This window comes from Eulemur rufifrons, chromosome 14 (genome assembly GCF_041146395.1).
Source record: "Eulemur rufifrons isolate Redbay chromosome 14, OSU_ERuf_1, whole genome shotgun sequence".
NCBI lineage: Eukaryota > Metazoa > Chordata > Mammalia > Primates > Lemuridae > Eulemur > Eulemur rufifrons.
In genome coordinates, this window is record NC_090996.1 from 2,253,875 (window position 1) to 2,519,445 (window position 265,571).

General features: G+C 42.2%; 4 protein-coding genes and 3 pseudogenes across 7 annotated transcripts; 5 read left to right on the forward strand and 2 right to left on the reverse strand.

Moving 5' to 3' along the window:
- Nucleotides 1-214: 214 nt before the first annotated feature.
- Nucleotides 215-9,347, reverse strand: ASL (argininosuccinate lyase). The gene is made up of 17 exons (XM_069486133.1): nt 9,274-9,347; nt 9,010-9,064; nt 6,481-6,675; nt 5,740-5,823; nt 5,406-5,462; nt 5,228-5,325; nt 3,944-4,021; nt 3,773-3,850; nt 3,260-3,312; nt 2,871-2,933; nt 2,610-2,724; nt 2,353-2,437; nt 2,185-2,244; nt 1,844-1,927; nt 749-829; nt 504-610; nt 215-406 (listed from the first exon to the last, which is right to left on the reverse strand). Exons 2-17 carry the CDS (start codon nt 9,019-9,021, stop codon nt 262-264), a joined length of 1,395 nt encoding a protein of 464 aa, XP_069342234.1. The 5' UTR covers nt 9,022-9,064; nt 9,274-9,347; the 3' UTR covers nt 215-261.
- Nucleotides 9,348-21,780: 12,433 nt separating this feature from the next.
- On the forward strand, nt 21,781-59,566 carry CRCP (CGRP receptor component). 2 transcript variants are annotated; one of them, XM_069485747.1, is made up of 6 exons: nt 21,781-21,878; nt 37,150-37,186; nt 39,474-39,572; nt 43,166-43,260; nt 54,376-54,433; nt 58,787-59,566. In XM_069485747.1, the coding sequence occupies exons 1-6, from the start codon at nt 21,871-21,873 to the stop codon at nt 58,934-58,936; spliced, it is 447 nt and encodes a 148-aa protein (XP_069341848.1). In that variant the 5' UTR covers nt 21,781-21,870; the 3' UTR covers nt 58,937-59,566. The 2 variants fall into 2 exon arrangements, with proteins under 2 accessions (XP_069341848.1, XP_069341849.1); XM_069485748.1 differs by lacking the exons at nt 21,781-21,878; nt 37,150-37,186; nt 43,166-43,260 and having other exon boundaries at nt 39,508-39,572.
- A 13,981-nt stretch (nt 59,567-73,547) lies between these two features.
- Nucleotides 73,548-75,761, forward strand: LOC138394784 (zinc finger protein 639-like; annotated as a pseudogene).
- Nucleotides 75,762-76,291: 530 nt separating this feature from the next.
- LOC138394952 (small nucleolar RNA SNORA40) lies at nt 76,292-76,411 on the reverse strand (annotated as a pseudogene).
- Nucleotides 76,412-106,998: 30,587 nt separating this feature from the next.
- Nucleotides 106,999-210,967, forward strand: TPST1 (tyrosylprotein sulfotransferase 1). Of its 3 annotated transcripts, none has more exons than XM_069485631.1 (6): nt 106,999-107,213; nt 144,270-145,215; nt 176,427-176,625; nt 205,835-205,885; nt 208,028-208,074; nt 210,426-210,967. In XM_069485631.1, the coding sequence occupies exons 2-5, from the start codon at nt 144,371-144,373 to the stop codon at nt 208,043-208,045; spliced, it is 1,113 nt and encodes a 370-aa protein (XP_069341732.1). In that variant the 5' UTR covers nt 106,999-107,213; nt 144,270-144,370; the 3' UTR covers nt 208,046-208,074; nt 210,426-210,967. The 3 variants fall into 3 exon arrangements, with proteins under 3 accessions (XP_069341732.1, XP_069341731.1, XP_069341730.1); XM_069485630.1 differs by lacking the exon at nt 106,999-107,213 and adding an exon at nt 109,258-109,368; XM_069485629.1 differs by lacking the exon at nt 106,999-107,213 and adding an exon at nt 111,604-111,795.
- Nucleotides 210,968-224,583: 13,616 nt separating this feature from the next.
- On the forward strand, nt 224,584-232,476 carry KCTD7 (potassium channel tetramerization domain containing 7). The gene is made up of 4 exons (XM_069485728.1): nt 224,584-224,776; nt 227,240-227,409; nt 231,494-231,672; nt 232,100-232,476. Exons 1-4 carry the CDS (start codon nt 224,633-224,635, stop codon nt 232,474-232,476), a joined length of 870 nt encoding a protein of 289 aa, XP_069341829.1. The 5' UTR covers nt 224,584-224,632.
- Nucleotides 232,477-249,804: 17,328 nt separating this feature from the next.
- LOC138394474 (AP-3 complex subunit sigma-2-like) lies at nt 249,805-250,487 on the forward strand (annotated as a pseudogene).
- The last annotated feature ends 15,084 nt before the right edge of the window (nt 250,488-265,571 follow it).

A 265,571-nucleotide genomic window follows, 5' to 3' on the forward strand; every position in this document is an offset into this window, starting at 1 on the left:
GGCAGGAGGTCCCTGCGACACTGACACCGTCTCAAGGGGGTGGGGCCTGGACAGGGCAGAGGCTCTGATGGGAGGCCCCTCCTCCCTTCCCGGTCTGTGACTGTCACCATCCTTGTCCAGTTTCTCCACTTCCCTCCCTGACGGCCCCCACTGGCCAGCTCAACACCCCCGAAGCCCACCAGCGAGGCAGACAGGCTGGGGAGGAAACGTGACGCAGCCTCCTCTTAGGTCCGCTTTATTTGAGAGCAGGCGGGGAGGAGTCTAGGCCTGCTGTGCCCGCAGCAGCGCCCGCACCTGGCCGATCTGCCAGTCGACGCTGGAGCGCGCCGTGCCCCCCAGGGCGCCGTACTGCTCCACGCTGTGCCCGTAGTCCCACACGCGGCTCACGTCGCCCGAGAACAGGGGGCTGGAGGAAAAGGAGGTGATGGGCCAGGGCGGCGGCCACCCAGCCTCCAGGTACTCAGGCCCCCCCTCCCGGGAGGGGGGGGAGGGAGGGGCCGCACCTGATGGTCTGCAGCTCCTGCAGTGACAACTGGTTGAGGGCGACCCCCTTGGTCTCGGCCATGAACACGGCTTTCCCGGAGGCCTCGTGGGCCTGGCGGAACGGCATCTGGGGCGCAGCGCAGGGCTGATGCAGGCTTCTTCTGCTCTCTGGTCTGCCCCAGGTACCCTCGCCCCTTCCTGACCTCCCCCAGCCCCTGGGGGACATCCCGTCTCCTCGTCCCCCTCCTGACTGCCTCACACTTACCCCTTTGCGGACCAAGTAGTAGGCAAGGTCAGTGGCCAGCATGTCAGGGCTGAGAGCCTGTGCCATGTTCTCACGGTGGATCTGGGGGCACCGGCCAGGGGAGTGATGAGTCTTGGGGACGCTGGGGCCTGAAGCTGCCAGCCTGAGGCCCAGGGCCTCTCCCCTCTGCCAGGAGGTCCCTGCCTTGGGCAGACCCTCTCTTACCTACCTGGCTTTGCCCTGCTCTCTGCTTAAACCATCCCATAATTTTCTTTTTTAGGAGACAGGGTCTCAGTCACCTGGGCTGGAGTGCAGTGGTGTCATCATAGCTCACTGCAGCCTCAAACTTCTGGGCTTAAGCGATCCTCCTGCCTCAGTCTCCCAAGTAGCTGAGACTGCAGGCGCACACCACACCTGGCTAATCATAATTATTGATAATTTTTAGGTGTGCTAATAGAGCTGCGTTCATGTTTTCCAAGAGTCCCTATCTTTAGCATGTGTCAGAATTTCCTGAGGATTTATTAAAATACAAATTGCTGGGCCCCACCACCAGAGCCTCTGACTCAGTAGTCTGGAGTGGGGGGTCTAGGATTGCATTTCTCCAAAGTTCTCAGTGGATGCAGATGCCGCTAGGCTGGGGACCACACTTTGAGAGTCAGTGCTTTAGAGACACATCCTGAGCTATTTAGGAATGAAACAATGTGATGATGGGAATTTGCTTCCAAATGGGGAGGGGAGGGAGGGGAGGGGGTGGGTAAAGACAGCCGCGGCAAGAACGGCCACGAGGGGTTACTATTGAAGCTGGGGGTCGGTGCAGAGGCTTCATTGTGTATTCTCTGTTGTATATGGAAACTTCCCATAATAAATGAGTAAAAACGAAATCTGGCCTGGCCAGTTGACGGGACCTGGGCCCCGGGAGCCTAATGCACTGCCTTTCGACTGCAGCAGCTTTTGTCCCTTCGCAGTTCCCCAGGAGCAGGAACAAGCACATACCCTGTCCTGCCCCGGGCCTTCCAGCCCCACCCTGCCTCGCCCCAAGATCACCCCCCTGGCAGGCCCATCCCTGGTTCTAGGGCCTAGGCGGGAAGAGGCAGGTGGTTGGGGGCGGTGTCTTGCCTGCAGTGTAGAGATGACGCCAGTGGCCACCTGGAGGACAGCACTCATGGTGTCTGACACTTCAAACACAGCTTCCTTGTCCTCCTGGGGACGTGTGGCAGGAGGTGAGGACCCAGCAGACCCCTGGCACCTGTCGCCAGAGCCCTATCCCCTCTGAGGCATCCCCACTGCCTTCTACTGGAACACTCAGCACCCCAACTAAGCAAGGGCAGAAGGCTCCGAGGCCATGGAGCTGTGTGCACAGGATGGCAGGTGGCAATTCTGGGGGGCCCCTGCCTGGGCTAAGAACTGGCATGTGGCTGCAGGCAGGGGGGCCCTCACCCACTGCCCCAGCCTCGCACCTGCAGGTCCTTGTTGTAGGTGCTTGGGAGTCCCTTCAGGGTCATCAGGAGCCCGGCGCACTGCAGGAGAGGGACGCTCAGGAGCTGGGACCCTGGAGCCTGTCCTGGGAGTCCCCTCAGGACCCGCCGGGTCAGCCCAGAGGCCTAGCCCCTCTCTGCCCTGCTCACCCGCCCGAACACACGCCCCGCCTTGCTCCGGATCAGCTCCAGGCTGTCTGGGTTTTTCTTCTGGGGCATCAGGCTGCTTCCGGTGCTGGGGACAGAGATGCTGGGACTGAAGGGGCTCGCCTGCCCCTCGGCCGGTCAGCTGGTGGGGGCAGGGCAGGCCCAGCAGCACAGTGTCCAGGTCTGAGAAAGGGGCGAGCTGGGCAGAGGGGAGGCTGTGCCGGGGGGTGGGGCAGGGCGGGTGGCAGCTCGGGCCTTACCTGTAGGCATCTGAGAGCTGCACAAAGCTGAACTCCTTGGTGCCATAGAGGATGAGGTCCTCAGCCATCCTGCTGAGGTGGGTCATGCACAGCGAAGCCCAGAACAGGAACTCGGCTTGGGAGGGAGGGCAGGCTCTCGGGCACCAGGCCTTGCTTGCCCCCCTACCCAGCCTGACCAGACGGGGTGGGAGGAGCCTGGAGAGAAGCCGGGCTGGGGGACAAAGGTGGGGCACCATGCGGGGACTGGGCCCCAGGACTCACCCACAAAGTCTCGCTCACTGGTGGCATCCATGCTGTTAAGCGTGATGGCCCCAAAGTTCAGTTCTGGGGGTGGTGGAGGAAGCGGGGCTGGGCTGGGGGGCAAGGAGCGGCCTCCCCTACCCCACACAGGCTGCCCAGCCACCTCCCCCGTGAGCCCCTCTCAGGGAAGAGGATCAGGGAGGGCGGGAGGTAGGGGATCTCTTGCACAGGTCCCAGGAGGGAGGAAGGAGCCCCTGCCACAGGCAAGCCCTTGCCTCGATAACCTCAGTGCCCAGAGGCAACAAACGAAGGTTCCACCCAGGAGCCCCTGCCCTCTGTCTCCTGTGTCTGCCAGGCCTGGCGGCTGCTGAGGGTGACTCTCCCCAGGGAGGAGGGGCAGGGCGCCTCACCTGCTCGGAGCAGCTCCCGGTCCACACCCAGAGGATTGCCCGCGATGGCCCCGCTGCAAGGACAGGGGGTTTGTAGTGACAGGGCTCCCGGCAGGCAGGCGCGCACACACACACACACACACACACACACGCACACACACACACACACACACACACTGAACCAAGCCCTGGTTACCAGGGCTACGGCCTGGAGCTCAGCCATTCCCCGGCCCAGTCACCTCTGGTGCCAGAACACTTGTCCCCACACATGGGAAATGGCAGGCTGTGGGCCGGGTGCTGGGCTCTCCGGAGCCTCTCTGGAGAGCTCAGGCCCTGCTCACACACATCTGTGAGCTTGGCTGTCCCCATCTTAGAGCTGGGGGTCCCTGCAGAGTCCTCCTCCTGGCTGACTACCAGCTTTCTGTCATGCTGTCCTTCCCGGCTTCTCTTCTGTCAGTCCCCAGGGGGCCATGCTGACTAGGTAGCAGCGACCCCCATCCCCACCAGGCCCTCGGGCACTGGGGTCTCACTCACCTCCCCAGGGGCAGGACGTTGATCCGCTTCTGCACCTCCAGGAGCCTCTCAGAGTCGCGGGTCAGCGCTACGGCATGGCTGTGGGACACCAGGGGCGGGAGGGTCAGGGTAGCCTGCGGGGTCCCCCCATCACAGACCCATCACGGGGCCCTGGCACCGCACCCTGCTCACCTCAGGAGCCAGTGGCTCCAGCGGATGGGCTGTGCCCTCTGCAGATGTGTGTACCCCGGGAAGAGGACGTCACGTTCCCTGTGGGGGCAGAGAAGTGGCGGGAGGCCCAAGGGGCTAGGGTCAGGCAGAGGCTGAGCTGGAGGCTCGGGCAAGGCCTGCCTGGGACACCTGGGACCCTGCACGCCTGGGCCGCTCCAGGGGAGAGCAGGGCAGGCCCACAAGGCTCTTGCCCGCACGAGGGAGCCATCTCGTGGTGGCAAACAGGCCTAAAGAGAAAAGAGGCCAGCAGTGGGGGGTGTGATCCAAGGACTGGGCCAGCGCTGTGGGGCCTCCCAGGGGAGGCTTTGCCAGGACCAAGTGAGGGTTCCATCCTGAGCCTGGGCCTCTGTCACTAGGCAGCTCTGAGCAGGGACCAGAACGGGGGAGGAGGCCCACGGCAGGCACTGCCCGGGTTAGGGGGGGAGGCTGTGTGCGTGAACACACGAGGAGCACCTGAGGACCCCGGAACAGGCTGGGGCACGCTAAAGTAGGCAGCGCAGAGGCAGGGGTGCTGTGAGTGATGGTAGTTTTGTTGTTTATTTTAAAATAAACAGCTTTACTGAGATATAATTCACAATGCAATTTACCCAAAGTGTACACTTTAGTGTACAACCATCACCACAGTTAATTTTAGGACATTTTCATCACCCCATACAGACACCCCAAACTCTAGCAGCCGCTCCCTATTCCTCCCAGCAGCCCCCACCCCGCCTCCCAGGGTGATGATTCTTATGCCCTTGTTCCCCCAGGTGGCTGAGGTCTGTGAAATGGGGGGTCACAGGGATCTGGCAGCGAGGAGGGGTCAGCCTGTCTCTGACGCCGCCTAGGGGCTTCTCAGCAGCGCCTAGGGCCGGGTCTGCAAGGAGCAGAGCCAGCCCCAAAGACAGCAGGTCACGGAGGCCAAGCGTGAACGAGGCTGGGGGGGATGGCAAGTGCAGGCCGAGGGGTGGCCCTGGCTGCTGCAGGCACAGCCAGTCCATTTCCTCTGGCCTCCAGGCACTGCTTGGTGCCTCGGCCTCCTGCCCTAGAATCTTCAAAGGCCGCGGTTTCCCCGCCTGCTGAGCTAGGAAATGCCCACTCCTGGCTGTCTGCCTGGAGCCACCGCCTGTCACCCGGGGCCTGGCTCCCTGACCCTGTTCACCCCTGCCACCTTGGCCTGGGGTTCAGGCCACCTGCCTCGGTGGACAGGACACTCTGGCTGCCCTTAGGCCCCTCTCTGCCCCTGGGTGTCCACAGAGGACTCACGCCTCTGCCCGATCCACCATGGTTCTGATGAGCTCCCACAGGAGGGCCGAGAGAGTGGAGCAGGTCTGCCGCATCCACAGCCTGAGGTCTGTGACCACCTGTGGTGGGGCGGAGGTGGCAGTCAGGGGGGTGCCAGGCTGGGAAGGTGCGGGGCAGGGAGCAGGGGCGCTGGCAGCACCTGGTCATTCCGACTGCGTCCTGTGTGCAGCTTCCCTGCAGTGTCACCGATGAGCTCCTGGGGGTGCGGGGAGGACGGGTCAGGGACTGCACACCCACGGCCCGAGGGGCCAACAGAGGCAGGGCAGGTCCTCACCAGCCCTGTCGCCCACCGTCCCCACCCCAGGCCCTGCCCAAGCTCTTGCCATCTCTGTGGAGGCCTCCTATTCTGAGGTCTTGCCTGCTCTCTGCCAGTGACGAAGGGGACAGAATGATGGCACTTATGCTAGAAGTACCCAGGGCAAGGTGGAGAGGGAAGGCCAGGAAGGCAGACGGCAGTTGGGGGGGCCGCATACCTTCAGGCGTCTCTCATTGGCTGTGTGGATGTCCTCATCACTGGGGTTTAGCTTGAAGGTGCCCTGGGCCCACTCTTCGGCCACCTAGAGCAGATGGCAGCAACCCTGAGGTCAGGTGGGCAGGCATTGGCAGCCGCGAGGGCCCTTGCCTTGGTCCTACGCTCTCCCTGACAACTGACTGTCCCCACGCAGGAGCTGAGTCCTGGGAGTGCACCTGGGGAAAGGGCTGGCACAGCCCCCGCCACCGATGAGCATCTCAGGCCCAGCACACCTTTGCCCATGCGCCATGGGGACTGCAGGGGTCACTAAAGGATGAAGGGCAAGGCTGAGGCAGGAGGATTGCTTAAGGCCAGGAGTTCGAGACCAGCCTGACCAACATAGTGAGATCCTGTCTCTACAAAAAAATTAAAAAATTAGCCAGACATCGTGATGCACGCCTATAGTCCCAGCTTCTTGGGGCTGAGGCAGGAGGATAGCTTGAGTCTGGGAGTTTGAGGTTGCAGAGAGCTATGATTTCACCACTGCATTCCAGCCTGGGCAACAGAGCTGATCTTGTCTCAAAAAAAGAAAAAAAAGATGAAGAGATAGCATAGCCATCACAGCACGTGGTTAAACAGCAAGTCTGCAACGACTACCATGTGAAACCACAGGCCCAGGACACTGCAACCTGTGCTCCGGGCTTTGGCGGGAGCCTGGGGCACAGAGAGAGGGCCTCGGTGGGGCCTGGGACGTGGCAAGTACCTTGTCCAGGCCTTGGAGTATCTGGTCCATCTCGGCCTTGGTGAGGAGCCCCGCCTTCTCCAGGCCCCTGCTGTAGGCCTTGCTGCCCTGCACGTCCGCCTCCCACAGGTGCCGGTCGTAGGCGATAGACGCGTTGAACTTCTCCATGATGGGGTCCACTGCGCCCACAAACCGGCCACCCCACAGCTTCCCACTCTGCCGGGAGAGCAGCAGCAGTTAGTGTCCTCCCCACACCCCAGAACAGTGCCTCTCGCAAAGGGCCCTCAGGAAGGTGGACGGCGGTGGAGACCACTGAGCAGGATGATTCTAACTGGACAGACAAGGAAACTGAGGCTCAGAGGGTCAGGAACCTGCTCAGAGCCACCCCAGGAGTGAGTATGGGAATGTGGCTGGACACCGAAGTTAGGGTCCTTTCCCACCATGTGGCATGACTCCAGGGAGATGGTGGCAGGGTACAAGGCACCCCTGGGACCTTTCCTGCCACTGACCAAACTGAGAAGCCGCCCCAGAATGCAGAGTTTGAATCCAGCTCTGATGTGCCAGTGATAATGGTAATGACACTGGCTAACATACGCCGCATTCTTGCTGAGTGCCAGGTGCTGCTCTAACTGCTTAGCATGTGCCTGTCATGAGCGTTCAGTTAGAAACATTTGTAAAGTGCACACATAGCACAGTGCCCGGAGCTCAGGAAGGATTCAGGAAACGCCAGTTGTTACTAAGGGAAGGGCTGAGGGCTGTCGGCCCAGAGTGTGTTTCAGCTCTGCTCCTGGTTCCCGTGTGCATCACAGGGACCTCCACGGTGCTCTGGCCCCGGACTGTGAGCTGACCCCTCAGAGCCCAACAGCCCCGGCTGCCAAAGGACTCTGCCCTGCAGAGGCAGCCTCCACCCGCCTCAGCCTTTTGAGCTGGGCCTGCCCCTTACCCCTCAGCTGCCCCGCCAAGCCTAGATCTCCAGCGAAGCACCACGTGGGGCCCTGGTCCTGACCACTGGGGCCAGAGGGCCAATGCCAGCCAGTCAGAATCCAGAGCCAACCTGCCCCCAAGCCCCAGCAGGCACTGGGGCTCCCTGCCTGGGTTGTTAGTAACAACAACAACTACTTAACAAGTGGGGCTGCAGCCAAACCAATTAGTACCAACCTACAGGATGGCCAGGGGCAAGCTGAGGTCACCTGCAGCACTGGTCCACCTGAAGGCAGACCACTCTGCCCTGGGACCAAGCTCCTACCCTACTGGCAGGCATAAAAGGACCCCAGGAGGAGGTCACAGTGAGGTGGAGGCTGAATGTGGAAGGAGAAGCCACCGCTCCCAGCCAGGCACATCTGGGCCAGAATGATCCCCTCAGGCAAGGGGGCAGAGGCACTGAGTTGGGCTGGGTTGAATGAGCAACAGCCAAGCTAGAATGTGCGAGGGAAATAATACAGTATTGTTACATTAGCCACCATTTACTGAGTAACTACTGCTGCTTGGCCCTGTGCTAGGGATTCTACACGTGCTTTCACACCCTCCTGTGGGGGTGTGATAGGGGCACTGTTACCCTTATTTCACAAGTGAGGAGAGAGATTCAGAGAGTTCAAGTGACTTTGGTACTGAAACCAAGTCTGTTTGGCTCCAAAGTCCAGCTCTGCCCGCAGCCCTCCACCACGACCCAGAAGCTAGCAGGGAGGCATTCTCATCCCATTCATTCGCAGGAACCGAGGGAGAGGAAGTGACTTGCCAGCTTCTGAAGGCCAGAAGGGACTGGAACCCAGATCGCCTGCTCCCCAGGCCCAGGGTCCCCTTCATCAGCATGAAGCAAACAGCCCCTTTTACCTGAAGGGTTCAAAGCAGTGACCTCATGGTCCAGTGCCTTACAGAGGGAGGCAGACAGCTATTACACCCCCATCTGCTAGATACATCAACTGAAGCCCAAGGAAGGGAACCTCTGTCTTGGACTCCCGCCACTCAGTGGTCAGGAAGAGAAGCCAGGAGTCCCTGGCCCTAAGGAGCAGAGGCCAGTGAGACCGGAAGGGGCCAGGTACTGGGGCCACTGGATCACAGGGAGATGTCCCCACCTCCTGACTCCACATGCCAGCGTGGAGGACAAGGATACTTTGGGGGCTGAGCCTTTTTCTATACACAGGGACAACTGCTGCGGCGGGAGAAGGGATGTGGTTCAGGGTGGGGACTGACAGGAGGACACGTGCGAGAAGGAACGAAGAGGTGAGGGCCTGAAGGAGCAGGCAGCACCCGTCCCGGCCAGGCAGGCGGCACTGTCAGGTCAGGTCAGGGCCACCCTTCCCCAGTGGTGGGGGCTGGTGGGTTTGCCACACGGGCCGTCTGGGGACACCTGTGAATCCGGGTAAAGATCTCTGCCGGCTCTAGCAGGTGCGCCTGGGGGTGCCGGCCTCCCGGAGCCACCCAGGACAATTAGCAAGAGGGAGACTCCACCGGGAGATCGGTGCGCAGGTCACGGCCTCGGCTGGCGCCCAGGGCGCCCCTCCCCCCTTGCTCGGAGCCTCGGAGGACCGGCGTCCCCGAGGTCCCACTCACCTCCGATGCCATGTTGGGCGGTTCCTCGTCGTCCCGGAGCCTCAGTCCTCCCAGTCTGGAAAACAAGACAGGACTGACACCTCCTTGACCCGCGGGGTCCGCTGGGGCGGGCTGTCTCCGAGCTCGGGCCCCTGCGCCCCGCCGCGCTCAGCCCTCGGAGAGGCGGACGTGGGCAGCGCCCAGCGCGCACCCCGGTCCTCGGCGTCCCCGCCTGTCCCCGCCCGTCCCCGCCCGTCCCCGCCCGTCCGGCCGCCGCGCACTCACCACCGCCCGGCCGCGCCGTCCGTCTTCACCGGCCACCTGGAGGGGCCTTTCTGGCCCGGATGGCGACATCGGCAGCCCGGCCCCGGCCCCGCCTCCCGCGGCGGCCGCACCAATCCACGGCGGCCCTTGCAGGTGGGCGTCGCCTGCGCCCTCCAACCGCGGCTGCGGGCGGGGCCACCCTGGCGCAGCCTCCAGCCGAGCGGCCAGAACCGGGACGCGGCTGAGGGTGGCGCCCGCGTCGGCACTCGGTCGGGTCCGCAGACGCTGTCGCTCGGGTCAGCAGACGCGCCGGCCGCCGGAGACGCGGGCCGAGGTAGAACCAGTGCCATCAGGCCCAAGCCTGGCGAGTCCACAGGATACGTAAAGGGAAATGGCATGTGCACTCATTCATTCATTCAGCAAACACGTGCAGAGCACCTCTGACTTGCCAGGTGCAGCGTTAGACACTGAGCAAAAAGCAATGCGCATGGGAAAGGACGACTGCCTTCAAAGTCCCAACAGAGTGTGGACGAACCGTGCCGGAAGCACAGAAGCAGGCTGGGTCCTGGGTGCTCAGGGAAGATGTCCTTGATAAGATGAGTTAACTGATTACTCAACAAAAATGATGGGCTGGACTCTGGGCGCTGGAGTACAGCCGCGAACTTTGCCCTGAAGGGGCTTCTAGTGAAGATGTCTCCTGAGTTGAATCTTAGAAGACGGGGAGAGTTTGCCCAGCCAAGAAGGGGAGAAGAACACTGAGGGCAGAGGGAGCAGCCGGGGTGAGAGGCTGTGAATGGCCTGCTGGGAGAACAGGAAATCATCAAAGTGGCTATAATGAAGGGTCAGGGGCCAGGCAGGAGAGGTGGGCATAGGCTGGGGCAAGACTGTGAAGGGCTTTGAACGTCCAGAGAGGCAGTTTGTTCTTGGTTCAATCGGTCATAGGGAGCCAATTGATTTTAAAATCAGGGGAGCCAAATTTATTTTTTAGAAAGAGAAATCTGGCAATATTACTGAGGATGGAATGGAGGGGAGAAGAAGAGACCAGGGGCTGGGATGCCCTGAGAGTTGAAGATTTTTAGCCCTTGCTCAACTCAAGAGTGGAATTTATTGGAGTTTCCAGGATGTATCAGGCTGTTTCAAGCCTTCTTAAATGCTCTTCCCTGTGCCTGAGATGCCTTTCTCTCCGTCCTGCCACCTCCCATTAGCCAAGCATCATCAATGTCAGGTTGACTCCCAGCTGATCCCAGTGTCCAACTCTGGGCTCTCGTGTGGCCCTGGAGCATAGCAGCATCCAGCAATCTTTCCTTAAATTGAGAGCACCATCGTAGTTGCTCCTAGGTCTTCCCCCAACCCGAGTGCATATGCTTCTTGGGAGCCAACTTTTATCCACTACATCTCTGTCACCTGACCCCAGCCTTCTCCTATCTTCTGCCACAGAAGCCCCAGAACTGGGCTGCAGCAGGCCACAGTGAGGACAAGAAAGACTATGAGACCAGTCATAAGCCATTGTTCCTGAAAAATGACAGAGTGTAATGGCAAGTCCCTGGGATCTATGAGCTAATGTCTGAGGCTTGGCATCCCTTCCTGGGAGACCAAGTGTGAAAACCACTGGCATTCTGCAAACATGAGGTCACATTCCTGACTACCCAGCAACATACAGGGGCCAAATGCTTTGACAAATACATTGAGGCTAGGATGGGAGCTGGGGAAGGTGTTTGAGAGCAGGGCTGTGACCACAATACCTAACATGGGTGACTCACCAGGTGCCAGACTCTGTGCTAAAGGCTTCACAAAATTAATCTCATTTCATCCTCACAACAGGCTTGTTTACAGATGAAGAAACAGAAGCTTCAAGGGATTAGGGGTTAGAGGACATGCCCATGGGCTCCCAGGTACAAGGGGACAGTCAGTCTGGCTTCCCACCTGACAGAAGAGAGACCGTCCAGTCCAGGTTTGTTTGCAGCAAATAGCAAGCTTGGCCTGTGCGGAGGCCACTCCGTAGCTATAGGGAATGGAACTCAGGAAGAGGAGGAAGATGGGGAGGCAGCGTAAAGGCATGTGAAGGAAAACAAAACAAAACAAGTCAAAGAAGTCTGCAGCTGAGTCCCGGACAGCAGACACTAAAGTGGACATGACCCATGATCTTGAGGAAGCATCCTTGGCATTACAGAGTCATGGGAGTAAAGAGCCAGGTTCTCTCTAAAAAAGCTGAGATAAAATCCCATGGAGGTTTCCCTGCCTCCCTGGGGAGGCAGCAGTGTGCCTGCCATTGGTTAGTCTGTTACTAGTGCAGGGAAGATGGGTAAGAAGAACAGGTCATCTCTAACCACCAGGAAACCACCCTCTGCTACCTGTAGTCCATAAATAGGTTGGAAAAAGGCTCTGAAGAGTGACTACCCCAGACCTTTGAGAGGCAACACTCAGCCCATACTACCATCTAGCAGCTCCTTCCCCAAGTGGGAGGTCTGGGTGGACTATTCCTCCCAGTGGGAGCACCACTGGAAGGAAGACTGGGCTTTGGGTCACTGTGGAGAACAGCTGCATATTCCTCATTCTCAGGGGCCTCTTTTGTCACCGTCAGACTCAAATCTCCTGCAGCCTTCCAGGATAGGACTGTAGGGACTTGGGGATGGAGTGAGCCAATTCCCAGGAAATTGCTAGGATTGTTTCGATCCTGTAATGCATTGGAAATGGTGGGTGGGATTGGATCAAATTCTCAAGCCTTGTTAAATGAAAGGTGCTCAAATTCATTGCCAGCAGACCCAGAATACAAAAAATGCTAAAGATGTTCTTTAATATGAAAGGAAATGACATCAGATGGAAGTTTGGGTCTACAAAAAGGAACAAAGAGCACCAGAAATGGTAACTATGTATAGAAGACATTTTTCTCTCTTCTTAATTTCTTTTTTAAAAGACAGGTGTCTATACAAAGTAAAAATAATAACAATGTACTGTTAGTTTTATAACAAAGTGAAGGAGAGGCTAATGAAATTATACTATTGCAAGTTTTTTACATTAGACATGGAGAGGTATAATATTAATTCAGGTTAAACTGGGATAAGTTAAGAATTCATATTGTAACTCTGAGAGCAACCAACTTTAAAAAAAGAGGTACATCTAAAATACTAATAGAGAAGAAAAAATGGAATGCTAAAATATACTCAATCCAAAAGATGTCAGGAACAAAGGACAGACAGAAAAAATAGCAAGATGATAGATGTTAACAACTATATCAAGAATTACATTAAGTGTAAATGGGTTAAATACTCCAATTAAAGGCAGATATTGTCAGAATATATTTTTAAAAAACCAAGATCCAACTATATGCTGTCTACAAAAAAAAATCCATTTAAAATGTAAAGACACAGACAAGTTAAAACTAAAGAGATAGAGGAAGATGGTGGAGTGGGTGTCACCAGAAATCTGTCTGTCTCTCCACCTAGACGACAATTATACTAGCAGAATGCAACTTTTGTCTGATGTAACTATTTTGGTACTCTACAGTCTGTTGAAGGATTGCAACGTCTAGGGGAAGGCTTGGACGATAAGTCCAATTAATTTCCATCCACTTTAGCTCTCAGCACCGGAGCAGCTACCCATGCCCAATCTTCATCCCCATGGCAAGTAACCATGTGAGGGTTCCTGCAAAACCTTGCAGGCACCAGGGTGGGCTAAAAGAACCTTGTCCTCCAAACATGGGGAAATGTGCTCTGATTACTGATTGCTGCTTCTGATCAAAAAGGTGCAAAGAGGCAGGCCATTGTTGTACCCTTCTTCCCATCCTTGCAACTCCTCCCCATCTGGCTTAAAGAAATTCCAGGGGATTTAAAGGGCCAGTGTCCTTTTTTATCCCCTTTTGAGAGCTAGACATTAAAGACGGAGACATCCAGAAGCAACTACGTATTGGAAAAATTAGAACGTGACCACACAGGCTCAGGTGAAAGCTCAGGCTCAGAAAATACCTGAGAAGACCTTAAGTTTACACCTCAGGCTGATCCTTGTCACAGAGATAGCCTACACCAATTTTAAAAAAATAAAATCAATCTTTAAAAACAATGTCAAGATATAAGCTTGTGCTAAAAAAAGAAAAGTTAAAAACCAGCAAACTCTGGACAAGGGGAAAATTTTCTTTCTAGAAGTACTATGTTATTAAATTCAAATGTCCAGTTTTTATTAATAACAACAACAAAAATCACAAGGTATACAAAGAAACAGAAAAGTTGGCTCATTTAAAAGGAAAAAATAAATCAATAGAAACTGTCCATGAAAAAAGAACTGATGACAGATCTACTAGACAAGGACTTTAAAACAACTATCTTAAAGATGCTCAAAAGACTAAAGGAAGACATGGAGAAAGTTAACAGAATTATGTATGAACAAAGTGGAAATATCAATAAAGAGATAGAAAACCTAAAAAGAAATCAAGAAGAAATTCCGCAGCTGAAAAATACAATAACTAAAATGAAAAATTCACTAGCAGAGTTCAAAGGCAGATTTGAGCAGGCAGAAGAAAGAATCAGCAAGCTTGAAAAGAGGATAATGGAAGTTAATGAGTCTGAGGAACAGAAAGAAAAAAGATTGAAGAAAAGTGAATAGAGCCTAAGAGACCTCTGGGAAGCCATCATGCAGACTAATATACACACTGTGGGAGTTCCAAAGGAGAAGAGAAAGAGAAAGGGGCTTGGAGAATATCTGAAGAAATAATAGCTGAAAACTTCCCAAATTTTATGAAAGACATGAATATAAAAATCCAAAAGCTCAACAAACTCCTAGTAACATGAACTCAGAAACCCATACCAACACTCATTATGATTAAACTTTTGAAAGCCAAATATGTTCTGGGTAACAGTTAAAATATTATAGAAAATAAAAAAAGAGATAAACTTTTGAAAGCCAAAGAGACAATCTTGAAAGCAGCAAGAAAAACACAACTCATCACATACAAGGGATCTTCAATAAGATGAAAATCAGCAAGTTTCTCATTATAAACAATGGAGACCAGAAGGCTGATGTACTCAAAGCACTAAAAGGAAAAAAAAAAAAACAAAACTGTCAACCAAGTATCCTATATCCAGCAAAACTGTCCTTAAAAAGTGAGGGGGAAATTAAGATATTCCAGATAAACAAAATCTGAGGGACTTTGTTACCACTAGACCTGCCCTGCAAGAAATGCTCAAAGGAGTTCTGCAGGGTGAAACGAAAGGACACTGGACAGTAACTCTAAGCCATATGAAAAAACGAAGATCTCAATAAAGATAAATACATGGGCAATTACAAAAGCTAGTAGTATTTTAACATTTGTAACTTCACTTTTTGTTTTCTACATGATTTAAGAGACCAATACATTTTTTAAAAAACAATTATTAGTCTAAAAGCTAGTACTATTGTAACTTTGGTTTGTAATTCCACATAATTTAAGAAACTAATGCATTTAAAATAATTATTGGTTCATATTTTGGGGCACACAATATATAAAGATATAATTTTGTGACATCAACAACTAAGGAGTTGGGGAAAGAGCTGTAAATAAACAGTTTTTGTGTTATTGAAGTGAAACTGCCACAAATTCAAATTAGAGTGTTATTACTTTTGGGTGTTAAATGTAATTTGTATGATAACCACAAAGAAAATAGCTATAGACTATACACAAAATAAAATGGGAAAGGAATTTAAACATTTCACTACAAAAAAAATCAACGAAACACAGAAGACAGTAATACAGGGAATGAGGAGGGAAAACTATAAGGCATGTAGAAAACAAATAGCAAAATGACAGGAGTAAATCCCTCCTTATCAGTAATTACTTTAAATGTAAATAGATTAAACTTTCCAATCAGAAAACAGGCATTGGCTGAATGGATAAATACACGGATCCAAACATATGCTGTCTGTAGCTCCAAAGACACAAATAGATTGAAAGTGAAATGAAGGAAATTCTGACATATGCTACAACAGGAATGAACCTTGAGAATGTTAGGTTAAGTGAAATAAGCCAGACACAAAAAGACAACTACTGTATGACCCCATTTATATTAGATACTTAGAGTAGTCAAATTCATAGAGACAGAAAGTAGAATGGTGGTTGCCAGGGGCTGGGGATAGAGAGAAATGGAGAGTTATTATTTAATGAGTATTGAGTTTCAGTTTTACAAGATGGAAAGAATTATAGAGATGGATGGTGATGATGGTTGCACATTATGAATGTATTTAATACCACTGAACTATACATTTTGAAACGTTTCAGATGGTGAGTTTTATGTTATGTGCATGTTATCACAATAAAAAATGGAAAAGAAGTAAACAATGAAAATATATATACCATATAAACACTAATCATAAGATCTGGAGTGGCTATATTCATATCGGACAAAGTAAACTTTAAGGCAAGAAATATTACCAGAGATAAAGAGGATCATTATATAATAAAGGGTCAATTTACCACCAAGAGTTAACAATTCTAAGTGTATATGCTCCTAATAACACAGCTTAGCAGCAGTCCCCAAACTTTTTGGCACCAGGGACTGGTTTCATGGAAAATAATTTTTCCATGACTGGAGGTGAGGGGTTGAGGTGTCGTGGGTGGGGCGGAGGCGGTGGTGCAGAGCTCCGGCAGTGATTTGCAGCCCATTTACTAACAGGCCACCAACCTGTACCAGGTTACAGTTCTGGGGGTTGGGGACCACAGAAAAGTATATGGGAGAATGTGCATAGGTTATATGCAAACACTATGCCATTTTATATCAGGGACTGATATAAAACATCTGCAGATTTTGGTATTCACAAGAGGACCTGGAACCAACCCTCATGGATACCAACAGATGACCATAAATTACTGATGCCTTGCAAGCAGCAGAATGATGATGAAATTTTTTTACACTTAAAAAAGACCCTTAAAAGATATTACAATATATGCATACCATGGAACATAACTCAGCCATAAAAAGAAATGAACCATTGATATATGCAATAACTTGGATGAACATCCACCAAATTATGCTGAATGAAAAGCTAATCCCCAAAAGTTACATATTAAATAATTCCACTCATACATTTTTGAAATAACAAAATTTTATAAATGGAGGACAGAATAACAGTTGTCAGTAATTAGGGATGGGAGAGATTTTTATGAAAAGAAAACATGAGGGATCCTGTGGCACTGGAGCTACTCAGTATCTTGACTGTGGTGGTGAATACATGAACCTACACAGATGATTAAATTATTGAGCTTCATGCGCACACATACACACACAAATGAGCATAAGTAAAATGGGGAAATCTGAATAAGATAGGTAGATTGTATCAATGTCAATATACTGGTTGTTATATTATACTATATTTTTGCAAAATGTTACCATTGGGGAAACTGAATAAAGTATAAAGGGATGTCTCTATATTATTTCCTACAATTGCATGTGACTCTAAAATTATTTCAAGAAAAATTCAATAAAAAATATATTATGACCAGGGGCAGTGTCTCAGGCCAGTAATCCTAGCAACTCAGGAGGCTGAGGTGGGAGGATCACTTGAGGCCAGGAGTTCAAGGACAGCCTAGGTAACATAGCAAGACTCCATCTCTTAAAAAAATTAGCCAGGCATGATGGCCTGTGCCTGCGGTCCCAACTACTTGGGAGGCTGAGCTGGGAGGATCGCTTGAGACCAGGAGTTGGAGGCTGGAGTGAGCTACGAGCACACCACTGCACTCCAGCCTGGGTGACAGAGTGAGACCTTGTCTCAAAAGAAATTAAAAAACACTGACAATCCCATTGCTAAAACCCCAATGAACCTAGATATACGTGTGTATCAGTTTTACTGAAATATAATTGATGTACAATACAAAATTCAAAGTGTATAATGATAAACTTTGACATATACATGCATGCATGTAACCACATCATAATCAAAATAGTGAGTTTATCCATCATACCCAAACTATCTTTGTGTCTCTTTATAATCCCTTCCTCCTGCCTCTCCCCATCCATTGCCAAGAAAACATCAATCTATTTTTTATAACCCGAGTAGTTTGTATATTTTCTATCCATCATTTGTGGAAAATGCCATCCTTTCTTCAACTTATTACCTTTGCAAGTTTATCAAAAACATCTGAGAATAAATAGAGTTTTCTTCTTCTTTTCCAAATTAAATGTCTTATTTTTTTTAACCTCATTGCACTAGCTAAATATCTTTTTTGTTTTTGTTTTTGTTTTTTTTTGTGACAGAGTCTCACTCTGTTGCCCGGGCTAGAGTGCCGTGGCATCAGCCTAGCCCACAGCAACCTCAAACTCCTGGGCTCAAGCGATCCTACTGCCTCAGCCTCCCGAGTAGCTGGGACTATAGGCACACGCCACCATGCCTGGATAATTTTTTCTATATATATTTTTACTTTTCCAGCTAATTTCTTTCTATTTTTAGTAGAGATGGGGTCTCACTCTTGCTCAGGCTGGTCTCAGGATTGTTTGAACTCCTGAGCTCAAACAATCCACCCACCTTGGTCTCCCAGAGTGCTAGGGTTACAGGCGTGAGCCACCGCACCCGGCCAAGCTAAATAAATATCTTGTACAATGTTGAACAGAAGGGATGAGAGCAGTCTTTAATTCACCAGTGTTTTCTTCCACAATGTTTAATCTGTTATCAATCTAATTTACTATATCAGAACTTGTAGTGTTCAACTCTACAGGCTCAATTTGGCTCATTTTTAAATCTTCAATGTCTCTAACTTTTTTTAATTGCACAAGGTGATAATTTTATTTTCATTTTCATAATATTTTAACTAATTATTGTTATTGTGTAGAAATGCTATTGTATACAGGCATACCTCAAAGATATTGTGGGTTCAGTTCCAGACCACCACAATAAAGTGAATATCTCAATAAAGTGAGTCACACAAATTTCTTGGTTTCCCAGTATACATGAAAGTTGTTTACACTACACTGTAGTCCATTAGGTGTGGCAATTGCATTATGTCTAAAAAAAAGTACATACTTTAAAAATAATTTATTGTTTAAAAATGCTAACAATCATCTGAGCATTCAGCAAGTTATAATCTTTTTGCTGGTGGGGGTTGATAGCTGGGGATTGATCAAGGTGGTGGCTGCTAAAGCTTGGGGCGGCTGTAGAAATTTCTTAAAATAAGACAACAATGAACATTGCCACATTGATTGACTCTTCCTTTTATGAAAGATTTCTCTGGAATATGTGATGCTGTTTGATAGCATTTTACCCATCGTAGAACTTCTTTCAAAATTGGCGTCAGTCCTCTCAAACACTGCCACTGCTTCATCAACTAAATTTATGCGATATTCCAAATTCTTTGTTGTCATTTAAACAATATTCACAGCATCTTCAGGAGTAGATTCCATCTCAAGAAACCACTTTCTTTGTCCATCCATAAAAAGCAATTTCTTATCTGTTAAAGTTTTATCATGAGATTGCAGTAATGTAGTCCCATCAGCCAGCTCCTCTTCTAAGTTTCTTGCTATTTCCATCACATCTGCAATTCTTTCCTTTAGTGAAGTCTTGAACCCCTCAGTGTCATCCATAAGAGTTGGAATCAACTTCTTCCAAACTCCTGCTAATGTCGATATTTTGATCTCCTCCCATAAATCGCGAATATCCTTAACGGCATGTAGAATGGTGAATCCTTCCTGGAAGGTTTTCAATTTACTTTGCCCAGATCCATCAGTGGAATCACTATCTGTGGCAGCTATAGCCTTATGAAATGTATATTTTTTCAGAGACAGGGTCTTGCTCTGTCACCCAGGCTGGAGTGCAGTGGCACAATCATAGCTCACTGCAGCCTCAAACTCCTGGACTCAAGCAGTCCTCCCGCCTCAGCCTCACGAAGTGCTGGGGTTACAGGCATGAGCCACGGTGCCTGACCAACACCCCTGGCTTTGAGACGCCTCTCCACCTCATTAGTCATTCCCTTCTCTGCCCCATCGCGTCTAAACACAGTGCATTGTAGTTATTGATGTCCAGAGCTGGTTCCCCAACTAGGACGTCAGCTAGCCAGGGCAGAGGGTGTGTATTACTCAGCACCCAGTGGGCCATCACTACATGTTTGTTGAGTGAATAACACAATGAACATCTTTAAGGGCTTCTTTGTGGGGCCTGCTCTCCTCAAGGGAAGAACAGGAAACTCTCCAACTTTTTGGCTTTTTGATTTCTTGTTGCTTTTTAAAATAAATTAGTTTCTTTAAAAAATTTTTTTGTAACTTAAAAATAATATCTCCATTGGAAAACATTTTAAATACATAATGTATAAAGTTGAATGTCAAAAATCCCCCTACTTCTCTTCCAATCCATTTCTCAGAGGCAACCACCAGTAAACAATGTTTAACAGCTTTATTAACATGTAATTCATATACCACACAATCCACCATTTAAAGTGTACAATTCGATATGTTTTAGTATACTTATAGGGTTGCAATCACCACCATCTAATTTTAGGACATTTTCATTTCTCCAAAAAGAAACTCAGTACCTATTAGCAGTCACTCTCCACCTTTCCCCCAGCACCCCCGTTCCTCTCCTGACCCTAAGCAACCACTAATCTATTTTCTATACCCACTGATTTGCCTCTTCTTGGACATTTCATATAAAATGAATCATATAATATATGTTTTTTTTTTTATGTCTGGCTTCTTTCACTTACCATAATGTTTTAAGGGTCACCCATGTTGTAGCATACATCAGTACTTCATTCCTTTTATTGCTAAATATTCCATTGTATGAATAAAGCACATTTTATTTATCCAATCATCAGTCACTATTTAATATGCCTCTTGTATTTGTACAGGTTGCTTGGGGTTCAATCCCCACTCAACAAGTTCTTAGATGAGTGACTTCTAGTAAATCATAATCTCCCCAAGCCTACCTCAGTTCCCTCAAATGTACAATGTGAATAACAATGGAATCTACCACATAGAGTGTCATGGTTGTACTGCCATAGCAATTAAAATTTGTTGAGCAACTTACCATGTGCCAGGTACTTTATGAGGATTACTTTAACACATTTAAGATTTACACATTAGGGAACTGAGGATAGGAGAAGTAATCTCCCCAAGGTCAAACAGCACCTAAGAAAGTGATGGAGGTAAATGGATCACAGGCTGTCTGACTGCAACGCCTGCACCATTAACTGCTAATATCACAGAATAACAAAGTGTTTAGCAAGGGCCTTGCGAAAAGAATGGGCTTAGTAAATAACCGATAGAACATGGAGTACAAAAAGCAAAAAAATTAGCAAATGACTCATCATACAAAGACAACTGCCACAGATAATATTTTGGCACATTTCCTTCCAGTCTTTAACAAATACTTCAAAATACCAAAAAGTGTAGAAGATAATAGACATCAATCCCACCTGCCTCCCAGGCCTGTTTTTTAAAAGACATAAAATGTAGTAAATCAGGTGGTTCAACCTCCTATACCCTTAGGTATATTTTCCTATGCATTAATTTTCTCTAGGTCACACCACATCATTTTGTGTCTTTTAAAAATCCTATCTTGAGGCTGGGTGTGGCAGCTCATGCTTGTAATCCAAGCACTTTGGGAGGCTGAGGTGGGAGGATCACTTGAGGCCAGGAGTTCAAGGACAGCCTAGGTAACATAGGGAGACCCCATCTCTACACAAAATTTAAACATTAGTTGGGCATGGTGGTGGCAGTGTGCCCCTGTAGTCCTTGCTGCTAGGGAGGCTGAGCCAGAAGGATCCCTTGAGCACAGGAGTTTGAGGTTGCAGTGAGCTATGATGACGCCACTGCACTCTTGCCTGGGTGACACAGTGAGCCCTGTCTGAAAAAACAAAACAACCCTATATTGAGTACTTCCCCAGCATAGCATATACGCTGGATTTCTCATGGTTGCATACATTACACTGTACGGTTGGAATCTATCAATTCCCCATTGTTGGGCACTTGGGCTATTTCCCAGCAAAAAGATGACTATACGAGCATCTTTCTTCAGGCATTTGATAATTCCCTTTGGTCAAATTCCCAGAAAGGCCCCAAGGTCAGACAATGAGCCTGTGTTTAAAGCTCTTTATACTTTTTTTGTTTGTTTGTTTTTGCCAAACAGCTCTCAAGGAAGAGTGGGAACATGGAAAAAGGGGCTGAGATTTTTTTTTTTAACCTTTTACCGACGACTTATTCAATTATAACACACGTACAGAAGAGTGTACATAAGTGTACAGCTCACTGGCTTTTATGAAACTTGGAAATAGCTGCATATCACCGAGATCACGAACTGGAACATTTCCAGCGGTCCAGACGCCGCTTCACCCTCCCTACTCTTCAAGAGTGGGATTTTAACGCCGCGAAGGCCTAGTAAAATCACGTCTTCGGAATCGAAGCTTATCGATACTTTGATAAAACCGGGACCGCGAAATCAGGAGGTAAGTTCTGTCTGCAAACGCTCAACAGTCTGAAGTCCGGCTGGGCGAAGCACACGGGGACCTTCAGCGAAAGGGACCCGCCCGCGCGGAGACCCCGGGCCGCCGAACTCCCGGCGTGCAGCGCGGCGATCCCGGCGTGCACCGCGGGGCGCGGAGCGGGCGACCCGGCGGCGGGAGCTGACGGCTGGGGCTTCGCTGGCGGCTGGGGTCGTCAAGGCGGGGACGACATGGAAGTGTAAGCGACCCGGGCGCGTTCCCGGCTTTGGGCCGAGAGGCGTGGAGACCGGGCGACCCCGTAGCTCCCTGGTAGCGGTGTGTGGTCAAGGCGACGGCCCAATCTGAGAGGGTCTGGAGGGCCGCGGAAGAAAGGGACTCTAGCTCTGCCCTTCCGAACCTTAGCTCCCCACCACTACCCCGTGCCTGGGACGCGGGGCTGCCTTTAAGCATCCGGCTGCCTTTAAATGTGCCTCTCCTTCCCTCCCTCGTTCATGTCGTAGCGTTCCTGGGTCACAGTGGGGAGGGGAGCCTGGCCTGGTATCCGACCAGGACTTAGAAGGCTGTAAAGCCCAACCTGAAGGTAGCTGGAGAAGGGACGGATGAGGGCTGGGATAGAACTGTACTTGCAGGAGCCCTAACTTCGAGGTGCTATCCGAGCTTGATTGGGAGCAGTTGGCCCTGTGAGGGAAGGGGCGGGTTTTCTGGGATGAAGTAAATGTATGAACCAGGACTGCGAAAGGAGAAACATCATTGGGCTCCTGGATGTAGTGTGTGTGTGTGTGTGTGTGTGTGTGTGCGCGCGCGCGCGTGTTTGTGTAGAAGGGGGTAAAAGCTGTTCTATTGGGAGGCTGAGGCAGGAGCATCGCTTGAGCCCAGGAGAGTTCGAGGTTGCAGTCAGTTATGATCAGGCCACTGCACTCTAGCCTGGGTGACAGAGAAAGACTCTGTTTCCAAAAAAAAAAAAAAAACCACCATTCTGTTTAACTCCATATGGTCTTTTCGATGTTTGCTCATTGTGCCGCGTGCAGATGGTAGTTTTTGCATCTGCTTTGCATGCTTTTTTTGTTTTTGAGACAGGGTTTTCCTGTTTTCTGAGCAAGAGTGCAGTGGCCTTATCATAGCTCACTGCAACCTCAAACTTCTGGGCTTAAGCAGTCCTCTTTCCTTAGCCTCCCGAGTAGTTGGGACTACAGGCACCACCACACCTGGCTAATTTTTTTATTTTTAGAAATCGGGTCTTGCTGTATTGCTCACGCTGGTCTCCAAACTCCTGGCCTCAAGCAATCTTTCTGTCTTGGCCCCCAAAGTGCTAGGATTACAGGTGTGAGCCACCGCACCTGGCAGGCATGTGGGTTTTTACATGATTGACACTAACTTGAAGGCATGACCTATCTTGTGTTTTCTGGGGCACTGATTATTTAATACATTCTTGTTTATGCTCTTTTGCCTAATGTTTAATGGTTGTATGTACTACTATTTTGCAGATTTTTTTTGACTTAACAAAGTATATGTAACTGAAATGAAAAGTTCATGAAGTAATATACCTTTATGCAGTACACTCTGATATTGTCTATTCTGTTTTACTAAAAAGAATATTGACACACTAAATTAGTTTTGTAATCCACTGATGGGGTTTAATCTGCAAATCAAAAAATACTTGTATTAATATATGTATTACTCTAGCCCAAGCCATCATCATCAATTTTTCTCCCTCTACTAGAGCATTTCCTGTTGGCACACAAACCTGCTTTAATTTAATCCATCTTAAAAAAAGATGAAGAAGAATCTGTACAAACTGGCCTTGCTGGGTTTCTGCACTCAGTCTGTTAGTATTAGATCACACCCTTTTTGTCCAGTCATATTTCTAAATGGTTGTCCATGCTTCAGTCATGCCTATCCAATGAAGTCGCCATAAAAGGCCCAAGAGAACTGAGTCCAGAGAGCTTCTGGGTAGCTGAACACCTGGAAGGTGCTGTGCCAGGGAGGGCATGGAAGCTCTGTGTCCCTTCCCCCATACCTTGCCCTATGCATCTCTTCATTTGTATCCTTTGTAATATCCTTTATAATAAACCAGTGAGTGTGTTTCCCTGAGTATTGTGAGCCACTCTAGCAAATTAATCAAGCCTAAAGAGGGGGTCTTGGGAACCCCAACTTGAAGCCAGTCAGTGTGAAGTTCTGGAGGCCTGGCCTTAACTAATGGTATCTGAAGTGGGGGCTGTCTTGTGTGACTCAGCCCTCAACCTGTGGTATCTGACACTCTCTCAAGGTAGATAGTGTCAGAATGAATGGGATTAGAAGATGCCCAGCGGGTATCAGCTACAGAATTGATTACTTGCTTGTTGGTGGGGGGAAAATCCCTATACATTTGGTCATAGAAGTCTTCTGTGTTGATTGTTGTAGGGGCGAGCAGAGGAAAAACAGTTTGTTTTTCAACCAACTTATAATATCTAATACAATGTAAATACTATGTAAATAGTTGTTATACTGTGTTATTTAGGGAATATTGACAAAAAAAGAAAACAGTCCGTGCATGTTCAGTACAGAGGCAACCATCAATAGGTATTGTACACATCAACAACAATGTAACATTTTCTTGGATTTTTTTCTTTATATTTTCTTTCGGAAGTTGGTTGAACCCAAGGACGTGGAACCTGAGGATACAGAAGGCTGATTGTATAAATTAATCAGCTATCATCCTAATTGCTGGGCATATAGATTTTCTGATTTTCCTAAGTGAAATGGTTTGCGTCAAGGGTTTTTACTCCTCTAACAACCCATCCACTTCTCCCAAGGAGTTAGTTACGTATTGAAACCAATCAAGAATTTTGCAGCTAGCAATTTATGGGAAAATGAGGATTTCCGAGGTAGACATGTGATTTGAGAGTGGATGGACCCCTGGAGCGGAAGGTCTAGAGGCCTAACTTCTAGTTCCTGCCTGGTCTCCAGCATGAGGTCTGACCTCTGGCAATCTGGTCCTTAGGATGTTTAGCAGAACCCCGAGTCTCTGAAAGGGCAAACACAGTTGATCCTTCAACAACATGGGTTTAAACTTCAAGAGTCCACTTATACGTGGATATTTTTCAGTAAATACAGTCGGCCTTCCTTATCTGTGGGTTTCACATCCACAATCAAACACGCAGATTGAAAATACAGTACTCGAGGGATGTGAAACCTGCATATATGAAGGGCCACTTTTCATAGTTGCAGGCTCCACACAGCTGACGGGGAGACTCGAGCATATAGGGATTTTGGTATATTGGGTGGGGGCAGTGCTGGAACCAATCCCGCTCAAATACAGAGGGACGACTGTATACTGTACCTCGATCAGCTACTCCTAGAACCTGAAGTGAGGAGGCATGGATAAAAAACTCCTCTAAGTTTTTACTACCTTTTTTCTTCAGTTATCAAGCAAATACTTGCTAAGTGAATAATACATATGAACATACACCAGAAATTTCTTCAAGGGGAGGAATATTTATACTTTATTTGATTGACTTACAGAACTTAAAAACTTCTTGACCATCATTTGGGAATTTATTTTCTTCAAGTAAAAGGACATAAAATATTCATAGCAAAATTAAGTGTTTCTATATATAAGGAAAAGGAACACTATTGTCTGTACCATCTTTTTGAGGCAGTGTCGGGGGATTACTTTCATTTTACAGCTGGAAATAAATACTGAGATTTAGAAAATTAGGTACTAGGTACTATAAAATCCAGTAACAAGACTGGGAAGAGGATATTTGTTTCCTAGCTCCCAAGAGAATGGTACAGGTTATATTGTTCATCGACTTCAAAGGCTGCCCAGTTTTCTTGTACCAGAGTTTAGTTTTTCAGAACATTATTTGAATTGATAGCATAGGTTGAACATAGGAGAATTTGAGCAATTCCATTTGTTATTGCCTTCCTAAGAGTTAACTGTGTGGCAATTAATAGATGGTGTTTGTGTGGGCTTTTTTGTGTATGCATGTGCTTCTGAGGTAAGTCAGTCAATAGATCATTTTGTTCTGTTTATTCAGAATTTGGGTTTCCACAGCAGTTGTTTGTGTCCATTAAATTGACTCAGCAAGTTGAGCAAATTTTACAGGTTAAATTTCAAATAGTCAACGTCAGTCAGCTAATTCATTACTTAAGGAAATTAAGTAATTGCCTACCTGTAGTATGGATTCAGTCTATAAAATTCACTTGGACTATTTACTTTAAACACCTGTAAGTAAAATCATTACTGCACTATTCTAACTCCTACAGAAGAATATGAAGTTTTGTGTAGGTGGGCAATTTCTTAAAAGTCTGATTGCATATGAATGTATTATATTAAAGTGTTAGGTATAGAGCAGGCAGTTTCTGCTCTCTAGAGAGAAACAGCTTTTAAATGTACAATTGACAGATGTGTCAACTGACAGATTGTAGTAGCTCTAAAAACACTGAAGGAAAATGTATTTTATGTCCTCAATTATATCTTATAGTAATATCTTCTTTTTTTAACCTCATGGAATTGTTTATTTTAGTTTCACATTTCCATTTTCCTTCACTTTTTAGCTTGAGAAATTTCAAACCTTTGGAACAGTTGCAAAAAGAGCACCACGAATACCTGTATACCCTTTACCTAGCGTCACCATTTGTTAACATTTTGATTTAGATATTTGCCTTATTTATTTTGTACATGCATGAGCTTTCTCTCCACACACGCACACACACACACACATTTTACTGAACCATTAGAGAGTTGTAGTCATCATGTCATTTCATGCCTTCTTGAAAAAGGAATATTCTCTTATATATCTACAATACCACTATCACACCTAGGAAACTTAACACCGATATAACCGTTATTAAAATACAGTCTATATTCAAACTTCTTCAGTTGTCCCAATATTCTTTTAGTTGGGTTTTTCCCCACAGTTTTGGATCCAGTGAAGAATTGCACAGTGCATTTAGTTGCCAAGTTTCTTTAATCTCCTTTACTCTGGAACAGTTTCTTAGTCTCCTTTTGTGACATTGGCATTGTGACAGATGACATTGATATTTGAAGAATCTAGGCCAGTTGTTTTGAAGAATGTTCCTCAATTTGGAATTGTCTGTTTCCGCATGACTGGATTCAAATTAAACATTTTTTAGCAGGGTTGCTGGGAGGGATGTGCCTTTCTCAGTGCATCACATCATCATTATTGGTGCTGTTAAATTGGATAACTTGATTAAGTTGATATCTGTCTGATCTCACCATATCCTGTTCCCAACAACCTGTCATTAGTGGTGATTACAGTAACTTCTTGAGGATAAAAACTGCCTTTTAAAAAATTTCCCAGTACATACAGCTCATTTAGGACTTCATAAAAGGTAGATACTGGCTGGTCTGAGTGCAGTGGTGTTTACAACTAATTGATCACAACCAGTTACAGATTCCTTTGTTCCTTCTCCACTCCCACTGCTTCACTTGACTAGCCTTTAAAAAAAAAAAGGTAGATACTGTATTTATTGAAATTATCGAATAAAGAAAGGCCCTAGAATATATTAATGTTAGTATTTGTAAGTGTTTAGATGAGTAAAAAAAAAATTTGTCTTTCTAATAAAAGAAAACCAGTGAATAAATCAGCTTCTGCCAGCCAAAGCCCTCAAGATACAGCACCTGTTTAAACATCCGTTGTTCTTCTGATCCCCAAACACAGATTCCTTATAATATACATGAAAGAGAGTTTTCTTCTTTTGTATACTGGTTCTAGAAAAGGCAGGTGATCTTTGGATTCTTGCATTAACAGTATCAACTTGAGTGGTGGGCTAACAACTTGGAAGGGCCAAGGACAAGGACAGATTTCCCTGGGTGTGGAATATTCTGAATGACAGAGAAGGTGCCATGATTTGGAGATGAAGTTGTAACATTGGCGCCTGGGATGGATCCTTTGGCTCTGAAGAAAAATAACATTTGTATTTTTTCCCTAGTCAACCGTTCCTGGAAGGGATGTCTTAGTGCCTCATATTTTAAAGAGCACAGGGAGTTGTAAACTCAATTTCAAGCAAAGATAGGAGGAAGCCTTGTGGGCTGACTTCCTAATTAAGTAGACAAAGATGATGTGTGGTTTGATTTGTCATTTTCCATTTTAATTTATTTTATTTTTTTGAGACAGAGTCTTGCTCTGTCGCCTGGACTAGAGTGCTGTGGCATCAGCCTGGCTCACAGTAACCTCAAACTCCTGGGCCCAAGCAATCCTCCTGCCTCAGCCTCCCAAGTAGCTGGGACTACAGGTGCATGCCACCATGCCTGGCTGATTTTTTCTATTTTTAGTAGAGACGGGGTCTTGCTCTTGCTCAGGCTGGTCTCGAACTCCTGATCTCAAGCCATCCTCCCACCTTGGCCTCCCACAGTGCTAGAATTACAAGCGTGAGCCATGTCGCCCTTTTCAATTTTAAATGAACTGTATCAGATACGCTAATTCTGCATTGTCCTTCCTATGTTAGGTTCTGTTAAAATCTATTCTTTGTGACCTGAGTACACTCGTGATCATTCGGGCAAAGCAGCATTTTTGTGAAATCGTCCTATTTGTTGAATCACTAGTAGCATTTGGTAAGCTTCAGAAGCTTATTTGATTATAGTGCTGACATCACTGTGCTGATGTGCTGAAGACCTATGACCTAGGTCCATCTCTGGGTTAACCACCTGCTGGTTTTGCTTTGTTTATTGACTGGAGAAATCACCCATTTCTTTGGCCTATTTTTTCAAATTTGGCATCATCAAGCCCCACTCCTGCTTTAAGAACATACAGTAGTCTTCGTTCCTCATTATGTCAAGATCAAACTCCTCACCTGAATTTTTAGGATTGTGCATTATTGGTTTCCATTCATCCAATCCAGTCTCATTTTTCAGAATTCCACCTCAGGCTTTTTACTGTGTGATGTGGGGCAAGCTATTTGATCTCTCAGCCTTAGTTTTATCATTTATAAAGTAGCAATCCTACTAACAGCTCCTACATCATACGGTTTTTAAAGAGGAATGAAATTAATATATTTTAAAAATAGTAAACTTCGTTTATGGAGATCTTAAGTACCAAGAACTATGCTAAACTTTTAAAATTTGTTGTCTTAGTTCATTATAACAGTTATATGAGCTGTGGAGAGGCTGTGGTAGGAATAGTAGTAGCACAGGTGTTAGTAATGATAATGGCATTTATTGAGCACTTACAGTGCTACAGGTACTGTACATGTTTCAATTTAATCCTGTAAATGATCTTACAAGGTTGATACTATAAATTGCCATTTTATTATAGATAAGGAAATTTAAGCATGGGGAAGTTAAATAACTTGCCCAAATTCACACAGCTAACGTATGGTGGAGCTGGGTTTAGAATCCAGGCTACACTTGTAGATTCTAGTTTATCACCATTTTTTGTTTTAGAGGAGTAAGCTGAGGGAGTAATTGACTCACACACTTTGGGCTGGGCACGGTAGCTCATGCCTGTAATCCCAGCATTTAGGGCGGCGGAGCCTGGAGGATCTGGAGGATCCCTTGAGCCCAGGAGTTCGAGACCAACCTAGGCAACATGGCGAGACTTCGTCTCTACAAAAAAAAAAATTAGCTTGAGCATGGTGGTGCAAATGTAGTCCCATAGTCCCAGCTACTCAGGAGGTTGAGGTGGGAGGATCGAATGAGCCCAGGAGTTTGAGGTTAACAGTAAACTATGATTGTGCCACTGCACTCTAGGCTGGGCGACAGAGTAAGAACCTGTCTCTAACAAAAAACCCTCACATACCTTATAAGTGGCAGAATATGAACCCAAATCTGTCTGATTTCAAAACTGTGTTCTTAATTGTCATACTGCCTCCCCATTGCTAAAAGCAATAAATACTTTCTGATGTAATACTGTAGAATTGATCAATTATGATTTAATATAAATCACATTGCTGTGTCCTTTCACACATGATATACGAGGGCTGTCCAGACAATATCCAGCCATTGTTAGTATAACATTATGCTGATAATATATATTATATTGTAATTTATTGTCTTGATTGTTACACCAAGCTTTTGACCACTGCTTAACACATGAACTCTACCTGTTGAGTTGATATGGAAGATGAACACCTTTGGAGTTTTGTGGATATTGGGCAGGATTCTTGGCCATTGTTGCAATTCCCAGTAGTGATGTTAGTGTTAAGTAAACCATATTTGTTGATTCAGTAGGAGGACTTAGCTGCCCAAGATGTCAGTAGCCGGCAGATGGTAATGGGGAGAGGACGTGGATATAAGAGGGGACAGCACTTTGTTTCTCCAATTATTTCTACAACCTCATTCTGTTTATTGGCTCTTCCCCTTTGTGGTTTTGTCCCCATGTTCTCCCTGTAACTAACTTCTTCCAGATGTCTGACTTCTCTTAACTTCTACCTATGTAGGCTTGGGATAACTATACTATTTTAATCACCTACCTGGTAATGGGTGTGTGGTATGCTATAGCTGTAAAAAACAAAGTCTGCTCTCAGATTGCCCACAGCTAGCTGAACCATGTAAGACTTAGGACATTTCTCGGTGTTTTTTTTTTTTTTTTTTTTTTTATTTCAGCTTATCATCATGGGGGCACAAAAGTTCAGGCCACATACACTGCCCATGTCCCTCCCATCCCCCTGAGTCAGAACTTCAAGCGTGTCCATTCCCCAGACAGTGCGCATTGCACTCATCATGTAGTTATACCCCCATCCCCTCCCCCCACCCCCATCCCCCCAAGTCAGAACATTCAAGCGTGACCATTCCCCAGACGGTGCGCAACTGCACTCATCATGTAGGTATACACCCATCCCCTCTCCCCACCCCCCACCTCAGTCCGACACCCAATTGGTGTTATTCACAAATGTGTACTTAGGTGATGATTAGGGAAACCAATTTGCTGGTGAGTATATGTGGTGCTTGTTTTTCCATTCTTGGGATACTTCACTTAATAGAATGGGTTCCAGCTCTATCCAGGAGAACAAAAGGGACTCCATATCACCGTTATTTCTTATAGCTGAGTAGTACTCCATGGTATACATATACCACAATTTACTAATCCACTCATGAATTGATGATCATTTGGGTTGTTTCCACATCTTTGCAATTGTGAATTGTGCTGCTATAAACATTCGGGTACAGGTGTCTTTGTCATAGAATGACTTTTGTTCCTCTGGATAAATGCCCAATAATGGGATTGCTAGATTGAATGGTAGGTCTACTTGAACCTGTTTAAGGTATCTCCATAATGCTTTCCCCAGGGGTTGCACTAGTTTGCAGTCCCACAGCGGTGTATGAGTGTTCTTGTCTCTCCGCATCCACGCCAACATGTACCGTTTGGGGACTTTTTGATAAAGGCCATTCTCACTGGAGTTAAGTGATATCTCATTGTGGTTTTGATTTGCATATACTGATGATTAGGGATGTTAAGCATTTTTTCATATGTTTGTTAGCCATTCTTCTATCTTCTTTTGAAAAATTTCTATTCATGTCATTTGCCCACTTTTTGATAGGGTTGTTTGATTTTTTCTTGCTGATTTTCCTGAGTTCTAAATAGATTCTTGTTATCAGTCCTTTATCTAATGTGTAGTATGCGAAAATTTTTTCCCATTCTGTAGGTTGTCTGTTTATTCTCATGACTGTTTCTTTGGCTATGCAGAAGCTTTTTAATTTAAGCAGATCCCATTCATTTATTTTTGTTGTTGCTGTGATTGCCTTAGGGGTCTTCTTCATAAATTCTTTGCCCAGGCCAATGTCTGTAAGAGTCTTTCCTACATTCTCTTCTAGAATTCTAATCGTTTCACACCTAAGGTTTAAGTCTGTTATCCACCGTGATTTGATTTTTGTGAGAGGTGAAAGCTGTGGGTCCTGTTTCAGTCTTCTACATGTGGCTATCCAATTTTCCCAGCACCATTTATTGAATAAGGATTCTTGTCCCCAGAGTATATTTTTGTCTGCTTTGTCAAAGATTAGATGGCTATATGAGGATGGTTTTATATTTGGATTTTCTGTTCTGTTCCACTGATCTGTGTCCCTGCACTTGTGCCAGTACCAGGCTGTTTTAAGAACCACAGCCTTGTAGTATAGTTTGAAGTCTGGCAAATTAATGCCTCCCATTTTGTTTTTATTGCTTAAAATTGCTTTTGCTATACGGGGTCTTCTCTGGTTCCATACAAAGTGTATAATTATTTTTTCTATATCTGTGAAAAATGATGTTGGTAATTTAATAGGGATTGCATTGAATCTGTAGATCACTTTGGATAGTATAGACATTTTAACAATGTTGATTCTTCCAATCCACGAGCATGGTATGGTTTTCCACCTATTTACATGCTCTGCAATTTCCTTCCTCAGTGTTTTGTAGTTCTCCCTATAGAAGTCCTTTACTTCTTGAGTTAAATATAGTCCTTGGTATCGTATTTTCTTTGTTGCTATTTTGAAGGGTATTGAGTCCTTAATTTGGTTCTCCGTTTGACTGTTATTGGCATATATGAATGCCTCTGATTTGTGTGTATTGATTTTGTAACCTGAGACTTTACTGAATTCATTGATCAATTCCAGGAGTCTCTTGGTTGAATCCTTGGGGTTTTCCAGATATAACATCATATCATTAGCAAAGGTGAGAGTTTGATCTGTTCTTTCCCTATTTGTACTCCCTTGATTCTGCTCTCTTGCCTGATAGCTCTCGCAAAGACTTTCAATACTATGTTGAAAAGTAACAGGGACAGTGGACAGCCTTGTCTGGTTCCAGTTCTAAGTGGGAATGCTTTCAATTTTTTCCCATTCAGTATGATGTTGGCTGTGGGTTTGTCATATATGGCTTGTATCATTTTTAGGTAGGTCCCATCTATGCCTATTTTGTTAAGTGTTCTTATCATAAAAGGGTGTTGAATTTTGTCAAATGCTTTTTCTGCATCTATTGAGAGGATCATATGGTCTTTATTTTTGCTTCTATTTATGTGGTGAATTACATTTGTAGATTTGCGTATGTTAAACCATCCCTGCATCTCTGGAATGAAGCCCACTTGGTCGTGATGGATTATTTTTTTGATAAGCACTTGGATTCTATTTGCTAGGATTTTATTGAGAATTTTTGCATCTATATTCATAAGAGACATTGGTCTGTAGTTTTCTTTTTTTGTTGCATCCTTTCCTGGTTTTGGTATCAATGTTATGTTGGCTTGGTAAAACGTGTTGGGGAGAATTCCATCCTTCTCAATATTGGAGAATAGTTTATGTAGGATGGGCACCTATTCTTCTTTGTAGGTGTGGTAAAATTCAGGTGTGAACCCATCTAGACCAGGGCTTTTCTTTTTGGGAAGGTTTTTTATTGCTGTTTTGATTTCAGTTCTTGATATTGGTCTATTCAGGAATTCTGTTTCTTCCTGGTTGAGCATGGGAAGGCTCTGTGTTTCTAAAAATTTGTCCATTTCCTCCACATTTTCCAGTTTGTGTGCGTACAAGTTTTTGTAGAAGTCATAGATGATATCATGTATCTCTGTGGCATCAGTTGTGATTTCTCCTTTTGTGTTCCTGATGGAGGTTATTAGAGATTTTTCTTTTCTGCTCTTGGTTAGTCTAGCCAGAGGTATGTCTATTTTGTTTATCTTTTCAAAGAGCCAACTTTTTGTTTTATTAATTTCCCTTATGGCTTTTTTGTTGTCCTTTTCATTTAGTTCTGATTTGATCTTAATAATTTCTCGCCTTCTGCTGGGTTTGAGGTTGGTCTGTTCTTCTGTCTCCAGCTCTTTGAGTCTATTCATTAGGTTGTCTGTTTGTAAGTTTTCTGTCTTTTTGATATAGGCATTTATAGAAATGAATTTTCCTCTTAGGACTGCTTTAGCTGTGTCCCACAGATTTTGATAAGTTGTGTCTCCTTTGTCATTTAATTCAAAGAATCTTTTGATTTCTGTCTTGATTTCTTCATTTATAAAATAATTGTTCAGGAGAAGGTTGTTTAACTTCCATGACTTTGAGTAGGAATGAGAATTTCTGTTAGGGTTAATTTCTACCTTTATTCCGCTGTGATCTGAGAAGATGCATGGTATAATTTCTATTTTTTTAAATTTTTTAAGACATGCTTTATGTCCTAGGATATGGTCAGTCTTAGAGAATGTCCCATGAGCTGATGAGAAGAATGTATATTCAGTGGATTTTGGGTAGAATGTCCTGTAGATGTCAGTCAGGCCCATTTGTTCTAGCTTTCTATTTAAGTCCATTATTTCTTTGTTTATTTTCTGCTTGGAGGATCTGTCCTGTACTGTCAGTGGGGTGTAAAAGTCTCCAGCTATTACAGTATTATTATCTATCATTTTATTCAGATCAAGTAGGGTTTGCTTTATGAATCTGGGTGCACCTAAGTTGGGTGCATATATATTAAGTATAGTTATGTCTTCTTGTTGAATTGTGCTATAGTAACCATCTTTGTCTTTTATTGCTTTTGTTGGTTTAAAAACTAAGTTATTGGAAATTAAGACTGCCACGCCAGCTTTCTTTTGGCTACCGTTTGCTTGAAATATCGATTTCTACCCTTTTATTTTCAGTCTAAATGCATCTTTGCAGGTTTGGTGAGTTTCCTGAAGACAGCAGATACTTGGTTTTTGTTTTTTTATCCATTGGGCCAGTCTATGTCTCTTGAGTGAGGAATTCAAGCCATTCACATTTATTGAGAGAACTGATGAGTGGGACAGAATTCTGTTCATCTTGTTGGGTAGAACTTCATTGCTATGTTTTCTCTCTTGAGCCATTGTGGTAGCTGGGATTTGATCTTTAGCTCTTCAGTAGTTTTATATTCGTGAGTCTATCTTGTGCTGGTCCGTGTGTAACTCTCTTTTGAGTACTTCTTGGAGGGCTGGTCTTATCTTGGTGAATTCTCTCAGTCCTTGTTTATCTGAGAATGTCTTAATTTCTCCTTCATATAAAAAACTTAGCTTAGCTGGGTACAAGATTCTAGGCTGGGCATTATTCTGTTTCAGAAGAGTGAGAATGGGGCCCCAACCTCTTCTTGCTTGTAAGGTTTCAGTTGAGAAATCTGGCTTAATTCTAATGGGTTTTCCTTTGTATGTTACTTGTTTCTTTCTCCTTACAGCTCGAAGAAGGGTCTCTTTAGTGGATATTTTGGTCAGTCTGATGACTACGTGGCGTGGTGTTTTCCTATTTGCTATGAATCTCCCAGGGGTTCTTTGAGCTTCTTGAACTTGTATATCTAGAGTTTTAGCAAGGCCTGGGAAATTTTTCTCAATTATGTCTTCAAATAGCTTATCCAACCCTTGCTTATTATCTTCTTCACCCTCAGGAATGCCGGTAAGTCTCACGTTAGGCTTCTTCACATAATCCCACATTTCCTGTAGACTCTGATCTTTTCTCTTATTTCTTTGCTCTATCTCTGTGACTGACTTATTTAATTGGAAAGTGTTATCTTCGATCTCTGAGATTCTTTCTTCTGTTTGATCTACCCTGCTCTTGAGAATTTCCACTGTGTTTTGTAGCTCCCTGAATAAATTCTTCATTTCCAGGAGTTCAATTTGATTTTTCTTCAATATTTCGATTTCTTTAGTGAATTTTTCTTCCAAATCCTGGATTTTTTTTGTGGTTTCTTTGTGTTGATTATCCATTTTTTCTTGTGTATTATTCAGCTTGTTTATAATCCATAATTGAAATTCTTCCTGTGACATGTTGGTATTTTGAATCTGGTTTGTGTCAATTGGTAGAGAGCTGGTATTCCTCTTGGGGGGTGAGATTTCCGTTTGATTCTTTATACTCCCCGTGTTCTTTCGCTGAGCCCTTCCCATCCCGATCAATCGTTAGATCTCGTCTTACAGCTTTAGTCTGGATAGCAGCACTCCTTGTACTCTGTTCTTAGGCTGTGACGCAATCTAGGTGTGTTGCTTCCTTTGTCACTAGGGGGAGCCTGTTGTGTATTGTTTAGAGTTTTTTCTACTTCAGTTGGGGGGCTGCTCCTGATGAGTCCAGCCCCAGAGGCTTGGTTTGACCCAAGATCGGTTTGACGAGTTAAGTCACTGTGCTGTGGACTCTCAGTTAGCAGCCAGGATTCACACTAGTTGCAGGCAAAAAGTCTCTCTCTCTTTTTTTTTTTTTTTTTTTTTTGGCTCTTCCTCTCGAGGGGTGGTTTCTGCCTCTTTCCACAGGAAAGACACTGGCTAGGGGGAAGGGGCGGTGCCCTCGCTCGCCCAGCGCCCCAGCTGCTGCAGCTGCCGCATGCAAAGGTCTGCCCCGCCCCAATGTCCCTAAGGTCCAGGCTCCACACTCTTGTGACTGGGGAAGCACTCAGTGTTCACACAAGGGCAGGGCTCCTAGAGAGGGTCCGCGCACTAGGGGAGGGAGCTGCCCAGCACCCTATGGCTCCGCAGTGGCTAGGCTGCGGACCTCAAGATGGCGACTGCCCGCCCGCAGATCACCGGAGCTGGGGGTGAATGTTCAGGGTCCGGGAGACACCAGAGCTGGGGGCCTGGCGAGCTCAGGAGCCCACAGTAGCTCCCCGGCTAGAGGGCCACGGAATAAAAGCTGTAATTCAGCCGGGCGTGGTGGCTCACGCCTGTGATCCTAGCACTCTGGGAGGCCGAGGTGGGCGGATCGTTTGAGCTCAGGAGTTCGAGACCAGCCTGAGCAAGAGCAAGACCCCATCTCTACAAAAAATAGAAAGAAATGATCTGGACAGCTAAAATTATATATATAGAAAAAAATTAGCCGGGCATGGTGGCGCATGCCTGTAGTCCCAGCTACTCGGGAGGCTGAGGCAGAAGGATCGCTTGAGCCCAGGAGTTTGAGGTTGCTGTGAGCTAGGCTGACGCCACGGCACTCACTCTAGCCAGGGCAACAGAGTGAGACTCTGTCTCAAAAAAAAAAAAAAAAAAGAAAGAAAAAAAAAAAGAAAAAGCTGTCATTCTGCGTCTCCTTGCTGCCTTTTGCCTTAGTGCAGATACGTCCCTCCCCCGCCAAGCGCCATCCCCACGCGGAACCCCTAGAGTCCAGGCTGTTTCCTGTTAATGTCTCCTCTCCACAGAGCCCCACGTCTCCCGCAGTGATTCTGCACCGACTTCAGGCAGATCCCTAATTGAGTGGGTGTGGAGGTCAGTGGGGAAAACAAGCCACTTTCCTGTGGGGCTGAACCCACCTCACTCACTGGTGAGGTGGATACAGCCGTCCCGCACTCCACTCTCTATTGTCCGCCCCGCACTCGCCAGATTTTCGCAATCTTATTTCCTGTTCACCTCAGTCTTTTCTTGCTCTGTGTGTCCCACGCTGATTCTCCGTGGATTCACACCACTGTTCTTGCGGGGGAGCGATCCTCTAGAGTTGTGGCAGGCTGAGATCCATGCCTTCCTCTCCGGGCGCATGAATCCAGGAGGTCACCTCTACCCTGCCATCACAGGATCGACCCATTTCTCGGTTTTAATATACAGTCCCCAAATTCCTGACCTGGACTACTAGATCTTGACAGGAATTATTTTACAGATATTTAATACCTAGAAAGAGATGTGAGAGTCTGGACTGATGATAGCTTACTCTTCTTTTGCAGGAAGGATGCTAATTCTGCGCTGCTCAGTAACTACGAGGTAAGTAGCTTTGAAGTGAGCTGTTGTATTTTCCTCTCTGATAGTTTGCCCTTTGCTTCTGAGGAGTGTTGAATTAATTTTGGTTAGAAATGACTGAACTCATGTGGATTTCCACTTTAAAATAGGACAGATGGCACCATCTGGTGGACCTTGGAATAGTCTAAGCTTGGTAAATTATTCAGAGTACTTCAGGGAAGCAGGGAAGACTTTAGTTTATAGTAGGCAATCTTCCCTAAATCCTAAAGATTCTAGATCATCATTTGGGATGCCTTCATGGGATGGAAGCATCTGTTTTAGAGCCACTTCTGTCTGTAAAAGTTTCCTATTAAAATACTTGTATCTTTTCCTAATTACCACTGTTTACCTATAAAATGCTTTTATACTTTATTATTTTGATCCTCAAATAGTCTTGTGGGTATTAACATCCTCATTTTGAAAGTGAGAGTTTAGTTGACTTGCCATTATGAATAATTTAATAGGAATTAACAGATTGATACTTTTGAGGGTTTGGGGGTGGGGTTGCTGAGAAAATGGAAAGAAGGAAGGAGGTTGGTGGGAGAGGAGATATATCAGTATATTTGTCTGTCTGTTATTTTGCCTGGGTCCTGTTAGGTACCAGCAAAGCCATCTGATAGGTTAACTCCAGATGTAGAAAGAACAATTTGTACATTGACTATCAGTTTTCCGTATGCCAGAATCTAAATTCACCTCCTAAATTAGAGGAGGTCTGGGTCTCCATTGTGTGTTATATAGAAGGTAGTAGAATAAACACAGTTGGTCATGTTCCTTCCTTCCTAAAGTTTCATTATAAGTGGTTGCTGCTCATAACAGGAAAGAAATGGTTTTGGGGCAAACCTTTGGCTTTTAGAAACCTCTTTGTCCAGTTTGGACTTTGCTAGGTGTTTGGGTATTTTATCCATTGGGGAATCATTGCATTCATTGGGTCTCATGCCACTGCTTCTAAAAGGAACAGCAAACGGGTTTTGCATTATATCTAGTAGCAGTATGTGAGCCTATATTTTCTTCAATTCTCTGGTAGATTCTCTAAAACAAGAACAAGATTCCTCCTTCTGTACCCCCAGCACTAATGCACATATGACTTTTGCTTTCAGGGAAAAGTTTGCTTGCTTTCTTTTTTCTTTAATATATTTTTTGTTTGGTGGTTTTTGTTATTTTGTTTGTTTTGAGACAGTCTCATTCTGTTGCCCAGGCTAGAGTGCAGTGGCATGATCATAGCTCACTGCAACCTCAAACACCTGAGCTCAAGCAATCCTCCTGCCTCAGCCTCCTGAGTAGCTGGGACTATAGGCACCACTACGCCCAGCTAATTTTTTAATTTTTTTGAAGAGATAGCGTCTCGATATGTTTGTTACTCAGGCTAGTCTCAAACTCCTGACCTCAAGCCATTCAGCCGCTTTGACATCCCAAAGTGCTAGGATTACAGACGTGAGCCCACACCTGAGCCAACACTCCTGGCCAGGAAAGTTTGCTTCTAAAGATCTATCATACCCACCCACCCTTCCTTCCTTCCTTCCTTCCTTCCTTCCTTCCTTTTTTTTCTGATGAGACAGAGTCTCACTATGTCACCCAGGCTGGAGTGCAATGACATGATTATAGCTCACTGTAACCTCGAACTCCTGGGTTCCAGTGATCTTCCTGGCGCAGCCTCCCAAATAGCTGGGACCACAGGTATACACCACCACACCCGGCTAGTTTTTTTTATTTTTTGTAGAGACAAGGGTTTCCGCTGTGTAACCCAGGTTGATCTTAAACTCCTGGCCCCAAGTGATCCCCTGCCTCAGTCTCCCAAAGTGCTAGGATTACATACGTGAGCCACCGTGCCCAGTCTCCTTTCTTTTTTTTGTGAACTGTATTTTATCACTTGCTTTATAGTATGTCTTTTCCAGAAAGAAATTATACTAGATTTTCATATTAGAGAAGCAGAATCGTCTTTAAAAAATATTTATTTTAGGAAAATTTACTTTCAAATACTCAGTATATTTTTCATACCAGAGGAGATTAGTGGTAATGGTATGTATTGGTAGGAAACATTTGAAATATTTTAAGTAAATTAATAAATTGGATTATTTGATTTAAATAAAAGAACATTTTTTAAATGTCACATGCTTTGGGGGCTCATATTTGCCCAAATCCAAGAGTTAGAAGGTGAATTTGTGGGAAGAAAGTAGGTACTATACTTTCCTATTTATCCTTCAAAACCATTGATCTTGGAATAGGTACATTTCTCAAACTTACTCATAAAAATTTTTTCTGTATTTCTTCCTAGGTGTTCCAGTTACTAACTGACCTGAAAGAGCAGCGTAAAGAAAGTGGAAAGAATAAACACAGTTCTGGGCAACAGAACTTGAATACTATCACCTATGAAGTAAGCCTGGGCTTCTGGCGAGCCTACCTAAACTATCAGGGAGAAATGTTGGTTTATTTTGCCGATGACTGGCCACGAAAATCAAGATTGCCTCTTACCTAATTTGAATAGTTTTATTATAACCCAGTTTTTATTCTGTTTAGAAAAGCGGGAGGAGCTTAGCCAACTGAAAGGGTTAGCCAGCTATAAAGTTAGAAGGAATACTGCCCTCACTTCTAAAAGCCAGTTGCAAGTTTGGGAATCCCCACCCCAAACCACCCTCAGGTTTGGTAATTCACTAGAAAGATTCACAGAATTCAATGAAAGCTGTTACATTCATGGTTATAGTTTATTACAGGGAAGGGATACAGATTAAGATTAGCCAAGGGGGCAGGGTGTGGTGGCTCACGCCTGTAATCCTAGCACTTTGGGAAGCCGAGGCAGGAGGATTGCTTAAGGTCAGGAGTTCAAAACCAGCTCTGAGTAAAAGCGAGACACTGTCTTTACAAAAATTAGAAAAATTAGCCAGCGTTGGTGCACACCTGTAGTCCCAGCTACTAGGGAGGTTGAGGCAGGAGGATTGCTTGAGCCCAGGAGTATGATGTTGTAGTGAGCTATGATGACACCACTGCACTCTAGCTCAGGCAACAGAGCAAGATTCTGTCTGGAAAAAAAAAAATAGTCAAAGGGAGAAGTAAATAGGGCAGAGTCCAGGAGAAATACCAGATGCAGAACTTCCATTGTTCTCTCCCATGGAGTCAGTACACGTTACTCTCTGAAATCGATGTGTGACAGTACGTGTGGAATATTGCCGACCAGGGAAGTTCAGCTGAGCCTCAGTATCCAGAGTTCTTGCATGCGACCAGCTCCTAACCTGAAACTGGGTGGGGCCAGCTCTACCTTAACTTACATTGTTAAGATTATCCAGTGTGACCGAAGGCCCCAGCCAAAGATTTTCCTATTCAGCATAGCGTTCCACGTACCTGGAGATTATCTCCCAGAAGCCTAGGGCAAAGGCCAAATTCTTTATTACAAAAAAAGTAATACCTTTTATTGTAGAAAACATAGAAGTACCAAAAGCATAAAGAAGAAAGCAAAACTAATTCATAATCTTAATATCTAGTTGACATTTTGCTGTGTTCTCTCCTAACCTTATGCTTTGTCCTTAAACAAGAAAGTTTAAGTTTGTTATATGTGATGTTTGATTTTCATGTCATTTAATTTAATGCTTTCTTGCTGTTTCCTTTCAATTCTGATTTTTGCCTCTATAGAGGATTTGGTTTTAATTGTCTTTATCTTTTTAAAGACATTATTAAACTTAAGTTATAATCCCTTTTACGGAAAATAAGGGATTTAGCATTTTTGTCACCATTCTTCCCCATCCAATTTTGTTCATTTAATCATGTGTTTAAAACCCGATTATTTCTTTATTCATTCATGTTCTTTTATATTATTTAGTTCATCTCTTTCAAAGAAGAAAATATTTGTTGGTAATTAGTTTTGTAACCAAATTTCAAACTATCAAGTACTCTTAACTCTATACACTTAATTAGTTTAAGCTCACTGCCACCCTATTCTTTCTTAAATTCATAGTACCTAAGCAAAGTTATTGTGGTTTTAAATATTTTGAGATATTTTATACCTGAAGATATATATTTCTAGTGTTCTATTTATTTTTTAATTTTTTAGAGACAGGTTCTTGCTCCGTCCCCCAGGCTGGTGGAGAGCAGTGGTACGATCATAGTTCACTGCAACTTCGAACTCCTGGGCTCACGCAATTCTCCCACCTCAGCCTCCCAAGTAACTAGGACTGCAGGCACACTCCACCATGCCCAGCTAATTTTAAATTTTTTATAGAGATGGGGTCTTACCATGTTGCCCAGGCTGGTCTCAAACTCCAGACTTCAAGCATCCTCCCGCCTCAGCCTCCCAAAATTCTGGGATTAGAGGCGTGAACCACTGCACCTGGCCTTTAGTGTTCTTAATGTGAATGACAATTTGTCTGAAATGGAGTTACAGAGTTTTATTCTGTAGGGCTCTATAGATTTTCATTGTCTATTAGTATTTGTTATTATGGATGAGTCTGAGACCAACCTGATTTTTGCACTTTTGAGAGACTCTTAATTTAGATGCTGAAGGTACTGTTTATTTTTCAGGTTTGAAATTCCTCCTAAATTATATCTAAGTGAGGTTCCCTCTTAAAAAGAAATAAAAACATTTTATTTTGAAATAATTGTCCTCTTACAGATTGTAAAGACAGTGCTGGGATTTCCCATGTTCCGTTCCCATAGTTTTCTTTAATGTTAACATCTTATATAACCTTTGTATAATTATCAAAACTAAGAAATTAACATTGGTACATACTGTACTAAAGATTTTATTTGAACATCCCATTACTGTCCTGTTTCTGTTCCAAGATCCAATCTAGGATATCATTTTGTATTTAGTTAACGTCTCCTTAATATCCCTCAATGTGTGACATTTCTTTATGCTTTCCTTGTCTTCCATGACCTTGAGACTTGTGAAGAGTACTGGTCAGGTAGTTTATAGAATGTCCCTTGATTTGCATTTGTCTGATGTCTTCTTGTGATTAGACAGGATTGATGGCTTTTAGGGAAGAATACCACAGAGGTGATCTGCCCTTCTCATTGCGTGGTATCAGAGGGTACATGATATCAACATGTCATATCACTGATGATGTTAACTTTGATCATTTGGTTAAGATAGTATTTGCTTGGTTTCTCCACTGTAAAGTTACTGTTTTTTCCATTTTAATGTCCTATTATTTAATAATTAGAAAGGATTCACCAAGTCCAACCCACATTAAAGGGGAACGGGAGCCCACCTCTTGAAGGAAGGGATACAAAGAATGTGTTGACATATGTTTAATTCACATAATAATTAAAAAATATTTTGGAGGCCAGGCACAGTGGCTCATGCCTATAATCCCAGCTCTTTGGGAGGCCAAGGCAGAAGGATTGCCTGAGGCCAGGAGTTTGAGACCATCCTGGGCTACATAACAAGATCCCGTCTCTGCAAAAAATAAAAAAATTAGCTGTGTGTGGTGGCTCGTGCCTGTAGTCCCAGCTGGACAGGAGGCTGAGCCAGGAGGATCATCTGAGCCCAGAAGTTGGTGGTTGTGGTGAGCTGTGGTTGTACCACTGCACTCCAGCCCGGGCAACAAAGTGAGACCCTGTCTAAAAAAAAAAAATTGAGGGGGGAGATGCTTTGAGGCTATGCAAATCTCCTACTTCTCCTTAAGCTATTTATATAGCCAGTTGTATATATCTATTATAGATTCATGGGTATTTTATTCTTTGAGTTTCCTCTCTTTAAAATAATTGTTTGAAATTTAATAACAAAAGTGTCAGACTTAAGAGTTTTTTTAAGATGAAAAATTTTCTTCTAAAATTTCATTATTCTTCCTGTTGTAGCTACTGATTTTCTCATTCAGAAATTCCTATTAGATGAAGATTGATTCTGAAGGCATTTGTTTTATAGAGTGTTTTTAAAAACAAAATTTTAGAATACAAAATTAAAGCCATTGTCATTCCTTTTTCTCATTCAGGGTTCTTAGTCTTATGCTTGCTTTTTCCTTTATTTTTTTGTTTTAGACATTAAAATACATATCAAAAACACCATGCAGGCACCAGAGTCCTGAGATTGTCAGAGAATTTCTCACAGCAATCAAAAGCCACAAGTTGACCAAGTAAGTAAAGATTATCTTAAGTAGGAAGACAGTGACACGTGAAAATGATAGCTTAGAAAAGCCATCCTCAGCAACCGTGTATTTATATTTAGTTGGATTTTAGATTTCTAATTAATACACAGTGCTCTTTTAAAGAAAGATTATGGTATTGTAGATGAGACAACTGAGAGTTAGACATAGAGACCCTTCTAGAGTGAGGAACAGAACTTAGTGAGTTTTTCCTTTATCTCAAAGACTTTCTTGGAGTTCCAGTTCATATGACCTATCCCATCACCCCTTCTCAGCATCCAGACCAAACTGGATGAAAAGTAGGGTTCATAGATTACGGTACTTTTTATAAAATTGATCATTGATGTCATTTGACATTTGTGTTTGCCTGAGGCAAAATTGGCTTGATAATATTCTGTGTTTTCTTTTAGTGCCCAATTACATTTCCTGGTAACTTTCTAGAATGAATTCAACTTGTAAAAAGTAAAAACATCATAGATCAAGAGTTTACATGAGAACCTAGCCCAAGTCTTTTAGAATCAATACCAGAGCTGATAACTTCCAAAAGCTATTGTCATTTCGTTCAGGATAATCAAAATTTTCTTTTGGGGGAACCATTTGGTTTTATTTCAGGTACACAGTTGCTACACAGTCAATAAACTTAATGCACTTCTCCCCTGGCCCCTTTCCTCCAAATGAACTCTGAAAATAAACATCTTCTGCTTGCGCGCACGTGTGTGTGTGTGTGTGTGTGTGTGTGTATGACATTTTGTTTTTAATTGTGGTAAAATACACATAACATAAAATTTGCCATCTTATCTTTTTTTTTTTTTTTTTTTTTTTTGAGACAGAGTCTCACTCTGTTGCCCTGGCTAGAGTGAGTGCCGTGGCATCAGCCTAGCTCACAAGCAACCTCCAACTCCTGGGCTCAAGCGATCCTTCTGCCTCATGCCCAGGTGTGCGCCACCATGCCCAGCCAATTTTTTCTATATATATTTTTAGCTGTCTATATAATTTCTTTCTATTTTTAGTAGAGACGGGATCTCACTCTTGCTCAGGCTGGTGTCAAACTCCTGACCTTGAGCGATCCTCCTGCCTCGGCCTTCCAGAGTGCTAGGATTACAGGCGTGAGCCCCCGCACCCAACCCTTATCCATTTTTAATTATACTTTTTTCAACATCATTCTGGCTTTTATAGTTCCCTTGCCTTTTTATATAAATATTTGAATTAGCTACTTGATATCTGGAACAAATCCTATTGGGATTATGATTGGGATTGCATTACATCTATAGGTCAGTTTGGGGGGAGAATTGACATTTTAAGAATATTGAGCCTTCCAATCCTTGAAAACTGTAGCATACGGGTCCTACACGATTTATTTTATTTTATTTATTTTTTATTCTTTTTTTTGTCTGCATGATTTTTTTTTTGATTTATACCTAAGTATTTCATCATTTTTGGTACTGTTGTAAATGGTACTAATTTCCAGTTGTTCATTGCTAATATGGAGAAATACAACTGACTTGTTTATATGGATCTTATGCCCTCCAACCTTGCTAAATTGACTTGTCAGTTGTAGGAGCTTTTTTAGTATATTCCTTGGGGTTTTCTGTGTAGACAGTCTTTAGTGTTTGCATACACAGAGTTTTATTTCTTTCTAATCTGGATGCCTTTTTTTCTTTTTCTTATCTTACCACACTGGTTAGGGCCCTCCAGGATGATGTTGAATAGGAGTAGTGAGAGCAGGCATCCTTGCCTTATTCCTGATCTTAGAGGAAAACATTCAGTTTTCACCATTAAATATGATGCTAGTTTAGGTTTGTCATGGATGACCTTTACCAGGCTTAGGAATTTCAAATTGCTAAGATTGGATGTTGAATTTTGTCAGTTGCTTTTTCTGTGTACGTTGAGATGTTTATACGGTTCTTGTTCGTTTGGTTTGGTTTGGTTTGGTTTGTTTTGAGACAGAGTCTGGCTCTATCGCCCCAGCTAGAGTACAGTGGCATCATTGTAGTTCACTGCAACCTCAAACTTCTGGGCTCCTCCTGGGCGATCCTCCTGCCTCAGCCTCCAGAGTAGCTGAGACTACAGGTGCACAGCATCATATCTGACTAACTTTTCTGTTTTTTGTAGAGCTGGAGTCTTGCTCTTGCTCAGGCTGATCTCAAACTACTGGCTTCAAGCAATCCTCCTGCCTTGGCCCCTCAAAGTGCTGGGATTATAGGTGTGAGCCGCTGCTCCCAGCTTGGTTCTTGTTCTTTAGTCTACAGAGTTGTGTAGCTTTTTGGCTATATCTTTTTGTATATTTTTCCTTTTAGTGGTTGCCATAGGGATAACAATATACATAATTAACCATTTATAGTCCAGAGTTACTATTTTACCACATAAGTAAAATATACATGGGTTCCTTTACTTTCTTTTATGTTATAGTTGTCATATTTATGACATGTAATCTACATACATTGAAAATACAATTTGTTTCTAACGTTTACTTTCTATACTTTCTATATTTTCAAGAACTTAGGAGAACAAAAATATATTTCATGTTTACGCAAGATGTTACCATTTCTTTTGCTCTTTATTCCTGAAGTTCCCTGTTTCCCTCTTATCATTTACTTCACCCGAGGAACTTCCTTTAGCACCTCTCTTAGAACAGGTCCACTGGCTACAGATTCTCCTGTTTTCATTTAACTGATAATGCCATTATTATCTTTCATTCCTGAAGGATAATTTCACTAGGTTGAGTGGTCTTTTCTTTCAGCACTTTCAGCACTTTCAAAATGTCAGGGGGTGTCTTTCTGGCTAATCATGGTTTCTGATCACTCAAATACATAATGTGTAATTTTCCTCTGGCTGCTTTCAAGATTTTTCTTCTCTTTGGTCTTCAAAATTTGGTTAGGATATGTTTAGGTTGTTTGTTTTTTAATTTATCTTTGATGAGCTGCTTAATTATATAAATTTAGTTTCTTACTAAATTTGTGAAGTGTTCAACTATTCATTCTTGAAATATTTTTTTCTGTCCCAATCTCTTTCTCTTCTCTTTCGTAAACTCTAAAGCCACAACTATGAGACCTTTGATGCTGTCGTACAGGTCTCCAAGGCTCTGTGCCTTTTTTCCCCTTGTTGTTCAAATGGGATAATTTCTGTTGATCTGTCTGTAAGTTCACAGATCCTTCTGTCATCTCCATTCTGTTATTGAGCCTACCAGTTGAACTTTTCATGGCAGATATTTTTCAGTTCTAAAATTTCCATTTGTTTTTTGTAACTTCTGTTTCTTTCCTGAGAACTTCTATTATTCCATTCATTTCAGGAATGTTTACTTTTACTCCATGTTGTTATAATAACTAAAGTCTTTGATAATTCCAACATCTGGGTCATCACAGGCTTGGCATCTGTTGATTATCTTTTCCCTTGAGAATGAGTCATATTTTCCTGGTTGAAATAATTTTAGATTGTATCCTGTGCATTTTGAATATTATGTTGTTTAGACTCTGGTTCCTGTTTAAAGTCTCTGGTTAATGTTGCTTTTTTTGTTTTACCAGGCAATCAACCCAGTTAGGTTCAGACCTCAAGTCAGTCTTACCTTCCAGGGATAAGGATTTCAGTGTCAGTTTAGTTTTTAAAACCTTGCCTTACGGCTTTGGGTCTTTTCTGCATATGATACTTGAGTGGTGGTTTAACTTCTCACTCTCTTTACTGTCCTGGGTCTGTTTGATGTTTACTGTTTTGGAGCCGTTTTGCACATAGATACCTCAGGGTGAGCCTAGGATTTGCATTGACTGGTACTCAAATTTCTTTTTTCTTTTTTTTATATTTTTCATTTATCCATTAAGTCACTCTGTATGAGCTGGCACTCAAATTTAGAGGAGTCCCCTTTTCTAGCTCTGCTCTCTGGGATTACCCCACACTCTCTGGCCCACATGGGACCCATTTTTGGCCCTCTAGCTACAAGTACTGGGTTTTTCTCAAAAGTTTCAACTGCCCGTGTGTGTGGTGGTTACTGGAGCTGCCCTTGGGGCAAAGCAGGGAAAGAAAAAAAGGGATATTTTGGTACTCTTTGGACCAAAAAGTCTCTCTTCCTGGCTACACCTGCTGCTAGTCTCCACTGGGAGCGGCACTTGAGCTGTGAGCTTCACCTGGTTCTCCAGGTTTCAGGGGCCTCCTTTCTCAATCATCTGGCCAGAAAGATGGGATTTCTGTTGGGCTTTAGTTGCGGGGAGCCACCGCCACAACTCTGTAGAGAGCTCGACCCGGGCTCAAGGCCCTGAGAGAAAAGAGGGGAAAAAAATCCCAAGAAACTCACAACCATCCTTCCTCCCAGCTGGCTCTTCAAGTTTTGTTTCCTCTCCTCAGTCCACCTACTTTTTTTCACTTTTCAGAGGCCTCAGTTATTGCTTCTGTATTTTGTCCAGAGATTTTTCATTGTAATTAGTGGAGAGATAGGCTTTAGTGGATTTACTCCCAACTTGGCTACAACAGAAGTCGTAATGGTTGATTCTTTTCTTTAAGACAGGATCTTGCTGTGTTGTCTGCAACAGGGCTAGAGAGCAGTGGTGTCGTCACAGCTCATTGCAGCCTCAGCCTCCTGCCTCAGCCTCCTGTCAAGCTGGGTCTACAGGCTCGCAGCCCGACGCCTAGTTAATTTTTCTGTAAGACAGGGGTCTCTATGTTGCCCAGTCTGGTCTTGAACCCCTGGCCCCAGGCAATCCTCCTTCCTCTCCTCGGTCTCCCAAAGTGCTAGGATTACAGGCGTGAGCCACCGTGCCCAGCCCTTAATGGTTGATTCTTAAGGCCTCTTTTCAGCTATTTGTCTGGGCTGGTGTATTGCTTCCTAATCCCTTTATCTTTTTCACTACAAATATGGACCTAGCTATTACTGTTCAAGAAAGCTATTATACAAATAGGAATTATCTTGCAAGCTGATTCATAATGGCCATAATCTATATAATTTTAAAGCAGACTATAATGTTCAGAGAAGTATGAATTTCAGCCCCCTTTTTCCATTTGTGATCCTCAGATTGAGGATTCATAAAGTCCTCTGTGATCTTTTAATCTCTCTACTTTTCATTTTTTTACTTCTAAAATCATTTATTTTGCAACTTTTTTTTTTTTTTTTGAGACAGAGTCTCACTCTGTTGCCCAGGCTAGAGTGAGTGCTGTGGCGTCAGCCTAGCTCACAGCAACCTCAAACTCCTGAGCTCAAGCGATCCTCCTGTCTCAGCCTCCCGAGTAGCTGGGACTACAGGCATGCGCCACCATGCCCGGCTAATTTTTTCTATATATATTTTTAGCTGTCCATATAATTTCTTTCTATTTTTAGTAGAGGTGGGGTCTCGCTCTTGCTCAGGCTGGTCTCGAACTCCTGAGCTCAAACGATCCGCCCACCTTGGCCTCCCAGAGTGCTAGGATTACAGGCGTGAGCCACCGCGCCCGACCTGCAACTTTATTGAGGTATAATTTATATACCATAAAATTGAATTATTTATTTATTTATTAAATTCCAGAATATTATGGGAGTGTGCCCCCATTTTGATTACATATATTGCCTTTGCACCACCCAAGCCAGAGCTACAAGCCTGTTCATCCCCTAGACAGTGAGCTCTGCACCCGTTAGTTGTGAATTTACTCATCCCCTCTGGCCCCCTCCCACCTACCCGGCACCCAGTGAATATTACTTCCATGTGTGCACCTAAGTGTTGATCAGTTAGTACCAATTTGATGGTGAGTACATGTGGTGCTTGTTTTTCCATTCTTGTGATACTTCAAAGAATCTAGCTTCATCCAGGATAATACAAGAGGTGTTAATTCACCATTGTTTTTTATGATTGTGTAGTACTCCATGGTATACATATACCACATTTTATTAATCCACTCATGTATTGATGGGCACTTGGGATGTTTCCACATCTTTGCAATTGTGAATTGTGCTGCTATAAACATTCGAGTGCAGATGTCTTTATTATAAAATGACTTTTTTTCCTTTGGGTAGGTGCCTAGTAGTGGGATTGCTGGATCAAATGCTAGTTCTATTTTTAGTTCTTTGAGATATCTCCATATTACTTTCCATAGGTTGCACTAATTTGCATTAAATGGTTGGTTTCATGACTCTGCCAGGAGCAAAAACTGCAGGCAATGTTGTTCTACAACAGCCAGTAGAGGGAGCCAGCAGGCTTCTTTCACTGTGGCTGAGGTCTGGCGCTCTGGGCGTTAGCGGCCCATGTCCTCAGTGCCTGGTGACTCAGGGTGCTGCTTGCCAAATACCATCAAGACCTGGACCATTTTGTGCTAACCAGTGCAGTTTAAGACAGGAATCACATTTATAAAAGGAACTACTGGAGTGCTCTTTAATCCTTGTGTTTGAATATCCCCAATAGAATTTTTCTCTACCATTCTCCCAGGCAGAGGAGATTCAAGAGAATAGCCCTTAACTGGTCCAGTTCTATTAGTGCAAATTGGGCCTCCATTCATTTGCTTAACTACCTCCACTACTAGAATCTTCGAGGGTAGGGGAAGAATCATGTCTTGTTTGACTTCATAGCCTTATTCAGCAGAATGGTAGTGTTGGGACTCAACGCTAAGTCACTTTGACACTGTGTCCCATGTCATTTTTACTATAGCATGTTACTTCCCCCAAAGCATTTGGTTCTTTAATCATTCTGATTTTTGCTTGAAGCACTTAGTTCTCAAGGAACTACAGCCTGACTGGTAGCCCCAGCTCTCATCCTGAGATATCCTCCCTAAGATATACAGTGGTGCCTTTTAAGGTTTGTAAATAACTTGAAGTCCCTGATGGAATTTTTCTGTGTACAGACTACTCTTGGCGTTTGATGCCATATTTAGGACATGTGCCCTGGGGCCAGCAAAGCTCAGTAGATGGATGGGTTGTCGGGGTTCTCTAGTATCTGGAGTCTGGTTACCGTGTCTCCCCAGAGTTCTCCACTTGTTTGTCCCATGAACTTCTGGATGACAGTGCTAGGTCCCTAGCTCTTTCTTTAGTGTATCCTTCGTTACATTTATGTCATGCCAGCTTTGCCTCAGTTGTTGGGGTGCAAAGATGAACACAGGGTAAGTGCTGTGGTAGCAGGGACATGGTGGAGAGACACCGAAGCATCAGAAAACACTGTGTGCTAAGGCAGGCCCAGAATCAGGAAGCAGCTTGATGCTTTTCTGTATAGCGTTGGCAGTCGGTTTGAGATATGGGTGCTTAGGGAAAGTAGAGTCACACGAAGCTAGAGAGACTGACAAAAACCAGCTTTCAAAGGGTTCTGGGGGCTGAACTAAAGAAATTCAAGTTCAGACCAAAATCTATGAGGACAGTGGGAGGATTACAAGCAGGATAATGAGATGGACTACTTTATTTGTAAGAGTGAAGGTAGACTGAAAAAGTGGCAGGCCTCCATGGGGTGGGGGGAAATTATCTTCTAACCAAGAGGTTGAAATGGCCCCTAGAAATGGTGAGAAAGGGACAGAGATCTTGGAAGGAATATAACAAGTGATACCTGGTGACCGACTATGGGCAGTGGGTGAGAGGGAGGAGTCAAGGGGACCCTCAGGTTTCTGGCCTGGGTGTCTGGCTCTTCACCAAGGTGAGAAGTACAGAGAAAAGTGCTGGTTTCTTGGGAAGGACAGTCACATCACTCTGGGTGTGTTGAGTTTGAAATGTATCTGAGATGTCGAGGTGGAGATACCTAGTAGGCATTTGGCCACAAAGGTCTGGGGTGCAGCTCACATAGCACAAAAACATGGATTTCTTGGTTAAAGCCTGTAGTAGCAATTGAGATTGTGAGGTTTGGATGAGGAACTCAGTCAAAGGGTCAGAGGATGAAAGATGGCACCATGGGAATGCCAGAGGCAAGCAGAAGGAAAAAAACAGAGATGGAAAAGGAATAAGCAGAGAGATAAGAGAACTGAGAAGAATGGAGTGTGGAAGCCGTGAGGGCAGACAGTGTCAAGGAGGGCGTGATCAGCAGTGTCAGATGCCACAGAGACGGCAGAATCGGACAGAGGAGCATCCACTAGTGTCCGTGTGGAGGGTGCTAGCCCTTTAGCAAGAACAGTTTTGTTGGTCACTTGGGGCGGGAGTTGAGAAGCCGGGGGAAAAGGCAGAGATAGTGAGACAGGCTTGGTCGTGACGCCAGCAGGGAGTGTTTGTGTCCCCACCACACCCCCGGACTGGAGCACGCAGTGTGGGAGCGTCTGTGTTTTACTTAGTCCCCTCCTCACCAGATAGCCCTCTTCACATGGAGACCCCTTCAGTGCTAACTTCACTTCTGCTTCACCGAGAAAACTCGTCTCCCTTCAAATCCTCTCAAATTTGCTTTTTCTGCCCTCATGGCTGTGGTCTCAGTGGAACATGAGCTCCTTCACTGGCACTTTGGACCACGATTCCTGAGAGTCTTTCCTTTTCCTTCTGTAGTTTCAGCCTGTCCATGTGCTTGTCTCCCCAGCCGGCAGACGGTCTTCTCTCTCCCCCCGGAGCCTGTTTCCTCCGCAGTCACCCGCAGTCCAGCTGTCAGCACCACTGTCGTCCCACTGAACTGCCTGCACAGGCCACCGGTGAACTCTTCTGTGGCAAATCCAGTGACTTCTACACTATCAGCCTACTTTTCTTCCCTTCCCTCCCCCTGAATCTTTTATGCGTTTTATGTCATAGCCAGTGCAATAAGACAAGACCTCTGTCCTGGAATTTCTCCTCTCTTAGTTTCCCTAACACTGTTCTCCCAGGTTTTCTTCTTCTCTCTTTGTTCCTTCTCCTTCTCCGCCTGTTCTCCTGGCCCCTTACGTGGAGGTGCCGTGTGGTGCTCTGTCCTGGGTCTTCGCGTACTCTGCAGTGGGTCTCTGGGTTGCAAGATCCCCTCCATAGTTTCCCACGAGTCCTTGCAAGTAAATCTAGCTCTGTTTTCTTCTGTAGTTCTAGACCAAATTAGAACTCAGACTTTTTAACAGAAACTTCTTCATAGTTACAAAAGTACTGCAAACTGAGATTTGATTTTGAACAATGTATTTTTTCTAAACGCTCAGGCTAATGTCGACGCTATCTGTTCCTGCACTCCACCTCACCCCCACCCAAATTAGGCAGCTGTCAGGTCCCGTCGACTTTATCTGAGGGTGGCCGGGAGCATTTCACATGTCCAGGCTCTTATCGCCATCCCTGCCACCGCTGCCCAAGTTCACAACCTCTTTTTCTCTTGCCCGGGAGGAACACAGCGCTTTCCTCACTTGTTGCTGCCTGCATTTTCTCAGATCTTCCAGAATTGCTAGCAGTACCAGCCAGAGCTTCTACTCTTTTCCTTGGTTGCTCTCCGGTATCTACAGAGTAACATCCAGCCTCTTCCTGGGGCCCTTTACTCTTGTCCCAGATGGCTCTTCCACCTCTCATCCCACACCTCTCTATTTCCTGAAACTCCACGAACTTCTGTTCCTCCATGTGTTTACTTGTGTTGTGCATGCCCTGACATTCCTCCCATTCCTTTTCCCTAGAAAATCCTCCGTGGCCCAGAACAAGGGTCATCTCAATGAAGTCTCCCTTTTTAAGTCTAGAGTAAACGTTTGGGGGATTATGAGACGTAGAATTTGACTGCAACTGCCTTAGCAATGACTACTGTTTACGAAGAAACTGCTGTGGGCCAGACATCATGATGAACATTTCCTCTCCCTTACCACGTGTATGCCAGAAGCAGATGGCCAAGAACACGAGCTGTCACGCGCAGCTCCAGCTCGGCCATTTCTAGCTTTGTTAGCTTGGACAAGTTATTTACTATCCCAGCATCAGCTACGTCTGGGGGTTAAATATGCTTTCCACGTGGAAGGCATGTAATATTGAATAAATGGTAGCTTCTGCCACTATAAATGGTAGATTTTCATCCCTCGTAATCCCCTCACGAGATAGTAAGTAGTATTATTATTCCTGTTTTGCAGGTGATGAAACTGAGGCTTAGGGAGACTGGGTACTGCTTCCCCAAACACAAGGCTGTGGGAATGGTGGCTTATTTATCTTTTTATTCCAGAACGTCTTTGAATTTACTGAACTAAATTGAAAGATGGATCCGGAGCTCCAGAGTAAGACTGAGAGAGAAATTTAGAATTTGTCACCTGCACAGGGGTAATGATTGGAGTCATTCTCTTACTGTCATCTTTTAGGGTCCACACGTTTCAACCACCCTCTCAGCAATGAGCTATATGTTTCTTTGTGGCAGATAATTATTATGTTTAACTGTTACTTAAATCTTTTGTTGTGAAAATCTGTGTGTATTTGTCTTCTTTCCCCAGCTAATCGAAAGCTTCTTGAGGCTGGGGACTGGACCTTGTGCTTCCGTGTATTAACCTCTGCCCCTTTAGTCCGTTTCGTTTACTGAGATAACAAGTCAAACCTGGGTAACATTTAATCTTAATCTCAAAGAGGAATTCACCCATTTCTAAGCAATGACCAACCAACCAAGGTGATTTTGTTAATCTTTACTTTCTGTAAGTTAGATTGAGAAAACATTATTTTCTTCATATTTCCCAAATAAAAAGTACTGTGTCAGTGTCAAATAAGTTGTTTGAAACTGCACCTCTGCTGCTGCTCCATTTCTTACAATCATGCCTCTGTACCCTTTAGGGTTCTGGCACACATCTGTACCCTTGGGTAAGAGTCACTGACATACATTCTCCTGTTTCCATTCTCCCATTTTACAGTTGAAGAAACTGAGGACTGTGTTCCAGTGTTTCTCCATTTTTGTTTTTGTTTTTGTTTTTGTTTTTGAGACAGGGTCTCACTCTGTCACCCCGGCTAGAGCGCAGTGGCATCATCACAGCTCATAGCAACCTCAAACTCTTGGGCTCAAGCAGTCCTCCTGCCTCAGCCTCCCAAGTAGCTGGGACTACAGGCGCTCCCACCATGCCTGGCTAATTTCTGTATTTTTTGTACAGATGGGGTCTCACTTTTGCCCAGGCTGGGCTTGAACTCCTGACCTCACGTGATCCTCTTGCCTCAGCCTCCCAAAGTGCTAGCATGACAGGCGTAAGCCACTGCACCCAGCCTTCCATTTTTCTTACTTGACAAAATATTCTCTAAACAGCTTGGTCAAGACTCGAGATCCTTAGGGGTGTGAGAGTTTTAAATGCTTTATGCTTTTCTTTTGACAGAGCTGAAAAGCTCCAGCTGCTGAATCACAGGCCTGTGACTGCTGTTGAGATCCAGCTGGTGAGTAAAGGCTGCCTGAGCTTGAGGAGCTGTTTTCTGGGGCTGGGATGGAGAAAGGCTGTGGATGGTCAAGGCAGGAGCTGCCCTTGTCTGAGGAGCCTGCTCAACCACCCCACTGTTTAAGAGAAAGGAGACTCCACTGATCTGATCCTAGCTAGCACGGACTTAGGGGAAGTAAAAGACTGGAGGAAATTTAATTCCTCCCACAGGTTTGGGCCTGTGACTTGGCAGCTCTTGTCTCCCCTGACGTCCTGGGCCATTCTGGCCATTGCTTCCCAGTAGGTGTCGTTGCCAGCCAGATGTTACATAAAAACATCAAACTAACGTGTCTCTGGTGCAGCTTATCTCCCACACTCCTGCCCTTCGCCCCGCTCTTCCCTGTCCCCCTTCCTCCGTGAAGGGGGCACGTGTGCACTTGCCCACACGTTCTTCCTCTCACACCCTCCTGCCTGGTCTCCCACGCCAGAAACCTGGAAGTCATTCTCTTCTTTTATCTCCTATTCAGTCAGTCTCCAAATTCTGTTCTGTCTTGTTTTCTTTCTTCTCTCTTTACTGCACTGCTTTGATTTCTGTCGTCACTTCTCCACACGGCTCTCACTTCTCCACACCGCTCTTACAGTTGTCCTCTGACCCTTCTTTCTGCCTCCAGTCTGGCCGCTCCAGTCCACTGTCCACCCGCTATTCATAGTCACCTCCAGAACCACAGATGTGGTCATCTCGGTTCCCTGCATAAAACCATCCCGTGGAGGCCCATCATTTGTAAAATCCACGTTGCAATCCCAGCATACTGCTTTAGAATTGGGGAGGGCAGCCAGAGTAGAAGGCCTAAGATGGTGCAAGGGGAATGTAAAAATGAGGTCCAGGAACACAAATTTGCCACCTATTGGCAGGCACACCGTGGCAGTTTCCTTCTTTTTACAGGGCAGAGAACATCAGTAAGCTACAAATATTAAGCAGGCCATCTAACAGGCAGTTAAAAAAATTTTTGTCTGGAGAATTAATAAAATGAAAATAAAGTTCTTTCCAAAGTCCATTTTAGAAATATTTTGCTCTTTGTCAAACTTCCTTTAGAAAAATATGGAAGAAGTTGGTCAAAAATACCTATGATCTTTAGAGTTGGCTTATAAAAAAACTTTTTAAAGGCTCATGGGATATTTAATTTTTGACTAAAACTGTCATTGTCTTCCTAGAGTTGTTTCTGCCCGTCAAAATGCACCCAAAATTAAATTAGAAAAATTTCTTCCTTAAAGGGTGCTTTTCTTGGGGAACTGACTGGCCTTTAGGCTAAATAGAAATCCTTTTTTTTTTTTTTTTTTTCGTATCGTCATCATTCTGATGCTTTACACTGTGCTGGAGATTCAGCTTAGAGGAGAGAAAAAAAACAAACAAAATGGCAAGAAACTAATGCCTCTCCCTCTGGGTTAGAAATCACATGTCATGTCTCCTCCAACTTTAATCAGCAGCATATGTTATCTGTGGCTTAATGACAGATGGAGAGAAGAGATGAGGAGGATTAGTGTGACCTCATCCCAGAGCCTGTAGAAAGCGCTATCATTACTTGGGAAGACGAGCTGCTCTTAAGAGTGCCTGCTTGTGCCAGGCGTGGTCTCGGGCGTCTGTCATGGTGCCAGTCATTGCCTGTGTAAACTCTTAATGCCCTCACCCTGGTCTCGGAAGGGGGCGCGTGTTCTCTCCATGTTAGCCCAAAGGGCTAGTGAGTGGCTGATTTGGGTGTATCTGATTCAGACGCTTGACTTTCTTCCTCTAAGCCATGTACTTTTCCTTGGTAAGAAGAAAGGTGTGGTATCCCCTTAGATTGTTCTCTTATCCTTTCTACAAATTAGGTAGGCTTTGATTAAAAAAAAAAAATTATATTTGTTTCCCAGCAGTTGGACCATTTTATTGCAGATTTTCCCACCCTGGGATTTGGCTACAAAGTTATTTACCGAGGTTTATAACAGCATCCCCGCTCACCAGAGAGGGATAAAAAAATGAGGGTTTCGCATAAAGTGGCACTTGCAAAGCGCTTGAAAAGTTCCCTGTGTTAACCTCACAGCCATCTATTCTCCCTGAGTCCAGAAAGCAGTCCCAGCATCCAGCATTTGTTGGTATGTGGTTGGGAGCCAGGTATCTTTTGGAGGCCGAAGCTTTACCTCTTTGGTTGTGCCTCAGCTGTGATTTGTTGTGATCCTCTGGTGACTGCCTGCTGACTCAGGGGGTCTGTGTGGAAAGGAGGCTGGCTACCTGGATTGTGACTTCTGGCATGCCTGGTTGGCTGTCCCTTTAGAACTATTTGGGAGCCCCCTGGCCTCAAGACAGGTCAGTGAACCCTGTGACCTCGTCAGCCACTGTCCTGAACGATACTAACATCTATGCCTGTTAGTAATTTAGTGATTATAAAAAGTCTTGAATTATAGAACCTAATACACCTAGCTGACACTTGATCAGTGCTGCAACTGCCAGACCCAGAGATTGGGGTGCAAGGGGTCCTCTCTGGTTTTCTAAGAAGACTCCTCAGAGGTCACACAACCAAACTCTCAAACCAGTGGGCTCTAGCTGCCGACCGCATCTTTGGGAGAGGAAATGATGGGAGCCTCCTGCTGGAAGGCATGGTGTTCTGGGGGCTGGGATTCCAAGTCAGAAGGCCTTGTCCCCGCTTCCTGTGAGACTGTGTTCTCCTTAGAACGCCGAACCTCCGCTGACTCATCTGTAAATTGTTCTGGCTTTATGTACTGGGCTCTTAGAAGCCCTGGTTGCAGTGATTCCAGAAATCCCCTCACAGACTGTGGAGCACTGCACAAGGACTGCTGGGAGGTTGTCTGTCAGCTGCGGATGCTGATTATTCATGAACTTGTAGACATTCTTAAGTGGAGATCATCTTTTCTCTGTATTAAATAATAAAATTTCAGATATGTCCCTTCTTCCTCCTGTGTTCTTTGGGGGGAAGTCTGTTAGATTATTGCTTTTTACAGACCCTAACTTTGCATGTCTGATTTTGAAACTGGGTTTTTGAGGATGGTTTCTTGTTCAGTAGAGAATTTACATTTTACAGAGCCATTGAATCTTTAGAAAATGGTCACTTTATTTCACAGCATAATGGAAAGTAACCCCCATTGGCTCACTCGGGATCTTCCCTATCCTGGAACGCCCAGGATCGTTATCTAGTTGTGGAAACATTCTTGGGCTGAAGCGAATGAGGAGACCAGTGTTTTGTCAGGAGTCTGTGGTATGATCTTGGACTTTCCACTTGACTTCTTAAACTTCTGTACTATCATCTGTAAAGCGAGGCGGTTGGACTGAGGTCCTTTTCAGGATTGCAAACCTAGCCTGTCATCTTGTTTTACTTAAATCTTCAGGGGTTTCTTTGAGAACTTCTTTTGATTCCATTTGCCGGATTTCAGAGATTGCCATGGGAAATGCCATAGACTAGGGCCCCACACACCTTTAGCTGAGAAAGGTATTTGCGATAGATGTTAATGCCACCAAGTGAACACAGGTAACCTGACAGCCTGCATACTGCTCTTGAAAAGGTGGTTGACTACATGATCTAGAATTAGAGGTGAGACCCGTGACTGTGGTGTCATCTCTGCATTCAGATTTCTGGGACCACGCCAGAAACCAGGCTTTATGTGGGCTGTTGAGGGGGCAGTGTGGGATTGTTTCCCAGCCGGTATTCGTCACCCCTGTTCCGCCCTCCCAGGAGATGACCACGGCCACACGGAGCGTGTTCCCTTGTGGGCTTTAGACCTAGGCAGGCCTGGCTTGGATTCCAGTTCTGCTCCTTGCCAGGATTGTCGCGAGGGTTAAAAGAAGTAATGGACAGACCGCAGGGTGCAGCTCCAGGCACGTGGGGGGCCCTCTCTGTAGGGCTGTTACCAGCGGTAGTGAGGATTACAAGGGTATAAACCATTTGGCACATACTGGGAAGTCACCAAATGAGTTGTTGAGACAGTTCATTAACTTACAGATGTGCTTATTGTGAAATACAAAAGTTCGTAAAGTGCCATTTCACTTCCCAGAGGTGAGTTTTCTTTGCCTATACAACATAGTCACATCTGCATATGGATGTGGGTGGGTATAGAGCTGTTCGGGCTTTTTTTAAAGAAAAATGCTGTCCTGGAAGTCAGTTTTTTCACTGACCTACTTTGAGCAGGCGCGCTGGCTCAGCAGGATTTGAGTTGGCTTTTCACGCTTCCATCTGGAAGATGGGGAGGACCTGGGGCGGCTCGGGACCCAGGTCTGTGTGTCCGGAGGCTGGGCGGGACCGGGAACAACACGGGGCAGGAAGGGCCGGGGTGGACCAGGGCTGTGACGCTGATTTGTGACCCCTGGGAGGGTTTCTTTCTTCTGCAGATGGTAGAAGAGAGTGAGGAACGGCTCACAGAGGAGCAGATCGAAGCTCTTCTCCACACAGTCACAAGCATTCTGCCCGCGGGGCCGGAGGCTGAGCCAAAGAAAAACATCAGCAGTGACGTGGCAATGGATGAAGAGGACCCGGCGTAGAGGAGTGCAGCTGGCCCGGCATTCGCGAAGACTGAAGGCCCAGCAGCCATTTCCTGGACTGGGAGAGGATTGTTTATTTGATTTTAGCCTCTATACCAACAGTCCCGATTTCATGGTCAGTTGGGTAAATCACAAAAATAAGCCTTTCTCAAAAACAAGCTGAAAAGAAATATTTGTGCCTCTGGGAAGAGAAACATGGTGAAGACAGGCTAAGGTTGTCAGGGCAGAGAGCTAAAGAGCAGAAGGCGATGACTGTGGACCCCTCTGTGGTAGAAATGTTTCCTCTACGGCCTTTGCCCCAGTTGCCGCGAGGTCTCTGTACACAGCGGGTGAAACGCTGTGTTTTCTTTGATAGGCTGTGTCCTAATTAGTTTCATCTGCTTCCCTAGGAACTTCCCAAGCAGAGGCTCAGAGCTGCTGGGATGAGAGCTGGATTAGGAGAATCTGCTTAGATGACTGCAAACTCCCAGAGCAGCAGATAGTTGCTCCAGGTTACAGTGAGCCGCTTACCTTGGAGGAATTTCCTCGAGAACAGCAGAGATAAGAAAAGGCAGGCCCGGCCAGTTCTTCATCAGCTCTGAAGGCCCCTTTCCTCTGCTGGCATAGGCTTTGTTTAGTCTTTTAAGACTAAGCTGTTAGAGACCAGCTCATTCCAGTTGAAAAATTGGAAAGAGGCACTCCAGGCTGAATGACAGTGGCAATAGAAATGCAGTATTGTCTGTCTTCCTGACCACCCTCAGTTTCCTTCCCTGAGACAGCAGCCCAGGGCTGGTGCTGGCCGTGGAGACTGGGTGAGCCTCATTTGCACAATGGGCAAATCATTTGCATCTCTAAAGAGGGCACAGTTATGTCGCTCTTTCCATGGACAGAATGTGTAAGAACCAGAGGTTATTAATAAGAATTTGAATTTGCTGGCTGTTGCATTAGTTTTTGAATTTAAAATATTAAGATGATTAGCATGTGAGGACCTTTTTAACATTCAGGCTTTGGAAAGTTTAGTTGCTCCAGGCATGTGGTTGCTTTAGGTCCTAGGAATATTGTTAAAAATCAGATTTACCGTATTCACTCTGTTCTCTGTTTGGCGGAAGAAAATGCCCATAGACATTAGTTTTTTCAAATTGGTACTCATTTTGTAAGACGACATATCTTCAGTACTACTGTTAATTGGATAACTTTTCCCACCCTTGCAACTCCTAAGCCCCAGCTCCCAGCTGATTGCAGTTATATTCATCTGAACTTTATCATCCAAGATCAGCCGAAATCTGTTCACAGGCAACATGGAAAGTAACAGATTGTCTTTTTAACTCTCCAGTTTCGGGAATTTGACCAGGAGCTGTTGATTTATTTGTCAGGGCACACAAGTGCCTATCTCATTTGTATGCCATTTCTTTTTAAGTGCGTTTGGTGGTTTTTCTTGATGGATTTAGGGCTTCGTCTGGTTAATGATAAAGTTGTTTCCAGGTGATTTTCAACTTGTGACACCTTACAAATCTTTGAAGAATTTGTATTGTCATGGGTAGAAATAAAGTCAAATCTGACTTAGGCTAAATTATGTGATTTTTTTTTTTTTAAGGTTGACTGACTATTTAGGTCTAAAATTTTTATTGGATTTCAAGAAAATTTTCCGTTTCTATATTTGGGACCTGAATTTAGCCTCAGTTTTTTATTAAACCAGGCTTTGGAAGACATAACCTTTATAAGAAGTGTATGTTCTGTGTAATATTCCTATAACATTAATAGCAAAACATTTCAGGAAAAAAAGTCATAATTTATACAAAAAACTTAACCACGATCACGTCTGGGGGTGAGAACTGGGAGTCTGGGAGCTTTGCTTTTCATTTCATATCCTTCTATATGGTTTTAATTTTTGACCATGTGTCTGTTTTATTCCCTAAAAAGAAAACAAGTGCATTTGTTTGCATGTTGTCCTTGTAGTCGACAGTTTAATTATGTCCCACACATGGGCAGGGCCCGGTCCTGTCACTCTTACCTTCCAGGAGAGGCAGCCCTGAGAGGGGCTGGCGCAGGCTCTGGAGCAGGTGAAGAAGGCAGTTTTTAGACCCTGCGCCAGCATCTGGCCCATTGATTACAGCTGGGTGTCGTATCTTTACGTCTACCAGCTGTGGACTAAAATAAAATCCTAAGCCCCTGCTGACTGAATGGATCCCCTCTTAGCCAAGAGGACCCCAGGAAAAAAATTGAGTTCCTGGCCACGAAGGGAAGGGAGGTCAGACACACCTTGTTACACCTCCTCCTCTTTGAAGTTTAAGGTACAGTTGACCAGCATTAATGTTAAAACAGAGATCATACGACTGACAAAACAGACTCTTTGTGACAATAAGATACTAAATTATTAACAGGACTTCAGGCCATGCAGGGCACAGGCTAAATCGCACCTGCAGGCTGAGTCAGTGTACTGTGACTTTCTGACTAGCAGACTTCCTTACCTTAAAATATCCCAAGCTTTTAGACGAAGTTTTATTTCTTTAACCAATTTCAAAGCAAAGGATCTTTGAACCCACCTATAACCTGTAAGGCCCCACTTCTAGATGTCCCACATTTTCAGGCCAAACCAGTGTATTTACCTGCAATTCCTGTCTCCCTAAAATGTATAAAACCAAACCGTAGCCCTGTTGCCTTGGGACCAGTCGCTCAATACTTGGGCTTGGCTCCCCAGGGTGCAGTCACACGTACTTGGCTCACAATAAGCCTCTTTAAATAATTTTACAGAGTTTGGGGTTTTTTTTCCGTTAACATAGCCTTCCTTTATTATTCCTGACTTTTGTGGTCTTCTTAGTTCACTAGCAGCTAGGGTAAAGAGTAGACGTGTGTTTGGGGACTTTTTGGTGGGGAAACCTCTGGTTTTTAACATGGAGAAATTTTTTAGGAAGGTACTACTAAATTCTTGAAAACTTAAATAGACACCCAGTTGGAGGTTTACTGAAAATTTTTCCTTGCCTCTTTTGCTTAAAAGTTACGTTATGACCCACTGCCACCTTAGAGGGCTTCCCGTTTATTCAGGGCTCATTCATGAAGTAATAGGTGTCATTTCCCTAATCTACTGTGTAGCCATACTAGCTCTCAAGAATTTATAGCGTAGTGAAAGGTGAATATTAGGGTTTCCATATACCTCTAGGAAGAGATTTATTATAGGTTATGGCTCACATGATTGTAGAAGCTGGGAAGTCTGCAAGCTGGAGACCCAGGAAAGCCCGTGGTATAATTTGAAGGCCTGAGAGTTGGAGAGGCAGTGGTGTGGACTCCAGTCTGGGTCTGAAGGCCTGAGAACTAGAAGCACCATGAGCAGAAGATTGATGTCCCTGGGCTCCAGTGACCCTCCTGCCTCAGCCTCCTGAGTAGCTGAGACTACAGGTGTACACCACCATGCCCAGTTAATTTTTAAAAATTATTTATAGAGACAGGGTCTCACTGTATTGTCCAGGTTGGTCTTGAACTCCTGGCCTCAAGCAAACCTCCTGCTTCAGCCTCCCAAGTTGCTGGGATTACAGGTGTGAGCCACCATGCCCAGCTCCTCACAGTTTGTTTAGATCAGGAATCAGCAAATTTTCTGTAAAGGACCAGATAGCAAATGTTTTAGGTTTTCCACATCATATGATTGCTGGTATAGCACAAAAGCAACCATAAACAGACGAGTTTGTGTTCCAGTAAAACTTTATTCCCCAAAATTAGGCAGCAAACTATAATTTGCTGACTGCTCATTTAGAAGGTTCTAGAGTCAGGAAGAGTCCTCCACAAGGTCCTCAGTGTGGCCTACTTTTCTGCAGATCATTTGGGCTCTTTCCATGGGTGCTTTAAGAGCTGGGTTACCAAATCCCGGTGGGGATGCAGCCCTCCAGCATGACGCAGAAGTCTCATGGGGGGAACTTAGTCCTGGCCGCCTCACCTGCCATGCAGTGTGGGTGACCTTGAGGGTTCTCTGTTCAGTCACCACTACTACAGTTTTGGGTGTCCTCATCAACAAGGGTTTGTTGAGCACACGGTATGTGCCAGGCTCAGGGCGGTATACTTGGACCACAAAGTCCAACTTCAAATTGCATATGGCCTGTGGGACGAGACAGGTTAATTGATGCCACCACTGTTTCTTCTCTGCTCCATTATGCACCCTGCCCATTCTTAATACCCCGGAAATACCATCTATCCTCAACTCAAAAAAGGCTTCCTATGGCATTAAGAAAAAATCTGGATGCAGTGACATCAGCAAAATGGCAGCCTAGGAGACTCAAAGCTCTTTTCCCCCCACGGAGAGACCAAAAACAACCACACACTGGCTAAAGTGTTGTGGAGCTCAGGAAAACAGTCAAATGTCGACAGTATCCAGATGAACGGCCAATCAAGAAAAAGCCATATGCAAAGCAGTCGGAAAGGTCGTGGCATTTTTGCTTACCTTGTTCTGCCACCTCCCCAGCATGGCACATTCTTAGTCCGGGGGAGGCAACAGTGCAGTCCCCAAATCCTCCCTCAGACTGGAGGGAGCAAAGCAAACCTTATCTGCAGGTTCTAACTTGTCGGGGGGCTGTCTGAAGGGCTAGATTCTACTCCCCAGCTGGAGCTCTGAAGGGTGCAGGGGTGGGGGCACAGTGCTAGGCACTGCTTACCAGAGCTACAGGAAGACGAGACCTGCAGACACCTGAGCAAGACAGTGCAGGTGGAGACACCACAGACCATCTAAGGTCTCAAGGAGACGCTGGGCTGAGACTTTGAGAAATTAAGACATGAAAGCCGCTGTGTGTAAAGGGGACTCAAAAAGGCCACATAGGCCCAAGTGAGATGCATGCTCAGAAAATACACGAGAAGATTTAGTGCTATGGTTGAATGTTTTTGTCCCCACCAAAATTCGCATATTGGAAACTTAATCCCCAGCGCAACAGTGTTGGGAGGTGGGGCCTCATAGGTGCTTAGGTCGTGAGGGCTCCGTCCTCATGAGGGGATTAATGCTGCTGTAAAAAGGGCCTGGGGAGTGGGTTGCTGGGGCCAAGGAAAAACTTCCCCTTTGCCCTCTGAAGATTGGTTGAGAAATAAACTCACAAAAGGTAGATTAATAGGAAAAATGGCATACAAATTTATTACCACACTCATGGAGAAAATCACAGTGGTTACCCCACTGTGCAAATGCTGATGGTTATACACCCTTCTTAGGGGAAAGGGAGATGGGCAGTCAGTGTTGATGATTTTAGGGAGGTAGTGAATGATTTTTAGGGGAATTCAGTGGGCTTGAAGAACAGTACAATGGCCTAGGACAAAGTCTGTTGGGCCCACAGGGCAGACAATGGTTTGTGACAAAAGTCTGTCTAGGTGCATTGATAGACTTCAATCTTTCTTCCCATGACATGAGTTCAGTTAATGAAAACTCAAGGAAGGGACTAGTAATTGTTTTCTTGTTTGGCAGGTGCAGACTTTAGGCAGATAAGGGAACTTCAGAGGGTAACTTCATCCTGTGCTTTGGGAGAAAGGATTGGGAGACGGGGGATGGGGGTGAAGGTCAGAGAGACCTTGAGAGGCCTGTTCTTCAATTCAGTGTGTCAGAGTGCCATATTTTGGGGTATTGGTTTCTGAGCCCCAAAAGTGTTCTCTGCTCTTCTGCCATGTGAGGACACTATTCGTCTCTCTCTTGCCCCTTCTGCCTTCCACCATGTGAGGACACAGCCAGAAGGCCCACACCACATGCCGGCACCTTGATCTTGGACTTCCCAGCCTCCAGAACTGTGAGAAGTAAATTTCTGTTCCTTATGAATGACCCAGTCTGTTTCCTTGTTACAGCAGCACAAAGTGGACGATGACAGAAACTGGTACCCGAGAAGTAGAGTGTTGCTGCAAGAAATACCTAAAAATGCAGAAGTGGCTTTGGAACTGGGTAGCGGGTAGAGGCTGGAACAGTTTTCAAGTGAAGGCTGGAAAAAACCTAGATTGTCCTGAATGCAGCACTAAGGGCAATTCTGGTGATGAAAAGAGCTACAGGGAAAGTCTTGTTTTTTTTTTAGAGATTACTTAAGTGGTCCTGATGGTGGAGATTATTCTGAAGAAGTCTCAGATAGAAACAAGGAACAAGGTATTGGAAACTAGAGGAAGGAACATCCTTGCTATAAAGTAGCAAAGAACTTGGCTGAATTCTGTTCGTGTCCTGGGACTTTACAGAAGGCATAATTTAGGAGCGGTAACAAGGGTATTTGGTGGAAAGGAACCTCTAAGCAGCAAAGTGTTCAGGGTGCTGTGTGGCTTTTCTTAACCACCTACAGGAAAATGTGAGGAGAGAGAAACAATTTAAAGACAGAATTTAATTTATAACTAAAAGGGAAGTATACCAAAAAGATTTGGTAAATTCTTGGCCCAGCCACGTAAAGAATAAAAAGCATGGTTTTCTCTCAAGGGAAAGCCAAGGGAGGGTGTGGCCAAGTGACCATTTGATGAGGAAATGAATATGGATAGAAGGTAGCCAGGTGTTATCCATCAGGACAACGGAGGATGGGGCAAAGCCTGGTGGCTCATGTCTGTAACCCCAGCACTTTGGGAGGCCAGGAGTTTGGGATCAGCCTGAGCAACATGGTGAGACCCTATCTCTACAAAACAATTCTTTTCAGTTAGCTGGGTGTGGTGACACATGTCTGTAGTCTCAGCTACTCAGGAGGCTGAGGCAGGAGGACTGCTTGAGCCCTGGAACTTGAGGTTACAGTGAGCTATAATTGCACCACTGCTCTCCAGCCTGTGCAACAGTGCAAGACCCTGTCTCTAAAAAAAAGAAGAAGAGAGAAAAATATATACAATGGGAGAACGACCTCAAAGGCATTTCAGAGATCTTCGGGGCTGCCCAGGGCCACCCCGGTCTCTGCTCTGGCACCCAGTGCAGTGCTCCTCAGCCACCCCCGCAGTGTGTTGAGGGTGCAGGCCATGAGCTTTGGTGGCACTCGTGTGGCGCTGACTCTAGGTGCACACAGCGCAAGAGCTATGGAGACACTGCCCTCACCTAGATTTCCAAGGGTGCTGTAGAGCACCCAGCAAAGCCATGGAAGCAGGACTGCTCAAGGTCTTGGGGCCCAACCTTGGCCCCAGTGTGTCTGGAAGGAGGGACGTGGAATCAAAGATTATTCTCAAATCTTAATATTTAATGTTGTTTGCCTTGTTGGGGTTTTTTGTTTGTTTTTGAGACAGAGTCTCACTCTGTCACCCTGGGTAGAGTGCAGTGACATCATCATAGCTCACAGCAACCTCAAACTCCTGGGCTCAAGCGATCCTCTTGCCTCAGCCTCCCGAGTATCTGGGACTATAGGCACATGCCACCACACCTGGTTAATTTTTCTATTCTTAGTAGAGACAGTGTCTTGCTTTTCCTCAGGCTGGTCTTCAACTCCTGAGCTCAAGCAATCGTCCCACCCCAGCTTCCCAGAGTGCTAGGATTACAGATGTGATCCACCATGCCCAGCCCCTTGTTGGGTTTTGGAAACTGTTACCCCTTTCTTTTTCTCTCCCCCATCTCTCCATTTTGGAATGGGAATGTCTGTCCTATCCCTGTCCCACCATTGTACTTTGGAAGTACATAACTTGTTTGATTTCACAGACTCAAAACTGGAAGGAAATTTGCCTCGGGATGAATTGTGCCTTGGGTCTCACCCATATGTGATTTAGATAAGACTTTGGAGCTTAGACTTTAAAGCTGAAGCTGGGGCCAGGCACGGTGGCTCACGCCTGTAATCCTAACACTCTGGGAGGCCAAGGCGGGAGGATTGCTCGAGGTCAGGAGTTCGAAACCAGTCTGAGCAAGAGTGAGACCCCGTCTCTACTAAAAATAGAAAGAAATGATCTAGTCAGCTAAAAATATATGTAGAAAAAAAAATTAGCCGGGCATGGTGGCACATGCCTGTAGTCCCAGCTACTTGGGAGGCTGAGGCAGAAGGATCGCTTAAGCCCAGGAGTTTGAGGTTGCTATGAGCTAGGCTGATGCCATGGCACTCTAGCCAGGGCAAAAGAGCAAGATTCTGTGTAAAAAAAAAAAAAAAAGTTGATGCTGGAACCAATCCTCCATGGATGCGGAAGGATGACTGTATACACAAAATAATTGACAGCAGGTTCTTGAAGATATATTTGTATACCCACGTTCACAGCAGCATCATTCACAGTAGCTAAAACATGGAAACAACCCAAGTGTCCATCAGTGGATAAATGGATAAACCAAATGTGACATATAATACAATGGAATATTATTCAGCCATAAAAAGGAAGGAAATTCTGACACATGCTACAATATGGATGCTCCCTGGGAATATTATGCTAGGTGAAATAAACTAGTCACGGCAAGAAAAATACTGTATGATTCCACTTATACAAAATACTTAGCATAGTCAAAATCATAGAGACAGAAAATAAAATGGTGGTTGCCAGGGGCTGGGCGTATAGGGAGGCTTGGGGAGTTATTATTTAATAGTTGTAGAGTTTCAGTTTTCCAAAATGGAAAGGTATAGATAGTAGTGATGGTTCACAACATTTTGACTATATTCACTACCACTGGACTGCACACTTAAAAAATAGTTAAGATGGTAAATTTTATGTGTGTTTTACCACAATAAAAAAGGGAAAAAATAGATTGTTATAACCTTAGGATGTTATATTTAATATAATATATAATCCCTATGGTAACCACAAAGAAAACATCTAGATTATACACAAAAGGAAATGAGAAGGGAATTACAACATGTCACAACAAAAAATCAACTAAAGAAAAAGGACATCAGTAATGGAAGAAACGGGGACAAAAAAACCTAAGACATACAGAAAACAAATAACAAAATGGCAAAAATAAGTCCTTTCCTACCGGTAACTACTTCAAATGTAAATGGTTTAAACTCCCCAATCAAAGGGCATAGATTGACAGAATGGATTTTAAAAACATCATCCAATCATACACTATCTAGAAGAGATTCAGTTTAGATCCAAGGCACGAATGGATTGAAAGTGAAAGGATGGAAAATATATATAGTTAAATTCGTAAAGACAGAAAGTAGAATGGCAGGTGCCCACGGCTGGGGAGAGGGAGAAATGGGGACTAATAGTTTAACCAATACAGAATTTGTGTTTGGGAAGATGAAAAAGCTCTGGAGATGATGGTGGTGATGGTTGCACAATGATGTGAATGTACTTAATGGTTAAAATGGCAAATTTTATGTATGTTTTACCACAATAAAAAGCTTTAGAAAACCAGGGTATGGAAAGGTAGGAGCAGATATGTTAACCAGGAATATTGGTCTAGTTGTTAAAATTGAGCTCCACTTTTTCTCTGGGATTCCTGGAATCCAGAGGAAACACTTATTCTTCTCACAATGCCAAGAACAGGTTGATTGGTTCCATTAATTTAATGAAAACTATTGTAGTGGTTTAAATTGTGACAGCTGAAATTCTGAACTGTATGTATACATAATTAGATCATAACAGTAGAAAGTTAAATATTGAATACAAAAATATATATATGGACTAAAATTCACAGATTATAATTTTTGATTAATAGAGGAAACAGGTGTTTTAAGAAAGCAGTATGTGTCAAACTTCTTTGGGATAAAAAAAAGAAAGCAATATGTGTTTATAGTCTGCACTTTCTATGGTACAGATCAGTGATTTTTGCACTGTCTTCCATTCAACCCTTGGATTAGGGAGAGAACCTTGGGGGCCCACTCACGCATCTCAAGGGTAGGCGAAAGGACAGCACTGTAGCCACCCACCCCAACACAATCAGATCAACCATGTTTCAAAATTTTCTGCAGAATAGGGTGATGTTGCTGTGGATGTTCTTTGAAACCTACTTACAGAGACTATGTCGTTGAATTAAGATTCAAATATTATTATCTTTTTTTTTTTTTGAGTCAGAGTCTCGCTCTGTTGCCCAAGCTAGAGTGCCGTGGCATCAGCCTAGCTCACAGCAACCTCAAACTCCTGGGCTCAAGCGATCCTCCTGCCTTAGCCTCCCAAGTAGCTGGGACTACAGGCATGCGCCACCATGCCTGGCTAATTTTTCTGTATATATTTTTAGCTGTCCGTATAATTTCTTTCTGTTTTTAGTAGAGGTGGGGTCTCACTCTTGCTCAGGCTGGTCTCGAACTCCTGAGCTCAAACAATCCGCCCCCCTCAGCCTTCCAGAGTGCTAGGATTACAGGCGTGAGCCACTACACCCAGCCAAATGTTATTACTTAAGAAAATAAACTTTTATATTCTGATGAATTTATTGTTAGATGATAATCTATTGATACACTGTTTGCCTACATAATACCAAAAATTTCAAATTTATGTATTTATTGGTATGTAATATACATTTCTTTGAAAAATATTAAAGGTATTTTATTTTGATATTGTGACCAAGGTAAATTAAGATTTAGAAAATTATAGATTATTGTATCACTAATTCTAAAAATAGTTCAAGGCATATGAAATACAAAGATAATTTAGAGCGTCTCTGCTTTTAAAGGCATTCATAGTCCACTGGGAGAAAAACAATATGCAAGCTCTTATAATATCGCTTAATAAATACCAGGAGAGAGGAAAGCAAACTTACTGTGGAAACACACAGCAATCTCTCAGGACGGAAAGGGGAGGTCTCACAGAAACCTATGTCGAATAAATAAAACCTCTGAACTGAATCTTGAGTGGTAAGTGGGAGTTAGCCAGGCTTTACGGGTTGAATTGTGTCCTCCACAGAGAAGTTATGTTGGAGTCCTAACCCCCAGTACCTCAGAATGTGACCTTATTTGGAGACAGGGGTTTTTGCAGTGGTAAACAACTTAAAATGAAGTCATTTGGGTGGGCCCTAATCCATTATGACTGATATCCTTATAAAAAGGGGAAAGTTGGACACAGAGACATAGAAAGAAGACAATGTGAAAAGACATGTATACAAGACAGCCAGGTACAAGCCAAAGAGAGAAGCCTGGAACAGAGCTCTCAGAAGGAACCAGCCCTGTTGGCACCTGTAAATTGGTGAATGTAACTGATTTGGGGATTGTAGAATCCAGACTAGAGACAATACATTTCTCTTGTTTAAAAAAAGAAAAAAAAAAAAGACTAAGCATTTAACCCTAGCATTTTATGTCATCACCATCTGGCTTCCAATAAAATTTCCAACTTTAAGTCTCTTGCAGAACTCTCCATTTGAGCCCAATGAGTTCACTCATTCAGTTTCTCAAATTTTTATTGGGTGTCTACCATGCAAGGCTTAGGGGTGGGCAGTGACATGTGATATGACTCAGACAACCAGGGTCCCTGCCTTCAGGAAGCTTTACGTTCTAGGGGAGGAGACGCTAAATGACCAACTTCGCCATTCACTATTGAATTACCGCTACGGGTAGAGTTGCAAATGAGAATGAGCTAAGAGCACGTAACAGAGAACCTGACCTAGTCTGGGAGAAACAGGAAAGGTTTTCTGAGAAAGTAATATTTGGACTTGAAGGATGACAAGAAGTCAGTCAGTAGAGGAAAGAACATTCCCTGAAGGTATTTTTGTGTTTTCCCATCTCTGTGCTTTTATGTGTACTGTGCCATCTGCTTATACTACATCCCTTCTTCCAGTATCCAAATCCTAACTTGAGATGTGGCTCAGATCCTCTCTTCTCTGCAAAGCACTTCCTGATTGTCCAGGTTGAAGTATTCCCTCCTTGTAATATACTGGACAAGCTTGTTGGTTATTAGCTATAAGCCATGCATGGCCTTAATGATGTTTTTGCAATTCTCACCTTGCCCTCTTATATAAATCCAGAAGTCACCTCGATTCCAGTTCCATCCAAAACATTAGGAAGTCACTTCAGTTTTATGTCCATGCAGAATTTTCTGGGAAAGCAACGATTAGAGGAATTGATTTGAAATATATATTTTTTGAGACAGACTCTTGCACTGGGTAGAGTACAGTGACGTCATCATAGCTCACAGCAACCTCAAACTCCTGGGCTCAAGCGATCCTCCTGCCTCAGCCTCTCGAGTAGCTGGCACTACAGCTGCACACCACCAGCCTGGGTAATTTTTTTACATTTTGTAGAGACAGGGTCTTGCTATGTTGCCTAGGCTGGTCTTGAATTCCTAACCTCAAGCGATCTTCCTTCCTTAGCCTCCAAAAATGCTGGGATTAGGGTCCAGCCTTTTTTGTTTAAATATCATTATTAACTCACAGACTTAAATATTACTGATGGATTTCAATCCATGCAAGTATCGTTCTTAGCACAGCTCAAATTGTCCTCTGGCCAGTAGGAGCCTCTTCGAAGTTAGCTTGTGAGTCCTTTTGACCTAACTGTAGAAGTCTTTGAGAGCCTCCTGTGATCTGGTCTGACAAAAGTTCCATTCCAGTTTCATCTTTTACTTCACGGGTGGGGACGCTTTCATGTTCGAAGGCTGCATTAATTTAGCTGCAATCAAATAACGCCGTATTTAAGAAACTTCCATTAGACATGCTTTAAAATGTACATTATTTTGTAAAACAAAACTACCATGTACTTAATAATTTAAAAAAATGAAAACTGCTAATTTTAAAGTTAACTAACCTTTTGATTACTTTGCTGTGTCTGCTTTTTGTTGGAAAGCATTTGAATATTTGGTTGCAGCATGGAGGTCTGCAGTTTCAGTTGATCCTCTAGATGGTGTCGGTCATTTGTGACCTTAAGGGTATCTTGATTTGGGTTAGGTAGGAGAAGGTAGATTGGCAGCAATAAGTGGTTGAAAAGAAGTAAGCATTTTTAGGGTACGTTGCTGAACATGTGGGTATTGTACTGCATTTTTCCATATTTCAGTTGGAACTTTCTTAGCATCAAACAATGACTTTAAAATGTCATCTGCCGGGTGCGGTGGCTCACGCCTGTAATCCTAGCACTCTGGGAGGCCGAGGTGGGCGGATCGTTTGAGCTCAGGAGTTCGAGACCAGCCTGAGCAAGAGCGAGACCCCATCTCTACTAAAAATAGAAAGAAATTATATGGACAGCTAAAAATATATATAGAAAAAATTAGCCGGGCATGGTGGTGCATGCCTGTAGTCCCAGCTACTCGGGAGGCTGAGACAGGAGGATCCCTTGAGCTCAGGAGTTTGAGGTTGCTGTGAGCTAGGCTGACGCCACGGCACTCACTCTAGCCTGGGCAACAAAGTGAGACTCTGTCTCAAAAAAAATAAAATAAATAAAAAAAATAAATAAATAAAATGTCATCTACTGAGAGCTCAATCAAGTCCATCTGCAGTTCTTTAGGTGCCTTGGTGATATCAACTAGGTGAGGCTGAAATGCTGATTTGTGTGATATCATGATTCTCAAAGTCAGTGAACCTTTCATTGTGTTCTCCAATTAATAGGTCTATAACAGCTGCGTATTCTTCAAATAATTCACATATATCATCCTGCTCATCAATGACCTTTGCTAACTGAAGAAAATGTTCATTGAAATTTCCTTTTGAAGAATAAGTACATTGAAAAAAAATAGCTTTTTTTGAAATGCTTGAATTTTTTGGCCACATATCATATATAGACTTAGTTTTACCTTGCAAAGAAATATTCAGACATGATATCATACAGAAATGCTGCATGGAAATCTTCTTTTAAGAAGTTCACATTGGGCCGGGCGCGGTGGCTCACGCCTGTAATCCTAACACTGTGGGAGGCCGAGGCGGGTGGATCGCTCAAGGTCAGGAGTTCGAGACCAGCCTGAGCAAGAGCGAGACCCCGTCTCTACTAAAAAAATAGAAAGAAATCATCTGGCCAACTAAAAATATATATAGAAAAAATTAGCTGGGCATGGTGGCGCATGCCCGTAGTCCCAGCTACTTGGGAGGCTGAGGCAGGAGGATCCCTTGAGCCCAGGAGTTTGAAGCTGCTGTGAGCTATGATCCTGCCACTGCACTTCAGCCTGGGAGAGACCCTGTCTCTAAAAAAAGATAAAATACAAATTAAAAAAAAAAAAAGACCACGTCTGCATTGTTACTGGGTCATTGTTTTTAGGTCTTTTCAGTCAACAGCACTAGGGACATACATAAGCATACATACACATATAAATACATATGTCTTTCTAGGATTATATACAATGTATGTATGTAATATATATGTATACGTACATTTTTAAAGATAAAAGTACCTCTTGAGTTCATGCTAATACTACTTCCACTTCAAATTCAATGTTTTCACTCAAACCCTTCTGTCTGATAGAATCAGAATATCCCATAATTGCTTATGTGCTTTATCCTGCATTACATGTATAGCAGTCTCAGAATAGCGACACTAATACTGTCACTGCCAATATAATTCCCGAAAATAGTTTTTAAAAGTTTTTTGTATATGTTCTCCCTTTTCCCTGCTTTTTATAATAATCATTTTACATATGCACGGTCAGAACATACGACCATTATACTTCCCTTTTAATTCCTATTGAGGCTTAGTGCTGTACCCAGCTGTGGGGGTCTACGATGCTCGTCACCGTGCCCGGCGCTCACACGTGCATCGCCAGTCACTCTGACTCTCCAGGGCTTGCCCTTCAGCGAGAGCTCGCGAGAACAGCGCCCCCCCGAGCTCCTGCGTGTGGACAATGGTCTGTGCTTGTGCGGGCAGGGCCCGTGGCCCCTCCACTGGTGGCAGCCCCGGGGGCTGATAGAAAAGATATGGATGAGTATCCTCAAAAAAGAAAAAGGAAGACTTTACACCCTTCTCGTTGTTCAGATTCCTCTAGAATAAGCAGAATTGCAGATGGATTCAATGGAATTTTTTTCTGATCATTGTTACAGTGTCTGTTCTATGAGACAGCCAGACTTAAAATATTTTTACAACAAAGACGATGAGTCTGATACCAAGACGTCAAATGACTTGCCAAAACTTACAGATGGAAGCAAGGCCAGAAACAGAAATTGGAACTACCTGGTTCCCAGTGCTGTACTTAGCGTTCTAGACCACACTGCCTTTCCTACAGAAAAATCCGCTGATGTTGACGTCTGTGATGAAGAACATGACTCCTGAATCACTCAACCGACAAACTCAAGCAGAGAGTCCTACGGAGAAGCTCACACGGCTGAAGATGCTCCAGTTGCCGTGGATGCGCATGCAGTTTCCAAGGATCATGATATAGAGACAGAAAACAATTCCTCTGAGAGTCTCCAAGACCACACTGATGAAGAGCCACAAGCTAAACTTCATAAAATTCTTTTTTTTTAATTTCAAAATATCAAGGGGGTACAAATATTTTAGGTTACATGGATCATTTTTGTAATGCTTGAGGCCCCCGCTAAAGGTGTGCCCATCACCCAAATGGTGTGCACAGCACCCATCAGGTAGGTTTTGCCTCTCGGCTCCTCCCCACTCCCCACCGGTTGACTTCCACTGAGTTTCACTTCCCTCTGTGTGCACGTGCTCGTCCGTTAGCTCCAATTTAATAGGGAGTACATGTGGTGTTTGTTTTTCCATTCTTGAGACACTTCACTTAGGAGAATCGCTTCCAGTTCCATCCAGATGGTTGCAAATTCACCGTTTTATGGCTGAGTAGTATTCCGTGGTATACATGTACCACGTTTTATTAATCCGCTCATGAATTGATGGGCACTTGGTAAAATTCTTGACAACAGCCAAGGTTTGAATGGTCTTTACTGACGGCTAGCAGCAGTGGCTTCCAAAAAATGTGAAGTTTTACAGCAGATATTTTTCTGATTTAAAGCAACATATGGGCCGGGCGCGGTGGTTCACGCCTATAATCCTAGCACTCTGGGAGGCCGAGGCGGGTGGATCGCTTGAGCTCAGGAGTTCAAGACCAGGCTGAGCAAGAGCGAGACCCCGTCTCTACTAAAAATAGAAAGAAATTATATGGACAACTAAAAATATATACAGAAAAAATTAGCCGGGCATGGTGGCACATGCCTGTAGTCCCAGCTACTCGGGAGGCTGAGGCAGGAGGATCGCTTGAGCCCAGGAGTTTGAGGTTGCTGTGAGCAAGGCTGATGCCACGGCACTCTAGCCTGGGCAACAGAGTGAGACGCTGTCTCAAAAAAAAAAATAAATAAATAAAAAAATAAAATAAAGCAACATATGATCCCGAAGCATTAACGTACCGATTCAAATGTGTGTCGAGTATGCAAGGAAATTTTTTCTACCAACATGCTTCTGATGGAACGTGCCAAACTACACTACATGAAAAGGATCCCTACAGTTGCAGTGATTTACTGTCTTAGGACAGTAATTTTTGAGAACCTCAGCCTGCATACTGCAGTCACCATTTTCGTGATCACATCTACTGGTGTGAGCGGTGTGAGGTACAGTCCTTGTCAAGCAGTGAACACTACCTGCATTGCCCGGAGCACAGCTGTGATGAGCAGAACTCGTGTCAGTTCTGTGAACAAGAAACGAATGATCCAGAAGACTTGCATAGCCACGTGGAAAGTGAGCATGTGTGTAAATTAAGGGAGTTAACTGATAAGTATAACAATAGAGGGCAGGGACAGAACAGCCTCTCAAGCAAAATTACCTTTGACAAATGTGAAAACGTCCTTGCATGTCAAGTATGTGGTTTTCAGAGTAGAATTCATACAAATGTTGACAGGCATGGAGCTACTGAATGTACTAAAATTTTTCCTCATGTTTATGATGACAGTGAGATAAGTTTTTCAAGTGTGTTAGAATATTGTAAGAATTTAAATTCACATTCATCTGAAGGGATTCATTTGTGTCAATATTGCAAATATTCAACAAGACAAATTGAAGATCTTAAAAGTCGTCTAAATTTCAAGCATTTGACTGACTTACCTCATAAATGTAGTGACTGCTTGATGAAGTTTAGAAATGAAAGGGAATTAATAATAATAAGTCACCTTCTAGTCTATGAGACAACTTGATTATTCTCTTTATTTTAACCTACAGAATATTAATGTAAAATAATTAATTCAACTTTTTGAAGATGTTAAAATAGATGATTTTAATACAACTCATGAAATTTGCTTTTCACAAGTTTTTTTAGTTGTCCAATTTTCTTGCCATTGCTCTATTTTTAAGTATATACTTGTAACGTAAATGTGGTATTTTCAATTGCATGATAGTTCATAGTTTTAACCACTCTTGGTGACCATCATCCTGTTCCTTGTATGTGCTCCAATTTCATGAATTGAAAAATAAATGTACTAAAGAAAGGAACTACAGTTTTCCTTCCTTAACTATAGGTCCTATTAACTTTTTCTTTTTTAAACTCAAGACAAGCTTAGTTTTCCATGCATAAAGTCATTAAATTATTGCACTGCCCAAACTAAAATGCAACGAAATATACAATAAAGTCCACTGGATACTCCCATTAATAAGAAACCAGACACTACTTTTCATTCCCCTAGGTAATCAGTGGACTTTGTGTGATTTTTTTTTTAGGGGGGGGCATAATGCTCCTTCTTATTTGTATCAAAACTCATACCAAACAATGAGTTCTGCATTGCAAAAGAGGATTTATTTTTTACACCTGTCTTTGTCCACAAGTTAAGCAAAAGCAAACACAGGTGCTGTGTGTGATTCTTTTAATAACACTAGGATGCCAGTATTATCATGGAAAGAAAAGATTTGGTTTTCTTATTTATTTATTTTTTTTTGAGACAGAGTCTTGCTCTGTCACCTGGGCTAGAGTGCCATGGTGTCAGCCTAGTTCACAGCAACCTCAAACTCCTGGGCTCAAGCGATTGATTCACCTGCCTTAGCCTCCCAAGTAACTGGAACTACAGGTGTGAGCCACCACGCCTGGCCAAGATTTGGTTTTCTTGACAGTCTGTTTTAAAATTTTTTTTTCCTAAGCCTCTATCTATGTGTTGAATAATTTAAGATGGGGTTGGGAATGAACTAGTAAAGGGTTACAATAAAAAAGGTAACTATTTCATTTAAAAAAAGATAATAGTCTGTGCTTTTTATGTTTGAAAGTCAGTTTTGCTGGATATAAAATCCTTGGGTCACATTTTTTTTCTTGAATATCTTAAATATATTACTCAATTTTCTTCTAGCGCAAGGCATGGTTGTTAAAATCTGGCAATGACCTCATTTTATTCCTCTCATAAGCCACTTGATAATTTTTTTGAGACAGGATCTTGCTGTCACCTAGGCTAGAGTGCAGTGACATCATCATAGCTCACTGCAACCTCAAACTCCTGGCCTCAGGTGACACTCCTGCCTCAGCCCCCTAAGTGGCTGGGACTACAGGCTTGCACCAACCACACCCGGCTAATTTTTTTTTTTGGTAGAGACAGGGGTCTCGCTCTTACTCAGTCTGGTCTCTAACTCCTGGCCTCAAGCGATCTTCCTGCCTCATCCTCCCAAAGTGCTAGGATTACAGGAGTGAGCCACCGCGCCCGGCCGCCACTAGCTATTTCCAATAGATGCTCAAAGTATGTTTTTTTCTCCTGAAAGTCTAGTTAATTTACTAGAATATTTCTTTGTATTGGTTGTTTGGGCCAAATGTTCTTAGGTACATGGTGTGTGTGTAGTTTCAAAGATTTTTTTCCTTAAATTTAGAAACTTTTTCATTTTTTGTTATACATTTCTTGATTTTATCTTAAGATATATGTCTATACCTTGATTTTTAATATGTCTTCTTGATTGTTATATTTATTCTGTTCACTTGCTTTAGTTCTTTACTTCAGAAACTTCTATATTCTGTTTTGCCTCTTCTTTACTTGTCTTCTGTATTTGTTATTTTCATTCAAGTCATTTTGCTCTCTTCTGTGATTTCTTCACAATGTAAAAATTTGTCCTCCCTTATTTCCCTTAAGACATTATTTATTGGGCCAAGCGAGTTGGCTCACGCCTATAATCCTAGCACTCTGGGAGACTGAGGTGGGAGGATCACCTGAGCTCGGGAGTTTGAGACCAGCCTGAGCCAGAGCAAGACCCCTTTTCTAACAAAAATAGAAAAAATTAGCTGGGTGTGGTGGCCTGTAATTTTAACTATTTTTAGGTTTACAATTCAGTGGTATGAAGTACATTCACAACGTTGTGCCATCATCCCCACTGTATAGTTCCAGAACTTTTTCATCATCTCAAACTGAAACTCCATACACAGTAAAGCAGTAACTCGCCACCCTCCCTCACCCCAGCCCTGGTAATCTCCATTCTACTTTCTGTCTTCAGGAATGTACTTATTTTAGGTACCTTATATACCTGTAAGTGGAATCATAAATATTCGTCCTTCTGTGTCTAGCTTATTTTACTAAGCATGTTTTCAATGTTCATCCATGTTGTAGCATTAGCAGAACTTCATGCCTTTTTAAAGGCTGAATAATATTCCATTGTATGTATATACATTGTATGTATATATTGAATTTTGTTTATCCATTCATCTGTTGATGGACACTTGGCCTGTGTCCACCTTTTGGCTATTGTAAATAATGCTGCTGAACACTGGCATACAAGTTTCTGAGTCTTGGCTTTCAATTCTTTTGAAATTGGCTCTTGGCTCTAATCCTGTCTTTGATTAGGAACGGAATTACTGGATCCTCTGGTAAGTCCGTATTTAACTTTTTGAAGAACTGCCAAACTGCTTTCCATAGCGGCCACACCATTTTTTATTGCTACCAGCAATGCACAATGTGGTTTCAATTTCACCACATCCTTGCTGACACTTGTTATTTTTCAGTTCTTGGTTTTTTGTTGGTTGGCTGATTTTTAATAGTAGCCCTGTTCATGCGTGTGAGGTGTTATCGCGTTGTGATTTTCATTTCCATGTCCCTTTTGATTAATGATGTTGAGCATCTTTTCATGTGCGTATTGGCCATATGGATATCTTTTTTGAAGAAATGTCTATTCAAGTTTCTTGCCCATTTTTGAATCAGTGTTTTGTTTTGTTTTTTTATTAGTAAGAGTTCTTTATATATTCCAGATATTAATCCCTTATCATATATATGAATTGCAAACACTTCCATCCTGTGGGTTCGTTTTTCTTTTTCTTTTTGCTCTCTTGATAGTGTCCTTTGATCATTTCCCCCCTTTTAATTAACAAGTAATTTATGGGGAGATACTTAAGATTATGTATATATTCTCTTCCTCATCAAATTTTCACTCAAGAGTTTTAGCATTTAGCGATGGTTCTTGATTTTTGAGCACCAACCACATTCCAGGGGCTGCTCTAGGCGCTCCCGGTGCGTTGTCCCTGTGTCACCGGTGAGGAACTGGAGCTGAAGAGTGAAACAACAACGACCGGCACTGTCGCCAGCAGGCGGCAGAAATGGGGCAGCCCAGACTGCTGCAGAGCTGGGGATCGTGGCCGGAGCTCGGGAAGTGAATGTTAGCTGGAAACTTGCGACTTCCGTGTGTACTATCCGATCTACTGGGCAAGCCTGTTTCTGATGCTCCCTCCTGTGGTTCCCAAACACCCCCTGATCAAGGGACGGGGTGGGGCGAGCAGACTTTGGGGCTGTGGGCTGGCACATGCTGGGTACGGTCCCCAGTCGGGGGCAGTTCCCTGAAAGAGTGCCGGCTTCTCAGGCTGATCCCCTGTTTGAAGCTTCATGGTTACTGCATGTCTACAGCTTCCCACAGGCACAGCGGGGCCAGGAGCTGGGTTCACAGAACCAGAAGCCCCAAGTTGTGCTTTCACAGGACGGGGGTGGAGGACCCTGGGAACCTGGCAGGTGCTGGGTTAAACACTCCTGTTCTTCGCCCTTTGTGGGGCCTTAGCTGGGAGGACCAGAACAGGAGGGTGGGGTCCTGGGGCTGGGAGCCAGAGCCATGAGTCATAAGGAGACCAAGAAGTCAGGGCCAGGGCAGGGCATGCTCAGCCAAGAAAACTGGAGGAAAGCCCTGGTCCGGATGCTGGGAGGCGGGGAAGTCACCACATGCAGGCGAGGTCACAGGCAGGGATGGCAGTCGGGATTGGAGCCAAGAGCAAGTCCCAGTGAGCCAGGATCACATGGCACTGGGATAGCAGAGCCTGAACATGTGTTTGGAGAACAAGTGCTGGAGGCTTGTTCTCCAGGGCTGACAGTGGCCCAAGCCTTCTACACTGGCCCAGGGCTGGGAATGCACAAGGCCAGGAGGTGCATTAGTTGCAGGTGCCCTCCAGGACCGGGTTTCCTGGTAGATACTCACCTCTCCAGCTGTGAGCAGGCATTTCCAACAGGCCCTGCAGGCCCAGGCGCTCCTCGACTACCTGGGAGGTGCATCTGGCTAGCCGGGGTCACCTGGCCCACCTTCTCCTCCTCTGTGATTACTTGGTCAGGCCCAACCCTCTCTTTGGAGGAAAACTGCTTTCTTCAAGAGCTTTACTCTCAAGACTTTCCATGTCGTGGCTTTTTTCCCCCCCTTCTAACGGTCTTAGGACAGTTAAACTTATGATTTTTTGAGTTTACAATGGTGCTAAAGGGAGATGCATTCAGTAGAAACCATACTTCAAATTTTGAATCTTGTTATTTTCCTGGGCTGACGATTAATCTCTCATGATGCTGGGCAGCTCAGGGAGCTGAAGCTCCGATCAGACATGTAAGCACAGGGGTAAACCCTGCACTCCGCAGCGCTCTGTGTTGCCGGCTGATTTTGTCCATCTACGGGCTACTGTAAGTGTTCTGAGCACATGTAAGGCAGGCTAGGCTAAGCTGTGATGCTCAGTGGGTTAGGTGTGTCGGATGCATTTTTGACTTGTGATATTTTCAATTTACAGTGGGATTATCCGGATGTAACCCCATTATAAATTGAGAAGCATCTGTATAGTTAAATACCATATTAAGTTACTTGAATGTGTTCTTTTTTTTTTCCCTCTTTCAGCATGGTTATGGTACTCGTTTGACATACAATTAGTTTCATTATTTCAGTTTTCTTTCTTTTTTTTTTTGTTGCAATTATAACCTATATTCTGTTAAGTATAAGATAAAATAAACATTTTTTATGACTTTTTGAGTTTGCTTTTTTAAAGATTAAATCCAGTTCAAAACGTTTTTTTTTTTTCAAAAAACTGTATTAATTCTTATGAACTTTTTTCCCCTCCATTAACAGGCTTCTTTCCAAGCAACAGTCGTCCTGGAAAAATGGGCTCTTCCTATATTCAGTTACTTGTAGACCGTTGGAAGCCATTAGAATGTCAGCTCATGAATGCGTTCAGTTTTCATTTCCCTTCTTTCCATTCTTTTTTTTTTTTTTTTTTTTTTTTTTTTTTTTTGAGACAGAGTCTCACTCTGTTGCCCAGGCTAGAGTGAGTGCCGTGGCGTCAGCCTAGCTCACAGCAACCTCAAACTCCTGGGCTCAAGCGATCCTCCTGTCTCAGCCTCCCGAGTAGCTGGGACTACAGGCATGCACCACCATGCCCGGCTAATTTTTTCTATATATATATTTTTAGCTGTCCATATAATTTCTTTCTATTTTTAGTAGAGATGGGGTCTCACTCTTGCTCAGGCTGGTCTCGAACTCCTGAGCTCAAACGATCCGCCCACCTCGGCCTCCCAGAGTGCTAGGATTACAGGCGTGAGCCACCGCGCCCGGCCCTTCTTTCCATTCTTATTGATTTAGTTTTGTATTTTTGGCTATGCAGGACATTGCCGTGCTTTCAAAGGTCAAAATTGCACCAAAAGGGGTGTGCGCAGAGAAATGCCGCTCCCACCTGCTCCCTTCCAGCCCTTGTAGGTAACCAACCGCATTGTTTTCTGACCTATTCTTGTGATTTATTTTGTAATGATAAGCAGATATATGTGTATTTTATTTTCCCTTCTTTTTCATACAAAAGATAACATACTATATATGCTTTTTTGCAATTTAATTTCTTCACTTTATATCTTCCGGAAATCATTCCATATCAGTTCATAGAAATAGTCCTCATTCTTTCTGCAGCCCCATTGTATATGCCACAGTTCAGTCAACCAGTCTCCTCTGCTGGACGTTTAGGCAGTTCCTAGTATTTTGCAGTTAAAAATAATATTGCAATGAACAAACTGTGCATATGTATTTTTGCATTTTTGATGGTGTATTCTTCAGGACAAATTCTCATAAGTGGGATTTCTGGGTCAAAAACGAAGGGGGTGTTACTTTTTGATGGCTGCATAACAAATTAGCACAAACTTGGCTTTAAACAACACCCCCTATTTCTGTAGGTCAGAAATCTGGACAGGCCTGGCTGGGTTTCTCTGCTCAAAATAGCACAAAGCATAAATCAAGCTGGGCTCTTATCTGGAGGCTCTAGAAAGAATCCACTTCCAAGAAAAATCAGTGGCAGAATTCAATTCCTGGGACTGGGCCCCACTTCACTGGGGGCTGTCAGGTGGAGGCTGCTCCCCGAGCGGCCCTGCACCCCTTGCCAAGTGGCCTCTGTGCCCTCAAGCTGGCAACAGTGTGTGGAATCATTCTCCAGCTTGGAACCTCTTACTTCTGTCAAAGGTAAGCAAAGCCAGACACTGGTTTAAGTGGTAAGGACAGATTTTAATCAGCAATAACTATCGCAATAGGGAAAGGAGTCCAGCGTGAACAGCACCCAGCTGTGTTATGCAGAGGTGACTGGGGCGTTTTAGAGGAAAGATGAGTGAGTAGCCAGCGGGGTGAGACGGCCTCGCAGAGTCAGGGAAGTGACACGTCACAAAGGGCTAGTCACTGCGATGCGACTGGGCCAGCTGCCTCTGCTAGCTGGCAATTAATGAAGCAGGCGTCTATCCTCCCCCGGACTGGGAGACAGAGACTCTATATCTTCAGTTGTTGGCAGGAAAAAATAGTAAAATTTTTTTGGCAGCCTTGAGTTTTCTCAGGCAGGCATTTTAAGGGGGTTTAGGGTCATCTTAGGCCTTGAGCCGTTAGAAATTATGTCAGTGTTTGTTGAAATGTTTATTGGCCTAGATTGAGGTGTACTTGAGAAGAGAGTTCAGAGAGACTGGCTAGAGTTTGGTCAAGGAGAAAATCTTTGTCACTTCCTCTTCTGCCACCAGCCAAAGAAACTCTGCTTTTCAAGGGCTCGTGTGATTAGATTAGCCTCATGGTATAATCTCTCTTTTGCCATATAATACAACATAATCAAGGGAGTAACACCAGGGGATAGAGGTTATAGGGGCCGTCTTAAAATTCCCAGCCCTCCTTGCAACAAGTGCCCTGGCCAACACCCACGGGGATCACACCTGAACCAGGACAAGAGGCCTGAACTGTTTGGGGCCCTGAGCATCGCCAAGGCTAACCCAGCTCTGGTTACCTGCAATGAGGAAGAGCCAATAGGAACTTCCATGGCACTCACAGTGTGGGAACAGCCCTAGAGGCCACAAACAATGTCTTCAAGAACAAGGGGTAGTTGCACCCCTGTGAGTTTTCTTGAGTAGAGGACGATCGTAGTAGGACTGTTCTGTGTGGCGGAGTCCTGTCTGGACATTTGTACGAGGACATGTGCCTACCTCACATGCTCTCCAACGCACTGTCTGGTTTCCACTTCCCTTCAGGGCCTTGGCCCTTGCTCTTAGAAGCCATGGCAGTGTGAGCCATCGGTAGGAGCTCAAGTTCTAAGTCAGATGAATCCTGTTTGAATCCAGACACTGCCATTTGCTAGTTGTGTGAACTTGAACTTGTTTAACTTCTTTGCGCCTTGATTTCTTCATCTGTGAAATGTGAATAATACTGTAATATAATAGTAGCTTCCTCCTAGGATAGTTGGGGGATCAAATAAAATCATGTTAGTAGAGTGCTATCTATGCTTAGCACTCTGTTTTTCTCTGTTTCTGGTTCTGCACCCCAAGTTCTTCTTGGCTTTCTTGGGGTCCTTAAGTGTTAGCCTCTGATTCTCTCAGTATGATGGCTCCTCATTCCCACGTGTCCTGCAGTTTGCCCTACTCTCACACCTGCTAAGAGGAGAGGCCTAAAAAGAAAGTACCCCCATATCAAACATCTACTTCCAGGAACCCAAATAAGAAGCAGCCTTCTATCCCATGAGAGCCTTGCATGCCTCTGTCTCTCTGCTTAACTCATAAATAAATGCAAATCTTAAGAAAAGGCATTCTTCTGTTTATCTATTGTTATGTAACAAAATACCCCAAAACATGGTCACTTAAAATATTAATAGCCATTTTGCAAGGGAAATTAGTCAAGAGAAAGAAACAAAGGGCATCCAAATTAAAAGAAGTCAAATTAGCCTTGTTTGCAGATGATACGATCTTATGCTCAGAAGAACCCAGACCCCACCAAAAAAAACTCTTAGAACTGATAAATGAATTCAGTTAAGTTGCAGGATACAAAATCAACATACAAAATGGGTAGCACTTATGTATACAAAATAGCAAACAATCTCAAAAAGAAATCAAGAAAGTAATCCCACATTTACAATAACCACAAAGAATATAAAATACCTAGGAATCAATTTACTCAAAGAAGTAAAGGATCTATATAAGGAAAACTGTAAAACACTGATGAAAGAAATTGAAGAGGACAAACCAAGAAATGAAAAGTTATTCCATGCTCATGGATTGGAAGAATTAATATTGATAAAATGACAATATACCCAAAGCAATTTATAGATCCAGTGCAATCCCTATGAAAATACCAAGAGCACTCTTAACATAAATAGAAAAAAAATCCTAAAATTTTTATGGAACCACAAAAGACCCTGGATAGCCAAAGCAATCCTGAGCAAAAAGAACAAAGCTAGAGGCATCACACCATGACTTTAAAATATACTACAAAGCTATAATAACCAAATCAGCATGATGCCAGACACATAGATCAATGGAACAGAATAGAGAACCCAGATATGAGTCCATGCATTTATAACCAATTCATTTTCAACAAAGGTGTCAAGAACATACAATGGGGAAAGGATGGTCTCTTTAATATATGGTGCTGGGAAAACTGGATGTCCACATGCAGAAGAATGAAATTAGACCCCTGTCTGTCACTATAAACAAAAAATCAAATAAAAATGAACTAAAAACTTAAATGTAAGACCTGAAACTATGACACTAGTACTAGAAGAAAACATGGGGGAAATGCTCCAGGACATTGGCCTGGGCAAAGACTTTTTGTATAGGCAAAACACAAAAGCACAGGCAACCAAAGCAAAAATAGACAGATGGGATCACATCAAGCTAAAAAGCTTCTGTACAACAAAGGAAACAATCAACAAAGTAAAGAGACAATTTACAGAACGGGAGAAAAATATTTGCAAACTATCCATCTGACAAGGGATTAATAACCAGAATATATAAGGAACTCCAACAACTCAATAACAAAAACCCAACAAATCCAATTAAAAAATGGGCAAAATATTTGAATAGACATTTTGAAAAGAAGATGTAAAAATGGCCAACAGGTATGTGAAAAAATGCTCAACATCACTAATTGATATAGTTTGGATATTTGTCCCCTCCAAATCTCATTTTGAAATTTGATCCCTAATCTTGGAGATGGAGCCTGGGGGGAGGTGTCTGGGTCTTGGGGGCAGATCCCTCATGAATGGCTTGGTGCACTCCCTGTGATAGTGAGTTCTCACTTTATTAGTTCACGTGAGCGCTGGTTTAAAAGTAGCCTGGCACCACTTCCTCCGTCTCTTGCTCCCTCTCTTGCCATGTGACACACCTGCTCCCCCTTTGCCTTCTGCCTTGATTGGAAGTTTCCTGAAACCCTCACCAGAAGCAGATGCTGGTGTCACGTTTCTTGTACATTTTGCAGAGCCATGAGTCAACTAAACCTCTTTTCTTTCCAAATTACCCAGCCTCAGATATTCTTTTACAGTAATGCAAAACAAGCTAATACAGAATAGACATTTTTAAAAGAAGATATAAAAATAGCCAACAGGTATATAAAAAATATTCAACACTAATCATCAGAAAAATGAAAATCAAAACCACAATGAGATATCATCTCACCCCAATTAAAATAGCTTTTATCAAAAAGACAGGGAAGGCTGTTGCAGTGGCTCATGCCTGTAATCCCAGCACTTTGAGAGGCTGAGGTGGGAGGATTGCTTGAGGCCAGGAGTTCAAGACCAGCCTAGGCAATAAAGTGAGACTCCGTCTCTATAATAAAATTAGAAAGTAAATATATAATAAAAGTGAAACTTAAAAAAGAGGGAATAACAGATGCTGACGAGGGTATGGAGAAAGGAGAACCCTCGTAAAATGTTAGTGGGAATGTAAATTAGTTCAGCTCTGCCACTATGGACAACGGTGTGGAGGTTCCTCAAAAAACTAAAAATAGAACTACTGTATGATCCAGCAATACCACTACTCAGTATATATCCAAAAAAAGGAAATAAATACATCAAAAAGATATCTGAACTCCCATGTTTATTGCAGCACTATTCACAATAGCCAAAATACGGAATCAACCTAAGTGCCCATCAATGGATGAATGAATAAAGAAAATGTGGTATATACACACGACGGAATATTATTAATATTCAGCCATAAAAAGGATGAAATCCTGCCATTGTGGCAACGTGGATAGAATTGCAGCTCATTATATTAAGCGAAATAAGCTAACCACAGAAAGACAAATATCTCATATTCTCACTCATATGTGGCAGCTAAAAAAGTGGATCTCATGAAGACAGAGAGTAGATCTGTGGTTACCTGAGGCCAGGAGGGGTAAGGGGAGGAGGGACGAAGAGAGGCTGGTTAGTGGGTACATATATACAGTTTGATAGAAGACATAAGGCCTAGTGTTTGATAGACCAGTAAGGTGACTATAGTTTATAATCGTCTATTGTATATTTCAAAATAACTAGATAAGAATAATTTGAGTGTTTCTAGCATAAAGAAGAGACAAATGTTTAAGGTGATGGATATCCCAAATACACTCATGTGATCTTTACAAATTATATGAATGTGTTAAATTATCATACATGCTCCAAACATATATATTTAGTGTCCATAAAAAATAAAAATTTAAAATCAGCCATTTTATTTTGATCCTGATTTTGTGAGTCAGGGGAAGGCTTGGTTGCATGGTCCATTTCCGATCCGTCCATGCTGGGGCAGCAGGGGCTGGAGGATCCACTGCCAAGACAGCTTCTCCACTCCCCTGTGGAGCTCCTTCGGGTGCTTGGGCTTCTGGCCGCAGGGCTGTCTGAGGGCAGTGACCCCTCACACGGCGACTGCCTTGCCCCGGAGTGAGCACTGCGAGAGGCTCAGGTGGAAGCTGCAGGTCTTACGAACTACAGTCAAAATTCGAGAGCATCATTTCGGTTGCATTCTATTGGCCGAACAGATCTTCAAGGCCAGAACAGATTGCAGGGGAGGAGAATCAGATTCCGCCTCTCAGTGGAAGGAGTGGCAAAGGATGTGTGCAGTCTACCCTCGTGTCTGCTGAATGGGAGCTAAATCCCACTTGGAAGGCCGGCTGCAGTGGGGTCTGGGAAATGTGGTTTTGGGATTTCTATTACTAATCTTTGCAGTGTAGGAAGTCACACTGGAATGTGGAGGAGGGAACGGATGCTGTGTCAGCCAATCTGCCGTACCCACCACGGGCTCTCAGCACTGGGTCGCGTCTTAATGACCAGATTCCGTAACCAGCTTCCCTTCATCCTTGGCCCCCCACCCCCATCGAGTCCAAATGGGAACTGGGAGCAACTGGACCTTCAGTCTAGCCAAAGGTCAAAGCTTTAAGGAATTTTGACTGAAACTCAAAGTAAAAACTACAGCTTATATTAGTATATAGACATATACCGGAATATAGACATCAGTATGTAGGCTGAATATAGGATATAATATAGAATATAGAATATCAGTATATGTAACTGAAACAAAAATCTCATGAAGCAATCCTTATCTTTACTATGTGCAATATTCTCTTAAAATGTTCTCTTCTATTGTATCCTATTGTATTATATTCTATTTCTTTTAAACAGAAATGCTAGTTGTGTCCTCAGTAAATTAATTTCGTGGCCCACTAATGGGTTACTACCCACAGTTGCAAGACACTGCTAAAGACTCTTATGTCTCTACATTTAAGTAGGGAATCGAAAACTGAAAAGAAAAACAAATGAGTCAGTAGGAAAAAAATTATATAAAAACAACAACAAAAAATCTTCCAAGTAGATTACTTAATTCAGTTAGTTCAATAGAAGTGTAGTAAAATATATCATTGTTTCACAATTACTCATTCCCTCCCCTCTGCGATGATTATGCATGCCACCCTAACTGGTGCCTTCTGTCGTGAAGCTCAGCCGTGTGACTTATTTTGGCCTGTGGAATGCACGGCTTATGCTAGGCCTGAGCGGAAGCTGTAACTGCAATTGCATGGTTGAGCTTGGTCTTAGTGATTCTGCCCTCTCCTAGGAGAATAGTATGCCATAGATAGGTTTGTTCCCTCTGCGTGGGTCCCAGAGTGAGAAAATCTGTAGAGCCAATGTGCAGCCTACTGAGAAACAAATGTCTGTGTTGTAAGCCACTGACATGCTGTGTTTGTCTGCTACTGAAGCAAAAGCTGACCAAGAAGCAGCTTAATGAAAACAAAACCAAAAACAACCCCCCCACCCAAACCAAAGCATTGTTTTCAACAGTTAAACAATACTGAAGTATATAAAGTAAAACATAAAACATAAAGTTCCCCTTTGCTTCCTCCTTCCTGTTCCTGAAGGAGTCATTATTGATAACATTTTGGTGTGTATCCTTTCAGAGAAATAAATTTTTTTTTCTTTCTTTCTCTTTTTTTTCTTTGAGACAGAGTCTCTGTCGCCCACCAAAATTTTTTTTTCTTTCTTTCTCTTTTTTTTCTTTGAGACAGAGTCTCTGTCACCCAGGCTGGAGTGCAGATCACAGCTCACTGCAGCCTCGAACTCCTGGCCTCAAGCGATCCTCCCACCTCCACCTCTCAAAGTGCTGGGATTATAGGCATGAGCTACCATGCCTGGCTAGAGAAAGAAATTTTTGAAATGGCTGTTTCCTTATTTTAATGGATAAAATTAGTCCTTTCAGAAGCACTAATTAATGGAAGAAATATTTCATGACACATGAAAATGATAAGAAATTCAAATTTCATTTTCCACAAATAAAGTTGTATTGAAATACAGCCATGCATATTCATTTACATATTATTTGTGGGTGCTTTCATGCTAAACAGCAGAGTTGAATATTGTGACACAGAGTGTAAGGGCTGCAAGCTTAAACAATTTACTATATGGCTCTTTACAGAAAAAGTTTGCCGATCCCTGATCTAGAGTCACCAAATTAACATTTGGCAAATTGCCACCTTTGTTTTATCTCTTTTATATGTGGATCTTTTTTCCAAACCATTTAAAATAAACTATAGTTATGTGACACTTTGTCCCTATATGTTAATACTTCAGCATGTAACTGCCAAGAGTCCATGTACTCTCCTACATAGACCGCATTACAGCTGCCGTGCCCGGGGCATTTAACATTAGTATAACTCTATTATAAACTAATATTCAAATGTCCCCAAAATTGTCCTGAAAGTGTCCTTCATAGCCTTTCCCCCTCAATTCAGTGTGTAATTAAAGATCACATAATGCATGTAGTTGTCGTGTCTCATCTGTTACCTTTAGGACAGTTGCTGGTCTTTTTTTAAACTTATTTGTATTTATTTATCACTTATTTTTTTAAATCTTTATTTATCTTAAACAAACAGATAATTTTAAGTATTTGTTTTAAATAAATAGAAACGAGGTTTCTCTGTGTTGCCCAGACTGGACTTGAACTCGGGCTCAAACGATCCTCCCGCTTCTGCCTCCCGCGTAGCTGGGACTCCACTGCCCGCGCGCCCGGTCTTTTTTGACTCTCAGGAAACCCACATTTTTGAAGAGTCCAGGGCATCTGTTTTACACATTGTCTCTCAGTTTGGATCTGTCTGTTTTTTCCTGCCATTATTAAATTCAAATTCATCATTTCGGGCAGAAATTCTACATGGATGATGCTGTGTCCTTCTCGTGGCTTCACATCGGGAGGCTCATGATGTCACTTTGTCCCATTATTTGTGATGTTAAGTTTGCCACTTATTTATGCCGTGTCTGCCAGATTTCTCTGCTGTGAAGGTAATTCTCCCCCCTTTGTAATTAATAATCGTCTGTGGGGAAATCGTTTGAGCTGTATGAGTAACCTGTCCTACAACAGCTTTTTGCCTGTGGTTTTAGCCTTCATTGATGACTCTCGCCTGAATCAATTGATGTCATGGAGGATGTAAATGGGCATCAATATTTTTTTAAATGGTCCCCATGTGGTTTTAAAGTGCAGCCAGGGCTAGGAATCATTGCTCTCTAGGCCATTGCTTCTCAATCTGTGCTTGCAAACTCCCTGGAGACCCAGTTGAAATGCAAAATTGGATTCTGCAGGACTGGAGTGGGGCTGAAATTATGGATTTCTGACAAACTCCCAAGTGCTGCTGGTGTTGTCGACTCACCTGGACGCACTCCGAATGTCAAGGGTCAGTCTAGACTCCAGATACTATCTACGGTTCTTTCTGGGTACAAGATCTTTCTTCTCCGATTTGGTTTTGCCTAGTGTGTCGTCAAGATTCTTAGTTACAAACATCAGGACACACTAGCTCGTTTGCACAGAAAGGCGTGTATTAATGGGCATTGGGAAACACTCAGGACCGCTTGGAAGCTGAGCTCCCAGGAACAGTGCCCAGACCACGTTGCAGAACTGACCTAATGAGGGAAACAGTCTTCACATGCTGGACACTGAGCCCATGTGCACCAACACCAGGGACACAGACCAACTGCATCCATTACTGTCACCAGCACCAAGGCCACATAGGTGTCTGGAACTCAACCTCACAGCTATCGCCAGCCCCCAAAGCTGGATGTCTCTATTGTCACCCTCAACAGCAAACTGATTCCATAAAGGCCTTCTTTCTCATGTTGTTTATTTCTAAACTAAAGTTTCACATAGGTATGTTGGATTGGTGGAGCTGCAAGGGAGGCTGGGAAATCATGTTTTCTGGATTCTATCTTAGGGGATGGGATAGTGGCAGAATTCATAAGGCAGAAAATTCTCCAAAATAGGCAACTCTCAAACATGACAAATGTCCATAACACATTTATTTAAAAAAAAATAAACATGATAACCACCAAGAAATCTGTGTAGAATAAGAGTAATAATAGAGATTCTTCCTCTTATATGGAAAAATGCATTGTGAAACTGTAATGTGTGTTACCAGAATAAGAACAGATTGGGGTATATTTATATATACACATATATATGCATATATAAATTTTGGAAAAAAAGTAGACAAGTGAGGGCTCACACTTTACACCAAAATTAATAACAGATGCATTAAAGAGTTAAACTGATTTTTTAAATTATCAAAATACTAGAGGAAAATATTTTATCAATTCTCATGATAGAAAAGAACTTTCTAAGTTTAATGACATTGGAACAACTCACAAATAAAAAGATAAATAACTTTGCCTTTATAAAACAGAAACCTTATGTACTTAACAAATAAAATCAAAGGCAAACACTCATCTTAGCCATTGCACTGGGATGGTAAAGTTTGTCACCTGCTTACCTGTTAAGGAAAGGAAATGAACTGGCGGGAGCTATCAGTCTTGCCTAAGTATGCTTTCCCTCCCAGTCTGGGTTAACACTCCAGGAATATAACCTACCTTTGACAGAGCAAAACTATTCAGGCTAAACTCACCAGTGGCTAGAGCTGGTTACCATCACACGATGGGACAACCAGACGTTCTCAGTCCTTTGATGTCATGTAGTAGGAAGCATACTAAACCCAATGGTGTATTCTTGCCAAAAAATTAAACATGAATTTAATTGAATCCCTATCTAGAACAATAGGAAATAGGGAATCTAAAGAAACACATTAAATGACATCATAAGGATGCAATCAACCCAATTCAGTTTGTGGGAAAAATGTACAGGCAGGACCAATAAGCGAAGAGCTACATCAGCTAAGACTTTCTTTGGCTCCTGATTTGAACAAGTCAATATAATTTCAGAGAATCAGGGAAAATTAACATGGACTGAGTGTTAGAAGATATTAAATAGCATTGCTAATGCTGTTAGGTGTGATAATGAAATTGTTCTACGGTTTTGTTTTGTTTTAAATTATTATCAATTAGAAATGCATACTAAAAATTTCTAGGTTAAACTATAGATTAAAATACTTCAGGGAGGAAAGTGAAGGTGGGGAATAGATACATCAAACAAGAATAGAAAAATATTGATGATTGTTGAAGCTGGGTGATGAAACATAGGATACATTATACTCTTCTCTTTGATTTTTGTTTGTTTGCTTAAATTTCCACAGGAGGAGGCTAAATAAAATAAAACACCTCTTACTTTGACTCCATAGGATTTAGCATCAGAAAAATAATCTAAAATATAGGAAAAACCTTTACACATAATGATATCAATCCCACCAATATTATGAGTGCCCAAATGAAAAACAGCCTAAATGTCAAACAACTGGACAACAATTTTGTAAACCAGTGGTCCCCAACCTTTTTAGCACCAGGGACCAGTTTCATGGAAGAATTTTTCCATGGACCAGGGCTGGGTAGGGGAGGAACGGTTTGGGGATGATTCAAGCACATTACATTTATTGTGCAGTCAAATCTCTCTGCTAATGAGAATCTGTATTTGCAGCCGCTCCCCAGCGCTAGCATCACCGCCTCAGCTCCACACAGATCGTCAGGCATTAGAGTCTCATACGGAGCGCGCAGCCTGGATCCCTCCATGTGCGGTTTGCAGTAGGGTTGGTGCTCCTATGGGAATCGAATGCTGCCTGATCTGAGAGGAGGCGGAGCTCAGGCCATGATGCAAGCGATGGGGAGCGGCGGTAGATACAGATGACACTTCACTTGCTCAGCCACCACTCACCTCCTGCTGTGCGGCCTGTTCCTAACAGGCCACAGACCAGTACCAGTCTGCAGCCTGAGGGCTGGGGACCACCGTGGTAAAGTATATACGTCCTTCAAGGAACTATAATGTGGCCATTAAAAAACAGATGTTCATAAGGAGTTATAATCATATGACAAAGTGCTTATGTTAAAATATCAAGTGCAAAAAATAGGTCACGGGGTTTTATATAAAACAATGTAACAGTCAGCTTTTGCTGTATAACAAACCTCTCCAAATTTCGTGGCTTAAGATGATAAACATTTGTTATTTTCCTTGCTTTGTGGGATTGGGTGGTTTGTAGCTGGGTCTGGACAGTCAGGGATGGCCTCACCCACACATTTGGTGGTTGGTAGCTAATTAGTGTAAGGGTGAGATAGGGGACCGGCAGACCCCGCTCGATAAGGAGTCCTAAGAGCCAAATCAAAGTCTCTGATAAAACGGGAGGTGGTAGAGAAACCAGCCAAAGCAGCTAGAACCAAGATGGCCATGAAAACCAACCTCAGGTTACCCTCGCTGCTTATAATTTATACGCATACTAAAAGAAACTCCCACCAGTGCCATGACAGTTTACAAATGCCATGGCAACTCCCAGAAGTTACCCTACAGGGTTTAAAATGGGGAGGGAAGTTGGTTCTGGGAATTCCCTACCCCTGTGCTAGAAATCTTATGAATAATCCTCCTTCTGCTTAAGCTAAAATGAAATAGAAGGTATAAAATAAGACCTGGGAAAGTCACAAGTTGCCACTCTCTGTTGCTCTGAGATAGATGCTGCCTTGCCTATGGAGCAAGCCTTCCTTCTGTTTCTTTGTTGCTTCAATAAAGTTGTTTCTGTCTTCCCCTGTCAGAGGGCTCTTGAATTCTTTCCTGCATGAAGCCAAGAACCCACTTGGCTTTCAGGCCAGGCCTCAGTTGTGGGGTCCACTTCCCTGTATCAAGGGGACCCCATCTGGGACAGTTCAGTTCTGTTCCACGTGGTCTCTCATCCTCCAAAAGGCCAGCCCGGCTTCTTCTCATAGCAGTTTGGCAGTTCCAAAGAGCAGCAAGAGAGCAAGCCCCACGGGAGAAGTACTTTCAAGCCTCTCTTGCCTCACATTTGCTAGTGAGTGTCCCATCAGCCAAAGCAAGGCAGGTGAGCAAGCCTGAGCCAGGGTGGGAAGTCACTACACAGCGGCTGGTGTATAGGGAGGCCTTCACTGTAATACAAGAATCTGCCTCAAGTATGTTTATGGATCTTAAATCAACTTAGCTTAGATTCTGAGCACCCAAACTATGTGCTTGTGGGAAACTCAATCCCAATAATTTTTGGAACATTTTCACCAAACCGGCCCTGACCATGGCCTTGCCATGGAGCTTGCAGCTGTCAGTTGTTTGTCCGTGCTGGTCAGAAGCATAGCTTAGGCAGCGGGGCACAAAAGGGTGAGTCATTGCTCCCCCTGAGAACATTCTCCAAAAGTAGCACCAAGAATTACTTTGCCCCAGGCTGGGTTTCCTGGGAAGCCGATCTTGAGTTAGAGATGAGTGAGCACGAGGTTTATGAGGGAGAGCTTGTGAGATCACCTGTCAAGGGGGGAGATTTCAACAAGGATTGAAAATCTGGCAGGAGGGAAGAGGAGAGGAGCGAGTCTAAGGCTGATCTGGGACGCAGGGGTGAAGCCTGCCGTTGGGGAAGGGAGCTGTGGGTAGCTCAGTCCTTGGGGTGGGAGTAGGGAGGGGAAGAGAGGGAGGTGGGGCAGGAACGTTCTTGTGAAGTGCTCCTGCTGGGAGCGGGCGTCAGACCTGTTGGCTGTTGAAAGCCAGCTCTTTGACGCTTGGGCACTTGGGTGAGTTCTTGGGGGAACTCCTCTCCCCAGACACTGGCGATCTGTCACCTTCAGTTTCTCGGATGGAGGCAAATACCTTTCCATCCTCTCGCTCCTTACTCCCTCTGCAGGAAGCCTGTGGTAACCTCCAGCTTCTCTCTGTTGAGGTCCACGTGCCCCTCTGGAAAGTCCTTCTGGATGGGATTTAAAATGCCCCCACCTGGACTCCCTCTCATCTGGCCCAGGGGAATCCCTCACCCATTCTGTCCCCTCACAGACACCTGCAGTGCAGGCCCCGCCCCCACGGCCGTGGCCTGTACCTCTTGGAGGTAAAAGTGCTTCTCCTTGGAGAGGGGCAAATGCACATCTCCTATTAAATTCTTCCCCCAAATTCTCTCCTTAAATCCCACTGCCAAATCTGTTATACCCCTGATGGGGGTAAAGAATTAAGACTAAAGTAACTACTTTGCAGAAATCTTATAAATTCTGCATTCGGTCTAGTCTAGGGTTTCCCAACCTCAGGACCACAGGTATTTGGGGCTGGGTGAATCTTTTTTTGTTTGTTTTTAAAAGACAAGCTCTGGCTGTGTGGCCCGGGCTGGAGCGCAGCGGCTCATCACGGGTGCAGTGCCCTGCTGATGAGCACGGGCCTTTTGACCTGCTCCATTTCTGACCCCCACTTGGGCAACCTGGTGGTCACCTGCTCCCATACTGACGCCAGACTTAGTGTGGACACCCAGTAGGCACAGTGCACTACAACCCAGAACTCCGGGGCTCAGGCGATCCTCCTGCCTCAGCCTCCCGAGTAGCTGGGACTACAGGCGCTGCCACCACGCCAGACTGAATACTTCTTTGTTGTGGGGGGCTCTCCTGTGCATTGAGGGATGTTTAGCAGCACCTCTGACCTTTACCTGCTAGATGGTCAGCACCCTCCCCCTCCATAACCTTCCCCAGCTGACAACAAGGCAATTCCTCCCTCCTAGGGGCAGGGAGGAGGGTGGCAAAATCACCCCTGGTTGAGAACCACTGACCTCGCCCTCTTGCTACTCAAAGTATGGACCATGGTCCAAAGCATCAATGTCATCTGGGAACTCGTTAGAAATGTAAATTATCAGGCCCCACCCCAGACCTGTGAGTCAGAATCTGCATTTTAACAAGACGTGATGTGTCTGCTCACTAAGGTGAGAAGTCCTGGTCTAGCACACTCTTGAGTATGTAGCTCCTAAGGCACTTTGGTGATTCAGGTGAAACTGAAATTTTTTAACATAAAAACAAAAAAGATCAAGGCCGTGGCCTAATTGTCACCATGTCCTTTTTGCACCAGCCCATAATTTGGGGTTTGCATTAGAACCTCTGTGGGCCTTTCTCAAACAACATGGGTCCAGGCCCCAGACCTTCTGATTCAATGGGTTCAGAACGGGAGTTCAGGATTTGTGAATTTTGAAATACCCCTCTAGGTGATGTGCTCTCAGTTAAGATCCCCTCATCAAACAGTACTGGGTACTTAGCTGCCTCGTACCAAGACAATTTTTTAAATTTCAAAATCTCTTAAGATGTAATATTGGATAAGAAGGAGCTTGGAGAAGCACAGGGGAAATGGGTCATCTTTGGCCTCTGGAGCAGCGTGGTCTCTCTGGAAGAGGCCAGTTGTCCTCTCTTGCTTTGAGGACCCAGGGAGCTGCTCTTTCTGTCATCACAGCCTGGAGTGCGCACACTCCTGCTGAAACCGTGGCCACCAAACTCAGGCCCAGCTCTTCTTCCAGGCTCGCTTAATTCCTCTGCGTCCTCACACAAGAATGGCTGGAAAAAGTAACAGGGCAGGGTTTCTTGGAAAGCAATCTGGCCTGAATCAGTATTAATGATTAAAAGCTGTCCTTATGTGGCTATTTCCCAACAGACAGCACATTCCTAAGCTATTTTAACTCATCAGTTCAGCAATTCTAGAGTCCGTATCCTCAGTTCTTCAGGTGTGGATCCTTTTTCTCCCAGAGGACCTGATCCAGACACCGTTTACTGGAGGACTCTATGCGCCACATAAAATGTCTATCTACCACATGTCTATCTGTCTGTCCACCTACCATTATCATTTATATAGAGACATTGGTAGAGATATTTATATTACAAAGTAATATAACCTTGATTTACAAAGTTTGGAACATATTAAAACTTTTGCAATCCTGTGAAAGGTTAGTGGCCAGGACCTTCTCGGAGTCGGCAGGGTAACACAGACAAGGCCAAGAACAGCTGCCTTGTAAAATCTCGGGAAATTTGACTGGCTTCACTTTGCTTCTCAGGGCCACAGGAGCAGGCCATATGACATTTCAGGCCCTGCCAAAGGAACACACTTTCCCAGAGTCTACCGAGTCTTCTATTGCCCTATATAAGTTGATTTTTTTCCTTCACAGGTAAGCACACAATTGGCTATTTTCACTGGGATGAACATCTCACCAAAGTGAAAGATTCACCAATTTTAGCCCAGCTAATCACTCCCATTTTGATCTTAACTATGTTAACTTTATGAGAACTTTTTTTTTTGTCACCGATCAGCACTTTTATTTAAATTTCTAAATAATGACATCAATGGCTATACTGACAATGATGACAACTGATGATGCTGACGTTAGTCTGAAACCATCCTGCATCAGCTGAGAGATGAAAGTTCAAATGTGGTCTTTGAAAAGTGTACTGGGCCTGTTAGTGTACACTGTATGAAATGCAGGCAAGCGTAGCCGTTCAAGACTGGAGTTTAGCAAAGTCGAGGGCTGTCCATATATATACATAGGACATGCCCTGCCTGTCTCTGCAGCTCAGAATCTTCAAAATTCTTCCCTCCAATCTTTTCAAAATTCAGAACCTTACCCTCCTCTCACTGTAACACTTCCTGCCTCATAATATGTGGGGTCATTATCAAGAGAGGCAGTAATGGCAAAGATTTTTAGCTTTTCTCTTGAAATCCCATTTGATGCTTGCATCCTCTCTGGGGCGTGCGTGTCTTGATATCTTGACATAGGCAGCACTTGCCAATCAAACCTATACCGGCCCTAGAATGATCATGTGGGTAATCTTGGTGACAAGTATGATCATTAAATTCTAACCAAAGTGTGGTTTCAAACATGAAAATAAGACAAATGCTTACATTTGATAAATCCTGCATGAAAAAGAGGATAAGGGAGACCACCTCTGATTATCTGTCCCATATTGAGGCAGTAAAATTCTTGCAGAGAAAAGGAAAAAAGAGTGTCTGCCAGCCTCTGGCCTGGGTTAGAGGAGGCTCTGTGTAGGTGCACCGGAGGGAGTGGAGTGCGATCCAACTGTGAGCCTGGGAAAGCCAGATGCCAGGCTACTCTTCAGTTAGGACTCTTGTGGCCAGTGACAAGCCTGACTCAAACTAGCTTAGGCCTAAAGATGGATTTATTACAAGGAACAATGTACTGACTCTAGGAACTCAGGAGCAAGAATGTAGTTGGGCCTTAGGAACTACAGGGGAGTCAGAGACGCAAACACCACCAGCCTCTCGGTGTTGTCTTTGCGTTTCTTTGCGCTTTATCCTTTTTTTCTCAGCAATGCCTCCAATCCTCTATACCACATAATCCGAAACACGGTTATAGGGAGCTCTTAAATTTTATATTTTACAACTTCAGACACCAGAGAGAGCCTGGTTTGACTCTCTGTTAGCCTCTGATCTAAAAATCTGAAGGGACACTCATTACATCAGCTTGGGGCAGGTGCATTCCCATGAATCAATCAGCTGTGGGCAGGAGGCAAGGTCACATGGCGACTTGGCAGTCTGGAAGGAGAAAGCAAGGAGCAGGAGCAGCTCCTAGGTGAATGGTGCCAGCCAGACATTCCCCGGGGTGTCCACTGAACCAACAATGCCACCATTTTGATGTCTTCTTTGTACTCTTCAATATATGTATGAGTCTGGAGAAATATACCATGTTTATGGATTGGAACACTCAATATTGTAAAGATCAATTCTCCCCAAATTAATTTGTAGGTAGTATGTAATCTTTATCAAAATCTCAACATGTTTCTTAATAGATCTTGAAAAGTTGATTCTAAATTTATATGAAAATGTAAAGGACCAAGAATAGCCAAGATATCGGCCTGTTCTGGAAGCTCTGGTGTATGAGGTGATCTACTTCTTACTCATTTCAATATGTTATTCTAAAAAATGAGCCAGGTGTAGTGTCATGCACCTGTAGTCCCTGCTACTTGACAGGCTGGGGCAGGAGGATCGCTTGAGCCCAGGAGATCAAGGCTGTAGTGTGCTATGATTATGTCTGTTCATAGCCACTACACTCCAGCCTGGGCAACAGAGAAAGATCCCATCTCTTTAAAAAACAAAAAAAGTAAGAGAGAAAAAAATCTTAGCAGAATGCTACACATAGTCAGTCTTCACTCAATAATGCCTGTTTGCACATACACCAGCTCTCAGAAAAAGCAAAAAACATTATTTAATTCACTGACAGCAAGGAAACTCACTCATTAGCTTTATAGGTCTGTTTTAGGGTAGATGGTAATTGCCTAAAATATCATGGGGTCATTTAAGAAACATTTTTTGAAAATCTATTATGTTCACCTTGCCTTTCTCCATTAGTTTTCAGCATCCTGATGTTTCAGCGTCCTGTATACTCTGCTATTTTTTTTTTTTTTTTTGAGACAGAGTGTCGCTTTGTTGCCCAGGCTAGAGTGAGTGCCGTGGCGTCAGCCTAGCTCACAGCAACCTCAAACGCCTGGGCTTAAGCAATCCTACTGCCTCAGCCTCCCGAGTAGCTGGGACTACAGGCATGCGCCACCATGCCCGGCTAATTTTTTTTTTCTATATATATTTTAGTTGACCAGATAATTTCTTTCTATTTTTAGTAGAGACGAGGTCTCGCTCATTGCTCAGGCTGGTCTCGAACTCCTGACCTTGAGCGATCCACCCGCCTCGGCCTCCCAGAGTGCTAGGATTACAGGCGTGAGCCACCGCGCCCGGCCGACTCTGCTATTTTTAAATATGGAAATACTGGTATTTTTTTTGGTGCAATATTCTTGTTTTGGCCTGAAAGAATCTGAAATCTGAATTATTTTGTATTGAAACTACTCATGGAGTTTTATGATGCACTAAAATTTTACATTGAACAAAGATACTTAATTAAAAAATAATTTTCCCATACTTCCACAGGTCTTTCCTTTTCTGTGACTTTTTTCAAGGGCCAGAAGAAGATAACAGGCAACAAAGCAAAGCTTCTGGTGCAATAATAATTCTCACTCTGGTTCAAAGATTTTCTTGTTTAAGGCTAGTCAGTCAAAGACTTTTTGAAGAAGCAGATAATGAGCATGACAGAATTGAAACTGACACAGGGAACTGATTAGAGTTCCCTTCTAAACATAATGAAACTGAACAAGGCCAAAAGAAAGCAGAATGGGTTTTTTTGGAGCAAAACACACTGCTTGCCATCAGTAAAAAGATTGCATGCCTACCCTTTTTTTTCCCCCCAGAATTGTGTAAGAAAATCTTAACATTATCAAAAAGGAATGTGATTATTTAAAGATGAAAGACTTAAAAAAATATATGGTGTTATTTTCTCACCTTCTCCCAATTAGTGAAATATCAGAAAAAATTTCTTTCAGCAGCTGGAAATATTTACATAAAAATTAACTCTCAACTCCAGACATGTTTACTATTTTAAGATTGTTTTAAAAACAAACACACAAAAATCAAATAGTGTCATTTCATGTTCAATGTTTCGTTATTAAACTTCTGTATTTGTCTATTGTACCAAGCTGATTATTTTATATAATAATTTTATTCATTTTATTTGCTAATAACTTAGAGTAAAATTATACCATATAACTAATGTTGATATTTTACTTGATGGTTTCTAATATGATTTTAAAATTTTGTATTTGGAGTGTATTTAAAAATGCAATTTGATTTTTTTTTTAATATTTGATTCTTTAGCTTATAAAATACTAGTTGTGTTAGGGTTCAACCAGAAAAGCAAAACCAGTAGGAGATATATATACACACACCCATATATGGATAAACATATGGAGATACTTCTCTCTATATAAGTATTACATATAGATTTATTTACAAGAGACAGGCTTCTGCATTTGTGGGGGCTGGCTAAGCAACCCCTGAGTCCACAGGGCTGGCTGTCAGAAAGGGACGATGACAGGTAGGCTGGGGCCACATGGGCACAGGCTGAAGCCTGGTTTTCACAAGCACTCAGGAAGGAAGATCCAGACGGAAGGGAAAATAACTGTGGACTCAGCTGTTATCTGGAGTCTGTGCTCAGGGCGGTCCTAAGCCTTCTCTTTTTTAAAAAAATAAACTTCTAATTTTAGATCAGATTTAGATGTACAGAAAAATTGCCAAGACAATACAAAGTTTCCATTTACCCTTGTACCTGGTTTCCCCTATCATTAACGTCTTACATCAGTATGGTAAATGCGTTACAATTCATAAACCAATATTGATACCCTATTATTAACTAAGGTCCATCCTGATTCTTATTTCTCAGTTTTTACCTAATGTCCTTTTTCTGTCCCTGGATCTCATCCAGGATAGCTTTGGCTACTGGGAACTCTTTCACTTGACTCTTGTGTCCTTGTGGCATAACCTCATCATTTTGTGTGTGTGCACGTGCATGGCAACACGTGTGTGTGTGTGTGTGTGTGTGTGTGTGTGTGTTTGAGCACTTCCCTTCTTTCTGGTACTGTAAGATGCTCCAGGCTCATCTTGTGTATTTCCTGCCCTGGTCCTAAAATCAGCAATTTCTCCAAGGATCCCCGGTCCTTTCACTGGAGAATGGTATTGGAAACAAAAATCTGGAAGCTAGATGTGCTTGCTGCTACTGGGCTATCACGGCTTCTAGGAGCCCCCACTGGCAGAGGGAGGACATATGTGTGTATACTAACCTGTATATGTTCACATATCTGTAAACATTTCTATATGTAACCATCTGTACCTATATTAAGCTAAATATGCCTTCATACTGATGTCTCCACCCTAATCCATCACCACATGAATCTTTGTAGCCTCCTCCTCTTCCCTAATAATCTCCCATTTAACTAATAAAGGCAACTGATTAGAGATTTTACTTTCCTGTGCAAAATCCCTTCAGTGTTTGATTGAATGGGAGAGGGTGTGTCTGTCCTATGAATCGCCTGCGGCCTTCCTTCCATTCTCTGACTCTCCTGCGAGGACATCACTTGTAGCCCAATCTAACTGGGACTGTATTAGAAAGGGAATTCTACGTCTGTAATTCAGCCGAGCAGAGTTGGCACATCATACCAACGTGAGTGACAGTCTGGGGTGATAATGCCCTGATACTATATTATGTTATTAGTCTCACCTTATCCTGCATGTTATTGCCAACTTCTGACCCCCAGCTTTCGGCATGTTCCCTGTGGTCAACCTTCCTCCCCTCCATCTGGTCCAGCACTTCTTGTTCTTGGGGCCTAACTCATTCAGCATGTGTGTGCAGCTGTGGCCTCTCTGGCTTTTAAAGGCCCAGCAGACCTCCACTTGGTTCAGACTCCTCTATGTCATACCCTAGAACTCCAAGCCCTTCCACAAAGAGAGATTTGCTCTTTCAAAAATGAGATTCACTCTTGCTCGCAAATGTTTCACTTAATGATTTGTTGTTTTTAGAACCACTTTGGTGGTGACTTTGTTTATTTGCACGAAAGGTCTTAATGTTCCCTTGCTGCCTATGGCCTAAAATTGCTAAATTCAGCCCTTCTGGGAGCACCGGGAATGTAAAAGCCTCGCGCGATTCTGCATTTGTATTATGCTTATTGTCTGCATGTAAATATTCTAGCAGAGTAAGAACCAGGCATGGAGCTTGCTGCCTTGTTCACTTCTGTGTTTCCAGTGCCTCCAACAGGGCCTGGCACACAGGGGGCTCTCAAGAAGTATGTATTGATTGGATGAATGAATGAATACAACCTAAGTGCACATTCCTGTACAAGTGCTTGTGGACAATGTGTAAATCTCCATGAGTGTGTTATTTTGTGTTTGTGCATGTTGGGGGGGAAGGGGGGACAAAAATATCTGGGTAGACCCAAAACAGCCATCAGGGACTGCTTTAATAACTTCTAACCATCAATATAACATATGCTCAGAAAAATGGGAAAAATTAACATTTATACAGAATGGAAGCCCCCCCTCCAAAGATATGTCCTAACCCCCAGAACCTATGAATGTGACCTTATTTGGGAAAAGGGTCTGTGCAGATGCAATTAAGTTCAGGGGTATCCCCAGGATCCTGCCCCAAATCCAATGGCAGTTTTCCTTGTAAGAAAGAGGAGGATGAGGCAATGTGACCACGGGTGGCGGAAATTGGAGGATGCAGCCAAGGGAGCCAATGAGCGCCCACAGCCACCAGAAGCTGGCCCTGTCAACACCTTGATTTCAGACTGTGACCTCCAGAACTGTGAGAGAATAAATTCCTGTTGTGTTAAGTCATCCAGTTTGTGGTAATTTGTTATGGCAGCCCAGGAAGCTAACACACCTTCTGCCAAGCAGACAGCAACTTGCAGCCAATTTGTCCAGGGCTGTGGGCCTTGTGTACCCCCACATTCCACCTTGACTGCCAGCCCAGGGCACAGCAAATATTTGCATGGAGCAGAGCAAACAGGCAGGGGGCTGGTGCAAGAGCTAGTAGGGCCAGGCTAAGCCCAGAGGTCTGGAATCCTGCAGTTGCTGGGCCCTGGGAAATACCCTGGAAATAATGCTATACCTCTCCCTCCGGGGCATTTCCCCCAGGAATCACCAGGGGCCACCAGGGAGTGAGGAGGGAAAGGGCTGTCGTCCTGCCTCCTGCAAACTGGCCTCTCTCCAGGTCATGATCCTGGCAAAGGGGTCAGCCCCACTGGGGAAGCCTCGAGGTGCCTGGTGGGCACTGAAGGGGATTGGGGTGCCGGCCGCCCACCCCGCAGTGAGCTGCTGCAAGGCTCCCTGCGTGGCATTCCAACCACCTTCCCTGCTCTCTGCACAGATTCCTGCCCCGGTTGCTTTTCCTTCCCAGCCCAGCCTGGCTCTGCCACCCCCAGCACCTCCCAGCCTGAGCGCCGGCCAGCCCCACTTTCCTTGAATGCCTGGCAAGCGTAACAGGGCCAGGCAGGAATCATCATCAGGCAGGGAACAGGATATTTCCACTGTCTTGAAGTATCGCCCAACAGATTAGTTATTAGCTGCCAAGGAAAAATTGGTAACTTGACAGTGGAGAAATCTGGTGGATTTCACCTTAACCAAATGATCATTATGTCCCAGTAATGGGACTGACCCTGTACGCCTCCTGACACGATCAATGCACTGATCAAGGCACGACAGCACCGCTGGGACAAACACGGATGACTAGCGTGCCTCTCAAATGGAAGAGACAGCGAGAGGAAACACGCCGGGTTGAAAGACACTAAAGCAACATGACAACTAGGTGCAAAACACAGACTGGGAGAGAAAAATCGCTATGAAGGACATAACTGGGGCAATCAGGGAAATTTGAGCATGGACTGTGTATTAGATCATATCGATGTTAAGTTTCCTTCATTTGATCATGGAATAGAGAATGTCTTTATTTTTAAGAGATGCCAATGAAGTATTTAGAGCTAAAGGGACACAAGACACAGTGTCTGTAATTTATTCACAAATGGTTCACTAACAAGAATGATAATGATACATCTATATACAGAAAGAGAGTTTAAGCAAATGCTAATTGGTGAATTGACAGTTGGACACTTGGTGAAGGGTATGTGTGTTGGAGTTAATTATATTCTCACCAACTTCTTCTATGTTTAAATTTTTTCAAAATTTTTCAAAGTGTTTTTTTTGTTTTGTTTTAAGACAGGGTCTCGCTATATTGCCCAGGCTGGTCTTGAACTCCTGGGCTCAAGCGATCCTCCTACCTCAGCCTCAGAGTAGCTAGGATTTCAGGCACATGCCACTATGCCCAGCTCAAAATAAAGTTTCTAAAAAAACAATAGGCCTTTTTGTCTGTAGATCACTGAGATGTAGAACAAAGTGAACTGATGATCCTTGAGGGAAATGCTGTCCCATTATTCGATTTATTCACCTCCACAAACATTCCCAGGCCTACTATGGGCCCAGAATAGCAGCCGGGGAAGGTGGAAAACCAGACAGGTACACAAGGAATGAGAACACAATGGAGAATGGGAGACGTGCATTGAGAAAGGTACAAACCAGAACACAGGTCACAAGAGACCCTCCCCAGAGGGTTTGACATTTGTGGCATAATATGAAGACTGGCTGAATTTTTACTGGCAGAGCTGGGTAGAGGAGGGCAATGCAGGAGGAAGGAGGTGCAGGAGAAAAGGAACAGAAACAGAGACCTGGGTACACTGAGTGATGAGCAAGTCATTGCCTTGAGCACTTTTGTTAAGCATGCTTTTCTTTCTTTTTTTTTTTTTGAGACAGAGTCTCCCTCTGTTGCCCAGGCTAGAGTGCCTGGCTTCAACCTCACAGCAACCTCAAACTCCCGGGCTCAAGCAATCCTCCTGCCTCAGCCTCCCGTGTAGCTGGGACTACAGGCATGCGCCACCATGCCCGGCTAATTTTTTTCTATATATATAATTTTAGCTGTCCAGATCATTTCTTTCTATTTTTTTTAGTAGAGACGGGGTCTCGCTCTTGCTCAGGCTGGTCTCAAACTCCTGACCTTGAGCGATCCTCCCACCTCGGCCTCGTGGAGTTTTAGGATTACAGGCGTGAGCCACCTGCCCGGCCAAGTATGCTTTTCTTTTACCCTTCTTAGGTTCAGTGGCTGAGGCTTGCAAATTAAACAGACAAAAGACAGATTAAGAGGAGAAAAGGTTTATTTCGCATGCACACGGGAGCCAACAAAGGAAGTAGCTGGCCCTTTAAGTAGTTAGAGTTAAAGGTTTATATATCCAACTTAGTAAGGGAGAAGAAGGAGGGAGGTTATGGGCATCTAGGTATGCTAAATTGTGTGAAGATAAATATGGGGGAAACTAATGGAACATAAGGGTTATCTAGTAAGGTTTGTTAATCTCATGATAAGAGTTATCTCTGAATTGTTCTCTTCCTGGTACAGGAGAGGTGAACACCTTCACAAATGTAAATTTCCTTTACAAAAGGGAAATTAATGCCCTGATTTGAGGGAGAAGGGGTGAACAGAGAGCTCCTGTGTTTGCTATTTCTTAATTGCCTTCAGCTCAAAATAATACTTATGTCAAAGTGGCATGTTTTGGGGTGGCGTTTCTGATGCCCTTCATATGTCACTGATGCCAGGCTCCCCATTAAAATGTAAACTCAATAATGGCAGCAGGGTCTGTCTTGTTCATTGCTGTGTCCTCAGCACCCAGAACAGTGCCCAGTGCAGGACTTTGGTAGATCTCATGTGCTGGGGTGCCCTGGATCCTACGAGAGTAGCCTGGCCTTTGAAGAAGCTGCTTGCCCTGGGAAAGAGACTTGGCCGAGTGGCAAGGGACTCGTAGCCTCTCCAGCCTCATTAGCCAGGGAGGGAAACCTCTTTAACCAGAAGGGAAAAGCCACAGGAGAAAATGGCACTTTTGAACCAGGTCACCGGGAGCCTGAGCAAGCCCTGTCCAAGGGTTAGTGTGCAGGACAAGCCACGAGGGTTGGCAGCTATTCCTAGTCTGCATTGATGTCACTGGTCAGCATCTGTGGGCAGAGAAGGGCTGGCTGCTCCCTGGAGCACCCCCCACTCAACTGCTCTCCCCCCACCCCACCCCTGGCCCGCTGCCAGAGCTTTTGCCCACTGAGGGTCAGAGACTTGCCCAAGAAGGAAGGGCAGACCCCTGGGAGCTATTCCAGCCTATACTCAGAAGCACCCAGCATCTCTTTAGTGTAATCTAAGTCCCTCATCCTATATATCACTAGCTCAGTGGTTCTCACACCTGGTAGGGGAGCAGAATTTATCAGGGAGTTTTTTTTGTTGTTGTTGTTTTGTTTTTGATGAACTATAACAAAGATATAGAAAAAGTACACATGTATGTAAAGCATGATAAATTTTCAGAGTGAACAAAGTGGTTAACTGCACCCAGGTAAAGTCATGGCATATCACCAATCAGCCAGCCTTTCTGAAACCGCCTCGTGCTGCCTCCCAGTCACTATCCCCATCCCTGTCCCGTCGCTGGGGCCGGGGACTCACCCCAGAGCTTCTGCTCCATAAAACTGACAAGAGGCTTGTGACTACTTTACAAAGCTGCCCAGGTAGTTTATACACATAGCTGGGTTTGGAAACCATTCCTGGAAGTCTTAGAAACTCCTGGGTCGTAAGCAGAATTAGAGATTGCTTTGCTCCCAGGCTGGGGCTCAGCTCCAGCAGCTGTCTGGCTGGGTTACTCACAGAGCAGTGGGCATTTCCTGCATCTGGGGTCTGCAGAGCACACTGGGGCAGCTCTTGGGCTCAGAAAGCCCCATTGGTCAGTTTCAGCCTGGGCACGTGGCCCTCCCTCCCTGGCAGGAGTTGCATGAAGAGGTATTTTTGGAAGGTGCAGGAATTCTGTAGCCATTTGGAAAATGCCTGCTCATAGGCTGGGCTGAATTTTCATTTTAAAATGATGATGTGGCTGAGGGACCTGACCTGCCCAGTTTTCCAGGACCTAGCGGTGGGGAAAGTGAGGAGCCCTGCTCATTTTTTTCTTTTTCTGTAAATCGTATCACCATTTTCTTTTTGTCTCAAATCCCTCTATCCCACAAGCTTCAAGAGAACTGTGAGGTGTCTCCTGCAGCTCACTGGCTCTTTGATGCTATTTGCAGGTAAGTGTTTCATCTTGTCCCAAATTAGCCAGGGCTTTTAGGTCACTTCAAGTCTAGCAAAAGCTTAACCCTCCAACTCTGCACCGAGGATCTTTGGCTCTGGGTCCCTCACCTGGCGTGTCCCTGACCTTCCTGGCAGGACCCTGTCCCCCTCTGCTTTGCCCTGGTGGCCTTCATCAACAGCTGCAGCTTTTGCTATCCATCCATACATTCACCCAGGCCCTGTGCCGGTGTGACAGACACAGCCACCTTCTGTCATCACCATTTCTGCCCTTACCCTTGAGAACTCCCTCTATCCCATTTCTCCAGCTGTGTCTGCTCCCTCTGAACCATCTCTGCTCCTTGCATTGCAAAGGCAGCCTGTCCTCTCCGTTTTCTGTTTCCAAACCCCTTGCTTCCAGCTCTCTTGAGCTGGGACAAGGAATTAAAAAGTAGGACCTGACGTGACTGTCTTCCCCAGTCTTCCTCCGGCTCTCTGCCATCTCCCACCACTGCCACCATCCTCTCTCCATGCCCGATCCTGGAATCCAGGAGGGGAGGTCTGCTGCATTTGTGTCTGTATCAAACGCGAAGCAATGCCAACAACCTCCCAAAGCTGGAGGGCTCTGTTGCCTTTTCAGTTCTCCTCCAACCCTGCTCATTCCTAGGTGTGCTGCACAGACTTTCCTTCCAGGAGGCGAGATAACTGTAGTAAGGAGTCCTCACTTCCCTTGGCTAAGCCTTCTTTCCTGGAGGTGAATTCCCGAGGCAGAAGTTGTGCAAAGGCTGCCCCAGAGGGGAGAGACTTCCCCAGCAAGCACTTGTCCATTTCCTCTTTTTCTTGGGCCTGCAGGGGCCGCCCAGGCTGTTTGGAAGAAATAGGCTCTAAGCCCTTTGAATTACCTGTAACAGGGTTCAAAGTCATCTGGGCCCTCAGGTGAGGTTATCTGATTCTGGGCTGATCATCTGGACAGGTAAGGCTGGGAAGGGAAGACAGATACACAGAGTGTTGAGAATATGTACACTCAATATGAGGCTCGCTAAATTACACAGAGAAATATGAATGTCATGTGAACCAGATATTCATATAGGCTTGGACAGTGAGTTTTTTAGGAAAGAACTCTTTTCTTAAAAAATGTTATGTATTTATTCATTTTAAATGGGTAACTCAAGCATATAGCACAAAATTTCAAAAGGTGCCAGAACGTATATAGTAAAGAATAAATCTCTTTTCCATTCCTGTGCCCAAGTCCTTCAGTTTCCCTCCCAGAGACAACCACTGTTACCAGTTTACTGTGCATCCTTCTAGAGATTGTCTTTGAAGACGTGTATGTATACTTTAAAAAAAATACAAATGAGTATATTACATACACTGTTTTGGAATTTGTTCTTTTCACTTAAAAGCATATTTCGGGCTGGGTGCAGTGGCTCACGCCTTGTAACCCCAGCACTTTGTGAGGTTGAGGTGGGAGGATCACTTGAGGCCAGGAGGTTGAGACCAGCCTGGGCAACATAGTGAGACCCCATCTCTACAAAAAAAGTTTTGTTAAAAAATTAGCTGGACATGATGGTGTGCATCTGTAGTCCTAGCTACAGGAGGCTGAGGCAGGAGGACTGCTTGAGCCCAGTAGCTACGATCATGCCACTGCATTCCAGCCTGGGCAACAAAGTGAGATCCTGTCTCAAAAAAAAAAAAAAAAAAAGTATATTTTGGAGTCTTTTTTCTTATTAGCATATACACTATATGCATTGGGGGCAGATTTAGAAAGCAGAAAAAGTTCAGCTTGTCCCAGATGACACTGAGCTTTGCTTCAGATCAAGCTGTTCTTTGCTCTGGCTCAAAGGCTGTGTAGACTTTGCAGCCCCTGGGCCACCTGAAGCCGTCTTATTCAGTGAGACATCCTGCCACGTGACAGATTTCACTGAAGGGATTCATGTCCTTTGTTCTTACTGAATTCTCACAGCTGGAATTTGTCCTCACAGTTTAATAAGTGCCAGAAGGATAAGCGCCAGCTCTCCACCTGGTTACTTAATTCTTTTTCCAGGTCTTATAGGTAGATGAGGGATTTTTCTGGGCAGTGTGGAAGGTCATGTCAGAGATCTGCGTCTCTGCCTTGTGGAGAGAGGCTGGTGGAGCCTGTGTACCTGCGGTGGCTTCAGCATGATCCAAGTCATGGTGAGTTCTTTTCCTGAAGGGGTCTGAAATGTAGGAAAGGGAATGTGACTTACCTCTCACTTAATGTCAAATGATTTAGGGGGCTGCCCTCAGGGGCATAGTCACTCATGTTCTTGCCTTCTTTCCCTTTCCCCTCGCTCTCTGCCTACTGACCTTGCTTATTTTCTTTTGACTAATTAAATTAAATTAATTTATTTATTTGAGACAGAGTCTCACTCTGTCACTCTGGCTAGAGTGCAGTGGCATCAGCCTAGCTCATTGTAACCTCAAACTCCTGGGCTCAATTGATCCTCCTGCCTCAGCCTCCCAGCTATAGGTGCACACCACCATGCCCAGCTAAGTCTCTACTTTTTCTTTTTTTTTTAGAGATGGGGTCTCTGTTGCTCAGGCGGGTCTGAAACTCCTGACCTCAAGCGACCCTTCTGCTTCAGCCTCCCAGAGTGCTAGGATTACAGGTGTGAGCCACTGTACCCAGCCTTTTTGATGAATTTTATAATCCCAGTGTCCACTTCCGCTGCCATAAGGAGCTTGGGTGAAATCAAATCATCTTCTTCATTGGATTTAAATTTTCCAAAGAAAAATATGGTGGCTCACTCTTTATATTTCCTCAGATCAAATTTGTTACAAGATTTTGCCAATGAAATAAAGAAAAAACAAAGTTAGATATACCAAGTCCTTTCCCTTATGGAGGCACTATAGCCAGGGGCTTTCTGAGGTTTGTTATCTCATTTGATCTCTTTAAAAAAAACAGCTTTACTGAGATATAATTCATATACCATACAATTCATCTATTTAAAGTGTACAATTCTCCAGGCATGGTGGCACGTGCCTATAGTTCCAGCTACTCAGGAGGCTGAGGCAAAAAAGATAAAGTGTACAATTCAATGACTTTTGTATATTCACAGAACTGTAAAACCATCATCATAATCAATTTTAGAACATTTTCATCACCCCCAAAAGAAACCCCATACTCATTAGCAATCACTTCCCTTTTCTCTGTCATCCCTCCAGCCCAAGGCATCTACCAATCTACTTTCTGTCTCTAGGGATTTGCCTATTCTGGACATTCATATAAATGGAATCATATAATTTGTGGTCTCTGTGACTAGCTTCTTTCCCATAACAGAATGTTTTCAAGGTTCATCCACATCATAGCATGTGTCCGTATTTCATTCCTTTTTATGGTCAAATAATATTCCATTATATGGGTATCAACTTCTGTTTAGCCAATAGTTGATGGCTATTGTCCAATCAGTTGATGGACATCTAGTTTTTTTCTACTTTTTTTTTTTTGGCTATTATGAATAATGGTGCTATGAACATTGGTGCAGAAGTTTTTTGTGGCTCTCATTTGATCTTTACAGCAATTCTCTAAGGTACACATTAGATTCAGATTCTATAGATAACAAAACTGGTTCCAAGATGGTAGACAGCAATTTTGAATACAGCTGTTAGATTCCTGAGCCCATGCTTTCTCCAATCCACGTTGAATTAATCACTTTGACAGAACCTGGTGTAGATGTGCCTGTAGGAAGGAATTGTAAAAGTGAATGGTTAATGTTGTGAAATTTCAGCCCCTCCCCACCTCTCCCTTCCTGCTTTGTGTTTTTCTCCTTTCCGAGTGAGTCTTCGAGTCCTTCTTTTAGGTAGTCAGTTTCCCACCCCTGAGGTCGGGCGAGAATCTATCACTCATTTACGCTTCAGTGTGGAATAAGATATTGTGCAAATTTGATATTTGCCTTTGCGACTTATCTCCCACGAGATGCAGGTGCCGCTGAGGCAGTGGACAGGCAGAGGAGGGGATTTCCTGGAAAAGCTCATTTTCTTGTCCTGTCCCAGGGCACGGATGAAGGCCTTGTGGGCCACCCACGTGGGGGACTGGGGCGGGGAGGACTGCCACCTGCTAGCTCCTCGGCTCCAGCCGGGCCGCGCGCACCGCTGCTCTGGCAACAACCCGGCCCGGGAGGTGGCGGCCGGGAAGCCCCCTCCGGGAGCGCGCACGAGCAGGGTGGCGGGGGCGCCGGCCCGGTCGAGACGTCAGACCTCCGCCCCTCGGCGCTGGCCGGATCGAGCGCAGCCCTAAGCTCCGCCTCCCTCGGTGGGCAGCCGGCCGGAACCCGCGAATCAGAGCGGCCGACACATCGCCCCGCCGAGCTCCTGGCAGCCAATTACAGCACGCGTGTGATCCAGAGACCGCTCCGGAGGCTGGCAGCCGGCGCAGAGGCGGCGACGGCGGGAGTCGCTGCTGAGGCGGCTGGGGGCTCGGGTCGCGGCGGCTCTGCTCCGCGGGGCCGGGCCGGGCCGGCAGCTACTGGCGCCTGGCAGTGAGAGCTGGCTCGCGGGGCGGGGGAAATGGCCCCCACCTAGGTCGGCAGGAGAAGCGGCTGAGCCCAGGATGCCGGCTCGGCGGCTCCTCACACATCCCAGGTAAGGGGACGCCGCGCTCACTGCGGCTCCGCTTGGAGCGCCGCCCCAGTTCCCCTGCGTTCTGCCGTCTCCACCCGGCTCCGGTCCCGGCGGGCTCCGTCTTGGCGTTCCTCGGCCCCACGTCGCCTCCTGCCCGCGGGTCTCCGCGTCTGCCCCCAGCGGCTGTCCAACCCCACCCCCAAGCGCGGCGCCCCGGGTTCTGGCCCGCCCGGCCCCTGCTCCCACGCCCCTTCCCCCATCGCAGCTTCTCGCTGTCGCCCGCTCCCCCGCGTGCGGTCGACCTCCCTGCCCCCTCACCTCTGCCCCTTCCCCTCCCTCTTCGCGGCGCTGGTACCACGTCCCAGCCCCGCAGTCCTTAGGGGCTTCTTCGCGAGATGAGACTCCCGTCCAGCCGGGATCGTCTTTTGCGATCACCTGTACGCGGGGTGCGCTTCGGCAAACGCACCCCCATCCCTGCTCTTTGTACCGCGTTCTCCCTACGTGTCCGTCGCCCGCCCCGCTCCAGGTGTCCCTGGATCTTACTCTTTTGCTCCCAGACGCCTTCTTTTCCCAACTCGCCTTTTCTCTTCTCATTTTGATCAACCACCGTCGCTAACTCTTCTTTTCCTTTGCACTAAACCTTAATACGTAAACCTTCAGACACGTCGCCACCGTCCTGAATGCCACATCCATAACATCTTAATTCGTCTTTAAGTGACTTGCACCCATAACATGGAAAGTGCCTTCCCCAGAGCCTGGCACACAGTAGGCCCGGCACATGGTGGGTGCTCGCACATGTTAGCCTCTTCCACCTTTTGTGCTCTCCAGATGGTAGTAGCCAGAAGTTTAGTATCCACAGGGATTTGACCCGCTATCTGAAGAGTGGTATGGGAGATGGCAGGATGAATTGGTGAACGCCAAGTATAATAAAGTGATTAAGTGGTCAATTACTTGCTGCCATTATTTATTAAGAAGAAACAAAGCCGGGCGCAGTGGCTCATGTCTGTAATCCTAGCCCTCTGGGAGGCCGAGGCGGGTGGATCGTTGGAGCTCAGGTGTTCGAGATCAGCCTGAGCAAGAGTGAGAGCCCCGTCTCTACTAAAAATGGAAAGAAATTATTTGGACAACTAAAAATACATGCAGAAAAAATTAGCCAGGCATGGTGATATGTGCCTGTAGTCCCAGCTACTCGGGAGGCTGAGGCAGAAGGATCGCTTGAACCCACGAGTTTGAGGTTGCTGTGAGCTAGGCTGAAGCCAGGGCACTCTGGCCTGGGCAACAGTGAGACTCTGTCTCAAAAAAAAAAAAAAAAAAAAAAAAGAAGAAATAATTATGCTATCTTTGTGTCATGTATCGTTAGTTGCCTCTGTAGAGGATTCTTAGTCTGTGATTCAGCAATCTTTGCGATGTAATTACCTCCATCCCCCTCCATTTACAGTGTTTAGGAAAGAAAGAGCCCCTACCTCTTAGCTGAAATAGCATTGTATTAATATATAAGCAGTGTTGCATGTGCTTGTCTATTAGCTGGATCATCCAGGGAGCTGCAGTGAATTTTCATCCTTTAAGAGGCGGGAGGAATCAGGTTTGGATTTCTTGGAATCAGCTGCTGCAGGGATCAAATATATGCTTAGGAGTGAAAGTTCTGACAAGTTCTCTGGGAGTGAAAGAGGAATTATCTACCCTTCCCCAGCCTCCCCCAGCACTCTTTCTGGCTCTCAGAGGAAATAGCTAGTCATTTTTTTTTTTTTTTGAAAGAGTAAAATAAATTTGACTTTTTTAAATTATAAAAGCATTGTTATGGGCCTTATACTATTCTTGCCACATTTGCTCTGCTGATCTCAAGCCTGGATGAATCAGTCAGCTTTTTCTGCTCCTGGGCTTCCTAGGACAGGCTGGAGAAAATCATGAATTGTGTTGTTCTAAGCTTCTGGATTCCAACTTCACTTGCTCTGCCTGGAGATCCTTTGATTTACCCCCCAGTTTCCTCTTATGTACTAAAATCTAAATGGCAGTTTATATATCTTTGCTATTCTTCTCTCTTTGTCCTACTCTTGCCTTCTCTTCCTTGCTTATTTTGCCTCATACTTCACAGAAGAATTGGTGGGCATCAACCCTGAACGCTTAAGGTTCTGTCATTTTTATCTGTGCCTGTATGTAACTGATTTCTGATCTCCTTCCTTTTATCTTAGAGGAAGAGGGATCCTCCTTTCTAAGGCTCACATCTTTGATCTCTCCCCATATTATCATTTGTTTTCTCTCAGCCTGCATATATGCTCAGGTTTCTACTATCCAAAGCAAACAAAAAAAACCTTCTCTTGATATTTTGCTTCCTTTTTTTAATTCTCAGATTAACATGGCATTCCTTAGGGTTTCATTTTTTGTTCCTTTCTCTATTCTCTCTCTAATTTCCTTGTGTGACTATACTTCCTTTTGTGGCTTCAAATAGTACCTGTATGTTTATGGTTTTTGAAGATGTATATGTTGTCCCTACTTCTCTTGAACTTCAGGTACCAATTTTCATCTGTCTACTGCATAACTATACATGAATACTTGGTACTTCAAACCTGGTGTTTATCTTTTCCTTCCCTTCCTCTCTATCCATAGCCCCCACAATACACCTACAAACATTCCTTCTATTTTAAGTTCCTTACCCTAGAAACCTTAGAATTGTATTCTTTCTCCTCACATCATCTGTCTTAAATCCTGTTGTTGCTGACTCAACTCTTTTTCTTTCTCTCCTCATTGCTAGAAGATTGGTTCAGGCCTTGGTTATATTTTTCCTGAACAGTCAGCAGCAGCCTCATCATGGGCCTCATTGTCTCTGGGTCCTGTACTCTAGTTCATCCTCCACACTGCTGCTGGAATTATTTTCATTTCTGAAATATCTATCTGATCATGCCACTGTTTTCTTTAAAAATTCTCATCAGCTCCCTAGCACTTACCATTATGAACCATTCCTTCCAGGCCTTCTGCACCATGGGCTCATCCTTATCTTGGTTCCTTCAGGATCCAGAGCAGAAAGCAGTTAAGAAAACAGACCATTCGCTACAGTGTGAGCGAGACTGTGACAAAGATGACTACAGAGTGCTCTGAGAGCACCACCCTGGAGAGAATTTGGCAAGGTTTCTGTCCACAGGCACCTAGTACTTTTTCTGACTACCTCTTCTCCTCACCGTGGGTTAGGTGATTTTCTTTGTGTTTGCACATACTGCCATATCCATTTTTACACTATTAAAATGGTCAGTTTTCTTATTTTTCTCCCTGACTAGTTAGCGAACTCTTTAAGGAAAGGAGTTCAATCATATCTCATTGTGTCTTTAGTTTATAGCAAAGTGCTGGGCACATAATAGGTGCTCAGTAAACTAATAAAGTTTTCAAAAAAGCTGAATCTAGACAACGAAAGGTAAGAGGAAATGGGCATTTTGGAAGAGAGAGTAACACGTACAAAGGTGTGTGATAACCTGGTGCTTTTGGGAAAGAACTGGTAGTTTGAAAAGGCAGGAGAAAGGTCATGATGAAAGATGAGGCTGGAAAGGTATATAGGAGCAGCTCATGAATGACCTTGTGTGTCTTACTATATAGTTGTATCCTGATGGTAGTGAGGAACCTTTGAAGAATTTCATCCTGGGAAGATCTTGCACAGTCTGGCTTGTTCCCATCTCAGCCTCCGTGTCTTGCTGCATGCCGTGCCTTTTGCCCTAGCCATATAAAATCGCCTGCATTACCTGAACATGCCTAGATGGCTTTGTGTATCTTTCTCCATGGAATGCCCTTTCCCACCTTAGCCACCTGTAGATTATACATGTTCGTGGTTACCTCTGCAGTAAAGCCTTCCCACATCTCCCCCCAGTTCATCTTCCTCTTGATTTCTACTGTCAAAATACATGTGGTCATTGCATTTACTTGTTTACATGTTTTTCTCCTCTTTCTCAGCTCTAAGGGTAGGGCTTTGAAATCAGGCTGGATTTTGAGTCATGTCTGCATCCCCTACTCTGGCAGGTAACATGAATGAGTGTTGTGATCGGATGTATTTTGAGAAAAATCACTCTGATCTCTGGTAGCATTGTGAAGAATGAGTTATAAAGGGGCAAGACTGGACACACGAAGACGAGTTAAGGGGGTTGTTACAGGAGTCTAGGTGAAAATTGATGAGGCCAGTGAGGGTGAGGGGATGAAGATGAGGGTATAGATGTGAGAGTGAATCAGCTGAATGAGGGGAACTGGTTAGGTGTGGAGGTGAGGGCAAGAAGAAGAAGGAAGAGTAAAAAATGACTTCTTGATTTCTGGCTTGGGTGACTGAGCAGTGGTGGTTCTGTCTATTCAGGTAGGAAATACAGGAAAAGAAACAGGTTTTAGAGGGGTAAGGAGAAATCCAGTGCTACCATCTTTTTTTTTTTTTCCCCTCCTCAATATTAACCTTGGCATCCAATGGTACCATCTTGATGTCTGGGAAATAGCTCAAGAGAGCAGTTAGGCCTAAAGATGGAGATGTATGTAGAGGTTCTGCACCAGGATTAAAACTAAAGTCATCAGAAGTAGGTGAGATTGCCTGGTCCAGTGACTTTCAACATAGGATACTTTTCTTTTTCTTTTTCTTTTTCTTTTTCTTTTTCTTTTTCTTTTAAGAGACAGATTCTTGCTCTGCTGCTCAGGCTGGAGTACAGTGGCACAATCATGACTAACTGCAACCTCGAACTCCTGAGCTCAAGCAATCCTCCTGCCTTAGCCTCCCGAGTAGCTAGGACTACAGGAATGCACCACGACACCTGGCTAAATTTTAAAAAACTTTTTATAAAGACAGGTTCTTGCTATGTTGCTCAGGTTGGTTTCAAACTCCTGACCTCAAGTGATCCTTGCACCTTGGCCTCCCAAAGTGCTGGGATTACACATGTGAGCCACCAGGCCAACATAGGCTACCTTAAAAACACCTCAGAGCTTTTTAAAGGGTTAAGATGGGGGATGGAGGCATCCAAAGAGATTCTCATTCATTTGGTCTGGTGCAGGGCCAGACCTTGTTATTTAAAAATGCTTCCCATGTGACAGTGATTTGCACCTAGGGCTGAGAACTGGGCTGAGAGCAAAGAGGGAGTGATAGAACCCTAAGGAAAGTAGTATTTAATTCATTCTTTAAAAATCAGGATAAATATCATCTTTGCTAACACGGTTAATTTCTTACTTTCCTGGTATTTTGTACATGGACCTATTAAAGTACTTACCACATTTTATCTAAATTATATCTTGTGAGTCCATTTTTCTCATAACCAAGAGTTCCTTGAGGCCTGGGACCATGCCTTTAGTTGATCTTTTCATCACTATCTTGCACAGTACTTGATAGATTTTAGAAACTTGATCAAAGTTGGTTGAATGAATCAGTTGATAGTAATGTAAAACATATCTTGAATTCATATTTTTGCAAGCTGAGCATCTGTTTCTTTCTTGACTGCTTAACAGGTCATTTGTCAAACTTGCATAGTCACTCTTGTTTTACAAACACACACAATCTTTATAAATTAGAATGGATTAAGATGAATATTATTTGCCCTATAATGACTTGGCTTTTAAGGTGGTTAAGCTATGACAGTCATTACAGAAACATTCCGCCTTCGACTTTAGCAAGTACTATTTAAAATAGACTGTACTTCAGGCCAGGCGTGGTGGCTCGTGCCTGTAATCCGAGCATTCTGGGAGGCTGAGGCGGGTGGATCGTTTGAGCTCAGGAGTTTGAGACCAGCCTAAGCAAGAGTGAGACCCTGTCTCTACTAAAAATAGAAAGAAATTAGCTGGACAACTAAAAATATATATATAGAAAAAATTAGCCGGGCATGGTGGCGCATGCCTGTAGTCCCAGCTACTCGGGAGGCTGAGGCAGGAGAATCGCTTGAGCCCAGGAGTTTGAGGTTGCTGTGAGCTAGGCTGACGCCACGGCACTCTAGCTCAGGCAACAGAGTGAGACTCTGTCTCAAAAAAAAAAAAACAAAAAACAAATGGCTCTGATTTTAGGCTTATAAGCTTTGGAATTTTTAACTAGAACAAAAACTATCAAATTGATAAAAGATCTTGAACAGTGGCGTAACAATTTCTTTTTAACTAAGAAAATTAAGGAATAGGGAAATATGCATTAAGCCCTATACCTATACGAATCTCACTGGTATTGGCGATGGGGAGGGGAAAATCTGTAATTCCTAAATATTTAATCTCTATTATAGGAAAACCTATAAAGATGTTTGCTATTGATATCAACATATTTTGTAATTTCTCAGGTATAGATACAAACCATGGCATTCTTTGTCTTCTTTTGTTCTTTGTTTCCTTAAGATTTTGTCAGCTCTTGCTCTTTATAACTTTTATTGTTGACGGTTCTATACTGTCAACATTTGAAAAACGTTGTGCTACTTTCTTCAGACCTCCATGATTTCAGATGTGAAGTCCTCTGTCATTGAAATTCATGTTTCCTTGTAGATAATGTGTTCTTTCTCCCCAGCTGCTTTAAAGGTTTTTTTCTTTGTCTTTAGTTTTCAGAAGTTTAATTATGATATGTCTGATTATATGAATTTCTTTGGGTTTATCCTATTTGGATTCTATCACCTTCTTGAACTATAGCTTTGTCTTTTCCCAAATTTGGGAAGTTTTTCAGCCATGTCTTAGAATAATTTTTCAGTGACTATAATTTTCTGTGACTATGATGATACAAATGTTAGATCTTTTTGTTATCGTTTCACAGGTCATGAGGCATCATTTTTTCATTTTTTTTCCCCAGCCTAATTTTTTCTTGCCTGTTGTTTAGATTGGGTGATTCCTATTATTCTACTTCCAGTTTCAGGTTGCCTGGTTCTTTACCCTATTATTTATATTCATTCTGCTATTGAGACCAATGGTGAGTTTTTATTTTGGTTATTATATTTTTCAGTTCTGTAATTTCCATTTGGTTCTTTTGTATATCTTCTATTTCTTTGGTGAGATTTTCTGTTTTGTCATTTGTTTCAAGAGTACATCTAATTGCTTGTTAAAACTTAATGGCTACTTTTGGCCAGGTGCGGTGACTCACGCCTGTAATCCTAGCACTCTGGGAGGCCGAGGCGGGTGGATCGCTCGAGGTCAGGAGTTCGAGACCAGCCTGAGCAAGAGCAAGACCCCCGTCTCTACTAAAAAAAATAGAAAGAAATTATATGGACAACTAAAAATATATATAGAAAAAAATTAGCCGGGCATGGTGGCACATGCCTGTAGTCCCAGCTACTCGGGAGGCTGAGGCAGGAGGATTGCTTAAGCCCAGGAGTTTGAGGTTGCTGTGAGCTAGGCTGACGCCTCGGCACTCTAGCCCAGGCAACAGAGAGAGACTCTGTCTCAAAAAAAAAAAAAACAAACAAAACTTAATGGCTACTTTAAAATCCTTGTCAGATCATTCCAACATCTGATTCATCTTGGTGTTGGTACGTGTTGTCCTTTTTCATTCAAATTGTGATTTTCCTGGTTCTTAGCATGAGTGACTTTTGATTATATCTTGGACATTTTAAATATTGTGTTAGGAGCCATAGATCTAAATTAAATCTTCTGTTTTAGTAGGCAGATCCCCCTAAAAGGTTTAGTATATAGCTCCCAGCCTACTTTTTTGGGGGGAGGAAACAGCTTTATTGAGATATAGTTCGTATACCACACAGTCACCCATTTAAAGTATAAATTCATTTGCTTTTAGTATATTCACAGAGCTGTGTATCCATTACCATGTTTGGATTTAGAACATTTTCACTACCCCACAAAGAAATCGTACCACATACTCCTTAGCCATCATCTTCAACTCTCCCATTCCTAATCCCAAGGCAACCACTAATATATTTTCTGTCTCTATAGATTTATATTATAGAATAGTATTATCCATTCTGGTCCCATCATATAAATGAAGTCATTCAAAATGTTGCCCCTTGTTACTGGCTTCTTTCACTTAGCATAATGGTTTCAGGATTCTTCCATGTTGTATTATATATCAGTTTGTATTCTTCCATGGTTTCAGGAGTCTTCCATGTATGTATTATATATCATTTCATTTCTTTTTATCACTGAATAATATTCCACTGTGTGGATATGTCACATATTATTTATCCATTAATTAATTGATAGGTATTTGGATTATTTCCACATTATTATGAATAATGCTGCCATGAATATTCATGTACAAGTTTTTCTGTGGACATGTTATCCTTTCTCTTGGGTGTATACTAATACCTAGTAGTGGAATTGCTGAGTCATATTTTAACTCTAGAATTATAGATTTTACATTTTGAGGAACTACCAGACTGTAAATGGCTGCACCATTTTACATTTCCACCAGCAATGTATGAGGGTTCTGATTTCTCCACATCCTTGTCAGCACTTCTTGTTTTCTGACTTTTTGATTCTAGACATCCTACTGGGTATAAAATGGCATATCATTGTGGTTTTGATTTGCATTTCCCAGCTGGCAAATAATGTTGAGCATCTTTTCATGTGTTTTTTTTTGTCCATTTGTATATGTTTAGAGAAATATCTATTCCTTTGCCCATTTTTTAATTGAGTTGGCTTTTTATTGTTCAGTTGCAATATTTCTTTATGTATTCTGGATACTAGACCCTGAGCAGATGTAGGATTTGCAAATATGAATATCCCATTATATGGGTTGTCCTTTTACTTTCTTGATGGTATCCTTTGAAGCATAAAAGTTTTTAATTTTGATAAAATCCAATTTATCTATTTTTTCCATTTGCTTATACTTTAGGTTTCATAAGAAACCATTGCGTGGTCCAGGGTCACAAAGATTTACTCTTGTGTTTTCTTCCAAGATTTTTATGGGTTTAGCTCTGACATTTAGGTCTTTGATCCATTTTTATGAATTGTTATATATGGTATGAGGTACAGGTTCAATTTCATTCTTTTGCTTGTAGATATTCATTTGTTTCAGCAACTTGTTAAAAAGGCTATTTTTCTCTCTTTGACTTGTCTTGGCACCCTTGTGGAGTTTGAAAGTTGATAGGGATTGCATTGAACCTTTAAATCACATTGGAGAATAATGCCATCTGAACAGTATTTAGTCTTCCAACCCATGTACATGGGATATCTTTTTATTTATTTAGATCTTCTCTAATTTCTTTAAATAATGTTTTCTGGCTTTCAATGTACAACTCTGGCACTTTTTTGTTAATTTTTTTCTTAGTATTTTATTCTTTTGATGCTATTGTTACTGAAATTGTTTTCTTAATTTTATTTTTGGATTATTATTGCTAATATATAGAAATATAATTGAATTTCTTATATTTTATAATCATACTGAACTCACTTAATAGTTCTGATGATTTTTTAGTGATTTATTAGGATTTTATAAATACTAAATCATGTAGTCTCTGATGATGCCTTCTTCCTTCCAGTCTGAATGCCTTTTAACTTATTTTTCTTGCCTCCTTACTCTGGCTAGAACCTCCTGTAATCATGTTGAGTAGAAGTGGTGAGTGGATATTCTGTCTTGTTCCTGATTATTAAGTGATCAAGTGTGAAATTAGCTGCACATTTCCTTAGATGTCCTTTATCAGGTTGATGATGTCCTCTTCTATTTCTATTTTATTCAGTGTGTTTATAATAAAGCAATGTTGGATTTTGTCAAATGCTTTTTCTTTGCCTACTTATATGATCCTTTTTTTTTTTTTAAGACAGAGTCTCATTGTGTTGCCCTGGCTAGAGTGCAGTGGTGTCATCATAGCTCATTGCAACCTCAAACTCCTGGGCTCAAGTGATCCTCCTGCCTCAGCCTCCCAAGTAGCTGGAAGTACAGGCGCATACCACCGGTCCTGGCTAATTTTTCTATTTTTGTAGAGATGGGTTCTTACTCTTGCTCAGGCTGGTCTTGAACTCCTGACCTCAAGCAATCTTTCTCAGCCTCACAAAGTGCTGGATTATAGGTGTAAGCCACTGCGCCCGGCTTGTGTCATCCTTTTTCATGGTTTTTTTTTTTTTTTTTTGGTCATTTATTCTATTAATATGGTGTATGTCACTGATTTTCATATGTTGAACCAACCTTTCATTTCTGGAATAGGTCACACTTGCTTATGGTGTTATTGTCTCTCGTGACATGAGGCACTGTTCTTTTCAATTTTTTCCAGCCTATTTTTTTCCTCTGTTGTTTAGATTGGATAATACCTATTGTTCTAGTTTCAAATTCACTGGTTCTTCTTAGTTATATATGTATATGTTACTGGATTTTGTTTGCTGGTATTTTCTTGAGGATTTTAGCATTTATATTTATAAATATTTATAATATTTATGTTATAAATATATATAAATTATAATTTATAAATATGTTTAAACAATTAGAAATTTAATTTATAAATTATGTTAAATATATCTGAATTTTATAAATATATTTATAAATTTGTAATTTAGAAATATTTCTAAATATAAATGTGATTTATAACTTACAAATTTTTATAAATTTATAGACATTTATTTATGAGTATTGGTATGTTTATTTTTGTAGTGTCTTTGGTTTTGGAATCAGAGTAAAAGTGGCCTGTAAAATGAGTTCAGAAGTGTTTCCTCCTCTTCTATATTTTGGAAGAATTTGTTAAGGATTGGTGTTAACTCTTTTTTAATGTTTTGATAGAATTCAGCAGTGAAGCCATCTTGTCCTGCGTTTTTCTTTCTGGGAAGTGTTTGATAACTAATTCAATCTCTTCATCTGTTACAGGTTTACGGAGATTTTTTATTTCTTCTTGAATCAATTTTGGTAGTATGTGTCTTTTAGGAATTTGTCCATTTCTTCTAGGTTATGTAATTTGTAGGGTATCAGTTGTTTATGCTCATTTTTATTTCTGTAAGATTGGCAGTTATGTCTTCTCTTTCATTATTGATTTTAGTAATTTCAGTCTTTTTTGTTTTTGCTCAATCTAGCTAAAGGATTGTCAATATTGCCAGTCTTTTCAAGGAACCAACTTTTGGGTTTTTTTCTGTTTTCTTTATTGTTCTTCTATGTTCTGTTTTATTTATTTCACCGTAATCTTGATTATTTGCTTCCTTCTGATGGTTTTGGTTTAGTTTGCTCTTTCTAGTTTCTTAAGGGAGAAAGTTAAGTTTTTAATTTTCAGTTTTCTTTTTTTAATATAGCTGTTTACAGGTATAAATTTCCCTGATAGCACTGCTTTTCTGCTTCCCATAAGTTTTGTGTTTTCATCTCAAAGTATTTTGTAACTTTCCTTACAATTTATTCTTTAGTTTGTTGATTATTTGGGAGGGTTGCGTTTAATTTGCACATATTTGTGAATTTCCCAAACTTTTTTTCTGTTATTATTAGGTCATTAAATATGAAACATCCAATTTTGGATCAGAAATTTACTTTATTATATCTCAAACAAGAAGCAGTACAATTAATCAAAGTATGCACCTAAACTGTTTTGCCATGTTAATGGTAGCTTGCTTATGCCACCAGCGAAGAAGACTAGAGAGTGAGCAGCAATGAAATCGCAAAAGGCATTTTCCACATGTTGAGAAAAGGCCTGTTGAGAATTGAATATTTTTCCTTCCAAGAAGTGGTCCAAAGTCTGGAAGAAGTGGTAGTCAGTTGGTGCAAGGTCTGGTGACTATAGTGGATGACAGAGAGTTTCCAAGTCTGGCTTCTGTGGTTTGAGCAGTGTTGTTTGTGCAACATGTGGTTGAGCATTGTCTTGCAAGAGGACTGGCCTGTCTCTATTGACCAATCTTGGTTACTTAATCGCAAGCATCCTCATCATTTCATCCAACTGGTTGCAGTAGACATCCACTGGAATCGATTGACCAGGTTTCATGAAGCTGTAGTGGATAATACCAGCACTGGACTACCAAACAGACACCATTAGCTTTTTGTGATGAATATTCAGTTTTGGACTGTGTTTTGGCACTTAATCCTTATCCAACCATTGTGCCAAACACTTGTGATTGTCAAAAAGAATCCATTTTTCATCACACGTAACAATACGATACAGAAATGGTTTGCCTTAGTGTCGTGACAGCAAAGAAAGGCAAGCTTTGAGACAATTTCTCTTCTGGTGCTTGTTTAATTCATGCAGTATCCATCTATCCAGCTTCTTTACCTTGCCCATTTGTTTCAAATGGTCCAATATTGCTGGTATAGTAACATCAAACCTTGCTGCTAATTCACGCGTAGGTTGAGATGGTTTTGCTTCCTCTACAGCTTTCAGCTTATCATTATCCACCTTGGTCTCAGGTCACCTACGTGGCTGATTTTCAAGATTAAAATCACTAGAATGGAACTTCTGGAACCATCCACGCACTATGCATTCATCCTTCCCAAACACTTTGCTGATATTTTGATTTGTCTGTGCAGCATTGGTTCCATGACAGAACTCATATTTAAAAATGAGTTAAAAAGCATGAATTTTTTACTTATCCATGGTTTCACAAAAATTGCTCTAAAAAAATTTGAAAGATAATCACAAGTCAAAAACCATGAGTTTGAAAGAATGGGGATGTACCCTCACAATAAAAATAAAACAAGATGTGTCTAATTAATTATAATGCTGTAGCTCAACTAATTAATAATGGAGGTAATGCAAATTAAAGCCACAGTGATTTTATACTCACAGATGGCAAAAAATAAAAAGATTATATTATTAATACTAAATGATGATGAGAAAGTAGAGCAATTGGAACTCTTATACATTGCTGGTAAATGGGGTGGCAATATAGTACAATCCTGTTGGAAAATAATTTGGCAATATCTACTAAAGTTGAAGATACCGTATCTTTGACCCAGCATTTTTGCTCTCCTACACCTATCCACTAAGTAACATAGAAAATGATGTCAATAGAAGTATTTTTGTAACAGCGCACAATTAGAAATAACACAAATGTCTGTCTATTAACAGAATAATGTACAAAAAATCATGGTGTGTTAATTCAGTGGTGTTGTGATATAGCAGTGAAAATAAATGGATTCCAGTATGTGTTAAGTTCACAAATATATTTTTGAGTAAAAAAGGCAATCTGTCAAAGTGAAAATGTCAGGGATAATTGTTAAACTTAGTACTTAAGGAAATCAGACGTTTCATACTTAATGACCTAATATTTCCTAATTTCATTGCACTGTGGTCAGAGAATATACTTTGTGCGATTTCAGTTCTTTGAATATATTGAGACTTGTTCTAAGGCCTAGCACATGGTGTATCCTAGAGAATATTCCGTGTGTACTTGAGAACTATATACATTCTGCTGTTGTTGCCTGGAGGGTTTTATAGATGTTTGTTAGATCTAGTTGGTTTGTAGTACTGTTCAAGTCTTCTACTTCTCTGCTGATCTTCTGTCTGTTGTTTTATCCATTATTGAAGGTGGAGTATTGAAGTCTCTATTATTGTTGAATTGTCTATTTCTCACTTCAGTTCTGTCAGTTTTTGCTTCATGTATTCTGAGGCTCTGTTGTTACTTGCATGTATGTTTATAATTGTAATGTCTTTTTTATGAATTTATGGATTGGCCAAAAAGTATACTTTTTTGTCTCTAGTAACAGTTTTTATCTAAAGTACATTGTATCTGATATTATATAGCCACTCCAGAGTCTTTTATTGTTTGCTGTTTGCATGGTGTATCTTTCCCCTTTCTCTTACTTTCAGACTGTTTAGTCTTTGAATCTAAAGTGTGTAGTGTAGAAAGCATATATGTGGATCATGTTTTTCATTTTTTGTTTTGTTTTGCTTTTGCTCTGTTCTCAATCCCTGCCTGTTGAGAGGGTTTGATCCATTTACATTTAATGTATTACTAGTACATTAGGATTTACATTTACAATTTTGCTATTTTTTGTATGTCTTATATCTTTTTTTGTTTCTCTCTTCCTCCATTACTGCCTTTTTTGTGTTAAGTACTTTCTGGTATATACTTTAATTATTTTATTTCTTTTAGTATATTTTTTATTTTCTGGGCATTATCATTAATAACTTAAAACAATCTAGTTTGGAGTAATACCAGCTTAATTTCAATGATATAAAAAACCTTTGCTTTAATAGAACTTTGTTTATTTCCACTTTCTTTGTGTAGTTATTGTCATTCAAATTATATCTTTTACATTATAAGGCCATCAGCAGTTTTTTTGGGTTTTTGTTTTGTTTTAAGACAGGGTCTTGTTCTATTGTCCGGGCTGGAGTGCAGTGGCATGATCATAGCTCACTGCAACCTCACACTCCTGGGCTCAAGCGATCCTCTTGCCTCGGCTTGCCAAGTAGCCTGGACTACAGGCCCATGCCACTATGCCTGGCTAATTTTTCTCTTTTTTTGTAGACACAGGATCTCACTAGGTTGTCCAGGCTGGACTTAAACTCCTGGCCTCAAGCAATCCTCCTACCTTGACCTCCCAAAGTCTTGGGATATTATAGGTGTGAGCCAACACACCTGGCCTAGCAGTTTTCTGATTATTGCTTTATATTGTTTTTCTTTTAATTCAGATAGGAAAAGAGGAGTTACAAACAAAAATTTGTTTGTTGTCTTTTGGGTTTACCTATGTAGTTAATTACATTTATTGTTTCTATTTATTTCTTAATATGGATTTGAATTACGGTCTAGTGTTCTTTCATTTTTAGCTCTAAGTATTCCCTTTATTCTATGGCAGCTCTTGTAGTGACAAATTCCCAGTTTTTGTTTACTGAGAATCTCTCCATTTCTTTTTCATTTTTGAAGGATAATTTTGTTGGATATAGGGTTCTTGATTGACAATATTTTTCTTTTAGCACTGGGAGTATGTCATCCTATGGCCTCTGGTCTCTGTGGTTTTTGATGAGCAGTCAGCTGTTTATCTTACTGAGGATTTTCTCTTTTTACTTTCAAGATCCTCTGCCTTTGGCTTTTGACAGTGTGACAATGTGTCTAGGTGCAGTTCTTTTTGAGTTTTTCCTACTTGGTGTTTATTTAGTTTCTTAGATGTGTAGATTAGTGTTTTTCATTGAATTTAGAAAGTTTTCAGCCATTATTTCTCTCCTTTCCCTTTTAGGACCTCTGTTATGCACATGTTTGTTGATAATGCCCCACAGGTCTGAGGGTATGTTCATTTTTCTTCATTGTTTTTTCTTTCTGTTCTTCATACTGGATAATTGACCTGTCTTTAGTTCGCTGATTCTTTCTTCTGCCAGCTTAAGTCAGCCGTTGAGCCCCTGTAGTGAATGTTTTGTTTCAGTTACTGTACTTTTCAACTCCAGAATTTCTATTTAAAAAAAAAAATCTCTTGATTAATAGGGATTTAGTCCCTATTTGGTGAGAAATCATCTTCATAATTTCCTTTAATTCTTTACGTACAGTCTTGTTTAGTTTTCTGAACATGTTTAAAATAGCTGATTTAAAGGCTTTGTCTAGTAATCCAACATCTGGGCTTCCGCAGAGATTCTATTGATTGTCTTTTCCCCATTTATGAGCTATACTTTCCTGTATCTTTGTGTGTCTTATAATTTTTTGTTGAAAAGTGGATATTTTAAATAACATAATGTAGCTACTCTGGAAATCTGATCTCCCTCCCTCCCAATATTTATTTTTGCTGTTTATTTTGTGACTTTCTGGGATTAATTCTATGAAGTCTGCATTCTTTGTTCTGTGTAACCACCGATGTGTCTGCTTTGTTAGCTTAGTGGTCCACTAATAATTGGACAGATTTCCTTAAATTTCTTGAACAAATAAATCTCCCAGCTTTTATTGAGGGACTTTGTGTATGTGTTTTGTAGCACCCCTTCAGTGCACTAGAGTTTACACATGTGCTTTAGCCTTCATTTCCTGCTTATAAAGAACATCAAGGTCAGCCAGCAGTAACAGTTAGGACCTTCCCGGGTTTTTCCTGGACATGTGCATGCTTTCTAGATTCTCAGGGATATGTTGGAACTTTTCTAAGCCTTCTATGGACATCTCATTCACCAGTTTTTCCTTTTAAGTTTTTTGATCAATGTCTTGTTTGCCCTAATTGGTATTGCCACTGCAGACAACTTTGACATTAAGCATTTGTCTCTGATTAGTTTTAACAAACTCCCTGGGGATTGGACCATTCACATTGAGAGAGCTCTACTTCAGGTCAGATAAAGATAAGCCCTGAGAATGGAGATTTTCTGGTGAGCTGTTAAGTTAAATAGGTTTAATAGTGACACTTTTTGAGGAGGCTCCTAATGTATTCTGTCCCCTAAGTGGGAGCTGATATTCACAGGTACCATGTTTTTGAGGCTGTTGAGTTTCAAGCCTTCCTCAGAGCTGGAGAGAGGAGAATGGGGCAAATTAAAATGCCACAAAGCTTACTCTGCTTACTGAGAGTCAGCCATTTTTCTTGTGTAAATGTTCGTTGGATTCTTGTAAGCCTTTGCTTAAATTTCAGAGTTGTGAAAAGGTTGATTTTGACCATTTTGCCAATATTCTTGTTGCTTTTGTGGAGGAGCAAACTTTTGGAGGTTCTTGCCCTGCCATTCTGGAAGTACTTCCTCCTACCTTTTCTTACATATTTATGTAGTACATGGGGTTCATGCATTACATTTTAGCAAATTTGTTTAGGCCACTGCCAACTATGAGATTCTGTAATTCTGCTTTTTCTATTTTTTGTTATTATTTCCCTACACTGGCTACGATTATTATTTAATATTTTCTGAATTTGTGCTGCCCTCTTCAACTTTGGGGCTTTTTGTTCTGTTGTTTTCTCTGCTCAGAACACTCTTTTTTCCCTTACCCAAGATTCATTCTGATGTCATTTTCTTCATAAAACGTTTTTTTATCCTGTGGTTGTGATCCTTCCTTGAAATTCTCATGTCTTTGTTCATATCTTTTGTATGACATTTTTATTGTTTTATCTTGGCGTGAATGGATGGTGTCTTGTCTTCTCCTCTGTTAAACTGGTAATTTTTTGAAGGCAGATGATGAATCATTCTCATTTGTATGCTCAATAAATGTTTAATTGAAGTGTATGAGTAAGATTTCATGCCAAAAACATTTCATATTTTAGGTATTCTTACTGGGGATTGCATTTTATTTATTCTGAACTGAAGGAAATTATCTGCCCTGAAAAAATTAAGTAATGACATACGGTTGCATATATGCTATATATATAATCCTTGGAAAGGTGCAGGAAGATAAAATCATAAAGGCTAAATTCAATTTTGCCCATAGAAATTGTTATAATAGTGGTTTCTGATCAAAGATTTGATACCTAGCTTTTTGTAGAAAAGATTGCAGGATTCCAGCTAGGAGTAACTTTGGATCAGCGGCGTAATTTTCCACAGCATGTGTGGGGAACCTGCTTTCGTGTGACAGTGCCTAGACTAAAGCAAAACCAAACTGATAAAGTACATAGGAAAGGTAGAGCTACTTTCAAGCTAATTTCTAGCCTCCGTATATATCTGTAATCTCTTAAAACCAATTCTGGCTCTTCATTCTTAATCTCATCCTGATGAGATCTTCAGGGAATTGAAGAAAGTGTGCAGATAGGCATGCTCGTTTATGCAAATAAAGCATGATCCATGCGTGGATTTAGAGTTTTCTGCTATTGCTTTGATTAGATCTGAGGTGCTCATAATAGGATAATTACAGAGAAAATACAATTCAAAGCCTAGGTATATTTTTTAAACTATATGTGAATCAAAGTCTTTTTTTTTTTTTTTTTTTTTTTTTTTTTTGAGACAGAGTCTCACTTTGTTGCCCAGGCTAGAGTGAGTGCCGTGGCGTAGCCTAGCTCACAGCAACCTCAAACTCCTGAGCTCAAGGGATCCTCCTGTCTCAGCCTCCCGAGTAGCTGGGATTACAGGCATGTGCCACCATGCCCGGCTAATTTTTTCTATATATATTTTTAGCTGTCCATATCATTTCTTTCTATTTTTAGTAGAGATGGGGTCTCGCTCTTGCTCAGGCTGGTCGAACTCCTGAGCTCAAACGATCCGCCCACCTCGGCCTCCCAGAGTGCTAGGATTACAGGCGTGAGCCACCACGCCCGGCCTCAAAGTCTTATAAATAATAACAGATGGTCTTAAATCTACTTTATTAGCATAATTGTTGCATACATGGCTTTTTGTTCATGTCAGGTTGAATGTCTGGAAAACTCCATGGTATAGAGTCAGACCTGGGTTGTAGCTTGGCCAACAATTTGCCTCAAGTATCAATACATTAAACAAGTTGTTTATCTTTTCTGAGCCTCAGTTTCCTTAATGTAAAATTATTCTGGGACAAAAGTGTTTCTTTACCTTATGATTTGTTGCTGCAAGTATAACAGATTGCAAAACAGTAAGATTTTGATTCATTTATCAATGAGAGTAAGAATTGATAGAGGCAGATGAAATAAACTGATAGAGTGGATTAGAAGAGCAAGGGTCAAAAGGGAAAAAACAGAGGTGAATTCTGTATTTCTAGTCTTTCCAAATGTAGTCAAACCATATTATAACACTGAAATCAGAAGAAAAGAGCAGTATTCTAATCCTAAGAAGGTGTTAACTCTTTGGGTTTTTATGAGAAAGTTTTAGTAGGGTCACTCACTGCATATTTATTGAGTGCTCAATATGCATGTAATATATTGTGGGGAAAACTGAAAAGGATAAGATATAGTCAATACCTTCTAAGAATTCACGACTAGTTATACTCATAGAATCTAGTTACAGCCAAAATTAACTTAATGGCATAGAGAATCCATTAATTCATTCCAAAGTCTCCACTTTCAAAGATCTCACAGTCTATTGGAAAAACAAATGAACTATATAATGTAAGAATTGGTATGATAGAGCCCGGTGTGGTAGCTCACACCTGTGATCCCAGCACTTTGGGAGACTGAGGGGGAAGAATCGCTTGAGCCCAGGAGTTTGAGACAAGCCTGGCAATAGTGAGACCCCCAGCTCTATAAAAAATTTTAAAAAATTAACCAGGCATGGTGATGTGCACTTGTAGTCCCAGCTACTTGGGAGGCTGAGGCTGGCAGATCGCTTGAACCTAGTAGCTGGAGGTGCCACTGCACTCTACTCCAGGCAACAGAGCAAGACCCTGCCTCAAAAAAAAAAAAAAAAAAGTGAAATAATAGGGGTAAGTACATGGGTACACTAGGAAAGATACCTATGTGATATGTGGCAAACAGCTGTCAGAAAAGTTTCCTGGGAGAGATGGCATTGAAGCTGATTGTTGATAGATGAGTGGGAATCATCGGGCAGAGAGGCATGTAAAAGGTGCAGTGCGTGTGGAGGCTGAGGGAAGGGGTGCTTAGGTTAGTGAAGGCAGCATTGGTGAGAGTGTGTGTTGGGGGGAGCTGGTTGTGGGGAGTGGTGAAAGAAGAGGCGGGGCAGACAAGGGCTGGATCAGGAAGGGCCTTCCTTGTATGTTACAGTGAGGATTTTTTTTTTTTTTTTTTAATAGACCATCACTGAAGAGTTTTAAGCAAGGAAGTGTTATAAGTATATTTGCATTTTAGAAACATTGCTCCTGGAATAAGATGGTGAAAGAATTGATTGAAGGAAATCAGAACTCAAGAGAGACCAGTTAGGAGGCTGTGGAGTTGTTTTTGTGAGAAAGAATGGAAGTGAGGATTAAAGCCATGCTAGCAGTGAAAGAAAAAGAAGGGGAATCAATTAAAGGGAGATGAAGGGGGAAGAATTGGCAGGACTTTACCAGTTATCTGTGGAGAGGTTATGGGAGAAAATGCCAAAAGTTCCCAGGTTTTTGGCTTGGGAGTCCTAAAGTGGTTCATTGACCAGCAGAGGAAATAGAAGAGTAGGAGAAATTTACTAGGGAAGATACGTTCCATTTGGTGTTTGTTGAATTCGACATGCCAATGAACATCCAGATAGAGTTGTGCCTTGACCTTTGAATGGTCAGGTTTGAGATTCGGGATAGAAGTCTCAGTTGCAAATAGATTTGAGAGTCAATCAGAGTGTAAGTAGGGGGTGGCTGTAGATGAAGCAGGGTGAGTGTAGGAAGGTGCATGAGGGAACTCAATCCCATAAATTAATCTTCTGTCACTGTTTTGTGATGTTTGCTTTTGAAGCATATTAAATTCGTATACATTGGCTTTCTATTTTGTTTCATCAATTACTGTTAGTATCCTAACAGTCAATACCTTAATATTTTAATACTTTAATATCTGTAGGACTCTTTTTCCAAAGTCTTGGAAAAACTATTTCTCCCCCTTGCTATGAATTTTGTAAGCATTTTGTTCATTCAAAAAAATATCCTGTTGGCATAATGATTGAAATTGAAAAATTTTTCATTGCTTCTAGATTACTTGATTTCTGTTTATTTGTAGTTCCTTGTTTCATTTTTGATGTTTATTTCTTGAATATTTGCTTTGTTTCAGATGACTTTATAGATATTTTAAGGAGATTTAAAATAGGAAGTTTCACTAGTTGCTTATTCATCCTTAAATTCCCTGCTTTATATTTTACCTGGTATTCATGTATCCACTGCATACTAGATGATGAATGGGTTTTAAATCTGTGCTTTAAAGGAATTTATAGTCTAGTGGGGTAAACTAACCATAATACAGTGTATTTACCAAGTGCTTTGAGGTTATAGAAGAGGGAACAATTGATTTTTGTGGGGGAAGGATGGGAGGAGAGCTGTGAGATGGGTTTACTGAGGAGATGTGTATGAAAGGGAGGAAGGGACATGGCACTGGAGGCAGCAGCACAAGAAGCGGCCAGGTGTGGGTGGGGATGGTCCTGAGGGGCGGGCTGCGTAGGAGGAGCGCCTGCAGGGGGAGGTGGAGGATGACAGGAGCCAGTGCAGCAAGGGTGCCACAGCCCCTGTTCTCGGAAAGTCCTTTCACGTGGTATTCTGATTGCCACAGCCGCATGTGGAAGAGAACTGGCAGGTGTTCCTTTTTCTTTTGCATTTTCTCCCCTGTCTTTCTTCTTCGTTTCATAATTTCTACTCTAATTACTTGAGAGGAAGAGTTTGATTATCATTATCCCTATTTTATGGATGAGAGAACCGATGCTCAGTGACTTATCTAGTGCCATATGACTAAGAAAAAACTGATTCTAATATGCTAGGCTTCTTTTACATTAATTCAATGCCATCTTCTCTTTTCCTTTTCCTATTCCAGTTCTTTTAATTCTAAAAGTTACAAGGTTAGTGGAACCACCATCTTCCAGTAATTTGCCACAATGACGAACACAAAGGGAAAGATGAGGGCCCCTGATGTATGTTCTCTAGGTCTTTTAGAAAACATGGAGTTGTTCCTTTGGCCACATACTTGTGAATCTACGAGAAGGTGATCTGTGGACATCAAGGGAATGGGTATTGTTCAAAAAGGAATGCCCCACAAATGCTACCATGGCAAAACTGGAAGAGTCTACAACATTACCCATTATGCTGTTGGCATTGTTGTAAACAAACAAGGGCAAGATTCTTGCTAAGAGAATTAATGTGCGTATTGAGCATATTAAGCAGTCTAAGAGCTGAGATAGCTTCCTGAAACACGTGAAGGAAAATGATCAGAAAAAGAAGGAAGCCAAGGAGAAAGGTACCTGCTCCACTCAGAGAAGCACACTTTGTGAGAACCAATAGAAAGGAGCTGGGCTGCTGGAAACTATTCCCTGTGAATTCATGGCATAATAGACATATTAAAAAAAAAAAAGACCCAGACTGTAAAAAAAAAAACTTGTGAAGATGATAGAAAAATGGCATAAACTTGAATTACTGAATAAGAGTGTATAATTTGAGTAAATTTACTTTCTTTGTGTTTCTTGTCATGGGTAGTTTAAACAGATTATAAACGTGAACTTAAAGAATCTAAAAGAGGAATAGATTAGTCAACAATGACCTTCTGATTTATAGGTCTGACAATATTGGAACTTGGTAACTTAAGCTTTTCATTTTGTTTTATTTCATTTTAACTCTTTATTATGAAAAATTTCAAACAAATCCAAAAATAGAGATGATTATATTGAGCTTCAACAGTTAACTCATAGCAGTCTCATTTCATGTATAATCCCCCTTCCACCTATCTATCCTCAGATATTTTTGAAGCACATCCCAGACATCATTACATTTAACTTGAACTTTTAAAAACGTTATATTTGAATTTAACTTGTGCTCTTGTCTTCATTTGTGTTCTAGGCATTAGGTCCATTTCTTAGTATTTGACCACCTCTTTTCCTTCCTGACCATAGGGGTTCTCTAAAGTATACTGCTTTTAAGAAGTGAGTCCCAGCTGACTTTCAAAGATTTCCAGCTGTGTAGACCATATTCTTCTTGCCATTTGCTACTTGTCAGTGGGTCTAGTGCCAGCCCCTAATGTGCAGCTAGGAAAAGGTGTCCCCATGTTTGTGCTCTCGTCATGAGCTGACATAGGATGGGTCTTGCAACAATGGTTTCATTTGGGTTAGATTTGAAATTTCTGCTACATGACAAAGGTGTCATTCAAAATTAATCTCTGGATACTTATTTATTAACAAGTTCAAGCATCTGATAGAATTATTTTTCCTTTTGCTAACAAGCTAGAAGTAAATGGAGAAACCAGATGTAGACTGGACTTTAGACAGCAGGCAAAGTGGCATTGGCTGTTGGTATTTGCCACATTAGTTGGCATCATGAATGGGCTTGGGAAGCAAGGAGCTAATGATTAACAAAGGGAAGAAAGTTTTTAGGGGGATTGTTATGTTCCTGTAATTTATCTTTTGCCGGGACACTTCCCCAGCATCTCTTTGGACCTAGAATTGTAAGGTCTAGACTTTCCTGACAGAAACAGCAAGGTGTGGTGAATGTGCTCGAGTGCATGTGCCTGGGCCTGTGTGTGTGCACCAAGTGTTGGGCGTGGCCTTGCTGACTGCTGACCTCCACACCCCTACTTTTGTTGACTCATGCTGTTTTTGATTAGCAATCTTTATAAAATTTGCAAAGATCTAAGTATAGAAATATAATGTCAGCACTCTCTTCTCTAAAGCATTATTTCTGGGAGTCTGCTTCATTTGGCCTGCTGGGAAAGAGCAGTCCTATTAATAGTGATTCCTCAGATATGTTTATTGCGTGTTTCAATGCCTTTTCTTTCCTGTGGAGATAAAAATGAAACTGAACATTCTAGTGCTCTTTCTAGATCAGCCATAGCTCTGTAAATATCCTAGTTGAGAAAATATTGATACTGCTTGTCTGAAAATACAGTGAAGTGGAGTTTAAAGGTAATGGAGAGAGGTGTGTGTGTGTGTGTGTGTGTGTACACACTTGCATGCCCACAGTGGTTGAATATATAAGGGTAATGGTCAGATCAGCTTTTACTGTACTTCTTAAATCAAAAGGCCATTTTTTCAAGAATTTGAAAAGTATCAGTATCAAGGCTTGAGTAGAGACCTCAAACTCTATAGCACCTTTCATCTAGAGAAAGGTACTTTCCAGTTTGGGTAGTTAACTGATGCTTTTTGGAGGCTCAGTATACACTGTGAGCTGGTGCTCTGTCTGCTGAGCATGGTGCCGTAGACGATGGAACATAGACAAAATATCTGGGCTTCAGGCACTTAACATTTTTTGGAGTAAGTAAAATATATAGGCTAAAATGAAGAGTAACCTTTGAAGAATAGGTACAAGTTAGAGAAGTGGTGAGGAGAATGTGCTACTTGGGCCCCAGTTTGTACATCTGTAAAATGAGAGCATTGGACCTAGATGATCTAAAGACCCCATTTAGATCATCTGACCCTGACCCTGTGTGGTTCTGTGATTCTCCAAGTTAAGAAACCTCCAAAGAGAAAAAATTAAGGCTTTACAAGGTTAGTGAAAAATAATGAGAATGATTTTGGAGAAGCCAAAATCCCCTTCCTTTCCTTTTTAGTAGCCCTTACAAGGCCTCTTATCACCATCTTACTTATTTGCTTTCAGACATCTTGATGGGGATATGGAATATACTCTCTCCCACCACCAAGTATTGTAAAGGAGACAGTCTTTAATTTAAAATACAACAGAAGTGAAAACTTGAAAAAAAATGACCCCAAATTGTGTCAGTTTACAACTATCAAGATGCTTGAATATATGCAAGGTTTTCTTCCCCCTCAATTATCTTTTAGTGAAAAGGGAGTTGCCTTCATTTGAGTCCTTATGAAAACTCTACGGTTAAGAGGTGCCTTCTCAGTTGCTCTACTGTGAACAACAAACTACTGTTTGCGGTGCTGATCTCTTAGCTTGGCCTCAGCCAGTGCTACTTTTAGGGATGCCTGTAGGGATTCCCTGACAGAAGCAGCAGAAAAAGAGGCAGAGAAATTGAACACAGAGTTGGTATTAGATGTCTTAAAATAAGCCTTTTAAAGATCGTTTTGAGCAGAGGAATGGCATGATACTTGTTTTAAAAGGATGTCTCTGGCTGCTGAGTCGAGAATAGATTCCAGGGGACAGAAGAAGTAAGGATACCTGTCAGTAATCCTGGTGGTGGTAGTGGATGTGTTGAAAAGTGGTCAGATTCTGGCTATATTTTGGAGGTAGAGCCAATAGAATTTTTTGTCACATTTGAATTAGAGTATGAAAAAGATGAATCAACAAATATGTTTTAAATACTTTAAAATAAAGCACACCCCACCCTCCTTGACCTAGCAGTTCCTCTTCTAAAATTTAGTTTAAGAAAATAATCTTATGTGCAAAGATGTTTGTACATACAAGAATATTTATCATAGTAATATATCACAGTGATGAAAATTCAAAAATAAATAAATAATAATATAGAATTAGCCAAATAAATGCCGGTAAATTCTCTCAGTAAAGTATTATGGAGTCATTAAAATGATTTACAACTGTGTTTTGGGATAAGGAAATGCATTAAAAATATATTTCCAGTTTTGGTCTTTTTAATGGGAATTAAAAAGGGAATTAAAATGGGAATTGTATTTTAATGGGAATTTGGGGTATTTCATAGTAAGTTATTAGAAGGTATCAGATACTGTTGGTTGCTGCTTCAGGAAGTTTGAGATCTGTCATTGTTAACTTTTGATTGGTGAATATTTTGTAGCCCTGATTTCAGAGAGATAGTTATCTTGGTTTCGTACAATTGAATTTTAAATTGTTGCTAAGGTAATTTTCTAAAGAAGTTGAGTCATTTGTCACTTATTGGATTCTGACATGTATCAGAAGTTGGCAAGTTAAATGTAATTTAAAATATGGATAGTACAAAATTTTATCAAAAAGCTTTGCCATGTCAGGGTGATTTCTTAGTGATTACTTTTCTCAGGTAATGTGCATTATGCAACCCCCCTAAAAAATGGAATGTACTAGAGGAATCATTCCTATATAACTATCTAAAATGAAATCAACCATTATTAGAGTATTGCAACCCCAAGAACACTTCTTTGGTCCCCTAAGTGAGTTTACTTTGCTTTGTTCACATTTAAATGGTGTTCATAAAATGGAAACTATGATACCATTTTTCTAGGGCCATTTCTCTGCCGTTCTCAGTAAAACCCATTATTTACTTGATGTATTCCTATCACCACTGAATCTATCACCACTAAATAATGTTTGATCAGAAGCATTAATTGGAAGATATAGGATCACATACTCTCCTATTCTTGGTGCTTTCCTGTCATCTATTTTCCTCCTCCCCCCATGTTTTCCCTCAAATTTCTCTTGATTTAAAAATTTTAAAAAATTACTATGTAATAAAATTATCTTTTTTGGTACGCAGTTCTGTGACTTTTAGTACATATCACAATACAGAGCACTTCCATCATCCCAGAAAACTCCCTTGTATTATATCCCTATGTAGTCACACAGCCCCCGGCATCCACTGAGCTGTAGTTTTGTCTTTCTGAGAATATTTTATGAATGGAATAATCTCGAGACTGGCTTCTTTCACTCAGCATAATGCCTTTGAGATTCATCCAAGTTGTATGAATTGAGAGATGGTTCCTCTTTATTGCTGAGTAGTTCAGCAATGGATGTACCACAGTTTGTCCAAATTAACCTAGGGACATTTGGTTTGTTTCCAGGTTTTGGTGATTATGACTAGAGCTGCTATAGACATTTATGTGTGGGTTTTGTGAACATAGGTTTCATTTCACTAGGATAAATGCTCAGGAATGCCATTATTGGGTTGTGTGGTAAGTGTGTGTTTCCATTATTAGAATCTACCAAACTTGTTTTCACAGTGGATGTGTCTATCATTGTGCATTCCCAGTAGCAACCTGTGAGAGTTCTAGTTGCTCTTTATCCTCATCTGCACTTGCTATTGTCAGTGCTTTATATATTAATTAATTAATTTAATGTTAATCATTTAAACATTTAATTTTTCTTTAGTTAGAATGACATTAAGTAGCAAATTAAAAACACCAAGACAGTTGAGAGACACCAGAAGAAAGGAAAAAGCTTTATATTTTAGTTAACAGTATTTTTTTCTTGCTTTTTAAAAGTTTTTTATTTTTAATTATTATGGGTACATAGTGGTTGTCTATATTTATAGAGTACATGTTTTATATATTTATACAACTCCATTTGATACAGGTATACAATGAGAATTAATCAAATCAAGATAATTGTGGTATCCATCATCACAGGCCTTTATCATTTCTTTGTGTTAGCAACGTTATATTTTTTATTATAGCCATTCTAATAAATGTTTGTTTTTTTTTTTAAAGTATCTTTGAAATGTAGTCCACATACCATAAAATTCCCCACAATCTAGGTTTAAAACATTTCATCACCCTAAAAAGAAACCACATACTTACTAGTAGTTACTGCTCATCTTCCTCCTCCCCGCAAGCCCCAGACAACTACTAATTTTTCTGTCTACAGGTTCACCTATTCTGGACATTTAATATAAATGGAATCATATAATATATGGTCTTTTGTGAATGGCTTCTATCACTTAACATATTTTGAAGGTTCATCCATGTTGTATTATAGCATGTATTTATTCTTTCTTATGGCTGAATAATATTGCATTGTATGGATATACCACATATTGTTTATCCATTTATCAGTTGATGGACTTTTTGGCTATAAATAACAATGGTATGAGCATATATGCGTAAGTTTTTGTGTGGACACATGTTTCAGTTCTCTTGGGTAGAACTGCTTGATCACTGTATGTTGTAACTCTATGTTTAACCTTTGGAGGAACTGCCAAAGTGTTTTCTAAAGTGGCTGCACCATTTTACAATCCCACCAGCAGTGTATGAGGGTTCTAATTTCTCCACATCTTTACTAACACTTGTTATTGTCTGTGTTCTTGATTGTAGTCAGCTAATGGGTATCAAGAGGTATCTCATTGTGGTTTTGATTTGCATTTTCCTAAAGTCTAATTATGTTGAGGATCTTTTCTTGTGCTTATTGACCATTTTTTATATCTTTTTTTGGGAAATATATATTCTCATCCTTTGCCCAATTTTCAGTTGTGTTATCTGTCTTTTTAGTGTTGAATTGTAACAGTTCTTTATATATTCTGGATACAAATTCCTCATCAGATATATAATTTGCAAATATTTTTTCCAGTTTTTGGTTTGTCTTTCACTTTCTTGGTGGTGTCCTTTGAAGCACAAAAGTTTTTAATTTTGATGAAATCCAGTTGGTACATTTTTTATTTGTTGCTTGTACTTGCAGTGTTGTGTCTAAGAAATTATTATCTAACTCAAGGCCACAAAGATTTTACACATCTGTTTTGTTCTAAGAGTTTTATAGTTTTAGCTCTTACAGTTAGGACTGTGATTCATATTGAATTGATTTTTAAGAATGGTGTAAGGGCCGGGCGCGGTGGCTCATGCCTGTAATCCTAGCACTCTGGGAGGCCGAGGTGGGCGGATCGTTTGAGCTCAGGAGTTCGAGACCAGCCTGAGCAAGAGCGAGACCCCATCTCTACTAAAAATAGAAAGACATTATATGGACAGCTAAAAAATATATATAGAAAAAATTAGCCGGGCATGGTGGTGCATGCCTGTAGTCCCAGCTACTCGGGAGGCTGAGACAGGAGGATCGCCTGAGCTCAGGAGTTTGAGGTTGCTGTGAGCTAGGCTGACGCCACGGCACTCACTCTAGCCTGGGCAACAGAGTGAGACTCTGTCTCAAAAAAAAAAAAAAAAAAAAAAAAGAATGGTGTAAGGTAGGTATCCAGCTTCATTCTTTTGCATGTGGATACCCAGTCGTCCAGCAACATTTGTTAAAAAGATTATTCCTTCCTCATTGAATTGTCTTGGTATCTTGTCAAAATGAATTTACCATAAATGTATAATGTATAAATAAGTCCACTTGGTTTTGGACTCAAAATTCTATTCCATTCATCTGTTGTCCGTTTTGATGTCAGTACTACATTGTCTTATGACAGTAGTTTTGAAATTGGGAAGTGTGAGTCCTTCAACTTTATTCTTTCTTAAAATTGTTTTTGGCTAGTGTGAGATTTTTATAAACTTAAATTGGATCAAGTAACTCCCTGCCTGAAATCTTCTAATTGGTGACATCTAATTACATCTATCATCAAATTTCATCTCTAACTTGATCCACAACATTTATGATCTGACCCCTGCCTATTTTTTCACCTCTCACTCATTTTCCCTCTTACCACCTTGTATAGCTACATTGACCTATTTTCTGCTTATTGAAAGCTTTAAAAAGCCATTAAAGGGCTTTTGCATATCCACATACTTTTTCTTGGAGTGCTGCTCTTCCCTTCACTCTACCTGACTCCTACTCATTCTTCAGATCTTAGCCTAAATGCAATTTTAAAAGAAAGACTGTTCCTATTATGTTTTAAATATTGATTTATCTTTTCCCAGTTAGAGAAGTAATACATACATGTTCATTATAGCAAATTTGAAAAATAAAGTGTGTACACACACACACAAATACGAGGAAATCAGAGGACAAGTATTTAATGTTGTAGAGACATCTAATGCCCAGCTTGTTTTCCTTTAGCCTGCAGAATTATTTCCTTTGTACTTGAAATTGCCAGGATGTGTTCAGATTGGGTCTATTGTCATTTGTTTTGCTTGAAATATAGATCCTCTCATCTATAGGCTAGTGTCTGTTTACAGTTTAGGAAAATTTTCTTATTTGGTACTTGTAATATAGTTTTAGTTTCTTCAGTGTTGTGATTCTAGGATTGACTCTTCTCTGTTTTCTGTGTTACTCTCTTTTCTTGCTATTGTGTCCTTTTCTTTTCACCCATCCCCTTTTAAGCTGAATAATGGGATGACATCTTAAGTGTATCTTCTTTATAATGGATACAGTTTTCTACATAGACATTTCAATGCTATGTTGCTACCAATTGTCTTAATGCTTTTTTCTTTGCTGGTTTTCTTATTAAGCCTATCTTTTAACCTCAACGTAGTCTCACTTTGTGATTCTTTATTGAAGCTAATTTATAGAGTGCATAAAGCAATATTATATGCTCAAACATATATCAAATGAGTGACGGAAGAATTGAATACATGAGTTAACAACTAGATCTTGGTTGGTGTTAGCTACTGAGACTATCAAAATATTTTTCTAGTAATATAGTCCTTTTTAAAAAGCAGCTGTACTGAGGTATAATTTATATACCATAAAATTCACCTATAGTAAGGGTACAAATTCAGTGATTTTTAGTAAAGTTTAGAGTTGTACAACTATGACAACAGTCCAGTTTTAGAACATTTCAGTCACTGAAAAAAGTTCCTTTATGGCCGGGCGTGGTGGCTCACGCCTGTAATCCTAGCACTCTGGGAGGCCGAGGTGGGCGGATCGTTTGAGCTCAGGAGTTCGAGACCAGCCTGAGCAAGAGCGAGACCCCATCTCTACTAAAAATAGAAAGAAATTATATGGACAGCTAAAAATATATATATAGAAAAAAAAAATTAGCCGGGCATGGTGGCGCATGCCTGTAGTCCCAGCTACTCGGGAGGCTGAGACAGGAGGATCGCTTGAGCTCAGGAGTTTGAGGTTGCTGTGAGCTAGGCTGACGCCACGGCACTCACTCTATCCTGGGCAACAGAGAGAGACTCTGCCTCAAAAAAAAAAAAAAAAAAAAGTTCCTTTATGCCTCTCTGCAGTTAAATCCCTGCTTCTATGCTCTGCTTTCTGTTTCTGTAACTTTGGCCTTGTGTAGACATTTTATACAAATGTATGCTGATGTCGTTGCTCATACACACACACACACACACACACACACACTTTTAGAATTGTTTATATATAAACAATTTTTTAATAAAGTATATATATTTTAAAGTATATAAACACACACAGTAACATACTTTGTAATTGTCATTTTTAAGCATTGCTTTCTAGAGGTTACCTCCCTGTCTGCATAGTTTAGCAATCAGTGGTCAGCCAGTGCTTGGACAGTGGTTGCACTCAAACATCTTGAGCCAGTCAGGCTTTTGTCCTCTGCCGGTAGATCTGTGTGTGGGTAGGGGAGCACATTCAAAGTTCAGGCTGTTTTCAGATCTGCCATTGCTTTTACTTTCACTCAGTCCTTTCATGTCTCCTCTGTGCCTGTGTGTCGCTTCAGGGTTGGCCACAAACTTCCCCCAACCATGACTGCAACCTCAGCCTACTAGAGCTGTTCAGTGTATTGCTCAACTTCCACCTGGTACATCACTTACACTGACAGTACAGCTGGGCATGTGTGTTATTCACCACTCCAAATTCAGCAAACTCCCTTCCACCCCAGCAGGAAAGCTATCAGTCCTAAGGCCTTGCCCTGCCCTGTCCTGCAGAACTCTGTATCTACTGAGTGGGTAGATGGTGAGGTGGGAGTAGCCTTACACAGACTCACATTGTTCGTACCCAACTTTTAGCAGTTTTTGAAGCATAAATGCTTCTCAGGTTGTTGTATTCCTTTGGTAGATTTCCAGAGCACTGAAAAGGTGGTTTTGTCAGTTTCATCTAGCTTTGTAATTGGTTTTTGGGGTAAGGAATTGCCTGCCTTTTTACTAGGCTATAGTCAGAAATCCTGCCTCTCAGAATGTGTTCTTTTTCTAGTGTAGTTAGTCATTTCCCCGGGTATACATGCTGAATTAGTCAGAGTTCTCCAGAAAAACAGAACCAAACCCCTGTATTAGTTAGGGTTCTCCAGAAAAACAGAACCAATAGGCAGGGCAAGGCAAACCATCAAGACTGGCAGATTAGCTGCTGGGGTGAAAGGGAGTTTGCTGAGTCAGAGTGGTGAATAATACACATGCCCACTGCGTGTGTGTGAGAGAAGGGGTGGGGGGAGAAAAGAGATTGATTTTAAGGAATTGGCTCATGAGATTGTGGGGCTGGCAAGTCTGAAATCAATAGGGCAGTTGGGCAGATATAAGTTGATGTTGCAGTCTGGACTCCAAATTCTGCAGGGTAGCATGCTGGAGACGCAGGCAGGGTTTCTATGTTGCAGTCTTGAGGAGAATTCCTCCTTTCTCAGGAAACCTTAGTCTTTGCTCTTAAGGCCTTTAGCTGTTGGATGAGGCCCTCCTGCCTTCCTGAATTATCAAGAGTAATCTGTTGTATTTGAAATCTGTTGATTTAAATGTTTATCACATCTAAAAAATATCTTCACTGCGATATCTAAACTGGTGTTTGATCAAACAACTGGAGACCATAGCCAAGTTGACACATAAAATTGAGAATCTTACTTGCCTTCTGAGGATTCAGGTACATTTTCTTGGTCTGGGTATATTCTGATTGCTGTCTGCTTCGCAGTGTATACCTTTACTCTAGCTAAACTAGCAGTTCCTGCTGTTTCACAGAAGTGCCCCTACTTTTGCACACCCTTGTCTTTGGTCATAGTGTTCCTGCAGCTTAGACTCCTCCATGTGTACAAATCTTATCTGGCCTTCTGAGGTCTGGATCACAGACGTGTATACACACAATTTTCTTTGCACCCTATACACCAGCTCTCCTGAACTACTTCCTGTCACCTAATTATACTGTGTCTTGCCTTTGTGCTTTTGCACACAAGTTCCCATGGCTTAGAATATCTCTCCCTCCCATTTTCCAGAAAGTTTTTTACGGCTTTCTCAGGTAGCCTGTGTGCTCCTTTTCATTATGTTCCCATTGTCCCTTTGCATGTTTCTACTCATGCAGTATCTGTCTGTCCAAAAGACTGTTTTCCAAGAGCAGAGGTCACTGCACTGCTGTCCTTTTCAAAGTTTATACTCAGTCACGCCTAAGTGTCTGGTCTGCAGCACCTAGATAAATTGTGGGATAAATTAACTGAATCTCTGTTAAAGATTTGGAGTTGTATTTTATATTTCTTCTGTAATTTCTCTTTATATTAGGATGTGGAGATAGTTACTGCTTGTAGATGAAGCAAATCTGAATACCACAGATCAGCCTTGAGTTGTACTCCAAACATGCTTGGACATATTGAATATTTGCTTAACTCACTGATAGATGTACTTTTATTTATTTTTCCATTCTGTGCCAGGTACATAGCTTCAGAATTGTTGCATTAAGGAAAGCTGTTTCTGTTTATAAACGTTGATTTATTTTTGCTCAAATTTGTGTATACTGTGTTTCAAGAATATCAAAGCATCCAAGAAAAAAACTTCAACTTCTTTCTAGCTAAAATGCATAGTGATAATTGGCGATAATTTGTAAACAATCTTAATGTGATGATAAAATAACTTTCCTTTTCCTACTAGATGTTGATCATCTTTCTGAAGTAGAATCTCCGTGGCCTGAACGTTTTCCGAAAATCATTTTGAGCAGAATATCTGTTTAATAACAAGATAACCACATCAAGATGGTTGGAAAACTGAAGCAGAATTTACTATTGGCATGTCTGGTGATTAGTTCTGTGACGGTGTTTTACTTGGGCCACCATGCCATGGAATGCCATCACCGGATGGAGGAACGTAGCCAGCCAGTCAAATTGGAGAGCGCAAAGACCACTGTGAAAACTGGCCTGGACATCAAAGCCAACAAAACCTTTGCCTATCACAAAGGTATGCCTTTAATATTTATTGGAGGTGTACCTCGGAGTGGAACCACACTCATGAGGGCCATGTTAGATGCACATCCTGATATCCGCTGTGGAGAGGAAACCAGGGTCATTCCCCGAATCCTGGCCCTGAAGCAGATGTGGTCACGGTCAAGTAAAGAGAAGATCCGCTTGGATGAGGCTGGTGTCACTGATGAAGTGCTGGATTCTGCCATGCAAGCCTTCTTATTAGAAATCATTGTTAAACATGGGGAGCCAGCCCCTTATTTATGTAATAAAGATCCTTTTGCCCTGAAATCCTTAACTTACCTTGCTGGGTTATTCCCCAATGCCAAATTTCTCCTGATGGTCCGAGATGGCCGGGCATCAGTACATTCAATGATTTCTCGAAAAGTTACTATCGCTGGATTTGATCTGAACAGCTATAGGGACTGTTTGATCAAGTGGAATCGTGCCATAGAGACCATGTATAACCAATGTATGGAGGTTGGTTATAAAAAATGCATGTTGGTTCACTATGAACAACTTGTTTTACATCCTGAGCGGTGGATGAGAACACTCTTAAAGTTCCTCCATATTCCATGGAACCACTCGGTATTGCACCATGAAGAGATGATTGGGAAAGCTGGGGGAGTGTCTCTGTCAAAGTGAGTAGAAGTTATGTTTTTTATTTTGACCCTGTGTTCAGCTAATAATGATATATATGTATGTGTTTTATGTATATATGTATGGGTATATGTGTGTGTGTGTGTGTGTGTGTGTGTATGTGTGTATTTTAACAGATACTTTCTACAGTTTTCTAAAGTTTCTATATCATTCATGTATGGCTATACTATAAATGAATTTGTTCTAGTTGCCTCACATCTTTGCCAACACTTGGTATTGTATTTTAATCTATCTGGTATGGTACAATTGTTTTTTTTAAAACTTAAAAACAACTTAAAAACAAAATAACATTTGAATGCCCTACTGAAAGAAAGTCTTACCCAGAATTCTAGTATAAAACATAGGAACAGAGAGCCACTTTAGTTGAGGTGGGTCTAAACTAGGCTATATTTCCTCTTTTTAAGACTAAATCCCTACTTTCAAAAACTGCCAATTGGGGGATAAGGCAGGAACATATACAAAGTTATTCCATTAATATGAAGTTATAAAATATTCCATATTCATTACAATAAGGAATTTATAGCCCAAAGTCAATCATCCTCTGTGCTTTTCCCTTTAAACGTTTTATTCTGGGAAAATGGTTTGATGTTGTCACCAGATGGCCTAGGAACATATGTAGAAGTTGTTGAAGGTCGCAATATCAGGAAGGCCTTCACAGTTTTGCCTGCCTTATTTTGTTAACTATGAAAGTTAACCTTTCCTTTGCTTAGAAATTTCCAGTTATTCTCAGGGTGGTACTTCTTGCTTCCCTGGTCAGTTCCAGTTGCAGAAAAGTAGGAGGCTCCTGCTCCTCAAATATTTTGAACAGGATATAGAAGTGAAGTTTGAGGCTATTTACATTGTCCTCTTACAGACTGTGGAATTTTAGTCATCTCCATCAGAAAACTTGTGGGAAGTTACTAGAGTATACAGAGTTGTTTCTAACTATTAAACTCATTACAGTACTATAAAATTACCTGGAAGAAATAGAAATCAAGTTAGCTAGATCAAAAGAGCAAAGCCAGAAAAGCAGAATAATGTGAATAACGCTTAAACAGAAGAAGGTCAGGAATCACAAATACAATTCAGCGAAGAGTTGTTATCTATACTTAGAGCAACAAAAGGACATAGCAACTATTAATACTAAGCACAAATAAGTTAGATTGAAAAATATAATAGCAGTGGTAAATACAAGAGAACAAATAAGAACGTGAAAACTGACACCCTACAGCTTCTAATAATAAGTAAAGCAAAGAAAAAACTAGACATTAAATCTAGAGCAAAGAAAGATTAAATAGCAAAGATATTGCAAAGAGGTTTTTTAACTAGAGATAGTTTTAAGGAAGTAGAAAAAATATTTGGCAATTTATTAAATTTCCAAAATGGAATTTAGTTTTGTTAAAGAAAAAATTATTCAATGATACTTGGTAAGGCAGTCTTTATTCAGGACCACCGTGCTAGATATGGTGCTATTGCAATGGGGTTTTGCAGTGGTGGGGAGAGATTGGGCTTAAGTCTGAACATAGCATGGGCAAGTGGGGTTTATCGCCAAGGAGCAGTGTGGGGGTGAGTGGATGGAAAATTACTAAGGAGAAACATCAGGGGGAAGGAGGATTCTGGCTAAACTGACCAAATAGGATTCTTGCTGCAGACAGGCCAGGGTGATCAGACATCACCTGGGGGATGGTGGAGGATGAGGAATCTTACCAGATATTGAAGGTGATCCTTATCAAATATTAAAGGTGGTAAGATACTGAGGATAGGGGTTCTTGCTGAACTGACTTGGCAGGCTTCTTTGCTAAAATGGGATTTTATAAAGAAGTACACTGATGGGCCTGGAGGAAGGTTCAGGAGCCTGACTGAAGTTTGGCCATGCAAAGAATCTTTCTCAGTTTGGAAATTAAAATCCTTATAATATCTTACAAGATTAACAGAAAAACAATTAAATAGCCACTTGAAAATTTTCTGAAATTTAAGGATAACAAGAATATTATGAGCAAGTTAAGAGAATGATAGACTATTCACAAAAATTATAAGCACTTTAATAGCATGCAAATTAGGATTACCTGAGCTCTACTAGCTCACACCAAAATATTCTAGAAGAATTTTATATATATTACATATATATTTTTTTCCATGAAGTTATCAGTGAACATGTCTGGGAACTTGTGATTACTTCTCCTTTATGAAGGCCTAAAACCAATCTTTATAAATCTAGTTGTTAAATACTGCCCAAGAAGAATGCTTTTGGTGTTGTGGCTTCTTTTATAAGCCAAATTGAAGAGAGAAGTGGCTGAGACCCCTGAGTAGGAGAAGAGGAATTGAATAAACAAAGGATACCATTGACAGAACAAAATAGGCTGTGAAAGGAAAATGGCGAGCAAGGAAACATTGCATTCCAAAGCATGCCAGTGAAGACTGAGAAGCAGCAGAAGAAGACGAATTAATAAAGCAACGTTTTTACTTTTCTTGGAGAATATGGCAATTAGTTAGCAAAAAGTAGAAGTTGGATATTAGATCATTTATTGTAAGTTTGGATTAGGTTTCTCTACAAATAATAGACATCCAAAATAACAAAGATTTCAAAATAATGGCTGTTAAGTAAAAGAAGGCAAACCAGGGCTGATTCATCAGTTTGTGGTCATCCAGCATCTAGGCTAATCCAGCTTTTGGCTCCATCGTCCCCGTGGTCCAAATTGGAGCTCTAGTCATTTCATCCACGTTCTAAGCAGCAAGGTGGGGGTAGGGTGTTTGTAAAAGAAGGGACATTTCGTATTTTTTAAGAATTTTTCCTAGAATTTTCCAGGTAACTCATCTTGCTTTCCCTTGGCCATAACTTCATCTTATGGCCATATATATATAACTGCAAGAAAGGCTTTTAGTCTTTTATTTTTTTTATTTTTTTTTATTTTTAGAAATGTGGTGTTGCTGTGTTGCCCAAGCTAGAGTGCAGTGGCTATTCACAGGTGCAATTATAGCATGCTGCAGCCTCAAACTCTTGGGCTCTAGTGATCCTCCCGCCTCAGCCTCCTGAGTAGCTGGGGCTCTATACATGCACCACCGTGCCCAGCTAGGGAAATGCATTCCTTATTCCAGGTGACCATGTGCCCAGCTGAGAGCAGGGATTTCTTCTACTAAGAGAAATAGATTAGATATTGGGATAGGCAGATAGCAGTCTCTGTTACATTATTAAGCACTTGCTATGTGCCAGGCACTGTGTTAGCCCCTGGAGATAAAAGGTCTTTGCCCTAAAGGAACATACAGTCTACTATGAGACATAGATTTATATACAGTACAATGTTAAGAACTATGGAAAACCAAGGAGAGGTACCTAATCCAGTTTGGGGTGTTGAGGAAGGCCTTCTTGGGCAATGTCATGTACCAAGTTGAGAACTAAGGGAGGGTTCCTTCAACCTTGGTATGACATTTTTGGTGAGATAATTCTTTGTTGTGGAGGCCATCCTATACATTGTGGGTTGCTTAGTAGCATCCCTGGCTTCTGCCCACTAGATGCCAGTAGCAACCCCCACCCCAACCTGAATTGTGACAGCCAAAAATGTTTTCATCTTACAGCATAATGTTTAGAGGTCAAAAAAAGTAAATAAATTTTTAAAAATTTAAGATATTTTCAGATATTTCCCAGTGTCCCCTGGGGAACAAAATAATCCCCCCCACCCCACCCATTTGAGAGCCATTGACCTAAAAGATAATAGTTCAACAGATAAAGGGAAGAACATTTGGTTTTGACTTGGAATATTGTGCCCGTTGGGTGTCCCATGGTCAATGTGCTATAGTTCTTCCTTGACTGTCCAGAATGTCTTTCCTTTTCCTTAGCCAAAGGAGCCATCCAAGAGATATTACTCCTGGTAACAGCCAGTCCCTAACTCTCGTCTACAGTGTCCAAAGGGAAGAGGTAAGATAGAGAACTTCTGTGGCCTGACTCCTAGCCCAACCTAGGGGCTCAAAAGGACTTAAGGAACAATTACACCCTGTTATGCCTGACTTACGGACCCTGCCCTCCTGACTGTGTAGTGGAAGTCACCTTAACAGTCTCACCTGGCCCTAGAGCATGGTATTTTTTTCTCACAAGCTAATGTAATTTTTTAAAAATAAGTAAAACCAAACCAAACCAGGAAATAATGATTGGGAAGTCACAATATGAACAAAATAACAAAGATGAGACACAGTATGGTATTTATGGTATTTATGAGGTATTTATACAGGCAGTTTGGTATTGCTAGAGAGTTCATTTCCAGAGAGGAAGTAGTGGGAAATAAGGCTTGAGAGAGTTGGTGGGTGCCAGGCTTTGGAGGGCCTTATATTTTATGCTAAACATCTTAAATTTTATCTTACAGACCAATTGCTTTCAAACTTCTCTTATTGGTGAGGCACTCCTTTTTCAAATGAAACCTCATGAGGAAGCTTGATATGTAAAGTACTTGGAAGTGGAGTGGCTCTGGTTGAGGGAACATTTAATTTTGGTTGAATTTAACAAAGAAAACAGAAGTGAAACTCACAGAATTATAAAACATCAAATTTGTTTTTAAGTAATTGATTATAATGTCTTGTTAAATTAATAAAAATGATAAAAATTTTTAAGAGACTGAAATCATAATGGTTTCTAAAAACACTTAGTTTTAATAGGCGTAAGTTTGACCTTTTAGGGTATGTCTCAGTCTGTTTGGGCTGCTATAACACAATACTACAAACTAGGTGGCTTATAAACACAAAAATTAATTTCTCACAGTTCTGGAAGCCGAAAAGTCCAAGATCAGGCACTGGCCGATTCAGTGTCTGGTGGGGGCTGCTGTCTGGTTCATAGATGGTGACTTCTTGTGTCCTCACATGGTGATAGGGGCAAGGGATCTCTCTCAGGCCTCTTTTATAAAGGTACCTCCCAAAGGTCCCCCTTTTAATACCATCACATTGGTGGTTAGGTTTTAACATAATAAATTGGGGGCAGGGGGACACATTCAGTCCATAGCAAGGTTTAAAACTTATAAGATCCCTCTGTTGTTTTTTCCTATACATACATACCTATGATAAAGTGTAATTTATAAATTAGGCCCAGTAAGAGATTAACAGCAGTAACTAACAGTAAACAGAATATGCCAGCATCACTACTCTTGAGCTTTAGACCCGTTATTAAGTCAAATAAGGGTTACTTGAACAGAAGCACTCTGATACCGCAGCAGACGATCTGATAACCGAGGCAGCTACTAAGTGACTAATGGGCAGGTAGCGTATATAGAGTGGATAGGCTGGACAAAGGGATGATTCATGCCCCAGGCTGGACAGAATGAGACTGCAGAGATTTCATCACACTACTCAGAATGACATGTATTTTAAAACTCATAAATTGTTTATTTCTGGAATTTTCCGTTTAATATTTTCAGACCACGGTTGACTGCAGGGAACTGAAACCACAGAAAGCAAAATGGCAGATAAGGGGCTACTGTAATAGTATCCATTAGGGATGATAACAGTACCTACTCCATAGGGTTTTTTTTTTTTTTTTTTTCCCTAAGACAGAGTCTCGCTCTGTTGCCTGGGCTAGAGTGCCGTGGTGTCAGCCTAGTTTACAGCAACCTCAAACTCCTGGGGTCAAGCAATCCTCCTGCCTCAGCCTCCTGAGTAGCCGGCACTATAGGCATGTGCCACCATGCCCAGCTACTTTTTTCTATATATATTTTTAGTTGTCCAGATAATTTCTTTCTATTTTTTGTAGAGACGGGATCTCACTCTTGCTCAGACTGGTCTTAAACTCCTGACCTCGAGTGATCCTCCCACCTCAGCCTCCCAGAGTGCTAGGATTACAGGCGTGAGCCACCGCGCCCAGCTGATAGGGTTGTTGTGAGGACTAAGTTAGAATGACTGTAAAGCCGCTAGTCTCATGCCTGGTAAGTAGTAAATATTGGAAATTTTTACCTATTATCTTTATTTACTATTAGGATGATAATAGTACCCATTGGAGATGGTGGTGGTAGTATCTACTTATTAGCATTGTTGTGAGGATTAAATTTAAATTATTATAAAGCCTTTAGAATAGTACTTGGCATATAGTAAGTGTTCAAAGCTGGTATTATTAGTAGTATATTATTATTTTTATTATTAAATGCTTATGCCCTGTCCTCCTAGTGTTAAACACCATACCAGGTGCATCATAGGTTTTTGTTAATGTTATCACACATTCTCCTGTAAGCTTGTTTAGGGCAGAGATAATCTTTTCTTATTTTTTATAAAGATGGGGTCTCACTCTGTTGCCTAGGCTGGAGTGCATTGGTATAATCCTAGCTCACTGCAGCCTTGAACTCCTTCCTGGGCTCAAGCTACCCTCCTGTGCCATCCTCCCAAGTAGCTGGAACTACAGGCACACATTACCACACCCAGCTCAGAGATATTCTTAAACTCATGAAATGTTTGTCTCATTAATGAAACAAAGTGAGCACCTGATTTGAACAGCTCTACTAGGGAAATTGAAATGGCAGGTTGTGAATTTTAGCATTATGGCAGCAATATTTGAAACTACTTAGTGGTGATCTGTGATCTTTCCTTGTCATGTTTTTCCTTTCTCTTTTTTTTTTGTTGTTGAGTTTGCCTGTTAGTGAACTTTATATAAATGGGATCATAGTCTATGTTCTCTTTTGTCAGTTTTTCTTCCTTAACATTATCTTTTAAGATTTATCTGTGGTTTTTTTTATTTTTTTTATTATTATTTTTTTTTATTTCAGCTCATTATGGGGGTACCAAAGTTCAGGTTATATATATTGCCCATGCCCCCCCCATCCCCCCGAGTCTGAGCTTCAAGTGTGTCCATTCCCTAGATAGTGCACATCGCACTCATCATGTAGGTATGCACCTATCCCCTCCCCCCAAGATTTATCTGTGTTGAGGTACATAAGCTATCATCAATTTTTTTTTTTTTTTTAAGAGATGAGATCTTGCTCTGTCGCCTAGAGTGCTGTGGCACGATCATAGCTCATTGTAGTCTTGAACTCCTGGGCTCAAGCAGTCCTCCTGCCTCAGCCTCCCAAAGTGCTGGGATTACAGGTGTGAGCCACTGCACTGAGCCTCTGAAGGCTTTGGTCTTGCCTGAAGTCATCACCTGTGGGCACCACAGTGTTGCTGTCTTCATGAAGCATTTGTAAATTCACGTGCTAGCTTGCTTTGTTTTCTAGTATATCAGTTTTGTTCAGTAACAGTCATTTAATAGATTAGTGCCTACCTAAGTGCACAGCTGATAGATATATGTTATCTCCTATTTCTTTATCTTATTCTGGATTCAAAGGCATAGAATACCAAGATTCTTTAGCTAGAAAAATCTTTGTGTGGCTGACATTTTGTTTTATCATTTTCATATATTTTTAAAAAGACAGTTAATGCATATATTTTTCCCTGAAATATGAGTTGTCAGATTGGGTTAAAATCTTGGCTTTACCACTTATTGTGGGACCTTGAATCAGATATTTGACCTCTTATGCCTAATTTTTTTTTTTTTTTTACCTCTAAAGTGTCAATAATAATGGTACTTGGCTCATAGGCTTGTTATGAGGTTTAAATGAATTAATAATATATAAAAAGTTTAGGATTGTGTGTGGCACATAAATGCTATAGAAGTGTGTTATTTCTACTACTACTACTGGCACTCCCTATACATGCAAGGAGGAAGACCACATTTCTTCCCTATATACCATGTGGTTATATGTGGACAAAGATTAGGTGAGAGTTTGTGGTTTTGTGCTGCTCTCTGAGTCCTCTTTGGCCTCTGCAATGACAGTGGCCAAAGAGGTCACTGGTCACTGTTTGTCTTGCTAAGTGATGCTGTATTCTGTGGTCAGTGAGTCTCTTCTCTCTAGCTCAGCCATGGCCTACTGGTTCCCCTGCTCCACTGGCCCCACCTTGGCTCATGTTGACCCTGTGGGGTTTGGCTGTCACAATCTTTCAGCCCTGGACCTGGGTAGTAAGACTTACTACATAGCCCTAAGCTACCATATCTCTTTGCCTCCCCTGGGGCAAACCCCTGTCCCTCAGTAATTTTGCTAGCAGAACCCTCAGCTCTCTTTCTCATCTTCCATTGTACATATAGAAAATTCTGCAGGCTTTTTATGCCATGTGGGAGCCAGAGGACTCTGGATAACTAAATTCATAACCTTGCTATGCTGATGATGCAGCCTCTACCTTCTCATCAAGAGGCACCCTGTATAGCAGTCTCCCTCCCAGAACCCTAACTGGGAAATGGATCAACCTGTCTAACATGTCTTTTTCCCCTCTGGGAACTTTATCCTGGAGAGAGGGCAACAGGACAGACATGTGTCACTGCTATTCTTTTCTCCTCCCAACATTGCACCAGAAGCCTATCCAGCGCAGGCTTTCCATTTCCTCTGCCGCTTGCCTTAGGGCATAATGGCAGGTGTGATATTGGGAAAGAGCAACCCACTTGCTTTGATAAGAAAACACAAGTTGGAGGAAAAAAATAAAGAAAAGAAAAAACACAAGTTCAGAGATATTTTTAAAATTTTATCTTGGTTAAATAGGTTAAGGGGAAAAAGAATATTTTGGGAGTTGCCAATTTAGGTAGGAATCAGGGAAGGTTTCTCTGAGGAGATAACATCTGAACAGTTGCAAGGCTTTTTTCTAGTATTGACAAAATTCATTACTAGGATCGAGATTGCTTGTGCACAGAGGCATAAGCAGGCTCCCTTATGCCCTCTTCTTCCTATACTGCAATTAGTAATTCTGTTTTTCTGCAATGGTAATTCTTTGTTGTTCTGATTGCCCAGTTTTCTGCACCAGTCTGTAACACGTTTATGCTGCGAATCAGTATACAGTCATGGTATGTAGAGGCTGATGGCAACTGAAGGCAGTTTTTCTCCAAGCAGGCTACCAGTATCAGAACCATCTGGGACACTAATTATTAAAACTGCAGCTTCTGGACCCTACTCCAGTTTCATTATTATTGACAATTTCATTTGGAATCTGACTCTGTTGAATTTATAACATTATTTGCAAGCAAACACTTTGTCATAGTGATCTCTTTTGCCACACAGCATTATAAATCCTAAGTAAATGTTTGACAAATTGATTTACTATAGAGATTGGAGAGAGGCGTTTTCAAGTGGTTTAAAAAGTTTTGCTGTTTTGGGGTGACATCAGTGAAAATAGCACAGTAAAGAAGTGTGAAATTTTGCCCTTCCAGGAGAGCAACAGAGGAACTGGCAAAGACTGTCAGAATCAACTTTTTCAGACTAACCAAAGGCTTGAAACAACTTGGGGAGTGCTTATTCACATAAAAAAAAAAAGGCAGAATCAATAAGAACAATGAGCTTTGTGGCATTTTGACTTACTCTAGCCCCATTCCACAGATAAGCTGGGGCCAAAATATAACAGCCTACATTCCCGGTGCCAGGGAGAGCAGAACAAACCTCATTTTTAAAGAATTGAAATTATTTGTTTTGCCTTATTTGGTGGCTCCCTGGGAGACTTGTTCAAAAGTCTTGTCTTGGCTGTGCATGGTGGCTCACGCCTGTAATCCTAGCCTGGGGGGTGGGGGGTGGGCTGAGGCAGGAGGATTGCTGGAGGCCAGGAGTTCAAGACCAGCATGGGCAACACAGCAAGACCCTGGATCTATAAAAAATAGAAAACATTTATAGACAAATTATTTAGTCATTGCTTCCTGAGTCAATAGATAACAATTGGCACAAGCAATAGAATAACTAAAAAGCCTGGGAGCAAAGATTGGGAATGAGATGTCCAGCAACTTTGAAAATCTTTGAATATTTCTGGGAATGTAAAAGGCCATGTGCTTGGGCAGGACTCCATGTATGCCAAAGAAGACCTCTGGCTGATCTTGAGGCTCTGTGGAAGCAGGAAGTGAACACTAAGGCAGAGTTATAAACTAACTGGCTGAGTATTGACGGTATATTCCAAACCCACACAGAGTCCTTCTGCAGATATTGGGAGATTGTTTGGTTCCAGGCATCTAAGGTAATCTAATTATTAGCTGACCACTAAGCTAACAGAAGTTCAGTGGCTGCACACAACAAATAATACAGACTTTATAGAATTAGTTTTGAAGAGACTCTAAACAAATAACTACTACAATAGGTAGCAACAACAAACTCTGGGGAGGAGAGAGAATCTGATTCCCAGAGTTACCACATTATATAATCATATTTAAAATGTCCAGTTTTCATCAAAAAATTATGAGACATGAAACAAAACAAGAAAAAAAAATCATCAATAGAAATTTTCCCTGAGGAAGCCCAGACATCGGACTTTCTAGGTAAATAAATCAGCTATTTAAAATGGTTCTTCAAAGGGCTAAAGGCAACCATATCTAAAGAAGTAATAGGAAGTATGAGAACAATGTCTCACCAAATAGAGGATATAAGTAAAGAGATAGAAATTATAAACTGAACCAGATAGAAATTCTGGAGTTAAAAAGTACAGTAACAAAAACGAAAAATTTACTGAATGAGGCCCAACAGGAGATTTGAGCAAGAAGAAGAAAGAAATTAGCAAATTTGAAATAGGTCACGACTTTACTCAATCTGAGAAACGGGAAAAAAAATAATTAAGAAAAATGAACAGAGCCAAAAAGACCGACAGGATACCATCAGATGTACCAACACATACATGATGGAAATCTCAGAGAGGAGAGATAGAAATGGGCAGAAGAATATTTGAAGAACTAGTGGCTAAAACCTCAATTTGATGAAAAACCTGTATCTGCACATCCAGGAAGTTCATTAAACTCCAAGTAGGATAAAACCAAAGGAATCCACACCTAGACACTTCATAATCGAACTATTGAAAGACAAAGACAAAGAGAGAATCTTTAAAGAAGCAAGAGAAAAGCACCTCATCACATACTAGGATCCTCAGTAAGATTAACAGCTGACTTCTCATCAGAAACCATGGAGTCCAGAAGGCAGTGGGATGATGATTCACATTGCTGAAAGGAAAAATTCAACCGAAACTTCCATATCAGGCAAAACTCTTCTTCAAAAATGAAGGAGAGGCCCTCTTGTTACAATGGTGGGGGGTGGGTGTCCATTCGTCATTCTGAGGCAAACGTATCTTGCTCTTACTCTATAAATCTGTATCTTGCTCTTGCTCTATAAACCTATCTTGTCCTTCTTCGATAACCTTTATTTCATGCTTTTAAAAAAATGAAGGAGAAATAAAGACATTCCCCATAAACCAAAAGTGAGAATTTGTTGCTAGGAGACCTATCTATAACAAATGCTAAAGGAGAGTCCTTCTGAAATGAAGATGCACTAGATGGTAACTCAAATCCATATGAAAAAAATAACATGTGTAAAGTTAACTACATAGGTTAACTTAGCACTGGCCCAGGCTGCCATAAAAAGGAAGCCGTCCAGTAATCTGCATGAGTACAGGAAGGATGAAGCCATACTTCTGTCTTCTCTCCACTTTCCACAAGCCCTTACTTTTCCCTCATTCATTATATTGTTTTGTAGTAAATTGGTGAGGTGAGATCTTTTCAGCATTTTAATTCTACTATAAAAATAGGCCTCATACTATTAATCAGCAGGGAATGCAAATTAAAACCACAAAAAGATACCCCTACATATTCACCAGAGTGGTTAATATTAAATGAATGGACTCTGTAGAAGTGTTGGCAAGGATATTAGGCAACTGGAACTCTTAATGTTGAGAGTATAAACTAGTATAATCGTTTGTGGAAACTATATGTTATAGCCACTTAGCAAAACCTTGCCTACCTTATGACCCAGCAAATCCACTTCTACATATTTTCCCAGCGTTAAGAAGTTATATACTTAAAAAATCACACCGAAAGACTCATACAAGAATTTTATAGTGACACTGTCATAGTAATAGCTGAAAGCTGGAAATGGATCCAAGTGCCTATCAGTGGAAATGTATAAAATAGAATATGGTATATTCATGCAATGAGATATTACTCAGCAATAGAAAGAAACAAACCACTGATAATGTGGAACATGGTTGAATTTCAGAAATATACTGAGTGTAAAAAGCCAGATGCAAACAAGGATGTACTGTAGGTTTCTATTTATTTGAAGTTCAAAAGTAGATAAAAACCAATCTTATATGGACAGTAGTTGGAATAGTGGTTATCTTAGGAGTACTGACTGGGAGGTGACACAAAGGAGACTGTTGGGGTGCTGGAAATGTTCTGTCTTCATCCGGGTGGTGATTACATGGGTATATACATAAAATTTTGAGTTAATACACTTTAGAAAATGTTGCTGTTCTTTAAGTTCAGTGTGTACTCCATATTATGAAAGATAATTTTTAAGATATTTTTTATTGTTCAAATAAAGAATATATAGTACTATAAAATTCAATCATCGTGGAAGGAAATTCAACTACAGTTTCATTATTTGTAACTGCTAAAAGCCATAATTAAGGTACAAGCATGTTAAACAATTCTGCTTTGAGATGAAAACATAAAACTAAGATCTAAAGATGAGTCTGTTGATTACCCTATTGCATTTTAGCCAGTATTTAGATATTTGGTATATTACTCTTGAAGTCCAGAAGGGGCTTAGGGTAATTATTAGCAACATTTAACCAAATTGTTTCTGTCATTTCATGCTGGAGGACCAAAAGCAGGATGAGTTAGTAAGGGAACTTCTGAGAAATGAAATGCCAATGTTTTTGCAACCACTTGTAGGCCATAAAAAAGAAATCAGATTTGTTCTTGCAAAGAATGCAGGGCTGGCCAAACACCAAGATGTTGCTGCACAGAGAAAATAAAACAACCAGAGACCAAACCACAGCAGAGCTGCTTTCATTACAAAAGTGAAGAATAAGGACTAAGACACCTCCAGGACATAGGGGAGGCAAAGGGTAAACAAGGGAAGTTTTATTTTTTTCTTGACCTTGTGCGCACTATTAATCTAAACCTAAAAATGCTGGTTTAGTCTGAAGAATTAGAAACAGACTTCTCCAGTTTATTCATTTACTCAATAAATATTTGTTGAGCTCCTATTATGTGCCTAGCACCATTCTAGGCACTTGAGATACAGCAGCAAACAAAACAAAAATTCCTGCCCCATGAAAGATTTATTGGGGGGGGGTGGCAGATATACATGTACATATTATACATGTGGCAGTGAGCTTAGATTAGATGGCTACTTTTTAGACTATGTGATAGTTTAGCCTTCAACTATACATGCTTCTGGAACCTCCAGTTTAATGCTGCTATTGATGCCCTTATTACATTTTTCAGTGAGCCCTCCTCAGTACATTAATAATAAAATCTCCTTACCTATGAATCAAGGTTGATTTGCCTTGATCAGTGGCAAAAAATAAAATAAGAAATAGATCTAAATTTTAAGGGCTTTTAGGACAGTGGAATGATATCTTAGACAAAGGAGTCAAGGTATTGGGTCCTAAAGTCAATGCAGATAAAAGCTGAAATTAATAAAATAGAAAAAGATAGAAAGGATAAATAAAAACCAAAATTGGTTCTTTGAAATGATTAGTAAAAAGATAAACTTTTTGCAATATTGATGAAGGTAAAAGAGAGCAAATATACATCATAAAGGATGAGAAAGGAGATAGAAATTTAAAGGAATTATGAGGATATTACATGAAAGTACATTTGCAATAAATTTGAAAGTCTAGGGACAATAGCTGATTTTTCAAGATAGATGGAGAACTTAAGTAGATTGATTAGCATCAAAGAGATTAAAAGGTGAGTAAGAAATACCATTTAAGGCCAGGCACGGTGGCTCATGCCTGTAGTCCTAGCACTCTGGGAGGCTGAGGCTGGAGGATCGCTTAAGCTTAGAAGTCTGAGACCAGCCTGAGCAAGAGTGAGACCCTGTCTCTACTAAAAATAGAAAAAAAATTAGCTGAGCAACTAAAAATAGAAAAAATTAGGTGGGCATGGCGGTGCGTGCCTGTAGTCCCAGCTACTCGGGAGGCTGAGAAAGGAGGATCGCTTGAGCCCAGGAGTTTGAGGTTGCAGTGAGCTAGACTGACGCCACGGCACTCTACCCGGGCAACAGAGGGAGACTCTGTCTCAAAAATAAAAAAGAAATACCATTTAAAAAGGAATACATGATTCACAACTGAATTATTTCCAACCATTAGAGGACAGATGAATCCAGTGCTACTTAAACTATTTTAGGTCATAGTGAAAGATAGAAAATTCCCCACTCATTTCATGAAACCATGCTTTAATGACAGAACCCAATAGAAATTACATCAAAGAAAACTTCCATTATGTGTGGCTGTCATTCTTTTGGTGATTTTAGCAGCCATTGATCCTCAGTGTCTGGATTCATCAATTTGTTGGATCTTATGAAATTTTGATATTGTTATTCTGATTTCTTTTCCATATCTTAATTGGAAAAATTTTATAAAGAGACACATACCTGCGTAGAAATTTTCTTATGCATATGGATGCTAAAACCATAAAATACTAGTATTTTACTAGAATTCAGCAGTGTACCAAAGATTGATAAGCTATTCAGACCAAATAGTTTATGTTTCAACAGTGAAAGAGCTGTTCACTGGTAGAAAATCCTGTCAATCAACATAATTTTCTACATCAATAAATTGGAGAAATCCTTACAATAGTGCTGAAAAGTCTCTTGGTAAAATTCATTTGTTATTCATAAGAAAAACCCTTAAGAAGGAAAACCTACTTAAATATGATAAATACTATTTATGTATTCACTCATCGTGTGAGCACCTGTTGTGTCAGGTAATGTTCTAGGTGCTGGATTATAATAGTTAAGAAAACAGACAAAACATTGGGAGCCATCCCATAGGAAAAAAAAAAAAGACAAGTTAGATGTCTAGTTTGTTAGATGGCAGTAAGTGCTTTGAAATAAGAAATAAAGCAGGGAATAGGGAGAGGGAGTTGCCAAGAGCTGGGGTGTGGAATGGTTGGGGAAGAACTCGTTGGTAAGGTGATATTTGAGGAGAGAACTGTAGGAGGGCAAGTGAACAAAAATTCCTTCCCTCATGGATCCTACAATCTTGTGGGGGGGGGAGATAAAAAACATACTAAAAAAGAAAAATATATAGTATTTTAGAAAGTTATAATGGAAAAAACAAAAAGCAGAAGAAAATAAAGGGGAGCAGGCCCCAGAGGATTTTCAAGGTTGTAATATTAAATAGAGTAATCAGTAGTCTCATTGAGAAGGGGATATCTGAGCACAGTCTCGAAGGAGGTGAGGGAGTTGGCCATACAGATATCTGGGAAAGAGAGTTCCAGGCAGAGAAAATGGTCTGTGAAGATGCTAACAAGGTACCATGCCTGTCCCTGCTCAAGGAACAGCAGAGACATTAGTGGGACTGGAACTCAGTGAATGAGGGAGTGTGTGGAGGTCAGATTATGTTAGGTAGGGCCTTGTAGACCATTGTAAGGTCTATATAAAAATTAGCTTAATAAATTCTAATAAGGTAAACACTCTTGAAACTATCACTCATGTCAAGAAATGGAACTATATCAGTCCAGAAGCTTTTTCATATACCCTATCCCAAACTAAATCCCCTCCCTTCCTCTCAAACTATTCACTATGTTGGCACCTTTAGAAATCACTTCTTCCATTTCATTATAGTTTTATTACCCAAATGTGCAACCCTAAACACTGTAGCTTACAGTACTTGTTGCTTTAACAAGCAACAAGTTTTGCTTGTTAAAATAATTTGACATGTCTTTTAAGTTTCTTTTAATCTACAGTTTTCCAAATGCTCCATTCCTTTCTTTATGATACACTTAATTTTTTGAAGTACCCAGGCCACTTAGCCTTTGAAGTTACTCAAAATCTGAATTTTGTTGATTGCAAAATTTTGCATTGGAACTGCTGATTGTCCAACACGTTCTCCTGAATTCTGTACTTCATAAAAATTGGCAGCTAGGCCGGGCACGGTGGCTCACGCCTGTAATCCTAGCACTCTGGGAGGCCGAGGCGGGTGGATCGCTCAAGGTCAGGAGTTCGAGACCAGCCTGAGCAAGAGCGAGACCCCATCTCTACTAAAAATAGAAAAAAATTATATGGACAACTAAAAAAATATATATAAAAAAATTAGCCGGGCATAGTGGCGCATGCCTGTAGTCCCAGCTACTCGGGAGGCTGAGGCAGGAGGATCGCTTGAGCCCAGGAGTTTGAGGTTGCTGTGAGCTAGGCTGACGCCACGGCACTCACTCTAGCCTGGGCAACAAAGTGAGACTCTGTCTCAAAAAAAATAAATAAATAAAAATAAAAATTGGCAGCTAAATCCAGAGGCTTAATCACACTCAAGGTCTGATTTGGCAAGGCTATCCATTGTGTGGTTGTCATTCTTTTGATGATTTTAGCATCCATTGATCCTCAGTGCCTAGATTCATCAATTTGTTGGATCTTACAAAATTTTGATATTGTTATTCTGATTTCTTTTCCATATGTTAGTTAGAAAAATTTTACAAAGAGACACATCCCTACATCTATTAATATTTTTGGTTGCCCAGAGTTATAATTTTTCATATACGACAAGCATGATAAATACCTGATTTTTTTTTCGTTTTTTTCTTTTTCTTTTTTCTTTTTTGTCAAGGTAATGGTTTGGTTCCTTATTATCTTTCTGAGAGGCAAACTTTATAGGTTTCTATCTGTTGCAATTAATATTTTTATTGAGTTCAAATTTTCCCTTCTCTGGTCACTAGATGTTTCTTCAGATTGGCTCCTGAGTACTTTTTCCACGACCCCAGTTGTGTCTGATAGCTTTCTTGCTATCTGGTGTGACAAGATATTACAGGCTCAGTTCATATCAGGAGTCAGTCATTTCTTCAAGATGTTCTAGTTTCTTTTAGTGGGAATGGTTTTTGAAGACCATTATATGACCAGAAGGATGCTTATTGCTGCTGGGGTACTATGAGCCTTCTTCAGTGGACATAGCTGGGAGCAGGGGGAGAGAATGAATATAATAAAGTATTTCATGAGTTCATACTGATGCTTTCAGTTCAAAAGCAGGACTAGCTAGGCGCAGCGGCATACGTCTATACTCCCTGCTACTTCGGAGACTGAGGCAGGAGGATCCCTTGAGCCCAGGAGTTTGAGGCCAGCCCGGGCAACATAGAAAGACCTCATCTCAAAAAACAGAAACAAACGACAACAAAAAGCAGGACTGTAGAGTTCTATATTTACTCTGACATCAGTTTTCTTCCCACTGAGAATCATTGTTCTGAAGGACACAGGGGATGATAGGATTAGCCTGTCATATAATTATTCATCTGCTTTATCCCACATTATACTGTCACTACTGTTGATATGAATGAGAACAGTTTTAAAAAGGTATCACATTGTCAGAATATACTTAAATACTATGTTACTTTTAACTCATTTAATTTTATTTCTATGGATAACTGTTTACATAATATCATCCCAGTTTTTTGCTTGTCTGAAGCTCATTTTCTAGTACAGGGGTTGGCAAACTATGGTCTGTCACCTATTTTTGTATGACCTGTGAGCTAAGAGTGGTTTTTACAAATTTTTATATTTTTAAAATGTTTTATTGTACACATTTAAAGTGTACAACATGATGTCTTGCTATATATATAGTGAAATGACTACTGGTCAAGAAAATTAACATATCTATCATTTCACAGTTACCTCTTTTTTTTTTTGTGGTAAGAGCACTTAAAATCTACTCTAGCAAATTTTCAGTATACAATATAATATTATTAACTGTAGTCTTCACTGTACATTATATTTCTAGACTTGTTTATTCTATGTAAGTACAAGTTTGTACCCTTTGACCTACATCTCCCCAGTTCCTTCCCATTCCTATCCATATAAGCACTGTTCTACTCTCTGCTTCAATGAGTTTGACTTTTTCTTTTTTTCTTTATTTTTGAGACAGGGTCTCAGTTTGTCTCCCAGGCTAGAGTGCAGTGGTGTCATCATAGCTCACTGCAACCTCAAACTCCTGAGCTGAAGCAATCCTCCTGCCTCAGCCTCCTGAGTAGCTGGGAGTAGCTGAGACTACAGGCATGTGCCACCACACCCAGCTAAATTTTCTATTTTTTTTGTAGAGATGGGGTCTTGCTGTTGCTCAGGCTGGTCTCAAACTCCTGAGCTCAAGTGATCCTCCTCCTGCCTCAGCCTCCCAGAGTGCCAGGATTACAGGCATGAGCCACTGAACCCAACTGAGTTTGACTTTTTTAGATTCCACATATTAATGAGATCATGAAGTATTTTTCTTTCTGTATCTAGCTTATTTCACTTAGCATAATGGCCTCCAGATTCATTCATATTGTTGCAAATGGCAGTGTCTCCTTTTTTAAGGCTGAATGATATTCCATTGTATTTATATGCCGCTGTTTATCCATTCATCTCTACATTTTTCGAAACTTTTTAAGGTTTATAAAAATTTTAAAAAGAATATGCAACAGATTCTGTAAATTACAGAGCCTAAACTATTTGCTATCTAGTTTTTTACAGAAAACGTTTGCTGATATATACTTTAGTAGATTCTTCAGAATCCAGTATCCATGGGAACAGTATTCCCTGAGTTTGTAATTTTGATAACAGCTGCTCTGTGCCCTTTATACTTAAGTCATTTTTGCTGGATATAAAATTCTTGGCCCATTTCTCTTCCATATTTTTGTTAAATTGATTGCTCTGTGTTTTCTGGGGAAAAAGCATTGATCTACAAGAAAAATTATAGGCCAGTATTTCTGGTGAACATACATGCAAAAATCCTTAACAAAATATTAGTAAACATATAGTTCAATAGCACTTTAAACAGGTCATTCAGTATAATCAAATAGGATTTATCTCTAGGATATAAGGATGGTTCAGAATATGCAAATCAATAAATATGAACCACCACATTAACTTAATGAAAGGCAAAAAGCATATGATCATTTTACTAGATGCAGAAAAAACATCTGACAAAATTCAACGTCCTTTCATGATAAAAACTCTCAACAAATTTAGGTACCTCAACACAATAAAGGCTACATATCACAAGCCCATATCTAACATCATACTCAATGGTGAAAAAATTGAAAGCTTTTCCTCTAAGATCAGGAGGAACAAGACAGGATGTCCATTCTCACCACTCCTAGTCAACATAGTACTGGGCATCGTAGACTGAGCAGTTAGGCAAGAGAAAGAAATAAAAGGCATCCAAGTCAGAAAGGAAGAAGTTAAATTGACTCTGTTTGCTGATGACATGATCTTATATATAGAAAACCTTAAAGACTCCACCAAAAATTGTTAAAACTACTAAATGAATTTAGTAAAATTTCAGGATATTAAATCATCATACAAAAATCAGTAGCATTTCTATACCGTAACAATGAACTACCCAAAAAAGAAATCAAGGAAACAATCCCATTCGTGATAGCTATAAGAAAAAAAAGGAATAAATTTAACCAGGATGGTGAAAGATCTGGAAAGACCTGTATACTAAAAACTATAAAACACTGATGAAAAAAATTGAAGATGACACAAAATAAATGGGAAGCTATTCCATATTCATAGATTGGAAGAAACAGTATTGTTGAAATGTCCATACTACCCAAAGAGATCTGCTAATGTAATCCCTATAAAAATTTGAATGACATTGTCACAGAAATATAAAAAACAATCTTAAAATTTGTATGGAACCATTCTGAATAGCAATCTTGAAAAAGAACAAAGCTGGAGGCATCATACTACTTGACTTCAAAATGTACTGCAAAGCTATAGTAATCAAACAGCATGGTACTGGCATAAAAACAGACACACAGATCACTGAACAGAATAGAGAGCCCAGAAATAAACCCACACATTTATGGTCAATTGGTCTTCAACAAGGGTGCCAGAAAATACAATGGGGAAATGACAGTTTCCTAAATACATAGTGTTGGGAAAACTGGATATCCACGTGCAGAAGAATGATATTAGACTCATCTTACACCATGTATAAATATCAACTCGAAATGGATTAAAAGCTTAAACATAGAACGTGAAACTATAAAACTACTAGAAGAAAACATAGGGGGAAATCTCTATGACATTGGTCTGCGCAATGATTTTTTTGGATATGAGCTCAAAAGCACAGGCAACAAAAGCAAAAATAGTCAAATGGGATTATATCAAACCAAATAACTTTTGCACAGCAAAGAAAACAATCAACAGAGTGAAGAGACAACTTGTGGAATGGGAGAATATATTTGGAAATCATATATCTGCTACGGATTAATATCCAAAATATGTAAGGAACTCAAATAGTAGCAATAAAACAAATAACCCAATTTAAAAGTGGGCAAAGAACCTGAATAGGCATTTCTTAAAAGAAGGCATACAAATGGCCAATAGATATATGAACAAATGCCCAACATCACTAATTATCAGGGAAATGCAAATTAAAACCACAATGTCATACCTGTCAGAATGGCTATTATCAAAAAGATAAATGTTGGTGAGGATGTGGAGAAAAGGGAACTCTGTACATTGTTGGTGGGAATATATTAAATATTGTATGCTGTGGTGACTATAGTTAATAACAATGTATTGTATACTTGAAAATTGTTCGGAGAGTAGATTTTAAGTGTTTTCAAAACAAAAAAGTGGTAAGTATATGAGGTAATGCATATGTTAATTAGCTTGATTGAGTATATACATATTTCAAAACATTGTACACTATAAATATATTCAGTTTTTATTTGTCAATTTAAAAAATTAATTTTTTTAAAAGTATTGATGTTCAGGCTGGGCACAGTGGCTCACACCTGTAATCCTAGCACTCTGGGAGGCCAAGGCAGGAGGATCGCTTGAGGTCAGGCATTCGAGACTAGCCTGAGCAAGAGTCAGACCCCATCTGTACAACAAATAGAAAGAATTAGTTGGGTATGCTGGTGCGACTCTGTAGTCCCAGCTACTTGGGAGGCTGAGGCAGGAGGATCACTTGAGCCCAGGAGTTCAAGGTTGCAATGAGCTATGATGACGCCACTGCACTCCAGCCAGGGGCAACAGAGCAGGACTCTGTCTTGGAAAAAAAAAATAGTGATTGATGTTTAAAAGTCTGATGATTGATTTTCTTTCTCCTATAAGTCACTTGCACATTTTGCCTCAAACTCAAAAAACTCAAAGGTTTTTTTTTCTTTAAAGTACAATAATTTTACTAGAGTATGTCTTGATGTTGGTCATTATAAAGCAGATATTCTCAGGTACACCATGTGCTTTGTTAATAATCAGGTGAAAAAATTTTTTAAAGAACATTTTGTAGAATTTTGGTTTTTAGTATTTGCTGTGTTTCATTTTCTTCAAAGACTCCTATTTTTCATATGTTAGATTTTTTTTTGGCCTATTACCAACATTTGTGACTTTGTCTTGAATTGTTTTATCTTTTTTAAAAAATTTGTAAGACATTTCTTCTATTCTCAGTTATTTTAAATTGGGAAGCATTTACATCTTTGAAGGCATTATTCTATTTCACTTTTAATTTCTCTTAAGGTTCTCTCTTATATTTATTAACTCTTGTCTTCCTTCTAGTTTAGTTCATTTCTGAAATGATTTTTTTCCTTTTGTTTCTAATTTTTTCCTGAGTTCTAAATTCTTTAAATTATGATTTATGTTCTTTCAGGTTTTATATCATTTTCTTAATGTCTTTTAGCTTGTTTTAAAATAGTCATGGTTTGGTATGGTGGCACAAGCCTATAGTTCCAGCTACTTGGGAGGATTGCTTAAGCCCAGGAATTTGAGACCAGCCTGGGTGTTATAAGGAAACCCCATCTCAAAATAAAATAATAAGTTATAATTTTAATATGTTTGATAGGCATATCCCTAGGGATGATATTGTCTGTCTTTTTTTTTCCCCTCGCTTCTTTTCTTTTCTTTCTTTCTTGTCTCACCGTGTTGCCCAGACTGGATTTGAACATGCCACCATGCCTGGCTTTCTTTTTTCTTATAACAACTCTGTGTGGCATTTGGCTTGATACATTTTTTTCCACTCATTTTTTCATAGTTTCCTTGAACCTTTAGAAGGAGGAATGGTTCAGCCTATCTTTATTAATTCACAGATCTTCCTCTTATGTTTTTATTTGTAAAGTGTTAAATAATATGTTGGCTTGCTTTCTGAGATTTCCTGACCCTCCACCAGTTGTATGTGGACCTTCTCTTTCCTTTGTCTCTGTCACTATTGTAACAGACCAATTCTGATTCTACTTCCAGAACTTTCTCCTCAGTGTGATGTCCTGTCCTGGAAAGCAGCTTTGCTGGTTGGTTCTAAGAGTTCAAGTTCGTGTTTCCCAGCTTTCATTGGCCCCTTTCAGAACTTACCAACGGCCCATTATAGTCATTTTTTGGTTTGGGTGACACCCTTCTAAGTTTCAACTGGCATTCTGATGTGATTGTTCAGAGTGTAGCTTTTGGCTGCTTTGGTGTTTTCCTGTTCTCAGTTCTCAGATGCCTTGTTGCCTCTTTCTGCTTCCTCCACATTAACATTCATTCCATGCAGGTACCGTGGTTATTGTTGGGTGTCTCCACAAACTTGTATTTTGGGGTTAGTGGGCTACTTTGTCATCTAGTTTTGTTGCAGATCTTGTCCATGGTTTTTGGGGTTTGTTGTCTGATTGCTTTGTCTGTTTTTAGGTGAGAATTGGCAAAATAAAAAATTGTTTTGTGGTTGGTTACTCAGATTCCCTCTCATTTTCAGTACTCGGACTTTGAATGACTGGGGAGTCATTGCAGGATGTGACGTAGAGAAGTGACGTGATCTGACTTGCGTTTTTAAAGGCCCTGTCTGACTGGTATACTTACTAAGAATGTAAGGAAGAAGCAGGAGGACCTATTAGAAGAATATCAGAAATCCAGGTGATAGATGATATTGGTTTGGACTGGGGAGGAGCAGTGAAATTAATGAGAAATGGTCAGATCTGCGTATATATATATATATATATATATCTGAGGTATAGTTAATTAGATTTCCTGATGGATTTGATGTGGAGTATCAGAGAAGGTAGTTGAAATAATTCCAGTTTTCTTCTGAGCAACCAGAAGAATGGAGTTGCTTTCAAGTGAGCTTAAGAGGGCTGCAGGTAAGGTAGATTTTGGAGATAAGATCAGGGTTCAGTTTGGACTATGTAGAGTTTGAGATAGTTATTAGACTTCTGAGTGAAGATTTTCTTTGTGATATTATGAGTCCCACTATAGCATGTGCTAAAAAAGAAAGACTTTGTTTATCATAGAAAATTGGAAAATAGGCTGGGTGTGGTAGCTCATACCTGTAACCCGAAAACTTTGGGAGGCCAAGGCAGGAGAATCCATTAAGCCCAGGAGTTTGAGACCAGCCTGGGAATCATAGCAAGACCTTGTCTCTACGAAAAATAAAAACAATTACTGGGTGCAATGGTGCACACCTGTAGTCCCAGCTACCTTGGAGGTCGAGGCAGGGGGATCACTTGAGCCAGAAGTTTGGGGCTGCAGTGATTGTGCCACTGCACTCCAGCTTAGGTGACAAAGTGAAACCATCTCAAAAAAATAAAAATAAAAAGGAAACTATAGAAAAGTTAGGTAAGAAAATAAAAACCATGCTTAATCCCACCACATTCCAGTATGATTCTGTGCATGCACGTGTATGTGTATCATGCATATAAAACACAGTTTTACAAAATTGAATTTCTGTTTTTTTTTAATTTCTGTTGATACACATCTTAAAATCCTCTTTCAGAAGACACAACCTGAACATTTTCTAATAGTGAAATAGTCTTTGAAAACATGACTTTTAATGATATTTCATTATATTTTTACTGTAATACATCTAACCATTTGGATTATGTACCCTGTCACTCATTCCCTTTTGCATGTCCATTCCAGCCCTGATGCTTAATCAGGAGGATTTGGTTTCCTGTAGTAGTTACTGTGTATCATAATTCATACCTGTGGTTTGGCAGTCAGCCTGGCAGTAGTGTTTCACTGAGACCATGGAAGAGCCATGCTTAAAATGAGTGGCTTGGAGGATTATATTCACTTCAGTCATTTAAGACTTTGGCACTGACCCCATTCCTTGAGGAGTAGCTGCCACCAGGAATGCTACAGAGGAAAAGAAGCTTGGATACTTGCAGCTAAGGAAGAACTTGCTGAGTCACAGACATCTTGCTTTGCTGTGCATGGGCTATGGGTGTTGAAATATACCAGTCTGTCGGGTACTGTGTTTTGAGGTCCAGTGAGCTAGAGGATGCTGAAATGGTAACTAGTTCATATCCTAGTATACTCTAGGCCTAAGTGTTGGCTAATTTTTAGAGGGACTGAATGAGTGCAAGAGATCTGATGAGCTCCATCCAGCCTGCAGTTTATTGTCTAGGAAAAAAAAAAAATCAGGCTCTCCATACCGGACCCATTTCCCTCTTTTTAAACAAAGGTTGCCATACTTTTTCTATAAAAGGCCGGATATTTTTAGCTTTGCTGAGTGTATAATTTTGCAAGCATTGAACTCTGCTGTTGTACAGCAAAAGCAGCCATCGACAGTGCAGAAACAAATGGCCATGACTATGTTCTTATAAAACTTTGTTTACAAAACAGGCAGTAGGGCAAATTTGGGCCATAATTTGTCAACCCTTGGTTTTGAAAATGTTTTTGAGACTGTTTATTTCTACCTGTTACTGGTCATTATCCCCAATCTCTGAGGATCAGAGTTTTTCTTAGATTACAAAGCTATATCATACAAGCCCAACTTCCAGGTCTGTGTTAGGGTGGGAACTCCTAATGCAGGATGAGAAAGAATTCTTGACACAAAGATTAGGATAGGATTAATGAAAGAATTTTACTTTCCAAGAAAGGAAAGGGCGTAGCATGAAAGAAAAGAAAGAAAGAAAGAAAGAAAGAAAGAAGGAAGGAAAGGGGAAAGGGGAAAGGGGAAAGGGAAAGGAAGAAAGAAAAGAAAGAAAGAGAATTCTGGCCCTAAGGATGAGGGCTTTGGGCTTTTTAGTGGGGTTATAGAGAACAAAGCAGTTGTTGCTGTGAAATGATAATGGGAGGCAGGTGTGTGTGTGTGTGTGTGTGTGTGTGTGTGTGTGTGTGTGTGTGTGTTTCTCTTCTCTGGTAGACAGGTTTTATCTGACTTCTCAGAATATGGTCTGGCAGATGTGGAAGAGGGTTGAATGCCCTTTTCTGTCTGCTCAGTACTTTTCAAGTTCTGTGAAACAAGCTCTTAAAAAAAAAACAAGCTAAGCCACAAGTGGTTAAGCAAACAAAGGAGCAGTTGTGTGCAGTGATTTTTTGCCTTCTGCTAGATAGTTTACTAGCAGTGCCCTCCTTTCACTCTGCATTCTCCTCACTACACTTTGCTACTCCTTAGAAAAAAGTAAACTAAGGTGGGAGGAGACAAAGGTGAGCCCAGAGTGTTTGTTGACAACGAATGTCTTTCTTGAATGGGGTAAGTGTTAATGAACCTGCAAAGGAGGTTTCCCTAAGCTCAGTTGCTGGCTGCACAGAAAGCCAGTTACTGAGACCACAAGGATTGTCAAGGAAGAAAGGAAATTTATTGCGGAGAACATCAGCTGGGAGGTGGGAGGATTGCCTCAAACCTGCCTTCCTAACTGACAAGGTCAGGAGTTTTTCTAGAGGTGAAATGAATAACGTATGAAGTGAGTAAGCATCATTACATGTTTGAGGCAGAGTGCAGGGCATGCAAGCACAGTGAGAAATCTTACAGGCACATACGTTGCATGATAAAAAAAAAAATGGTGGATAAGTCCCTCCCAGGGCAGAGATTCTAGTATTACAACAAGCTAGGGGTTAATATTGGTCATCGTCTGGTCTTGTGCACAGACAGGCTGTGGGGAGTAGGTCCTTGGGCAAGATCTGTGGTGTAGTGCTGCTTGTCTTGTCTTCTCTGAACAAACAGGTGGTGTAGGCCTTGTAGTTATCTCATAGCTGTAAGGAGGTTCTGCCGTTTCTCAAAAACAACTCAAAAGGGAATGGATTAGTGAAACAGGAAGTTACAAAATTCTGGTCAGCAAGTCTTAACTGTCCTGGGAACTTGAAACATATGAGAACTGCAAAAAAGCTTTTTTTTTTTTTTTTTTCCTTTCATAGAGCCAGTTACATAAGTGCAACACTAAGTAAACACTAACTGTTTCTTTTCCCCCTTCCACCCTCCCCGCCCCCCAGCAGCTTCGGTACATCCTTAGCTGTCGTGACTTGCCATTCTCTAAACATACCAGGTTCCCCCATGAATATGAACGTTGATACGGTCCATCTGTGAGGAGGACATCACCTGAGACCACACACGTACAAACCCTACATTTCCTCAAGATACGGTCTTTTATCAGAGTTGACAAAAGGTTTTTTGTAAAGGGCTAGATAGTAAATACTTTAGGTTTTGCAAGCCATATGGTCTCTACCTGAGTTACTCAACTCTGCCATTGTAGCACAAGAGTAGCCATAGACGATGTATGAATAAATGAGTTTGTCTATGTTCCAATAAGACTTTATTTATAGATATCAAAATTTGAATTTTGTGATTTTCAAGTGTTATAGAATATGATTCTTTTTATTTCTAAAAACCATTAATTAGCTGGGTGGCTGAGTCAGGAGGATCACTTGAGCCCAGGATATGAGTTATGATCATACCACTGCACTCCAGCCTTGATGACAGAGCAAGACCTCATCTCTTAAAAAACAAAAACAAACAAACAAAAAACCCACCCAAAAATGTAAAAGCTATTCCGAGGTTGAATGCCAGACAAGAACAGACAGTGTGACTGGATGTGACCTGTGACCCACAGATTGCTAACTCCCCTTAGTTACTTGCCCTAGCTTATGTCTTACCCCATGAGAGGAATGGCTTAGTGCTGTTACATGCAGTCCCGTAATATTCTTCCTAGCCACTGCTGTTTTATTTATCATGCCGTATATTAATCATGTATATGTGTTTATCTCTTACTAGATCCTGACTTTTTTGAGATGTAGGCCATGGCCTAGTCAACTTTGCATCCTTATTAGCTAACATTCGACTTGACACATAGTGGTTATTTGAAAAATGTTTGTTGAATTTGAATTTTATGCTCCATAAATATAAAATACCATTTCTGTGGCCGGGCGCGGTGGCTCACGCCTGTAATCCTAGCACTCTGGGAGGCCGAGGCGGGTGGATCGCTCGAGGTCAGGAGTTCGAGACCAGCCTGAGCAAGAGTGAGACCCCGTCTCTACTAAAAATAGAAAGAAATTATATGGACAACTAAAATATATACATACAAAAAATTAGCCGGGCATGGTGGCGCATGCCTGTAGTCCCAGCTACTCGGGAGGCTGAGGCAGTAGGATCGCTTAAGCCCAGCAGTTTGAGGTTGCTGTGAGCTAGACTGAAGCCACGGCACTCACTCTAGCCCGGGCAACAGAGTGAGACTCTGTCTCAAAAAAAAAAAAAAAAAAAAAAATACCATTTCTGTTAGTGGGCCTTCCCATGCTCTTTGCCTTAGGAAGCTATAGTAACTGCATTTGCTGCTAGTGAATCTTGTAACTCAGTGGTTATATAGCGGAAGCCTTTCCAAATTCTTTCATTTTAGAGTTCTGTCATTTTCAGACAAGGAATGGTTAAACCTTATCTTCAAATAATTTAGTCAATCATAATGATAAATAATGGCTTTCGCTTTTCTTACGAACCAGTGCTATAGTCAGTGTGAAATAATAGCTGTTTTTTACTGAGTACCCTTACTACATTACAGTCAACTTGAATTTTTTCTATAGACTTTCTGATTACTATAGATTTATGTCTTTTTCTTTGTTCTCCACACCTCAAACAAAACAAAGGAACAACATCAAAAACCTACTTGCTTTTCCTCCATACTGTCTATTGTACTGAATAACAATCCGTCCAGTCCTTCAAGTCAAATATGAATTAATTGTAGACTGCTTTCTCTGCTCCTTCACTCCCCAGATCTAACTGGCCGCTACACAGTACCAACTTTTAAAATATCTTTGGAATTTGTCTTGTCTCTGTCTCATGTGATCTAGTTGAAGCCTTAATCATTTCTTAACTCTTCCAACATGTAGTTGAGCATATTTACTGGTTTTTCTGACCCCAGTTGTCCCATCCTTCAATATGTTCTTCCTATAGTTATCAGCATTGAATACTAATGTAATTTTTTCATATTAGTTCTGTGATTAAATTCCTTCAATTGTTCCTCATTATTTTCAATGTAAAGGCAAATTCCCAGTCACGAGATACAGGATGCTGTGTGTGACCCCAGGGCTTAACAAAAATCTGTTTCAGAATTCAGAATTTTTAGATTTTAGAAAGGTAATATGGTGTATGTAGCATGTAACATCCTTCTCATTCTGGATCACCACTCTGTAATCAAATACATTGATATTTCTGCACGAAAGAGTACAACTGTGTATGCCAACTGCAATAAAGACTATAAATAAATTCCAATCAGTTACATCAGGTTTTGCTGCCAAATGAGTTATAGGAAAATGTTTATTTGGTACCTTACAGATTTCAGAATTTGGGATAAGAGACTGTGGTCCTCTAGATATCCAGTGGTCTGCTGGAGCTGGCTTACTCCAGCTCTAGAGACCCCACTTTGCTCATCTCTTCCCAGTTCTTCAGTCAATGAGGTCGTGTTGATAGCTTAAAATCAGTCATCATACCAATACTTACACCGTAGACATCAGTAAATGCTGCAAATCGTGCCTTTTTCCCCTTGGAGAATAGGCTGTTAAACATCACCAGCACAGCAGGATATACCTATTATTTGTGTAGTGTATTTGTTTTTATCCTCATGGTAAAACAACTTGTTCGCTCTGTGCAATGTAGAGCAGAAACCCAAGGTTTTCACAGAAGCATAGAATGTAAAAATTAAGGTGATCAATAAGATAGTAAGAGATACTGGGAAAAACGGGATCTTTTTCAGATAGACATTGGCTCAAATTCTGACTCCCTGAGTTCCAGATTGTGTGACCCTGGACAAATCTCTTATCTGGGATTTAGTTTACCCATTTGAAAAATGATAATGTCTTTTCTCTTAAGGTTGTTTTAAGGATGAAATGAACTATCATATGCAAAGTACCTGACATAGAATGAACAGAAAATGTTATTCTTTGTTTCCTATAAGCCTTTCTTTTTTTCTGGAGGTTTTTATCTCTGAAGATATGGCTCCCGTTCTCTAAAATTCCTAATGCACCCACAGTAAATACCATGCAGCTTTTAGCACCTGGATGTTCTCTAGTTGTTTCATCCCACATGTCAATTAGATATGATCTCCTTATAGAGACATGATACTTCACTTCTCTTGAGCATGTTTTCATAAACTAATATTATGTGGGTTTTTTCCCCCATGAAAAGCTGTTAGTCATTCACTTAAACATTTATTGATCATCTATTATATGTTAATGTGCTAGGTGCTGGTAATAGTGAGATTAATAAGACATAGGCCCTCCTTTTTAATCTGGTGTATGAACAAAAGTTGTCTGAAACGGAATTTAAAGGAAAGAGACTTTATTCTGGTGAACAATTTGCAAACCAGGCAGATGCAGCCTTAGGTGTAAAACAAAGGTGCATTCCAGAGAACAAAGGGAGGGTTTGATTTTTATAGAGAAAGTTCCTAACGAGGTTCCCCATCAGGTTCATTTATGCAGATGAAGGAGTCAAACTTGTTTAGGTCTGATTGGTTGGTGCAGCTGAATTCTGATTGGTTGATACAGGCCATGGCTTATTGGTTGGTTGGCTTAGGTGACGTGAATAAGAACAGTCAGCTCTGGCAGTCTCAAAGTTAAGCAGACTGTAGGTTTTCCCAGAACTCGGAGTACTGTGTGTGACCTCTAGTCAGCAAATGGCCATGTGGCTCTATTTTAACACATTGACTGCCACACTAGAAAAAAAATTTTTCCCCCCGGGGCCACAGTGTTTTATTATGAGAATAGAATAAAAACTTAGAGAACAAAATGATCCTTTCTAATTTAATGAAAAATTTGTTATCTTTTATTGTTTTCTGCACATTAGTTATATGCAACTTGAAAAATAGTTCACACAGGTCCCAAGGTAAAAAGACGTGTGAGTTACGTACGCTTCATGAGGCCCTGGGCTCAGAACTAGCGTGAGTTAAATATAACTTGCATGGCAGTTAATGTGTTACATTTAAGCCCAATTTGCCACTCTGGAGTTTGAGGTTGCTGTGAGCTAGGCTGATACCACAGCACTCCAGCCTGGGTGACAGAGCAAGACTCTGTCTAAAAAAAAAAAAGAATATGGCTGTTGAGGCAGAAGGAAAACCTGGAGCTGATGGCCTCATGAATCCCAGGGAAGAGTCATCTTATTTTCACTTGTCTGTTATTTTAGGAGCAGAGCCCCTTCATCAAATAACGACTGTCTGCAGTGAGAGGTCATATACTTAAAGAAAAAGGACGTATAATAGAATACTGTGTTTGAATGATTTCTTAAAACTGTACTTAAGCATTTCTGTTTTATAGTCATTTGGCCAAAATCTAATTCAGATCCAATTTAAATCTAAATGTCATTTCATGTTATATTTTATCCTAAGGTGTTACTAGTTATTTATTCAAATACAGTAAGAATAGTCATTACAGGTTTAGAGTAAATTTCCAGGGCAAGAGGTAGAACACATTTGTTCTGTAATATTGAATACTGTAATATTGAAAATCATAAACAGGAGTTCTTTTTCTTCTGTAGAAAATAGAATTTTTTAGGAAGTCAACAAGAAAGTAGAACAAATGAATATTTTGCATTCTTAGTGGTTTGTGGTTGGCTATTTTCCCTGCAACATTTTATTATGAAAAAGTTCAAACATACAGAAGAATTGAAAGAATTATACCCACCAGCTAGATTCTGCAATTAACATTTGCTATATTTGCTTTATCACATATCTGTTCATGTATCTGTTGTCCCTCTAGTCATCCATAAATCCATCTTTTTTTTTAATGAATTTCAAGTAAGTTGACTGGCAGTTTTGCTAAGCAGTCTTATCTTTGTTGGCTTTTTTCCTGGACATTGTAATTAAAATGTCTACACATTTTATGCAGATGTTTCAGCTGACCCTTTTTTTTATTTCTAGAAATCTGAGGCTGCCAATAATTACTATCAAACTTAAATTATTTTTTAAAGTCTAGTAAATAGTGTCAAACCTGATTAGTGTCCTCTTTCTCAATTACTTTATCATTCAGATGATTAAAATTTATAAGCTATCAAAAATAATTTAGTGGTTAAACACTGTTTTTTAAATTTTAAACATTTGTTCATACTGTGTTGTTTTCAGAGTGGAGAGATCTACAGACCAAGTCATCAAGCCAGTCAACGTGGGAGCTCTATCAAAATGGGTTGGGAAGATACCTCCAGACGTTTTACAAGACATGGCAGTGATTGCACCCATGCTTGCCAAACTTGGATATGACCCATATGCCAATCCACCGAACTATGGAAAACCTGATCCCAAAATCCTTGAAAACACAAGAAGGGTAAGTGAGATTTTTAAAGTAACTGCAAAACTAGATTCAGAATTTGGGACATGAATAGTTTTTTCTTATTTTATTTGTTGCTATTCTATGATCAGAAAAGTATTTTAAATTAGAAAAATTCTATTTGTAGAATGCATCATCAGAAGTCTTCCTCTGTATTTTAAGGGTAACTCTGGTTCTTCCCAAGAACTTTGGGGTCAGTTCTTTAATATATTTTGCCTACTTTCTGGGTATGGTACTCCCTGTTGGGGAGATTTAGTCTCATGGTTGATTACTACAAATTTTCATAAACATCAGAATTATTAGCGCCCTTACTTACAGTTTCTTTCTTCTTTAAATCTAATGGCCATTTTACTTTTAAACTTTTGTTTAGATAATTTCTTGATACTTAAAGGCTGAACATTGGCTTCATTAGAAGAATTATTAAACAGGTACACTAGGCCTCTGATTAAGAGAAAGTTGCTATTATAGTGAAATTACAGTCTTTCTCTTAATAAACTAAAATTTATTACATCTTTACAAAATATTGTTTCAGAAAGTCCTGAAACCTCAAAGTGCTAATCTGAATTACCAGTTGAATCTATTTCAAGTCACACTTATACATTCTTTTTTTTTATTGTGGTAAGATACATACAAAATTTACCATTTTAATTTTTTTTTTTTTTTTTTTTTGAGACAGAGTCTTGCTCTATTGCCCGGGTTAGAGTGCCGTGGCATCAGCCTAGCTCACAGCAACCTCAAACTCCTGGGCTTAAGCAATCCTCCTGCCTCAGCCTCCCGAGTAGCTGGGACTATAGGCATGTACCATCATGCCCAGCTAATTTTTTCTATATATATTTTTAGTTGTCCAGCTAATTTCTTTCTATTTTTAGTAGAGACGGGGGTCTCGCTCTTGCTCAGGCTTGTCTCGAACTCCTGAGCTCAAAAGATCCACCCGCCTTGGCCTCCCAGAGTGCTAGGATTACAGGCATGAGCCACCGCGCCCGGCCCATTTTAATATTTTTTAAGTGTACATTTAGTGGCACCAAATATATTTACGTTGTTGCACAACTATCACCACCATCCATCTCCAGAATTTTTTTCATCTTCCCAAACTGAAACTCTGTACCGATTAAACTATAACTCTCTGTTCTCTTCTTCTCCCAGCCCCTGACAACCACAGTTCTACTTTCTGTCCCTATATGTATTCACTTTTGAAACTACACTTCAAACAAGATAACCATGTTAGCATAAATTCACTAATAGGCTATTTGATTTCAAAATTAAAATTCCTTGGCCTTCTCTGGTATGCCCTTATTGATTTCAGTGTCCTTCCCTCCCCACGTTATATCATTTCTTTATTCTATCTTTTGATACCTTTAATTGACAAATTTATGACTAACAGATTTATTTCATAAGGTCAATTTCCATGTGAATTCCTTTCTCTCAGGTATTACTTTCATTTCCCTTCATCATTAGCCACTATATAGGAAGAAACCATCTTATATGAAGGCAAATATTTTATTTTTTAAATAACCACTATCCTCTTAATACTTTATGTATATAAACATTTTTCTTATAAAAATATAAGCTCGTTACAAAAAACTTATAAAATTAAAAAGAGAATAAAAATCACTTACAATGTTATCACGCAGACACATACCATTCTTCAATGTTGGTATATTTCCCCTCCTTCTCTACATTTTTTTTTTTGAGACAGGGTCTTGCTCTGTTGCTTGGGATAAAGTGCAGTGGCATCATCATACTCACTGCAACCTCAGACTCCTGGGCTGAAGCAATCCTCCTGCCTCAGCCTCCCAAGTAGCTGGGACTACAGGCACGTGCAACCATACCTGGCTAATTTTTCTATTTTTTGTAAAGATGGGGTCTTGCTCTTGCTCAGGCTGGTCTTGAACTCTTGGCCTTTAAATGATCTTCCTACCTCCACCTCTCACAGTGCTAGGATTATAGGCATGAGCCACCATGCCTGGCCTCTGCATTTTGTTAAACATAAGAGTACTTATCTTATGATCTCACCTTTATACATACAATTTTGTATCCAACCTTTTCCTCTTAATATTCATGAGCATTTTCCCACTGTACACTTGCTTCTTAAGCATAATTTTTCAAGATTTATAATATATTATCATAGGAGCCACCTTAAATCCTTTCTGAAACATAGTAAATGAATGAATAAGTGAAGAAACAGAATATATTTCCCTAGTAGATGTGCTGTAATTCATTTTTTTTTTTTTTTTTTTTTTTTGTTGAGACAGAGTCTCACTTTGTTGCCCAGGCTAGAGTGAGTGCCGTGGCGTCAGCTTAGCTCACAGCAACCTCAAACTCCTGGGCTTAAGCGATCCTACTGCCTCAGCCTCCCGAGTAGCTGGGACTACAGGCATGCGCCACTAAGCCCGGCTAATTTTTTCTATATAGATTTTTAGGTGTCCATATAATGTCTTTCTATTTTTAGTAGAGACGGGGTCTCGCTCAGGCTGGTCTCGAACTCCTGACCTTGAGCAATCCACCCGCCTCGGCCTCCCAGAGTGCTAGGATTACAGGCGTGAGCCACCGCGCCCGGCCTTGTAATTCATTTTATTATTTTTCTTTTGTTGTTTACAATTTTATCTTTGACAGATTGTGCTACAGTGAATATCTTTGCACATACTATATTTTAGGGTTCTTTTTTTTTTTTAAAGGTTAGACTAATAAAAGTAGAATTAAACCAGGTCAGAGTATCTGAGAATTTTTAAGGTGCTTGATATATGTTGATAAATCTTTTTTAAAGGGCCGGGCACGGTGGCTCATCCCTGAAATCCAAGCACTCTGGGAGGCTGAGGTGGGAGAATCGCTTGAGGTCAGGAGTTCAAGACCAAGCCTTAGCAAGAGTGAGACCCCATCTCTACTAAAAATAGAAAGAAATTAGCTGGGTAACTAAAAATATACAAAATTAGCTGGGCATAGTGGCGCATACCTGTAATCTCAGCTATGTGGGAGGCTGAGGCAGGAGGATTGCTTTGAGCCCAGGAGTTTGAGGTTGCTGTGAGCTAGGCTGATGTCACGGCACTCTAGCCCAGGCAACAGAGTGAGACTCTGTCTCAAAAAAAAAAAAAAAAAAAAAATTTTTTTTTTTAAAAACTTTTGACCTGCCAGCATAATGGAAGAGATTTCATCTTAGATTTTTGCTAATTTTAATAGATTTCATCGGTTGATGTAACTGAACATTTCCCAGTTATTAGCTATACATATATATTCTATTATGAACTGTCTTTTAAGTTTTTAAATTTTTTATAAAATGTATTCAAGTTCTGTGAACTACAGTCTGCTAAAAATGAAGCATACATCAGCCTAGTATCCTATTTTCATAGTCCTTGATAGTCTCTTTGTAACTGGTAATTTATAGCTTTCTCCTTTCAATACTGAAAGCATTTTTTTATAAACCAAAATTCATGTATAAATGATATTTTGAGGTTTCCCAGGCAGTAGACATTGTAGTTTTCCCACATGCAAGTTGGCTTGGCTAGGTTTTCCTCCTCTTTCTTGAGTGGTAGTTTGGGAAGAATGCTGTGGTTTGAATCCATGTGACTAAAGAATTTATTTCAAACACACTTGTGGTTATTGAAAGGATTTCAAAGTGCACACTGGGGGGAAAAAAAACCTTGTTTTTTTTGTCTCTGCCTGTCTCTCCAGTGACAAATAATTGTGAGGAAGAAAAGATAAAGTGTGAACTATAATTGCATATTTGAGCCCTTTGTGGTAATGCATACAAGCAGACGTTCATGTTTTGAGTTTGAGTTTCATAGGCCTTCTTGCAATCCAAATCCTATGTATCCTCCAAGCTTTATTGCATGTAATAACTCAGTTGCTAATATATCCAGCATTGATGACCATGAGGTTTTATAAAGTAATGCTTGCAAAGAGATCTTTGATTATCAGCTGCGACATGAGATGGACTCCAGGGAGAGAAGGTGGCTGGGGAAGGTGTTCCCTTATTTATGGAGTGAGAGTGGGAGAAAACAATCACATTTTCACTGGAAATATAGAATTTACATCTCTAGGCCTAAAAATGCTGTTTTTCTTACAATTCTGAGTAGTCTGGAAGTAATGATGAGTCAGCACATTTTAGGGACAGTTGCCCAGTTTTGAATAGAAAATCATGTGCTTCGTGGTTGCCATGACCCACATGGTACACTGGGAATGAAACACTAACATATTTCATACCCTTTCCTACCATAGTCTCTAATCCCCAAATTGTAGCACATTTAAGTAAATAGTACCCTTTAGGTTGTATCCTCAGCCTTCTCCCTTCCTCAAAGTTTCTTAACCTTTTTAATTATTTGTATTCTTTTTTAAATAGAGATGGGGTCCTGCTCCTGCTCAGCCTGGTCTCGAACTCCTGAGCTCAAGGGATCCTCCCGCCTCAGCCTCCCAGAATGCTAGGATTATGTGTGTGAGCCACTGTGTCTGGCTCTTAACCTTTTTAGATTTAGGAATTTGAGAATCTGATGCAACATGTGGATCCCTGCCTCAGAAATACAGACACATACATACACAGAATTTTACGCACAATTTCAGTGGGTTCATAGATTCCCCTAAAATCCATCGGATTAAGGACTCCTATTTTATAATCTCCTTAATCAAGCTCATCCACTCATATAGTTTTTATTACAACCTATTTGCTGATGATCATAAATCTGTATTTCCCAGAGGGTCTCTTTCCTGAGCCCCAGGTTCATTATTTCCAACTGCCTTCTGTATATCTCCACCTATATGCTCTCAAGGACCTGAAATTCAGTGTCCAAAATTGAATTTATTGTCCAAGCTTGTTCCCTGACAGGCAGAAGCTAAATGGAATTGTTCACTAAACTAAGCAGGAATCTGAGGTGTGAGGGTGGGGATGAGGCTGTGCTTATGTGTACTTGCAGGGCCTGTGAGTCAGCAGATAAGAGGAACAGAGTCCTCAGGGCACATGGCTCATCAAGCCACAAAACAGTTCAGAGACCTAGTTGCTAAACTTAAAGAATAAACTAAAAGGAAGATCCAAGTTGTGAATGGAATATGCAGTTGAAAACCTAAGTAGACAGCACTGAGGAAGAGCAAGTGGTCAAATGGAAAAGCAGTCACCAGGGTTACAGAACCCACAGAAGTAGACAAGAAGAAACTTAAAGATGAAGTGGCCGGGCGCGGTGGCTCACGCCTGTAATCCTAGCACTCTGGGAGGCCGAGGTGGGCGGATCGTTTGAGCTCAGGAGTTCGAGACCAGCCTGAGCAAGAGCGAGACCCCACCTCTACTAAAAATAGAAAGAAATTATATGGACAGCTAAAAATATATATAGAAAAAATTAGCCGGGCATGGTGGCGCATGCCTGTAGTCCCAGCTACTCGGGAGGCTGAGACAGGAGGATCCCTTGAGCTCAGGAGTTTGAGGTTGCTGTGAGCTAGGCTGACGCCACGGCACTCACTCTAGCCTGGGCAACAGAGTGAGACTCTGTCTCAAAAAAAAAAAAAAAAGATGAAGTGAGTGGGGACAGAGTGTTGGGTTAAATCCCTAAACCAAGAGTAATATGCTGCAGCAATTGGAATTGATATTGTTACATTAAAGGTAGAACCTGGAAAGCACACTTTTTTTTTTCTCATTCCTTATACCCAGCAAAAACTACTTCTTCCTATTTCTTCTATCTCTATATACAGTATTCACATTTATCCAGTTATCCAAAATAGGATTACCTAGCTTTATAGATAACATGGAATAAACTGGTCAGTAAGACCCTCGAGTCTACATTTGAAAATATCTTGATTCAACCTTATTTCATTTCAGTTTCCTTGGAGCAGGTTCTTCTCATTTCTCACATAAAGTGAGACAATACCCTCTTTTTTTTATTACTTAGACATCCTTACACTACATTTTCCAAATTCTATGTAAGTTATTTTTCCACAGCTCAAATCTGAATATATCATACCCTTACATAAAATTTTTGAATAGCTCCACTGTTACTACAAGATAAAGTACAGACTTCTTAGAATGGCATTTACTTTTCAAATATTTGGAGATTTTCTAGTTATCCTTTTATCGTTGATTACTAAGTTAATTTCATTATGGTTAGAGAACACAGTCACTAGGGTTTCAGTCCTTTGAAGTACATTGAAAATTGCTTTATGACTAGCATATAGTCTCATGTTCACTTTAAAAAATGTGTATACTGTGATTGTTGCAGAGTTCTGTAAATATCAATGAGGTCAAGTTATTTCATGGTGTTTTTCAAATCTTCTAATTCTTATTTGATTTTTAGGGTCTAGCTTTATAACTTTTCAAGTAAAGTGTACAAGTTTGTCTATTTCTCCTTTCATTTCTATCAATTTTCTTTCATGTAGTTAGGATCTATATTATTAGGAGGAACATACCCATTTAAATCTTTCTGAATTAATCCTTTTGCAATTATGAAATATCTCTTTTCATCTTTGATTTTACTCTCTGGAAGTCTACTTTGTCTGATATAAATATAGCCACAACAGTGTTTCTATGTGTATTACATACTTGGTATATTTTTCCCATCCTTTTATTAATACTTGTAATTTATGTCTGTATATAGCTGGTCTTCTTGGTTAATCCATTTATACTCTCTGACTTTTAAATGGAGTATTTAATCCACTTAAATTTAATGTGGTTATTCATCTGGTTTTTAAATCTACCATCTTGCTGTTTTTTATTTGGATCATCCAACTTTGTTCCTTTGTTTCTCTTTTCCTGCCTTCTTTGGAATTAATCTTTTCTAGTATTCCGTTTTTTTCTCCTTTTGGCTATTATCTCCTCTTTTTAGCTATACCTTTTTTTTTTTTTTTTGTCATAGTGGTTGCTCTAGGACACAGGCTACAAAATTTTTTTTTACAAAAAGCCAGATAGCAAATATTTTATGGTTTTGGGGACGCTAAAGGCTTTGGGGTTTTTTTCTTGAAGATCCAGACTTTCATCTGGAATCATTTCTCTTCAGCCTCATAAACTTCCTTTAGCATTTTTCATTAATATATAGTAAGGGAATACTGGTGACTAATTTTCTTAGATTTTTTTTTTTTTTACCTGAAAATGTATTCATTTTTTCTTCATTATTTTAGAATATTTTGCTGGAATAGAATTCTAGATTGATAGGGGTTTTTTTGTTTTATTTTGTTGGGTTTTTTTTTTTAACTTTCAGCAATTAATATGTATTATTTTATTGGCCACCATTGTGTTTAATGGGAAGTCAGCTGACATTCTTATAATAATCAATAATTTATTCTTTTTTCTTTGTCTGCTATAAGATTTTCATTTTATCTTTGGTTTTCAGCAGTGTAACTATAATATACCAAATTCCCTGATCCTTTCAACTGCCATCTCCAGTCTGTGCCTCAGCTTTGATTAGTTCTTATTAACTTATCCTTGAATTAATTGATCCTGTTGTCTTCTGTATCCAGTTTGCTGTTAAACCCATCTAGTGATATCTTCATTTCAAATACTTTATTTTTCAGTTCCAGAATTTACCTTTCTGTGCTGGAATTCTTCATCTCTTCAACCATTCTGTTCATCTTTTCCTCTAAATTCTTTAACATATTTATAATAACTATTTTAAAGTCCTCATCATGGGTCTCTCCCTATTTTCTTAATTCTGGGTTATAGAGGCATACCTTGGAGATATTGTGGGTTTGGTTCCAGACCATAATAAAGTGCATAATGCAATAAAGCAAGTCACACAGGTATTTTGTTTTCCCGGTGCATATAAAAGTTCTGTTTTTACTATACTGTAGTCTGTTAAGTGTGCGGTAGCATTATGTCTAAAAAACAATGTACATGCCTTAATTAAAAGTACTTTATTGCTGGCTGGGCACAGTGGCTCATGCCTGTAATCCTTGCACTCTGGAAGGCTGAGGCAAGAGGTAAAGAAGGATAATGATCTTAGCATAGCTTTGCTCTAAAATCCTAGGGGTTCACAATGTGATTCACCCATAGGGGCCTGCCATACCTCCACACAGCACAACTGTCTCCCATAGACACTTCAGGCACCATTGGATCTCTTGAATCATTTGGCTCCAGAGGCAAAGCAGCTTGCAAGGCAGCCTGGTCCCATTTCAGCTTCTTCTCTTGCTCTGGACCCTACTTAGAACGTCACTTTTATGGCTGACTTGGTAAATGCATAGGAGTAGAAAACCCATATGGAGGTATATGTTGTTTCCATAACCCAAAGAAGGCCGCTAGGTGGTGAGTCTGTTTTTTGCTGGGAGGATACACTAGATGTAGCAACTTGTCCTTGGAGGGGATATCTTAATACTATATGTTCTAGATTGCTGAATCCCTAGAAATTTTACAGAGGTGACAGGCCACTGAATTTTTTTAGGGTTTATTTTCCACCCTCTGGCATGTCTTCCCGAAGTAGACAGGGTATTTGCTACTTCTTGTTTAAGTCCAATCAACATATCATCAGTGTAGTGGACCAGTAGGCTCTCCTGTGCAGTAGCAAAATGATCAGGGTCCCTGTAGATTAGATTATGACAGAGTACTAGAGAGTTGATACAGCCGTTTGGGGAGATAATTACTTCTGATAGTCTTTATTAACAGGTATAGAGAAGAAGGGTTTGCTGAATCAATAGCTACATACGAGACACCAGGAGCTACGTTGATTTGCTGTAGCAGTTAACACACCTAGAACAGCAGGTGTAATAGGAGTCACTAATTAAGTATCACCCTGTATCTTAAGTTTTTGTTGGAAGTACTAATCTCTATAATCTCTCTAGGAATGCAATATTGCTTTTGGTGTAGTATTTTGGTAGGGAGAGGCAGTTCTAGTGTAACCCCTGAAGTATGGCTTTACTATGCTACCCATCTACTTTAGTCCCAGGGACATCATGATCAATTAGCCACCACCAAAGATCTCTCCAGATCACACCATTATGTTTTCCTCCTCCACCTCTGCATTGCTTATAAAGTGTAATTGTGTACCCATTGTTTCTAATAGTTAAGTGCCACCACTTGGTTCCTGTGACTCGGTGATATTTTTGTCCCTGCCTTGAGTTCAGGGAGTCTATTGCATTGGTGGTCATTATTTCTAGCCTGCAGAGAACAAGTACTAAAGAGCTTTTCAAGGATATTCTTGCCCCCTTCACCAATATATTTCTCAAAGGCTTGGTGAAGGAGTGAGTTCTTCTGGACCTTCCTTGGGATATAGTTAGGAGGTGAGCAAGCAGGTCAGTCAGTCAGACATATTACACTCCAGTATTCCTTATTTTCTAACCTTTTGAATTACTTCTCTTTACAGTATACCAAGGAAGTTCTGACATTTAAGCTTCATTTAATGCAGGCCACTGTTAAGCCCAGGTTTTAGTCAACCAGGTGAGGAAATTGTCAGTTATTCCCAGATACCCAAGCCAATATATTGCATTCAAAATCTCTAGTTAATATACCCATATTGATAAATTTGGCTTAATTCAACATACATTTCCTCTACTGTGGTCTAACTTTCTTAGGATTTATTCTTACACATTTTCTAGGTTCCTGCAGATATAAATGAGCAAAATCTCACACAAGGACCTTGCCCCTTGGTCATAGTCAGTTGGTTCAGAAGTAGTAATCTGACCCAACCCAGGCAAATAAGAGTCTTTCCCTAGAATTTCTGAAGGTGGTACCAAAGGAAGAAAGGTGATGGTGAGGGCCACAGGATATAAGGCGTGGGACCTGCTGGTGGAAGTGTTAGACACTATGTATTGCTTGTTCCTTTTTCCCTGTTGGTAAAGACCATCTCATTAAAAAAGAAGCTAAAAATACCAGATAATTCATTTTCCCAGACTTTCTTGTAGATGGGATGACCATGTGACCAATTTTTCCAGCGAGTGCTATGTAAGGGGTCTGGGAGAGTTTCACTTTCTGAGAAAATAAAGAATTGTATGAAGAGAGCTTACTCCTTTCTCGCTGCTTCTGAACATTGCTATGGAAGAACATTATTCTTGGCCCCGCTGCAGTCATCCTGTGATCATAAGAGAAGGTATCACTGACACACTGAAGGTGACAGAGGAAGAAAAGGGAAGAGGCTGGGACTCCAGATTTCTGGGCTACTGAACCTAGTTTAGGACTGACCATCCACCTCAGCTCTGGCTTATTATGTGTTTGAGCTACTTTTAATGAGTTATTCTATTACTTTCTCTTAACTGCACATGGGGCATGTTCTTTGATGTTTGAAAGGAAAAAAGCCAAACCATTGAGAGGAGCAGAGCAAAGAGGTCAAGAGTCTGACAGTGTTTCAGGTCCTGGTTCCACTTGTCCATGAAGATCTTCTTCAGCTCTGCCCTTGCCAGTTATGTGAGACATCCTAATCCACTTCTAGGAAGTGCTTCCCTTTTTGACTGCATTACTTTAATTGAATAATTAATACTCTACTGAGTGAATTTGAAATATAATGAATCTTTAGCTACTCTTCGTTTATTTCTTGTGCTCGGATTTAAAGAGCTTTAAATTTTAGTTGTTTTAATTAAAGAAATACTTATCTTATTCTTTTAAAATTTTCATAAACCTTCAAAGCAACAACTGTGGAGTTAAATTCATTTCTCCAACTTGGCAGGTTTTTTTTTTTTTTTTCCTGGTCAAGTATTTTGCCTTATTTTGAGAGCAGGCGGAATTGTTTCCTGCAGGCATTCTATAAAGAATATATAAGGATGTTTAGAGTAGCACATTTTATCTTCTGTCAGAATACTTCAATTTGTGTTCAGGTGCATCATTTTAAGGCTTCATTTGTTCTATAAAATTTGGAGTCAGTCAAAAAGTCGCACTTAAGAACCTAGAAGGCCACAGGTTCCCCACCCCTATTCTAGATCCTTTTCTTCTCTACAGGGAAGCTGATTGTCCTAGCCCAGCTTTGCTTTTTTTCATCATGTCCATATTTTTAAAAAAGAAAATGGGACAAAGTACTTATATCTGCAATGCGATTTTTGTAGACTGTTCTTCCAGGCAAGAAAAAAAAGATCATGACTACTTTTTTCAGATTAGATGAGGGAAAAAAAGAAAAGAAGAGAAAGTCTACTCTGTTCTTTCTCTTATTAAAGCTTTATTGACGTTTTGGCTGAAGAGAATTTCTTGGGTTTTCTACCTTTTTTTTTTTTTGGCTACCTGCCACTGGTTGGTTCCCTCACGAACATTTTAAAATGTAATTAAGCCTAAAAAAGCAGATTTTTTTTTAGCTATACAAACTTTTTTTTTAATCAAAAAACAATTTAAACTTCTTGAATTCTTTTTCTTAGCAGAATTAAATAGAATGATAGAATGAATGCCAGTATCTAATAAAGTAATGTCAGCTGAACCCTGAAGGTTCCGCAAGTTCAAATCAGGGAGGCTCCAACAGAGTCACTTTTGCTGTCTCTTTATGTTCATTCTATGCTATAAGTTGGTTTTAGTATCTTTTTTAAGTCTATCAACTGTAAAAATGGAGGTGACTATGCAAGGATCTCATGCATTTATTTCTTCTTTCATCCAAGTGTCCATTTGTTCCTCCAACCAGAGTGTAAAGATGATTAAGAATCTGTCTCTCAAGAAGTCTGATGATGAGCACCAGTGACTAAAGGCGAAAAAAAAAAAGTAGTCCAGTGAAAAAGATAGACAAGCCGGGCATGGTGTCTTATGCCTGTAATCCCAGCACTTTGAAAGTCTGAGGCAGGAGAATTGCTTGAAGCCAGGAATTCAAGACCACCCTGGGCAACATAGTGAAACCCTGTTTCTACCAACAACAACAACAACAACAACAACAAATATATATACACACACATATATGTGTGTATATATGTATATATGTATATATATACATATATACACACACACACATATATATGTTTTTTTAATTAGCCAGGCATGATGGTGCATGCCTGTAGTCCCAGCTACTCGGGAAAAGATCACTGGATTATGATTGTGCCACTGCCCTCCAGCTTGGGCAACAGAACAAGTCCCTGTCTCTTAAAAAAAAAAAAAAAAGATTTGTAATTAACTGTAATTCAGTGTGACAACTGCCATAAAAGTAGGGCATTCAAGATGCCATGTGGGCACAGAGATTGAACTACTGGGTTCTCATGTTTAAAGGAAAAGTAAATGTTCTCCAGTTTGAGAAAAAGGGAATAGAGCACTCCAGTGACAGGAAATTTATGAAATTACTGTTGACTGTGCTTATATATATTAACTGCCTTTCAGTGTCTCTGAAAACTTGATTTGGTGCTATTTCCTTTGAACGGAAATAACTTAGCATTCCTGCCTGATAAGTGTCCTAATCATTCTGCACACCAAACTTTTTTCCCAAGAAATCAATGCCCTAATGCTAAATTTCCTGTATTTACACTGCTTTCTGTAAGAGGAAGAGGTTCATATTTTATAGTCACTACACATTCCCAATTCAATTCACATTGCAATCCATCTTGTCCAACTTCATCCAAAAGTCAGTATGCTGAAACATTTCTTTTTCTTAACAACATTGTTGAAGTAGAAAGAGTATCATGCTTCTGGACCAATTAATATTTTTTTTCTTCTTGATGTAAGAAGTATTTACAACATTTATTCGGTTGTTTCTAGGGAGCACAAGCTGTTGAACTTTCCAAGAACCCAATCTGAGATTTTGCAAAGCTGCCAAAATATTTTGAAACAAATGAGAATATGTAAACATACATGTTATCAGCTGTTTTATACTATTTGTGTTTTAGAGATAAAGAGTCTCTAGTGTACCACAAGAGCCCAATGGGATTAAAAATGTAAATTTTAAAATCTGGATTCCTTTCTGTATTATCATATCTGGCTGGAGTTGTGTTTTCTCTGCATGTGAAACTATCAAGTCATAATTCTTCAAGGAGGAATGCTTATTACATTATTAAAAATAATGAATTATATTACTAAATAAATAACAGCAGGCCAAGCATAGACCAATGATGATAGTTTGTCAGAAACTAAGGATTATGATTAATCTAATTCTGTGCTCTTGAGTGCAATAGGAAGGAAGAATTAGAGTTTACAGAAAGAAAGGGGAGGGATAAAATAAATTTGAGTTTACAATAAATATGAATGCATAACCTGTGGTTGTAAGACTAATCTTTTAACATTTGGAGTTAAAAAATATATGTGTACTTTGAAGCAATATGTGTACTATGAGCAAAAGCAAAACCTTAAAGTCTACTGTGTGTAATATGCTTAGCACATAGTTTGGTCATCAGTACGTATTTCTGGAGATTGTTTGAAGTTCTCTTATTTTAAAAGAACTGATATTAGTTAAATTAGGGGTTGGCAAATCACAGCCTGCAGGCCAAATCTGGCCTGCTGTCTGATTTTGTAGATAAAGTTTATTAGAACACACTGCACTTATGTACGCATTTATGTATTACCTGTGTGTGCATTTGCCCTACAACAATAGAGTTGAGTAGTTGGAACAGACTGTGTAGTCCATAAAGCCTAAAGTGGTTACTCTCTGGCTTTTACAGAGTAGGTTGCCCCTGAGTTTAATTCTCAGTTTTCTTCTGTTCACAAATGATATATATATATATAATCTACTCCACTGAGTTTTGCAAGGTTAATATATTTGTTGTGTTAAAAAAAATTTGATCTTCCTGATTTTCTCCAGCTCTTTATACTTACAGAAAAATAGAAAGAATAATACAACAAATATCTTTATACCCTTAACATAGAATCATTAATTGTTAAAATTTTGCCATAATTGCACATACCTATAGTCCCAGCTACTCTGGAGGCTGAGGCAGGAGATCACTTGAGCCCAGGAATTCAAGATTACAGTGAGCTATGATCACACCACTGTATTTCAGCCTGGGTGACAGAACAAGACTCTGTCTCCATAAAAAATAATAATAATAAATTTTGCCATATTTGTTTCATCTCTCTGTGTGTATGTATACCCACATGTATTTTTTATTGCTGTTTAATTATTTAAAAGTTGCAGATATTGGCTGGGCTCGGTGGCTCACACCTATAATCATAGCACTCTGGGAGCCCAAGGCGGGAAGATTGCTTGAGCTCAGGAGTTTAAGACCAGCCTGAGCAAGAGCGAGATCCCATCTCTACTAAAAATAGAAATAAATTAGCTGGACAACTAAAAGTATATATAGAAAAAATTAGCCGGGCATGGTGGCGCATGCCTGTAGTCCCAGCTACTCAGGAGGCTGAGGCATAGGATCGCTTGAGCCCAGGAGTTTCAGGTTGCTGTGAGCTAGGCTGACACCATGGCACTCTAGGCTGGGCAACAGAGTGAGACTCTATCTCAAAAAAAAAGTTGTAGATATTATGCTCCTTCAGCACTCATCTCTGAGAATAAGAGCATTTTCCTATATAACCCATTGGTTAAAATTTAAAGACACATGTATGAGGTTTTGTTTGTGAGGGAAATATGACTGGCATTTCTATATACTTTGTTCATCCCTGTGTTCCCATTTATAAACTGCAGAAATTCAAAGTATAATGCATTAGTTATCTATTGCTTTCAAGTAGAAGACTGAATAGTGGCCCTGTAAAGATGCCCACATCCTAATCCCTGAGATCTGGGAATATGTTACCTTCCCTGGCAGAGGGACTTTGCAGATGTAATTAAGGAATTTAAAATGAGATTATCCAGTTTTCTGGGTGGGCCCAGTGTAATCGCCAGGGTCCTTATAAAAGGAGGTCCAGGGGAGTTGAAGGCAGAGAAGTGCTCTGATGATGGAAGCGGAATCAGTGGAGGAACTGTGACCTTGTACACTGCTAGCGTTGAAGATGGCAAGACTGGGAAGTTCTACACCCAGTTCCAAAACCATCATGTCCTGGCTCCTTTTCTTTTTCTTTTTAAACAGTTCTTCCCTCAGTTTTTCTCTCCTCTTGCATTTCATCGAAGAAACCAGGTGGTGCCTTCAACACATTGCTTGGAAATCTCTTTAGCTTCTAGACCATCTAATTCATTAGGCACATTTTCTACTTTACATAACTACAAAATTGGGTTGCTAAACTTTCAGCTGTTACATAACAGAGATCCTCCAGCCTCCAGGTTCCAATCAGATGTTCCTCATGTTCCTTAAAACCTTTCACAGGTGGCCTCCTAAAAGTCTTAAAATTTACTGTCAATTCCTGGTAATTTAGGCTTTTTCCACTGCTCTCCTTAAAGGCCTTCTGGCCACCATCCATTGCCCAGTTCTAACACTCCTCCCACATTTTAGGTATGTGTTACTGCAGAACTCTACTCCTGACACAAAATCTGTATGATTTATTTATGTGACATAACAAATCACCCTAAAACTTCCTAGTGGCTTAAAACAACAAACATACATTATATCAGATTCTGTGGATCAGGAATCCAGGCATAGCTTACCTAGATACCTCTGGTTCAAGGTCTTTCATGAAGTTTCAGTCAAGCTGTCAGCCAGGCTGCAGTCATCTCAAGGCTCAGCTGGGAGAGGATCTGCTTCCATGCTCATTCGTGTGACTATTGGCAGGCCTCAGGTCCTTGCTGGCTGTTGGCTGGAGATGTCAGTTCTTTGCCACATGGGCCTCTCTGTAAGTCAGTTGACAACATGCAGCTGGCCTCTCTTAGAGCAAGTAAGGAAGAGAGAATGCCCAGGACAGAAGATACAGACTTTTTGTAACCTATTATCAGAAGTAATATCCCATCACTTTTGCCAAATTCTAATTGTTAAAAGCAAGTCATTAGATCCATCCACATTTTAAGGGGGTTACACAAGGTCATGTTCTCCAAAAGATCAAGCCAAGTACAGAATTGGCTTAATAATATTTCTGACATTTTTTCCTATAAACTGTAAAACCTTGGCTATCTGAAACCCTTGAGAAATGAGTCATTCCGGAAAGTCAAGTTTCTGGATAGATTTTTACCATGAAGGGACCAAATCTTAATGATTTAGTGTAGAATCCTTTCTGCTGCATTTGATCACTTACTTCCTTGCCTTTTTGAATAAATTACTGATCATTATTTGAAATTTTATTTCCTCAAAAAAGAGAATTAGCCTCTGTAAGAGTGTGCTCAAAAAGGAAAAGAAAAAAAAAAAGAAAACTAGCAGTCGTGTGTGTTATAAAGAGACGGTGCCTGTCTTCTCTTTATATAGGGTATAGAATTGTTGGTCTCTCTACTAAAGAACTTAAGGCTTCTGTCTGCCTTTTATAACTTCTGTTTCATCCTTTGTTTTACTTGTCACCTCATAATTATCAGTACTCGTCCATTGCCTTCCTATTTGCTCTAATTGCTACAAGCCAATAACTTAAATTGGCTAAAACTGTGTGCATTGAAAATATTCAGAAAAAAATGTATGCTTATGTCTATACTGAACATGTACAGACTTTTTTCTTGTTATTATTCCCTAAGCAATACAGTATAACAACTATTTATATAGTATTTACATTGTATTAGGTATTATAAGTAATCAAGAGATGATTTCAATATACAGAGGGTGTATGTGGGTTATATGCAAATATCACACCATTTTAAATAAGAGACTTGAGCATCTGTGAATTTTGGTATTCACAAGGGATCCTGGAACCAATTCCCCACCCTGACCCCCGCCCAGATAACTGAGGGACGACTGTACAGGTGAAGCAGTGGTGACAGGTGAAGTGGTGTTGGGCTTAATAGATCAGTTCCTAATTAATCTTTTAAGAAAGCTAAAAGTGGTCTGAGGAAAAATAACAAGAATGACACATTGCTCACTTCAGATAACGTTCAAAACCTTGCTTGGGTTTTTGAAAGTTAACAGGCTACTTAAGCAAACTCTCCTCCCTCCTCTATCTCTGTATTCTAGGTAATCCCACAGTTGAAGGCTGTTCTTATAGTGGAGTTAATTGTTCCTCACTCCAAAAACTTAAACCTGATTTTAGTCTATAAACCCAAAGCATCAAATACGGTTTACTTGTCTATTTTAGTTATTTCTTCTGAAATGGTATCTTGCCAGCCAAAGCCTCTCATATGGAAGCATACATGATTGCCACAAGTAAAAGCTATAAAGCAGTGTTAAATACTACATGTGGAGCTTACATTTTTATATGCATTTCTTTTAGACCTTATGTAGTGTTTTGTTCTATGAGAGGATTGAGACAGTGCAGTAACCTTTATAACTTCCTAGGCAAAAGACCCAGGAGGCCTGCTACAAAGAGCACCGGTGGACCCGAGAAAGCAATCTCTGTGCTACTCAGGCTTTGAGAAACTTCCTTCAGAATCATAGAATGTTAGAGCTGGTGGGGGAGGCGGGTGGTTAGTCCTTTTTTTCCCCAGCTCCAGTCTCTTGTGAATAATTAACAGTAAAATTAAAAGATTGAAAAGTATATGTTGCTTCTACTTATCTTTTCCCTGCACAATATAAAATTTCTTTTCTAATAGTAGTGTATTTGTCTATTTAGCAATCCCATAAATAGTGGTTTCCAGCCTCTGCAAACCCTTGCCACAAAAGTTGCTTACCTGAGTGGGTAAAAACAAACAGACAAATTTTAAAAAGTTAACTTACCTGGACCTCAGCTAATAATATACATACTATGTGTACACTCTAACAGCATGTTTCCTTAAAACTAAGAACTGTTGGGTCCTTTCACTTTAATATCTCTCCGCCATTTCTAACTTTGCACAGACCCCCAAACTAGTGACCCTAAACCTATTTGTCACTCTTTTTTTTTTTTTTTTTTTTGAGACAGAGTCTCACTCTGTTGCCCGGGCTAGAGTGAGTGCCATGGCGTCAGTCTAGCTCACAGCAACCTCAAACTCCTGGGCTTAAGCGATCCTACTGCCTCAGCCTCCCGAGTAGCTGGGACTACAGGCATGCGCCACCATGCCCGGCTAATTTTTTGTATATATATATTTTAGTTGTCCATATAATTTCTTTCTATTTTTAGTAGAGGTGGGGTCTCACTCTTGCTCAGGCTGGTCTCGAACTCCTGACCTCGAGCGATCCACCCGCCTCGGCCTCCCAGAGTGCTAGGATTACAGGCGTGAGCCACCGCGCCTGGCCTATTTGTCACTCTTAAACGTAATATACGAAGATAGAAAGCTGATGTAGAAATGGTAAATGACTGAGCCAAGTAGAAGGTATCCAAATACAAGTGCCTGGGGGAAAAAAGGGGATACAAGAAAACAAAGGGACAAGAAGCAATCTAGTTTACTGTGAACCCCACAAAAGCTCAGGAATTAGAAACATCAAGTATTACAAATTGAGGGAAGGGGTGAAGTCTGATACTAAAAATAGGGAGGTTGAAAGTCTGTATGGGAACAGTTAGACTTCCAGATCCCCACCCTAATACCACACCTTCTCCCTCCCCTCCCCACAGAAGTATATTTTCTTAGGATGGAAAAAAAATGAGAGAAAATGAAGACATGACAGGGAGAGTGTGACATTATCAAGATGGTGGAATAGAAGACCCACTGGCATCACTCTCCCCACAAAAATATAACTAGAAACCATTGAAAGACAAGAATGCTACCCTCAGTTCACCAGAACTTGGGGAGAAATTGGGAAAAAAAAAACCCTTCACTCATAGCATGTAGGGAAACTACAACCAGTAAGACAAATGGTCAGTTTACATTGCACCACCACTCCCCCAAGCCAGCATAACACTGCTCACAGAAAACTTAGCTACACCTAAAGTTTCTGAGGTGGTAGGATGGAATCGGAGGTAGGTGTTCAATCTCCCCATTGGTCTGGGAATCTTCTTGGGAAGCCCATTTCAGTTTCTTCCCATCGGAAGCACTGGGAGTGCCAGCAAAGCCAAACTACCTGGGGTGAAGTGGGGGCAAAGAGCAAGGCACTGATTGCAGCAACTGGTTCATGAGGGATCTTAGTGGCTATTCTGTGCTCCGATTGGTGAGGATGCCATGTTGAAGAGTCTGCCTGGCACCATAGTGCTATAGGGTGCACAATCAGCAGGAAGGCTCAAATCACTGGCCAGATTTTCCACAAAGCCCACATGCTTGTATGGAGTCTTCCCCTGGTCCAGAAACAAGTACAAGGTTGGGATTAAGTTCCGGTGCCCAGTTAAGACTCCCACAGACTGGGAAGCAACAACAAGGCAGCAATATATTTCCAGAGAAATGTTTACTTTCCAGTGCTCACTATAAGGCTTTGTCAGACTGGGAAAAAATGGCAAGGCAATGAGTTAGTTTTAATGCAGTGTTGTAGTTCCAGGATTCTCTATAAATCCTCCCCAGAACAGGAAGAAATAACAGCGTTTAAGTTCCAATACTAAGTAAAGGTCTAACACCACCAGAGAGCACCTGCAAAAACTGGAAGAAATGACTGTCTCCTCAAATGCACAGGTATCAATATAAAGAAGCAAGGATTATGAAAACTTGGGGAAAGAAACCAACACGAAGCTCCAACAGTGGACCCAGAAGAATTGAAGATCTGTGAAATGTCAGAGAATTCAAAATAATTCTCTTAAAGAAGTTTAGGGAATCACAAGAGAACACAGATAGAAAATCAAATGAAATTTAGAAACAGTTCAGGAACAAAAAGAAATTTGACAAATAAATAGAAACAATTAAGAAAAACCAAATATAAATCCTAAATATAAAATACACGATAACTGAACTCAAGAGCTTATTAGACAGCTTCAGCAGACTTGATCAGAAGAAAGAATTAGTGAGCTTGAAGACAGAACAAATGAAATTACCCAGAGAAGCAAAAAGAAAAAAGAATTAAAAAGTAAAGAAGGCTTACAAGAATTATGGATCCCCATAAACAAACTAACCTCCACATAAGAAGAATTCCCGAAGGAGATGAGAAAAAAAGGCCTAGAAAGCATATTTAAGAAAATAACGGCTGAAATAGTTTCAAATCAAAGAAAGATGACACCATCTGGCTATAGGAAGCTCAGTGGTCCCCAATCAGATTCAACCCAAAGAGGAAGTCCCCAAGGCACATCATAATCTAATTAACAAAAAAATCAAAGCCAAAGAAAGAATACCCAGAGCAACAAGAGAAAACAAACATATCACATTCAGTGGACCCCCCACTACAGCTTTCAGCAGATTTCTTAGCAGAAACCCTGCAGGCCAGGGGACAGTGAGATGCTATATTCAGAGTGCTAAAGGGGGGAAAAAAATGCCAACCAAGAATGCTATACCCAGCAAATATGTCCTTTAAACACAAAGGCGAGATAAAGACTTTCCCAGACATACAAAAGCTGAGGGAATTCATCAACACCAGGCTTGTCCTAACAAGAAATGCTACAGGCCTTTTAGGGAAGTCTTGAAATACAAAAAGAAGTGAAAAACAAACAAACAGGGCCGGGCGTGGTGGCTCATGCCTGTAATCCTAGCACTCTGGGAGGCCGAGGCGGGTGGATCGCTCAAGGTCAGGAGTTCGAGACCAGCCTGAGCAAGAGCGAGACCCCGTCTCTACTAAAAATAGAAAGAAATTATATGGACAACTAAAATATATATAGAAAAAATTAGCCGGGCATGGTGGCACGTGCCTGTAGTCCCAGCTACTCGGGAGGTTGAGGCAGTAGGATCGCTTGAGCCCAGGAGTTTGAGGTTGCTGTGAGCTAGGCTGACGCCATGGCACTCACTCTAGCCCGGGCAACAAAGTGAGACTCTGTCTCAAAAAAAAAAAAAAAAAAAAAAACAAACAAACAAACAGAAAGCTAAACAGAGTTCTTCAATCTGAAAGAAATGGGTGCTAATGTGTAACAAGAAAACACCTGAAGGTATTAAATTTGCTGGTAAAAGAAAGACAACAGAAAAATCCAGAATATTCTAATACTGTAATTGGGGTAAGCAAACCATTTATATCTCAAATATGAAGACTAAAAGACAAAACTATTAAAAACAATATTGACAACAATTTTTAGGCAATAAAAAAGATTATTTGAAACATTAAAATCAAATGAGGGGATGATGGTAAAGTATAGAGTTTATTTTTGTTACTTTTTTTCTTTGTAATCAAAATTAAGTCATTATCTGTTTAAAATAGCCTGTTGTAGCTATGTCTTTTGTAAGCCTCATGATAACCACAAAGCAAAAACTTATAGTAGATACACTAAAAACAAATAGCACAGAATAAAAACGTGCTACTAGAGAAAAAGTACTTAACCACAAAGGAAGACAGAGAGGAAAAAAAGGAAGAAAGGATCTGTACCATAACCATAAGCTAGTAACAAAATGGCAGTAGTAAACCCTTACCTCTCAATAATAACCTTAAATGTAAATAGATTAAGTTCTCCAGTTAAAAGAGATAGAGGTGGCTAAATGGATTTAAAAATAAGACCCAACTATATGCTATCAACAAGAAACTCACTTCACCTATAAAGACACATACAGACTGAAAGTGAAGGGATAGAAAAAGATATTCTATGCAAATGGAAACCAAAAAAAAGCAAGAGTAGCTATACTTGTATCACATGAAACAGACATTAAATCAAGAATGGTTTAAGAAAAAAAAAAGACAAACAACTGACTTGAAAGAGGAAAGTTGCCAGGCATGGTGCCTCATGCCTGTAATCCTAGCACTCTGAGAGCCCGAAGCAGGAGGATCGCTTGAGGTCGGGAGTTTGAGAGCAGCCTGAGCAAGAATGAGACCCTGTCTCTACTACAGATAGAAAAATTAGCCAGCTGTGGTGGTGTGTGCCTGTAGTCCCAGCTGCTCGGGAAGTTAAGGTAGGAGGATCTCTTGAGCCCAGGAACTTGAGGTTGCTGTGAGCTAGGCTGATGCCACGGCACTCTAGCCCGTGTGACACAGCACGACTCTGTCTCAAAAAAATAAATAAATAAATAAAAAGGAAAGTTCAAAAAAAGAAAGAAAAGACAAAGAAGGCCATTATGCAACAACAAAGGGATCGATATAGCCAGAGGATATAACAATGTTAAATATATTTGCACCCAAATTAGTACAGCCACCATGGAAAACAGTATGGAGGTTCCTCAAAAAGCTAAAATATAGATCTACCTTACTGCTGAGTTATCTCCAAAAGAAAGAAAATCAGTATATCAAAAAGATGTCTACACTCCCATGTTTATTACAGCACTATTCAAAATAACTAAGATATGGAAGTAACTTATGTATACTACAGTGAATGAATGGATAATGAAAATGGGGCATATATACACAATGGAATATTATTCAGCTGCTAAAAAGAATGAGATTCTGTCATTTGCAGCAACATGGATGGAACTGGAGGACATTATGTTAAAGTAAAATAAGCCAGGCATAGAAGGAAAAATATTGCAAGATCTCGTATGTGGGAACAAAAAAAAAAAAAAAAGTTGAATTCATAAAGGTAGAATAGGTAGAATGATGATTACTGGAGGCTGGGAATGTGGGGGATAGGTGCAGAGAATGAAGTATGTTTCAAGATAGCTGGAAGAGAAGATGTGGAATGTTCCCAAAACAAAGAAATGATAAATATTTGAGATCATGGATATCCTAATTACCCTGATTTGATCATTATACATTGTATGCATTTATCAAAATATCATGTGTATGCCAGAAGTATGTACAATTATGTATCAATAAAAAATGAAGACACTCCATTCACCTCCTCTAGGTGAGAGATTGTGGCACCTTCTCTACATACTTGGCTACCCCACAGAAAAGACTTACAACATTACACTTGGAGAACCACAACCGTAATTGGACTCAACCCTAATATACAGAACTCAAATTAACTTTGTTGTACCTCACAGTGATGACTCAACAGACATTTTCAGAATGTCTATAACATGAGAGAGACCAAAAGAAAGCAAAAAAGGACCTCAGAGGAAACCAAAACTGTGTAATGAGCAAAAGAAAACTTAATCTAACTAATTAATATTCTTGTAGACATAAGGTGAAGGAACAAGAACAGATACTATTTTTAAAAACAAAAACAGAGAACTGAAATACTTGGAAACTAAAAATAGGAAAACCAAAATTTTAAATCAGTAAGAGTTGAACAAATCTCTTAGAAAGTACAAGAAAAAGACCAAGAGATGACTTGGAGAGAAAAGATAAGAAAATTAGAAGCTTTATTCAAGTGGTCCACTGTTTGATTGATTGGGGTTCCAGAAAATGAGAACAGAAAATTATGGGCAGGAAATTATCAAAGTAATAATATAAAAAAAGAAAGACATGCATCTGTCTCTAGTACCACCAAGTGAAGAAAATAAGCCACAGTATCATAAAATTGTAAAGCATCAGGAATAAAGAAAAAGAAAGCTGCAAAAACTGAAAATCAGTTTTTCTGAGATGAATCTGGGAATTGAGGCCTCAGAGCAAACCACTGCCCCCCAAAATGGAGGGCAAGGTGCCTATACTGAGAGTTACAGATTACCACCAGATTCTCAAAGTAAAGATCTAGAAAAATCCTCTCATGCATCAGGCAGAGAGAGGGAAAAAATAATCATGCTGAAATAAGCTCCGAGCACTCCTCAACAGTGGTTTGCTCTCAAAGTAAACTGTTTATCAGGTCTAATTGACTTGGGCTTCTCCAGAACCTAACTGCCTTGGAGGAAGGGAAATACCCAAGTACAGCCCCCCATAGCCTTCTTATCCCACCTAAGGTGGGGCGGAAGGGAACCTGAGAAACACTTGTTAAAGTCACAGCCCAGGTGCACAGTCTCACTAAAAGACCACAACCTAATTATGGGATTAGAAGACACACACGCGCACACACACACACACACACTTTACCACCACACCAATCAGGCTCGTGTATAATAAAACTGGATCACTGCTACAAGAACTGTAATTCTCAGACCCTGTTTTAATAAGGAGTCTCTAGGGAAACCCAGAAACAACAGGAGATACAAAAACAATAACACTAAAGGAAATTTTACCTACAGCTAAAGCAAACAGTAAACACAACCCAACTCCTAGCCAGATGAGGGTAAAGCCTCAGATTAAAGGCCCGTTTACCTCAGTTTCTTTTACCCAGTAAATCGCGTCTGCTTTCAACAAAAAATTACAAGACATGCAGCAAGGAAAAACACAGAATTTGAAGAGACAATAACAAGCATCAAAACCAGACTCAGGTGTGGCAGCGGTTTTGTAATTATCAGACTGGCAATTTAAAATAATTGTGATTAATATACTAAGGATTCTAATGGAAAAAGTGGATGACATGCAAGAAAGAAGGGTAACATAAGCCAGAGCAGTAGAAACTCTAAGAAAGCATCCAAAGGAAATGCTAGAAATAAAAAACACTGTAACAGAAATGAAGAATAACTTTGGGCTCATTAGGAGACTGGAAAGGAAAATAGATAACTAAGGAAAGAATCAGTGACCTTGAAGATATATCAGTAGAAAAGTAAAATACAAAGAGGATAAAGAATAAAAAAGAACAGAATATCCAAAAACTGTGGGACAGTTATAAAATTATATATATATTTAAATATATATGTAACATATATATAAAATTATATACACACAATGGGAATACCGGAGGAAAAGAGAGAAAGAAATAGAAGAAATATTTGAACTAATGATGGCTGAGAATTTTCCAAAATTAAAAGTAGACACCAAACCACAGATCCAGAGAGTTCAGAAAACAAGCAAGATAAATACCAAAAAATCTATACCTAGGATGATAACAGATTCAAATTACAGAAAATCAAAGACAACATCTTGAAAGAACCTAGAGGACAAAAATCCACCTTACCTGTGGAGGAAAAGGGATAAGAATAATATTGAGGCCAGGGGTGGTGGCTCACGCCTGTAACTCTAGCACTCTGGGAGGCTGAGGCAGGAGGAGTTTGAAACAAGCCTGAGCAAGAGCAAGACCCCATCTCTACTAAAAATAGAAAAATTAGCTGGGCGTCATGGCCTGTACCTGTAGTCCCAGCTACTCGGGAGGCTGAGGCAGGAGGATTGCCTGAGCCCAGGAGTTTGAGGTTGCTGTGAGCTAGGCTGACGCCAGGGCACTCACTCTAGCCTGGGCAACAGAGCCAGACTCTGTCTCAAAAAAAAAAAAAAAGAAGAAGAAGAATATTGAATTTCTTCACAGAAACATGCAAGCAAGAAAAGAATGGCGTGAAATATTTAAAGTGTGGAAAGAAAAACCCTACCAACCTAGAATTCTGTATCCTACAAAATTATCCTTCATAACTGAAGGAGAAATAAAGACTTTCCCAGGCAAAAGTTAAGAGACTTTGTCATCTTAATTAGACCTGCCTTGCAAGAGATGTTAAGAGAAAATATTTGTAAAACACATACCTCATAAGGGGCTGGTATCTAAAATATACAAATGTTGCTACACCCAGTGGTCAAATAGCATCTTATCTCCTCTCCTCTTTTGATGCAGTTGATCACTCCCTCCTTGATATGTTTCTTTCACTTGGCTTCTAGGACACCACTTTTTCATTTTCTTTCTGCACCATTGGCAGCTTCTTCTCAGTCATCTTTGCTAGTTCCTCCTCTTCTCCATTACCTCTTAATGTTAGAAAGCCCCCATATCTCAGTCTTAAATCCTATGCTCTTCTCTATGTACCCTGAGCCCCTCAGTTGTCTCATCAAATATCAAGGCTTTAAATACCACTTATAGGTTCATGACTCCCAAATTTATATATTCCAGATCAGACCTTTTCCATGAACTCCAAACTTTGTACTTCGCAGTGCCTACTTGACATTTTTATTTGTTGTCTAATAGACTTCTCAAGCTTAACATATACAAAATTGAACTACTCTTCTTCCTCTCAAAATATGCTATAGCCAGAGCCTTTCCCAACAAAGTTGGTGGCAACTCCATAATTCCAATTGGTAGTTGCTTAGGCAAAAACCCTTGGAGTCCTCCTTGACTCCCCTTTGTCCCTCACATCCACATCCAATCCGTTAGGAAATCTAAATGTAATTAGAAGACAAAATCCACAATCCTACCCCTTCTCATCACCTCCACAGCTGTGTCCTTGGTCTGAGCCATCATTATGTCTTGTCTGGGTCACCGCGATAGACTCCATACTTCTGTCTGTCTGTAGTCTAATTCAGTCTAAATAGATCAACTAGGAGGATTCTTTTAGAATAGCTGCCATTTCACTACATTACACAAATGGCTTAATTTCGCCGTGCCTCAGTTGCTCATCTGTAAAAGGAGAATATCTACCTCAAGAGATTGTGGGATTTGATGAGGTAAATACATACAAAGCACTTACTCGATACCAACCTGGTGTGTAGAAAATATAGTAAAGTTTAGGTGCTGTCCATGTTACTTTTATTTTCAATTTGCCTCTCAAATCAGAAGCCTACTTTTGTTTCCTCATTATTCCTTCAGTGCTTGAGGTGGGAAGAGTTTGTAGATATATTTGGAGTCTTGAGTACCTAGCTCATGGCCGTCAAACAGATCCTCAGTCTTTTAGTGCCTGAGAATATTATGTCTAGAAACACTGTTCATCTAACCAAAGGAAATTCCACTTCTAACTCTGCTGTTTTTATAAGCAATGTAGTACTTGGTTTCCTGCAACACATAGGAATTGCTTTGTCAGTGGAAAGTGTTCTTTTTGTAAGTATTGTTCCTAACTTTTGAGGCATTCGTTCCCTAGCAGATACCTTCCCACTGATTTTTAGCCTGAGCCTTTATGTGATATTTTTACCATGGCCCCTTTTGGTTATTACATTTGTGACATCACATACTTGGGATTTTTTTCCTTTATATAAGACTTACCTATCTGGAACTGTCAGTACCTAGAAGGCATTTAGAGTGTTTCCTGCTCTCACTTAAATTTTCCATCGTGCCTTACTGGTTTTTGTAACAAACCAAAAAGAGAAGGGAAGATTTAACCGTTAGATTTGCTAACGGGAATGTAAGATGCAAAGAGCATGGTATAATGGAAGGGTGCTGGGCTGGGGCCTTCTGAGCCTCACACTGCCACTGACTGCCTGACAGCCTGGGCTTGAGTTGGACCTCCTGCCTAAATGCTAGCAGAAGCAGCCAGCTAAAGACTGGGCGCGGTGGCTCACACCTATAATCAATCATAGCACTCTGGGAGCCCAAGGCGGGAGGATCGCTTGAGGTCAGGAGTTTGAGACCAGCCTGAGCAAGAGCGAGACCCCGTCTCTACTAAAAATAGAAAAGCTAGCCAGGTGTGGTGGTGTACACCTGTAGTCCTAGCTACTTGGGAGGCTGAGGAGTAGGATCACTTGAGCCCAGGAGTTTGAGGTTGCTGTGAGCTATCATGATGCCATTGCACCCTAGCCTGGGTGACAGAGCAAGACTCTGTCTCAAAAGTAAATAAATAAAAAAGGAAGCCAGCTAAAAGAAAGGAGATTCAGTGTCTGAGAGGATGTGAGGAAGATGAGAAAAGTTGCCTAGGAACCTAACCCCCTGACAATGGAAGAGGAACTGGGGCAGAGCAAACTTGAACTGGGTCAGTAAAGCAGCCAAGGCACATGCTGTGGGCCTTAGCCGCTTAAAAATAGACCAGGTTTTAGACATTGCAAAAAAATAGACAGGAAAAAAGTACGCTCGTTCTCTGAGTCTCCAAAGTAATGCAGCTGCATTTACAAATGGATCAGTAAAAGGAGAAACTTCTTTAGGTTTGTAGGCTGAGGATTCACCATTTAGATTTCTTTGTACTCTGAGGGGCCACCCAGTGGCACTCTTTCCAGTAACTATCCTTAGTTTCTGGCTGCAATAGTTAGTCTCAAGTCCAAACTTTTCCACTCTTGATTGACATTATTAGTTCCCAGGTTTTTTGGCTATTGCAAACAGTGTTGAAACAAACATCTTTGTACCTAAACAATGTGTATATGTTTTCACAGTAAATTTTTAGTATTAAACCACTGGTTTAATTTGTTTATTGAATTTTGTGATTGTAGTATAACATATATATAGGAAAGTACACCAATCATATCTCAGTAGATGATCGCAAAATGAGCACATCCTCATGATCACTATTCCTATCAGGACAGAGACTTACCAGCCCCCGGGAAGCCTCTCTCGGCCCCTCTCTCAATCACTACCATTTCCATCCTCCCCAGAGTAACCAGTATCCTGATTTCTAACATCATAGATTTGTTTTGCCTACTTATGAGCTTTAAATTTTTTTGAATTTTTTGTATATTATTCTTTGGGATCTGGCCTGCCACCCTCTTCATCATTATATGTTGAAATTCATCTGTGTTGTTGGTAATACAGCAGTAGTTCATTTTGTATTGCTGTATAGTATATCATTATATACATAGACCACATTTATTTTTTTATCCATTCTAATTGCACTGCTCTACAATGCCATCTTTGTCATAAACCAGGTGTCTGTATATGAGGGTCTATTTCTGGACTCTTCTTTCAGTTTCATTGATATATTTGTCTATCCTTGTGGCAGAACCCCTACTGTCTTAATTATAGATATATAATTAGTCCAGCTCATATCTATAGCTATATAATACAGATTAATTGTAGCTGTATAATAATAATGTCTTGATACATGGTAGAATAAGTTCTCCTACTTTGTTCTTTTCAAGACTACCTTGACTATTTTTTCCTCTGCATTCCCATGTAACTTTTACAATCAACTTGAAATTACCTCCCCCCACCCCCCCAAAAAAAAGCCTGCTAGAATTTTGATTGAGAATCCTTTGAGGAGAATGGACATCTTTACTATGTTGAATCTTCTTATCCCCGGTATGTCTTATGTATTATTTGGGTCTTTAATTTCTCTCAATAATGTTTTATAGTTTTCCATGTTAAGGTCTTACACATCTTTTATTAGATTTATTCTTAGATATCTGGTGTGGTTTTTTGACGTAATAAATGGCATTTGAAAAAACTATTTACCCATTATTGCTAATATTGGAAACATTGCTTTTTATAAATTAAAAACAGTAAGTTTTATTTGTAAAATTTTGTGAGATTAAAATATATATCATTTTAAGGATCATCTAATATTCAAATCATGAGAATATCAGGTAAATTAAGAAAAGTAAAGTTGGATTAAATCGGGGTTATAACCTTGGAGAATTCAAACAGCAACCGAGAGGAGCTTACTCATAAGCTGAATTCTGTGTTCATTGCTTGAGGGGAACTGCCTGGCCTTGTTTTCTCTCAGCTAATATAATTGGGATTGGGGATATGAGGATGCTTTTTTTCCCTCTTCAGGTATCCCGAGCCCTCTCCCAGCCAGCCCAGGTTTGTGAGCGCTCAGGCAAATGTGCCCGTGGGGGAGGAGGGAGTCGGTGTGACCAGGGTCTCACTCCGTCCTGCCTCGGGCTGCTCTTCAGCTGACAGGCCTCTCCCTCGTTCTGACTCATTGTGAACAGAGCAGTAAACCCAGCCTCTGTCCTTAGACTCATACCTGCTTTGTTCTTCCAGGTCCATAAAGGAGAATTTCAACTACCTGACTTTCTTAAAGAACAATCCCAGGTACTGTATCTGCTTCCTCCTCTTGATGTATAATATGTAATAGATCAGCTCTTGCATTGAAGTAGTCTTGTAAAAGAGATAATGGAATTAAAAAGAAATAAGAAAACAAAAGAGAATAATAGAGGGGAAAAAAAGAGATGAAGATATGTGCTGGTGGAAGAAAAAGTGGCCTCTAGTACTTGTTGATTTTAATAACAATTTAACACAGTCTTAATTTCAGAGAGCCCAGTGTTTTCTAAAACTAGGGAAATACTTTAGTGATAACTAAAATCCAAGTACTTGAGGTCATGCACACACCACACAGCCTTCCACATATAAGGAGCATGCCTTGGTGAATCTGCTCCAGCCTTCTGATACCTAATGTTCACTGGGTGTCTGTTATGGGTGAGAAATTGGAATAAGTCCTCAGGAGACAGAGCGGGGATAAAAGGTCTCCTCAAGGAACTCCTGGTCTATCCAGAAGACTCTGATCAACTGTTCGAGACAGGAGCGCAGGGCTCTGGGCCCAGGCTGGGTACGATGTCCCAGAAACCTGGGTAGATTCATGAACAGACTCGTTCACGGGCTGTGGAAATTGGAGCCAGAGAAAAATCCCAGAGGCAGTCTTGACAGAATGTCAGATCCAAAGGGTAGCTTGCTAATAAGTCTGAAGGAGTCAAGAAAAGGAATTTGAGACTTAAACTAAAGGGATACCCCTGCTTCACAGCACACATAAAAATCATTACCAGGTAGATCGTAGACCTAAATGTGAAAGGCAAAATAATGAAGAGTGGAGAATATCTTCATGGCCTTAAGAGGAGAGGATTTCTTAAGTCATAAAAAGCACTAGTCATTCATTTAAAGATGCGTAATTTGGACTACATTAAAATTGAGAAATGTAGGCTGGGTGTGGTGGCTCACATCTGTAATTCTAGCACTTTGTGAGGCCAAGGCAAAAGGATCACCGAGGCCAGGAGTTTGAGATCAGCCCAGGCAACATAGTAAGACCCCATCTCTACAAAAAAAAATTTTTTTTAAGTTAGCTGAGTGCGGTGGCCCTCACTTGTAGTCCCAGCTACTTTGAAGCTGAGGCAGGAGGAGCACTTGAGCTCAGCAGTTTGAGGCTGCAGTGAGCTGCCACTGCACTCCAGCCTGGGTAACAACGCAAGACCCTGTCTCAAAAAAAAAAGAAAAAGAAAAAAAATTTGAGAATGTTTACTTATTAAAAATCATCATAAAGAGATTAAAAAGTAACTGTTAAGTAGGAGAAAATGTTTGAAACAAAGGGCTCATCTATAGAATAGAGAATTCTTACAAATCAATAGAAAAAGATTTAAAAATTGGGCAAAAGACTTAGACACTTCAGAGCCCCTCACTATAGTTAGTTTCATTTAATGGACCTCTCCCTCCCTCACACACACGTGCACACACACACACTTAGAAAAGGGCCTGTAGAGGACTTTGGTTTAACTTCCAGTGAAGGAGAAAACTGAAGCCCATAGCACCCTCAGGTTCAGTAAGTGGCCGGATGGCTCACAGAAGTCAGGAAAGCGCGACACTTACCATTACAGTTTTACTATAAGGGCTGCAAATCAGGACCTGCCAAATGAAGAGACACACAGGGCTGGGGCTGGGAGGGTCCCGAGTATAGAACTTCTGTGCCCTCTCCCTGTGGAATCAGGGCACGTCACCCGCTTGGCACATCTGTGTGTGCACCACCAGGAAGCTCCACTGAGCTTCCACACCCGGAGTTTTTATCAGGGTTGATTTACGCAGGCGTGATTGAATGCATCATCTGTTGTGTCATTGAACTCGGTGTCCAGCCAGCCTCCCCTCCCCGAGTTCAGGCTGGCCGGGAGCCCCAACCCTCTCACCCACGGATGGTCTTTGTGGTGACCAGCCCCTGTCCTGAGTCAGCTCATCTCTTACCATAAACTCAGCTGTGCTCTAAGGGACTCATAAATAATGAAGACATTCCTGTTGCTTGGGAATTTCCAAGGAATTAGAGTCTTTTCTCAGGAACCAGGAAGAAAGGCCAAATTCTTTATTATACAACAGAAGCAGACTGAGTTCATTGGAAAGCTTGATGTTGCAGTGGGTGCAGTCACTTCTCATGCTGACCAGCTTCAAGGACGATAAAACATCTTTTGCTTCCTTCGGCAGACTGAGCAAGTGGAGTAGCAGAACGAGGAACCTCTTTCATACGTGAGGTGAGAGCTGCGGGACATTGCCGGGTCTTTGGGTTTCCCGCCTGGGCTCTCACAGGAGGCAGTGTGGCCAGGGTCAGGCTGCCCGGGTTGCAGTCCTGGCTCTGTCACTTACTGTGTGGCATTGAGCAAATTACTTAACTTCTCTGTGCCTTGGTTTCTTCATCTATAAAACAAGGATCACATTAATAAGAGAGTGGCGGTCAAAATCAATCACAATAATGTCTACACGGAGCCTGGCATAGAATAAGCTCAAAAACAGTGTTAGTTATTTTCATTATGAGGAAGAATTTAAAATTATCAACTATTTTAGCTGAAAAGGATCTAGAGACCGTCGAGCCCAGCTGCCTGTTTGCTAATAAGGAAACTGATCCTAGGGAGAGCAGGTTATTTGTCAAAGTCAGAGGTGGGGAAAACCCAGAGCTAACTAACCCAAACCCCATCTCCTGACATCCGGCCAGGGCTTCTTCCACCCCCCCCCCCGCCCCCCCGCCCCCGTGCTGCTTTCTCTGTGTGCTGGAATTGCAAACGTTTCCACACTTTGTTTGTTGCTGGTTGGTTTTCAAGCTAGCCTTTGCTCATTTTAATATATTATGTCTTACGTTTGTAACCTGCGTTGTCTCATTGTAGCTAAGGCTTACAGTGTGAACGAGGCCAGCCATGCCTTCCAAGCCCCCGTATGTGGTATCTGTGAACATGTACGTCATCAGTGCATGTCCAGGGATGGCAGCTCATTAGTGGCAAAGGTGGCTTCTAAATCCAGATCTCCTGACGTAGTGGCTCAGGACTCCTACCCACTCCAAATCTTTGTTAAGATTCTGTTTTGCTCTGAATAATATAGTGATGCCTTTGATCATTTAGAACTTGAACAGTTTTTCTAAAAATCTGATACTGATTTTTTTCTCGTAGTTTTGCTTGCTGTGCTGATTTTTGTTTTTATTTTTACTTAATCATTGAGTACATGCTCCATATCAAGCATAAAATACCAAGCATTTTATAGTTACATATATTATGAATATATATGACATATGATATATAAGATATATGACACATGATTAATTTTATATATATGATTTCATTCAGTTCTCAAGTCCCTGGCCAGCAGGTGGTATAACTCTGATTGTACCTACGAGAAAGCTGGGGTTGAATAATTTGAATAAGAGATTTTTATGACTTGCGTGTGTCGATGGATTGTAGACGTAAGAGGCACATGGACACCGCTGTGTCGTGTCAGACTCGTGGGTGGCAGCGAGCTAATGTTGATCGGTTTCAGGATTAAGGTTGCCATTTCGCTAAGGAGCAAATGCTGAATATTAGACTTGTGCTTCGTGGTTATGCGTGTTTAACAGCAGTTATCAGATCAGGCCTTGGATAATTTTGTTTATCCAAAATGCCTTCCAAATTGATAGACAATCTCACGCACACGCACTCTGGCTCACTGACGCCGCGCCACGGGAGACGACGCCACAGCCGCGTCGCGTCCCTGTTTGCCTGTGCAGCTCGAGGTGCCCATACACGGTGAGGACGCAGGGCAAGCTGGGGAGACGGCGAGCATCTTAGATGCTAGTCTTTCTTCTTATCTTTTGGGTCTCTTTGGCATTTGAATGACAGTCACTGTGTTCTCTAAAGCTTCCTTTGAGGAACCTTAGGATCCATTTTTTCAAATGATAAGGAAGCAGCATGGTGACCCCTGGACGTGTGATGCCCCCGCAGTGCCCCACAGTAGCTTCAGTTGCAGGTGACAGTTGCAGTCATTTAGAAAGGGGCAGTGGTGGCCTTTGCACTAGCTGCCATCTGCTTGTTTTGAACGTAGCAGTGACTGGCAGGCACCTGAAAGCAAGCCGGGCTGAGGGAAGCGTGCATCTCCGGCAGCCGCTGCCCCCTCCGCCTCCGCGGCGGCCGCTGCCCCCCTTCCCCCTCCCCCCTCCGCGGCGGCCGCTGCCCCCCTCCCCCGCCTCCGCAGCGGCCGCTGCCCCCTCCCCCCTCCGCGGCGGCCGCTGCCCCCCCTCCCCCCTCCGCGGCGGCCGCTGCCCCCCCTCCCCCCTCCGCGGCGGCCGCTGCCCCCCTCCCCCCTCCGCGGCGGCCGCTGCCCCCCTCCCCCGCCTCCGCGGCGGCCGCTGCCCCCCTCCCCCGCCTCCGCGGCGGCCGCTGGCCCCCTCCCCCTCCGCGGCAGCCGCTGGCCCCCTCCCCTTCCGCCTCCCCCTCCGCGGCAGCGGCTCCCAATAACTGCCGTCCCTGGCCCGCAGGAGCCTGCTCTGCCTGTGCTGGGCCCCCAGCCGGGAAGGAGGTGGTGATGGCGCAGGGGGATGGACTGGAACTCCACACCTGTAACCACATTCTGTTTTTTGCCCTAGGAAAGACGGCTGCCTTTTCAGTGGAAGGGAAGTTTCTAGAACTGGCTGTCCCCTGCTGAGCTCAGTGGAGCATCTGTACTGTGGCCACATCTCTTCATTTGCTGAGGGGTGGAGGTGTCTGCACACATTTGGGCCTCCTGGAGTGATCGGCTTCCTGAGTGAAGAGCTTTTGACCCTGATAACACGCACAGCCCCACGAGAAGGAGCCCAGAAGGGTCACGTGCTTTCTGTCAAAACTGCGCCTGTCCTCATCCTTTCTTACCACGTTACAAACTTTGTTTTCAAGGGGAGGGTTTCAAAATGGCATCCTGTAAACAAAATTGGGCAGTTTCATTTTGGAATAGGTTGTCTATACATGTTCTAATGTTTTGCAGAACACATGGGCCTGTTTAAATGTATTGATGTGGATAATATTAAATATCTTAATTATTTAAGTAATTCATTGTATTATTTCTGAGAAGTTGGAAAATTACCGTTATACATTTACAACTTAATGACTTTTGTATTTTATTTTTCAAAATAAAAGCTTTAAGTGTGAAGCATTCTGGTAGTTACATGTTTTCATTAATGTGATTTCAGAGAAGCGCAAGACCTGGTGTTCTGATAAACCAGTTTCTCCAGTTGGCTGTATTTTACATATTCCCCTCTAGGTGTCAGAATTTTTTAGTGATGTTTTCTGTAATTTATTTCAGAGCGAACCTGTTGCCATCCACTTCCAGAATCCGGTTCTGTTTCGTGCTTTTGTATACTGTATTCAAGGACAAAGAAGTTACTGTTTCCAGTTTTCTAGACTCCATTGTTACGGAACACAGAATGGCTAGATAATAGTAATAATTCCCATTTTTTGAGTGTATTTTATATGGAAGGCACTGAAAAAGATATTTAACATGTTCTTTCTCTCTGTCTCTTTTTTTTTTTTCCCTTTGTTTCATGAGATTAGGGGAGGTTAACATGTTATTTCATTTCTGCCCCCAAATTTGTACCTATACAGACAGGTCATATCTGTATCAGTAATTGCAATGTTTTCTACCCTGTCACTCAAACCAGAAACCTAAGAGTCACACTTGATTTCATCCTCTTCCTCCCTCTTTCCACCCACATCCAAGATCTTTCATTCTACCTTCAAGTATTTCTTGAATCCATCCACTTCCCTCCAGCTCCACTGCTCCCACCCTGATCTAAGACATCACCGTCTGTCACCTAGGCTGCTGCGGTAGATGACCTCCCAAGCAATATCCCATTCGTACCCTTGCACCCTCAAGTCTGTTCAGCACACGGCAGGATCGTAGTTCTAAAATACACATCTGGACGTGACCCTCCCCACTTGGAACTTTTTGGTGGCATACCACCTCGTTTAGAGGGCCCAGACTCCTGCCAGGCTCCAGCACCACTGTCCCCTCCCTCCCATCACAGGCCTTTCTTCCCACTCCACCCCTTGGGCTCTAGGCTTCTCTATTTCTGGAACACATCGAGATTTTCCTGCCTCTACACTTCTTCCTCTCCCTGGAATGTTCTTCCCTCTGCTCTGCCTGACAGGCTCCTCAATTCTCTGGACTCAGGAAGTTCCACTTCTCAGGGAGATTTTCCCTGCCCTCTTGAACCGAAAGGTGGATCCCGCTCCTGCCTACCTTCTTCATGGTACTTATCACACTTTGCAGTTTTTAATCTATTTGTTGCTTTTTCATTGCCTGTCTCCTACACTAGACAGTGTAAGTTCCTGGAGGACCGAGACTATGTTTTTTCTTTTCCATTTTGGTATCCTTGGCACCTAACAAAGTATCTGGCACTTTCTAGGAACCAAGTAAAATACTCGGTGAATGATTAATCTTCCCAGGAAACTTCTGGCATACAAACCATTTGACAGTTGAAGAAACAGGCTCAGCCATGTCAAGTCAAGTCTCTTAACACAAGACCGGGCACAGTGGCTCACGGCTCTAATCCCAGCACTTTTGGGAAGATCACTTGAGACCAGGAGTTTGAGACCAGCCTGAACAACATAGCAAGACCCCTACTCTACAAAAAATTTAAAAATTAGCCAGGTGCACCTGTAGTCCCAGCTACTTGGGAGGCTGAGCCAGGAGGATTGCTTGAGCCCAGGAGTTTAAGGCTGCAATGAGCTATGATTGCACCATTGCATGCCAGCCTGGGTAACAGAGCAAGACCCTGTGTCTAAAAAAATTTTTTAAATTTAAAAAAAAGGCTTTTTACATGAGCCCCCACCCCTGCACTCCCCCAGCTAGCGCTGGTCACTGTGGTGACCGGGTATCCAGCCCCAAGCCTCGCCCTAATGCCCTTTCCACTCTACCCCCCCCCGGCCCTGTCGCCTTCCATTTAAAATAAATACTGCTGCCAGATCAATCCTGTGAACAACATTATGTTTTAAGTCACTTCTTTGCTCAAAAACCTTTTTGGATTCTTTAATGCCTAATAAATCACATCTAAATGTCCAAGCTATTCTGCCGCCAAAATTCTTTCCTTCTCTTCACTTTTTCTTCTCCCAGAAGCCCAGGCACCCAGTCTCCAACCTGGGGAGTCCCGGCCGCGGTAAGAGTTCAGCTCTCTTAAGTCCCATTTCCTCATGAAGTCTTAATTAACTGCTACAACGTCCAAATAGCAATTAAATCGGCTTCAGCATAACATGATTTTTTTTGCTTGTTTCCTGTGTGAGCTTATGTCACCAGCTTTGTGGGGAAGAGGTCGTGTACCCATCTGGAGCCCATCAGAACAGGAGGGAAGAACATCTCTGAACCGTAACCCACCCAGATCCCAATACTTGCCGGTAAAGCAATGTATGATTTTTATTCCCCTACCTGCCCACCCCTGGAGAACCCACCGTACACTCCGGGCAGGAGTGTACTCGAACAGGAAGCCACTTCCAGAAGGGCTGACTCAGGACAGCATTCGACTGGCAGCCGGCCTGCAGAAGCAAGTGCTGTGGCACCTCCGTCCCTACTGCTGTCCCTTCTTTCACAAAGCCCTGTCTCTCTCTGTCCTGAGCACATTTTGCTTGCGCACAGAAAAGTGAAGAAAAGCATTTCTGTTCCATATGGCACATTAGACCACCATCAGCTATTTATGAAGATTTGTGTATTTGTGAGAGGTGATGATTTAATCGAGTGGAACACCTGTGGAACAAATGAAAAGATGGCTGGAGTAAAGTTCCAGAAGAGGTTCCTGGGCAAGGGGCCAGGGTGGAGGCGTGGCCTGTGGCCGTCGGGGAGCTTCCTGGACCCAGCGTGGCCACGGCCACATCAGCGGGAAGCCAGGCGGGGGCTGGTGTCCGCAGTGACTGTGGGAGAAGCTTGGAGAAAGCATCAGCTGTGCAGAACCATCCAGTCAGGTGATCATTCTAGTAACATTTATCAAGAGCTTCTCGGTCTCAGCCCTGTGCTAACCACTTCACCGATTAAACTCAATTAATAATTCCTTTAGGATGTTTAGATGGAGCACGTTTGAAAAAATCACAATGTATAGGATTTCTTTCTCTTGTGCAAGGGTTGGCAAACTGCAGCCAGTGAGCAGAACCTGGCCCGCCTGGCTGCTTCCCTCAACAATGGCAGAGTTAAGTCGTTGAGACAGAGACCATGTGGCCTGCTAATGTTTTTAGTAATTACCCCTGAGGTGAGTACTATTACTGCCGATGTTTTATAAGACGATGAAACATTGGCTCAGGGAAGTCAAGTACTTCGCCCGAGATTGCACAGGAGTCAGTGACGGGGCTGGAGACGGATGCAGGCGGCCTGGCGCCACAACCTGTGCCTTAACTGCTACTCTCCTCGGCCTCTCAATAATCGTCTTTGTGCAAGAATAGAAACTCATCATTAGTGTTAGCTGACAACTTTTAAGTACCTCCCTTGTACTTAGTAATTTGGTAAGTGTAATTGTATGTGCCAAAAAGTATAGGCAGATTGCTACCCTCAGGACATTATGGTCTTGGTGAAAATCAAGAAAAATACACAGGCCGGACGTGGTGGCTCACGCCTGTAATCCTAGCACTCTGGGAGGCCAAGGTAGGAGGATCGCTGGAGGTCAGGAGTTCGAGACCAGCCTCTACTAAAAATAGAAAGAAATTATCTGGATAACTAAAAATACATAGAAAAAAATTAGCCAGGCATGGTGACACATGCCTATAGTACCAGTTACTTGGGAGGCTGAGACAGAAGGACCACTAGAGCCCAGGAGTTAGAGGTTGCTGTGAGCTAGGCTGACGCCATGGCACTCTAGCCCAGGTGACAGAGCGAGACTCTGTCTCAAAAAAAAAAAAAAAAGAAAGAAAGAAAAATACACATAAAAACCCTTTCTTCGAGCTCAATCTTACAACTTATAGTATTTCCTACCCAAAACTGGCTGGTAGGTAATCAGTAAGAAATGGTATAGGTAAGACTATATTCAGTGTTACTCCAAACTATTTTTAGGGAGCTACAAATCCTGGGGCTGTCTGGGCTTTTCTCGGGCAAAGTTGGTGTTTTCAGGATTGAGTTGCCTTTCCTGCTAGTTTGTCACTAATCGCCATAATTTTCTACAGAGACTGTGTCTCTTCATAAAATAGAGTACTCCTTTCAATTATTCTAAGTTGAGCAAAGAGGTCATTTTTATTCCTTTTGGGTTTAAGTCCTAACAAAACAGTTTATTATTTGAGTATTGGGGTATGTGTGTGTGTTTAATAGTGTTAGAAAAATAAATGACTTTTATGTTTCCCTTTGGAGTGTGTTGATTACTAAAGTTCCAAAACTGAATAGTTTTCACAATGAAACCACTTTTTATTACATACGATAGAAACGGCCTCATGGCCTTGTCCTGGGAAGGAAAGCTTAACATGCCCTCTGCTGGCCAAACATGGAATGACTGCTACATTATGAAAAAGCTTTAAAGTTAAATAAGGAAATATATAATATGATGAATGTGTTGAAAATTTTCTCTACAGAGATGTCCATTGCAATGAGTTTGTAAGAACAAAAAAATTGAAACAACCTAATTATAGAGGGTATTGGCTAAATGAATTATGGTACACCCACATAATAAAATACTACTCTAATAAATATGACAGAAAAATATTTCTTAACACAGGAAAATGTTAATGTTATAGCAAATGAAAATTTGAGGTCACAAAGCTGTTTAATATGATCTCATTTTTGCTATTTAAACGACAGATAGAAAAATAAACAGAATCATTAATTCAATATACAACTGAAAGGACATGTAGCAAAATGTTAACAGTGGTATCTCTTAGTAGTAGAGTGGGGATTTTTGTCCTTTCTGATTAACTGTTTTCTAAATGTGCTATTATCAACATGAATTAGTTCTGTAAAAAAGTAAAAAGCAGTGAGGTTTTTTTAAAGAAAGAAAGAAACCATGAGATTGAACCCTCTAATCTTACAGATAAAAGACTGGGTTTAGAGTCGTGCCATAACTTACACAAGGCTACGTGTCTAGTTAGACCTAACATGAGCTCTCAACTGATGACTCATTATTTGGCCAATGGTTCTGATGAAAAATTAGTAATATTAATAATCTCAGGTCTTGGCTATTGATTATTCTTCACAAATAAATAGCTGAAACTTGAATCAGAAATGAAGCGGGGTATCGGCTATTAGGACCTTTAGAAGGAGCACGTTTGAAAAAATCACCGTGTGTAGGGTTTATGTCTTTCCCTTGTGCAAGGGTTGGCCAACTACAGCCAGCCGGCCGACCTGGCCGCCGTTCATTCACGTCTTGTCTGTGGCCGCTTCCCTCAACAACGGCAGAGTCAGGTAGTTGAGACAGAGACCATCTGGCCTGCTAAGCTGAAAATATTTACTATTTGGCCCTTTGCAGACCCCTGACCTTATAGATTATTTTAACCCTGTATTGCCTTGGAATATTTTAATGTTTCACTGCATCTTAATGTTTCTAGCCAACCAAAAGGACTTTCAGCTGGAAGTTCCAAACAAATGTCAGAACTCCGGAGCTAGACACCACTAGACGGCAAGTTGTTTTGCCCTGGTACCTTTTTACTGCCTCGGACAGAAGCAGGCCCGTCCCAGCCTCCAATCCAACATAGTTCCCAAGTGGGTGAGGTGCCTGGGAGAACAAAGGCTGTGGAATAGTGCAGAAGCCCCGGAAGATGGGGACATTAGGAGATGAGGTGTATTTTATCACCATGCAGGGGAGTATATTTCCAGCTAAATTCTTTTTCCATTTGATGGAGTCATATTCGGGTAATAGATACTCAAGCTGTGAAGTGCTTAAACTTGAACTGACAGCCCAGTGGAAATACCACATCAACTGGGCATGGGGTGGGAGGGAGCATCGGGGGAGTGGCTCCAATACTTACTCACCCACCAGTGGGATGTGGCCATAATGCTTCCACAGGTGGCTGGAACAAGAAATTAGGGAGGAAAAAATAACATGCAATATTAGGTAAGACAACTATGGACCCTCAAAATAAATCCATAAAACACCATTTTCATGGAATTCTGGATGTGACTTATTTTTGCATCTATATTTCACACTTGTTAATTTTTGTTTAAATAATAAGTGAAAATATAAAACATTAAAAGCCTACGTGTTGTAGGGACCAAGGCTCTTGGCCCCCTAAATGTTAGCTGAAAAATCACTGACATTAGGCAGATTGATGAGTAGGAGAAAAGGCACATACATTTTATTTAACGTATATATATGAGAACTTGCAGAATGTAGACTCAAAGATATAAGGGAAATTGACCATTTTTATGCTTAGGTTCAACAAAGTGTGGACCGCCATGTAGAAATATGTTTGACAAAAAGGGTACGATCTAATGCTAACAGATTGCGTGGGGAAACCAGCTTGGCCTCTCTGAGCACGCAGTCCCTCCTTCCGGGTGTGGGGCGGGACCCTCTCTGGAATGGTGGTCTTCTGACCTACAGTCAAATAGGGCAGGTCAGATAACTTGGTTATGGCGAGCTTTTATGCAGAATCATTTTTGGTTTTACGGGTGACGTTCAGGAAAAGGGGTCCTGGTTTCATAACTGGCCTTGGAGAAGAGGGATTCTAATTTCTGTGGCCAGCCCCAGGGAAGAATGGGGCTGAGAGGCAGGAGGACAGGAGAAAGTCAGAGAAAAACTTTTGCTTCTTAGGCTGCTTCTGAGGCCCTTGTCCTGGGGTACCGTTTTCTGAGCCCCAACAGTATAAAGAGCTTGGGATGAAACACCTCAGGGCCCATGTCATCTTGCACGGCGAAGATATCCATGGTGACCAGTGTGTTTCCCAAATCAAAGAGCCCTCTGCTCTGGATAAGACCCACTGGACCTCTCACAGTTTGGGGGAAGCCCCTTCCCACCACCCAGCATGATGGCATCCTGGAATTCCCTACCTCTACAATATTAATGACAGCAATTCGTGCCTCCATATACAAATAGTACCAACAAAACAGATGAGAAAAAAATCTGTGGAGACTGGTAATTATTTGAACTTGATCATAGCACAAAGTCCTTTCATATATTCATTTACTGAGTTCCTACTATGGGCCAGGCATTGCACTAGACCTTGGCAATACTACAGAGATGAAGGGAATAGCAGGACGAATGCCTCCACCCTGCCCTTGGCAGCCAGGAAGCTGGAGACCGACACCGGGACCTCTGCTACAGCCAAAAAAAGACAAAAGTTTTAACAATCCCATATCCAAGCTTGCCAGCAGAAAGGGCAAAAATCATGGTCACTAATTCAGTGTTCATTCGCACAGGATTTGCCCTCCAAATCTCAAGCGCATTGCTCTGTTTGGTGAAGGTCAGGTCGCCCGTGGAACCCAGGACACAAAGTACTCCGGGGAAAGCAGATTCCAAGCTTCTAGAATCAGTGAAGCACACTTCAGGGTAGTCAGAAAGATAAGAAGCTATCGGCACGCTGACCAAGCAGACAACGGGAAGAGAGGGCCAAGCTGAGGGACAGCAGTGGTGAAGGAACCGGTGCATCTGGGGCTGAGGGGAGCTGAGCCGGCTGAGCAACTGGGCTCTTGCCAAGCTTGCGCCCCTGGGAAGCTGCTAGAAACCCCCCCCCACCCCGCCCCAGACCAGAAGAGCAAGGGAAGGCCAAGCCTCTGACTCCACCCTCTCAACTGATACCTCCCTTTGTCCCCATGGATGAGGGACAAGGGATGGAGAAAATTGAGGGAAATAGGCCAGGTGAGGTGGCTCACGCCTGTAATCCTAGCACTCTGGGAGGCTGAGGCAGGCAGATCGTTTGAGCTCAGGAGTTCGAGACCAGCCTGAGCAAGAGCGAGACCCCGTCTCTACTAAAAAAGAGAAAGAAATTATCTGGACAGCTAAAAATATATAGAGAAAAAAATTAGCCGGGCATGGTGGCACATGCCTGTAGTCCCAGCTACTAGGGAGGCTGAGGCAGGAGAATCGCTTGAGCCCAGGAGTTTGAGGTTGCTGTGAGCTAGGCTGATGCCACGGCACTCTAGCCCAGGCAACAGAGTGAGACTCTGTCTCAAAAAAAAAAAAAAAAAAAAAGAAAGAAAGAAAGAAAATTGAAGGAAATAAAGGAGGATGAAAATATTTGGTGGAAAGATGAGTTAGGTTTTGGACATGTTAAGTTTGAAGTACCCCGGGGGACACAAGTTAGAGATGTCAGGCAGTCAGTTTTAGTAGGATAAGGTACAAGAGAAAACCCTGGGTTGGAAATTGAAACTTGAGAATCTTTAATGTCTAGATGCTGGCTGAAGCCATGGGAGCAGACAGAGCCCTTTGAGAGCGTGTGTAGAAAGGGAAGGGAAGCAAGCCTGAGACTAATTCTGCGATCCAGCACCGCAGAACGGATGCGGGGACAGTGGGCACTGCCAGGGGATGGAAGAGAGATGGAGAGGAGAGAGGAGGGTTGAGGAATTCAAAGGAGGAAGGGGGTTCCAGAAAGAAAAACTGGTGAAGTAAATCAAAATATTTTACTCCAAAATATATTTCTGTGGCATATTTTGAGATGGCTGTCAGAGGGCCAGCAAACAGAAATAGCCCTGCAAAGATGCCTTTTGTGGGAAAAAAAAAAAAAATCTATGTCTGTAAAAAATCTGCATGATGTAGCCAGGACTTCCTTTGTCCCAGTCTAGGAAACATCAACTGGGAGTCTGACACCTTAAAGGTCTGAAAGAAACATTTACCATCTATTCTCTCTGAGGGCCGCTACTTGGGAGATGTCATCTGCATGACGAGACCACCTTTGCTAGCCAAGCCGCCTCTTCTCTCCCTCCCATAACCTGTCTTGCCACTGCAACCTGCTTGAGCACCAGCAGCCTGGTTTGGGCCATGCTCTGAGGCCTCGTTCTTTCTGTAACAGCAAGGTGGTACACAAGCTTCTGCACCCGTTGGGGGATGGGTAGTCATGCTGTGATGCTCCCGTGTACACGTTAATAAATTCTATGCCTTTTCTCTTATTAATCTGCCTTTTGTGAGCTGATGTCTCCATGAAATTTCCGAGGGCAAACGGGAAGTTTTCCCTTTGCTCCTACACTGGTCAATAGTGGTGTGCTTCAGAGAGTTCAAGAAGGACAAATTATTGGCTTTGGCAATTAGGAGGCCACTTGGTGATCTTGGGGGGAGCAGTTTCAGGGAAATGGTAGGTCAGTGGTCTAATTTGCAATGGGGGGAAAGAGGGAGAAGAAGCCAGTGTGAACTATTCCTGTGAGAATATTGACTAGAAAGGAACAGAGAAAGAAGATGTGCTACCTAGAGAAGGATGCAGGATTGAGGAAGAGTTTTGTTCATTTATAATGGGAGAAAGTTAGGTCAGGCACAGTGGCTCACACCTGTAATCCCGGCACTTTGGGAGGCCAAGGTGGGAGGATCGCTTGAGACCAGTAGTTCAAGACCAGCCTGGGCAACATAACGAGACACCCATCTCTGCAGAAAAATGTTTAAAAATTAACCAAGCGTGGTGTTGCATGACTGTAGTCCTACCTACTTGGGAGGCTGAGGTGGAAGGATTACTTGAGCCCAGAAGTTTGAGGCTGCAGTGAGCTATGATTGTACCACTGCATTCAGCCTGGGTGACAGAGCAAGACCCTGTATTTAATTTAAAGAAAAAAGTGGAAAATATATATATATATAATGGGAGAAAGTGACACATAGAATAGGCTATAGCAAAGAAAACAATATAGAGGGAGAGACTGAAAATACAGGAGAGAGAAGAGTTAACAGATGGAGCAAGGTCCCATCCTGGAAAAGAAAGGCAGCAAGAGCCAGTTGGAAGAATTAGCCCCAAACCCAGTGAAGAGAAACTTCTTAAAGCTGGGGGGAAGGGGGGCGACTTTGCAGATAAAGTAAACTTGCAGGTGAGGTGGTAGGAAGTTGAGGGAGTCCTTCATGCCTGAGAGCCTGGATTTCTCTGTGCAATAAAAGCCAAGTTGCCATTTGCTGGAGGAAGAGGGGATTTCCTGGAGAGAGAAGGGGTCGTGAAAAGAATGGTAAGGTTGGAAGTAGAAAGGAGAGCTGCCTAGGACTCTGGCAGCTTGCCCTGAGGGCACTGCGAGTCAATCACGTGTTTGTGGAGCTACCAATTCACATGCTGGTGACGCCTGCCCAGGACAGAGCACAGGAGATTGACGGGTTAATACGAGGTTGTGGGTTTGCAGGACTCTCAGGTACTGGAGAAGGCAGAGAACAAACACAGGAGGGCATTCTCGAGAAAGGTGTTGAAATGGACATATAATCCGATCTTGGTAGGATAGGGGAGAAAATAAAGTCAAATGATTAGATCCCGGGGGGGGGGGGGATCGGGAGGTGAGAGGGCAAGGAACCATCGGTCTTAAGGATTTAAGACTATCAATCTTAAGCAGGTAAACCAGGCCTTGAGAGAGAGGTGGGAGGATAGAATCTAGTGATCAAAGGTTGATATATTACAGTTAAAATTTGGGAAGTGTGGGAGTTCTGGGTGCTAGCAAAACTCCTTGACAGAATATTTGCACTTTTCTCTCCCTTGCTGCCTATTCTTCTCACCTCACTCAGAATCAAGTGATTTCCTCACCCCTCTCCTGAAACGAGGCTCTCTTTAAAGAGCTTTAAATGGGGGAGTGACACAATGTGATATAAAATGTTCAGGGCAGCATAAAAATAAAGTTCATAGCAGCACGGTTTGTCATAGTGTAACACTGGATTAAATATTTGTCAACAGTGGCATGGATAATAACTACTGAGTGGATTCCATTCATTCAAAGTCCAACAACAAGGCCGGGCACAGTGGCTCATGCCTATCATCCCAGCACTTTGGGAAGCCAAGCTGGGAGGATCACTTGAGCCCAGGAGTTTGAGACAAACCTGGGCAACATAGCAAGGCCCTGTCTCTACAAAAAATTAGCTGGGCATGGTGATACACACCTGCAGTCCCAGCTGCTCTGGAGGCTGAGGCAGGAGGATCACTTGAGTCCAGGAGTTTGAGGCTGCAGTGAGCGGTGATCATGCCACTGCACTGTAGCCTGGATGAATAAGAGAGACCTCATCTCAAAAAAATAAAGTCCAAAATAAACATCAAACTACATTGCTTAGAGAGGGATATTCAGGTGGTTAAACTTGGAAAACAAGGAAATGGTTGTCACAAAAGTGAGGCTAATGGTGACCTCTCAGAGAACAGAATCCCCTTCATCAGGGAGGAGTCCATTGAGTGCATGGGAACTGGCGGCGTTCTATTTCTTGATTGGGTGGAAGTTATCTGGTTATCTCCTTTATAATTATTCTTCAAACTGTACATATATGACTTTGTACTTTTTTGTTTAAATCCCTACTAAAAAGAAAACATGCATGCCATGCATGGAATGATACGTATCACATTTACAAGGGAGGGGAAAGAGATTAGAAAGTAATGCACCGATTGTGTTTGTAATATTGTGTTTCATGAGCCAGGAAGTGAGTACAGTACACGAGTTTTCATGTGTTAGTATCTATAATTGTTTATATGTCTAAAATATTTAAATCCAAATTAAAACTAAAAGAAGGTGGATGCTTCTGTTCCTATTTTCATTTCCATTATTTTTGTTATTAATAAAATAATATTTTATTATTCAATAAAAATAATATTCAATAAATTAAAAGCAGGAGAGGAAATTCCGGAGCTGAATCAGCACTTTGAAAATTTGCCAGCCCTCAAAAGTTCTGCCTGGGGAGGTGTGGCAGAAAACATAACCCGGTTTACTCATCTCAGGCCTGATGCTTGTAGGACTATTTGTGTGGCTCTTGGAGGAGCATTAAATCCCAGAGCCACCCTGCCTGTTCTCAGAGAAGCCCCCACTTCTGCCTGGGCAAGTACCACCCATCCCTTCCTCGAATGTTCCCTAGCCCTGCAGCCCTCCTGAGAGCTGGCCTGGAAGTCTTTCCACTGGGGGCTGCCAGCAGACAGCTCTGCCTTCCTTGAAGGCCAGGTCCAACCCCTTCCTACCCACTCAGCAAGCTGCTGACCTTGGATCTCCCCACGGTGTGTAAACAAAACCAAATGGGAAACTTCATACATTCCTAAAGGAAATAAATTATCACCAGAAATGGAAGACGAAAACTCTGATGGGAAACTTCATACATTCCTAAAGGAAATAAATTATCACCAGAAATGGAAGATGAAAACCCTGACATTCAACAACGTAAAACTGATCGCATGTAGACTGTCCCCTTCCTCCTACCTCCTGAGCCTCTGGGGCTTCCTTCCCATTTTCTTTACACAGCCTTGCGGTTAGGGCGTTGGAAAAAGTGTCTCTTAGCTCCGTGGTTTTCTAGGGGTGGAGGGGCCAGCTGGCCAAGTAACTGACTCTTTGTTGAGGTACTAAATGAACCAACCCTGGGTCTGCTCAGACTTCTTGTTATGTAACGTAATAAAATTCCCTCGTTCTGTCCCTCATCACTTTGGTTGTGGTTTCTTTTAACAGCTGAAACATCCTGATTGTCATCAGGATGAAAAGAGGAGATTTTGTTACAGGTGTTTTTGAGAAAGGTGGCTAGGAAGAGGCCTTCAGGGGGCCTTCTTTGGGGCTGCTCCGAGTGTGGCGCGCGCACCTGCAGCGGCAGGATCGCCCTGGAGTTCGTCAGGGATGCGAATCGCAAAGGGCTTCGCCCCAGACTGATGGAACCAGGTTGTCTGGGGCTGCGACTGGACTCCGTGTGGTAGCAAGGGCCCCCTCCCGTGGACTGGATGCAGCCAGAGTTGGAGAAACATTGACCTAGGAGACTCCTGAGGCCGGGGTTGGCATGGTCCCCCCGAGGAAGGTCGTGGGGGGGAACCACTAGTTCATCTCTGATCTTCCAGGCCTCAGTTTCCTTTTCTGTCACAACAATGTGAGAATCAGATGAGGAACGGGGTGTGAAAATGGTTTGAAAGGGCTAAAAGCCTTGATCCCTGGGAGTCCCAGAGCTGACCCGGGCGCCCGCCCGACGCAGTGGAGTCAGTCCCGGCTCCGCACCCAGCCCGCGCCCCCTCGGGAAGGGCGGGTCCCCGCCTGTGTGTCCGGATGCCCGGTGGCGGACAGTCACGGTGGAGAGTCTCCGTCACTAGTGACCGAACTCAGCTGCTCCTATTCTGAGTTTTGTTTTCGGATTCCTGCTTGAGTCAGTGGGAAGGACGGCAAAGCCCATGTGCCTCGCGGCCTGAGGAGGGCCAGCCGCGGGCGCAGCGCTGCCTCCCTCCCTGAGGCCTCGGTCCTCCTCCGGCCACATCCTCCAGGAAAGGCTGCCCGGGCCCTCCGTGGAGGAGACGAACGAGCAAGACGTGAGCCCTCGGCTCAGTCACAGGGCGCCCACGCAACCGCCGGAGGAGTCGTCAGAGCCACCGCCGAGGCCCGCTTTTAAGAGGCGGCGGCGGCGCGCCCCCGCGCTGACTACCCAGGCGGGGTTCGGCGGTGGAGGGGTCGCTCCCGTTGGCCAAACGGCCAATCAGAGCAGGGCGGAGCAGCAGGCCCGGCTCCCAATGGCCACTGGGACGCCGGCCGAACGCGCTGCCTGCTCTGCGACTGGGAGAACGTCCTGCCAATCAGGGCGGAGCCTGCAGGGGCTTAGCCAATAGCGGGAGGCGACCGGGTCAGGCCCGGGGCCCGGCGGTCGGCGGGGTGGTCCGCGAGCGGGTAGGCGCTGAGGAAGCGGCAGCCCTCCCGGCCCGCGCTCCGGCTCTCGGCCCCTCCCCCGCGGCCGGCCGCGTCATGCCAGCCGCTGCTCGGCGATAGTGCCCGGGGACGCCGCCGCCGCCCGCCTGCCCGAAGCCGCGCCCACTGCCCAGAGCCAGAGGGATGGTGGTAGTCACGGGGCGGGAGCCAGACAGCCGTCGCCCGGACGGTGCCATGTCCAGCTCCGACGCCGAAGACGACTTTCTGGAGCCGGCCACCCCGACGGCCACGCAGGCGGGGCACGCGCTGCCCCTGCTGCCCCAGGAGGTACCTGGACGGACGGAGGGGGGCGTGGGGAGGGTGCGGGGCAGAGCTGACCTTGGGAGGGGAGCATCGCTGGGCCAGGGCCGAGGTCCGGCGTCGGGCTGAGGGCGACGCCCGAGGAGCTGTGCTCCCCCGCCCGCATCCCTATAAAATGTATAAAATGCACCAGGTGTGTCTTCCCTGACCCTGGGGACACCTGGCTCCCCAGCCCTTCCTTCCAGCACCCACTGCCTGCAAGGCTGATTTGCTCCCTTCCCTGTGTCCCACCTTTACCAACTAGAGGAAGGAGGGCAGGCCATGGGAGGGGGACCCTGGAGCCCCAAGAGATGATGGTGTCTTCTAGAGAATCCAGGAGGAGGCCTTGGTGGTTGCTTATACCCAGCTGCCCAGGGAACGGGACAAGGAGCCATCTGCAGATAAGGAGCTGGCCAAGTGATAAATGTGTCCACACTCACCTGACAGCCTCGTGGCTTCCGCTCACTAGCTGCTGTGCTGTGATGCACCGTGGCTTCCACTGCTCTTACTTAATGTGGGTGATACTATCCTGTTTAATCCCTGAAATGACCCTCAAGAGAAGGGGAAAGAGGAGGGAAGGTGGGGCTTGCTGGACACTGAAATGGGAGTCTAGCTAAGGTAGTCCTGGATCCTGGAGCATGTGATGTGTGGAGTCCCAGGACAGTGGACAGAGGCCCAGGGGAGTTGGGCTGCGTGAGGCTCTTAGGCAGATAGTGTTGTGTTAGGGTTGTAAGTCCTATACCCCCCAACATCCTGGGAAACTTGTGAAAATGAGCAAAATTCTAGAAGTACTCTCTGCAGTTGAAAAAAAAGAGTCCCAGTGGTGCTATTTTTTGTATACTGTCATTGGGGAAATGATGTAGTTTGAGAGAGAGACCGTGGGCTAGGCTTCAGGGCCAGCTCTCGCACCAATTGCATTGCTCCATGTGAGCTCTAAAACTCTGTGTTTTTAATGACTTTTGTGCTCTCTACTTCAATCTTCTAATCTCTAATATGGAGCCAATACTTGGATTGGTATGAATATTTTTGGAAAAGGTTTAAAGAGATCCAGAAATGTAGAGTATTGTTATTCCAAAACAATATCTGAGTCCTTGGTATACACATAGAATGGTTTCTAAGGACCTATAGAATAACCGGAAGGCATTTACACATGTTCTGGGTGCAGAAGAGTAACAATACTTTCATACACAGAACTGTAAACACCTATTTCATTCATTCACTCAATGCATTTTGGGTCTTTACTGTGATCTCACAATGCACAAGGCCCTGGGTAAGTTTTCGTTAATGTATTTGTACCCTACTTTATTTCACAAAGGATTTGAAAGGTAGGAAAAGAGTCTGTGTAGATTAATATACATAGACTTCCACTGGAGTGAGTGAGATGTGATATTGAAAAGTATGCACTGGGATAAAATTTTAGTTGATCTGGAGGAAGTTTGTGGGAAAACTAGAGAGAACTAAAACTGACCTCATTTCTTTCAGATGCAGTTTGATAGAAACCACAAGCACTGAAAGACATTTAAAAAAAAGCCTGAGCATTTTAGGGGAAACCCCGAGCTTCTTAGGGCGCATCTGTACCATCATTTTCCTGTTCTTTGCCCAGCCCTTGCCTCCAGAACCTTAGCTGGACTGGAGACTAATCTTCTCCCTCCGCAGATGAAGTAAGAGAGGACTGGTTGCCTGGAAGCCTTCACCACGCATCTACTGAGCTCTGCTGTGGCAGCCCCATGATTGGCGAGCAAGATGCTTTCCCTGCCCTTGGGAGGCTTGGGGCCTAGTGCAGCGTGTGACAGAAGCCGATAATTGCCAGTGTATTGTGCTAGGTGCTATAGTAGAGCGTGGCACACCATGAAGGCATAGTGGAGGAGTATGTCGTTAACTCTATCTTGGGGGCAGGTGAGGGACAATGGAGCTCACAGAGGAGGGGAACTTGAATGGAAACTTCTAGAATGAGTGGATGCTGCTAACCTATGTGGTGCCTTGGTGTAAATTAGAAAAAGGGCACACGTAGCTGGGTTAGGAGATCACTCTCATCCAGGTGCCCTTATACAGTAAACAACCTGCACCACCATATGGGGCAATTGCTTTGCTTTATCGGCAGAGGGAGAGTGGTAAGTACATTTTGGGCAAAGAAGACAGCATGAGCAAGGACACAAAGGGTAAATTCGGGAATTAGAAGGAGGCCGATGAAGGCTTGAGCTCTAGAGCAGAGAGTGGGGTTGGAGTGGAGAGACCTGACTTAAGAGCTATCAGGGGTAGAATGGGTAGGACTTGGCAATTGATGAGTATAGGAAGAGGAAGGAGAGAGAAGATAATGTGGTCAGAGGGTCCCCTGGGCTTGGGTGGCTGAGTGAATGGTTGGCACTAATAGGACCGGAGAAGACTGAAGACGGAGCAGCCCTGCCTCTCATTCCCCCCTGCCTGCCTGAGACCACCATGGTTCCTTTCCAGTTTCCTGAGGTTGTCCCCCTTAACATTGGAGGGGCTCACTTCACTACACGCCTGTCTACCTTGCGGCGCTACGAAGATACCATGTTGGCGGCCATGTTCAGTGGGCGCCATTACATCCCCACGGACTCTGAGGGCCGGTACTTCATTGACCGAGATGGTACACACTTTGGGTATGTCTCTCGCTCTACAATCAACTTTGTAGTCCTAGCAAGTGAGTAGCCTGGGCTTGGATGTGGGACTTTGGTATATTCCATAGTACCTAGAAGAAGAGAGAACATACTGATGGAATTTAATAAATTTGCTTGTTGAATTGGATCAAAATGCTTAGTTTCTTTGCCAAAGGAGACAAGGACAGCCAGAGAAATTCCAAATTACCCACACTGGCTGGGTAGGAGGAAACTGCTTCCATCCTAGGCAATTTTTAAATTTTTATTATTGTTCATTTATTTATTTTTAAATTTATTTTTAGGTTTTTTAATTTTTTATATTTTTTAGAGATGAGGTCTCACTGTGTTGCCCAGTCTGGAGTGCAATGGCTATTCACAGATGTGATCGTAATGCACTGCAGCCTCGAACTTCTGGGCTCAAGCCATCCTCCTGCGTCGGCCTCCCAAATAGCTAGATGCATACCACCGCATCCAGCTATCCTAGGCAATTTGAGATCAGGAAGTTGTCATCTGTGTGGAGAGGAATAGGTGTGAACCCACCTAGACACAGGGAGAGTCTAAAACAACTTCTCGGAGAATACCTTCAGATCTAGATTCTAGGGTTCAGCATTGCCATCAGGAGGAAGCATGTGGTGTAGCAGTGGTTCCCAAAATTCTTTCAGTAGTATAAAGCAACAGCGATGACAAAGGTTAGGGAAGGGCTGACACAGGGTTTCCATCCTTTAATTTTGCCAAGAAAAGTCTCTTCTTAAAAAAATCCTTCTGTTGTTCCTGTCATTTTAACACTAAAACATGGGAAAACACAATCACACACAAAAAAAGCAGCTGGGCATGGTGGACCATGCTCATCGTCCTGGTTACTCTGGTGGCGGAGGCAGAAGGATCACTTGAGCCCAGGTTTCAAGGCTGCAGTGCACTATGATGGCACCTGTGAGTAGCCACCACACTCCAGCCTGGGCAACACAGTGAGACCCCATCTCTAAAAATAATGATAATAATAACCTTTCCCAAGAAAGGACTTCTGACAATCTTACGCATAAACGATTTAAAGACTTTATGTCTCAGTTTCCTTGTTTATGAAATGAGAAATAATTATAGCTGCCTCACAGGCCTGTCAATGTGGTGTGACCCCTGGGCAGGTCCTTTTCAGTGTGTGTCGCTAGAACTCTTTGCTCCTTCAGGCTACGTTTGGAGATAACTAGAAAACTTACATGGTCCTTGACCTTGAATCAAATGACCAGGGAGGCAGAAACTCTAAACCACTACGTCTCTGTGCTGGCCTCCAAGTAGAATTGCCTACATTGTGGGAAAAGGTCATTTTTATCCTCAGAAAGGAGCCTCAGGTCAAATAATTTGCTGTGTAGCATCTGGGTTTCCCCAGTGGGCTGTCAGCTGCCTCCAATGCTGAGAAAACAAAGTGTCACATCGCTCTGCAGAACTATAAAAAGATTCTTGTTTGCAGGCTGTTTGGGGGAGGAAAGTGCTGGCCCCAGCTGGCAGCTCCCACAGCACTCTTAGCTGGGCCTTACCCCAGGGTTTTGATTTTGAGAGCTCACCAAGGTTTGCTGAAGATGCTACAGCACTAATTTTAAGAGGGGCTGTAGAGAGGGGGAACAGGGTTTGACTCGCGCCTGATGTGCCTGTGCCCACGTGGCACAGCAGGAGAGTGACAGAGCAGGCAGGGGCGTGGCAGAAAGCAGGATATGGTGGCATTCATACTCAGACTGCTGGGCTCCCGTGGCCTATGATTCATCAGCAGCAGATGAAGTTGTTGAAAGACTCATAAAATACGGGTTCAGGGCAGTTGGTGGGGTGCATTTGTCTGCTGGTGCAGCTCAGGTACCCCCAGCACCCACCGTGGAGGCTGCTTGGGCCTCTACCTGGAACAGTCCCCATGGTGATCAGCGTACCACACTTTGGTCTGAATGCTTGTGCCGAAGCCAGGACCATTGTGGGTGTGAGCTTCGAGTCAGCCACGTCTGGATCTGAGCCTCTGGCAGCTGTGGCTGCTTGAGCAAGGGTACTTCTAACCTCTCTGGGCCCCGTTTATAAAATGGAGATAAGATAGCACACACCATATAATGTTGAAAGGATTAAATGGGATAACACACAAATAGTGGCTGACACAGATTAACATTAATTCTTAGTGAGTGTTTGCTGGTGTCGTATTATGGTCACAGGCTAAGCTGTTGTTACCTCAGTAGCAGCCTGATCTTAGGTTTACTCCCTTCCACTGCGACCAGTGATGGGTCTGCCTACTCTTAGCAGTAAAGAATCTGAAAAGTGAATTAGAAAGACTGAATTTTTATTTTAAGAAAACGCAATATGTAATTTTATTCAGTCCTGGAACCAACTTGTTCAGGCATTATGGTTAGGCATTTAATCTTCTTCATATAGCTATAGAATAATACTGGTGGCAAGGGTGAGGAACATCGAGAACTCTTCTACATTACCGATGAGAATGTGGAAATGCTACAACCACTTTGTTAAACATGCACTCATCCTGTGACTGAACAATTCTAGTCCTGACACTTACCCAAGAGAAATTGGTGCTTGTGTCCACAAAAGGTTTTTTGGGGTTTTTTGTTGGAAATAGGGTCTCACTCTGTCACCCAGGCTGGAGTGCCGTGGAGTGATCAAGTGAGCCTTGAACTCCTGGACCCTGGGCTCAAGTGATCCTCCTGCCTCAGCCTCCCAAGTGGCCAGGACTACAGGTGTGCACCACCACCTCAGCTAACTTTTAATTCTTTTGTAGAGACAAGGTCTTGCTATGTTGCCCAGCCTGGTCTTAAATTCCTGGCCTCAAGCAATTCTCCTGCCTTGGCCTCCCAAAATGCTAGGATTATAGATGTGAACCACTGTACCTGGCCCACAAAAGGTTTTTTTTTTTTTGAGACAGAGTCTCACTCTGTTGCCCGGGCTAGAGTGCCGTGGCGTCAGCCTAGCTCACAGCAACCTCAAACTCCTGGGCTCAAGCGATCCTTCTGCCTCAGCCTCCCAAGTAGCTGGGACTACAGGCATGCACCACCATGCCCAGCTAATTTTTTCTATATATTTTTAGTTGTCCGGTTAATTTCTTTCTATTTTTTAGTAGAGACGGGGGTCTCGCTCTTGCTCAGGCTGGCCTTGAACTCCTGACCTCGAGCAATCCATCCGCCTCAGCCTCCCAGAGTGTTGAATTACAGGCGTGAGCCACTGTGCCCGGCCCCACAAAAGTTTTTATACAGAAATGTTCATTGCAGCTACTCCTAACAGCCAAAAACTGGAAACAACCCAAGTGTCCATCAACAGGAGAATGGATAAATTAATTTTAGTATATTCATACAGTGGTATACTACTTATATAATCAATAATAAAAAGAAACTAATAATACAAAGAAATAAACTATGTTATACATAACATGGTGGATAAATCTCAAAAGCATTATGTTGCAAGAAACAAGCCAGGTACGAAAGAGAACATACTGTATGATTCCATTTATATGAATTTCAAGAAAAGTCAAAAGTAATTTTATTAATAGAAGGAAAAGTTAGAGTGGTTGCCTTTCTAGAGATTGACTGGGAAGGGGCCCTAGGAAACCTTAAGGAGATGGAAATGTTCTATAACTTGATCTGGGGCGGGGGCATGGTTGGGTAAGTATATTCACACTTAAAAAAATGATTGAACTATACAATTAAGATTTGTACATTTATTGAATATTGTGCCTCAGTTTAAAACTATATATATGTAAAGTGGCTAGATGTTATATCTTTCCATTATACCTATAACACCTATTAATACAATACCTAATATACCTAATAATAATTATATTAGTAATAATAATCATACTGATAATAGCAACTAACAACACTTATTGAGGGCTTACTCTGTGCCAGGAATTTTCTAAGCACTTAACTCCCTCATAACATTATGAGATAGTCTTACTATTTTTTCCCATTTTACAGATGAGGAAGCTGAGGCACCAAGTTGGGTTAACCTACCCATGATTACACAGCTGGCAGTCTGGTTCCAGATTCTGTCCAACACTGTGTGGCACCAGGCAGGTCCATTGACTCCTTCTCACCTACCCTCTTTCCTTCCTGCTCAGAGACGTGCTGAATTTCCTACGCTCGGGGGACCTGCCTCCCTGGGAGCGTGTACGGGCTGTATACAAGGAGGCCCAGTACTACGCCATCGGGCCCCTCCTGGAGCAGCTGGAGAACATGCAGCCACTGAAGGGTGAGAAGGTGCGCCAGGCATTTCTGGGACTCATGCCCTATTACAAAGGTGAGGTGTCAACTGCCTGGGACAGTCGGGGTATGAGGGAAGAGGGTTGCAAGGCGTCTGTCATGTCTAGGTCTCCACTAGAACAAGTGGGTCCAGGGATGATCCAGGTACTCAGGATGGGAGAAATTGTCCTCCTCCCTTCCTAGTCACAGTGGGAAGATTCAGGTCAAGGTGGGCTCACCTTGCCTATGACAACCAGCAAATCTCATTTCAAAGGGACAATCCTCATCCCTTTGGTTTCTTTTTGCTCTGGACAACCATGACCACTGTTTAAGTTTGTTCCCTTTGTAGGCCCACTGAGTCCTTCCCCAGGAAATCTGTCTCTTCCCCTCTGCATCCTGCTGTCACTAGGACTCTCTGTGCACCCTCCCACTGCCCTGTGCCACCCCTCCACCCCAGTGACGGGTGTCATGTTCGCCCCTCCTAGACCATTTGGAGCGGATTGTGGAGATCGCCCGGCTGCGTGCAGTACAGCGGAAGGCCCGCTTTGCCAAGCTCAAGGTCTGTGTCTTCAAGGAGGAGATGCCCATCACCCCCTACGAGTGTCCACTCCTCAACTCCCTGCGCTTCGAGCGGAGCGAGAGTGACGGGCAGCTCTTTGAGCACCACTGTGAGGTGGATGTGTCTTTCGGGCCCTGGGAGGCCGTGGCTGATGTTTATGACCTGCTGCACTGCCTGGTCACGGACCTCTCAGCCCAGGGCCTCACCGTGGACCACCAGTGCATCGGGGTGTGTGACAAGCACCTCGTCAACCACTACTACTGCAAGCGCCCCATCTATGAGTTCAAGATCACATGGTGGTGAGTAGCCCTGGTAGGCAACAGAGGCCTGTCAGGGAGGGTGTCCCACCCCCTTGGTGGCTCTGGGAGTAAGATCCCTGGAGGGGCCGCTGAGGTGAGGACGGAGTCCTGAGGCACAGCTCCGAGGGGACGGAGGTGCGGCTCCAGCCTCCCAGCTGCACCTCAGGGTCCGGCTCGGGGCCTGTGCTCACTTGGCCTTTCCTTGAGGCATGGCAGTCTACTTGAGGCCGATGGGGCCTAGCTAGAGCTTGACCGGGAAGTCCAGAGTTGTGTCGCCTTCTTGACCTCACAAGAGAGTTCCTGCCCATTTTAGAGCCACATTACCAAACTGAAGTAGGCGTAATCACTTAGCCCTGTTCGAGCACCCTTTCCTTGTGTGCAGCGTATTGGTGTGAACTCGGAATGTGATGAGGATTCTCCCGAGTAGCCACCCCACAGCCTCTGGCTGAAGAAGAAAGAGTTCTCTCCCAATGCACCCCTCCTCCTCCAAGGATAGTCCCCCACATTCTTAGGATGTGGAAAGACGTCTTTTCCTCCTGGAACATGTTCTTCACCACCTTTTGGAGATTTAACCATAGTTGCCGAAGCCACGTACCAGGTTGGCCTTAGAAAACCACAATGTTTACAGCCCTGCCTTAGGGCCACAGCTTCTCCTACCTTCCACCAACCTTCCTTGCCTGCGGGGTATCTTCTCACAGGGCTGGAATGCAAATTTCAAAGGCTCCTTTTGAAGAGTCCCTAAGTCAGGTGGGCAAGATGCCTCCGATCTTCTGTTACCTTTGAAATGTAACATCCTGTTTAGAGGCTCAGAATACCTCCTTGGCTGCTATTTCATTTGTTAGAATCCAATTTGTGGTGAACCTCTTTGGAAGGGGACCCCATTTTTAAACCCTATTGCTTTATCCTGCTAACATTCTCCTTCTAGGAGAGCGTCTACCCTGGGAAAGGAAAGGAGGGGCTGGGTGAGAGGCACAGCTGTCCTAGGAGCCATAGGAAGATCACAGAAAACCCCCATTATGTTTTACTCCCCACATTTCAGAAAGAGAAAAAGGTCCACAGGGATCTGTTAGCACTGCATTTCCTTCTTGCCCTGTCTGCATCCTGGGCCAAGTAGCCAGGGTATGGACATGCATCTCCTAAAGGAGAGCTATGCAGTACCACTGACCACAATGCAACACTTCTGTGCTGCATTGAGGGTGTCTCTCTATAATTATGATTGTTGAACGGTTCCTGGGTATTCTTCAGGGGAGATGTTTCGATATGTAAAGAATTGGTGACAGCTGGGTATGGTGGCACTTGCCTGTAGTCCCACCTGCTCGGGAGGCTGAGGCAAGAGGATCAGTTGAGCCCAGGAGTTTGAGGCTGTGGTGTGCAATAACTGTGCCTGTGAATAGCCACTGCACTCCAGCCTAGGCAACAAGGTGAGACCCCATCTATTAAAAAAGAGAGAGAAAGAGAGAGACTCTATGAGGACAGCCCCATTGGTCTCAGACCTGCAAGACCAGCTAGGTGAGGTAGGGGCAAGGAGGTTGCTGAAAACATCAGTGTCCACGTAAGGAAGAGAAGGCCAGGCCCCGGGACCTTGGCTGAATTCCTTTATGGGCTGCAGGGCAGTGACCCCCAGCCCCTGTGTGGAAACAGATGTCAGGACGTGGTTTTGCACTCATGTTGCATTTTTATGGGTAGAACAGAGTTGGAGACTGATGTCTAAGAGGATAGGACAGTCGTTCATGTTCTAAGATACGTGCTTCCTCTGTTCTCGTATACAAATAGATGGTCTCTTTTCTGGGGCTGTTGACCCTGCTTGGAGCTTAGCTCAGCAACTTGGCTCTTGCTTTATTCTAACAGAAAAACCTGTCATCTAGGTTGCTCTGATCAGTGTTGCCTACTGCCTACTACGTGTTTGTCTTTTGACAGCCAGTGAGGCAAACCACGAGGAGGAAGTGTGTGTGCGTAGAGAGCAGATTGTTAAGCCGAGTGCTTTCAGTGACCTGGCCTTGGCCTTCGCCCGCCCCCACCCCCCTGCCACAGACTTCACAGTGCTCGGTTGTTTAGAGTCTGTACCCTTAAGACAGGGAGAAATTCGTTTGCTCAAATGCGAGTCTGCTCAAAAACTGGCCCTGAAGGCCTGCTCAGGGTTACTGGGATGCTGGGTAATGGCACTGTCCCTGTGCCTCTTGCTGGAGACACCCCTGTTTCTCTGTCCCCCTGTGTTGTCCTCACAGTGGTTATGTTTGTGCCACTGTGGGAGACAAGGCTCTGGGCCAGTAGAGCAGGCAGAGGACACTGGGCAGCCAGCTTAGAGCTCTTCCTAAATGGAGCTAAAGCGTTCAGTGGCCCGGTCTGGCCATTCACTGATGAGTAGCCAAGGCCAGGTTAAAAAGTATAATTGGGGCCGGGCGCGGTGGCTCACGCCTGTAATCCTAGCACTCTGGGAGGCCGAGGCGGGTGGATCGCTCGAGGTCAGGAGTTCGAGACCAGCCTGAGCAAGAGCGAGACCCTGTCTCTACTAAAAATAGAAAGAAATTATATGGCCAACTAAAAATCCATATAGAAAAAATTAGCCGGGCATGGTGGCACATGCCTGTAGTCCCAGCTACTCGGGAGGCTGAGGCAGGAGGATTGCTTGAGCCCAGGAGTTTGGGGTTGCTGTGAGCTAGGCTGACGCCACGGCACTCACTCTAGCCAGGGCAACAAAGCGACACTCTGTCTCAAAAAAAAAAAAGTGTAATTGGATGCGGTGGTTTGTGGTAATGGCCTCCAAGTAAAGGGGTCATCCCTGCGGAAGTGGCTTCTCCCAGTTTGATCCTTTTCCAACTCTAAATGGCCGGCCCAGAGCACAGGATAGGTTGGGTATGGAAGGAAGACTCCAAAGGATGAAAGCTTTTCCCCGTTCGAAAGAAAGTATATTTTCATAGAATTCTTGTGCATAATGTCAATAAATGCCTCTCATCTTGACAAGGGACTAGATTTATTTTGCATCGAGACAGGCCAGTAGTTATCGATGAGTCAAACCAAAGTGCTTGCCTTTGGAGCTTCCCTTTCATTTGTCCTTTTTCCCTGGCACCCTGCTCACTGGTTGGGAAGGTGAAAGTTTTAGGAGATAGGACCGTATGGTGCAATGCTAGCCATAACAAAAGTCAATAAAAATAAATAATCTAATAGTAACAAACAAGACTGAAACAAAACTACACTGAAACACATCCCACCCCAGGGGAGGAGTTCTTTTGGTAATGCTCTAAATGGAAGAGAGGAACCGTCACCCCCTTATTCTACCTCTGCCTTGTTCGCCGGGCATACCATGCCACAAGCAGACAACTGCACTCTGGAAGTTTCTGTTCTTTTTTCCTGGGGCTTAGGGTATTCTTGGAGCTGTCTGAGCCTTGTGCCTCAGGCTGATTAAGGGATAGAATCTTCCTATTCCGAGCTGCCGGCTGGAGGACTAGGAAATAGATACTTGCAAGACATGGAGTGGGGTGGACATCTGTGTGTCATCTAGGTCTAGGCTGGATCCTGAAGAAGTTAAGACAAACAGCAACAACAAAACACTACTCACGCTGAGCATTGTGATCCCAGTAAGAATTTCAAATACTGTCCTTCTGCTACCTTCTGTCCTTATTTGATTCTAATACAAAGCGATGAAGCTTTCTTGGTACTGTTTTGCTGGGGCTCTTGCATGAAGGAGGTGCCTGTCTCAGGGTCCTTCAAAGAGAGAGACTTTCTTCCTCTGAAGCTGGAGTGTTGGGAACTGGGGTGGGAGAGGCACTTTTTGGAATTCTGGACAAAGCACATATATGTGTGTATATTAAATGGGGAAGGGAGGGCTGGCAAGGGGTTGAGGGAGGTGGAAACAAAGATTGGGTATAGGAACAGGCAGTCACCTCCGGAGTGTGGGAGATCACGTGGGTCCATTGTCTTCCTTCTGTACAGTGTTGGGTTTCTGCACCCAGTGTGACACTTGCCATGTGGGTTCATGTACCTGTCTGGGAGCACTTTGGTGTGTGGAGCCTCAGTACCCTTGGAGGGCATTAAAGTCAAGAACTAGAACCTGCGTGCTGTGCCTTCCTTTCTTAGAGACTTGCTCTCATCCCTTCTTTGCCCCTCCCTTTGCCCCCAGATATGTCTTGATTTCTGCTTAAAATGTGGTATGTTTGTGGATGTCACATCGAATAAAACAGACTCTTCCCTGAGACCAGCAGCTGAACTTCTGCCCTGACTTGAAATTAAAGGGAGGTGGGCCCCATGAACCTTCTGGAGTTGCCCTAGGCGTGGCTTTGTGTCAGGTGGGAGTGTGCCCGCCCCAGCCTGTGCAGACAGCTCTGTCCTCTTCTGTTGAGAGTTCTCTAGGGGAGGAAGAGACCACAATTGCACAGTCACTTGTGTGGCTCAGAACTGTATCAGGTAGCTCTGAGAGAAATTCCTCCTGTCGTACCACCCTTTTCAAAGGGGAGATAAGTAGCTCTAAGCTTACTGAGCCTCAGCGGTTAAGGTCCTTGCTTGAAGAAAATGGACGTAAGTTGCTCTTCCTCTGAAAGCAGAGTACCTTCCCGGCTCCTGAGTGCACTCGTCAAGATGCCACTTGGAGTCACTTCGTGGATTAACCCAGAAAGGTGAGTTCTGAAGTGCTGGGTAGCTACAACACCCTCCAGTTGCTTCCTTAGATCTCTGATGATTCTGGCTTTTAAACAAAAATACTGCACCATCTGTGCCAAATGTATTCCCTGACCTAATTACTGAGCACACAGTCACACAGAGTGATAGTATACTAATAATACCTCACAAATTGAAAACTAAAGCTCATAGAGGCGCCATTTCCCAGAGCACATAGCTGGTAAGAGGCAGAGCCGGGGTTCGAGCCAGAGCCCCTTTCTGACGTCTCAGGGGCATCTAGCAGCAGACGCCTCCCTTGCTCTTGGCAGCTCAGTATCCCGCCCCTGAGGCTCAGGGCTTCACCCTGCCTAACTGTGAAGATTTTTGTATTCTTTATTTTATTTATTTATTTTTTAAAAGACAGGGTCTCACACTATGTTGCCCAGGCTGGTCACAAACTCCTGGCCTCAAGCAATCCTCCCTCTTTGGCCTCCCAAGTAGCTGGGATTACAGGTGTGAGCTACCACATTTGGCTCTCCTGTGAGGGTTTGAAAAGCAGATATTCTAGGAAGGAGTATTAGAAAGACTTCCTTAGACATGTAGGCCTTAAGTAGCCCCTGAATATTAAGGAGATAGATGGGGTCCCCAATTTACTGCCCTCCTGAGTGAGGGACACATGTCCACTAGGTGGAGAAGGGCCCTGCTCGTGGGGCAATGAGCAGGGAGAGGAGGTGAGTAATGGCTCCCTGGCTGGACCCTGGGTGTGGCAGGATGATCTGGGACAGCCCGAGTTAATCGGACTCCCACAGCCCTGAAGGTCTGACGGCACAGACATGCGAGGCAGGCTGACCACGTGCGGGGTGTGCCCAGGCCGTGGCCCTCCTCCAGGGATCCCTGGTCTTAGAAGAATCATGGAATAGGAGGCTCTTTAGTTTAGCTGTGGGGACAGCATGTTCCTGGCTTAGGGCTCATGGCCCCTGGACCCCAGATCTCTACACTGCCAGGTGTCCCTTCTGCATCCTTGGAGCTGATCTCTTAGCTGAATTTACTTACTTTTAGTTTTGATTTGTTGAACTTATAGCATGTTCCTTTAGCTTTTGTTAACTTACCTTTAACTTTCTATCCTTTTATTCCTTACCATTTTGTTTTTTCTGTCATGTACTTAAGCTTAATTTCTCTAATTTTTAAACATAATTTTAAACTATATTTCTGACATAACTTCTGAATAAAGCATGAACAGGACACCACTGAAGGTAATCCTGATTCTGAGCAAGGGTAATTATGTGCTGTTTTTGTCTTCTCCAGTCATCTCTACAATGATCTCCTTAGCTGTGAACTTAGGTACCTCATTTCTTCCTCAGATAAAGACCTGCTTCTAAAATCTAAATATTAATACAAGGGAAGACTGACAGTATTACTATAAAATTCATAGATCTGGGTTATCTAGTAGATCCAATGGCCAAATTTTACTTCTCCAAAATGTGCCTCATCTCCGTACCACACACAGAAAATAATAAGAGGAGCCTTAGGAACAGAGCAGCTCAATTCCTGGACTGCTAAAGACTCCTTCCTGCGCACACTTGTTCTTCCTGAGGAGTGACATGATCTGGAGATCCTGGGAGTCCATTTTCTCCAGCCACCTGACACCAAGTGGAACCGGACTATTGCGCACCTGGAGAAAATCCAACCAACTGTGAGAAAGGCTTTCAACCATCCAGAAATACTCCATAACAGGGGCTGGTCATCAGATTATGATGTACCTTTACTAGCCTTCTCTGACTTCGGTATTAACCTGATTCAACCTTCAACAAACCATGACTTCTAGAAGATTCTCCTAACGTATTACAGACCCTGATGGCCAAGTCCCAGTAGAACTTTGGAGTGAAGTTATCCATACTTTTTCCAGTTATTACTAAAATCAAGATCTATAACCCCCAAAGCACCACAAAACCAGGAGCTAAGTCCCTAGAATTTATGTCAACCTACCTCTGTAAATGCCTTCAGTATTGATGTCAGCATAATACCATGATCACCAACTGTACCTCAGCTGACTCTGCCCCAAGGGCCCATCTGCATGTGCACCTGTTGTGGGCATTTCCTGTGCCTCTTGTCACCATGTCAGCTCCACCTCTCCCGCTGTCCTGTCTTTGGCATTTAAAAGCTGGTTGGCTACTCCTAGCCGTGCCTTATGTGGCACCTGGGAGCCAGCTGTGGCCTGGGCACAGTGCCCAGGGCTGTCTCCTTATTCTCAGGCAGGTAGGTGCTTTTGCACTGATGTCCCTGGCTTTCCTAGTCAGCTTTCACATCTGGCCTGCTAGGATTTGGAGAACATTCTCAGCCCCTCTACGGTGGCAGCAGCAGAGGATCCAGCAGGATCTCTGTCTCCACCTCCACAGCAGAGAGGATGTCTGCAGGACCCCACTGAGCAGACAAGCTAGCTTCATCCTCCTTCAGCCCAGGGAGAATCTAAATATTTTGCCTAGAAACCAAGTTCACCAAGAGCTTCCTACCAAAAATGTGAACTTCCCTGGTGAGCTGACCACATCACTATTAGCTGAAATGAGGGTAGCATTATTCATTTGGCATTCCCAGGAGTCAAGGCAAAATGTAATGGCCTCTAGACATATTCAGGGGATATTTCACCCAGTTGCCAAAGTAAATTCTTCAAAGGCAGCTCTCTGGAAACTCCCAACTGGGCCAGAGAGGCAGAACAACGAGAATCCCCTCCACGGTCCGCTGCGGGAATATCCCACCACTTCCACGGGCTGCACCTTCCGCTAGAGAACTCTATTGGGATGGCACTTCTGACCCCTTTCTGGCAACAGCACCCCGGGGACAACCTGAATTCATGAATTGAGATCCAGAGGTGGAATTCCCAGACAGTCCACCGAAGGTACCCACACGATAATGGACAAGAAAATGGTGTTTCTAGAGTGGAGTGCTTTCCAGTACTCACCTGTTCCCCAGGATTTCTGGGGTTTACAAGCAGTACTGGTGATTCACTCATGACTCAGTTTCCTTACTTGATAATTCTATCTTTTTGGGAAATGGATTTGCCTGGTCCCTAGTGAAAGACCCAGCATTCCAATGTCTGAAAACCCTGTATATCTTTTCTCCTATCCTGGCCTTACACCAAGACACATTTGAACACCTTGGTAGGGTCACAAGGAGGCACAAACATGGGCAGCCTCTCCCTTGTTCCTACATCTCCATGATGCTGTATTGGCTGAGGCCAACAACTCTTGTAGGTGTGACAGCTGCAATATGATCAATAGCTTCAAGGTCTAGAGATGCATTTGAAAGGAGCCCTTCAGGGATGTCTGTTCACAGCAGCCCGGAGCAGCCAAGGTAAACCTGGGGGCTTGGCCTACATAGTGGGGCAGGCCATGATTTTCAAGCATTTTGGCTTTAGAAGATCCTCTGTTTCATATGCAAGACTCAGAGAAACCAACAGAAATTCCAGTTCTGGTCGTGGCTGACTGAGAGAAGCCATAGCAAGCTGCAGGTAGGTACCCGTGCGCATTGGGGGCAGCCAAAACCCAGAGCCTCCCAAAGTGGACACCAGAGGGGACTGTGTCTGATGTCCCAAGAGAGGAAGCTGAACTTAGGTGCTCCTGCTCCACCCACGTGCCATCCTATGTGCCTTTAGATCTGACCTATTCGAAATAAAAAATGACATATAGAGGCCAGACGACATAGCTCACACCTGTAATCCCAACACTTTGGGAGGCCAAGATGGGAGGATCACTTGAGGCCAGGAGTTGGATGGAGACCAGCCTGGGCAACACAGCAAGACCCCTATTTCTACAAAAAATTTTAAAAATAGCTGGGTGCGGTGGCAGGCACTTGTAGTCCCAGCTACTCAGGAGGCTGAGGCAGGAGGATCGCTTGAGCCCAGGAGTTCAAGGATGCAGTGAGCTATGATCACGCCACTGCACTCCAGCCTGGTTGACAGATCAAGACCCTATCTCAAAAAAAAAAAAAAAAAAGACATAGAGACTTCTTGGGACTTTACCTCTGACATGTAAGATCAACTTACACCATCTCTTTGGGAATCTTGCTTGTATTGCATTTAGGGTCATTTGTATTAGGAGAAAGAATCACTGTGGTTTACATAGTAATTTCAAGAATTTATATCTTTAATATAAATAATTATAATGGGATTGAAGAAATGAGAGATCAGATAATAAAGATAACTAAAAAGAATATAGGAGGCCGAGCGTGGTGGCTCACGCCTGTAATCCTAGCACTCTGGGAGGCCGAGGCGGGTGGATTGCTCGAGTTCAGGAGTTCGAGACCAGGCTGAGCAAGAGAAAGATTCTGTCTCTACTAAAAATAAGAAAATTAGCCGGGCATGGTGGCTCATGCCTGTAGTCCCAGCTACTTGGGAGGCTGAGACAGGAGGATCGCTTGAGCCCAGGAGTTTGAGGTTGCTGTGAGCTAGGCTGACGCCACGGCACTCTAGCCCGGGCAACAGAATGAGACTCTGTCTCAAAAAAAAAAAAAAAAAACAGAATATAGGAATATCAGCTATAAGGAACAGCCACTACAGATGGAGGGTCCAAGGACGATCACCCCTCTCCCTCCAGAGCTCAGATGTAGACCTTGTTGGAGAGAGCATGGCCATGGCTCACAGAATGGCAGAGGGGTCAGCAGAGTGCTTGCTTGGAGGTGTCTTGCCAGAGGCACTTCACTACAAACCCACCTGAGAGTGCTGGGGAAGTCTGCCGGCCTCCGTGCTGCTGACTGCCGTGCACCGCGGGAGCTGGCTGCTGGGCACGCTGTGTGCACTGAGAGCTCACACACTGGGACCACCAAGGCAGGTGTCTTCCCTCCAGCACTGTCTCTCCAGGGCCCTCTGCCCTCTACCGACAAAGCTGAATGTCATGCCCACTGGCTAAGGAAAAAGCACTGATAGATCTCAACGCAAGTTTATAAAGCAGGCAATGAAGGGTGGGAGGATTTCAAGCTGAAAGGCAATCATTTGATAACTGTCACATCTATATACTGATGAATCCCAAATTTACACTCCTGCCCAAGTGTCTTTCCTTGGCCTCATATTATATACCCAATCACCTGTTAAATATGCTACTTCAATGTGTATGAGTCATCACAGCCTTCATACAGCCAAATGGAATTCTTTATTTCCCTTCTCTGCCCTAAACACCCTCCTCGTTCCATCTTCCCTATCTCAGGAAATGGCACCACCACTCACCCAGTCAGCAAACACCTGAGAGTCACCTTTGCCCCTTCTCCCGACCTCACCTTCTGCATACAGCCCATCACAAGCACTGTTGATTCCATCTTCAAGTTGTATCTTGAATTCATTCACATTCACTTCTCTGAATCACTATCATCTCTCACCCTACCAAGGCCTCTTGGTTTAATTGGGCGCCTATTACATCCTCTGGTCTTTTAAAAGGGTTAATTAGATCCTGAAATACCCCTATTTAAAACTCTCTGCTTTTAGGCTGAAAGTGAAGATTTACCATGTCCCCCTCTCCAGCCCCATCACACCACTCCTCCCCATTCCCATCCTCCACCCTGGCCTTTGTTCAGTTCCTGCCTCAGGCCTTTCTGATTCACATTCACTCTGCTGGAATGCCCTTCCTCCAGCCTTTTTTTTTTTTTTTTTTTTTTTTTTTTTTGAGACAGAATCTCACTCTGTTGCCTCAAGTAGAGTGCAGTGACGTCATCAACCTCAAACTCCTGGGCTCAAGCAATCCTCCTGCCTCAGCCTCCCGAGTAGCTGGGACTACAGGCATATGCTACCACGCCCAGCTAATTTTGGTAGAGATGGGGTCTTGCTCTTGCTCAGGCTGATCTGGAATTCCTGAGCTCAAGTGATCCTCCACCCTCGGCCTCCCAGAGTGCTAGGATTACTGGCATAAGCCACCACCCTGTGTAAGGGTGGACAGCTCAATAGCTGCTCACACCATGGGTGGAGGAAGATTTCTCATGCAGAGATTAGGTTACATAAAAGTAACAAGTTTATTTACTTTCCTGAGAAAGAAAGAAAGAAAGAGAGAGAGAGAAAAGCAAAGAAAGAAAGAGAGAGAGAAAGAAAGATATAGAAAAAGAGACAGAGAAGGAGGGAGTGGCCATGGCACATGAAGGAAGGAGTGGAAGTGCCAGACAATTCAGGAAAAGCTGTTTAGAGGGTTTTTTTTGTTTGCTTTTTTTTTTTTTTTTTTGGTGTTTTTTTTTTTTTTTTTTTGTTTGTTTGTTTTTGAGACAGAGTCTCCCTCTGTTGCCTGGGCTAGAGAGAGTGCTGTGGCGTCAGCCTAGCTCACAGCAACCTCAAACTCCTGGACTCAAGCGATCCTCCTGCCTCAGCCTCCCGAGTAGCTGGGATTACAGGCATGCGCCACCATGCCCGGCTAATTTTTTCTATATATATTTTTAGTTGGCCAGATAATTTCTTTCTATTTTTAGTAGAGATGGGGTCTCACTCTTGCTCAGGCTGGTCTCGAACTCCTGAGCTCAAGCGGTCCACCCGCCTCGGCCTCCCAGAGTGCTAGGATTACAGGCGTGAGCCACTGCGCCCAGCCGCTGTTCAGAGTTTTTAAAGGGTAAAAAAAAATTTTTTTTCCTCTGCTTCAGCAGATTGACACAGAAGCGGCTGTGAAGCTGTTGAAGGTACTCTTTATTTTTTCTCTTTTCTCTGTGAGGCCAGCTTATCTGAGTCTTTGAAAATATGTTTCTGGCAGGAACTGACGCAGGGAGCTGGAGCAGGGAGTTCACAGCCCTACTGTCCACTTAGGGCTCTTAAAGGCTGAGAAATAAACTCTTAGAGATAAGTTAGGCCACAGGTGTTTAATTAAGCAAAACAAAGGGGGTAGTTGTGTTGTGAGTTTTCTCTTCCAAGGAGCAATTGTGTGCTATGAATTTATTTCCCTTACTTTCTGTTAGATAGTTTATTTACCTGTTACATAGGTTATTAGGCCAACTTTCACCGTGGCCTGGCTTGTTTTCATATTTATGTCCCAGGTCAATGTCACATACTGAGACCTTCTCTGACCATGCCATATGAAATGTACACTCCTTTAACAACCAAATCCCTCAGGAACTAAAAAAATTAAATAAAAAGTACACTATTACTGTGTATCACATCACCCTGTTTTATTTCCTTCATAGCGTTCATTACCAATAGTACTTATCTTGTTTGTTATGTCTCTATCTCATTTCAAGAAAGCTCCCTGAGGCCGGGCGCGGGGGCTCACGCCTGTAATCCTAGCACTCTGGGAGGCCGAGGAGGGCGGATTGTTTGAGCTCAGGAGTTCAAAACCAGCCTGAGCAAGAGCGAGACCCCATCTCTACTAAAAATAGAAAGAAATTATATGGACAGCTAAAAATATATATGGAAAAATTAGCCGGGCATGGTGGTGCATGCCTGTAGTCCCAGCTACTTGGGAGGCTGAGGCAGGAGGATCGCTTGAGCCCAGGAGTTTGAGGTTGTTGTGAGCGAGGCTGCCGCCATGGCACTCACTCTAGCCCGGGCAACAGAGCAAGACTCTGTCTCAAAAAAAAGGAAAGCTCCCCAAGGACAGAGAGTTTGCCTCTATTATTCACAACTGTATGCCCAGTGCTTGCCACCGTGCCTGAAGCTTGGGGTGCTCACTCAAAATCTGTCCAATATATGAACAGGAAACCCCTTAGGGTATCTCTCTTTTTAAAGTTCTCTATATATTTCAGATGTAAAACATGATGCTTTTATATATATATAGATAGTGAAATGATCACTATAATCAAGCAAATTAACATATCCATCATCTCACATAGTTACCCCTCCCCCTTTTGTGGCGAGAGCACCTAAAATCTACTCCTTTAGCAAAAATCCTGAATTTGATACTGGATATCTCGTTGTTGCCATGCACTGTGATTAAGATCAATGGAAGGCCGGGCGCGGTGGCTCACGCCTGTAATCCTAGCACTCTGGGAGGCCGAGGTGGGCGGATCGTTTGAGCTCAGGAGTTCGAGACCAGCCTGAGCAAGAGCGAGACCCCATCTCTACTAAAAATAGAAAGAAATTATATGGACAGCTAAAAATATATATAGAAAAAATTAGCCGGGCATGGTGGTGCATGCCTGTAGTCCCAACTACTCGGGAGGCTGAGACAGGAGGATCCCTTGAGCTCAGGAGTTTGAGGTTGCTGTGAGCTAGGCTGACGCCATGGCACTCACTCTAGCCTGGGCAACAAAGTGAGACTCTGTCTCAAAAAAAAAAAAAAAAAAAAAAAGATCAATGGAAAACTACAGCAACATCCAGGCAGGACTACTAATGGCCCAACCCTTCAGGAATGAAGGTTTGGGTCACCCCGTCAGGTAAAGAACCAGGACCAGCTGAGGCGCTTGCTGAGGGCAAAGGGAAATGGACTGGGTAGTAGTAGAAGGCAGTTAGAAATACTAGCTATGGCCACATGACCAGTTACGGAAATGAGGACTGTAATTGTACTGAGTATTTTGTTTCTTATTTTGTATATGGGGGGTGTGTGTATCAAATATCTTTGTTTCCTTTTCTCTTTTATCCTGTTATGTAACACAAGATACATGCCTGTGTCAAAATTCCCTCTTGCTAGGAGGGGTGTCAGTCTTTTGTTCTATTCAGGCCTTCAACTAATTGGCTGAGGCCCACCCACACTATGGAGGGCAGTCTGCTTTACTCACAGTCCACCAATTTAAATGTAAATCTCATCCCAAAACACCCTTAGAGAAACATCCAGAATAATGTTTGACCAAATATTTGGGCATTGTGGCCCAGCCAAGTCAACACATACAATTAACTATCACAAGTCAACCTCTCATCAACTTCACACCCATATACACCTCCTAAAACCGTACCAAATCTCCAATAAAGAAAATAAGAAAGTCATACTTCCACCTAACATGATACAACTATCCTGCGTACAACCTATTAATAAAATACGCTAACCCTTTCCTTGGAAGAGGATGCAAAGTCCTTGGGTGAGTTTTACTTTTCTCCTTTATATTCTGTAACTTAAATTCTATAATGTAAAGATAATAATACTTAAATACTATGATATAAGGTCAATACAGCTTATGTTACATTACATAGAGATCATTCGAGTGATCTCAATCACTGGAAGACATTAGTTATGGCCACATTGTATGGGTTTATCATAGATCCCTAACTGTTGATGGTTTCCTAAAGTCTTACATCTTGCAAAAATAAGAAAAAAATAATTTACTCTATGGGGTCAAGTAAAAAAAAAAAAAAAAAGGAGAGGGTCAGTTTAATTCCCTTTCTCTTTAACTTGTATGTCGAGCCATGGCAACTGGCCTATGTTAATGGTTTGATGTAAGTTTTTAGTGAACTGAAACATACCCTATTGTATAACAAGTAGAAAAAGTAATCCTTTCACTCAATGATACTGATGTGATCTTGTGATCACAAAACTAGTTAAGTCTTCTTGAGAAAGATTTATATAATTACTGCTAGAAATAATGGCTCAATATTATATAAAGTTAAAATTCCTGTCTTAGCACACATTATTAAAATTTGAAATGATGGGATAATTTGAGCATAAAAATAAATAACTTTGGTAATGAGTTATAACCCACTGAATAAAATAAGATTTCATGAATTCATGGTGACACAATACACACTTATATAAAAGAGTTTAAAAGTTCTTAATTGGAGTAAAATGTAAAACACCAGCTAACAAATATAAAAAGAATGATGGAGTTATAGTAGAAAATCTTTATTTGGCAGCAATTACAATTATAGCCAATTCAGGAAAGAATCATCAATGGCTGCCAAAACTAATGGAAGAAAATTTGAAGAAAAATAGGATATTTACATAGTCTGAAAGTATTTCCCCACAAATTACTTATTAATTACAAAGGTAAAAATAGTAACTGCACAGTGGCATCGCCCGGAAGACCCACCTAATCATGTAAACCAAGTCAACATTGGCCACACTGGGACAGACTAGCGTCATGTGTACCACCTATCATCATGCTCTGAGGACACAACATTACTTATGTGATTTTTCTGTCAAAAATGAATAGCATGAATCTAATCTTGAGAAAACACCAGACAAACCTAAATTAAGGGATTCTTTAGAATGACAATCATTGACTTTTCAAAAATGTCAATGTCATGAAAGACAAAAAAATATGAAAGAACTGTTCCAAATTAAAGATGACTAAAGAGATATGACAGGTGATCCTGAGTTACATTTGGGGCCAGAAAAAAACAATAGCTATGAAGGACATTATTGAGACAATTGATGGAATTTTAATAACGAATGTAAATTGAAGAATAGAATTATGTAAATTTTCCTGATTTTGATGATTTTGCTGTGATTTTTTAAAGAGAATATCTTTATTCTTAGGAAAACTCACTGAAATATGTAGTAGTCAAGAAGCATGATACTTGCAAATTACTCTCAAATTCTTCAAGAAAATGTGTGTGGGAGGGGTGAGAGAGAGGGAGAGGTGGGGGAGAGTGAGTGTGTGTGTGTGTGTGTGTGTGTGTATAGAAAAGAAGTTGAACAAATGATAAAGAAAATGGGACAAAGCCACAAATCCAAGAAGCTCAATGAACTCCAAGTAGGGCAAACTCAAAGAGACTCACACAGAGACACATTATAATCAAACTTTCAAAAGCCAAAGAAAAAGAGAAAATTGTGAAAGCTACAAGAAAGAAGCCACTCGTTACATACAAGGAATTCTAAAATAAGACTGTGAGCAGATTTCTCATCAAAAACCATGAAAGACAGAGGCAGTGGGGTGCCATATTTAAAGTGCTGAGGGTGGGGAAACCTGCCAACCAAGAATTCTGTATCTAGCAAAACTACTCTTCAAGAATGAAGAAGTTAGGCCAGGCGCTCACGCCTGTAATCCTAGCACTCTGGGAGGCCAAGGCAGGTGGATCCTTTGAGCTCAGGAGTTCGAGACCAGCCTGAGCAAGAGCAAGACCCCATCTCTACTAAAAATAGAAAGAAATTATCTGTCCAACTAAAAATATATATAGAAAAAAATTAGCCGGGCATGGTGGTACATGCCTGTAGTCCCAGCTACTCGGGAGGTTGAGGCAGGAGGATCACTTGAGCCCAGGAGTTTGAGGTTGCTGTGAGGTAGGCTGACGCCACGACACTCTAGCCTGGGCAACAGAGTGAGACTCTGTCTAAAAAAAAAAAAAAAAGAAGAAGTTAAGACATTTCCAGGTAAATAAAAGCTAAGGAGTCTGTTACTAGTAGACCTGCCCTATAAGAAATGCTAAAAGGAGTTATTCGGGCCAGGCGAAGTGGCTCACGCCTGTAATCCTAGCACTCTGAGAGGCCAAGGAGGGTGTATCATTTGAGCTCAAGAGTGTAAGACCAGCCTGAGCAAGAGCAAGACCCCATCTCTACTGAAAAAAAATAGAAAGAAATTAGCTGGACAACTAAAAATACATAGAAAAAATTAGCCGGGCATGGTGGCGCATGCCTGTAGTCCCAGCTATTCAGGAGGCTGAGGCAGGAGGATCACTTGAGCCCAGGAGTTTGAGGTTGCTGTGAGCTAGGCTGACACCAGGACACGCTAGCCCAAGCAACAGAGTGAGACTCTGTCTCAAACAAAAAAAATGAAAACAATTTAAAAAAATTAAAAGGAGTTCTTCAGGCTGAAAATGAAGGACACTAGACAGCACCATGAAGCCATGTGAAGAAATAAAGGACACTGGTAAAGGTCGATATATAGGTAAACATAAAAGCCAATATTATACTTCTGGTTTGTATCTCATCTTTTTTTTTTTCTGTATGATTCAAAAGGCAAATGCATCAAACATTAATTATAAATCTATGTTAATGGGCACACAATTTACTAAGATGTAATCTTAGCTGAGTCCTAATACCCAAATTAAAAGAATGTCATTTGTGACAATAACAATACAGGAGGGACAGAGATGTAGAGGAGCAGAGTGTTTGTATACCATTTTAAATAAATTGGTATCATTCAAACTAGGTTTTCATAAGTTTAAGATGTTGTTGGCCAACTAAAATATATATAGAAAAAAAATTAGCCGGGCATGGTGGCGCATGCCTGTAGTCCCAGCTACTCGGGAGGCTGAGGCAGGAGGATTGCTTGAGCCCAGGAGTTTGAGGTTGCTGTGAGCTAGGCTGACGCCACGGCACTCACTCTAGCCCGGGCAACTAAGCAAGACTCTGTCTCAAAAAAAAAAAAAAAAAAAAAAGATGCTGTTAATTATAATCCCAAAAGTAACCACTAAGAAAATAATTTAAAAGTATACAGAAGAAGAAAGAAACTCAAAAAGGATATGCTACAAAAAACAAAAGCAAAAATGAAAAAAGTACAAAAAAAATGCAATAATAAAAGAATTGAGGAACAAAAACACATAAAGCCAGACACAATGGCACGTGCCTGTAGTCCCACCTACCTGGGAGACCGAGACAGGAGTATTTCTTGCGGCCAGAAGTTCAAGGCCACAGTGTGCTATGATCATGCCTGTGAATAGCCACTGCACTCTCCAGGCTAGGCAACATAGTGAGACTCCATCTCAAAACTATACATATATATATAAAGACCTGAAGCCAGGTGCAGTGGCACATGTCTATAGTCCCAGCTACTTAGGAGGCTGAGGCAGGAGGATCACTTGAGCTCAGAAGTTCGAATCCAGTCTGGGCAACAAAGTGAGACCCTATATCTAAAAAGACAAAAACAAAAACATATGAGATGCTGGGAGCAGCTGATGCCAAGTGAAGCATGGTGGGCAAAGATGATTCAGGTGATTCTGGTTTTCAACAATCATGTGAAGATGTGGCTGGTCAGCTTCTACCAGCATTTCCCAGAAAAAAATTCAACAGCAGATTGTTCCAGAGACTTTCCATCTAGTCCTCAAGTGGGCTGACAACATTTGTAACTTCTTGGCGGGTGGACGTTTGATCGGTGGCTCTGAATACAAACTGATTTACCAACACTCCACTACCCTCTACTTTGTATTTTGTGTGGATTCGTCAGAGAGTGAACTTGGGATCTTGGACCTCATCCAGGTTTTTGTGGTGACTCTGGATAAATGTTTCGAAATGTGTGTGAATTGCTCCCTGTCTTGTGTAATAATAAAAAAAAAAAGAAAGAAATGTGTGTGAATTGGATTTGATTCCTCCATCTGGATAAGGTGCACTACATCCTCCAGGAGATGGTGATGGGTGGGATGGTGTTGGAAACAAACATGAATGAAATCGTGGCTCCGACTGAAGCTCAAAATAGGCTGGAGAAATCCGAGGGTGGCCTTTCGGCAGCCCCTGTGCAGGCTGTATCTGCTGTGAAAAATATCAACCTGTCTGAGATTCCTCAGAATATCAACATTGGTGGTCTCAACATCAGAGTCCCCAACCTGTCCCAGTTTGTCCGAGGGTGGAGGATTGGACTGAACTGGAGTCCTTAAAACAAGCAAAGTCAAGCAAGGCTGGAAAGAGAACCTATTTTGAGCCTTAGAAGTGTCAAGCCTCAGGACCCTGAACCTTTCTGTCTGGGGAAGAGTATTTGGGTTGGGGAAGGGGTTCGTGTGGACGCTGCCTGGGGTGCTCAGTTCTCACAGGTGCAGCCGTGCTGCCCTCCAGGCACGTGGCCGCTGCAGGTGTGAGGGGCCTGCCGTCCTCAGAGGAGTCAGCGTGCCCAAGCCACCCGCACCTTTACCTGTCACACACAGCCGCTCCCAGGGATTGGGGACTGTGCTGAGCAGGCCCACTTGCTTCCCAGGACCCCAGCACGAGGACTGAGCACATTCTCTGACTAGAGTCTCCATCCTTAGCACCACGGGCTTCTGAGGTCCTGTAGCATTTACTTGCTGGTGAGGTGCCCTAGGCAGGAAAAGGCCGGGCCTTCAGATTTAGGGATGTGGTGAGTAGCAAGTAAGGCAGGTTTCATGAGAACCAGAGAGAATCCTTTTGTATAGCCAAGGCTTTTGGTTACCACCTCCTGCAGAATGTGTCCCCTTGCTGTCTTAGTCCCAGTTCTGTTCTCACAGGTGTTTATGTGCAGGACACAGTCCCAGTCATAACCCTGGTGCATGCCCACCACATTTCCGCCGCTAGGGAGAGCACGCCTCACACACACGCTCGCCAGAGGGGTCCCTCCTCACAGAGGAGAAGCCCTGTGCCTGTGGAAGGTTAAATCTGACAACACGTGGAATATCCCAGAATTATGACTCTTCCCAAGTTTCAAATACATTCTCCTCGTGGGAGCAGAAGGTTCAGTTGCTGTGTCATGAATGATGAGTCGCCTCTGTAGGAAACCCACTGCCACCTACACCAGCTTCTGGAGCATGAGGACCTGCGCTGGGGTCGCCCATCTGGGGCCTGGATGCAGGAAGTGTGCTCGCCAAGACCAGTAGCAGCGCTGAACCTTTCCCCTCCCTGAACTCTGCCTTTGTTCCCTCGAGTGACAGTCTCCCAGAGCTTTGGAGACTCATAAATGTTTACATGTGAAAAAAAAAAAAATAGGAGACATATGGAAAACTATTAGCAAAATGGCAAAAGTTTTCTTTATCAGTAATTATTTTAAATGTAAATGTTAAACTCTCCATTTAAAAGGCAGATATTGCCAGAATGTATTAAAAGAAAAGAAAACATGAAGTATCTATATACTTGTCTATAAGAGATTCACTTTAGATACAAAGACACAAAGAGATTGAAAATAAAAGAATGGAAAAATATATTTCATGTGAAGAGACCTGGGATGGACGTATTATCAGACAAAATAGGTTTTAAGTCAAAAAAGGCTATGAGGACAAGGACATTATATACTGCAAGAAAATATAACAATTTAAAACATATATGCCCCTAACAAGACAGCACCAAAACATATGAAGCAAAAAAGGACATAATAGGGCCGGGCGCGGTGGCTCACGCCTGTAATCCTAGCACTCTGGGAGGCCGAGGTGGGCGGATCGTTTGAGCTCAGGAGTTCAAGACCAGCCTGAGCAAGAGCGAGACCCCATCTCTACTAAAAATAGAAAGAAATTATATAGACAGCTAAATATATATATAGAAAAAATTAGCCGGGCATGGTGGCGCATGCCTGTAGTCCCAGCTACTCGGGAGGCTGAGGCAGGAGGATTGCTTGAGCCCAGGAGTTTGAGGTTGCTGTGAGCTAGGCTAACGCCATGGCACTCACTCTAGCCCGGGCAACAGAGTGAGACTCTGTCTCAAAAAAAAAAAAAAAGGACATAATAGAAGGGAAAAATAGACAGTTCCACAATAATAGTTGAAGACTTCACTACCCTATTTTCAGCAACAGAAAACCAGAGACAAGATCAACAGGAAAGAGAGCACTTAAGCAAGACTATAATCCAATTAGACCTGAGAGATATATGGAACATCCACTCAACAACAGCGGAATAGACCCTCTTCTCAAGTACTCCTGGAGTGTTGTTCAGAGTATACTGTAGTTAGGCCACAAAACAAGCCTTAATAAATTTTATAAGATTGAAATCCTGCAAAGTATCTTTTATAATCACAAGGGAATGAAACTAGAAATCAGTAACAGAAGGAAAACTCAAAATGCACATAAATATGTGGAAATCAAACACACTCTTGAACAACCAATGGTCAAATATGAAATCACAAGGGAAATTAGAAAATACTTTGAGATGAATGAAAACAGAACCATGGCATACCAAAACTTACAGGATGCGGTTAAAGCAGTGCTCAGAGGGAAACTTATAGCTGTAAGCATCTACATCAGAAAAGAACAAAGGGGCAGATGTGATGGCTCCCAGCACTGGGGAGGCTGTGGTGGGAGGATTGCTTGAGGCCAGGCTTATGAGACCAGCCTGGGCAACATAGTGAGATCCCATCTCTACAAAGAAAAAAAAAGAAAAAAAGAAAAATCTCAAATCAATCACCTAACAATATACCTTAAAAGATCTAGAAAAAGAAGAGCAAACTAGACCCGAGCTAGCAGAAGGCAGGAAATGAAGATTAGAGTGTAGCTAAAGGAAATAAAAAATAGGAAAACAAGAGAATAGAGAAAAATCACAACCAAAAGTTGTTTTTTTAAAAAGGTCAGCAAAATTGACAAATTTTTAGTTAGACTAAGACAAAAAGAGAGAAGACTCAAATAGCTTAAGTCAGAAATGAAAATGGGAACATTACTATGGATTTTATAGAAATGAAAAGTATTATGAGAGAATACTAGGAACATTATACACCAACAAATTGAATAACCAAATAAAATGGCAAATCCCTAAAAACACAAAAACTACCAAGACTGAATTACAAAGAAATAGAAAATCTGGTTATATTTATAACTAGTAAGGAGATTAAATCAATAATAAAAAACCCAACAAATAAATGCCTTTGACCAGATAGCTTCACTAGTGAATTCTACCAGACATTTAAAGGAGAACTAATGCCAGTGCTTGCCAAGCCCTTTCAAAGAACTGAAGAGGAAGAAACACTTTCTAACTTGTTCTATTATATGAAGCCAGAACTGCCTTGATACCAGAGCCCAACAAAGACACTACAAGAAAACAACCGACTAATACCACTTATGAACATTGATGAAAAATCCTCAAGAAAATACTAGTAAACTGAATTCAGCAGCATATTAAAGGTATTATACACTATGATCAAGTGGGATATATTCCTGGAATGCAAGCATAGTTCAACATACAAAAATCAATGAATGTAATACACTATATTATCAGAATGAAGGGGGAAAACAACTACATGATCTGAATCGATGCAGAAAAATCATTTGACAAAATTGAACACCGTTTTATGACCAAAAAAAAAAAAAAACCACTAAAAAAACTAGAATAGAAGGAAACTACCTCCACATAAGAAAGAACATATATGAAAAACGCACAGCTAACATACTCAATGGTGAAAAACTGGAAGCTTTTTGACTAAAATCAGGAGCAAGACAAGAATACTAGTTTTTGCCAATTCTATTCAGCATAGCATTGAAAGTTATAGTCAGAACAATTAGGCAAGAAAAAGAAATTTAAAACATCTAAATTGGAAAGAAGTAAAATCTCTGTTCTTGAATATTTCATATGTAGAAAACCATAAGGATTCAATATACACAAAAACCGTTAGAACTAATAAACAAATTCAGCAGTGTAGTAGGATACAAAATCAACACAAAAAATTATTTACATTTTTACATACTAACAACAACCAGTCCTAAAAGGAAATTTTAAAAATTCCATTTACAATAATATCAAAAAGCATAAAATACATTGGAGTAAATTTAACCAAGGTGAAAGACTTGTACACCGAAAACTACAAAACATTGCCAAAGCAATCAAAGAAGACATCAATAAATGAAAAGAACATCTCATGTAAATTGGGTTGTTGGTTTGTTGTTGAATGTGATTTGCAAATACACTTATCTCTCAGTATATGTGGGGGATTAATTCCATGGCCCCAGCACATACCAAGATCTGTGCACACTCAAGTCCCACAGTCAGCCCTACAGAACCTGCATATGGAAAAAGTCAGCCCTCCATAAATGCAGGCTTCACATCCCACAAATACTGAATTTTCAATCCATGTTTGGTTGAAAAAAAAAACCACAAATAAGTGGATCCACACAATTCAAACCCATATTTTTCAAGGGTCATCTTTATTTTCTCCCATTCTGTGAGTTGCCTTTTTATTGTTGATAGTTCCCTTTGAGGTACAAAAGTTTTAAATTTTGATAAAGTCCAACTTGTCTATTTTTTTATTTTATTGCCTCTCTCTTTGGTGTCACAGCCAAGAAATCATTGCCAAATCTAATGTCATGAAGCTTTGCCTCCATGTTTTCTTCTAAGAGTTTACAGTTTTAGCTCTTACATTTATGTTTTTGATCCATTTTGAGTTAATTTTTGATCCAATTTGAGTTAATTTTTGGCATTAGGTAAGACTCCAACTGCATTGTTTTGAATGTATATTTTATATATTTTTTACTGCTATAAAAATATAATTTAAAATTTTAATATTTTTATGATTTAAAAAAATCCAATAAACTGGGAATAGCAGGAAACTTCTTCAATATGATAAAGGCCATATATGAAAAACCTACAGCTAACATCATACTCAATTGTGAAAGACTGAAAGGCTTGCCAGTAAGATCAGGTTCATTGTCCGCTGCTCAAGAGGAAGCCAATACACTGGAACAGCAGGGGTTACAGGAGAGAAAGAGTTTAGTATCGCCAGACACCAAGCAAGGAGATAGGAGGGATTTCTCAAATCTGTCTCCTTGAGAATTTTGGGGTGAGGGTTTTTTTTCTGATGTTGTTCTTGTTGTTTTTGGGACAAGGTCTTGCTCTGTTGCCCGGGCTAGAATGCAGTGACATCATCATAGCTCACTGCAACCTCAAACTCCTGGGTTCAAGTGATCCTTCTGCTTCAAGTGTCCCAAATAGTTGGGACTACATGGAGGAATAGTTGGGACTACAGGTGTGCACCACCATGCCTAGCTAATTTTTCTTCTTTTTTTTTTGTAGAGACAGAGTCTTGCTCTTGCTCAGTCTGGTCTTGAATCACTGGCCTCAAGCAATCCTCCCACCTTGCCCTACCAAAGTGCTAGGATACAGGTGTGAGCCACTGCACCTGTCCTTGGTCAGGGTTTTTAAAGATAGTTTGGTGGGCAAAGGGATAGGGAATTGGGTCTGCTGGTTGGCTGGGAAAGAACTCATAGGATTGAGAAGCAGAAATCATCTTCTTGCACTGAGACAGTTCCTAGGTAGAGAGTCACAAGACCAGTTGAGTCAGTTCCATGGTATGGACCACTGTCTGGTTGGGTCAGTTGGTCCACTGGAATGCAGGGTCTGAAAGACATTTCAAAGACCAACCTTAGGCTTCCCAAGTGTGATGTTATCTATGCGAGCAATGCAGAAAGCTAAGAATCTTTATGGCCATCAGCTGTATGACTCCTGAGTAATTAAGCAATTATAGGAAAGCAAACTAGGGAACAATGGCTGGTTTTATCTCTCTCTCTCTCTCTCTCTCTATATATATATATATAAAAAATCTATATATATTTTAACTATGCCTATACCTTTGCTGAGTTCAGGCCCCTAAGACAGTTCCCGACTTAAGGCCTTTTATTAATTTTATAAAGGGGAGTTTCAATATGTTTTCATGTCTCGGGCATATACATAGGAGTGGGATGGCTGCGTCATATTGTACACATATCTTTAACATTTTAAGAAACTGTCAAACTATCTTCCAAAGTGCTTATACCATTGTACATTCCCACTAGCAGCCTATGAAAGTTCCATATCTTTGCCAACATTTAGTATGGTCATTTTTAATTTTGGCCATTCTAGGGAGCGTGTAGTGTATTTCATTGCAATTTTAATTTACATTTCCCTCATGACTGATGGTATTGTGTATCTTTTCCTGTGCTTATTTACCACATATATATCTTTTAGGGTGAAGTGTCTCTTCAAATATTTTGCCCGTTTGAAAAATTTGGGTTGTTTGTCTTATCACTGAGTTGTCAGAGGTCTTTATACATTCTAGATATGAGTTATTTGTTGGACATGTGTTTTGCAAATATTTTCTTCCAGTCTGTGGCTTGCCTTTTCATTTTGTATCTTTTTAAAAACAGATCATTGGTAGATTACTTACATACCATAAACATTCACCTATTTTAAGTTTACAATTCAATGATTTTTTTTTTTTTTTTTTTTTTTTGAGACAGAGTCTCACTCTGTTGCCCGGGCTAGAGTGAGTGCCGTGGCGTCAGTCTAGCTCACAGCAACCTCAAACTCCTGGGCTTAAGCGATCCTACTGCCTCAGCCTCCCGAGTAGCTGGGACTACAGGCATGCGCCACCATGCCTGGCTAATTTTTTGTATATATATATTTTAGTTGTCCATATAATTTCTTTCTATTTTTAGTAGAGACGGGGGGTCTCACTCTTGCTCAGGCTGGTCTAGAACTCCTGACCTCGAGCGATCCAGCCGCCTCGGCCTCCCAGAGTGCTAGGATTACAGGCGTGAGCCACCGTGCCCGGCCTACAATTCAATGATTTTTAATAAATTTACAGAGCTGTGCAACCATCACCACATTCCAATGTTAGAATATTTCCAACAACCCAAAAAAAGATCCCATGTGCCCATTTGCAGTTATTCTGTTCCTACCCCAAATTGTAGGCAACCAGTAATCTACTTTCTGTCTTTATAGATTTAACTCCCTTCAGGACATATCATGTAAATAGGATCATATAATATGTGGTCTTTTGTGTGTGACTTCTTTTATAAATGAGAGTAGTATATTTGAGGTTCATTCTTGTAGCATATGTCAGTAGTTAGTTCCTTTCTAAAAATTTTTTAACTTTTTATTTTTTTAGTTCCTTTTTATTGTATGTATCTATCCATTGTATGGGCATGCCACATTTTTGTTTATCCATGTCGATAGATATTTGGGTTGATGGCTTTTGGCTATTATGAATATTATGAATAACGCTGCTATTAACATTCATGTACAAGTCTTCATATGGACATACGTTTTCACTTCTCTTGCCTAAATTCATCTTACCCAACTTTTCTGCAGACTCTGACACTGCAGACCAATTCCTTAGCTGTCTTCCTCTACTCTTGGCTTTCACATGTCACATTACTCCTGTTTTCAAGTTTACCTCTTGCTTCTATGTTGTTTTGTTTTTGTTTTTTTTGAGACAGAGTCTCACTCTGTTGCCCGGGCTAGAGTGCCGTGGTGTCAGCCTAGCTCACAGCAACCTCAAACTCCTGGGCTCAAGGGATCCTACTGCCTCAGCCTCCTGAGTAGCTGGGACTACAGGCATGCGCCACCATGCCCGGCTAATTTTTTCTATATATTTTTAGTTGTCCAGCTAATTTCTTTCTATTTTTAGTAGACGGGGGGGGGGGGGGGTCCCAGTCTTGCTCAGGCTGGTCTCAAACTCCTGACCTTGAGTGATCCTCCCACCTCAGCCTCCCAGAGTGCTAGGATTACAGGAGTGAGCCACCTCGCCCAGCCTATATTGTTGTTGTTGTTGTTGTTGTTTTCCACTCTTCTTTGCTGGCTCCTTTTGACCCACTCCAGGATCCACTCTTAGCCCTCTTTTGTATTTATTTTTTTCCAGTGGGACTGATTTTTACAATCTAATATGTACAAATAACACATAAATTGAAATAAAGAATAATATTTAATGCAATGAATATCCATATACCTATCATCCAACGCAAGAACTAAAATATTGTCTCCGCAGTTAAATATACTTTTGGTAGTCCTTTTCCAGTTGCCTCCAGCTATCTCCCTTCAGCCAGAGGGAGCCAGATCATGATTTGGTGTTTATCATTCATACCTAAAGATAAATACACACATATGTCTTATCTGTTATATAGTCCTTTAGATGATTACATTCACTCTCATGACTTCACTGACTACTGTAAACACTGACAACTCCCAAATCGGTTACCTGGAATCCACATCTTTCCCTAGGGATCATATTACTGCCTTACCAGGTTCACTGCATGCTGCTCAAGAGGAAAGCCAATACTCTGCGTTAGCAGGTGTTACAGCAGAGAAAGAGTTTAATATCGCAGGTGCCATTAGAGGAGATGGAAGAAATTTCTCAAATCCATCTTCCTGAGAATTTGGGAGAAAGAGTTTTTAAAGATAGTTTGGCAGGCAAAAGGCTAGGCAATTGCATCTGCTAATTGGCTGGGTTTGGGGTGGACCCATAGGAGTGTAGAAATTGTCTTTTTTGCTGAGTTGATTCTTGGGTGGGGATCGGTTGCAATACTAGTTGAGTCAGTTCCATGGTATGGGCCACTGGTATGGGTGGGTCAGCCATTGTACTAGAATGCAGGGTCTAGAAGCTATCTCAAAAACTATCCTTAGGTTTCACAAGGGGGATATTATCTATGGGAACAATGAAGAAAACTAAGAATCTTTGTGACCACGAGCTATATGATTCCTGAGTAGTAAGAAATTATAGGAAAGCAAGCTAGGGAACAATTGCTGGTTATATGTATATTTCCCCTATCACATTTCCTACCTTGTGGTTCTTTATTAATTTCATAAAGGGCGGTTTCTTTTTTTTTTTTTGAGACAGAGTCTCGCTCTGTCATCCTGGGTAGAGTGCAGTGGCATCATCGTAGCTCACTGCAACCTCAAACTGTTGGGCTCAAGCAATCCTCTTGCCTGAGCCTCCTGAGTAGCTGGGACTATAGGCACACACAGTGACACCCAGCTAGTTTTCTAATTTTTCTATTTTTAGTAGAGATGGGGTCTCACTCTTGTTCAGCCTGGTCTCCAACTCCTGAGCTCAAGCAATTCTCCCGCCTCGGGCTCCCAGAGTGCTAGGATTACAGGCTTGCACCACTGTGCCTGGCCACAAAGGGTGGTTTCAATCAAACCAATTTATCCAGCCCTACTCAGATGTCCTACAGTCACCTCACATTCAATATATTACAAGCTCAACATACCGTTTTCTTAAAATTATTTCCCTTTTGCACTATCCCTGTCTTAGTAAAAGTCACAACCCTCCAACCAGGAGTCATCCTTGACTTTTTTCTGACTCCCTTATCTTCTATTCTGAAGATTGCAAGCCGTGAAATCAGATCATGTCCACTGCTTAAAATTTCCTGATGGTTTCTCATCTAACTCAGATTAAAAGCCAAAATCCTTACAATTGTTAGGTGGATATCGAGGGATTCCAGGTCTCCTAGGGATGAAAGTGGGTGTTGCTGCCTTGGTGCAACTGCCCCACGCAGGAAGAAGGACAAGGGTGGGCCCCAGGCCTCCATCTTGGTCCTGCCCCATCCTAATCCTCTCCCGAGAGGCTTCCATACCTGGGGGAGGAGGGAACACCCTATGAATCTGCCAATCATAACTCAGTGCGCCAGCTGCAAAAGAATGCAGAGGACTCTCCAGCCCATGGGCCAAGCAGCATGGCCACCACAGAGTCTGGAAAGGGAACTAGAACAACCCGCGTGCGTAGTTAAGACCCAACTGTCCAATCAAAGTGGTTCCATGGTGACTTCCGTGCCACAGGGAGGTCCCAATCTGGGCACTCTAAAACAATACTGAAACCATAACCAATGCCTTTTTGCTCTCTCTATGCTGTGACAGTGGGTCCAGTGGTCATTTGTGGCATATGTATCATGCTCTGTAAGCCTATGTCTTATTCTTGCTCTATAATCCTATCTTTCCCTCCTCTGTAAACCTCATTTTCATGCTTGTCTTACTTTGGTGCATCTGGTCATTCTTCAGCTATGAGCAACTGCATCAAGACCTTACATTTCAGACTGAAACCTGACATGTTGACCAACAAGACCCAACACGATCTGATGTCTCCTTACCCTTTTTTTAATGCTTCAATCAGTTGAACTTTCATGCACTGAAAAATTAGAGCTTTGTTTAATCCAATAGAGTAAAATCAAATGTCCAAATAAATAAACAGTTACCTTTTTAAAAATCAGTTTTTCATCACCTCCAGATCTATTCGTAAGTTGTATTATGTCACCTCTGTCTTCATTTGCAGTGTTGCCTCTGAAAACTGTTGTTTATTTGAGCTCAGCAATCAGATTTAGATGTACCTATATATAATGGTTCTAAGATGTTTATTTTTTGTATCTATCAAAGTGTAAAGGAAAATAAAATCTCAGGACCATCCCCTCCCAACTCCTGATGCAAAAGGGAAGGTCAAGCCTGGAGGCTGAATTATGCAGCACTCCTATGAATAGCAGTTACTAACATTATGCATTAGCCAGATCCCCAAGGAAAGGTAAAAGGCCTCAGGTACCTACAAGGACTGCCCCCAGAGGTCACTCATAAGGAAATTCCTTGCTGGCCTCCCATAAACAAGGACATGCAAATTGTAACTTTAGGTCTCCAGGCTAAGTTCAGCCCCTAAAACTAAAGTCTGATTCCACACTAATAATGTTGATTACAAGTTTATCTTCCCAGGTGCTGGACAGAGACAAGACAACATCAATTATTCTTCTACCTACCCAGAGACATCTGCGTAATTGATTCTTCCTTCACTTCCTTTTTCTTTTCAAAGACTCACCTTATCTTATGTAAACCGTAGATTTCCTGGGCACTAACTAAAGTCCCACAAGAATGTAACCATTTGCCTAGGGACCACCCGATACTCCTTTTTCTTTTTGTATGTCCTTTCCCCTTAAATACACAGTTCCCAAATCCCTTGTTGGAGAACACAGATCACAGATTCTTGTGTGGTTAGTGCTTTTCCTGAGTGCATCCTCAAACTTTGCCTTAATAAACCTCCATTGATTGAGATCTTTGCCTTAGTCACTTATTTTGGATTGTCAAAAGACATAGTGATTACTTCTTTTATGGGAAACCAGTTATTAACCCAGCAAGTCTGCACAAACAATATCTTTGTGAAATGACACTGTGTTCAAGCTATTTTATGTTATGTTGATGGTTAGCCAATTTTAGAAGAGACATTTCTTCTAGAAACAGTATAATTTTGTGGTGAAAACATCAATTACCATAGATTTTATGTTTCTGTTGGGGGCAGAAGAGGGCCGCTTTATTGAAGGAAATGTAGCTATAAATTTCTTGCTGCATTGTGACCCAAAATATCCATTTTGCTTATAATTGTATGTGATAAAATGACATCACCTGCAATCACTAACAAGAAGATGATACCAAAAGTTATTGTTCTTGGGTTCTGATTCAACAGTCTTGCTGCAGGATGAGGTTGCTACATAACCTCAACACGGTATCGTGATGGTGCCCCTCTCCGTTGATAGAAATCTACAAAGGAAAATCCATATGATGCTAAGAAAGTTTGTAAAATTTACTCTCAATATCTAATAGACGAACTCTAGCCCGGGCAACAGAGTGAGACTCTGTCTCAAAAATATATATATACGTGTGTGTGTGTGTGTGTGTGTGTGTATCTAATAGCCCATGGGAGAGGTATGGTCCATGGATTCTCCATCTACTCCTGAGAGATGTTTTTCCCCAAGGCAATTCTCTTTCCCCTGCCCCTCCCATCCTGCTGGTGTTTTAAGCCAAAACAAAAGGCATGGAGAGGAGAGAACAGGAAATCCAGCAGACACAGGGAGGGAGAGGGACAAGGAGACATGAAAATGTGGAAACTCAGACATTGTAATAACTACTGACAAGACTGGACAAAAGAAATTCATAAACACACCTAGATTAACAGTCATTTTTTTTTTTTTTTCTGAGACAGAGTCTCACTCTGTTGCCGGGCTAGAGTGAGTGCCGTGGCATCAGCCTAGCTCACAGCAACCTCAAACTCCTGGGCTCAAGCGATCCTTCTGCCTCAGCCTCCTGAGTAGCTGGGACCACAGGCATGTGCCACCATGCCCGGCTAATTTTTTTCTATATATATTTTTAGCTGTCCAGATCATTTCTTTATTTTTTTTTTTAGTAGAGACGGGGTCTCACTCTTGCTCAGGCTGGTCTCCAATTCCTGACCTCAAGCAATCTTCCCGCCTCGGCCTCCCAAAGTGCTAGGATTACAGGCATGAGCCACCGCGCCTGGCCAACAGTCATTTTGATACCGGGGTAGCCAGTGTTTTTACTGAATTACAGGCGAAGATGGAAACCCAGGCACAAGTACCCATTCCTGAGTGAAACAAGAAACTACTTAGCATGATAAAGAATTTCTCCTCTAAATCAATTATCAGCATCAAAATTAGCAGTGGAATAATAAAGACATGTGTGGTAGATTGTTCCATGAATCCCCAATGAGTTAGACCTTCCAGCTTCCCTACTCTTGCTCATTCCCTCCCATATTGACTTTGGGCTTGGCTCCTTACTTGCTTTGCCTTGTTAACAGAAAAACACCCAAACTCTGCAGGACGTTGGTACTTTGAGACAGGAGTCTGCCAACCTCATTTGCCCACAAATTAATAAACTTCTCTTTCCTTCTCTTCAAACCACTTGTCCTTGTTCTTCTGATGCGCCCTCAGAGACAAGTACCAAACTTCTGGTAACACTCTTCAGTTGGCTGGGGGCGCTTAAGATTTTACTCTAGTTTACAGCCTTCTGATCTTTTCTACTCCCCCCTAATTCACTCTGCTACCGATCCAGGTTGGTGGTATCAAGAGGGCCTTTGCACTTGCTGCTCCCTCAGCACAGGACAGTCTTGTCCATATATTTGCATAGCAGCATACTTTGCCCCCTCACCTTGTATTAAGGCCTTTCCTTTCCACTCTAAAACTGAAAATTTCTGGGTTGCACTTCATATCCTCCTTCCCTGCAATTTTTTTTCTCCATACTTTTAAATAAAATTTATGGGAGACCACTGGTTTGGACTAGGCCCAACAGACCAAACCAAAACAGACACACTCACACCGAAGCTCCACACCACCAAGCTGGAACTACAAATCAGGAAAATGAGAAAGGTAACAGCCAAACACCCAGACAGGCCCGTTTTAGCCAGCATGATAAGGAAGTCCCCTTTGCTTTAACCTTTACAAGAGAAGAAACTTTGAAATGAGCTCTCCTTTTTGTTTTGTTTCTGCTTTGCTCAACGCTTCTTTCTGTAAACCAACCTCCTCTGCTCAGCTCATTGGAACACTCATTCTGTTTTATAGAATGAGGTATTGCCTGATTCTAGAATCACAAATAAAAGCCAATTAAGATCTTTAAACTAAATTTGTTGTAATTTTGTCTTTTGGCAGCAGCAATTAATCACCATCTAACGTACTACTATAAATTTATTGTTTATTGGTCCTTCCACCTCTTCGTAGAACGTAAACTCTTCAGCACAGGTACTTCTGTTTTATACTCTAGTTTATTCTCAGCCTAGCACACATTAGGAAGATTTTGAGGAAATAATCAATTTTTTTTTTTGTTCTGAGACAGGGTCTCACGCTCTTGCCTGAGCTAGAGTGCAGTGAGTGGCATCATCATAGCTCACTACAACTCCTGGGCTCAAGCAATTCTCCTGCCTCTGCCTCCTGAGTAGCTAGGACTACAGGCTCAGCCACCACACCTGGCTAAGAAAGAATCAATTAATCCTCACTTTAAAAATAATGAACAAAGACTGAGAAATTAGGCAACCTGTCCACAATCACAAAGGCGACAATGAGAGGAAGCAGAGAAGGGACCCCTCTTAGGGGCCTATAGAGGGGGTGGGGCCCAAGCATGGAAATAAAGGAAAATCTTGAACCCCTTCAAGGGATGTTCCAGGCACCTAGCTAGCCTTGAAGAGTGAATGGGCAACCTGATGAGCAGGAAGATAGTAATAATAATGGCCCTTCAAGCAAGCCAGCATCATGAGGTGTTTTGGTTCCCTATGTGAACCAAAAGATGGCAACTTAACATGTGTTCTTGAGTTGCTTTTCAGAAACTCCCACTGGATGGAAAATGCAGATAAGGGGGAACTGAGGAATTGAACTCTGACCACCTTTCTTTGCTCTAAGCTTCTCCCTGAGGGGCCAAGAAAGTCAGATTCATTTTAGCATTCCTTTCTGCGAATCCAAGAATCCCTGAATGCACCTGTGACCCGTAGGCCCCTGCTTCAGGATATCCCGCCTTTTAGGCCCAGGCCAGTATATAACCTATGTGTACTGGTTTACACTTTTGCCTGCAACTTCGGCTTTTCTGAAGTGTACCCCTGCTTTTAAAATCCCTTGCTCGTAAGCCACCCCGGAGTTCAGGTCTTGAAATGTTAGCTTCCTGTTCTCCTTGGGTGGTGCACCATACAATAAAAATGCCTCTTTCTCCCACTGCAACTCTGTCAGCTTCAGTGTCTAGCTTTGCCATGTTGTCGAAACCTGAAGGGGGTTTTGGCCTAGGTCCAGTTGCTCCTGGCACAAAGACCCAATTACTGAGACAACGAGGATTGTCAAGAAAAGAATTTTTTACTTTTTTCCCCCCCAAAACTCCTATGTTGAAAGGGAAAAGGGATTTTTAATAGGACAGATGTCTTTTCGGGAGACGGGGAGAAGCTGCAAATTCATCTCTCCAACTAAGGGACATCACGGGCTTTTAAAGGAAGGGCCACAAGCTCTGGGGCATGTAGTGGTGTAACTAACAAGGGGCTTTTTGAGTTGTGGGGGATGGTGAATCTTGGCCGAGGAAGTCTGCCCAGGGGCCTTCAGAACCTCAGCTCCTTTGTCTTGCAGAAAAACCACCATTTCTGGAAAAGAACTGAAAAGATCAAGTAGTTAGTTAACGGAGAGGAATATAAAAAACATACTAGAGTCACTGAAATTTGTTCACGGGGCCAGTTACAGCCGCTCTGAGCAAGTGGACCCCAGTTTAGTTCTGTAGCAATTAGAAAAGCTGAGATTCTAATCCAGCTCTGCCTCCCAGACACAGCACATTACTCTTTCATTTCTTTCACCTGCTGTGACTGCATTTTATGCCACAGATGGCATTCAGGATGCAGAGTAGTCAGTATTTAGCTACTGTTTTAAACATTCCTGAAATGTGAATCACGAGGACTGGATTCCATTTGTGACACGGCCATTAGCACTACGTGACACTGACTAATTTAACTTCTGTGTCTCAGTTATGCTCAGCTGTGAAAACTGCTTTTGGATCAACCAATCTAAGATCCTGTA

Coding starts and splice junctions, on each gene's coding strand:
- CRCP (XM_069485747.1), top strand. Junction 37,187..39,473: donor CGCTGCTCAGTAACTACGAG/GTAAGTAGCTTT, acceptor ATTTCTTCCTAG/GTGTTCCAGTTACTAACTGA. Junction 54,434..58,786: donor CTGCTGTTGAGATCCAGCTG/GTGAGTAAAGGC, acceptor TTTCTTCTGCAG/ATGGTAGAAGAGAGTGAGGA.
- KCTD7 (XM_069485728.1), top strand. CDS start 224,633: ATGGTGGTAGTCACGGGGCGGGAGCCAGACAGCCGTCGCCCGGACGGT. Junction 224,777..227,239: donor TGCCCCTGCTGCCCCAGGAG/GTACCTGGACGG, acceptor GTTCCTTTCCAG/TTTCCTGAGGTTGTCCCCCT. Junction 227,410..231,493: donor CGAGATGGTACACACTTTGG/GTATGTCTCTCG, acceptor CTTCCTGCTCAG/AGACGTGCTGAATTTCCTAC.
- TPST1 (XM_069485631.1), top strand. CDS start 144,371: ATGGTTGGAAAACTGAAGCAGAATTTACTATTGGCATGTCTGGTGATT. Junction 145,216..176,426: donor GGGGGAGTGTCTCTGTCAAA/GTGAGTAGAAGT, acceptor TGTTGTTTTCAG/AGTGGAGAGATCTACAGACC. Junction 176,626..205,834: donor TCCTTGAAAACACAAGAAGG/GTAAGTGAGATT, acceptor TTGTTCTTCCAG/GTCCATAAAGGAGAATTTCA.
- ASL (XM_069486133.1), bottom strand. Junction 5,824..6,480: donor TACTCCAAGGCCTGGACAAG/GTACTTGCCACG, acceptor CATCTGCTCTAG/GTGGCCGAAGAGTGGGCCCA. Junction 5,326..5,405: donor GACGCAGTCGGAATGACCAG/GTGCTGCCAGCG, acceptor GCCCCACCACAG/GTGGTCACAGACCTCAGGCT.